Source organism: Rana temporaria, chromosome 1, assembly GCF_905171775.1.
Source record: "Rana temporaria chromosome 1, aRanTem1.1, whole genome shotgun sequence".
Taxonomy (NCBI): Eukaryota; Metazoa; Chordata; class Amphibia; order Anura; family Ranidae; genus Rana; species Rana temporaria.
This window is the reverse complement of record NC_053489.1, coordinates 242647520-242935877: the sequence shown is the minus strand read 5'-3', so window position 1 is coordinate 242935877 and position 288358 is coordinate 242647520. Positions and strand designations below refer to the sequence as shown.

The window sequence follows — 288358 nt, the reverse complement described above, 5'->3', positions numbered from 1 at the left end:
TCGCTGCAAAGCAAGGAATAAATGTCATCTCTTCCCCTAGTTAAAGCACCTCATACAGTTAACTCTTTGATTCACCCCTGATGTTAACCCCCTCCCAGCCAGCATATTAGTGTCACTGGTTCCCAAAAAGGATCAAAAGTGCGTCAGACTGTGCGCCGCAATATCGCAGTCTCGCTATAAGTCGCTGATCGCCGCCATTACTAGTAAAAATAAATAAATAAAAATATCCCATAGTTTGTAGACACTATACCTGTTGCGCAAAAATATCAGGATACATATTGGCCTAAATTTATGAAGAAACTCAATTTTTTCAATCTTTTTACTGGATATGTTTTATAGCAGAAAGAAAAAAAAAAAGTTTTTCCTTTAGTTATACTTTAAGTAAATAAACCCCAATGATTCCCATATTTAGGTTTCTATGCATTACTGTTGAGAGAACTGACCCAAAAAGACTACTCACAATTGGCTATTATAATTTATATTCCTTAAATACCACATGCCTGGACAACTACTTAATTACTGCGTGCATTTAGTTATTTATTTCTACCTGTGAATTGACTTTAACCCCTTTTCATGCTGTATTTACTGACAGTTATGAGTGTTTTGTGGTCAATACTGCAAAACAGTAAAGTGAATTGGCAGTTGCAGGATCGCATGCGATAAACACCTATATACCGCATTCGGACCTGTGAATGAAGCCCAGTATATTATGTTTACCTTTACTACTAGTCTTGGTGCCATTTTTTTTATAGTACAACTACTGGGTACTAAGTATTCCTTTCAGTGATATCCTGTGATATTATATATTTGTATATATGGTGTGTTAGAGGGGCTGAGGTTCTTGAAAAGGATGAGGCAAAGAACAGAGAACCCATCCTAACCAGTTGCTCCTATGAGGGTAGTACTACATTGACCCCTGGTTCATAGTGATGCGATGTGGGAAACGCACAAGATTCCCTGCGTTTCCCCAGCATCGCACTGCTTGGCAATCGCACAACATCCACGCGATCTGCTGAGGGTGTCAATATGCAGTGCGATTGCCAGAATCACATTACATGGGTGGGGATATCCATGCGATGTGATTCAGGTGTAGGGAAAAAAAGGGTTCTGCACCATTTTGGTGTGGATGTAATGCGATTTGAGCCATACAAAATGTATGGCTTAAAATCACAATGCACAGACATCGCATTTGATGTGCACAGGAATGCCGTGCGATTCCACGCACGGATGTGAACCTAAGCTGAGGCAAGTTAGTTTTGCATTTTGTCAATTGTGTCATTTTTGATTGGCAAATGCACAATAAAACATGCTTGGAAAAATCTAACTAAAGTAAAACTAAGCCCTACTTAAAATGAAAGTCACTTGTGTTTCCTTATGTTTAATCTTTGGGGATTAGACAAAATGAATATGTTATTGGTGACTTTTTTTCCATTAGTAGGACAGAGCTAATGATCAAAAAAAACAAACAAAGGGATCTTTACAGGGATATAAAGAGTATAAAACATTCAAACTGTCACATATCCTCAAAGTCCACACTAAGCTCAGTTGATGTCACGCATTAAATAGGAAGATTTAAAAGGCCTGGAGTGAAAGTAAAGTAAAGAACATTAATACATTCGGATTTAATCTTGGCTTAGTACAACAGAAGAAAATAGACTGTGCCCACGCTGCTCTGTACCACTGACATAGCCTGCAGCTGTACGGACCAACCTGTACAACAGCTAATAACAGATTTTCAACAGGTACCACTATTCCTCAATTTACTGTTACATTGCAAAGTGGCATTAAATTCCCATGACATTTGCAGCAGCGCTACCCTTCTGATTTGAAACCACAGAAAATGTAAATTATATCATTTTTTTTTTATTGCGGCACATATTGGTATTGATCTCTGAAAACAGGGCAGATGAGTAAATGTGATACTAAAATACTTTTATTTGCAACTTTATTAAATAATTTGCAGGGTTGTCGTAATGATAATTACTAGGGATGCACCGAAATGGAAATTTCAGAACCGAAACCAAAATAAAAAAAAAATTCAGTCCGAAACCGAAACCGAAAATGACTTTTCTTTGTTTTCCCCCTATTTCATTTTTTTGGCACAGTGGCTGCGTTTGATGGGCACAGTGGCGACGTGTGTTGGCACAGTGGCTGCATGTGATGGCACAGTGGCTGCGTTTGATGGACACAGTGGCTGCATTTGATGGGCACAGTGGCATAGTGGCTGCGTGTGATGGCATAGCGGCTGCGTGTGATGGCACAGTGGCTGCGTGTGGTGGCACAGTGGCTGCGTTTGATGGGCACAGTGGCTTCGTTTGATGGGCACACTGGCGGCAATTGTTGGGGCAAACTGGCAGTGGCAATAATTGATGGTTATAGTGGCTGCATTTGATGGCACAGTGGCGACGTGTGTTGGCACAGTGGCTGCATGTGATGGCACAGTGGCTGCACGTGATGGCACAGTGGCTGCACGTGATGGCACAGTGGCTGCATGTGATGGCACAGTGGCTGCACGTGATGGCACAGTGGCTGCGTTTGATGGGCACAGTGGCTGTATGTGATAGCACAGTGAGGCGGCAATTAATGTTTTTTTTGGTAGTCAGATAAGGCAAGCATGGCTCAATAACACACAAACGTTTTTTTTTAAAAAACGTTTGTGTTATTGAGCCATGCTTGCCTTATCTGACTACCAAAAAAAATATCAATTGCCGCCTCACTGTGCCACTGTGAAAAAATGGCAGATAATTTTTTTTCTATCTGGTCACCTCAGTTAACCACTTACCCCGCAAGACCCGCCCCCCTCCCGGAACTAGCCATTTAACATGAACAGTTTGTAAAACTTAATTTCTTACAGGTTTTGTGCCTTTTGCTTACTTTTTTAACGGAGTACACTTCTAGGTTCCTCCTAGGCAGGCAGTGCCTGACTGTGTCACACTCACAGGCTCCGTCCGACACAGCTCCCTGCGCGCTCCGAGTCCTCCCTCGCCTCCGGGCCGTGACGTCACGCCGCTCACGCCACTGGACTACACCAAGAGACTCCCCCATAGGGGGAGTCCAAAATTTAAGAAATAGGAGCTAGGAGGACACGGTGGAGCGCGATCGGCAGCCGGCACACAATTTGTACAGTGCCGCTGCTCGCGCTATGTACAGGTCTGGCGGCCAGCGTGTGGGTCTGCGTGTGCACTGTGCATAAGAACATTGCCCCCCTCTGGTAAAAAATGGTTTCACCCACAGCTTTATTATCGGCAATTTTGCTGTGTTTCGGCAGGGACCCAAAAAGGCTATTTTCGGCCGATAGGTATCGGCCGCCGATAATCGGTGCATCCCTAATAATTACAGCACCTTAGGGTTCCACTATGGCATGTTTATTAAAAATAGATTATTAAGCGTTTTACATTTTAATTATTTTATTTTAATTATTGCCCAGTATTATTTTATGCTTTAATTGTATGTATTACTGCAGTTGTTCTCGGTCAGCAATGTCCTTGTTCAGACATTCTATTTGTAGAGATGACAGGTGAAGATTTAATGGTTACCAGTGTAATGGTTCTTGTTTACATTTGAATTATCCTTTCTCTTGTCTCTTGCACTTTGCACAGAAAACAGCTTTCAAGACTACAGACTCTGGGGTATATTTATTAAATATTATAATAAAGTCATTTACTGGGCAATTTATCAATGATTCTTTGTTCCAAATACTTTTGAGATTCACTCATCAGCTTCAAATGGAATTCACTTATGCAGTATAAAAATTGTTGAAAAAACAAAGGGACTCTTTAGGTGCCACTCATAAGCATGCAACTGATATACTCAAATATTTCTATGAAAACGTAATTTTAATATCACCAAATTTTCATAAAAACAATCTCATTGTGTTAATATTGCAGAAGTACTAGGTATGGTTAACAACCCCTACTGAACAGAATTGCAATGAGTTTTTACACAGTGGTCATAACTTTTCAACAGACGCTGTCCTCAAATTACCCCAGAATGTTGTCAATATCTATTAGAGAGACAATTCATTCGATCCTGGAATAGTTGCCAGTTGTAGCCCTGGGGTAAGGATGTGTTAAGCCCCGTACACACAATCAGAATTTTCAATGGAAAAAGTCAGACAAACTTTTTCCATGGGAAATTCCGACCGTGTGTATGCCCCATCAGAGAAATTCCATCAGAAATTCCAATGAATTCCATCAGAGTTTCAATATAGAACATGTTCTATTTTACTCCGATGGAATTCCGTCGGAATTCCGATGTGCTTTTGGCCGGGCAAAAGCCTGATCGTGTGTACAGGTCATCAGTCTTCAATGCGTTTTACAGGCTTTCCTGCCTGCATTATTGGGAAGCAGTGAAACATCATTGGAATACCTCTATGGCCCCGTACACACGTCCGAGAAACTCGACGGGCAAAACACATCGTTTTGCTCGTAGAGTTCCTTGTGAAGCCGCCGAGGATCTCGGCGAGCCAAAATTTCCCATTGAACAACGAGGAAATAGAGAACATGTTCTCTATTTGGCCCGACGAGATCCTCGTCGGCTTCCTTGGCCAAAAGTGTACACACGGCCGGGTTTCTCGGCAGAATACGGCTCCGATCGAGTTTCTGGCTGAATTCTGCCGAGAAACTCGGTCGTGTGTACGGGGCCTCAGACATAAAACATTAGAAGATTACTCAATGTCCAACTAATGCACTCAACATTCCACTAGTGACAATACAATGAGAAACTGCACTTATGTATTATTTAGAAAGCAGCCATGTATTCTAAAGAAGGGAGGAAATTATGATGGAAAGCCATAAACATAGCTTCTAGCAGATGGGGCATGAAAACGGCCTGATGGACCGTTTTTATCACACCAAACCGATCTTGTGTGGGCCCCACCGGTTATTTATCCATAGTTTAAAAAAATAGGAACTTGTTTTAAAATTATCTGAAGGATAAAAAACCTATAGAATTCACAAGATGGATTTCAGCGGGTCTAACACAATGTTGTGACTTTTTAAAACCTGCCTCATTTAAAACATTTCCAGAAATACGTGAAAGTCATAAACTTCCGGCATCAGAAATTTTTCGCTATTTACAAATTAAAAATTTCTTTGCACCATATTTACAAGGTATAAATAAATTGAGTGACATGACGCAGTTTGAACGAATATGTAAACGAGATCCTCATTCAAGAGGACTCATTTCAATACTATATAGCCAACTAAGTACTAAGCTTACCGCAAAATTACCTTCATATGCTGAAAAATTGATGAACGACCTTGGTTTCAATATAGATATATCTACCTGGAATAAAGTATGGTCAAATACTAAAACGTCCTCCCAAAATATACTTGCTATGGAAACAAATTATAAAGTTCTCATGTACTGGTATTTGGTTCCTGTTAGAATAGCAAAATTTGCTCCCCATTATTCCCCGCTTTGTTTTCGCGGCTGTGGTGATCCGGGAACACATTTACATATTTTCTGGGAGTGCCCTGTTACAAAAAATTACTGGAAAGAAATATTCCTCATGATTTCAGCAGTTTTCAAGAAATCCATTACTCCTGATCCGACTACCGCACTCCTAAATTTAAAACCGGATTGTATTTCCTATGCTCAATTTAAACTGTTCCTACAAATCACCACAGCCGCAAAGCAAACCATCTCCAAAGCTTGGAAAACAGCTACGCTTCTAGTTTCTGAAACCAGAAATAGAGTACATCAAGCCATGCTCCACTCAAAATCAGAAGCCATAACCAATGATTCCATAGACATATATGAAACAATATGGAACCCATGGGTGACCTATACTATCTCATCTAACCCAGATGATTCTCTATTGAGACCTTGGTAGGATATTGTAAGCCAGTAACATTCTGGATACAGTCCATCTATATTATTACTATCTCTATTATGTAACGATCCCGGAGCCTTTCCTCTATCCTGAACTGCCTTTCCTATCCTATTGTTTTCATCACTTTCCACTTTTTATACTCCACATTCTGTCCTTTTTCTTTCTTTTATCTCTCACTTCTTCAAATATATAGCTCAAGCTATCTCATTATATAAAATGGTAAATGTGAATATGTAAATACGATATCTAATTTTGCTCCTATTGTTTTAATATTTAACATGAATAAGATCCTTCTCCCCCCTATTTCGGCCAGTTTTTGAACCGATTCATTGCTAAAATTACAATTGCTCCATAGCTATAGTTCATATCATAATTATATCCGGTTCCATTTATATCACAATATTCTATAATATTTTATATGAGTTCAAATGCAATAGACTAACATGATTGGTTTGACTATAACCTGCTTTAATGATTCCTTTAATATTCCTCATAGGATCTACAAATATTTATTGGATTTGTCTATGTTTCAAATACTCTCTTATTACATGATACCATTTTTATTTTTCTGTAAAAAAAAAAAAAAAAAAAAAAAACCTATAGAAAAAAAACGATCGTCTGTGGGTACGTCCATCGGTTAAAAATCCACGCATGCTCAGAATCAAGTCGACGCATGCTTGGAAGCATTGAACTTCATATTTTTCAGCACGCCATTGTGTTTTACGTCACCGCGTTCTGACACGATCGTTTTTTTAGGCACGACTGACCATCAGTCAGCTTCTTTGGATAACTGATGAAAAAATCCATCAGACCGTTTTCATCAGACTAACCTATCGTGTGTACAGGGCATAAGGTGTGTTGTGCGGTCAGAGATGGTATTCTGCATACCTTGGTTATTGTAACAAGTGGTTATTTGAGTTACTGTTGCCTTTCTATCATCTATCGAACCAGTCTGCCCATTCTCCTCTGACCTCTGACATTTTCATCCACACAACTCACAACTGCCGCTCACTGGATACTTTCTATTTTTCTGACCATTCTCTGTAAACCCTAGGTTGTATGTGAAAATCCCAATAGATCAGCAGTTTTTCAAATACTCAGACCAGGCTGTCTGGCACCAACAACCATTCCACATTCAAAGTCACTTAAATATCCAATTTTTTCCCCATTGTGATGCTCAGTTTGAACTTCAGCAAGTCATCTTCACCACATCTAGAGGCCTAAATGCATTGAGTTGCGGCCATGTGATTGGCTGATTAGCAATTGGTGTTAAATAAATATATACGCTGCGCTTTCCAAAGTCATACATTATACCAGTGTAAAAAGAAACATATAACAACCTCCAATAGTGAGGCATTATAATTTAGGCAGTTTGGATTAGTGGAGGCTCACAGGACTCTTTATATTTTAGCAATTGGTGTTACCAAGCAATTGAACAGGTCTACCCAATAAAGTGGCCGGTGAGTGTGTATATATATATATATATATATATATATATATATATATATATATATATATATATATGTAGCACTACCCCCGAAGGAGCTGCTGGTTTGTTTTGGGTGGCATGTTACCTCTGTATCTCCGCCGTCTAGGGTACTTGATGAGAGCTGTAGTAAAGGGAATGTCCACACGACAGGTGTCTTTTCTGTGCTTTTATTACCCAGCCGGGTAAAAACAATTAATCAGTAGAAAGGTGAAGGGATAGCAAATAGGAGAATGCAGATTCAGGTGTAACTGAATACGGGAAACAGTCCTGCTTCCAACAACACTTTACTTCACCACTCCAGCCGGAGTGGGTATAGCGCACCAGGACAGGCCTCTCTCACCAGCCTGGCAGCCAGAGTGTCACTCGAACTTAGGATCAAGTCTCTGCCACAGACCCTCCTAAAAGAATGGAGACAATTATGGTCCGGAATCCTCTCTCAGTGGATTCAGCACCCGGATCTCCTTCAGATAGTTTTTCAAAATTAGTAACTGACAGGCGACCACCAACATCCAGCCTATCAGATCCCAGGTAGTCCCCCGATGAATGGACATGCCCCTTCTGGAACACCATCCTTGTGCTTGGTATCCTTCGGACGGACACCTCATCGGTCAGCTTCCTCCAATTGGACAGACAGCTCAGGACCCCCTCCAGATTGGAGACCCAGACGATCACTGGGCCCACACAGCAGATCAATTGCTCCGGGCCAACGTGGTCCTGGAACCAGGAACACTGCTATCCACGCACATCCGGGCCAGGAGGGCCATATGCAGGGGTGTCGTGTAAAGGCTACCCCAATGGTGGGCACCACACAAGGAAGAACCTCGAGGCAATGGCATCTGCCCCCTTTATACCCCTCTCCAGCATGCACAGCGAGGCGGCCAACCCCTGACTGGCTGCTAAGGAGTGATACTCAGACTCACTTGACCCCACTGCTGCCACCTGCCGTCCCGGGGTGACGGGAGTTCCCGGACAAAAGGACAGCCCACAGTACAGCCAAGCTAGAGCAGAGACCCAAATTTAAACAATCAAACTAATTCAGAGCTAACTATTTCTCTGAATTCTCCCCTAAATTGAACATAGCACCGGCTCTGAAAGTAGCCAGGCGCTACATATATGTACATATGTATGTATGTATTTATTTATTTATTTTATATATTAAAGCAGTAGCAAACCCCGCTTGGTCATTTTTACCTACAGGTAAGCCTATAATAAGGCTTACCGGTAAGTAAAATCAGTATTTCCTAACATGCTTCGTTTAGGAGATATACACCCTAAATGCAGCCAGTTACATCACCGGCGCATGCGCATGCATATTTAGCACAATATGCAATTGCCTTACAGGTGTTTTTTTTTTTTTTTTTAAATCCGTGGTTTACAACCGCTTTAATCAAAAATATGTTATAGAGAAAAACTCACTGGTTTCTCTTTGGAGTGCAGTGATTTCAGTTTGCCTGTAGATGAGACTATCTGATTATACAAGCACTTGTAGTCCTAATCTTTGACTAACTGAATGAGCTTTTATAATAAAATCATAGTAAGGGCTAAACTTCTGGGTGATTTTATTCTTGCTAGCTTCTTCTTGTCATTCATTTCAAATGGAATACCAAGAGCTGTATATAGTAAAAAGAGTGAATGACGGTAAAAAGGTAAGGATCTTGCACTTTTGAATTTAAAGTTAGCAGCTACAAATACTGCAGTTGCTGACTTTTAATATATGGACACTTACCTGTCCAGGGAGCCTGCAATATCCGCACCCCAGCTGATCTTTGGATTGGCTGTTGGGTGCAGCCGCCGCCATTCCTGTTAAAGGAATCCGGCAGTGAACCCTTTTCACTTCACAGCCGGTTCCCTACTGCTCATGCACGCTGCATTTTCTAATTGGTTCGACTGCAGAGGAAGGAAGAGGGGGCCAAACTTCCCGAGAGACGGCACCGCCGCCCCATCTCCCGGAAGTGGGAAATGTCAAAAACAGGTACCAGTTCCCCCTCCCCCTAAAAGTTGCCAAATGTGGCACCGGATGGGGGAGAGAGATTAGAATGGCTTTCAGTTTGTATTGCTGTTTGTACCCCCGTTAGGTAGATTCACCCGCTCTATTTGTCCTGTTTACCATTATTATTGAGGATGAATTCACACCAGTCCGGTGCGAATTCCAGCTCCATTCTCTGTGCGAAGAGAAAAAGCAGCTGTTCAGCGAATCAGATGCGTTCCCATAGAAGAATATGTGCCTGCAAATTCGCATCACACTGCCTAGAAAACGCACACGTTTTTAGGGCAATGTGAAGTGTGAATGCAACGCACATATGTGAACCAGACTGATTAAAATGTTCTGCAAACTGGATACGGTGTAAGCCGCATCCAATTCGCATAGGTGTAAACCCAGCTTGAAACTAAAAGAAAATACCAAATTTTGGGTTGTCCCCAAATAAGTAATAGTGGGGAAATCTTCCAATAGGGACACTAGCTCTGGTGACCTGAGGGTCCCTAAGGAATTGCCTCTCACTTCCTGTTTGGCTATGGGGCAGGAAGTGAAGGGAAATCTCCACATTGAGACACAGATGGCGAAAAAAAATCTGACAGGCGTTATAGCCCTCCCTTAACCGGAACTTGGCACACATGTAGCACCATTTCTCCTCTACAAGTGTGCAAAGTTGTTGTCTGGGGAACCTACGTCTGGGGAGCACTGATTTTTCAAAGCCGGGCTCCCCTTCCATAGACTCCCATGTTAAACGTCAGTCTAGTCATGGACACAGTGAGGCATGGGCACAGTCAGGCATGGACAAAGTGAGGCATGGACGCAGTGAGGCATGGACACAGTGAGGCATGCACATGGACACAGTGAGGCATGCAGATGGACACCCTAGGCTTATACTCGAGTCAATACGTTTTCCCAGTTTTTTGTGGTAAAATTAGGTGCCTCGGCTTATATTCGGGTCAGCTTATACTCGAGTATATACGGTATAATATTCTTGTAGGGAAAGGGAGTCAGCCTTTCCTAGCTAGCTATGATTAAGCACTAAGGGGCAGATCCACAGACAGAGTACGCCGGCGTATCTACTGATACGCCGGCGTACTTTCAAATTACCCACGTCGTATCTTTGGTTTGAATCCTCAAACCAAGATACGACGGCATCTGGGTTAGATCCGACAGGTGTACGTCCTCGAACGCCTTCGGATCTAAGATGCAATACTTCGGCGTCCGCTGGGTGGCGTTCATGCCGTTTTCCGCGTCGGGTATGCAATTTGCTATTTCCGACAATTCACGAACATACGCGCGGCCGTCGCATTCTCTTACGTCGTCTCTAGTTGGCTTTTTCCGGCGTATAGTTAAAGCTGCTATTTTGCGGCGTATAGTTAGACTTGCCATGTTAAGTATGGCCGTCGTTCCCGCGTCGAAATTTGAATTTTTTTTTTTTGCGTAAGTCGTCCGTGAATCAGGATGGACGTAATTCACGTCTAAGTTAAAAAAAAATCCGTTGTTGCGACGTCATTTAGCGCAATGCACGGCGGGAAATTTAGAAACGGAGCATGCGCAGTTCATCCGGCGCGGGGACGCGCTTCATTTAAATGAAACACGCCCCCTAATCGCCGATTTGAATTACGCGCCGTTACGCCGCCAGAGATAACTTTCGGCGCGCAATCTTTCAGGATTCGAACCAAAGCCGGGAAAGTTACGGCGGCGTAGCATATCTCTGATACGCTGCGCGGGTGCAGATCTCTGTGGATCTGCCCCTAAGTATTATTGTGAAACGCGTCAGCTGTGTGTTCAATTTTTTGCTGTGGCTTGTAGTTTTTGGTCCTTTTTTACCAATAAAGGAAATATTTTTTGGAGTGCGGCTGTCCAGAAACATCATTTTATTTTCATTTATAATATTCTTGTGCAGACATATTTTGTTCCTAGTTTGTGTTCTTTCAGAATAACAATGACTGGTTATCTTTTGTGTAATGTATAGCGGTGCAGTATGACCAGTATCTTATATAAGTCAAAGGCATGTAAAAAAAAAAAAAAAGTAGTTGGCTGCTCCTTCGATTTCATATGACAGGTTTTCAATGAAAATTCAGTTTGCAGTGTTTCTGCAGATCACAGAGGTTGTTTATCATACTGCAATAAACACTTCACAAACACACCTAGTGGAGTCATCGAGTTCATTATGTATGCTAAAGAGACTACAAATAGCTTAATACAATTTCACTGAGTTTTTTGTTTATTTTGATTCCTTATTAAAAAGGGGTTTATCAAAACAAAAACAAAAAGGGGCAGATCCACAGATCCACAGATCGTCCCTGCGCCGAATGAACTGCGCATGCGCCGTCCCTAAATTTCCCCCCGTGCATTGCGCTAAATGACGTCGCAAGGACGTCATTTTTTTAACATAGACGTGAATTACGTCCATCCCGATTCACGGACGACTTACGCAAAGTAAAAAAAAAAAATACAAAATCAACGCGGGAACGACGGCCAGTCTAACTATACGCAACGAAATACCAGCTTTAACTATACGCCGGAAAAAGCTGACTAGAGACGACGTAAGAGAATGCGACGGCTGCGCGTACGTTCGTGGATCGTCGGAAATAGCCAATTTGCATACCCGACGCGGAAAACGACGTGAACCCCACCCAGCGGACGCCGAAGTATTGCATCTAAGATCCGAAGGCGTACAAAGCCGTACGACTGTCGGATCTAACCCAGATGCCGTTGTATCTTGGTTTGAGGATTCAAACCAAAGATACGACGTGGGAAATTTGAAAGTACGCTGGTGTATCAGTAGATACGCCGGCGTACTTCCTTTGTGGATCTGCCCCAAAAACTTTACTGAAATTATAAAAACATTTTACAAAGTGCCTTGTTTCAGACTGTGGAAAAATATGTCTATAAGAAGATGTGAAATTGTTACAAGATTACTACAGGTATGAGCAACCTAAATGTGATAGAAAATAGATACGTGCACTTCCAACAAATGTGTGACTGTGTCAATAAGTCACAAATATCATCACAAAATACTGTATATCATACATAAATCTATTGTGCAATGTGGAATATTTCTCATGGACTTCTCATAATTCTATCGTTCACTACATATTTGTGTATGAGCACCAATGTCACCATTTTCATGCACAATGGGCCAGATTCATAGAGATCGGCGTATCTTTAGAGCGGCGTAGCGCATCTGATATGCGCTACGCCGATGTAACATAGAGAGGCTTGTACTGTATTCACAAAGCACTTGCTCCCTTTCTTGCGCCGGCGTAACGTAAAATGGCCGGCGTAAGCCCGCCTAATTCAAAGTAGCAAGGCAGTGGGCGTGTAGTATTATAATGAAGTGTGACCCCGTGTAAATGCATGGCCGAACGAACGGCGCATGCGCGCACATGCTCAGAATCACGTCGCAAATACTCCCTAAGATACGTCTGCTCAATGCTTTCGACGTGAACGTAACCTACGCCCAGCCCCATTCACGTACGACTTACGTAAACAACGTAAAATACGACGCTGTTCCCACGCCCATACCTTAACATGACTTACCCCTGCTTTATAAGGGGTAACTTTACGACGGACGTACGCCTTACGTAAACGACATAGCTTACTGCGACGGGTGCAAGTACGTTCGTGAATCGGCGTATCTAGCTCATTTACATATTCGACGTGTAAATCAACGGAAGCGACCCTAGCGGCCAGCGTAAATATGCACCCAAGATACGACGGCGTAAGGAGACTTACGTTGGTCGGATCAAGCAGAAATTCAGGCGTATCTGGTTTCCTGAATACAGCGCATAGATACGACGGCGCATACTACACCTTACGCGGCGTATCAACAGATACGTCGGTGTAAGTTGTCTGTGAATCTGGCCCAATGGATTTATGTTATAATTTGTGATTAAATTTGTGCATTATTGCCACTGTCACACATTTGTTGGAAGAACACTTTTTCTTTAACTTAAACTGATGGACAGAGACAGATTCAGAGAGAAGGAAGACATTTACCTGAAGTAAGGGACATATAGAATGTTTTGTGGATTACACCTCTTGTCTAAAAAATATTCCAGGGGAGCCATCAGAGGTTCTTCCAAAAAGCAGAGATTACACAATGCCTGCTATAATCTTTATGGGCCAACCTTGTTCCTCTCTGATTTAGCACTTCAAGTCAAAATGAATGCAATGCAATAAGTACAGGGCCACAAGTATTACGCAGTGGCCCCCATGGAATGCGAACCCCTAGCACCCCTTGTTAAAATTAATTAAGGCCTGTTTTTGCTGTAATAGGGTCTTTGTACTGAGTTTCCTGTCATGCAGGGTCAGGAGGAGGCGGGGCTGTAGGAGCGAGCAGAGCGGAGGAAATTTTAATGTAAGTTGTAACAGCATGCTATACCACTTTGCGATCCCACGGCTCTCCTCTTCCTCTCTGCCATCGGGGCAATCACTGGGAGAACGTCTTGCGATTAACCCCGCCTGCCAACGGTGCTCACCCCCCTACTCCCGGGCAGCCCAGCTCCTCTCCAGACCTAATTTTCCGCTCACAAAATGCAAGTAGGCGAGTGGAAAATTTGAGGTCTGCTGTACCTATTCATGCATTCAGAAGACATTTACCACCCTTCAAGAACTTTGTATGCTCTGTTTGTTTTGGCTACGGTAACAGCACCAAAAATTGGTGGGTGGTATAAGGGTATTCCTAATCCCAGTGTGGATTTGATTTTATGGGACCTGTACTCTTCTTTTTTTGCCTTTAAGAACTTGCCTCTCAGTAAGGACAAAACTTGACATCCACAAACAAACTGGAACTGATGTTGCAAAGAAACAAATAAATCAACCTTTGGGTCTTCAGGTTGGCATGTCAGCTCTCTCTCGTGTGGTGTTCACTGGACTTTCAGTCCTTGGGATGGCATCATGGCTCTTTCCTCTAGGCTTTCCCAGGAACCTTTCCAACAGGTGTCTCCAACTTTCAGCTTATAAAAAGGTAGAGAAGTGTTTCTGAAATGATGGCTTGACAAAGCTTCTGGAATCATTCCAGGACTTCCTGCGTATCTAGGATTTCCATGCATAGATTATATAATTTTCTTTAAGTAGAACATCCGAAAGAGGTGTAAATAGGGAGCAGATACTTCTCCAGTCAGCATGAATAACCACAGAATCACCTAACTAGTAGATAAAGTCTCTCTGAACCATTGGAGGTGTTTAAAATAAAATAAATATTCTGCTATTTGAATAATTCAAACAAATAAGTGCATTAGTCCATTAAGTATGCAGAAATAAAGTGTTTTCAAGCATCAGTTTTCATTACTAGACATATACACCCAATATTGCAGCAGAATTCAACAAATCAGAAAAAGAGCTTCAAATTCTCAGATTGGATTCAGAAGTGACCTGAGGCAAAACACCTTCAGTTCCTTATCCTTTGGACCCAAGTGGAACCTAGGAAGCCCAGAACAAAACCTTACACCTTACTTAAACACTTATTCTATTCATATAACCTTGCAATACATGATTATCACAAGCAAATAAAAGCAGTAATAAATATGAACAATGTAACAATAAGGTAAAATATCCAAAAGGCAATTACTTTAAAATTGTGACCAAACAAACTTTCCCACCAATAAACTTTAATATCTTCTTCAAGGGCATGCATATAACATTTATTTATATACCACTTAAGGGATACACAAAACATGCAGGGTCATTAGTTACCTAATACCAACACCAATATCCTTGCCTTAGATAGTTCAAATAATTAAACAATAAATCTTGTGCATCTAAAAAACATGACCCAGACTTATCTCGGATGTAATACAACAGGATTGTACCCAGACTGGCTAAAATCTAAAAATCAAGGATCTCTCCAGTCTGTAGTCGCAAGTAAACTTATCATTCCTTCATTCATTTGCCCTCCGATCGCTCATCATTCATTCAGAAAGCATTTTTTCATATATTTTTATCACACGCATAAATATATATCTATGACAAACCAATGTCAATAACACATCATACTTTTGTCCATTAAACATAACATCACACCAGCTAAGTTATCCCCCTCTTTTTTTTTTTGATCAGGACTAGAGCAAGCAAATAAACTATTAACTAAATGGAACTAGAACATTTTTCAAAGCTACAAAAACTGCATGTAGCACTGCACACACAAAATAATAGCTCAGATTGGATACCAGGGACTAAAGGAACTTGTATTTAAAAGCTAACATTAGAGGCAGATTACGGGTAGGCAATGCCGTCTGTATTAGAAAGAAGGGAGAGTAATTATTACTTTGGAGATAAGTAGAATGTATTGCTTAAATTCCAGGTATGTACCACCAGAGGGCCTATTAAAAGTAACGAGTACCACAATACCATGTAGTGTACCCACATTGGAGCCAGTGTAAAGCAATATATCAATTTGATGCATAATTCATGAACCTTATTCACAAGTATTCAAATACCCACAAAACTGGCAACAATGTGAGCAATGGTAATCCCATCAAAAAGTGCCTGTTGTCACGGGCTTAAATGCAGACAAGACTGAGTTTTACCAGAAAATAGAGCTATAACTGTAAATTGCATCAATAAGACAACAAATTCCTGATACCCAACAAGACTTAAAACAATCATGAATCACGGTTGTCACTTTTATGTAGCATTGGTTATTGTTCCTTTTTGTATTTTTTGTATTGTTTGTTACGCTACCAATAAATATATTTTCAACTCTAAAACAATCATGAAGGGTAGCAGTCCATACCAGTCCATAAAGGCAATATGCAATAACTGTATTAAGTCAATACAGTATATTTATAACCTTTTAACATGAGTGATTAGTACTTCATAGTGTTAGCATATAAAACGTTAGCAGAAAAAAAATAACCTGCCATATAATACATCATGGGCCAGATTCACAAAAGAGATACGACGGCGTATCTCCTGATACGCCGTCGTATCTCTGTTTTAGGGCCGTTCTAACTATGCGACTGATTCATAGAATCAGTTACGCATAGCTAGCCCTAAGATCCGACAGGTGTAATTGAATTACACCGTCGGATCCTAGGATGCAATACTTCGGCCACCGCTGGGGGGAGTTCGCTTCGTAAACCAGCGTCGGGTATGCAAATTAGCAGTTACGGCAATCCACAAAGGTTTTTCCCGTTGTTACGTCGGCGCAAGTCTTAGTTTCCCGTCGCAAAGTTAGGGGTACTTTAACATGGTGTAAAATGACTCCACCATGTTAAAGTATGCCCGTCTTTCCCGTGTCACTTTTGAATTATTTTGTTTTCCCGGCGTAAGTACGTTACGCACGTCGCGATTCTCAACACGACGGCGCGTCGTAATTTCGCAAAGCAGGTCGGGAAATTTGCGAACGGAGCATGCGCAGTACGTCCGGCGCGGGAGCGCGCCTAATTTAAATGGTACCCGCCCCATTTGAATTGGGCCGCCTTGCGTCGGACGTGTTTACGATACACCGCCCGCAAGTTTGCAGGTAAGTGCTTTGTGGATCGGGCACTTAGACTGAAAACTTGCGGCGGTGTAACGTAAACGGGTTACGTTGCGCTGCGCCGCAGGTACGAGAATCTAGCCCCATATGCTTGACAAGAAACCATTTTAAAAATAACCCAAACCACTCATTTTAAACTGGTAATTGCAGAACAGCTAAGACAGTATCTACAAGTATAATAAAATAATTTTAAAGAGGGAACGAGACATGTCAAATTAAGGCAGAAGGCAACAGTGGTATTCAAAATATAAGCCTTACACCTATGATTTTTTCCTTATCAATGTGCAATTGCAAGTTTCTTATACCACGTACACACGGTCGTTTTTCGGCATGAAAAAAAAAGACGTTTTTCAGCATGTCCAAAAAACAAAGTTTTTCCAACTTCATCATTAAAAACGATGTTGCCCACACACCATCGTTTTTGAAAAATGATGAACAAAGCGCGGTGACCTACTACACGTACGACGGCAATCTGAAGGGGAAGTTCTATTCGCCTTTGGGCTGCTTTTAGCTGATTCCTTGTTAGTAAAAGACGATTCGCGCTTTTTTGTCTGTTACAGCGTGATGAATGTGCTTACTCCATTATGAATGGTAGTTTTACCAAAATGAGCGCTCCCGTCTCATAACTTGCTTCTGAGCATGCACAGATTTTTAACGTTGTTTTAGCCCACACACGATCATTTTTTACAACCTGAAAAACGACATTGTTTAAAACGATGTTAAAAAATGCAGCATGTTCGAAAAAATTTTTTTTTCGTTTTTCAGAACCTGAAAAATGATGTGAAGCCCCCACACGATCATTTTAAATGACATTTTTTAAAAACAATGTTTTTTTCGTGTGTACGCGGCATGAGAGTTGCAGCGTCTGTCACTTTAGGCGGAGACGAAGGGGGGGTGGCAAACCCTGGCATTTGAGGTGGCCTCAGCCACTCTATCCCCATCTCTTCATCTTCACTGTCCTCATCTTCTACAGCGAGGGGTACAGACTGAGATCTAGTGACCGGTCGGGATCTCTGAGAGGTTGTAGGTGTGGACTGTGGATCTGGCGGTGGTGACAAACAAACTGCTTCTGATACGGGCAGTAGATGGTTGCGATTCCAAGTCTTCAGCGGGCCTGTGCTCCCCTCTGGTCAGATTTGGTACACTGGGAGTCCTGGCAGTTGCTTGCAAATGACATAAGGTTGTGACTTCCAGCGGTCAGCCAACTTGTGCTTTCCAGGGACACCCAGATTCCTTAGTAGAACCCTGTCACCTTGTTGCAAATCCTGCACTCAGACTCTGAGATCAAAGTTCATTTTATTTATAAGTCCTCGGGCATGTGAGGTAGCTTGGGCTTTGTCATAGATGGTCTTCATACTTTTCCGCAGGCGGTCTACATACCCTCTGTGGGATGTTGCTGAAGTATTATCTAAGGATGTGCCGAAAGCCAAGTCTACTGGCAACCGGGCCTCCCATCCAAACATTAGACATAAGGGGAGTATCCTGTGGCATCACTTGCGGTGGTGTTATAAGCGTGCACAATGGTGGCTACATGCTTGCTCCAGTGCTGTTTTTTCTCCGAACTCAAAGTCCCAAGCATATCTAGAGTGTACAAAGAACACCAGCTCCATGGGTCCCTGACCCATTGGGGCAGCTCGGTGAGGCAAAGTTTTTCTTTGGATGCATCTGATACAGGAGTGGCAGTAGCCCTAGACTTCAGCCAGTAGAATCGGTCCCTCACCAGGTGGAAAGTCCTCTCGGGCCCTAGGTGGCCATGATTGTTGTGAAGAGAAGTCAATATGTGTTTTTCCAGTAGAAATAGCTGCCATTTCTCTTCGTAATCATCAGAGGGGCCCCTTCGGTAGACCACCCCTTGATGCAGTTGCAACCAATCCCACTCTCGGTACAGTAGGCAGGCCTCCTTCAGGGAGTCAGTGAGGAGCATGTCGGAGCGTTGGTTCTCAAAGGCCTTCAATGCCAAGTTACTGAGGGGATCTTCCAACTGGTTCCTCCTCAGTAACTGGTTCCTTGGAAAGCTTTGGCAGACCTTCATCCCCGACTTGGGTGACATTGCAATAACATTTGGGGACACCAGCAGCTGAAACTCCAAAGGAAGTGGGACACTGGGTCGCTCGGAGGCAACAACAGAAGCCCTCTGCAGAGGTTTTGACTCCCGCTGCGGTCTCCCAGCTTCGTTGTGTGTTTTGGAGCTAGCTAATGTAGATGGGCACCTGGTTGAATCCTTCACCGGGGCCCTCTGGAGTTTCCCGCCAGCTTTCGGTATTGTGTTTCAGCCTTAACTGGGCTTGGGCATACTTGTCGATAATGTCAGACTCCTCCGCAGTTGAAACAAATCCCTTGGTTTGCTGGCTTCTGTACCTGAGCAACCGTAGAGCTTAAAAACTTCTTGGGCCCCTCTGATACTTCATTGCTGGGTAGAACAATTGGCTTGGTGGTAAACAGGGCCATCATCTCTATCAGTTGTGACACTTGAGTCTTAAGAAGCTCGACCCGAGGGTCGCCATCAGCTGCACTGACCATCCTGACCCGGCAACAGATTCTGTCTTCCCTTTTTGTTTTCCAGCATGGCCTCCTCTTCCCGCACAATCCAGGTCAGGTCTGGATACTTCAAGATGCCACCATCTTGCCGGGTTCTCAACAGGAGGGTGATGGGATCCAAGGGCTGGGCACCTCTCAAGACTTGCTGTGCTCGGATTTCATCCACCTTCCGAGGGTCTAGACCCTTCTTCAGCAAGATTTGGTGTATCATTTTATCCAAACGTTTCATGTACTCCGACAGCTTCTCTCCCACATTTTGGTAAGTGTGCTCCAACTGGTAAATAATATCAGAAGCTTTCTCTGTGTGCCCAAACACATCTTGCAGAATTTTCAGATAGTCCTGAGCAACACAATCTTGCTTGCTGAGCTTCAAATTGTGGATGGCTTCTGAAGCAGGCCCTTTCAATCTCTCTGTGATTCTCTGTTTCTTGTGGGTCTCAGGAATGTCCCATTCATCCAAGGCTTGTGTGGCCTGGTCCAGCCACTCTTCAAAGCTGTCCTCCCCTGTGGGCACTGGTTGTCCTCCAGAGAAAACCCTGAGCTTCCGATACCCAGTTGCCGAGTATGTTGGAGGGTCTCGCTGACATTTTGAAACAAAGTCTCCCAGGGCAGCAAAGAGTTCTGGTCCAAATGTGGCCAGAGGTGATGGGGAGGGATCTTCCTCTCTATTTGATTCAGCTTGACTGGAGGAAGTAGGGCCCTCCTCGGGAACCTTGGATGTATTACACAAAGCTTCGTTATGTTAGCCAATTGCACACTGGCACCTTTTTTTCAGGGGTTCCTTGTTTCCACTCTAGTAGTGCATAGGTGCAAGAGGTCCCATGGCCTGTTTTGACAGAAATCACCGATGCCTGCCTGTCTGGGGATAGTGTCTTCACAGCTTGGCTGATTTGTTCCTCAGCCCAGGCCTCCCCTGGAAGTTTGATCTCCACGCTCGATTCTGAGCGGGCGACTTCCTCCTCACACCACTGGATAGCAGCGGCAGGGTCCATTCTGGCACTTATAGGTGAGTTGATTGCAGAGCAACGGAATCCCGGATGACAAGCCCCCACGTGTAGCAAACCCCAGAGGGAGCTGCTTTTGTCTGTTCAGTCCGTTACTCTGCCTTTCAACCCCAATGAACAGCCCCTCTGGCACACCTAGCAATGTAATTAATGGAATAACTCAGCAGGAATACACAACACAGCTGTTGTAGTTTACTTGAAGAAAGGAAAAATTCAGGTTAACATTAGTCAGCCAAGACCTGTGTAAGTACCCAGGACTTGGTTGAAACAGTTTAAAGAAAACAGTCAGGAACACTATGCAAACAACGAAAGCAATAAATAACAATATTTACAGATTAAATAGACTAAATTAAATAGATTAAATTGGTGTGTATGGGATGGTGTGTATGGGATGCTGTGGCTAAAGGGGAACCCCAGGCCGGCCTACGATGCCTCTAGTACACACCCAGTGAAATGATCTCAATACTCGTGGTGTTTCCCCTTTAAGAGCAACCGCGGTAAAGTCCTGGAGGCAAAGCTTGCTTTTTATTATCTTCACCAGCAATGTAGGACCCCTGTGGACAATATTTGAATGTGGTATTCTATGAAAAGCATTAAAGGTTCCTGGGCAAAGCCCCCTCACCAAATCCTGTACACAGTCAGCGGTCCTCCCCTGAGCGATCGATCTTAGATGCAGATGTGTCGCAGTGGCATTCAGTCCTCTGTCTTTTTATCTTCTCCCCCACAGTCCTTTGCTGCTGCCTGATGATTGGCTCAGGCTCTTCCAATAGGGAGTTTACAGACAACTTTCAATAGGGAGTTTACAAACAAGCAGTTCGGAGTGTCTGTGTGTGAAGAGAGAAGGGGGGGGGGTGAAAAAGCCCACGCTTCTGCAGCAGACAGCTGTCCCCTAATAGATAAGATCAGTCTGCTACACATGTTTAGTGGCTTGGTGGTTAGTACACCTGCCTTGCACTGGAGTCCCTGGTTCAAATCTTAGTCAATACACTATCTGCGTGGAGTTTGCATGTTTTCCCTGTGCTTGCTCCCACACTTGGCCTTAGTATGTCTATGCATGTGAGATAGGAACCCAAAAATGTAAACTCCTTGAGGGCAGGGGCTAATGTGAATGTACTGTATGCAAAGTGGTGCATCTACATAAAAAGATGTAATAAATAAACAATAATAAACAAAATCTAAGTGACATTAGGATCAATTCACAAAGCTAACCCATTAGCATAAGTATCATTATTTTCTATCTGAGTCTGATGAAATGTAAAAATTACAGCCACAGGGCTTTAAAGAAAAAGTACATAAAGCTGGTGGGTTGCGTGATCTGAGTATATTGTATTCTCCAAGTTTACCACTAGAGCGCACCAATGTTCTGGCTGCAAAACTATTGATTGCTTCTCTGCCTCTTCTATTTTCTGTGTTCCAGTGGAGATCAGCACTAATTACTTTACAAGCATTCTCAGGAGGAGGAACCCAACAATACTCAAGCATCATTGCAGAATACTTTACACTGTCCTTTGTTATCTTCCAGGACTAAGCAGTTGAAATTCTGGGTTTATACAAGAATATTGGGACCACGTGCAACTCTGTGCCCATGACAGGCTGCCGGAGCTGGTCAATGACATGGATGGGGCAACTGTGGGAATACGAGACCCCCAAAGTGATTGTCGTGAAGAACCGTCATCTTGGCACCATCTACAGATTGCTACAGCTTCTAATCATTCTGTATTTTGCATGGTAAGTGACAATGCATGAGACTGCAATAGAACTTAAAAAGTATACCAAATAATGACAAAGAATGCATTTAGCTATAATAAAACTGTATGGCTAAAATAAGATCAAACAGAACTTTATATAGTAGTGCAGTATTACTTGGCATTAAGCTGTGCTCATTTATTGACAGGTATGTGTTTGTGGTCCAGAAAGGGTATCAGGCACGGGAGACTGGCCCAGAAAGTGCTGTCATCACCAAGGTCAAAGGGGTTTCCATGTCCAAAGCCCCTAGGGGAGTCAAGAGGATCTGGGATGTAGCGGAGTATGTGAAACCCCCCGAGGTAAGACGTATCTAAGAGCATTGGCATTTAGAACCTAGCTATGGATTTACTATTCCACAAAAGCAGCAACGATCTGCTTTGAGCAAATATGCATGTTTTAGCTTATAAAGAAAGAACTTTTGCCCCAAGTAGGCTTGGCCAGGTAGCATCAGCCATGGTCATGGAGGTGCCTACAGATATCATACACTCTCTGATCTGATACTAAATAGCCAAATCAAGCAATTTGTTTTCTAATGCCCAAAGGCATCTTTATAATGCCAGTCCCAAGGGAGAAAATGACTAAGGCATCATGCACACAAATGCACATAGCGTAATTACAGCCACCCATTGAAATACATTAGAATACATGGCTGTATGTGGTTGTGTGCTGAGGGTTGCATAAAGCACCTGCACACACCAATGTATGTCCTGAACAAACACAATGTGTGACTGGAGCATACACTTGTGCGTGTAGATTGCTTTAAGAAAGGCATGGATTCTTTCCTAAATGTACATAATATAACTGGGTACTAACATTTATAGGTAAAGTTGATCCAGGGTAAATCCGATTGCCTCTCGGGGATCAGGAAGGAATTGTTTCCCCTGCTGTAGCAAATTGGATCATGCTCTGCTGGGGGTTTTTGCCTTCCTCTGGATCAACTGTGGGTATGGAGTTGGGTGTATGAGATTGTACTGTGTTTTTTATTTTGTTTTTTGTTTTTTTTTATGGTTGAACTGGATGGACTTATGTCTTTTTTCAACCTGACTAACTATGTAACTATGTGTACTGTACGTAACCCCTGGTGCACAACCATGTACAGCTGCATCTTCTAATGCATCTCAATGGAGGAGTATTTATGGAGGCTATTCATATTGTATGGCCCCTTTACTTCCATGTGAATAAGCCCTTTATGTTTAAAAACGAAACATTTTCGTGAATTATTTTTACTGTAACATTTTTTCTCATGGAAATAAAAATATGTACTTTTATAACAACCATTTACTCATTTATTCCCAGAGCATAGCTTACAGAGTTTGAAATTCATGTTGAAGCTTGAACAGTGACTAGGAAAGTTGTGGAGGTGGTAAAAGAGAATTGTGCTGGAGAAGGCAATATGGTTGATTTACTAAAGGAGCAAAGCATGAGAATTTTCACTTCACCTCTTTCGCTAAGCTAGGTGAAAATTTACTTTGCAAAATAAACATGCTGCATCCCCACCATTCTGGGAAAAAAATAGTATATAATTATAAGAAGTATAAAATAGTATATAATGTAGTGTACCTTGAAATGATACCTCTCAAGAATCTTGTTATTTAAGTCCAAGAATGTTTTTCTGTTGGCATTTTTTATATTTTTAAAACGCTGTAAAATGTGCATAAACGCTCATAAAGGTGCATAAGCATGCTTTAAACATCGTTTTACACTCTTGGTGTCATTTTACAAAAATGCTGACGCTCATAAACGTGTTTAAAAAAACACTTTTTTTAAAGCGAGTTTTTAAAGCCGCGTTTTTCTGCCAGCAATCCGATGTCCAGAACTATTGATTTTGTATTGACTGGTCCTATGAAGAATGAATACTACTGAGGAAAACTACTTATATGTTTTGTCAAACTTTATGTTTTTTTTCTTTTTGATTTAGGGTGGTAGCATCTTTACCATCATAACTAGGACAGAAAGCACCAAACTTCAGACTCTGGGAATCTGCCCTGAGGTGAGAGAGCTACTGGGTGCGATGCTAATACTGCTTATAAGTTCAGAGTGTTTTTATTTCTTATAGAAAGATGTATAAAAACAAGAGTAAAGTTGGTTCTAGAAGAAAGAATGTACATTTTCTTCCAAATGTTATGTCAAAATAACAATAGTTATGCCAAAGTAAAGAGAACAATGGAAGGCAGACAAGAAATGGAAGAGGGCAGGGATGGGCATCCAACGGTGACTATAAATGGAGCTGCATATGTTATAAACAAGAAGGCATTTTATAGAAGGGATAAAATATTCAGTAGTTGTGGATAAAAGCCACACAAAGATTATGCAACAATTATATTTTAAAAATAATTTTTTAGAAAATAGGTAGATAATTCCATTATTTTAAATGTATCAGATTTTCTACATTTGAAACCTAAACACTATTTCTGGTTTTTTTTTTATTTGTTTCAATAAGTCTCCCCATCCTCACGAGGTGCTTTAGAGCATTTTGGTCGGTGACTAATGGTTTATTTTCAGTCTTGAGATGACGTAACTGGCTGCTCTTAGGTATCATCCCAGAGATGTACCTTTTTCTACATACAGTATCAAAGGTCTTAAGTTAAAATACAATAATGCATTCACTTGCCTGAGCATTGTGTTTGTGAAGTATACGCAAAAGTTATCCAGATTACCTGACATCATTTATATTGACCAATTTATAATTATTTGAAGTGGAACTTAAAGTGGATGTAAAGGCTGAAGGTTTTTTACCTTCATGCATTTTATGCATGAAGGTAAAAAACCTTCTGTGTGCTGTTCCCCCCACAGCCCACCCTAATACTCAACTGTGCCCCCTCTGGATCCAGCAATGTGCATGGGAGCTTTGGCTGTCCTGGGTCTCTTTCTACTCTTTGGCTGAGACATAGCAGCAGGAGCCATTGGCTATCACTGCTGTCAATCACAGCCAGTGAGTCAATGAGGAGAGAGCTGGGTGGTGGGCCAAGCCGTGGCTCTATGTGTCTTATGGAAGCATTGAGCGGGGCTCGGGAGTGAGCACACACTAGTGCCCCCATAGGCAACTGGCTTGCTATTGGGGGCAGTAGTCAAGGGAGATGAGCCTTAAACACCCTATCAGGGGACCCAAAAAAAAGAGGATATTTTTAATATTCAAACCAAACTCACTCATCCACCAATGTCTCCATAGTGTTCTCTGTTTGTACTTTTATTAAAACAGCCCCCAAAATTAAGGCACACTTACAAGATCAAAAGTTAAAATAGCATGTATAAAAAACATCCACTCTTTCACCACGGGCATAGACTCACAGTGGCTGCATGATGTCACGGGCTCGGCTACTCCCCTCTATACGCGTTTTGCCCTCTGATTGGGCTTCATCAGTAGATTCTACATGTGCCTCTATTTTTAATAAAAGTACAAACAGAGAGCACTATGGTAGCTGTGTTTGTTATTACATGTCTATAACCGATTTGAGAAAAGCGGAGCTGAGCTGTGAGCAGGGAGAGAAGGAGGGAGTTTCCTTGAAAGCATCTGTGTGAAGTTACCAGTGCAGGCACGCAATTCTGAGAGCATACGAGTTTCTGCTGTTGAGGAGCTGAAGAGAGAGGTCGAGGAGGAATTAAAAGTGATCATTCCCTGACTTTTTAATTCATAAGTGAGGTGAGCAGGCATTTTGGCTGGTGATAGTGTGCACTTGTTACTAATCCCAGGGAGGACGGATGATCACAGCGGTGGATTGTGTTTTATACACTGTTATACGTGAACTGTTTCTTCACTAATAGGAGTATTAGCACTATTTTTATTTGATTTTTATTTGATTTAGAATTTTTTAATTTGTTTCTCTTTACGGGACTTTTATAAGTTTTACCTTATAAAGAAAAATCTCCCAATCTGCACAATCATGCCTTATTCATGCCATGTACATATATTTGTGAGCATCTATTTTCAAGAATGAAGCACACAAAGAGCAAAATTAGAACCAAAATATCCGATGAGAACCTCCTTTAACCCCCCTGACGGTAAACACGAGCGTGACTCGGGGTTGGTTTTACATGTTAGGATCGGCAAACCCGAGTCACGCTCGGGCTGGACGGGCTTACCTTTCCCTGGATCCACAGGCTTGGTTTACTCACCTTGTCCCTGGATCCAGCGATGCCACCCGCTGTGTGAGCGAGCGGGACCTCCTCGCTCGATTCACAGTCCCCGTGTGACGCCGATCTCCGTTCCCTGCGACGTTACGACGCACGGGGACGGAGAACGGCGCCAAATTCAAAAAAGTAAACAAACACATTACATACAGTATACTGTAATCTTATAGATTACAGTACTGTATGTAAAAAATACACACCCCCCTTGTCCCTAGTGGTCTGCCCAGTGTCCTACATGTACTTTTATATAATAAAAAATGTCATTTCTGCCTAAAAACTGTAGATTGTCCAAAAGTGTCCCTTTATGTCAAAAATGGTTTTAGATCAGCTAGAAAACAGCGATAATAAATTATAATCACTTGCAGAAATGTGCGATAGCGATTTGCGGGGAAATTCGTCATAAAAAAAATAAAATAATGACAGCGACAATTCTGCAACTGCAAATTTCAGTGATTTTGAGTTGATTACATTATTGAATAATTTTTATTATAATTATATTATTATTTGTTATAATTATTTATAATTATTTATTATATTATAATTTATAATTTTGTTTTAAAAAAAAAAATCATACCCGGGATGCCTACAAGACTCTTGCTTGGTCAGATTTAGGTGAGTTATTTCTAAAAATTACAGGCCTACAGTATAAAACGCCAATTTCCTTGCAAAATAAATGTACCGCTTTTGGTACGTAATTCCAGACAGAATCATACCGCCAGGGAGGTTAATAGCACTGTCTTTATATAAATTAACATCCTTTGATGTCATTTGGATAGCTGCCGTTCCCCTTTTTTGGTTGAAATCTAGAAACGGTGGTGCAGTTCAAATATTCTCTTTATAATGGATTTAAGTTGAATTCCAGCATTATTTTTAGTCTACCTCATGCGTACGGCCTACTCCCCTCATAAGAAATTGGAACGTTTCATGCTTTTGCACACTGTGACCTTCTCACAGCGTGTATTAAAAGTTGTTCTATTCCCATTAGCGTCTGGCACAGCATCATCCAGATTCTCCTACCCAGCATGGCTGTACTGCAGTAATGTAGGTCATTACAACCCTTTGTTGGACATGGATGTTGCCTACAACAAGCTGTCTGCAAGCAAATGCTCACCCCTTCAGATTTGTACAAGGCCTTACCAACCCTTCTGATGGACCTAGGTGTAAAAGAGGGCGCTAGGAACTAGTGGACTCACTGATGAAGATACCCTCACACGAAAAAGGGGACCTCTCAGTAGGTCTGATAAATTAACTATATTAAACACTCCTGTGACAAAGAAAATGAAAAAACACAATATAATAAATAACTATATAAAGACAATAAAGTGCTAAATATTGTGAATTAAAATGCTGAAAAAATATATATATTTCACGATCCCGTGAATGTGCACAAAATGCTATGAACGAAAAAATAAAGTGTCTCTCTTTGGCACTCTAATTAGTGCAGTCCATTAGGTGTAATTTCCCGATGAAATGAGTGATCATACGATACGCGGTGAAAAATCATACAGCCATCACCAACTAATTACAGCTTCACCCGATGTGTTCTGATCTGTAAAACTCTTACCAGAAGGTGTGGACCCCTTTAATTAAAAAGGATGGTCTGTTGAGCTGAACAGGTTAATGTGCCTGCACACTTGGACACCATCTATTCAGACTGCTGTGTTTGGCTCAATCGTATCTCAGGAATCCAAAAACAAAAGGGAACTAATAGTGCATTATCCTTTATTAAAAAATACATAAAAACAAAGTGGCTGAATGGCCCCTTACTTGGTAGGTGCCAGCCCGGCACTAGGATGGCATGCGCTGGATATGACTCTGACTTGCGAATGCAGAGATCGTCCGCTGTGCGGGGAGTCCTATTACCAGCTGTAGCGTCTATGTGCGGGATCAGCTGGGGAGCAGAGAAGTCAGACTGCCTCCTTCTGATGGACCACTGCTACTCCTAGGCCCTGTACACACGATCAGTCCAAACTGATGAAAACAGACTGAAGTTCAGTTTCATCAGTCCAAACCTACCGTGTGTATGGCCCATCAGACTTTTGTCCTTCAGACCAAAGTTTTAAAACTTGCTTTAAAATCGGACTGATGGACTGATGACCGATCGGTCAAAACTGATGGTTAGTACGCAAAAGCATCGGTTCAAAACCCGCGCATGCTCAAAATCAAGTCGACGCATGCTTGGAAGCATTGAACTTCGTTTTTTTAGCACGTTGTTGTGTTTTACGTCACCGCGTTGAACTCGATCGGATTTTGAACTGATGGTGTGTAGGCACATCAGACCATCAGTCCATCAGACTTCAGCCTTCAGTCCGTTTTCATCAGTTTGGACTGATCGTGTGTACAAGGCCCTAGAGTACCATCAATGTTGTCACTGGGTCTAAAATATGGTATATTTCAAAAACACCACTACGTGCATAATATAAATAATTTATTAGGTTGTCTGGGGGTAACTGGGCAAATGGGCAAATTATACAATATTATTTTTATCTCTTCTCTAAATGAAATGTTTTACCTATCTGTCTCATGTATTTTTCAGAGTAAGTCTATAGTTGATGCCAGGTGTGTCACTGCTGATGACTGCAAAAGTGGAGACATGCATGTACTGGGCCATGGTAAGTGGCCAGAAACATGGTCATTTTTTATTTTTACAGCCTAAAGTGTAATGACTAACAAGACCGCATTATATGGGAATTGTAGGCAGTGAGCTTGTGAATTTGAGAATGGGAATGAATCATTATGCCCAGCAGCAATGAATTAGTCTACCCTATGAAAAATGTTATCCAAAAGGTTCACATAATGTTAGAAATAGGTTTTACATATATTCTAAAATTGGGAAAAGCTCTTCTCTTCTATTCTTTTATTAGAAATACTTGGTATAATTAATCATTAATGAGCCTGAAACACAGGTAAGAATGGTTTTCTTTTTACTGCCTAATGTGTATGTTAAAGTGCCTGAAAAAAAGTCGATAAGATTAGTCAGTAATTCACAGTTATGAGCCATGACATTTCATCTAGGATACTTGAATTATATGCAGTAAATGTTTAAAAGCTATGGAAGTGTATCTATGCTCAGTCTATGCACAGTAAAATACTTACATATTTTTAACAGTAAAAGAGTTTTAAATCAAGCTCTCACTAACCTCTGTAGCTGCATGTACTGTGAAGCAGTTCATCCTCAAACATCACAAAAAAGACTCTAAAAATCAGGTTTCAGTCAGTTTCTTATAAGGGCTCATGCACTCTGGCATAGTGGGATATACACCAAAAAAACAGTCATATATTTTTTCCCCCCGGAGTCACAGATATTGCGTACAGCTGTCTTTACAAATCAATGACAGAATGCGGCTGTGTGCTGGTGAACACAGACTCAAGCATATACATACATACAGGTGGGTAACTACGCCTCTAGACGCAGACTGTGTTCAGGACCATATATCTGTACATCCCAAGTGCATGAACCCATATCAACAGAACCTACTGTTTATTAGAAAGGCTGGCAGGCTGAGAAGACTCTTCTGCTTGAGGAAGCAAGGGAAGATTTTAAATTTAAAGCATATTTTAAATACTTTGAGAATTAAGTGCTCCACAGTGTCTGCTGCTGCAAGGCTGCAGTTGTTGAGGGCTTGTTTTAAAGCGCCTTTTCTCATAATTAAGAATATTTAAACACTTTAATGCTCATAGTCTGAGCCCAGGTGCACTAAACTAATCTCTTATACAAAAATCATGGCATGAGAACAACATAGGACACATAAGTGTCTTAAGATACAGGTACAGAATATGAAACTGTGAATGAAATTGTAAAGAAGGGCAAATAGAAGCTGGGAAATGTGAGTAAGGCCTCATTCACACTTGGCCGTTCGGGTCCGTCTGTCGGCGGACCTGAACGGCCGCTCCATGCATCGCTATGGAGCGTCGGATGTCAGCGGAGACATGTCCCCTGACATCCGACCCGATCCGACCCGCTAAAAACAGACATATGGGGGCCACGTCCCCATCCGTCCATGCGGATCAGATCGGGTAAGATCTGATGAAAACGGACATGCTGTCCGTTTTCATCAGATCGCTCCATAGGGACACAGCGGTGCCCGACAAGCCCCTCCCCGCTCAGTGAGCAGAGAGGAGCTTGTCATTGTCGGCTCAGCGGAGATCTGCGGACTGATCTCCCGCTGAGCCGACGGGAGCAGGCGACGGAGTCCGCCAAGTGTGAATGAAGCCTTAGAATCACAGGCAGGAGAAAAAAATAAAACAGAAAATCATTTTAGATGTAGAAACACATCAAACATTTATCCCAAACAAGCAATAGTAAAACGAATCAGCCATAGTCAATAAAAATTGTTTAGAGAGTAATGCCTAGCTATTGGTGTTTCAGGGTCAATTAATCAAGGCCTATAGGATCCCACTGATTTCAGCTTTGTCCTTTGGTAGGTATACAGACTGGACGTTGTGTACATTCTACTCGTGGATCATTGAAGACCTGTGAAATCTTTGCATGGTGTCCCCTAGAGGATGAAACTGTGACCAGGTTAGTGATAATTCCTAATTCATTGTTAAACCACCACTTTATGAGTGGAGAAACTACAACCACAATGTACTATGCATGATTGTGACAGACAGCAGTGCATACCATGCATGATCATAACAGATTGAGATTTCAGAAACAATAACTATGCCACATATGATTGCCTAGACACTGAATGAAGAAACTATGGGGCAGATCCACATACATCGGTGCAGGGCACAGCGTATGTAAGATACGCTACGCCGCTGTAACTTACTTTGCTTTTCTTTGAATCCTCAACGAATTTGCGCCGTAAGTTACGGCGGCGTAGTGTATCTCTCGCTGCGTAAGGGCGCGGAATTCAAATTCAGCGGGTAGGGGGCGTGTTTCATTTAAATGAAGCGCGTCCCCGCGCCGAACGAACTGCGCATGCGCCGTCCGTAAAAACTCCCAGGGTGCATTGCTCCAAATGACGTCGCAAGGACGTCATTGTTTTCGACGTGAACGTAAATGGCGTCCAGCCCCATTCACGGACGACTTACGCAAACAACGTAAAATTTGAAGATTATACGCGGGAACGACGGCCATACTTAACATTGAGTACGCCACCATATAGCAGATTTAACTATACGCCGGAAAAAGCCGAACGGAAACTACGTAAAAAAATGCGACGGCCGGTCGTACGTTCGTGGATCGTCGGAAATAGCTAATTTGCATACTCAACGCGGATTACGACGGGAACGCCACCTAGCGGACGCCGAAAAATTGCATCTTAGATCCGACGGCGTACGAAGACGTACGCCTGTCGGATCTAGCCGAGATGCCGTCGTATCTTGTTTTGAGGATTCAAAACAAAGATACAACGCGGGAATTTTGTAATTTCTTTGTGGATCTACCCCTATAGCTTTAAATGTATGCAATGATGCACTGATAAAAACTAAAAAGATAGGAAAAGTAATGATATTGATTATTTTAGTTTCAATTATAGAATGTAAAGTTTATTTTAACCCAAAACCAAAAATTTAATATATTGTAGCTTGGTCCTTGGTGTGGTGGCTTATTCTGTTTAATTTATTTTCATCTGTTAATCCTGAAAAGAACACACTTCCTGTTTTTGGGTGGCTACATCCTTCACTGTATCTATGAATGGAGCTAAAATTGTCACCCTAGGATGCTGTCCTTGACTAGAAGCATGACCATATCTCTTAATTTCCATAACATGGGGACAGGGCAATTGATAGTTTACAGAAGATAAGTAGGAAGGAAGGAAGATATTCTGAAATGCACTGCATTTCTGGCAAGATCAACGGGTATTTTCTGAATTTGCTGAAAGTGTTCTTAGCTTGAAAAAAAAAAGAAAACGAAGACAGCCATTATGTCTAAGACTGTAACCTGCAGTACATTGCATTTTTGCTCTGGAGTTTAGATAACTTTTCAATCCAAAGGAGGAATGTAGAGCACCATTTATAAAAATGAATGCAGCAAAGTTGTTAATGTGGGAATGTTTTTGCTTTTACGTGCATGTGTTCACGGTGGGGCGACCTGTCAGGTGACTTAGCCGCCTGACAAGTCGCGCCCCATACAGTGCAATGGAACTGTTCTAATGGGAGCAACTCAAGTCGCTCCGACCAGGGGTCAAGTCCTGGGGAAAAAAGTGTGGGAACTCCCACCCAAGATCCACTCCCCCACCAAAAAAAAAAAAAAAATGATACGCTCATATGCATAATTACTAAACCGCATGTTTGTTTTTTTTTCGATCCACTGTACCTTAGTAATCCTTTATGTTACTGGCCGCTTCCTGTATATGGATTAATCGGGTAGTGTGCGGGTATTCCGTCACTTTCCTTCGATGCCGCAATGTCTCCTGGGAGCTTTTGTCATTGTTCCCAGGAGACATTGCGGAGGTCTGCCGCGAGTTATCGCGGGATATAGAAAGAACTTTAAGCAAGTTCTTTCTAAATCCTGTGATAACTCGCGGCAGACCCCTGCAAGACAGCCCCTGACAGTGACTCGAGCTGGGCATCGCCGCTTAGTGAAGGATTGGCTTGGGCAGCTCGGCTGCTCTCAGCTGCTCTAGTCTTGCAAAGGGAACTGCGTTCCTGCTGTGAAAAAAGTGCAGGGACTTCGTTCCCACGCGTTCCTGCAGGACTTGAGCCCTGGCTCCGACTTAGAAAAAGGCTCCTGTACTACTTGGGGGCGACTTCGGAGGGGCTTGCATTGACTTGTATTAAAGAAGTCATTTGCAAGTCACGCTAAGGTCGCCCTGTGCGAGGTGGCTTTAGAGTCGGATGTACTACTTCTTTACAACTTTGAAAAAGATATCATATGTTACATTCTCGTCAACATGGACATCGAACTTTAGTTGTAATTCATCCTAAGGTTTGCCATTGTTGGGGAGATAATGAGGTGGTGGGGCATTGGGTCTGTAGGTAAGTATCCCAATTGGGCATAGAAGCTGTTTTTAACCACTTGTTTACTGGGCACATATACCCCCTTCTTGCCCAGGCAAAATTTCAGCTTTCGGCACTGCGTCGCTTTAAATGAAAATTGCGCGGTCGTGCGACGTGGCTCCCAAACAAAATTGACGTCCTTTTTTTTCCCCCACAAATAGAGCTTTCTTTTGGTGGTATTTAAATCACCTCTACGTTTTTTTTTTTTTTTGCGCTATTAACAAAAAAAGACTGACAATTTTGAAAAAAACACAATATTTTTTACTTTTTGCTATAATAAATATCCCAATTTTCTCAGTTGAGGCCGATACATATTCTTCTACATGTTTTGGGGAAAATCGCAATAAGCGTATAGTGATTGGTTTGCACAAAAGTTATAGCGTCTACAAAATAGGGGATAGAATTATCACATTATTTTTATTATTTATTTTTTACTAGTAATGGCGGCGATCTGCGATTTTTGTCAGGACTGCGATATTATGGCGGACACATCGGACACTTTTGACACATTTTTGTGACCATTCACATTTATACAGCGAACAGTGCTATAAATATGCACTGATTACTGTATAATTGTGTCTGGCAGGGAAGGGGTTAACACTAGGGGGCAAGGAAGGGGTTAAATGTGTTCCCTACTAGTGATTCTAACTGTGGGGGGAGGGGACTGACTGGGGGAGGTGACCGATCTGTGTCCCTATGTACAAGGGACACAGCATTAGTCTCCTCTCTCCCTGACAGGATGTGGAGCTCTGTGTTTACACACAGAGCTCCACGTCCCTGCTCTGTCACTACCTATCGTGGGTACCTGGCGGACATCGCGGCTGCCAGGCACGCGCATCGGCATCTCGTGCACCGCCGGAGGCGCGCGCGCCCCCCAGTGGCCGGAGGACTCGAGGCCGTAAAAAGACGGCCTCCCGGCTTTTTAGAGCCACCTTGTGGCCGTCTTTTTACTATGGCCAGGGTCTGAAGAGGTTTTATGATATATGGAGTAATGTTTTCAAATGAATAGAGAAGAGAGTTCTGTATACTCCAGAACAAGTTTATCAGTTGTAGTTCTTTAAAAATAACTTTTTTTAGGCCCCCTCCCCCCTTAGGCCCCCTTTACCAGGGCTATATTGTAATGTATTACAGCCCTTATTAAGGGGTGGGCAGCAGTGGCGGCTGGTGCTCAAATTTTTTTTGGGGGGTGCAAACAAACTGAAAAAAACATTAATTGCAGCCTTACTGTGCCCATCGAATGCTGCCACTGTGCCTATTGAATGCTGCCACTGTGCCATCGATTGCCGCCACTGTGACCCCCCCCCACCCACTCGTCTTCTGCCCGGCACTTCCCCTGTCACAGTGGGGCAGGGGGTGACGGCGGCGAGCGGTGTCCTCCATACATCTTCTCCTGTCCTCTCCTCCGTCCTCTCCTATAGCGCCTGTCATTCTAATCACAACGCATGTCGTTCCAGCCAATCAGGTGATAACAGACTCGAGCACCTGATTGGCAGAGAGGCGGTTCAGTGTTAGCAAAGTGAATATTCATTCGCTGTTCTAACATACCTCCGACAACTGTGAGCGCCAAGCATGGCGCCCGCAGGTCACATTTTTTTATGCCTATTAGAGCCTATCCCTCTAATCAGGTGCTTCAAAAACACCCCCTGACGCTGTAATTCCGGTCGGGTGCCTGAATAGGGGGTGGCAGCCGCGGCCATGGATAGATTCATGCAGGAATCTATCTTTTGGTCATAGAGGGGGGGGCTGGAGAGAGTCTCCTCTAATCGATCCTCATAGCTGAGCTCCTCCATTCTCTTATCAGTTTGATCACCCTTCTCTGCACTTTCTCCGGTTCCCCAATGTCCTTTTTGTGAACGGGTGCCCAAAACTGAACTGCATATTCCAGATGAGGTCTTACTCACTTTGGAAACCGCTGCTTGGCATTGTGTGCCATTATTAAGCTTATGATCTACCAGAGCACCCAGATCCTTCTCCACCATTGATTCCCCCAGTTGTACTTCACCTAGTATGTAAGATGCGGGAATATTTTTAGCCCCCAAGTCAATAACTTTACATTTATCAACATGTCATCTGCAAAGACAGAAATGTTACTTTTAATCTCAGACCATATATAATTTATAATTTATAAATATATTAAAAAGTAAGGCCCCGTACACACGGTCGGTTTGGTCCGATGAGAATGAACCGAAGTTCATTTTCATTGGACCAAACCGACCGTGTGTATAGGCTATCGGTCTGGTTTCCTTCGGTCCAAAATTTCTAAACATGCTTCAAAACCGAACTGATGGACCGCTGCCCCATCGGACCAAACCGATGGTTAGTACAGAGAAGCATCGGTTCAAAAACCCGCGCATGCTCAGAATCAAGTCGACGCATGCTTGGAAGCATTGAACTTCGTTTTATTCAGCACGTCGTGTGTTTGACATCACCGCGTTCTGACCCGATCGGATTTTGGACTGATGGTGTGTACACATATCAGGCCATACGGCCACTTCAGAGGTGAACCGATGAAAACGGTCCGACGGGCCAGTCTCATCAGTTTGGTCCGACCGTGTGTACGGGGCCTAAGGGTCCCAACACTGATAACCTTCTGAGATAACCAAGACCATTCATAATATTAATTATTAACCACTACTTTCTGAATACGGTCTTTTAGACAGTTTTCTATCCATTTAAAAACAGATTTTACCTTACACATTGGCCTTGCTGGGGGAAAGGGGTCAAACGCTTTTGCAAAATCCAAGTATACAATGTCCACAGCCACTCCTTTTTCTAAGGTTTACAACTCCTTTAACACTGGGTGGCCTATAACAAACTCCAATGATTACCTTTGTAGTACGCACACCCATGTGCAGTTCCACCTATAATGCCGCAGCCTCATCACACTCTCCGACAACTAGGTCCTCATTCACACTCACTTTGAGATCACTTCTCACATAGAGACAGACACCACCACCCTTCCCTTTTACTCTGGCTCTCCAAAAGAGTGCATAGCAAAGAATATTAATAGCCCAGTCATGTGGAGAGTGAAGCCAAGATTCAGCAAGACCAATTAAATCCTAGTTCTCTTTGTGCACCAAAGCTTCCAACTCACCCTTTTGGCTTAGCAGACTTCTGGCATTGGTGAACAAACACTTATATACTTATATACATTGTCATATTTTGCATATTTCTTATTTTAGTACAAATAATACAATTTTCAATGGTTGTAACATGGGAAACTCCTTATCATCTGCCACAGCCCTCCCTGTATCTTTCCCCATTCCACCCACCAATAGGGACTGACCCCTGTCTGACCTGTCTGACCCATTATAATCTAATTCACCCTCCCCCTCAATCCAAGTTTAAATACTGCTCCAGCTTTTCCATAAACCTCATTCCCAGCACAGCAGTCCCCCTTCCATTTAAGTGCAAACTATCTTTGAAATTAATAGTCAGCCTAGTTTTCTAGAAACCCAAATCCTTTCTTCTTACACCAGGTCTTTAGTAATGCATTCAGTTCTCTAATATCTCCCTGTTTTTCCTGTGTTGTGCATGGCACAGGCAATATATCAGAGAATATCACTTTGGAAGTCCTTCACTTCAACTTGCAGCCTAGTTCTTTAAATTGATTCTTAAGGATCTTAAGCTGGTTGTATTATCTTCTCTGTTTATTTAAAAATTGTTAGGCACAGAGATATTTGCCTTTTTTTTAAATGCACTGTCCTTAATTTTGCAAACTGGAAGATAGCACTTGCATGAAATGTACCCCTACTCATTCACATGGTGAGGGCATCTGGAGGTCCCTTGTTAAAGGGGGTATCCAGATTTCGATTAGCCCCCTGCCCGCAAATCCCCACAACCACTGCCCAGGGTTGTTGGGAAGAGGCCCTTGTCCCCATTAACATGGGGACAAGGTGCTTTGGGTGGGGGGGGCAGAGCACGCTCGCTCATCCCCCCACTTTCCTGACCTGTCAGGATGCATGGTAAGGGTCTGGCATGTTGCAGGGTATAGTTCAGGAGGGGGGCACTCACTGCCCCCCCCCTTTCCTGGCCTGCAAGGCTGCATGCTCGGATAAGGGTCTGGTATGGATTTTGGGGGGTGGGCTTTTTTTATTTTGGTGTGGGGTTCCCCTTAAAATCCATACCAGGCCCTTCTGACAGACACAACCAGAGGAGAGCTGATCGCCTGCTCTCCTGACGGGGGGGTATGCCCTGATTGATTATCAGCGCAGCCCCCGAGGATGCCCACATAGGAACAGCAGGGATGCCAATCAGTGCCCTTAACTAATGCCTGCCAGTGCCCCCTTATTAGTGATGACCATCAGTGTCCATCAGTGCCACCTATCAGTGCCCATCAGTGCCACCTATCAGTGCCACCCATAAGTACGAATCAGTGTAGCCTTTCAGTGTCGCCTATCAGTGCCTCCTATGAGTGCCCATCAGTGCCACCTATCAATGCCCATCAGTGCTGCATATTAGTGCCCATCAATGCTGCCTTACCAGTGCCCATCAGTGCAGCCTCATCTGTGCCCATCAGTGAAGGAGAAAATGTACTTATTTACAAAATGTTATAACAGAAACGAAAACTTATTTTTTTAATTTTCAAACTTTTTTATTTGTTTAGCAAAAAATAAAAACCCCAGAGGTGATCAAATACCACCAAAAGAAAGCTCTATTTATGGGAAACAATTATAAAAATTCTGTTTGGGTACAATGTAGCATGACCGCACAATTGTCATTTAAAAAGTGACAGTGCTGAAAGCTGAAAATTGGCTTGGGCAGGAAGGGGGGAAAGTGGTTAAAGAGGAACTGCAGTCTTCTCACATAATTTGTAATAAAAACATCTTTGCCATTCTGAAGCTTCCCTTCAACCACTATGCATATTATTTTATATATAATGGGGCAGATTCAGGTAGGACTTGCCCCTTTATTACGGAGGCGCAGCCCACCGTTTTGCCGCTGCGCCTCCGTAAATTTATTGCGCTACACGTGATTCACGGAGCAGTAGCTCCGTAAATTGCGTGTGCGCTTCTCCAAAATGCCCGGCGTAAGGGCGCCTAATGTAAATGATCCCGTAGGGGGCGGGAATCATTTAAATTAGGCGCGTTCCCGCGCCGAGCGTAGAGCGCATGCTCCGTCGGGAAACTTTCCCGACGTGCATTGCGGTAAATGACGTCGTAAGGACGTCATTTGCTTCAAAGTGAACGTGAATGGCGTCCAGCGCCATTCACGATTCACTTACACAAATGACGTAAAATTTAAATTTTGCGACGCGGGAATGACGGGTATCCTTAGCATTGGCTGCCCCTGCTATTAGCAGGAGCAGCCTTACGCTAAACACGCCGTACGCAAACTAAGTAAACTGCGTACGCAGGGCGCGCGTACCGTAGTGAATCGGCGTTAGTATGCAATTTGCATACTCTACGCTGACCACTACGGGAACGTCACCTAGCGGCCTGCGTAAGAATGCAGCCTAAGATATGAGGGCATAAGAGCCTTATGCCACGCATATCTTAGGCTGTAGTGGGCGTAACGAGCTCTCTGAATCAGGAGAAGTCGTTATGCCGGCGCAAGTAAGCAATTGCGCTGCGTAACTATGGTTACGCAGACGCAATTGCTCTCTGAATCCGGGCCACTGTGATTCCGTACTTGCCAAATATGCAGCAGAAATCTTCCTCCACTGAGTCTGGCTGCAACCATTTTAATTGTTGGCAGCTGAAGCTGCTGCCTGTACACTTCCTTGATTCACACAGAGGCACAGTTCCAGCTCTGCAACCCTGCAGCTCTCATTGGCCCTCTTATAACTCCCCCCAAACAACAAGGGCAGAAGATTTAATAGATGGAAAGATGAAAAAAATACTGAAGGCCTGCTTTAAGAAGCAAAATATTAACTAGCAAATATTATTTGAACACTAAACGAGAATATCATAGAACAGGTGTTAACTCTTCTTTAAAGTGTATGTATCATCATCCTAACAAAAATGTCTCTTATTTGCACTATTTTGGTTTACTAAATATACAGTTGAAAGTGTTTTGTTATATGTTTGATAAGTGTAAAAATACCTGTTGATTTTGCCAGATATCTTGTGAGCTGATAACGTCATGTGCTGTCTGCCTGCGCACAAGCTGGAGTTATGGAGATGAAGTGGGAGGAGATGAGGACAGGTCCCGTGTTTTTTGTAATTTATCAGATATTAGGTAGGGAGGGCTGACACCGCTTTGTTAGGAATTCAGAGCTATGTTGCCATGTCAAAATAGAGGTAGGAGCATACTACGAGGGTTCTTCAAAAAGATACTGCACTTTTTGAAAAAAAAGTTATATATATAAAAGTGTGGAAACTTTATAAAGACCCCTCGTATATTTCTGCCACATCAATGGTTATTTTTCATTACTTGACGCATGTTTTTATTTTATTCTTTAATAGGCAGAAAATCTAGGAAGATGGAATCAACCTCAGCTGTTTTATTTAATGAAAAGTAATGGAGCAAAGCACTAAGTGCAATAATCTATAGTGAACCTATCAAAATTCATGAAGCTGACTGTAATTAGCTGCCATGGGCATTGCACTCAGGGAGCTTAGATTTTTGTACTCTTTTATTTTTATTACAGAATATTATATGCTACTTAACAGCTTAAAAAGAGAATGTAAGCACATATCCTAGATTTTAATATATTTTCCAGTTTGCTATAGTTATAGTAGACTCGTATTGCTTATGTAAAACTTGCAGCTTCAATAGTTAAACTATCATTATTCATTAGGGAGGATGCAATAAACCACCACAATGATGAAGTAACTGACATTTCCCCAAGGATCAACATTAACACATCCAGAAAACTGAATCTTCTTTTCCCAGAAAGCTTATTAACACTATTACTCTGGATATTTGTATCACGCTGTCCAGCTACACATGACTTTCACACATTCTCCACAACTCTTATCTCCTGTGTTACGACTACATTTTCAGTTGATCCTATACTGTGTATGTTTAATGTGCCCTAAATAAAAAATTGTGCATTCTATATAAAAGTAATAACCATAGGTAATACATGTACCATAAACAGTTCTCCTGGCAGGTTGGTGTGGGCCGAACCTTGACATAAAGTCCTGATAAAACTTGGGGTTTCTCAGAGGGTGTTACCTTTCCCTGGCCATGTGCAACACTAATACAGGGCCGGCCCTACCATGGGACCCGGTGGTACCATTGTACCAGGCAGCACTTTCAGGGGGGCAGCAAATTGCCGCCCACACGCCATCCCATTCCGCCAGCTCCGCTCTCCACTCCACTGTGGGGCTAATTGCCGCCCGACCGCTCCTCCCGTTCCGCTCTCCGCTCCACTGTGGGGTTAATTGCATGAATAGAGCCATAACAGGCCCTTTCTATACTCCTATATACATGTATAGAGCCATGATAGGTCCACTTTAGTTATCATGATATAAAATAATGGATGTGGGGTCATTTTGGTGGGCATAATTCTTTTTTTGAGGGGGGGGCAGCATTTCATTCTTGGTACCAGGCAGCACAATGTCTTGGGCCGGCACTGCACTAATAAATGTACTTATAAACAAGAGACGACAAGAGAGCAGCATAGTCCCATTACTCATAGTTGTCTGAGTATTACTGTGGAGAGAGGTCAGGGCCAGTTTATCAGGGAGAAAAATGGTGATTATACTCCCAGAAATGAAATATAGCCACTTTGTATAGGCTTTCCCTGGAGCCCCATAGTTACATAGTCGGTAAGGTTGAAAAAAGACACCAGTCCATCCAGTTCAACCTGTGGTGTGTGTGTGTGTGTGTTTATGTCAATAGTACATCGTATATCCCTGTATGTCGTGATCGTTAAGATGCTCATCTAATAGTTTTTTTGAAACTATCGAGTTTCAAATTTGTTGTTCTCTTTTTCCAACCCTATTTACACTACTTGTCCCTTTACCTTCTCTCACCTCTTCTTCTACGTGGGTTCCCCCACCAACTTTACTTGAATGGTCCTGTGGTCCAATCCAGAAACCCCCTCTAGATACACATGAAGACATGCTTATCGATTATCACACAGCAAAAGTGATAAGGCTGACTTGCCCCCTCCAGTCCTTACCTTCCTGCTGTCTAGTTGGACTATTTGGGGGTGTTCTCGTAGAGGAGATCCAGCCGATAAAATAGCCTTACTAGAGCTCAGAAATCCTCAATGAAAAAGCTCCCCTACTAATGACCAATTAACCCCTCCTTGGTTTTTATATTCTGCAATTGTTTGTACTACTGAGGCTCTAGATCAGGAATAAGCAATTAGCGGACCTCCAGCTGTTGCAAAACTACAAGTCCCATCATGCCTCTGCCTCTGGGTGTCATGCTTATGGCTGTCAGAGTCTTGCTATGCCTCATGGGACTTGTAGTTCTGCAACAGCTGGAGGTCCTCTAATTGCATAGCCCTGCTCTAGATAATATTATATACAATACATACAGCATATATAATTATATATATACGGTATATACAGTATATAATATTATATACACAGAGTTCTCTCTTTTGTAACTTGTTACATTTTTTTTATATTTTTTTACTGTAAATACAACTATATGTACTTGTCAAAGAAACTATTTTATGCATTTGTATTTGATCTATGTTTTTTATTCACAGTATTTTTGGTGTCTTTATTTCTAGTGAATCTCTGCAAGAATTTGTCCCAAACTTTACCATCTTAATCAAGAACAACATCCATTTTCCTCAGTTCAGATTCTCCAAGTAAGATTATTTAATCAATGATTCTTAAGCTCACCTCCTGCCTGTACAAAGTCTTGTCCAAAAACACTTGTACATACTGTGTGTGTTATTTAGAGTGCTATGTGAGGCGTATTCCAAGGCACTTAATGATAATTACAGAATCTGATTGTTACTGAGCACCAGGCAATAAGTTTACAATGCGCTTAGTGGCTCTTAATGGTAAAGCACTGCTATAAATGATAGCTGCCAAAATTCAAAGTACAAATCAAATGATTAGTAAACCTGTAATAGATGGATGCTTCATCGTGCCCCTGGGGAAATAGTTATGAACAGAGAAGACAGGGTCCTAGGTTTGTCTGTCAAGGCATGCCATGGTCACTAATGTCTTCAAGATCAAAGTACTATGAGTGGTCTACCTGAATTATATTAACAAAAAAAAAGTTGCAAACATGCTTAAAAATTTTTTTTTTTCTAGTTTTAGGTAAAGGGGGAAAGGGTTAAATTTGACAGGAAACCTTGTTTTAGTGACAACTGTCATAGATGGGATTTCCTCTTATTTTAAAGAGATTACCACTTACATCTTTTTGTGTCAGTAATGATGCATTGTACTAGGTGCATTGTAATCCTCCTAGTAGAGACATTACTAGGATGATTCCTAGTAATGTCTACAGGAATAAAAAAAAAATGATTGATTGGAATTACACTTTACAGTAGGCATAAATAACAATGCTCCCTAGCGGATAAAGAATATAATAATCATCTAATATAGAGGAAAGAATATAATAATCATTTAATATAAAAACAGAAATTTGTTGCACTAGGAATATAGATAGTAAAACTAGTACAAAAAGCAGCTAACACAATATGCAAGGATAGCACAATTAACAAAATAGAAAAGGGTGGTGTAGCGCTAAAGGAACTAGATCAAAGTCTCAAGTAAACTAGCAATATAAAAAATAAATTATAAACAAAAGTCCATAATAATAATGCTGGAATGTGAAAAATATGATCAAAAGGACACCGCCACCGTCACCCAAACACACTGCCTATTACCCATAGGTATATATAATAATAATAATAATAATAATAATATACTAAGCGTAGACAATTTAATCCAAAGATCCGCTTCTTAGCAGTGTGGGGGGTAAAAGGCTCCAACTGATCCAAATGAATAGCAGCAAGACTAATGTATCTCCCATTAGCAGGTCAGCAACCATAGAGCAGTAAGAAAATGATCCCTTAGCGGCAAGCAGTACCCATCGGAAAAAAAAAACTCTCATAGTGCAGACATCCCTGCAAATAATTCATTAAGAAGAGTAAAAAATTATTCCACTTACATTTAGTTGAGTTAAACAAGCAAGAAAAGGAAACGTCCAGCGTTTGCCTAACCAAAAAGATGGCTGCTGCGTCCCATTTCTCGAGTTGCGTCACACGTCATAGGCTCCTCCCTACACGTTTCATCATCACGGACGTCGTCAGGGGCATAATCATTTAATACAGAGGAAAGTCATGGTCGTGCAGAAGTCAGTGCTTCCTCTGCTCCCCAATGCTGGAATATGATAACTAATAATTGAGCAAAATTACCCTCTGCATAGTTAACCACTTACTGTATATAGTACACAAAAAACTTACTGTGAGCTGCCCCTTGCACTGTTATGTGTTCCTACATCACCAAGCTAAGGTTAATATATAAATAGTGCCATGCAGTAATACATATATTCCCAACAGAAAAATCCCCAAAAAATAAAATGATCACAAAATGTATATAACCCGCAAACCTCAATATACACACAAATAATAACTATCTAATTCATGCACAAAAGATCACAGTGTATACCAGTGTTTACAGCATGGAACAGTTTTTCGCTCTTGTGGAAGATACATGATGAGTGATGAAACGCGTAGGGGCGGGGCCTATGACGTCATCATGCATACCCGAAAGAGGGACAAGGGGGTATATTCATAAAAACTATAAATAAGAAAAGTAGGACTTAAGCGCGGACTTTAAAGGTACCAGAAAAGGAATCAACATAAATAGAAAAATATATAATTTTATATACATAATTATAAAAGTGAACAATATAACATTAAAAACATGGATATTGGACACTCCAAAATAAGAGCCATACAATATATACATCTAACAGTATATAGGGAAACCATATGGCTTCATTTCCACTGGCGTTTTTACAGCCACTTTTCTGAGCGTTTTTTACAGCTTAAAAACGCCTGTCCATGTTTATTTTGTAAAAAAAACGCTCAAAAACGCCGCGGTAGCTTTTTTGAGCGTTTTTTAATGTCTGGCGTTTTTACAGCTCTATTGCTGGAGCCACAGAACGCACTGGTCCCGCGTTTTTTTTACAGCTCAAAAACGCCTATGCCATTTGCAGCTCAAAAACACCTATGTGGGCATGATGCCATAGAATAACATGGACAGGCGTTTTTAAGCTGTAAAAAATGCTCAGAAAAGTGGCTGTAAAAACGCCAGTGGAAATGAAGCCTAAAAAGCAAACCTGTTTTCAGCTACAGACTTTCTAATATGTTAATTGACTTTTAAATGTCTTAGTTTATGGACCAAAAACACAAACTGAAACTCTATTGATAATGTTGGAATTTAATGCACAATAAAGACATGAGTTTAAGCATAAAGCTTGAATACTAATAAGTATTATGATATGCAGTTCTATTTTGTTGTGTTATTAGTCGGGCTATGCTGTTTCTCACTCACGCTGTCGTCTCTTCTTCCCTACAGGGGAAACATTGAAGGCGACAACGCTCTAAAGAACTGTACTTACCACCCTACACAATCTCCTTCCTGTCCAATATTCACCATGGGTTTTATTGTGGAGGAAGCTGGTGTTAATTTCACGGAAATAGCATATAAGGTCAGATATCATTTTACAGAATACTTTTGTACCATATCAAAATGAATAAGTGTAATCAATGACCAATTCTTGTATTTATAATATATCATAAATCCAAAAATAACGACAAAGCTTTTTTTTTGCATATACTTTAGATAAAAATAAAAATTTTTCACCCTAACCACTTAAGACCCGGACCAATATGCAGGTAAAGGACCAGGCCCCTTTTTGCGATTCGCCACTGCGTCGCTTTAACTGACAATTGCGCGGTCATGCGATGTGGCAAAATTGGCGTCCTTTTTTCCCCACAAATTTTATTTTTTGCGCTATAAACAAAAATAGAGCTATAATAAATATCCCCCAAAAATATATAAAAAACTTTTTTTTCCTCAGTTTAGGCCGATACGTATTCTTCTACCTATTTTTGGTAAAACAAATCACAATAAGTGTTTATCGATTAGTTTGCGCAAAATTTATAGCGTTTACAAAATAGGGGATAGTTTTATTGCATTTTTATTAATATATATTTTTTTACTTCTAATGGGGGTGATCAGCGATTTTTTTTGTGACTGCGACATTATGGCGGACACATCAGACAATTTTGACACATTTTTGGGACCATTGTAATTTTCACAGCAAAAAGTGCTATAAAAATGCATTGTTTACTGTGAAAATGACAACTGCAGTTTGGGAGTTAACCACTAGGGGGGCGCTGAATGGGTTAAAGCGGATGTGCCACTAAAAAACTATATTAAAAGCAAGCAGCTACAAATACTGCAGCTGCTGACTTTTAATATAAGGACACTTACCTGTCCTGGAGTCCAGCGGTGATCGCAGCAGATGACGAGCCGATCGCTCGTCACCCTGCTGCTCCCCCCTCCATCCACGGTGAGGGAACCAGGAAGTGAAGCGCTCCGGCTTCACTGCCCGGTTCCCTACGGCGCATGCGCGAGTCGCGCTGCGCCCGCCGATTGGCTCCCGCTGTGTGCTGGGAGCCGAGTGTTCCCAGCATACAACGGGGGGGGGGCGACGGGAATCGGAGGAAAAACCCGTCCTTTGCCCGTATCGTAGGGCCGGAAGTGGGTGCAGATACCTGTCTGTAGACAGGTATCTGCACCCCCCTCCCCCCTGAAAGGTGTCAATTGTGACACCGGAGGGGGGGAGGGTTCCGATCAGCGGGACTCCACTTTAGAGTGGAGATCCGCTTTAAGTGTGACCTCATATGTGTTTCTAACTGTAGGGGGCGGGGCTGGACGTGTGACGTCATTGATCGCCTTTCCCTATATCAGGGAACAGACGATCAATGACATCGCCACTGTGAAGAACGGGGAAGATGTGTTTACACACACACCTCTCCCCGTTCTTCAGCTCCTGTGACCGATCGCGGGACTCCGGCGGCAATCGGGTCCCGCGGCCGCGGTCATGGAGCTTTGGCGCACGCCGCGACCTGCGGCTGGGCATTTAACAATCACATACAGGTACGGGATTGTGCCCAGCCGTGCCATTCTGCTGACGTATATTGGCGTTAGGCGGTCCTTAAGTGGTTAAAGTAGAACTATAGGCACAAATTCTGTGTCCCATTGCAGATATTTCCCTTAACTTTCTGTCTAATAACCAAACAGGAAGTGAGAAGAAATTCCTGCAAATAAAGGGAATTCTTTGGGAACCTCCAGGTCCCCAGAACTGTCCCCATTGGAAGATTTTCCCTTTTTTAGTTTTCTGGGGACAGACCAAAATGTGGGTTTTCTTTTACTTTCACTTCCAATGATAATTGTAAACAGGACAAATAAAGAGGGTGAATTTCATTAACGGGGGTACAGACAGCAATAAAAAATGACAGGGGTTCCAGTCCATCTTCCCTCTGTCCAAAACAAAACAAAAAAAGTTTTGCCTTCAGTTATACTTTAACCACTTCACGCAAAACTATGTACAGTACCTGTACGTTGTTTTGAGGAAGTGGTTGTATCTGCAGGCTTCACCCCAGTGTCGTTTTTTAGAGCCGACGGTCGGCTTTCTGATGATAACAACCAATGCGGCTCAGCAGCCGGTCACCTTCTGCCGCTCCGCCCGGGTCTCCTGTCCCACCGGGAGACCCTAGTGGCTGGCACGTCCGCCAGCTGGCCGGAGTGCCGAACAAATCCGGAATTGCTTTTGATTAGGTTCCGATGTAGTAAACCAGATGCAATGTCAAGACGTCACTTCCGGTTTATTCGGCTGCCGATTTTGGCGTTTTGAATACTTTTAAGGGGTCTTTTAAACCTCAGATCCCTCCAAATAAACTACCTGTTACTGCCTATTACTGTCACAGATTTTTTTTTTAAAGAGGCAGTATAAAAAAATAAAATAAAATAAAATAAAGAAAAAAAATTTAAATGTAAAGTGCCTCCGTCCCCGCTTGCTTGCGCACCAAAGAAAACGCTTGCGTAAGTTGTGCCTGCAAATGTAAACAGTGTTGAAATCACACATGTGAGGTATTCCCGTGATCATCAGAGCGAGAGCAAAAGACCTCCTCTGTAACTCTAAACTGGTAACCGTTAAAATTTTTTAAAGCATCGCCTATGGAGATTTTTAAGTACTGTAGTTTGACGCAATTGTAACCGGAACATGTTAGGTATCTATTTACTCTTGTGTAACATCATCTTTCACTATATACCAAAAAATTGGGCTAACTTTACTGTTTTGTTTGAAAGACCTTTGCGCAAATACCGTGTGACATAAAATATTGCAACGACCACCATTTTATTCTTAGTCTTTCCTAAAAGATATATAAATAATAGGGCTGCGGAAAATAACGATTAATTTCTCGATTAATTGTTAATTTCTTTGATCGATCAAAATAATTTGGCCTTCAAATTGCGACAGCGCTGAAAACTAAAAATTGGTCTGTGCAGGAAGGGGGCGAAAATGCCCTGTATGGAAGTGGTTAATCCCTATCAGGTTTTAGAGGTTTGTTTAGACCTACTTAGGGTGGTGGGGGATAAAGGGTAAGGAAACTTTGTGGGAAATGTTCTTACCCAAATAACTAAAGTTGGTCATACACTAGTTTTTGAAGATTCCCATCAGTACATTCCATGACTTGACAAATGTAGTTTGAAAGTGCTTAAAAAATGTTTGCTTTTAGGCTGGGTTCATATTGCAAATTTGAATGTGGGTTTCACCACATCCAAATCGCATTTCAGGAGATTGTGACTGGCTCTCTATGGAGCCGATTCACATATCTCCAATGCGAATTGCACAGAGTCAGATATCGAACCTGAAACTGAACAGGGACGCAACCGAACCCCTACTGTGAGCCGCTCCATGCTGCGGTGTGAACCCAGCCTTAATATAAGATTTTGGAGTGATTGAACTGAAAAAACACATTCTCCGTTAGAAATTTGTCTGATCAAGGAAAACTTTCCATCCTGTTCCTTCAAATTATCTTATTACTGTGGTCAAAAACAAATGTCAATTTGACCTCACTTAGAAAATCAAACTAACGTTCTTAATATGAAGATTTTTTTTAGTCAAAGAAGGTGTTTAATAAGGACAAAACAATTACAGTTCCAGAGGAACCATTATTCATATGCAATCAATGTCAAAACAGTATCGAAAAGCACACCGTTTACACCATTCCATGGTACAGACAAAAATTGACATGATGGGTAACTTAGAATGCCAAGCCTTCTGAGGGAGTACCACCTTTCATAATCTATGAAGAGGAGCATTTACCCAGGTCATTCAAGCACCGACACAAATGAAAACTAAGTCTAGAGCACTAAGACCTGGTGTTTGGAGCCAGGGCACCCATATTATTTCAAATTTATCAAACATCGCATCCCTGTGTCTATCAAGCCCATCAATACACAGAGACAAAAGCTCATACAGTACATCCAAAAACACCCAACATTCAAACATAATCAAAATAATTTGATATATGCAGTTCAGTGTAGTGAGGAATGCAAAGAGCTGTACATTGGAGAGCTGAAACAACCTCTCAACAAACAAGCCACCCAACGTAGAAGGACAAGTTTCAACAGTTTTCCTACACTTTAAGGAAAAGGGACATACTTTTGAGGACATTAAGGTGCACATTTTACACAGGGAGGACAACTGGTTCGCAAGACCCATACAAAATGCCATCTACAGTACATCAATTTGGAGAAATGATCTTTAAAGAGGTATTAAACCTAAAACCAAAAGTGTAATATATAGCAACTTACCAATTATTAGATGTAGTGGCTGCATTCGTTTTCTTTTTTTCTTCTTCAGATGAAAATAGAAGAAAGAGCCTAAAAAAGGAAAAAATATAGCCATCAGATCTAAGAATTGGTAAGCTGCAATATAATAAATGTTTGCTTTTGGGTTTAATACTGCTTTAAGCAGGGGTGGGGGCTTTCTAAACCATTTTTCTTTCACATAAAATGCTGTTTTAACATCTCTACCCCAGCATTTTGACAGCAACTCACACCTTTAGCCATGTATATCAAAGGAATAACACCTGTGAAGGATGGAAACCAATTTCTGATGCCAGGGATGGGATTATGTAACTAGAACAGGGTTCCACGACCTTCACGCCTCCCATTCTGTTTTTGGGCATTTTCCTTTCATGTTAGGTAGATGTGACAGAAACAACCAGGACAGGGGCTTTTGAATGGGACTGCAGGGTACTACTGCCTACTGACTATGGGCCCTGGCATTTGAGGGAACTAGAAGTATTTAGGAAGATGTCCTGTTATATAATGCAAGAGGATATTCTTACATTTAACAGTCAAGGAAGACATAATGGTCACTGCCATTTTTAAACTCAGTGAGCAGATGTATGTGAAAAGGAGGCTGGTAAATGAGATTTGGACAGCCCTGGGTGTCTTCTTGAATCCTGTTGCCGGACAGTCTGAGCTTGGCTGGGGTCTACTGCTAATAGTCTGTTTATTATAGTGTTATGTGTTAATTGTTAAATATGTCTCTCCCATTGTGTGCCTCCTAGGTGTGCATTCCCATTGTTAATTGAGTTACATATTGTTTCTGTCTGTCTGCTTATTTCTTGGAGAGGTGATTAATATTGTGTCCACTTTACTGAGTTATCGAATGATGGGATGGTTATGTGTTTATGCTTACAGTATATTAATGTGTAATGTACTTTGTATATCCAGGGTTGTGGGCTGGGTGTTGAATGGTCTAGGCACCTAGGTTTGTTTAAGTGACTAGTTATTAATTAGTTCACGTTAATTATATCACTGTCAGCTATTAGTTGCTAGATGTTGATTAGCATTATGTGTATGTTGGCTGTTCCTTAACTATGTTAATTATATTCCTGTTTACAGTTAGTATTGTTAGGTTATGTGATCAAACTCTTATCTGATCTTGCATGGTATATATTCTGTGTGAATTTACAAAAAAGTTAGTCTGAGTTTCAGTATGCACATTAACTAGTGTCGTCTACTATCTTGGGTAAAATTTCCCCCCCCTTGCTCCTGTCACTACTAACCTGCATCATCAGGCATGCACACTGATATTCCCAAATTCCAAGGAAAGGTCCCTAGCCATGTTAACAACACCCTTCTTGCCATTCAGCAACTGGGTTTATTTTAAGAGGGGTTACCCAAAAAGGTGTACCCCTTCCAAAGAGTCTGTGCCTAGTGTTGAAAGGAACTAAGCTCTTCAACACTACCAATGCCTCAAAAAGATGGTGATGGAAAAAGGGTGTTGGGGGGGGGGGGGCAGTGACCCTTGGATGACCTACCTACCTGCTTAACTCATGGCCAGATCTAGCCTGTCTGATGTGGGGGTGCAATAAAAAATGGCAGGTGGGCATAGAATGGGAGGTCAGCAGGGTAGTATACAGGGGGTCAACTGGGCAGAGGATAAGGTCAGCAGTTTGGAGGCCAGTGTACAGAGGCTAGTAGTTTGGTGTACAGTGGGCAGGAATCAGAAGGGCATTGTAGGGGTCAGCAGGGCTAAGGACAGGGGTCAGCAGTAAGTGAGGCAGAGTTCAAAGGTTAGTAGTAGGCGAGGGAGAGTTCTGGGATCAGTAGAAAGTGATGAAGAGGATAGATTTTGCCATCAATTGAAAGGATGTTTGGTGATGATGACAGAATTTTTCAGGATGTAATCTGATGCAGATGGTACATGGTTATTCCATATTATTTTCCTCAGAATCGAGTGATTCCATATTTTTCCGCTTCTTGATCTGCAAAAAACAGTTGCAACTGACTACAGTTTTTTTTTTGTTTTTTTTTTTAAGTGTTTATTAAATCCAGAAGGTTGGAATATTAAATGAAAATAGTTTTGAGGCATGTTTGTAATTAGTTTTTTTTTTACACAATTAAACAACTGAATGAACATTTTCCAAGAGTGCTGATTCCATACTTTTTTGCCAGGGGTTGTAAAGTGCAGCACCAGGATGAACCCCTCCTTACATCAAGGATCCCCATCCCCCCCCTTATATTAGGGTCCCCAGAGCCACCCACCTTATATCAGGGTCCCCAGAACCCCCTCTTTACATTAAAGTCCTAAGAGTCTCTCCCTTTACATCAGGGTCTCTTGAGTCCTGCCCCACCTCACATTAGGGTCACTAGAGTCTCTATACTTCACATCAGGGTTCCCAGAGTCATCCCCACCTTACATCAGGTTCCCCACAGTCACCCTTTCTTACATAAGGGTCCACAGAATCATCCCCCTTACATAAGTGTTCCCAGAGTCATCCCCCACAAAAAGTCCCTAGAGTCACCCCCCTTACATCGGGGTTCCCAGAGTCACCCCCTCCCATTTACATCAGGGTCCCCAGAGTCACCCACCCTTTTATAAGGGTCCTCAGAGTCACCCTCCTTACATCAGGGTTCTCAAGATCCTTCAGCTTATATCAAGGTCCCCAGAGTTTCCTTACCCCAACATTAAGGCCGGGTTCACACCGTCCCAGCATGCGGCTCACAGCAGGGGTCCGGTGCATGCTGGTTCACCAATTTAGGTCCGATTTCAGCCCGAATTTTTGGCTGAAATAGAACCTGAAACACACCAAAAAGGGTGCGCGTTTTTCCGGCACACTGCACCGGACCCGCTGCGGAGATATGTGAACCGGCTCCATAGAGAGCCAGTCACATTCTCCTGCTATGCGCATTGAATGCGGGGAAACACGCATTCAATTCGCATAGGTGTGAACCCGGCCTAAATCAGGGTCTGCAGAGTTTCCTTACCCCCCCTTGCAACACAGTCCACTGCTTTCCATTCTCAGTGCAGTCAGCAGCTACATGAGAATGCCGGGAGGCAGGGCGCTGGTCTATGGTCTGGAGGAGGAAGTTCCATCCTCCTCTGAATACTGGTGGCGGAGCAAGCACTTGGTTGGTTGCTAGGAGGACAGGCAGTCCTAGCAACCAATTAGTATAGCTGACTTTACTGGCAGGAGTTGCTGTGGGTGGTGGAGCTACAGGTGGCTGGAAAAAAATAGATCTCTGTGAAATGGAGGTGTTCTAGCACACACATGCACCCTCCTGGCTATGTGCTGTTGACAAGGGGCATAGCTGAACTGGGAACTTGGACAGGACACCCTAGGGAGGTTTGGACCCTGGCTTTGGGGGGGCACAATTGAAATCTGGGAGGGCGCAGCTCACCCTAGCCTCCCCCTGCCCACTTGCAAATGTATGCAGGCAAGTAAAAAGGTAAAATAACCCAAATACTCTTGTTAAAATTGAAACCCACATAATCCACCATATTTGGTCTAATACCAAATATAGTTTTAGTTCCAAGATGTCAAAGGGAACTCCTACCCAGAGTTCACTGCTCCTTTAAAGCCAATCTGCTGCTAGAATACCCCTCACTTCTTATCTGAAGACTGATAGGATAGAAAGGGTGAAATATCAGTTGAAATACACATACATGTATACTGTATATATTTCTTGAAAAATGCCATGTGTATATGGCTAGTATTAAGCAGAGTCCAAACCTTGAACATTTATGCCTCGTTTCCACTGAGCGGATCGGTACGGTTCGGTACGGTACGGTACGCTATTTTGGGTTTCCATTATGAAAGTGTGCCATAAAACCGAACCGTACCGGACCATTCTGGGTCCTGCTTTAGATGTGGGGCCATAGAAAATGGAACGGTTCCATTAGGGCGGAGATGCAATACATTGCACTGATTGGTGGACGCGCTAGGCATTTTTTCTAAATCCTGTATGGTCCCTGACGGTCCGATTTGCAGTGGAAATGCTCACGAGAATAGACCGGTCCATTCTAACCGTTCCAAATTTACTGACCCGAACCGTTCCATTCAGTGGAAACGAGGCATTAGTTCATGTTTAGAAAGGTAGGTTAATAAGGTGTATAACTTTCTCTATGCTTCCAGCAACTATCTTTCCCTGCAGAGAATATTGTTGCTTTTATTACTACTTTTATTGTCCTTAAATATTAAGGTGTGTGTCTACTATTGCAGGGAGGCATTATTGGAGTGATCATTAACTGGGACTGCAACTTAGATTTACATCCATCAAAGTGTCGACCACAGTATTCTTTCCGACGCCTTGATCTGCAGAATAATATATCCACAGGCTACAACTACAGGTTGGTGGATGAAGTTGATAATATATTGAGAGAATCACAGCAGCCTTTTATGCAGTCAGAGCATTAGAGTGTGTGCAGCATTCTATTAATCACACTGGGATAGGAGCAGGGTATAGCTACAATTCGCAGGGCCCCATAGTGACCTATTTCTGGGATGCCTTGCAGAGTCAAGTAAGACAATAGTATATTTACATAGTAATGTAACATAAAATATATCTAAATTAAGGACAGGTAATGGGGGAGCTGTCAGCATGCTATTAGGGACCAGGACCAGTCCTGTGGATAGAAGTTGTCAGAGTAGCAATGCAGGGAATTCACTTTATATTTACTTAGTAGCTGTAGCTGCTGACTTTGAATAATAGGACACTTACCTGTTCTGGAATCCAGCGATGTCGGCACCCCAGCCGACGTTTCCATTGGCTCTCCCGTGCTGCCACCGCCATTGCCGGTAAGAGAAACTGACAGTAAAGTCCTGCTGCTTTACTGCCGGTCCCCTACTGCACACGTGCAAAGTGCCCTGCGCTCTCTTACTGGCCTGGAGGCGGGGAAAGGAGGAAGGGGGTGTGGGACTTTTGACGTACCTCGCCCCAGCAAGGTCCGACGGAAGTAAGCACAGGTACCTATCAAAAACAGGTACCGCTCTCCCCCCCCCCCCAAAAGGTGCCAAATGTGGCAGCGGAGGGGGGGGGGGGGAACAGATAAGCAGAGCTTCCACTTTCTGGTGAAACTCTGCTATAAGTTTTGAAGGCAATAAATCTATTTAAAGGTGGGGGAAGCAAGGGAAGTCTCTAGACAGTTTAGGATCATGGTTAGTGACTCTAAAACAGGGGTAAGCAACCTTAAAGAGATGGAGATCTACCTCAACAACATGGGAGAAGTCAAAGATCACTGGGCACAATGTCACCTCCTTACACCTGATTTAAACCCCTAATTGGCATACTACTGTGTCACAATCATGTGCATTGCATGGCAATCATGGGTTGCCTCCTCACCACCTGCCAAACACACTCAGATCACTTTTCAGAGAAGCAGCAGTGCCTGCTGCACTTGTGAATGAGTCCTTAGTTGAATTTTAAAACCCTGTGGTTGAGTTGCGGTTTTACTATCCCCAATCCCTACCCCCTTTAGCTACTGAGGCAGCAGTCAAAGATGTACACAAGCAACAGTAGGAATTAAGCCCCCTGTTGCTTTTGATGTGTGCTGCTGCCTCCCAATCATGACCCATTCAAGTAAATGGGGTCACTCTGGAAGTGTCCTGCAACTGAATGCGTCTGCGGGTCCAAGGGGTTAAAGCAGGTGGTGGCAAAGCAACACAACGCTGCTTATTTTAACCCCTTGTTTGCTGTACTGCACAAGGTTGCAGGGCACTTGCAGAGTGGCCTCATTCACTTGAATGGGTCATGCTTGGCAGGTGCTACACCCACCAACCACGACAGGGCGTATAACTTCTGTTGTGGCTGCAACATGTGTACACCTCTGGTCACTGCAGCTGAAGGGGGTGCCTTTGGAGTGGGGGTGATAAAAACACATCTTAACTATGAGGTTTTTCCACCCCCCCCTAAACTGCAAATGTAAATAAACCCTACTGCCCTATAAGGTTGCTTTCTCACTGATGTGCTGTGGTTTACCACAGGTGCATCACAGTGCATCTGTACAGAGGCGTAGCTTGAAGCTTGTAAGCCCCAATGCAAAAGTTGACCTGCCCAACCCACCACTACCACCCACCACTTTCACCATGTGTGCAGATACACCCACCACACGCCAAGATACTCATGGTGGGTTAAGAGTTTTGAGTTCCCAGAGTTTCTCCTTACATCAGAGGACAAATATCAAAAGAGGTGGAGTTTTCTGAAATATATCTGTTGTGACTAGCCAACATCCCTAACTAACAAAATATGCAGTTTCCCCTCAAGAGCAGGACTTTATAGGCATGGGCAACCACAGTTCAGGTAAAAAGTTATAAATATTTATTATACAGATTTCAAATAGAGAATCAAAAATTGGTAGCAAAAAATCAACAATATTTCATAAAATGAAAAAAGGATTGTCATAACACCATTCAAAAGTGCATGTACTGCATGGACGTGCCAAGCATATATGCACTGATGGTGTAAACACACAGTTAAAACTGGTACATATAGATCCTACGCGTTGCAGAGAATTTTTTTTACATCAGAGGACAGGAATCACCACCGGAGAATCAGAGGACAGGGATCACCACTGGAGGATCAGAGGACAGGGACCCCTGGCAGGTCACTTGGCAGAGATCCTTTCCCATCCCAGCACTGTATACAGCTCCCCGCCACACTACACAGGGCTGAAATCAAATTCCTTTACACACAGTCTGTCAGCCTTCACAGGGTGTATCTGGCTTTTATGTTAGCGTTCTGGCCTGTGAAATTCTTTGGTCAGAATGGCAGTGTAATTGCAGTAGGCAGATACACCCTGTGCACATCGTGGCTGACTGGCTGTGTTGTAAAGGAATGTCATTTCAGCCCTGCGGAGAAGGAGCAGTATAGAGTGATATAATGGGAAAGGAGCTCAGCAGCCAGGCATAGCATCCAGGGTGGAGGTGGTGGTCAGGGGGCTTTGGGGGGGTGCAACTTGGATCTGGGGAGGCAAAGCCGTGTGACACAAAGTCTGGAGCCTGCAGCCCCCAGGAGGCGTTAAGGGATTTGTTTTAGCAATTTCTGAGGGTTTCTCTCTCAGCGCTGGCAGGTGTTGGGGAAAGGTCACCTTACGTAGGTGTGTGTCTTTTCCCCAGTTGTCAGGGAAGTGGGGGTAAGCAGACATCCCCGGTTGGGGGGGGGGGGGTCCAGAGAATCCCAGCTGGTGACTAGGAGACACTGAGCGGTGTCTTGCCTCACCAGTGACTTCTGTCCCATCAAGGCTACAGGACAGCACTCTCCTCCTCCTAACTCACTGAGCTTGGTTACCATTCCATGTTGCCAGCACACCGCACAGACACTTCCCCATCCTGGGATGTTCTCACCCCATGCTCCTCTCCATTCGGGAAATGGCTCACAGCTTCTCCCCAGCCAATGGGAACAGAGAGGTGTGGAATGTGGAAGGTAAAGTGGAAGCCAGTACTAGAGCATGGCTGTGGTTCCCTAGGGCAGATCAGAGCTGGACTTTGTGGAGGATATGATAATATGACAGGGAGGCTAAAGGGGCCACCTGGAGCTAGGGGTGGGGTAGCGATTGTAACCCCTGCAACCCCTTATGCTATGTCCATGCATCTGTACATTTCCTGGGTTAGCTGCACTTTGCCATAGACTTCTATTATGTCCTGCAGGTGTGGTGCACTTTCTGAAGTGTAAAAGCAGCCTTATACTATTTAGCCCATGTATTGTTTCTCACTGACCTAAAGATCTCTTCTTTCCTGCTGGTGGCACCACTCTGGAGACCGCTAGCTGGCATAAGAGATGGAGTTCAGTAGGTATCACTCTTCATGGGACAGAAGCCAGCACTAAAGAGAAGACATTGGCTTATGTGGCTTTTGCTCCCTACTACAGCTCCAACTTTAAAAGTAGTCCTTCTGCATTGCACTCTGTTTGATGCTCTGAGATGATGGGTCAGCATGCCCAGACCATGATCTACCAATCACCTGATCAATGCACTGGAGCTCCCACATGTAGCACTACCCCCGTAGGAGCTGCTGGTTAGTTTTGCGCCTTGCACGTTACCTCGTTCCTCGTCGTCTAGGGGTTGAGAGTCTGCAAAAAGTTCAATGTCCACAAGTTATAGTTCCTTTTCTTTTGCTTTTCTTTTCAAACAGCTTGTAGAAGTAGAGGGGTGAAGGATCAGTGGAAGGTTCAGGCGCACAAAAGAGTTCACTGGGGAATTTCTAAACTTCAAAGTCACACTCACCACTTTCTCTTAAGTGGGTATTGCTCACCCGGATAGGCCCCTCTCATCTGGCCTAGCAGCCGGGATGGTGCACAGACAAAGATAATCTCAGTCTCTGCCACAGACTGGTTGCAAGTTCAGATGAGGGATTCCAGAATCCTCTGCCACATGATTTGATACCCGGAGATCCAGCCTTACAGTTCTAGAGCCTTTAAGCCAACTCGGCACACTGTAAGGTATTGTAGACTATGGTGCATCCTTCAATAAGTTACCAGGCCTCTCCCAAAGTACCAGCCTTCTGCTCGGTCCTTTCCGGGTCAGGTCCTCCCCTGGCTTCCTCCATTGAGTGACTTCCTCCCGCAGGACAGACAGCACAGGATCACCTCCATGGCGTAGGCCCCAGTCAGGGTAACTGGGCCTACCAGGCCGAAATGCAGCCTCGGGCCAGCATGGTCCCGAGGCTAGAAAGTCACACGACACATACCTCGCGCCAGGAGGGCCACGAGGTGAAAAAGGGCCCCCTAAAATGGTGTCTGCCCCTTAAGTATCCTTCCCCAGCATGCCCAGCGGGGAGACCACTCCCACTGGGCTGTTCCAGAGGAAAGACACCCAATACACCATGGCTTGCCTTAGTTCCAACATTGCCCTGTGGCAGTACCACCACCTACAGGCAAACAAAGGGAAATCCCTCCAGGCACAGCCATAGCCAGAACAGAGGTTGATTTAGCCCCAATTAACAGAGTCTGAGCTAAACTACCAGCTCAGACACCCTCTAAATTTGTCATAGCGCCTGGTCATTGGGAGCAGGGCGCTACACCTATATGGAAGTATGTGCAGAAAGTTGTAGGGAAAGTGTCCAGGAGCCACTGATCGTGGGTGCAATACTTTGCGGGCTCGGAGTCTAGGATTACATCTAGTATCCTGGCATGAGGAGAGGAATTGTTAGTTGTATTATTGATCTGAGGGAAAAGTCAGGGAGGAAGCATGGGCGGGGGGGGGGGGGAATATTACAAACTCAAGATTTAGTTTGAGGAAGTGGTGTGGCATTCATTCAGGAGATGTAGATAGAGAACAGAAGGGGTCCAAAAACAGCCTTGGGGGACCCCTACAGAAAGAGAGAATGGAGAGGGTAAGACAGAGTTGTAGGTACAGTAACACTGATAGATAGGAGGAAAAACGGGAAAAAGCAGAATCTTGGAGGCCGAGGGATTGGAGTTTATTGAGTAGGAGTGTGTGTGGTTAGCAGTATCAAAGGCTGCATAGAGATCTAGTAGTAAGAGTATGGAGTAATGGCTGTTGGTTTTAGCAGTTAGTAAATTGTTAATGAGTTTTAGTAGGGCAGTTTCTGTGGGGTGCTGCGAGTGAAAGCCAGACATTAAGGGGTCAAGAAGATTGTTTGCAGTGAGGTGGAGCTCAGACGGTTGTGTTATAAAAGTTTAGAGATTAATGGGAGCAAGGAGATGGGTCTTAAGTTGTTCAGGCTGTTGGGGTCCAATGGGAGCTTTTCAATTATGGGGGTATGATCTGTGCATGCTTTAGACTGGAGGTGAAAGTGCCAGTAGAGAGGTGGCTGCAGTAGTTGCAAGGGAACAGAGACCAGTGGACAATTAGTTAGGTGGGCATCTGAGAAAAGTTTGATAGCCTCTTCTAAAGTAACAGGGTCAAAAGAGGAAAGTATTGAATGTAGTAATAGGCAAGATATGTTAAAGAGGAATTTTACCCATAACAACTTGATAAAAAAGAATGCCCTTTAAAAAGAAACATACATTCAACAATAATAGTCATGCTACAAAAACTAGTTTGTGCTGTAAATGGCCTCCAGCATTGTTTCTTCTTGCTGGAGGTTGCCATTTTGCTGAAGCCCAGAGCCTCTGAGCAGTGGTAAATCTTTAGGCGGTCACCAAATCGGCCTCTACATCTTCGGCATAGTGAGCAATTGAGAATGTGCAGAGAAGGGTGAGACAGTGTATTATTGGATTTTAAACAGTAAAATCACTTATTTTTAAGAATGAAGTGATCTAGCAGGACTTAATTTTCTGACTAAAAGTCCACTTTAACCACTTAAGGACCACCTCCTGCACATATACGTCGTCAGAATGGCACGGCTGGGCACAAGCACCTACCTGTACGTCCTCTTTAAGTTTCCTCAGAGAAATGGGAGAAAACAGACAAATACAGTCTTAAAAGAGGAGAGGGATAGAGAAGGAGGTGTAGGAAGGATTTGGAAAGTGCTCAGTGGGGATAGAGGGAATCCAACTCCACCTTCTTTCTATCCATTGGGTCTGGGTGAGTGAGTCTAGTGAAGGCCACTAAAGAAGAGGACAGCAGGAAAAGCAGAGTCGGATTCTTGAAGCCAGGTTTCAGTAATGGCATTGGCAAGTAGTTAAAGGTGATGGGAGATTAAAAGGTCATGCACAGAGGTGAGCTTGTTACAGACAGAGCAGGTATTCTTGAGGGCACATGAGGAGGGATGTTTTTTTAAAGCAGGGGGATAGAAATTATTTTAGGCTCTGGGTAGACAGAGCCTGATGTGAAGTCGGAGACAATAGTCCTCCATCATATCCGTTCTCCCTGTCATTGACAGCAGGCAGTGGGCAGATCCAAAGCCAATAGACAGCCTGCTATTGGCTATAGAATCTGCTCACTGCTTGCTGCCACAAGGAAAGAGAAGACCTGATAGAGTCCTGGTTTCTAAGCTGCCCTTTAGGCACTGCCTATTGTCAGCCTCACTGGTTTCTAGGTGTCTGTTAGCTGCTACACAATGTACAGAGACGGACACTCAGCATTTGTACAGTTGTTTTTGTGAATTCTTGTGTCTGAGGTTTGAGCATTCTTTTTTATCATTTTTAGCCAATGAATAGCTAATTACTAGGAGGGGTATGTAAGTTTTTGCAAGATATTTTCAGTCACACCCCTTGAAAGGTATTGGTGCAGAAAATGTTTGAAGCCTCTAGATCAAAAGAAGCTCATGCACTCTTTCAAGCTATAAGCGAGACTATGCTCAGGTGTGAATAGGCACATCCGAAAATCGTAGGTCTTTGGATGCTGGGCACTTTGGAGCTTCAAGTTCCAAAATGATCAGATGCGAGCAGTTGGTTCTAATTACCCCCAGTTTCGTAATCTATGTACTGGAGGCAATTTTTTTAAATTTGGTGTGGTAATAGTGCCACTTTGTAAACGTGTCGCAATTAGGAACAACCTGAAGCTGCCACACATTTCAGTAAAGCTATTGAAGCTGGTGACATGGCTTTTTGAATCTGGCGCAGGACCTTCTAAGGGGCCATACCACCAGAAATGCTTTAGTCTCTTTTAGTTCTGAAATCCTACCCACCCTTAACCTCTATTCTCATCTCTCTTTTTGTACAATAAGTTATTAGCCCACAAGCCTTCTTTAACAATCAACAGGTATTTTTTTTTTCCACTTATCAAACAGATTTAAAAAAACAATTCCAATGGTAAATTTAGCATACAAAAATATAGAAAACGGAAAAGTTCATTGTTAGGGTTTGCTTAAACTTTAAGTTGCATCCCTAGTGAGGTCTGCTTACCACCCCAGGGCTTTGTAGCAGCTTGGCTATAGTTATGCCACTGGATGGAAGATGGTCTGTCTCATTTTGGAGTAATTGCATTTTGGACTGCAGGGCAAACATGTGTTTAAGCAGATCTGCAATGTGATATACAGTATTTTCCCATAGTTTGCATACTAGTGCCATAATGTAGGCAGATCGTCAGCCCTGAAATGAAAATTATAATGTGTCAATGTTTTCTTACAAAGAACTTAAACTTGCTCTCTGTTTGTACTGAAACCTGCTCTAAAAGTCTGAATTGGATTAGTTGCTGCAGAAAATAAACTCTAGCGTTCAGTAAAACATGCTGATTCATCAGCCACTTTGACAAATTAGGTTTCAGTTCACCTTTGGATTGATTTTCCGTGACCAACTGCTGTTACCCCAAGACACCGCAGACGTTAGGGGTTCTAGCCTAGTGCATTAAAATGTAGGCTTGGTTGATAAGAGCAGGTTTACTTACATTCAACAACAGTTCTAATTATTGTTATTTGACAGTCAGATCTTCCAGCTATAATATCTATGACCAACCGTAATTCTCTAGTCAGGGGAAACTCTTTGGCCCTGTACACACGAGAGGATATCCGATGGAAACGGTCCGCCGGACCGTTTCCAGCAGACATTTCTGCTCCTGATTTTGATCTGATGGGCTGTACACACCATCAGATCAAAATCCATGGCGGAAAACATACGCGGTGACATGGCCGCGCGACCCTGGAAGGTAAATACTTCCACGAATGCGTCGAATAATTTCGACGCATGCGAGGGATGGGGATCGGACGGACTTATCCGGTGAGTCTGTACGAAGGACAGGTTTCCAGCGGATAGATTTCTTAGCATGCCAAGAAATTTTTATCCGCTTGAAAACCGTCGGCTGGAGAAATATCCGCCGAAAAATGTCCGCTAGGCCGTACACACGACCGGATTTGTCTGCTGGAACTGATCCGCGGATAAATCCCAACGTACAGATCCGGTCGTGTGTACGGGGCCTTTAAGAAGTGGGTTTTTATGCATTTTCTGTTTGTAGGCATTCATTTTCTGTCAGTAAACCACTCTCAAAATGCAAAACAGAAGGTTTTTTTTTTCTGCCTCTAAACACTGAGCTTAAAGCGGGGGTTCACCCAAAAAAAATAATTTAACATCACATTCAGGCGAGGTGTGATAATGACAACCGGCTGTTTTTTTTTTTAAATCCTTGCCGTACATACCGTTTTATATATATATGTTCACCGCAGCTTCCGGGTATAATCTGCGGGACTGGGCGTTCCTAATTGATTGACCGGCGCATACAGCGCGTCACGAGTTGCCGAAAGAAGCCGGACTGCGAGTCGGCTCTATACGGTGCCTGCGCACCGACGTTCGGCTTGTTTCGGCAACTCGTGACGCACTGTATGCGCCGGTCGGAAGCCTGTCAATCAATTAGGAACGCCCAGTCCCGCAGATTATACCCGGAAGCCGTGGTGAACATATTTATATAAAACGGTATGTACGGCAAGGATTTTAAAAAAAACAGCCGATTGTCATTATCACAATTCGCCTGAATGTAATGTTAAAACATTTTTTTTTTGGGTGAACCCCCCGCTTTAAAGGCTTGGTTCACATACGAGCCACATGCAGCTCATCGCAGGGGTCCGGTGCGTGCTGGTTCACCGTTTCAGGTCAGATTTCAGCCCGAATTTTGGGCTGAATTTGGACCTGAAATGGACCAAAAGACGCACATAATTTTTCTGCAGAACACACCAGAGCTGCTGTAGAGATATGTGAACCGGCTCCATAGACAGCCGGTCAAAATCTCCTGCGAATTGGATGCGGTGAACCCAGGACCCAGCCTAAAATATGCCTCTAAACGTTCCAATTGTGCATGAACACATAGGATAACATTCGTTGCTTCTACAGGCAAAAAACGCTAAACTTCTCTAGGAGAAGCGTTTTTTTAAGTCAGTGTGCATGGATCCTTTATTAGTTCATGTTAGTTCATTTTTTACGTTATTCTATATGAATCATTGAACAATTCCAAACTACCTTAATCTTTACAGAGGCACCATAATGAGCCTGCTCTTTTATTGCTCTCTCCTGTCCCCCCCCCAATTGGCTATATACTATATATATATATATATATATATATATATATATATATATATATATATATATATATATATATATTTACACAGTACATACAGTATATATACAGTGGGGATCGAAAGTTTGGGCACCCCAGGTAAAAATTTGTATTAATGTGCATAACGAAGCCAAGGAAAGATGGAAAGGCATTAAATTACAGATTAGACATTCTTATAATATATAAAAAAAAGTTAGATTTTATTTCCATCATTTACACTTTCAAAATGACAGAAAACAAAAAAATGGAGTCTGCAAAAGTTTGGGCACCCTGCAGAGTTAATATCTTGTACTGCCCCCTTTGGCAAGTATCACAGCTTGTAAACGCTTTTTGTAGCCAGCCAAGAGTCTTTCAATTCTTGTTTGAGGTATCTTTGCCCATTCTTCCTTACAAAAGTCTTCCAGTTCTTTGAGTTTTCTCGGCTGTCTGTCACGCACTGCTCTTTTAAGGTCTATCCATAGATTTTCAATTATGTTGAGGTCAGGAGTTTGTGAAGGCCATGGCAAAACCTTCAGTTTACGCCTCTTGATGTAATCCCCCGTGGATTTTGAGGTGTTTTTAGGATCATTATCCATTTGTAGAAGCCATCCTCTCTTTAACTTCAGCTTTTTCACAGATGGCATCAAGTTACCATCCAAAATTTGTGGAAATTTTATTGAATCCATTTTTCCTTCTACTCGTGAAATGTTCCCTGTGCCACTGGCTGCAATACAACCCCAAAGCATGATTGATCCACCCCCATGCTTAACAGTTGGACAGAGGTTATTTTCATTAAATTCTGTGCCCTTTCTTCTCCAAACGTACCTTTGCTCATTCCGGACAAAAAGTTATATTATAACCTCATCGGTCCACAGAAAAAATGCATCAGGCTTGTCTATATGTTCATTTGCAAAGTTCAAACGCTGATTTTTGTGGTGAGGACGTAGAAGAGGTTTTCTTCTGATGACTCTTCCATGAAGACCATATTTGTACAAGTATCTCTTTATAGTGGAATAGTGTACCACAACTCCAGTGTCTGCCAGATCTTTCTGGAGGTATCGTGCAGTCAAACGTGGGTTTTGAATTGCTTTTCTCACAATCCTGCAAGCTGTTCTGTTTGATATTTTTCTTGGTCTTCCAGATCTTGCTTTAACTTCCACTGTTCCTGATGACTGCCATTTCTTAATTACATTCCGAACAGAGGATATTGACATCTGAAAACGCTTTGCTATCTTCTTATAGCCTTCTCCAGCTTTGTGAGCGTCAACTATTTTCACTTTCCGTTTTCTAGACAACTGCTTAGAAGAACCCATGGTGCTGATTGTTGGGGCAAGGTCAGATGAGTCTGGGCATTTAAAACCTTTGAGATTGACATCACCTGGTCTTCCCAGACGATGATTGAGAACAATCCATGACACTGGCAGGTCTCAGCTTTGCAAAGAGTGAAAAAGTGCATGCTATAAATTCTGCAGGGTGCCCAAACTTTTGCAGACACCTTTTTTTTGTTTTCTGTAATTTTGAAAGTGTAAATGATGGAAATAAAATCTAACTTTTTTTGACATATTATAAGAATGTCTAATCTGTATTTTGATGCCTTTTGGATATTTTTCCATCTTTCCTTGGCTTCGTTATGCACATTAATACAATTTTTTACCTGGGGTTCCCAAACCTTCGATCCCCACTGTATATATATATATATATACACACAAACAAAAAAATGATATATAATACACTTATTTTTGTTCTACATTCTGCTTTTCTCCTTCCTTTGTTACATCCTATTTACGACCTTTGTTTCTGCTGCTTTGTTGCAAAACTCAGGTTTGCCAAGTATTACTTCAAGAATGGCACAGAAACCCGCACGCTAATTAAAGTATATGGGATTCGCATTGCTGTCATTGTTCATGGGCAGGTAACTATGCTTACAGATTTTTATATTGTATGTCAATATTTACTATCATCTACTCTGGTTAACTTTTTGCTTATTTAGGTTTTATTTGCCTGCCTAATTCAACTTAAAGGTAAACGACTCACAAGCACACATTTTCTGAGGTCTGAAGGACTCTGTTGCTACCATATTAAAATGTTACAATGTTTGGACAATGAAGAGTTGGAATCATGGTGATCTTTAGGAAGATGATCTAGTGGAAAATAATTTTAGCTTAAACAGAGATAAGCTGGCACTGCACACATCATATTGGCTTATAAGAGATCATCTATCATGTACTGCCCAGTGAATCTCCTGATGGAATGAATAGTCAAGTATCAGCATCTGGACCTACACTGGAATTTATTTGTCCATGTTAAGCAGATTTAGTCTTTGCTAATTATAAACATGGGAATAGAAAATAGTGCTTCTGCTCATTGTTGGGCAACAATGAAAATACAGTGTTCCTAAGGCCTGTTTCACATGGGCTTCTGCTTGTATAAGAGCAGTGTGAACAGTAATCTTTTATGAAAGTTTAAGCAAGTTTTTGGCAAACTTTGAGCAGCATTCTCTAAGCTTTTAAAGTGCCCTTTAGCTAATGTTTGAAAATGTTATACAAAGATCCTAATGGAACTGCTGATAATAACTTTAAACAAGCTACTAGCAGGCCCCAGCAGGCTTTCAACAAAATTCAAGTAGTGCTGAAGCCTGCTTTCAGCTTATTTAAAGTGGCAATCAGCACTCCCATTAGGATCTGTGTTCAACATTTACAAACTGGAGCTGAAGGCCCCTTTAAAAGCTTCAACAAAGCTTGGTAAAGCTCTGAAAATGCTTTGTAAAAGCTTGCTTTTCACACTGTTCCTATACAAGCTTAAAGCGGGGGTTCACCCGAAAAACAAATTTTTAACATTAGATTGAGGCTAATTACGGGAAGCAGAATCGGGTGTTTTTTTTTAAAATCAATGCAGTACTTACCGATTTAGAGATAGATGTTCTCCGCCGCTTCCGGGTATGGTCTGCGGGACTGGGCGTTCCTATTTGATTTGGGTGAAAAAATTGGGTGAACCCCCGCTTTAAGCCCATATGACCGTTCACACATGTGTTTGTTCCAAAGAACGAAACAATACTCATAAAGGCTACTTTCACACTGGGGTGGAGGCGTTAGTGGTGCTTTACTGCTGTTATAGCGGCGCTTTTCGACCGCTATCGGGTCAATTTTAACCCCCACTAGCGGCTGAGGAAAGAGTTATTAGAGCTTTGCAGGCGATTCGGCATTTCAATGGCAGGGGCGGTGGAGGAGCGGTGTATACGCTGCTCCCACACCGCCCCAAAGATGCTGCTTGCAGGACTTTTTTTCCCGTCCTGCAAGCGCACCACTACAGTCTGAAAGGATGCAGGCTTTCACACTGGGGCTGCAGAAGAGGCAGTTTACAGGTGCTTTTCAGGCACCATTTTTAGCTCAAACACACCTGTTAAAGCCCAATTGTGAAGTAGCATAATGTACCAATAATATTTATAATATGTTTATGACCTGTTTTCGTTGTGTTTATGAAGTGTAAGGCCCTGTACACACGATAGAATCCATCCGCTGAAAAATCGCATGGTGTGTACACTCCAGCGGATCTGTTTCCGCGGATATTTCTCCCCTGGGATGGATTCCAGCAGATCGAATATTTGCTGACATGCCAAACAAATCCATCTGCTGGAATCCATCCCAACGGATGGATCCGCTGGTCTGTAGAGACTCACCGGATCCATCCGTCCGAAGGGATCCCCCGCATGCGTCGTAATGATTCAACGCATGCGTGGAATTCCTTATATGACAGCGTCGCGCACGTCGCCGCGTCATAATCGCGGCGACGGCGCGACACGTCATCGCCAGAGGATTTCGGCGCGGATTTCAATGCGATGGTGAGTAAACTCCATCGCATTAAAATCTGCTGAAATCCTCGAGAGGATTTATCCGCGGAAACGGTCCGCTGGACCGTATCCGCGGATAAATCCTCCCGTGTGTATGGGGCCTTAGAAAATCTTCAAGAATGCTTGATGAATGCCCATGGAAGTGTTGTGTTTCTAGTGGGAAGTGCTTAAAAGGGGTATTGATGTAGAGGAAAGGATCTACTTTGAGGTGTGGTTAGGTTCGGATGTGATAGCAAACATTTTTGTGAATTCTCTGAAAGATGGATTTGTATACTTTGCTCTCTTTGACACTTGGCTTGGTCCAGCTCAATTTTGCTGACATAAAAAGCTTTGCCACTGGCAATAATGCTTAATGCCTCTGCTTCTACCTGGCACTGTCAGTATTGCTGGCTGGCATGATACTTTTGCCTGCACACAGAAGTAAATGGTTTACCATACAGGAAGTGGCTAGAGTGGTTAGTCTGTCCTAGTACTCTATTACTCTCTAGTGCATTATGGGATATAGGAGTCTCTACTGTCTCTCCCCCCAGTGCCCAGCTAACACTTTATAAATGCTTCATTAACGCTCCATAACTTTTCTAAGAGCCGTTAAAGTGATTGTAAAGTCTTGTTTTTCTTTATAACAAACATGTTATACTTACCTGCTCTGTGTAATGGTTTTGCACAGTGCAGCCCCAATCCACCTCTTCTCGGGTCCCTCTTCGCTGCTCCCGGTGTAGTGTCACATTCCGCTCCCTATCACAGATTGCTCCGGAAGTGACGTTCCATCGCCGCCATCTTGCTGCACCCCACACCATTGCACAGTAATGATAGAGTGTGAAGGGGGCAAGCGGACATCTTGTTACACCCACTGGTGTATTCGATTTCACAGTTATTTTCAACACAAAACAAAGTTTATATGCTTAATATAGTGTTTGTAAATCTGACGGACTGTTTATATGTTAAATGTGAAAATCAGAGGTGTTTTGTCACATTAGCAACCATGTAAGGTCAGCGGGTTTGCTGCTGCTTTTTAAAATGTTACATGTAAACAGTCCATCGGATTTCCAAATACTATATTTAAACATATAAGCTCCGTTTTGTGTTGAAAATAACTGTGAAATCTAAATCCTGGGTGGGTGTAACAAGATGTCCGTTTGCCCCCTCTGACTCTATCATTACTGTGCAATGGTGTGGGGTGTATCAAGATGGCGGCGACGAAACTTCACATCCGGAGCAATCTGTGATGGGGAGTCGAATGTGACAAGACACCGGCCTCCTGTTGAGTGCCCCCACAGCAAGCAGCTTGCTATGGGGGCACCCGAGCCGAGATGCAGCTCTGTGTAATAATGTAATATAACACATTTTAACATCTTTTAACATATTTTATCCTGCAGGCTGGCAAGTTTAGTCTCATCCCAACTATCATTAATCTGGCCACTGCCCTGACATCTATCGGTGTTGTAAGTATAAACCATATTTCTTAAAATCTGTTCAAACACTTTAAAGTTTATTCACCCAACAAGTAACAATGTACAGTAGAATGTAATACGGCCAAAACACACCAGTCAGCACTCTTAGCCATTGGCTGAGAGCGCTGATCGGATGCCGTTCGGCAGACCTTTTTCAGTAACGCCCCTTCGAAAGAAGCTGGTAGTCCGTACAGCCGGCTTCTGCCGGACTTGCTGCCGTACACACGGGCCGAATGTTGGCTGGTTTCTATTTAGCCTGTGTATCAGGCTTTAGTCAACAGTAATGGAGAGGTATAATTAAACCAATAATAGAGTAGGACCCAACAACAGGTCTCAGTAATAGACAAAGACATTATTAAGCCGAAATATTGGTCAGGTCCCACATTTAGAAGGTAATAGTAAAGCAACATGGCTCTAAAACTACATTTTTTCATTCTTGTTTGTATCAGAAAAGGTGACATATACCAGAATAGTTTGAATTGTATTTTGGGCAAAACAGATCCTAATTCCTAAATATAAAGTGCCCTAACTTCAAATTTTAAACCCAAACCAAAAATGTATTATATACCTTATCAATCATTAGATGTGGTGGATTCGTTTTCTATTTTTAGGCTTGTTTCCTCTGTTTTCACCTGGTGATCTGGCCAGTAAAACATTACCTGTATTAGAGTACAAGAATAAAAATATAAATAGTGCACACACAAATCATATATAGAAAAATAAGTGAGCATGTGACCATTTGAAACCATAAATTATCCACTTTCCACCTGCCGTATAGTAAAATGACTCTCGTTCTGGGACAACGTCATATGACGGCGCCCCAGAACCGCTGCTCTTGCGGTGTTCCCAGGACACGGCACGACCCTGATCTCGGCAAAGAACCGATGACGCGGCTCTTTACCCATGTGATCGGCTGTGTCCAATCACAGCCGTTCACATACAAACAAGGAGGTGACGTTTATCGCCTCTCCTTGGCTCACACTGGCAGAGTGTATGGTGAGGAGAGCCGATCAGCAGCATCTCCTCGCAAAGGGAGACCTGTATTAGGACAATAATTATCAGTGCCCTGATTACAGTACAGCCCCAGCAGTGCCCATCAGTGGTACCATCCAGTGCCCTTCAGTGATACCAATCAGTGCCCATTAGTGATGCTAGTCAGTGCTGCCTTTCAGTGCTCATCAGTGCTTTTTATTAGTGCCCATGAGTGCAACCTATCAGTGCCGCATATCATTGCCCACCCATGCTGCCTATCAGTGCCCATCAGTGCCATCCATCAGTGCTGCCTATCGGCGCATATCAGTGCCACATATCAGTGCCCATGAGTGTGGCATATTAGTGCCTCCTCATCAGTGCCACCTAATCAGTGCCCATCAGTACTGCCTATCAGTGCTTATCAGTGTTACCTCTAAATGCCCATCAGTGCAGCATATACAGCCCCAGCAGTGGCCATCAGTGGTACCAATAAGTGCCCATCAGTGATGCTAGTCAGTGCTGCCTTTCAGTGCTCATTAGTACCTATCAGTGCCGCCTATCATTGCCCACCAGTGCTGCATATCAGTGCTACCTATCAGTGCCACCTATCAGTGCCCATGAGTGCCACCTATCAGTGCCTCCTCATCAGTGCCACCTAATCAGTGTCCATCAGTGCCGCCTATCAATGCCCATCAGTGTGGCATATTAGTACCTCCTCATCAGTTCCACCTAAACAGTACCCATAAGTGACCCCTCATCAGTGCCCATTAGTGCAGCCTATGAGTGCCCATCAGTGCCGTCTCATCAGCGCACATTAGTGAACGAGGAAAAATTACTTATTTTAAAAATTTACAGACAGAAACTATATTTTTTTCCAAATTTTAGAAACAAAAACCCAGGGGTGATTAAATACCACCAAAAGAAAGCTCTATTTGTGTGAAAAAATATATAACAATGTCATCTGGGTAGTGTTGCATGACCGCGCAATTGCCATTTAAAGTGTGACAGAGCTGAAAGCTGAAAATTGGCCTAAGCAGGAAGGGGGTAAAAGTGCCCAGTAGGCAAGAGGTTAGGTTAATAAAAAAAAAATCCAAATGCTGATTATCTTTGTACAATGAAGTTTTTAATATACAAAAACAAATGTCCGATATAAATAAAAGTAAAAATGAATCGCACCATCCACCACAATCTCCAGTGTAAAAAAAGTTAGTGGCAAAACATAAGCATTCTCTCTGGTGCAAACAAGGATTGTGAAGCAAAGCTGGTCCTCCCACTCCTTCCACTCTGTTCTCTTATGATATGTTTACCAGAAACGGAGACCTCTCTGATCAGCGAGTGCCATTTGTTAGATTCACAGCACTGCAAAAGGCAATAAAGCTTAAATGGCTTACAGTTCTGGCCATACTTCTACTAGTCTAAATAAAGATGTGCAGGGAGGGGATTACAGTAGGCTGAGGCAATATTTAAAAATACATTTAAGCAGTTGATTGAATAGGTAACTGCATTAAAAGGTCTTTATATCAGTCTACACTTAAGCTTTACAAATTATTGGTTCACTTCAGCCTCTTCTGCTTTTATATTTAGAACAGATCCATATATTAGAATCTCTGTGCTATTATTATACACACATGATCTATTAAGTATTCATTTTCATTATGACCCCATCTATTGTACTTTGGATGTGCTGTGAGCCATGGTATATACAGTATTTTAGTGGTGAGCATTGATAGCTCATATTACCTTTAGTCTATAATCCCCACATAAATCAATGTTTAGTAGATTTTCTTTATTCAACTTCCATTAGGGGTCTGTCTTCTGTGACTGGATACTGCTGACTTTCATGAACAAAGATCACGTGTACAGCCTGCGAAAATATGACAAGGTGAGTAGATACAAAATGGAACTCAACAAAATGAATGGCTTGTCACCAGATTCACATAATTTGCAGTTCAGTTGGCTCCCATTTGCTTATTTTTTAGTTTCTAAAGTCTGAAGCTCTGTACACACGGCCCAGAATCTCGTCAGGAAAAAAACTTTGTTTTTCCTAATAAGATTCTTGGCAAGATTCTCTTGCCGGTCGAGTGTACAGACACTACATTCAAAAGAACCGTCGTTCTTTTGAATGGCACGAACGTGGTGACGTCATCGACTACGACGAGCATGCGTCAAAGTCATTTCGAGCATGCGTGGGTTTCCATGGAGAGGTAAGTATACACACGCTCGGGTTTCTCGGCAGGAAAACACTGCTGAGAATCTCACAACGAGAAAATAGAGAGCAGGTTCTCTATTTTTCTCGTCGAGATTCTGGGCAGTTTTCTTGACGAGAAAACACAAAGCCTCGTACACACGCACCGTGCGTGTGTACGAGGCTTTACATGTCATTAGTGAACTAACATTAGAAGGATGAAACCATGTGAATAAAGACAAAAGGCTGCTTGGGGCCAATTGGCATAAAATATCACAGGTCAAAAAATTGGTTGGGACTTTCGAGGCACTGATAGGAAACATAAAATAATTTATTCACATAAAACAGTATACATATAAAAACATTAGGGACAGGACCCACAAATCAGATCAAGTAATGTGATAAACAAAACCATATAGGTCTAATGGGTGGAGCCAGCCAGCAACCTCGACCGGTTTCGCGGTGATACCGCTTCTTCAGGAGGGTCTATGAAATACATACAAAATATACAATAAAGAACAAGCATATTAGAAAAGTGTATAAAGCATGGAAAAAAATAAAAACAGTGCTATGTCTAAGGGAGTCAATTGCTCACCTGAGCTGGTCCAGTGACTGGGTCATGGGCTTGGTAACCCTCCGTGGTGCACAAGGGGAATATCAAAATGAGCTCTAATAAGGTAAAAAGGTGCTTTAAAGGGGTGGTTCACCCTAAAAACTACATTTTCTTATTCCACTGCCCCCCCCCCCCCCACATTACAATCCGATTAAGGCTCTTATTATTTTTTTCATTCTGTACATACCTTAGTACAGCATATTCACCCGTGCATCCGGGTTGCGAGTCCCGCGGGAGTGGGCGTTCCTCACATGCTGGTGATTGACGTTTTGCCCAAAAACAAGCTCCCCCCCTCGCGTAAGCCGCGTCACGGTTGGCGAAAGGAGCCCAACGGCGAGTCGGCGCTATACTGCGCATGCGCATCGCCGTTCGGCTCCTTTCGCCAATCGTGACGCGGCTTACGCGACGGGGGGGGCTCGTTTTTGGGCAAAACGTCAATCACACACATGTGAGGAATGCCCACTCCCGCGGGACTCGCAACCCGGATGCACGGGTGAATATGCTGTACTAAGGTATGTACAGCATGAAAAAAATAATAAGAGCCTTAATCGGATTGTAATGTGGGGGGGCAGTGGAATAAGAAAAAGTAGTTTTTAGGGTGAACCACCGCTTTAAGTAATCAAGTTGGAAAATTTATTAGACTAGGCAAAGGCCACCAAGGTGAGGGAAGGGAGTAGGGGGGGGGAGGGAAGAAGGAAAAAGGGGGGAGGGAAGGGTGTTAGGGGCCTAGGGAGATGAAAAGGGATACGGAATGGGAAGGCAAGGGAGGGAGGGAGGGGGGGAAGGGGAAGGAAAATGGAAGGGACAGTGGATGGGAGGGAAGGGATGAAGGGAAGAAAGACAGGGGAAGGGAGGAGGGGTAATGGAAAGAAAAAACTAACATTGTTGAAATGTTGGTATTAAGGAGTGACTGTATCATTATTAACATTAATATTATTCATCACCCTATTGTGCACTAATATTAAATACTGAATATGAATATTTAAAAAAGAAAAAAGTAAAATTTAGATATACATATGCATATGCGACTAAATAGGTCATGTGCTCGTGCCTACCTGGCTGTTCAGACTGCTCTGTACATATTTTCAAAATCAAATAGAAAAAGAGTCTAGATTAAAACAGATTTTGCTGTGGTTTGACTTTAGAAAAATCCAAAATGCTCTGTAATCCCTGTGTCGTGGAAGCAATCTGGATCAAATAGGATTTTTGTACATGTAAAATCCTTTTCATGGAGACATTGGAAGTTGTGTACTGTCCGGTTAAACTGCCCTCCGCAGGAGGAATGGACACTGGTAAACAAAAAATTGTGGGCCATCCCAGGATAACACCTACTACATCCAGCATGACTCAGTTTTATGGCATTTTGATGTAGCAGCCTTCTAGTGTAGGGCAGGCTGCTAAGTACATTTAGTCCTGCTCCCATGTAGTCAAGGGAACAGGGGGTTGATTATTTAAAGCACTGTTACTTTCCCCTGTCTTCTAGAGGAGTCTAGAGGTATAGTGGGAGGAAGAACAGAGCAGGCAGCCTAAATATTTATGGGACTCCAGCCAATCCCTGGGGAGGTGTGCTCAGAAGGTGGTGAGAAAGTCCATAAACAGTCTGGGCTGGGCCTGAGCAGCAAATGGCAGTGTTCTTTTGTCCAGTCCTGCAGGAGGAGACACCTGTGTAGGGCTCTGCCCCCTGGTGCAGGACCCTATAAGAAGCTATTTTCAAATACTGCAGATACGTGTCCAGGGATTAAGTTGGGGCTGGGGGAAGCACACACCGGAAAGAGCCAGAAAGAAGTTGGTGAGAAAGAGTCCAGCTGTCCTATGGTGATGTGAGTCTACATCTCCCTCGCTAGGAATAGCTTGGTGGATATCAAAAGTAGGCAACAGATGTCCCTGTGGGATATGTGAGTAAAAGACCCCAATGCTGAAGGAAAGTGACTGTGTGAAGCTTTTACCTCTAGATGGAGTACAGATCACCAGCAGCATAGATATCATGTGGGACGTTCAGTGTGTACAGTGCAGCCAGCAACTTTGCATACTGCAACCAGCAGTTCATGCAATGCAGCCAGGAATTGAGGAGTCCTCAAGTTATTCAGTTCTGCTATTTTTAGGGTATTCCATGGTCCCTTCCCGTATCCCACGCCAAAAATTAAAAACATATGGCGTGGATGTCCCCCCCCAAAATCCATACCAGACCCTTATCTGAGCATGCAACCTGGCAGGCCAGGATTGGGGGGGGGGGGGGCGAACCGTACCAGGCCATATGCCCTCAACATGGGGAGGGTGCTTTGGGGTCGGGCACATGGTTTAGGGGGTGCCGCCCCTGCACCTCGTAAAAACAGGCTGCCACTGGTCCAGGGGATGCTCCATAGTTGTGGGGAACCTCTCCAGGACCCATAGTCCTTTTTCACTGTTGTGTGTTTTTTTCTTATTTATGAACCATTTATTTTTGCTTTCCTTGTGAGCCAACTTCTGTTATAACCTTATCTGTTAACCACTTGTTAAAAATTCATAAAAACTATTAAAAAGGAATACTTTTTGGGTTACAGTTAACTACAATTATCAATGTAATGCTCACACAGACCCAGCATTAACATTTGAATTATACTACAGGTCTGGAAACTGGAGGAGACCCATACTGCAACAGTTACTACAGCCAGCTCCCCGCAAGACTCGCCAGCTTCTTCTGAATCTCTCTGTACTAATCATGACCCTCCATACAAGGACAGCAGCCCAAGAGTTGAAAACAACACTCAGGAAAATGGACAACAGGCATGGAGTGAGAGGACAGAGTCTGCTCCTGGGAGCTGATATTTCACACCAAGTCCCTCTAGTGCCTCTGGAACTGTTGGCCAAAATGTTTTACTGGAAAACATTTACATAAAACTCAGGAAATTGCAAGCATTTTGGAAAAGGCCCGGAGCTATGTAAAGCCCATCAAAAGGCTGAGGAGTCTGAAAAGGCTTCCTAAGCCTTAGGTGGAAGAGGGAGGCGTACTGCAGGTGAGAAAATGAACTATTTAACAAGTATTGGGAGCTGAATATAAGGAGGAAAAAGCATTGAGATTAGTGAGAAAGGATACTGTAAACCTCTGGCCTGAGAGACAGTAGTAATAGTGCACTTAAAACTGGACCACCAGCATTAATGAGAGGAGATGACCATTCGTATTTCTCTTTTTCAAACAATTCTCTTCTAACTTCACACCCATAGCCTATTTTACAGTAGGGTTAAAAAAAAAAAAAGGCCAGTCCCAACCTTAGCATCTTGACATTACAACTGTTATTTTTCTAGTGCAGGATACATAGTACAGTGGAACCTCGGTTTAAGGGTAACTTGGTTTTGAGAGCGTTTTGATTTGCAACTTCTTTTTCTAAATTCTGACTCGGTTTGCTAGTGACTCGCAAGATGAGCAGAATTCAATGTAAATAGACCTGCAGTACCTCATTTGGCCTGAGGTACGGGGGCGCAGGAGCCGAACATTGGCCAAAGTGTCCTCTGGCTTTTTCGGCGCTCTATGGCGCCCCCCCCCACCTTTGGCCACATTCGGTATTGCATGCCATTGAAGTCAATGCGGAACAAATTATTTTCTTTCCATTGACTTCAATGGGAAAACTCGCTTTCATATGCAAGCATTTTGTATTACGAGCATACTCCTGGAATGGATTATGCTCGTAATCCGAGGTTCAACTTGTGGGGTTCTCATTCTCAATTATAACCTGTGTTTTCCTTTAACTCTGATGTTCTTTTGGAATCTTTTTGTGTTTATAATGTGTAGGACCCCTATTTTGCAGTTTCCTGGCTTCACTCCCTAATTTTTTATGATATTAAATCAAACAGCCTTTTATGTACTCTGATTCTACTCCTTTCTCTTTGTTAAGTACAGGACTCCATGTCTCTCTTGGGATTCATGAGCAGGGAAGTGGGGAGTAATGATATCTCTTAGTAGATAACAAGATTTCAAAGTAATTATTATAAGGATCGGACTTTGTGGTCTCAGATTTACCTCCATTACCTCCTTATTTGCTCACTGCCCTCCTCGTACTTCTTTCTTCTTGTCTGTAAGTGCCGAGATGTGTACTTAAATCAATTATAAGATTCCTTGTGGTATTAGAGTGCCTATAATGAACTTCCATGCAAAGTAATAAATTATAGATGTCATTACACTATGAATACATGCTATGTTTCCTTACATTCAACATGACGTTTGAATTGTAAACATTGACCAAAAGTAAAATTCTTCAAAATGCAGTTTTTAACTGAGCTAGGTATAGGACAAAACATTGACATGCTAAAGTGAGCAGCCTGTGGAAATTATGCGATCTTCTAATTGGGAAAATAAATGGCCATGTCATTGAAAGAGCTTCAAATACATCTACCATATAGAGAGGTTAAGGGTCTATATTAAAATGCAGTTACCTAGGCAGTATTTTGCATCACTGGGTTGTTAAATTCAAGATATATAAAACATTTAAAAAGCAGAACAGTATTTAATCATACAGTATCTCACAAAAGTGAGTACACCCCTCACATTTTTGTAAATATATTATATCTTTTTATGTGACAACACTGAAGAAATTATACTTTGCTACAATACAAAGTAGTGAGTGTACAGCTTGTATAACAGTGTAAATTTGCTGTCCCCTCAAAATAACTCAACACATAGCCATGAATGTCTAAGGCTGCATTCACACCTCCGCGACAAGATACGCCGCGTACGCGGCGTATTTTGCCGCGAGTGTGTAACTTTTTTTTTTTTTCAACAAAGCCTTCCCATTGCTTTGTATGGCCGAACGCCAATGCCGCCTGAAAAAAAGGGTCCGAGACTTTTTTTCAGGCGGCAGGCGTACGGCGTCTATGAGATGTGAACCATCTCATAGACAGCAATGGGAATTCTCCCCTCCAGAGGCACGAGCGTCCGGCGCCGGGCGTTTTGTCGCGGAGGTGTGAATGGGGTCTAAACCGTTGGCAACAAAAGTACACTGCTAAGTGAAAGTGTCCAAATTGGACCCAAAGTGTCAATATTTTGTGTGGCCACCATTATTTTGCAGCACTGCCTTAACCCTTTTGGGCATGGAGTTCACCAGAGCTTCACAGGTTGCCACTGGAGTCCTCTTCCCCTCCTCCATGATGACATCACTGGACTGGTGGATGTTAGGGACCTTGTGCTCCTCCATACTCAATAGGGTTTAGGTCTGAAGACATGCTTGGCAAGTCCATCGCCTTTACTCTCAGCTTCTTTAGCAAGGCAGTGGTCGTCTTGGAGGTGTATTTAGGCTTGTTATCATGTTGGAATCCTGCCCTGTGGCCCAGTCATCGAAGGGAGGGTATCATGCTGTGCTTCAGTGTGTCACAGTACATGTTGGCATTCATGGTTCCCTCAATGAACTGTAGCTCCCCAGTGCTGGCAGCACTCATGCAGCCCCAGATCATGACACTCCCACCACCATGCTTGACTGTAGGCAAGACACACTTGTCTTTGTACTCCTCACCTGGTTGCTGCCACACATGCTTGACACCATCTGAACCAAATAAGTTGATCTTGTCTTATCAGACCCCATGACATGGTTCCAGTAATCCATGTCCTTAGTCTGCAAGACTCTGACAGCCACAAGCATGACACCCAGAGTCAGAGGCATGATGGGACTTAGTTTTGCAACAGCTGGAGGTCCGCTAATTGCATATCCCTGGCCTAGGCCATCTTTATGTAGAGTAACAATTCTTTTTTTCAGATCCTCAGAGAGTTCTTTGCCATGAGGTGTCATGTTGAACTTCCAAAGACCAGTATGAGAGAGTGAGAGCGATAACACCAAATTTAACACATCTGCTCCCCATTCACACCTGAGACCTTGTAACACCAACGAGTCACATGACACTGAAAGGCAAAATGGCTAATTGGGCCCAATTTGGACATTTTCACTTCACTTTTATTGCAAGCTTTTTCGACATTAATGATTGTGTGTTGAGTTATTTTGAGGGGATAGCAGACTTACACTGTTATACAAGCTGTGCACTGACTACTATACATTGTAACACAGTGTCATTTCTTCAGTGTTGTCACATGAAAAGATATAAAAAAGTAAGTATTTACAAAAATTGGAGGGGTGTACTCACTTTTGTGAGATACTGCATATGCTATTCTGGAGTAATGGATTTCTTATAGACCTGGACAGAAGCAGAGGATGATACTTCTGTCATTTGTTCACAAATTTACCAATCCATCTGCTGATATTCAGTGGGGCTGATTTACTTAAACCACAGCAAAGGCAAGTAGAGCAACCAATCAGGATTTACCTTTCATTCTGTTGGAAAATGAAACAAAAATTCTAATTGGTTGCTAAGTGCAACTTCTTCGCTTTTGCTCTAGCTTTATTTTTCCTGTGTTTGTAAATCAGCTCAGTGTCATGTGTGAGGAGTTATTGGGTGTTATGGTGAAACATTTATTCTGCAAGGTTAAGCTGCAGCTCCCAGCCTTAGTAACGCTTTCCATATTGGGAAATGCCTTTAATATTGCACAATGGGGTTATAAAGAAATAATTTTTATTTATTTATTATTATTTTTTTTTTGGGGGGGTGGATCAGTTTACTCGGCATATATTACGACATCGGCACCAATTTCATTGGTTTGCTAGTAGTAGGTTATATACAGAGGAACATCTGTAAACCATAATTTAAATTGTTGGCCATATGGGCAAATGGTGTATCTAAAGTTATAACATGAACTTTTTCTATAAATGCTACAGTATCAATAGAGTAATTCTATACCTTTGATATCATGTTAGTATTAAGACTGAGGTATTGCTTTTGGTAGAGTTTTAGGCAGAGACTGCATTGTACTTTGACATTTGTGAACTTCAAGAATTAATTGTGGATAACTGTGTTGTCTGTGGGAAGATATTTATCTGGATTAATGCAATTGTTACTAAAACTGCATCTGAATATTTATTAAATAAAAACTGTAAAAATAACTTACTTGTAGTGTTTTATTTTATAATTAGCAAGATGTAGCAGTAAGCTTAATATGTATAATTCCCTTTTTTGAGAGACTGAGTTTTGTAAAATTCATCCAAATACATTTTTAATATGTTCATCATGGGAATCGATGTAAAGGTCTAACACAAGCAGGGCTGGACTGGGACAAAAATTTGGCCCTGGACTTCATCTAGACTGGCACACTTTGACAGGTCTCTCCCACAGAGGCCGGACAACTCCCGGCCACCCAAGCCTCCTCTCCCCCTTCACTAGCCACTAGCCGTTTTACTTTATTAGAGTAGAACGGCTGGTACTGGTACTCTTATAGGCAGTACCAGTTGGGAAGCTAAACATTATTTCTCCCGGGGCAAAGAATCAGTTTGGTGCCCCCCCTTATGGGACAAGATTAGGCAGAAGTGAGAAACTCCCAGGCTGCTGTCACTGAAGACGGCCCACTGAGCCATCAGCCCACAGGGAAACTCCCTGTAGTCCCAATGGCCAGTCCATCCCTGAACACAAGCTGTCCAAAGACTTAGGAGTATGGTTGATTATGCAGGCTGAATGCAACTACCCACAGCGTAAGCTCTCCCCAGAGCATTACAAAGCTTTTGTATGAGTTTATAAGATGCTCCTATGGCTAGGAAGGTGCATAGAGGGATGCATCAACTAGTCCCCAACAGCAGCTGGCCAGTACAGGTTGGTTGAGCTCCTAAAAAGAGAAGAGGCTGGTTTTCTTTAAATGTGTAAGCCTTAGTTTTGGATAGAATTCAACAGGTCATTTTTAGGGACCCTTAAAAAGGACAGTAGTGAAGTGATATCCCTTTGTTTTTGGGACAGAAGTTATGAATGGACCAATTATTGGTTGAAAAACACTACCTTAGGCAAAAACAGGAATATTGTACTGAGGAATATTTAGAAAAAAGGGAAGAAACTGCGCTAAGATACCATTAACCAAAAAAGTGAAAAAAATGGAAAGGAAACCTCTGACCCAATAATGGCCTATTCACTCTGAGAGCTGCGATAAACAAGTAAACAATAAGTACAAGAAAAAAATGTGAGAAAAAATAAATCGCGCTGACTCCAAATATAGAAACCTATTAGGGCACCAAACAGTGATTTTTAAACCAGTAATATATAAAGCTATATATAGCTGTATCAAAAAATTATTATATATAATGTGTGATGGGGGTGAGTAGATGGCCATATCGACACCCATCAGTTTAATAGACAGTATAAAAGTAATGCCAACAGTGTATACATATCAATTAAGACACATATAAAGGCTGAAAATCAAATATACAAAATAAATATAAATTATAAAGAATTTATAAACTGTAACGAAAAAGTCCATAAATTATTGACGAAGATTTCATCAGAACACCCGTGAATTGTGCCAATTGTCATATAGTAGATAACGTGACCAAAAGAAGCGGTGATACAATCCTCCACCAGTCAAATGATTGGATTCTTACCAGAACCCCATGATCCCTTATTACAGGGGATCATGGACAGCATATAAAAAGGCAATCACTCCCAGTGATGTAATTCAGACGCATGTGATCCAATTGGGTCTCATTCACAAACGATGACAGCCATATCCACCATGTAAAAACAATGATAGAGGCTCCACATAGTGTATTAAATGGGTTAAAAGTTTTATTTTAAAAAGTATTGCACTTACAGAATAGCAGTAAAAAGATCACCTTGAATCTGATGTGCCGGCCGGAACACAAATTCACAGACACCCGTCCACTGGGGAACGTTTGGAGCTTGTTTGGGTGACGACAGCGCGCCGCTCCGCCCTACGTCCGTTTCGTAAAAAAACTTACTTCTTCCAGGAATATTTGCCCTGTGCATGTATACCCCACCTTTTTGATAAAGTTACAATCAAATGCAGCCTCACCAGCACCCATCAAATGAAGCCTCACCAGCACCCATCAAATACAGCCTACCAGCACCCATCAATGAATGTTTGCTTGCTTTTATTCATTCGGGAGTCGGGACACAGACACAGTCCTCCTCCGCCGCTGCGCCTCTGACACTATGTGCGAACGGAGCAGCAGCTGCCTGTTGATGCTGAGACTTAGTTGATTGCTACAGAGAGAAGAGAGTAGGAACACCAGTGCCTGGGCACCCTAGTCAGCAGTGCGCCCTTGGCGGCTACCTAGTTTGCCTAGTGGTAGCAGTGACTCTGACTGAGAGTACCAGCAAAGATAAGTGATAACTGAACATTGGCAAACATAAGTACCTTGGGGAAGATCAGTTTGGACAAAAACAAATAATCATGGCAAATTAAATTGTGAGGTCAGGAAAGATGTCAAACCACTGTATGTATTTTCCCATATTCTGGTATGGGCACAGACACCCCAGCATTGGGTCTGCACTGCTCCAGGTCCCCACACACAAAAAAGCTCACAACGGCTCAGTCTCTCAGCTTTCTGGGGTATATGGACGCAGACACTCCAGGTAGTCGATTCTAACTCACTAGCTCCCAGCCTTAGACTACATTGATCCCAGGAAAATGCTGAAGCTCTCCTCGTCTGACACAGGTAATCCTGAGAATTGCAGTTCTGCAGCCCATAGCCTCCATTATTTCTATTGTGCAATCCATGTGGACTACAATTCCAAATGTCCGCAGCAGCTATTGTATCCTCTACGGGACCCCTCCCTGCTACTGATTGGCTTAGGTCCACTGTTAGCAGAGGGCGGGGAAGCAGAAGTGAGCAGGGGATTTTACACGAAGCACACTCTGAAGCTTCACAGCAGGGAAGTACACACAGCTTGGCGCTCTTCTTAACCTGTACAGCTGTCCAGTGGCAAGAGGGGGGGGGGGGGTGCAGAGAGAAGAAGAGTGGGAGAAGGGTAGTCACTGTTGAGTACAACTGTTCCACACACAGCAGCAGCACCAGAGCGGGGGGTTGAGCACCCGGCTACACATTTTTTTTTAAAAGCATCTACAGTGGAACCTCGGATTGCGAGCAACGCGGTTAATGAGCATTTCGCAATACGAGCACTGTATTTGAAAAAATCCTAACTTGGTTTGCAAAACGAGCAGGATTCAGGCCAAAGCGGTGTGCAGTACCGCGTTTGGCCTCAGGTGGGGGGCGCCGGAGCCAAACTGCTCAGAAATGCTCGGAAATACTCAGTTTCCCATTCTTTCCAATGTTTTCCGAGGTCAGCCAAGGTGCCCTAGGGCCTTTCCGGACGTTTTTGATGCTCTCCGCGCCCCCCACTTCTGGCCGCATGCGGTATTGCATGCCATTAAAGTCAATGCGGAACAAATTATTTTAGTTTCCATGATTTCTATGGGGAAACTCATATGCGAGTACTTTGGATTACGAGCATTCTCCTGGAACAGATTATGCTCGTAATCCGAGGTTCCATATTATTTTTTTCAGTAAAAAACACCTTCATCATGAGTAGGCCAGAGGTCGCAACACTTTGTTGCTGTTTCTTCACCTGCATACAGCGGCCGCAAATCATGTGACCAGCCTGAAGATCGTTCTAAATAGGTATTTACAACGCTAGTTTTAAAAGACAAATGAAGTGTGCTATGCCAGGCTCTAATAGAGGGTCTGGCAGTGTTTGTGTTATATGGGTTAACAAACACTTTAAATAATATATTTTCTAAGCCCATTCAATCACTGAAGATAGATCTCTTTACTTGCAGGATACACACCAGCTTCTGCATGAAGGAACATAGCTACATAGTTGGTAAGGTTGAATAAAGATACCAGTCCTTCTAGTTCAACCTGTGTGGGTTTGTGTGTGTATTATGTCGCTACCACTTCCTATATACCTTATATTGTGTTTGCTAAGATGCCCATCTTAGCAAACATGCCCATCTTAGCCCCCCCCCCCCCGCCGCCGCCACACAAGGCTTTCTCCCTGGTGTAGAGTGTCTTGCTCGCCCCTTCCCTTGGACTACAGGAGAGTCAGGACGCTCTCTACTTTGCAGATAGAGAAATGAGCTGTGTGTTAGTGGGCATCCTGACTCTCCTGTAGTCCAAGGGAGGGGGCGAGCATGACACTCCACAGCAGGGAGAAAGTCTTGCATTACTGTGTGTGTAGTTACAGACAGAAGAACAGGAAGTGAGGATTTCTCAGAAGAAATAAGGACATTTAAAAGCAAAATCGAAGGTAAAGGAAGCTATTTAGGGAAAAAAATTGTACCTTTACAACCCCTTTAACTACTTGCCGACCGCCCACCGCCGTTATACGTCATCATTTTAGAGATGAATATCTCGGTAACGGTAGCAGCTGCTGCCACAATCGAGATATTCATCTCTTCTGTGGGCGGCCGTGTTAACGATAATGGCGGTCTCCGCGGCGAATCCGCCGCGAGATCGCCGTTATCGGTGGCGGGAGAGGGGCCCCCCCCCCTCCCGCCGCTGTTCCGCGCCCTCCGCCGCTTACCGGAGCCGTCGGTAGCGGCGGAGGAGATCGCGACCATCCGGCAGCTGAGCGGGGACGAGACTGAAGGAAAAATCTCCTTCGCCCGTCCCCATAGCTCCGCTGGGCGGAAGTGACGTCAAAACGTCAGTCCCGCCCAGCGTCTTAAAGAAACATTTTTTTTTTTTGTCATTTGAAAAAATGACATTTCCAAATTTTTTTTTTTTTTTTTTCATTTAAGCCCAAATATGAGATCTGAGGTCTTTTTGACCCCAGATCCCATATTTAAGAGGACCTGTCATGCTTTTTTCTATTACAAGGGATGTTTACATTCCTTGTAATAGGAATAAAAGTGATCATTTTTTTTTTTTTTTTTTTTTCAGTGTTAAAAATTGTAAAATAAATAAAAATAAATGCGAAAAGCAAAAAAAAATTTTTTTAAAGCGCCCCGTCCCGACGAGCTCGCACGTAGAAGCGAACGTATACGCGAGTAGCGCCGACATATGAAAACGGTATTCAAACCACACAAGTGAGGTATCGCCGCGATCGTTAGAGCGAGAGCATTAATTTTAGCCCTAGGCCTACTCTGTAACTCAAAAAATGCAACCTGTAGAATTTTTTAAACGTCGCCTATCAAGATTTTTAAGGGTAAAAGTTTGACGCCATGCCACGAGCGGGCGAAATTTTTAAGCGTGACATGTTGGGTATCATTTTACTCGGCGTAACATTATCTTTCACAATATATAAAAAAATTGGGCCAAATTTATTGTTGTCTTATTTTTTCATTTAAAAAAGTGAATTTTTTCCAAAAAAAGTGCGCTTGTAAGACCGCTGCGCAAATACGGTGTGACAAAAAGTATTGCAATGACTTCCATTTTATTCTCTAGGGTGTTAGAAAAAAAAAATATATAATGTTTGGGGGTTTTAAGTAATTTTCTAGCAAAAAAAAATGGTTTTGTCTCGTAAACACCGACTCTGAAAAACAGGCCCGGGGCTAAAGTGGTTAAGGTAACGGAGTGATCTAGCCAGTCTCCAGACCTTAATCCCTATAGAAAATGTATGGAGGGAGTTGAAAATTTGAGCTGCCAAGCGACAGCCAAAAAAATGTAAGGAGTTAGAGAAGATCTATAAAGAAGAGTAGACTAAGTCATGTTTGCTTGGGCATCAAATACTTATATTACTCACTGAACTGCAACTCAATTTATAACATTTGTTTGACCTGGATTTTTGGTTGATAGTCTGTCTAATATTTAAAATACAAATATAATAATATTATAGAGCCTTCCATTCTTTGTAAGTGGGCAAATGTACAAAATCTGCAGGGGATTTTTTTTTATTTTGGTGTACGGTTCTTCTCAAAATCTGGTCTGGTACAAATTTTGGGGGTGGGCGTTTTTTTTTATTTTTGGACGTGGGGTACCCCTTAAAATCCATACCAGGTATGGATTGGGGGGGACCCCCACGCAGTTTTTTTTTCAATTTTTTTTTATTGCCAAGCATTGTTTTGTTTACCTTCAGCTATCAGTAGGGAACCCTGTTGACAGCTAATGAGTCATCCATTGTTAAGGATGCGGCAGCTGGCTTGCCAGTGCTTAGCTGCGTTTAGGACCTTCTAGGATCTGTCAGTTTTTTTTTCTGCTGGCAAATCGGCTTTCACAGGATGTACTATAGCTTCTTCAACACAGGAAAAGAACTATGAATTAATAACAAGGCTTTATTTTATTACATAAAATGACATGTTCCATCCCAAGTTTCTCTGTCCTATTGGGATCCAACTGTCGTTACAAGAAAGGGCATCTTAATTTTTACCTCTTAGCAGCCAGATCAGTTATCCCACTCCTTTAGAAATCTAGTATATCACTATCTGTTGCTGAGTGGGCTAAGGAAATGTGCCACTTATTCAGGATGGAGAGTCTAACCGCAAAAATCCAAGAAAGATATGAGACCATTTTATCAGAAGTGGATCTATTATATTAATTCAGACGATGCCAGAGGCTCTAATAGGCTTAAAAAAAGGGTGGGATCGGGGCGCAGAGCATTTCTCTCCTACATTTAAAATCTGTATTTTTTTGCCAGAAAATTACTAAGAACCCCCAAACATTATAAATATATATATTATTTTTATTAGTGACACTTTAAAAGCTTTTACAGGTTACCAACTTAGAGTTACACAGGGGGATTTTTTTTTCATTATTTATTTTATATGAAACTTTTTTTTTTTTTACATTGTCTCTATTTTTTTAAATCACCTTTATTGCTTTCACAAGGGATGGACAAAATCCCATGTTAAAGCATGGGCATGACAGATCCTCTTTATGGAAAAATCTATTAGACCCCAAATATACAAATACAGTACATTCATAAAGACCCCATTCATTTTTTCAATTTTGTTATGTTGCAGCCTGATACTACAGTTGTTTACATTTATTTATTTTATCATTAATCTACACTTAGTACCCCATAATGACAAAGTGAAAACAGAATTTTAGAAATGTCTGTGAATTTATTAAAAAGAAAAAACTGAAATATCACATGTGCTTAAAGTGATTGTAAACAATCGCTGAGTAAAACAACTGATTCAGTTTAAAACACAAATGAAAGGCAAAATATTTATGTATAGATATAAAAAAATATTTCAATAAAAAACAACCAATGATCCCGGGACAGTCGACTAGATTTCCTCCTGGTCGACATGAATCAGAGCGCAGAGTCCTTCCCCTCCCTCCCCCCTCTCCCCTTGTACTCATTTCTCCTCTCATACTTTTTGTTTTCCCTCTTCCCTTCCTTTTCTCTTCTTGGATTTTGGCATCGTAGGGCCTGGACTGCGTCTTCCATGATCTGAGGGATGGAATGTCTCCAACTACCTGCGGGGGAGATGAACATCCCTCGAAATGGGGGCCGTACACTGGGACACGTTTAACTGAGTCGATACCATGATATAGGACATATTAAGATGTTTAAGACTTGCAGTCTGCCTTACAGCTCGCTTTGAAGCTTAACACCCAGAACTGCAGTTAACCACTTAAAGACCTTAGGTGTTTTTCAGATTTGGTGTTTGCAAGACTAAAACAGTTTTTTCTGCTAGAAAATTACTTAAAACCCCCAAACATTATATATTTTTTTTCCTAACACCCTAGAGAATAAAATGGCGGTCATCGCAATACTTTTTGTCACACCGTATTTGCGCAGCGGTCTTACAAGCGCACTTTTTTTGGAAAAAATTCACTTTTTTTAATTAAAAAATAAGACAGCAATAAATTTGGCCCAATTTTTTTATATATTGTGAAAGATAATGTTATGCCGAGTAAAATGATACCCAACATGTCACGCTTTAAAATTGCGCCCGCTCGTGGCATGGCGTCAAACTTTTACCCTTAAAAATCTCGATAGGCGACGTTTAAAAAATTCTATAGGTTGCATTTTTTGAGCTACAGAGTAGCTCTAGCACTATAATTATTGCTCTTGCTCTAACGATCGCGGCGATACCTCACTTGTGTGATTTTAACACCGTTTTCATATGCGGGCCCTACTCACGTATGCGTTCGCTTCTGCGCGCGAGCTCGTCGGGACAGGGCGCTTTAAAAAAATTTTTTTTTTGTTTTCTTATTTATTTTTATTTATTTTATTATTTTTTACACTGAAATAAAAAAAAAATGATCACTTTTATTTCTATTACAAGGAATGTAAACATCCCTTGTAATAGAAAAAAGCATGACAGGTCCTCTTAAATATGAGATCTGGGGTCAAAAAGACCTCAGATCTCATATTTAGACTTAAATGCAAGGAAAAAAAAAAAAAAGGAAAATTTGTCATTTAAAAAAACGACAACAAAAAAATTGTCTCTTTAAGAGGCTGGGCGGGACTGACGTTTTGACATCACTTCCGCCCAGCAGAGCTATGATGACGGGTGGGGGCCATCTTGCCCTCACTCAAGTCCTCGCTCTCCAGGCGGCAGCATCCGATCTCCTCCGCCGCTACCGACGGCTACGGTAAGCGGCGGAGGGCGCGGAAAAGCGGCGGGAGGGGGGCCCTCTCCCGCCACCGATAACGGCGATCTTGCGGCGAATCCGCCGCGGAGACCGCCGTTATCGTTTACACGGCCGCCCACAGAAAATATGGATACCTCAGTTGTGGCAGCGGCTGCTGCCGTTACTGAGATATCCATATTTAAAAAGAGGACGTACATTTACAATACGTGGGTCTTTAAGTGGTTAATAAATCGTTATTACTAAAGATTACGATTTCTTGTCTATAACATATTAGAAGCAAGTTGATTTAGGGAGCATGACCTAGCGCCACGCGGAATGTGGTAACATGTTCTTCCTAGTGTGCTTAAGTAATTACACTGTTCGACTTTTAATTTTTATACTGTATGTTCTTCAGAGTATGGAAGCTATGTACTGTTCGGAGCGAATACCAAAGTCTTTATTCTGTTTTGTGAGAAACTTCAATACAAAATTATTGAAACATAAATAAAAAACAAATATTTATCTTTTTTCCCCTTTTTCATAAGTGATACATAATCTCTGTTCTCAGCGACATAATAGCTGGGGGAGGAGAGGAAGCAGCACACAGAGCTTCCCAGTGAATGGCTGCACAGGGGGAGTGTGTCAGGACAAGTCTGATCATTGGACGAGAGCAGGCTGAGTTCTCAGCATAGTTAGAGAACTGACCACAATGTGCTCTCCTATGCCCAACGTGGTCAGTTTTTAATAGGAACGCAGAAGGACTGACAGGAAGACCAGGGATTTTACACAAAGGAAGCAATGCAAAGAGAACAGGATACTTTTTCATAAAAGTACAGGGCGCAGCAGGCTTTGCATATTCTAAGTATTCAAGAATATTTAAGTATTCAAATCCTTTACTCAGTACTTTGTTGAAGTACCTTTGGCAACAATTACTGTCTTGAGTCTTTTTGAGTATGACAGGCTTTGCACACCTGGACTGGGGGATTTTTATTTTTAGGTCTGTCCAGTGATGTTCAATAGGGTTCAAGTCAGGGCTCTGGCTGGGCCACTCACGGGTAGTCACAGAGTTGTCCCTAAGCCACCCCTGTGTTGTCTTGGCTGTGTGCTTTGGATCATTGTCCTGTTGGAAGGTGAACATTCGTCTTAGTCTGAGGTCCAGAGCGATGTGAAACTGGTTTTCATTGAGGTTATATCTGTACTTTGTTTTCCCTCAACCCCCACAGCATGAGCCTGCCATCACAATGCTTCACTGTTGGGATGGTATTGAGTAGGTGAAGAGCAGTGCCTGGTTTCCTCAAGATATAATGTTTAGGATTAAGGCTAAACTTATCAATCTTAGTTTTATCAAGATACCAGCCATGTTGCAGCGCCAGACACATCTCACAGTGCAGTAGCGCATGGCCACAAGAGCCCCAAATAACACAACTACACACATAGAAGTGCCTGGAACATCCCACATCACTGCACAGGTTGGAGTTGCACTTTAAAATGTACAGTTCTGACTTAACAAATTTGATTTAAAAACAAACCTACAGTCCCTTGTTTGTAACCCAGGGATCACCTGTAGATAGATACAGTAGATAAAAATGGTATTATTTCTTAGTGTGAAATGCAGTTACTGTGTCAATATGTGACCAGAAGATACAATTGACAATATCTAGATGTGCTTTCCAGTCTCTAGTAACTGCTGCTGTTGCTTCTTGCTCTGGCATGATAATTCTGAGATTTAATTTCATTTAAGCAAGTATTTTCTCCATTTCACTGTGTCCTGTGCCTTATTTCCTTCTGATAACCGTAAGCTCCCATAAACTAATTACACTCCTGTTACATTGCTTTTGATGTAATATTCCAAATCAGGCACTCTTACAGCTCACCTCTGATTACTGTGCATGTAATGGAGCCAAGACCTAGAACTGATATGTACATGCAGGGATAAGACATTTATTCTAATTGTGTATATAGTCTTAGAGGGTATATATGTCATTCTCATATATAATTGCCACTACATAATAGTGTTAGGAGTCCTTAAAGTAACATGAACCTGTTTTAAAGAAAATAAATACATACAAGACTTTCTATTGCTCTCAGCCTCATCCAATTATTTTTTTAGCTGCTGTGATCTGATTTCATGTAGCCAGCTTTTCTCCCTGCTGAGTTGGACTAGGGACTATGGGATATGTAGTGTGCATAGAGCGTGATATTGTTTAGTGTCACTTTAATATATTGTTCTTTATACAAAGTGAGTCCTAGACATTGCCTTTCTTTTACAGTGTAACTCTAATTTTTCCCTATTCCAAAATTCAAAAGAATGAGATAGTAACAATGTAAACAGTATTCAAAACCTTTGATATACTACACCTGTACTTACTTTTCAAAAATGTATCACAGGCATTGAAAAGCACAGCATTTTCCGCAAATGCTATTTCATAAGTCTTTACAGTTATAAGGGACACTTCACTAAGTTGCATGAGTTATTCTAAGGGCCTGCGGTTTGACAAGTGCATCGTAGCAACATGCGTTAATAAACAAAATGCATGTCAACAACTCTGTGTGGTATGTTGCAGTACCATTGATTTTCCTAATGAATTAAAACCTGTGATTCTTTGTAAAGTTTGTAATAACTTATGCACAAGAACTGAAGGGAGAAGACACATTGGCGCTACGACTGGGGAACATTCTTAATTTTTAATAAAGGACTTTGTCAAAAACCTGTGTACTGTTTTTATTTATTTTTGACACTTTTTGGTGAATGGGTAGGGATACAATGTACCCCATACTCATTCACATAGGGAGGGGGCTGGGATCTGGGGGCCCTCTTGTTAAAGGGGGCTTCCAGATTCCAATAAGCCCCTACCCGCAGACCCCTACAACCACTGCCCAGGGTTGTCAGGAAGATGCCCTTGTCCCCATCAACATAGGGACAAGGTGTTTTGGGGTGGGGGGCGCAGGGCCCACCTGCCCCAAAGCACCCACCTCCCCATGTTGAGGGTATGTGGCCTGGTAAGGTTCAGGAGGGGGGGGGTGCTCGCTTGTCCCCCCTTTCCTGATCTGCCGTGCTGCATGCTCGGATAATGGTCTGGTATGCATTTTGGGGTGGAACCCATGCCATTTTTTAAATTTTGGCATGGGGTTACCCTTAAAATCCATACCAGATCAGAAGGCTCTGGTATGGTCTTGAGGGGATCTCACACCTTTTTTGTTTTGTTTTTGGTTTGGGGTTACCCCTCAAGATCCATACCAGACTCAAAATCGTATCCCGTTCATTGAAGTTGCATAAAAGTCGGACATGAAGTCGCAGGGAAAAGTCGGATCAGAAGTCGTGCAACTTCCATGTCGGAATAGTGTAAACATATGTGCATCGATATGCATTCTTATACTGTGTTGCCTTTTAAAATTAGCTTCAATACTGTTTTTTTTTTACTTCACAAAGCTTTATTTGTAAAGAAAACTTCAGCTGACTGATTTGACTTCCATTATGTGCGTTGAGATGCACTTACTTGCATTTACACGGGTTGCATTGAAAAAAGTAGGACATGCTTTTCTTTAGCGCAGGGCAGTACACATCAATGTGGTGTGAACTGCTCCTATTGTAATATATACATATTACAATGTATGGGCGATGGCATGGGTTGATCAATGCATACCAGTGCATGTTGCATATAGGGACCCTAATATTTGTTAAGAAGTATGTAATGTACAATATAGCAAAATGGGTTGTCGCTGTCAGGAATATTTAATGTACAACAAAGTACAACATAGTAAAACATAGTGTATATACAGTAGTGCAGAGGGATATAATCTACTGATAGGGGACAGTGGTATGTAATGAACAATGTGCAGAGGTCAGCAGTATGTAGTGCAGAGACTGTAATTTACAAAATAATGTAGGGGCCGGGATTATGTAATGTGCAGAGTGCAGTGGTCAGAGTATGTAGTATACAGAATGCTGGGGCTGGGAGTATGTAATGTACAGAGTATGTAGTATACATAATGCTGGGAGTATGTAACGTACAGAGTGCAGTGGTCAGAGTATGTAGTATACAGAATGCTGGGTCTGGGAGTAGGCAATGTACAGAGTGCAGTGGTCAGAGTATGTAGTATACAGAATGCTGGGAGTATAACGTACAGAGTGCAGTGGTCAGAGTATGTAGTATACAGAATGCTGGGAGTATGTAACGTACAGAGTATGTAGTATACAGAATGCTGGGGCTGGGAGTATGTAACGTACAGAGTGCAGTGGTCAGACTATGTAGTATACAGAATGCTGGGGCTGGGAGTATAACGTACAGAGTACAGTGGTCAGAGTATGTAGTATACAGAATGCTGGGAGTATGTAACGTACAGAGTGCAGCTGTCAGAAGTATGTAAAATACAGAGTTCAGGTGAGCCCCTGGCTGTAGCCTGTGGGCACTCCCTTAGCACATACAGCAAGGATACAATTTGGTGGTCCTAGAATGATCAATGCAACAGAATACAGGAAAAGCTTTAGTAAATCAGACCCTGAGACTTTTTAAACAAATTTTAATTCTCAGTAACTGGTTGAGATCAGTGAAAGTGATGATATACTGGAAATGCACTGAATATGGTAATTTAGTTACAATTGATAATCATTTGTCTTTCCAGTGTTGCTACCTTTCATTGTGACTCAGGAGGTTTGCAGCACTCGTTTACAGAAATATCTCTTAAGATATAAATCCCATGTGTCCTCCCATCCTGGCAAAACCTACACAAATGACTGGCAAGAGCAAAGTAGATGGGACCATTAATTGCAGTTATACCCTCTAGTGTAAATATTGCTAATAATTATAGATCCTGGTAAAATCAAATTTATTTTACAGCTAAAAGGCAAGGGAAAAGAAGTATGCTATTATTATGTTCTATTAATAAAAATATCATCAAAGCACCTTATTGCTGTAGAAAAATAAATTTTACATCTAATTCGTTTTACATTCATCTAACACTCCCCTCTTTCCATAATGACAGTACTGCTATCCAAAGGTGCCCTTCTGTGCTCCTTCATTCAGAGCGGAGGACCCCTACAGTAGTTGTGTTACTGACCAGATCACCAGTTGTAAACAGAGGGGGGACTAATGCAGCCATAACATCTAATGATTTGGTAAGCTGCAATATATTACATTTTTGGTTTTTGATTTAATACTGCTTTAAAGCGGGAGTTCACCCATAAAACAATTGTTCCCCTTAGATGGATGCTAGATGGATGCTCGTTTTGTCTAGGGGAATCGGCTAGTTGTTTTAAAATATGAGCAGTACTTACCGTTTTCGAGATGCATCTTCTCCGTCGCTTCTGGGTATGGGTCTTCGGGAGCGTTCCTTCTTGTTTGACAGTCTTCCGAGAGGCTTCCGACGGTCGCATCCATCGCGTCACTAGTAGCCGAAAGAAGCCGAACGTCGGTGCGGCTCTATACTGCGCCTGCGCACCGACGTTCGGCTTCTTTCGGAAAATCGTGACGCGATGGATGCGACCGTCGGAAGCCTCTTTGGAAGACTGTCAATCAAAATAGGAACGCCCAGTCCCGCAGCCCATACCCGGAAGCGGCGGAGAAGATGCATCTCGTAAACGGTAAGTACAGCTCATATTTTAAAACAACTAGCCGATTCCCCTAGACAAAACGAGCATTCATCTAAGGGGAAAAAGTGTTCTCTATGGGTGAACCCCCGCTTTAATTAGTAATTTCTTAAGTAAAGCTTTATATACATCAAACCAAATAAAGGGGCACAGGGATATGGTTATAGTACAGTAATATACAGTAATGTTGGACTTATTCTACATAGTGGCTTGGAACAAGTATATAAATATACATAAGGAATTCTGATCTTTCTGTGATGTTCCTGATTTGTTAAGTATTGAAACCTCTATGTTTCATCATTTAGTTCACAATCAGCACATTTTATACCTATGACATATTTTCTGTGCATTCTTTATTTTCTATGCTATATTTAATTTGATTTCCCACTTTTTTATTTTCAATGGTTTTTATTCAGAATTTTTAAAGTATACAAAGTCAGCAATAGCTGTTATTACAATAAACAGTCGATGGCTATAAACCAGAGTATAAATGTTTGCCGCAGTTGAGAGTACACACTGTCATAAAACATACTGTATCGCCATTTACATTATGTACATATATTGCGCGATTCAGAAAGAACAACATAAAGAAGAAAATTTGCAATAAAAAATACAGTATATATATATATATATATATATATATATATATATATATATATATATATATATACACATACATACATAATTACTCTTGTCCTCTGCTAGTTTAAATCTAAAGCTCCATACACACTATCAGTTTTCCTGCAGGTTTTTCTCTTCAGGTTTACCAAAACCATCTAATATGAGGTCAAAGCTTAAGGCCTCGTACACACGATAGGTTAACCAGAGGACAACGGTCTGATGGACCGTTTTCATTGGTCAAAACCGATCGTGTGTAGGCCCCATAGGTTATTTAACCATCGGTTAAAAAAAAGCCAACTTGCTTTAAATTTAACCAATGGATTCCTAACCGATGGGGAAAAAAACGATCGTTAGTAGGCACAACCATCGGTTAAAAATCCACGCATGCTCAGAATCAAGTCGACGCAAGCTTGGAAGCATTGAACTTCGTTTTTTTCAGCACGTTGTTGTGTTTTACTTCACTGCGTTCTGACACAATCGTTTTTTTAGCCGATGGTGTGTAGGCGCGATGGACCATCAGTCAGCTTCATCGGTTAACCGATGACAACGGTCCATCAGACCGTTCTCATCGGATGGACTGATCGTGTGTACGAGGCTTTAGAGTTTTAATGTGTATGCAATCAGGTAGGCCCTTACACTACATGGTTTTGGTAAACCTGAAGAGAAAAACCTGCAGGAAAATTGATAGTGTGAATGGGGCTTAAGAAACTCGCCTCTTACTCGGAAATCAGTAGGTGTGGAATAGCCTACAAAAAAGGAAAGTATTACACTAAATTATGAGGAACTCATGACACCTGCTTGAAGCACCGCCCAGTCTTAACTCTCAGGCAGTCGTGGATACCCCAGTTGACCTGAGTGCCCATGAAGAACAAATATGGTAGGACAAGTAGAGAGGCTATAGTTAAGAAGGGAAACAAAGCATTAGAGAGAAAGGTGCACCCTATCCCAGGGGGGGGGGAAGAAAAATGGAGGGGAGACATTCCATGGCATAGCTATCTCACAGGATATTTGACAAGTATTTAATCCAGGGGTCCCAATTCTTTTCGAACGGGACAAGTTTATCATTTAGAATCGCCAATAGGCGCTTGTTTACCATTATCCAAGATCATTTGGACCTTAGTAAGTTAAAGGGAACTGTGGGTGATTTACATGAACTGGCTATAGAGACCCTGGCTGCTACAAATATAAAGACTATAAGTCTCGTTGTGTGTCTCAACGTCCCCTCTACCGTGCCCCAACAGTGGCTGTTGTGGCGATTTAACAAGGTTCACTTGAGTGAGTAAAGAAAATTATAGGTACAGATCCAGAACCGCCTAACTTTTGGGCACTTCCACCAAACATGAAACATTGTGCCATTCATACCACACCCTCTAAAGCACTGCAGGGATGTGCCAGGGATGAAGGACGCTACTCTCGCCGGCACCATGTACCACCGCAGAAGGACCTTATAGTTCACTTCAATCAGCGAAGTATTGATATATGATTTAGATATACTTTGTGCTATCTTACTCCAATCCTCCACATCCAGAGTCTCCTCCAGGTCCTGCGTAATGCAAATAAAATAGCTTTTCGGATGCGGAGATCAATATGGAATACATTTTGGATATGTGACCAGTGTGTTTGTCGAAACTCCTGCATAGATATTCCATTGGTGTTAAAGAGGTTAGATCTGAGGTGCTATTTAGTGTCGCTAAAAAATGCGATGAGTGTATCGATATAATTCCAAATTAGGAAGCTGGTGTCGTTCCTGAAGGGATTGTTTTGACCACACACCTCTATGATCACAAAGATCCACAATTCATAGTAAGTCTTTGTTTGTCCACCAGGCAAAATGTTGTGGGTGAAGACTCAGGGTGAATGAGGGTTTACCAAGCAATGGAGCCAATAGGGTGTGTGGAGATTTAAATTTGTGTGTGGCCAGCAGTCTATCCCATAGGTTCAATGAAAATTATAGGGTTGGACACAGCATGACCAGCCTGTCCTTTGCTCGCATCCACATTAAGTGGCTGATCTCCTTATTAGGATAAAGAGATGACTTCAACGACATTCAGAGCGTTTGGAAATGTCGTGAATGGAAATGGAGCAACTGTGCCAATTGCGCAGCCTGATAGTATTTGACCAAGTCCAGTACTCCTAATCCCCCACTTAATTTAGGTGTGTATAACGTGTACCTGTTCACCCTGAGTCTTTTACCTGCCCATATAAATTGTAACAACTGTGTTTGAAATGTATTTAAGACAGACATACGTAACATTACAGGGAGCATTCTAAATAAGTATAGCACTTTCAGCAAAATATTTATTTTGACCGAGTACAAATCGACCAAACCATGATCGGGGGGTTGTTGGACTATCGTTTAAGGTCCTCCCTTAATCTTTTGAACAAGGGAGGTTTATTCTTCTGATATAGTGTGTGGAGGGAGGGGGTTAAAGTGATGCCTAAAAATGGGAGGACCTCAGGTTCCCACTTGGAGAATGAGTTTTGCAAGGCTTGGACTATATGTGTTTCTAAGGAAATGTTCAGAGCTTGGGATTTAGAATGATTTACTTGTAAACCAGAGACAGAAGTAAAGTGCCGTAGCACTAGGTGCAGATTGGGTATTGAGGTCACTGAGGAAGTGAGGTGTATCGGTATGTTGTTGGCAAACAGCACGCATTTATGTTCACAATCCCCGCAATAGACCTGTATATTCTGGTTCTCTTGGATTTTGAGTGCTAATGGCTTTAAAGATGAATAATATGGAGGACAAGGGGCAACCCTGTCTGGTTCCTCTATGTATAGCCATATCCTGTGATCTATAGCCTAATTTAATTAAAAGGCAGGCCTTATGTTCGCTGTAGATCGCTCATAGGATAGCATTGTCAGAAATTTAGGGCCAAACCCGTAGCGCTCTAAAGTAAAGAAAAGATAGTCCCGGGAAAGGGAATCATATGTCTTGCAGAGATCTAGATATAATATATACACACTAATGGCGCACGCTGAAATTAGAAGATATAACACATTTCCAGTAAAAAAGTCCTTTGAGCAACAAGCTCTAGAGTGAGATAACAGTCTGTAGAATCTGGGCAGCCTTGTATGGGGAGCTGAAGCCGAACTCCAAACATGTAATAGAGAAAAACAACAAGAACAGGCGCCACTTAGAAAAGACTGTAAACTTTAATGTATAGACAGCATCAAAGTACTCACATAGAAGTTACTGTATTTAGGCATATGGATGGGGTCCACAGGACAGTCAGTCTCTCAGCCGTGTTGGTAAAGTCCCCTTGTAGCAGCTGCTGTGTGTTGCAAGGATGCGCGTGTGCTGCATAGATTTTTTTTTTTCCACTTCAGACTTTAACCATTACCGAGAGAAGGTAACGAGCCTTGCCCGTCATTCATTTGCCCGCCATATCTCCTTCATGGTTTTGCATCATATGTGGAAGTTTTGTATGTGGGAATCTTTTTTTTTCCCCTTAAATTCTCTACCTTTATTATTATGACCCCTCCGCCCCCCCCCCCCCCCCACTTCCCTCTTCCCTCCCTCTGGACCTCCAGTTACTTTTCTTGTATCTTCTGAGTATTCTTATTTTCTATATTATACCTTTCTTATGTTATATCAAACCTTATGATTCAAAAAAAAAAAAAAAAACCTAACCAGGTCCTATGCACCCATTAGCTCCGCAAACATAATGGAATGTTTGAACTCCAACCACTTAGACCAGGTCTTTTCATATTCCTCCAGGCCATCTATGTCACTTAACCTTAAAAATTCTAAATTTTGAATGGAATTTATTTTATTGCACCATTCTTTGATGGGAGGACTTTCCCTATCTTGCCAGTGACTGGCTATCAGGCTTTTGGCAGCTGTTAGAAGATGAGGTATTAGACTTTTCTGATATTGTTTCATAGGTAATCTTATCCTCTGATGCAAACATCCCCAGGGGTCATCTGGAATCTCTATGTCTGTTACTTCCGTAATTAACTGTCTAATCCTTCTCCAAAACCCTTTAATTTTTGGGCATTGCCACCATATATGAGCCATATCACCGATCTGTCTGCATCCGCGCCAGCACAGTTCTGAGGCTTCTTTCTTATATTTGTGAGCCTTGTCTGGGGTGATATACCACCGCATCAGACATTTGTAATTTAATTCAATTATGTGTGCTGCATAGATGAACACAGATGCCTGTTTTCCCACACAGGAGGTTTCCGGGTAAACTGCGCGGCAGCTGGATGGAGGGCTGGAGCGCACGTTGGGACGCAAACGGCATGAGGGGAGATGACGTCACAGGACCAGAATGCAACGCGTTTCAGTGCTAGCGCTGTGAGTTCTGGGGGATCACAGCGCGCACCTTTCTCAAGCTAATTGTAAAGGCTGTTGATAGCCTGCTTATGTATGCCTATGTGGTGTTGCCACCTGGTGGAGAAAAAGTGCAAATAACCTCAACAAAAATGAGGAAATACTGTATACACTAGTACTGGCAAATTTTTTAGGAATAACAAAGAGATAATGGGGTGTGCACTCAGATACTGAATAGAAATTCATAAAAATACATAAAAATACATTAAAGGACCTATAGAATATATATGAATGGATAAAAAAGAGAGCTTTTGGCAAATACAAAATTATTATGCAACACTGTTTTAAAAAAAAAAAATATATAAAAAATTATGTATAAAAAGGGGGAAGGAAAAAATAATAATAAAAATAAATGAATAATAAAATGACAAGGAGAGGGGGGCGGGAAAGGGCTGGGGTAGAGTAAAAACATATTAGTAATAATGTGCATCATAATGTAAGGATTACAATAATATATATATATATATATATACACACACACACACACACACACACACACGTGTACACCCAGAGACACGCTGGTCTCTATATGTCAGGAGGGATATGTGTCTTATGATATAAGAGATAAATATTCATATTTTTAATAATAAAACAAGAGAACCAGATGAACAGGGGGGGGGGATATAAGTAGGAGAAAGAGTTATGTAAAAAGTATTTATGATGGATATACATATATTATGAACATATGTATACACACAAAAGAAAAGAGCTAATAGCGTTAAAAAACACATGCAGGTGAATTATAATATAGTGGATAATTACAGCTCCTCGTTAATACCTCCAGGTTTAAGGGCGTCTAAGGAATATATCCAATATGTTTCCCTCTCGGTGGAATTTTTCAGCTTCAGAAAATGTGTTTGAAATTTGTTCGATAACCCAAACTTTTAAGCCATTGGTGGATTTATTGTGACATTCAACAAAATGGCGGGGTACACTGTGTTTATCACGTCCTCCCTCTATTTTCCTTCTATGCTCACCAAAACGTTGGCGAAGTAGTCGTATGGTACGGCCAACATAGAGGAGCTGGCAGGGACAAGTCAGTGCATACACGACAAAGTCTGAACCACAATTATAGAAGTCATTACTCATGTATGTTTTTCCTTTTGTTGTAAATTCTTTTTGACCATGATTTACAAAGGAACGTGTTTTGCACGCAGTTTTTTTGCATTGAAACATGCCTTTCAACGGTATCATGGGAACAAATTCTGAAGAAGGTAAGGTTTTTAGCTTGCTGTGTGCGATTTTGTTTTTTAGATTGGTGGCTCGTCTGTAAGTGGTTCTGGGAGTATGAGGTAGAATTGGTTTGAGATGCGGGTCCTCCAGAAGGATCGGCCAATGTTTTTTCAGGATTGCTTCCATTTTTTTGAAATCCGTGTGAAACTTCATAATAAACCGTGTGGATTGATCAAAGGGCTTCTTTTGGGGTTTAATGTTTTTCTCTGGCTCAAGATAATACTTAAACGCTTCATTGACCAGAGAGGCAGGATAATCTTTCTCAAAAAGTTTTTGTTTAAGAATCTCACTCTGTTTAATGTAATTATTTGTTTGGGTGCAGTTTCGCCTTAAACGGCAAAATTGACCTCTTGGGATATTGTTGGTCCAATTTTCTGTGTGGGAAAACAGGCATCTGCGTTCATCTATGCAGCACACGCGCATCCTTGCAACACACAGCAGCTGCTACAAGGGGACTTTACCAACACGGCTGAGAGACTGACTGTCCTGTGGACCCCATCCATATGCCTAAATACAGTAACTTCTATGTGAGTACTTTGATGCTGTCTATACATTAAAGTTTACAGTCTTTTCTAAGTGGCGCCTGTTCTTGTTGTTTTTCTCTATTGCAGAGATCTAGAGACAACATCACTCCCCTCTTCCCACGACCATCCCAACCCAAATTCAGCACCAAAATAATATGTATAATTCACCTAGTTTGGTCTGGGGCCTGTTTATTAGAAACAAATCCTACCTGGTCAGGGTGGATATATTTGGGCATGATGTGAATAAAGGCATTGTTCTTGTGCATTGGTATGGGGGAGCCCATTCTCAGCTCATTGAAATATGGTCACAAATAGGGTGTCAGGGTGTGATAGTAATAACCAGAGAATCCGTCTGGGTCTGTCGCTTTCGCTGGGTTCAGGCTTTTGATAGCAGTTACTATTTCCCCCACTGTAAATTCTGCCTTTATTAACTCCACATGAGCTTGAGCTACTGTAGGAAGCTGGAGATAACAGATGTCCTCTGCCTGTCTCTGTCTTTGGGGAAAGGTCTAAAAGAGTCGTAGAGTTGAGAATAAAAAGTAAAGAATTCCCCTAAAATTAACTGAGGATTTTGGGATTGTTGGCCATTTTGCAGATGTAATATTGGTATGGCCGGGTAAATTTTCTCACCAATAGTGTGTTGGTTTATCCCCCATGGTATAATACCGCTGTCTGGACCATCTAATATATTTTTCTGCTTTTGTAGTAAGACTAAGGTTTAGAGCCATGCGTGCTGCATCGATCTGGGGTCTAAGGTCGAGGTGCTGATTTGAGCGTTGTTCTCGCAGGAGGCACCTGAGCTCCTCATCTTGTTGCTCAATTGTTTGCTCCTGTACCCGTTTGACTCTAGATGCTATTTGTATCAATTTACCCCGAATTGTCACCTTGTGGGCTGCCCAGGTAACACTCAGAGATTTGGTGGAGGATGAAATAATGTTTCAGAGAAGTTTCCCACTTTTTAAAATGTTGCTGAACTTTTTAAAATGTTGTTGTCATAGGTAATCTATTGACAGTACCTCAGCAGCATAGCAGTGTATACAGGAAAGCCTTTTTGGTACAATATGAATCAAAGAAAATTTGAAAAATTTTAACATCATTTACTTCTTCACTTGCCCTCCTGGTCGTTCCTGACCAGGCCATTTTTTGCTATTTGGCATTGCACTACTTTAAAGTATAACTAAAGATTTTTTTTTTTTTTTTAGTTTAGGATAGAGGGGAGATGCATTAGAACACCTGTCAGTTTTTATTGCTGTCTGTGCCATCATTAGGATAGTCACCCTCTCTATTTGTCTTGATTGCCATAATCATTGAAAGTGAAAGAAAATCCCAAATTCTGGCTTGTCCTCAGAAAAGTAATAGAGGGAAAAATCCTCCCGTGGGGACACTAGTTCTGGTGACCTGGGGGTCCCCAAGAAATTCCCTTAATTTGCAAAGATTTTCTCTCATTTACTGTTTAGCTATTGGACAAGAAGTGAAAAGGAATCTCTGCAATAAGACACAGATGGCGGGAAAAAAATCTAGCAGAGGTTATGAACCTCCCTTAATCTATCCAAAAAAAAGCTATTAAAAACAGAGTATGTACAGGCAGCAATTAGCACCACTCCCTTCCCCACCAAACAGCAATGGGGGAATGTGGAGAATGGGAACATGTTTTCCAGTTTCTTTCTAAAGTAAAACTATCTTGTTATTGAAGTTCAAATGGCTTAACACGCGTGGACATTTGCTCCTAAACCTTTGATCCTCTGTGTTGATCTACACAATGATTTAATTAAGACTCTAATGCAAATCAATCAGGGCTATGCAGTTGAATTTAAGCATATAAGCACCTTGATGACAACTAGAGATGGTCTCGGTCGTGTTTGAAATCACGTGCCCGATCCCGCCAGGAAGCCGACACTGCACAGCGCTAATCACAGGCATTGAGACATTTCCCCATCTGTGCAGCTGCTGATTGGGAAATGTCTCACTGCCTGCGATTAGTGCTGTGCAGTGTCGAAATCCTGGCGGGATTGGGCATGTGGGATTTCGAACACGCCCGAGCCCATCTCTAATGACAACTAGTGGTGAAGGAAGAAAAAATAAAGTATAAAAGCTATCACAAAATCTAAAGCTGTTATGTGGACTGCTCACAGTACTCTCCTTACGATTTCTTGTCAGAAGAGGGAAAAATACATTTGTATAGTGTAAAAAGTATTTAGAAAAAAAAAAGCCACATGACACTAGACACTTGAGCCCAATACAATAAATACAATATTTATTAATAAAAATACATATTAAAATATAAAAAAAATAATATGTATAACATGTTACAAAATGTTATAGACCACCAATGCAAAATCATACATAAAAGTGCTTTGTCATCCATTTGCTATTTTCTGTGCATTTTAACAACATATGTGAGCTCTTCAAAGAAATAAACCAATGAAACAAAATGTATTATATGTTCAAGGATATGCATGTTTCAGAAAATCCACACACGTGACACAGAATGGCTGGAGATGGTGGAGGAACCCCAATGATGGGTAGTTTACAGACCAGACATTCACTTCTGCCAGTCCTGCAACAAAAAAGATGACTTTGTCAACCATTGCTTTAGCTATTTCTTCTTGGCTTTCCTGGAAAGGCCCAGCAGTAAATATTAAAGCTGCATAGGTACCTGTTATGCCGAGGACATAAGAAGGCCTCTTTTCCCATGATGGCAACATGTGTTCCACACAACACACAGCTCTGTTTGTTAGGGAATAACTGCAGGGAGGACAATGTGTATGTTAAAACAAATAGATGCTTTAAATAGAGCTAAGAGGTAAGAACAAGAGAGGCAAGTGAAGTTTTCAGATTTGCATCATTCACCTTTCATTATCAAAAAAGAGCCTCCGCGCTACTGTAGACTCCTAAACAGTAATAACCCAAAACAGATACGGTGCTGCAAAACCTAATAGTGTTTACAATACACAAATCAGAAATCATACATATAGGGGTTCTGCGCGAACCAACACAGTGATAAAAAGGTAAATAATCTAGATATATAAATATATAAATATAGTGAATGTGAACAAAGAAAGTGGGATAGTGAGTGCTCACACTTTCCAAAATCAATTATGTGTAAGTGTAACCTCGAAAAGAATAAAATAATAAAATATATTAATTATATTAATTAAGTGGTTAAAATAATTTGAGCAAACAGTCCAAAAAAGTGAGGTGATCAAAAAATATAAAAATAGAACATATGGAATATGAAAAAATGAGGTGAAAAAAGTGAAAAAAAGTGAATAAAGAGTGTCCCAATAATGGTGTGCCAAGCTGTCAAATGGTGGTCGCAGTGTAGCTGGATATCCACTAAACGGGTTGTTGACAGATGTATAGTTCACTCCCTCACCAGGCTCCCAGAACTCTTACCTCAAACCATAAATAAATGTGCATCCAATAGATATTGAATCACCATAGAGATCTTCTCTCTTGTTAGTATCAGCTGGAACGTCTCCTTGGCCACTTCCTAATACAGCTCCAGTACAGGGAAAAGAAAGGAACACAAGGGCTCCAATAGTGTAATATTGTAAGACTCAGGGGGAATTTATTAAGGAAAAAACCTGTGCTTACATCAAAACATAAAAACGAGTGCAGTGAATAAACATACAAGCGGCGTCTTCAGCGCCGGCTTACGTCACTCCAGGTGTACGCTCTGACCAATCCCTACGCGTTACGACACGGGATCACGTGTCTTCATCTGGGGAACCTGATTGGTAGTACGGCTAATGTTTATATGTATCCAAAACCGGAAGTAGCGGAGCGGCCATTTTATTGTAGCCCGCTATATGTTATGGGCCAGGCTAATATTGTAAGCAAAGTGGCGTCAGATGTCATTCGTATTGGCTGCATATCTGCTAATATATCCAAATACAGATGAATAAGAATGCCAGCCAAATGACATTGCTCAACAGAGCAAACTGCTGAATAAAGAACGTTATAATAAAACCATTAGACGATAAGTAACTGACTATAGGATAATATAGGGCATCACCCTAGTATGTAAAGGTAGTGGGTAGATCTATTCCAAGCCAGTACTCCTCGCATACATCCAAAATAATGTATAAAATATATTGTGACATATATAAAATGTGTATATACAAATCCATATTACGGTATGTATATAACATATACATAAAAATGCATACGATAAAATGCACGAATAAAAGGTTAAAATAGAGGAATAAAATATTAAAATATAGAGATAAGAGGGTAGTGAACCCAAAATATGGTGAACGAACACCTGGTTTAACGTAATTACAACAATAGCTACATAGCTTAATGGTGTAAATCAATGCAATCCCATAATTAATAGAAATATAGATGAAAATAGACAAAGCTAATTCATAATGTGACCAAGGTAATTAAAAATGACTGTAAAATATCAGGATCAGAAATTGCTGAGGAAGCAGTTGAGGTCGAATTCAACATTCATTCCTCCTGGTACAAGTGTACGCAAACAATGAATCCATTTTGATTCACTTTGGCTAATCATTCTGATCTTATGGCTCCCCCTCCAAGATGGATTGTATTTTTCGATCCCCCAAAATTGCAATTGGGTCGGGTCTCTATTATGTATCTGATCGAAATGCCTTGAGACATTGTGCTTCGGGAAACCTTTTATTATATTTTCGACATGCTCTTTAATTCTGACTTTCAGAGCTCTCTTTGTCCTTCCCACATATTGGAGGTTGCAGCTACATTGTAGCACATATACGACACCCTCGGTATGGCACCCAATAAAGTCTTTAATGACATGAGTCTCGCCCGTATTTGTTGCTACAAATTCTGTTTTTTTCTTTTGAAATCTATGTGACTTGCGGCATGCATAGCACCCCTTGCATGGATAAAAACCTTTCCCAGAAAAGAAGGTATATCCAGGTTTCGGTGGGGGTTCAACTACTGTTTTCACAACTAGATTTCTCAGAGTAGGTGCTCTCTTATACAGAATCCTTGGTTTGTCAGGGAGGATTTGTTTCAGGTCTTTATCATTTTTCAAGATGTGCCAGTGTCTCTTTATCAGCTTGGCAACATCCTTATGTTGAGAGTTGTAATTCAAAATTAGACCCGGTGCTGCTTGTTGATAGGTGGATTTTTCTTTATTCTCTAACATCGTTTTTCTATCCATTCTTCCCACAGTATCTATTTGATTTTTTATCCAAGATTCCTCATAGCCTTTTTCTCTGAACCTTGAACCAATAATCTCTGCTTGCACTCTATAGTCACTCTCTCTGGAACAGTTTCTCCTCATTCTTACAAGTTGTCCCCTAGGGATGTTAAAAAGCCATGGTTTAAAATGGCAACTGTCCATCGAGAGATAACTATTCGTATCTACATTCTTGAAATGTGTTTTGGTTATTATCTTATTCTTTTCTACACTAATAGTTAGATCTAAAAAGTCAATAGATTTCTCATCAATCTTCCATACCAGGGTAATGTTCTTATCATTCCTATTGAGTGATTCTAGGAAGTTTTCCAGGCTTTCTCGACTGCCAGTCCACAGAATGATAATATCATCTATATATCTCTTATAGAGTGATAATTCCGTGGGGGTATTTTCATAAATGGCGGTTTCCTCCCATAGTGCCATAAAGGCATTTGCCACACTGGGTGCAAATTTTGCCCCCATGGCTATACCGATAGCCTGTTTAAAATATGTCTGATCGTACCAGAAATAGTTACACTTGAGGCAGAAGTCAAGACATTTGATGAGAAATTTCCTCTGTTTACAGATAAGGTTACTATATTTGCGTAGAAGCCATTTTGTGGCCAAACAGGCATCGTGATGTTGCACAATAGTATACAATGAAGATACATCTGCCGTTGCAAGTAGTGTTCTCCCTTCGCATACGGGCACTGTATCCAAGAGTTGCAGAATGTGTTTGGTATCTTTAAGGTAGGCTGGTGTGGTTTGAACCACAGGCTGTATAAAATAATCAATATACTGTCCCATCCTTGAGGACAGGGAGTCTATCCCATTAACTATGGGCCTCCCTGGGGGATTGTCTTTTGATTTATGAATCTTTGGGATAGTGTATATTACTGGTATTCTACATGCTTCTGGTATTAAATATTTCGATTCTTTTTTGTTAAGAATTCCTTTCTTACTTCCCAGATGTACAAGTAGTCCCAACTCTTTTTTATATTTCACGGTCGGGTTACCAAGTAATTTAATATAGGTGTTTCCATCCTGCAGCTGTCTATTCAGTTCATTATGATACTGTTCTTTTGATTGTATCACAACCGCTCCTCCCTTATCCGCGGGGCGGATGACAATATCTTTCCTTTGTGTTAGCAGTTTAATGCCCTTCTTTATATGTATCGGGTCGTTCCTCTTTTTCAGTTTCAGAGACTCCAGGTCTTGTAAAACTAGCCGTTTGAAGACTTCAATATGTTGGTTCTTGGTAAGTTGTGGGTTATAGACTGAGTTGTTTCTCAAAGTGCTATGTAAGGGTGCATTGTCCTCATTGGATGGGGCATTCCGAGGGATGAAGGAATTATTCAGAATAGCTTTTTTGATAGTGAGTTTTCTCACATACTTCTGTATTCCAATGTAGGTTTCAAATTTATTTAGGTTTTTTGTAGGGGCATGTTTCAAACCTTTATCCAAAACTGACAGTTCTTCTGCAGTAATGGATTTCCCACTAAGGTTTATAACATTTTCTCCAACTACTCTCTTTTGCGCTTGGACTCTCTTTCCCGCTCTATTGCCTCTCTTTGTTCGGGACTTAGCCTGTTTTCTTGAGGTCTTCTTGGAGAGTTGTACGGGTCTTGTCTTCGAGGAGAATAATCCCTCCTCTCCCGGTCTAAAAAAGCCCTTTGTGCATTATAGTCATATTGGCTCTGAAATCCATTACTGCAGAAGAACTGTCAGTTTTGGATAAAGGTTTGAAACATGCCCCTACAAAAAACCTAAATAAATTTGAAACCTACATTGGAATACAGAAGTATGTGAGAAAACTCACTATCAAAAAAGCTATTCTGAATAATTCCTTCATCCCTCGGAATGCCCCATCCAATGAGGACAATGCACCCTTACATAGCACTTTGAGAAACAACTCAGTCTATAACCCACAACTTACCAAGAACCAACATATTGAAGTCTTCAAACGGCTAGTTTTACAAGACCTGGAGTCTCTGAAACTGAAAAAGAGGAACGACCCGATACATATAAAGAAGGGCATTAAACTGCTAACACAAAGGAAAGATATTGTCATCCGCCCCGCGGATAAGGGAGGAGCGGTTGTGATACAATCAAAAGAACAGTATCATAATGAACTGAATAGACAGCTGCAGGATGGAAACACCTATATTAAATTACTTGGTAACCCGACCGTGAAATATAAAAAAGAGTTGGGACTACTTGTACATCTGGGAAGTAAGAAAGGAATTCTTAACAAAAAAGAATCGAAATATTTAATACCAGAAGCATGTAGAATACCAGTAATATACACTATCCCAAAGATTCATAAATCAAAAGACAATCCCCCAGGTAGGCCCATAGTTAATGGGATAGACTCCCTGTCCTCAAGGATGGGACAGTATATTGATTATTTTATACAGCCTGTGGTTCAAACCACACCAGCCTACCTTAAAGATACCAAACACATTCTGCAACTCTTGGATACAGTGCCCGTATGCGAAGGGAGAACACTACTTGCAACGGCAGATGTATCTTCATTGTATACTATTGTGCAACATCACGATGCCTGTTTGGCCACAAAATGGCTTCTACGCAAATATAGTAACCTTATCTGTAAACAGAGGAAATTTCTCATCAAATGTCTTGACTTCTGCCTCAAGTGTAACTATTTCTGGTACGATCAGACATATTTTAAACAGGCTATCGGTATAGCCATGGGGGCAAAATTTGCACCCAGTGTGGCAAATGCCTTTATGGCACTATGGGAGGAAACCGCCATTTATGAAAATACCCCCACGGAATTATCACTCTATAAGAGATATATAGATGATATTATCATTCTGTGGACTGGCAGTCGAGAAAGCCTGGAAAACTTCCTAGAATCACTCAATAGGAATGATAAGAACATTACCCTGGTATGGAAGATTGATGAGAAATCTATTGACTTTTTAGATCTAACTATTAGTGTAGAAAAGAATAAGATAATAACCAAAACACATTTCAAGAATGTAGATACGAATAGTTATCTCTCGATGGACAGTTGCCATTTTAAACCATGGCTTTTTAACATCCCTAGGGGACAACTTGTAAGAATGAGGAGAAACTGTTCCAGAGAGAGTGACTATAGAGTGCAAGCAGAGATTATTGGTTCAAGGTTCAGAGAAAAAGGCTATGAGGAATCTTGGATAAAAAATCAAATAGATACTGTGGGAAGAATGGATAGAAAAACGATGTTAGAGAATAAAGAAAAATCCACCTATCAACAAGCAGCACCGGGTCTAATTTTGAATTACAACTCTCAACATAAGGATGTTGCCAAGCTGATAAAGAGACACTGGCACATCTTGAAAAATGATAAAGACCTGAAACAAATCCTCCCTGACAAACCAAGGATTCTGTATAAGAGAGCACCTACTCTGAGAAATCTAGTTGTGAAAACAGTAGTTGAACCCCCACCGAAACCTGGATATACCTTCTTTTCTGGGAAAGGTTTTTATCCATGCAAGGGGTGCTATGCATGCCGCAAGTCACATAGATTTCAAAAGAAAAAAACAGAATTTGTAGCAACAAATACGGGCGAGACTCATGTCATTAAAGACTTTATTGGGTGCCATACCGAGGGTGTCGTATATGTGCTACAATGTAGCTGCAACCTCCAATATGTGGGAAGGACAAAGAGAGCTCTGAAAGTCAGAATTAAAGAGCATGTCGAAAATATAATAAAAGGTTTCCCGAAGCACAATGTCTCAAGGCATTTCGATCAGATACATAATAGAGACCCGACCCAATTGCAATTTTGGGGGATCGAAAAATACAATCCATCTTGGAGGGGGAGCCATAAGATCAGAATGATTAGCCAAAGTGAATCAAAATGGATTCATTGTTTGCGTACACTTGTACCAGGAGGAATGAATGTTGAATTCGACCTCAACTGCTTCCTCAGCAATTTCTGATCCTGATATTTTACAGTCATTTTTAATTACCTTGGTCACATTATGAATTAGCTTTGTCTATTTTCATCTATATTTCTATTAATTATGGGATTGCATTGATTTACACCATTAAGCTATGTAGCTATTGTTGTAATTACGTTAAACCAGGTGTTCGTTCACCATATTTTGGGTTCACTACCCTCTTATCTCTATATTTTAATATTTTATTCCTCTATTTTAACCTTTTATTCGTGCATTTTATCTTATGCATTTTTATGTATATGTTATATACATACCGTAATATGGATTTGTATATACACATTTTATATATGTCACAATATATTTTATACATTATTTTGGATGTATGCGAGGAGTACTGGCTTGGAATAGATCTACCCACTACCTTTACATACTAGGGTGATGCCCTATATTATCCTATAGTCAGTTACTTATCGTCTAATGGTTTTATTATAACGTTCTTTATTCAGCAGTTTGCTCTGTTGAGCAATGTCATTTGGCTGGCATTCTTATTCATCTGTATTTGGATATATTAGCAGATATGCAGCCAATACGAATGACATCTGACGCCACTTTGCTTACAATATTAGCCTGGCCCATAACATATAGCGGGCTACAATAAAATGGCCGCTCCGCTACTTCCGGTTTTGGATACATATAAACATTAGCCGTACTACCAATCAGGTTCCCCAGATGAAGACACGTGATCCCGTGTCGTAACGCGTAGGGATTGGTCAGAGCGTACACCTGGAGTGACGTAAGCCGGCGCTGAAGACGCCGCTTGTATGTTTATTCACTGCACTCGTTTTTATGTTTTGATGTAAGCACAGGTTTTTTCCTTAATAAATTCCCCCTGAGTCTTACAATATTACACTATTGGAGCCCTTGTGTTCCTTTCTTTTCCCTGTACTGGAGCTGTATTAGGAAGTGGCCAAGGAGACGTTCCAGCTGATACTAACAAGAGAGAAGATCTCTATGGTGATTCAATATCTATTGGATGCACATTTATTTATGGTTTGAGGTAAGAGTTCTGGGAGCCTGGTGAGGGAGTGAACTATACATCTGTCAACAACCCGTTTAGTGGATATCCAGCTACACTGCGACCACCATTTGACAGCTTGGCACACCATTATTGGGACACTCTTTATTCACTTTTTTTCACTTTTTTCACCTCATTTTTTCATATTCCATATGTTCTATTTTTATATTTTTTGATCACCTCACTTTTTTGGACTGTTTGCTCAAATTATTTTAACCACTTAATTAATATAATTAATATATTTTATTATTTTATTCTTTTCGAGGTTACACTTACACATAATTGATTTTGGAAAGTGTGAGCACTCACTATCCCACTTTCTTTGTTCACATTCACTATATTTATATATTTATATATCTAGATTATTTACCTTTTTATCACTGTGTTGGTTCGCGCAGAACCCCTATATGTATGATTCACCTTTCATTCACTTTGCACAATGGAATACCCTGTAATGTTCTGAGCAAGAGGGAGGAGGCACCAATAAAAGAAACTGAAGGAAGACTTGGTTTGCAATATTTTTAAGGTGAAACTAACATTGGGAAGTGATGAAGAGAAGGCTAAATTTAGACTGAAGCAGTGCCTAAAATGTAAGATTTTCCCTTACCTGCCCAAATGCTCCAATCTTGAATGTGCACGTCCCACATATCATAGCAGCAGACCTCTGGAAACCATTCCTACAAACGTGGAAGCAGCGAAGAGCCTGCCATGCAAATATACATCATGTGTTTAAGAAAAATTATTATCATAAACTTTATATTGAGAGTCATTGGAAGGGGGAATTAATCTGTGCAATATGGTTACCTTTATGTACTGAGCTCGAGTGTGAGCTTGGATGGAGCGTGCACGTGGGTCCTTTCTTAGAAACTCAACCAACCGACCATTAAGTCTGGCTTCCTGCAGAAGACGTGGCAATTGGTTCACTACTATGGCATCATCTGTGCACTTATGGTCATAGTAATCCGCCAAACTAAGAAGGTACTGGCCACGTGAGTTGTCAGGACTAAGCAAACACTGCTCCACTGCCTAAACCCCCCCCCCCCCAAAAAAAAAGAACATTTATGAAGGACAGAAGACAAACAGTATAAAAAAAGTAACAGTAGGTCTTGTCTTACAATACAGTATCTCACAAAAGTACACCCCTCACATTTTTGTAAATATTTTATTCTATCTTTTCATGTGACAAAACTGAAGAAATGACACTTTGCTACAATGTAAAATAGTGAGTATATAGCTTGTATAACAGTGTAAATTTGCTGTCCCCTGAAAATAACACAATAAACAGCCATTAATGTCTAAACTGCTGGCAACAAAAGTGAGTACACTCCTAAGTGAAAATGTCCAAATTGGGCCCAAAATGTCAAAATTTGGTGTGGCCACATTTATTTTCCAGCACTGCCTTAACCCTCTTGGACATGGTGTTCCCCAGAGCTTAACAGGAATGTCTGCTTCTAATGAAGCCTACATTTGAACAGGCTGAAAGACTCTCTTTTATAGATTTACTTTGCTTTTATTAAAGGAGAAGTCCAGCCTGGGCTCATTTGGATGAGCTTCTCCTATGGGTCACAGGTGTGCAATTAGTTTTGCACACCTGTGACCCGTTTTCAGCAGAGAGTGAACTGAAGTCCTCTCTCTGCTGACGTCATCAAGAACAGAACAGGCACTGCATCATCCCGACTTCTGAAGTCTGAATCCACCAGATGCCTGGACTGATGGGATTCTCAGCCTCTCAGCGAGCCACTGAGACGACCATTCCCTGCCCCTCCACAGCTCTGATTGACAGGCAGCTTCTCTCTGGGATGTGAGAGAACCAAGCCATCGGCGGTGTTCGATGGCTTGGTTCTCAGTGTGTTAAAAACCATACTTCTCTTTTAAAGCGGGGGTTCACCCTAAAAACTATTTTCTAACATTACATTGACATGACTCTCGACAATGACTGTATGCCGTTTTTTTTTTGCTGTACATACCTTCGTACAGCTATTTTCTTCCCTGGCTTCCGGGTAGTGAATCCCGCGGGAGTGGGCGTTCCTATCCAGCAGGTGATTGACGTGATGACAAAAACTACCTCCCCCCATCACATAAGGAGCGTCACGAGTTGCCGAAAGAAGCCGTTCAGCTTTTTCGGCAACTCGTGACGCTCCTTATGCGACGGGGGGAGGTAATTTTTGTCATCACGTCAATCACCTGCTGGATAGAAATGCCTACTCCCGCGGGATTCACTACCCGGAAGCCAGGGAAGAAAATAGCTTTACGAGGTATGTACAGCAAAAAAAAAACGCATACTGTCATTGTCGAGAGTCATGTCAATGTAATGTTAGAAAATAGTTTTTAGGGTGAACCCCCGCTTTAAGCTTCATTTTTTTTTTTTTTTTACTATGTCAGGCCCTTCTGTGGGTGTTCCTAATATTTTTGTACAAGGTGGTACTCTACTAATTATGACCTTAAGAGGCCAGTGCCCATCAGTTGTACAGTTTTACAGGTTTGTCCAAATCTTTTTACACATGAAGCAATGCAATCTTCATATGGCTATATGTTTTATTCTGTCCATTTAACATCTGAGCATATATCTGTCAGTTCCATAAGTAGATTTAACTAATACGCAGTTAAATGATGAATATACATTATTCTGCCTTTAATTACATCTACAAATGTTGTTACCCAAATTTTTAATGCTGCTTTCCTACATTTCTAGAATATGTATTCCATCTTCTGATTGTCTCTGTAGTTTTTGAGAAACAGCCTGTGTATTTTTTTTTAATAATGGGGTTGATTCCCTGTGGTTTCCTGTTTGCAAGACCACAGGCTGCTATGCCTTGCATTCCACTGGTTTTATCACGTCCCTCCCTTTAGTTCAGCCAGCACTTTCTGCTTGCTGCAGTGGGTGGACCAGCAAGTCTGAGATACCCGGTCTGAACCTCCCACAGAACAGTGCTCCCCTCCTCCCATCACAAGTTGGAGCTATCAAGTTCCCTCAAACCACTGAACCCCATACATGCTTGGCAATTACACAGGCAGGCAGGGGATACAGATCTCACTAGTGAGATTAAAAAGGCACTGCGACAGCCCAGACTTCAGAGATCAGTATTAACTATGTCGATCACCGGGGACCCACAGGGGACAGATAGAGTTTTATAGTTTTTTCTGTATAAGCAGACGAGAAGGAACTGGGCAACTGTACAGATTTAATCCCATAGCTGCTGGGGAGCGAGTACCATTTACTTGGCATGATGTTCACAATCAACATGTACAGGCCTAGTATACCCTCCCACATTCGCTGCAATTCTTAAAGCATGTAGTTTCATTATAGTGTACAGAGAAAGGAGAGGTTATGATGTAATCACTGTTCTAACAGCTCCTCCTTGGCAGAACAGACGCCTGCATTTTTTGAATTACAGAGATGACTTCCTGAAAATTCAATTAGACTTTTCTCTTTAATAGTAATAAATGTCACAAATGTATTAACTGTTTAGTGTAGGAGGGTATACTAATGGGGGATTTTTTTGCCGAACCCGGAGTTCTGCTTTAAAGCAATCAGACCATGTAGTGGTTAGCTTCTGAGCAATAAAGTATATGAATGTGGAGATAAGGAGAAACCAGTTCCTTTACCAAGCATCTGCCATATATGTAGATTGGGCAAGTTAGATAAGAACAATAGCAATTGATTCTAGATGTGCATGGTTTAATGAGGTGAAGAATTGCACATCTTTTTTTTATAATGAACAGCAAATCTTGCCTAATACAATACTAAATAAATTACTTGAATCAAATATCCCCCATGTGTTTTGGTTCGTTCTCCAAAGTTACCTGTACTACGCTGCTATGAAAAAAATGTAGGGTATCCCTCCCTCGATAGTCTCGGCCTACACGAAGAAGACTACTCAATGTTCTGCGAAATGAGGCCCAGTGCATTGTAGGTATTTCTTCGCCACCATCTAGCGAAGACATGGCTCCTTGCAGGTCTCTTTCCACTACACCCTCCTGGCAACAGTGCAGCAGACAAAGTAGCTATTTAAAAGAAAACACAATATATAATACTGTAAAAAGTATAGACTATTAAAGTTTATCTGTGGTCAAAATGTAAAATCATTATATTCATTTATACATTGCATTGCAATTATATCCAGCCTACGCATATTAATATATTAATATTTAATTTGAGCTACAGAGGTGCTGAGAGGACTGCTTGCAGGCAACAAGGTACCATGGAATATGTAGACCTTAGAAATGGAAAGTAAACAGAATAGGAGAGGCTACAAAACATTCAGGTAATCCAGGACATTATGGGAAGAGATGGCCAGCCTACATGCATAACATTAAAAGAGATTTCTCAAGTAAGTTTATATTGTATTGTTAAATATACAGTATCTCACAAAAGTGGGTACACCCCTCACATTTTTGTAAAGGGTCCCTAACATCCACCATCTCCGTGATGTCATCATGGAGAAGCGGAAGAGGACTCCAGTGGCAATCGGTGAACTCCATGTCCAAGAGGGTTAAGGCAGTGCTGGAAAATAATGGTGGCCACACAAAATATTGACACTTTGGGCCCAATTTGGACATTTTTACTTAGGTGTGTACTCACTTTTGTTGCCAGCGGTTTAGACATTAATGGCTGTGTGTTGAGTTATTTTAAGGGGACAGCAAATGTACACTGTTATATAAGCTATATACTCACAACTTTACATTGTAGCAAAGTGTAATTTCTTCAGTGTTGTCACATGAAAAGATATAATAAAATATTTTAAAAAAATTGAGGGGTGTACTCACTTTTGTGACATACTGTATATTCTACCAGGAAAGGAAGCCACTCACAGACAGGGGGAGTAGTGTAAAATAGTGTAAGAAGGTAAGTACTAAATTAGTTTTATAATGTTTTCTGACTGGCAAATTAACCTATGAAAGTTGGGAGACGGTGGCGTTATTGATATGCCATAATCATAGGTGACAACATATCATTAAAAAGTCCAACATTAACGGTATGTATGGCCTACCAGAGTGACTTAGCTTTACTAAAAAATGCCAAATCCTTAGCTGTCATTTTGGTCTAAGAACTACAGTATTTTCTGAGTTACTGACCTGGAACAAGCATGTGTGTAGGCAGGTGCAGTCTGCTTCCTCCACTGTAGGTGGCGTCCAACCAAAGCGGCATTACAGCTTGGAAAGGGAAGTCATGGAACTCTCAGCTTTTTTTGTGGTTTCCTGGAAGCAGCATTCTGGTTGGCTGTGCTTCATCCAGGTAAACTTTAGCAGCCATGTTGGGTCAGCAGAGTCTTTTAAAGTCTCTGCTCCCTAGGTTTTGGCACACATTTGCATGTGGGCAGTGGTCGGACAGGGACTCCCATCTGTCAGAGAAAGGTTCCAGACAAGAAGAGAATGCATAGGGCTCGCAACTTCTTTGGACATCTTCCTACTTGGGTAAGAGATGGCCAGCCTGCATTCTGCCCCTCCAGACGCTGTCAGTCCAGCTGATACCTGTCCCACTACACGCTGTTGACATTGGTGAGGGTTCCCAATTGGGCCCTCTCCCACCGGATTTGTTGTGAACTGTTTTGCCTTTACTACAATACAAGTTCTTCTGATTGCACCTGGACTGTGTAAGTTATTACTGCTGCACCACGCTGAACCCACCCACATGCAGATCAGATATTCTGTCTATACTTGCTGTTGGTTTGTGGTCAGTGACTCTGAAAGTATTGAAACCACACAAATCCAGACATGTAGATTTTCAAAAGAAAGTCATTTATGGCACCCTACACTGCACAGGGTCCAATTTACAGTTTTGCCTTGCTTTTAAGTCTAAACTAGCTAAAAGGTATTTCAGTTACGTAGAATCTCTTCACATTCAAGAAGAAAGCTTACGAAATGGGTACTTTTGTGCAATTGAACATTAAAAAAAAAAACACACCTTTTTAACGTGATTACTTTGGTCTTCCTGAACCAGTCTCTGAATTATGCTCTCCAAAAGTCCTTGCAGTGAGTCAGGAAATTCGATAATTTTCTTGGTGAGCATCTCAAATACGCCAAACACACGCAGCTCCTCACAGGCAAGAGACAACCACAGAGGATTCGCTGAGGAGGATTTCTGAAGAAGTTGATGGAGCTGTTCCGAGCTTAATGTCTACTTGGGGCAAAAGAAATTAAATGTATATGTATATTCAAATGTACTTCTGCACTAGTAATGTTTGCTTTATTATGTGTATTTGTGAGTCTTGTGTAACCCAGCACATGTGTGCATGTTCAAAATCTTGTGGTGTGCATGTGTCCTTCAGCAAAACACTGCCTCCTGAGATGTGTGACGTGTCCATTCCAAGAGGTAGTTGGGTCCAACATCATTCTTGCCTTGGTGAGGGAGGAGGCAGTGCTGCAGTACCGCACAATCAAAAATATGCTTTCATTGGTGAAGGACTGTTTTTTTTATAACAATTTACACTTCTACCACAAGATTCCCTGGTTGCTATGGTTTAGTGCACAGCACATGCCATTTGCCTTTTTATCTGTTTGTCTTTAGCTGGAACTGAAAACTGAAAAAGGATGGGAAGAATGAGGGGGGATAAGTTCTGACTATAGCTACGGCATTCTGTAAGCAATAGTCTGCTGATAAGAAAGGCAAGCATGTGAAAAGGGGATTAAAGATCCACTTGCTGGTTGGGTATGTAAGTTGAAAAATATGTTAAAAAAAATTGTAGTCTTTAGTTCTGATCATAATAAACAAAGAAAATATATGCAAAATCACAAAAAAAAAAAGATTTTTTCTACAGCTTACCTGTAAAATCCTTTTCTTGGAGTACATCACGGGACACAGAGCAGCCATAATAATTACTATGTGGGTTTTATGCCACCTATAGGTGAATGGACACTGGCAGATGGAAATAAAAAAGGAAGTCCTCCCCTATACAACTCCCTTCTACACAAGAAGTATCTCAGTTTTGTAGCAAAGCAATAAATATTCAAAAAAAGAGGGAAGGGACCTCTGTGTCCCATGATGTACTCCAAGAAAGGGATTTTACAGGTAAGCTGTAGAAAAAATAAAATGTTCTTTATTGTACATCATGGGACACAGAGCAGCCATAATAATTACTATGTGTGCTGTCCTAAAGCAATGCCTCTGAAGGAAGGGAGGCACAATCACAGAAACTGCCACCTGAGAAAGACTTATTCAGCTGTCCGTAACATACTGTGGCCAAAGTAGTATGCTCTGTAGCTTTGATATCCATCTGATAAAATCCTGTGAATGTATGAACCAAAGACCATGTAGTGTAGAGCAGGGCTCAAAATTTCAAGCCCTGAGCTTCTAGCCAGGCCTCAAGTGTTACTCGCCACCAGTTGCCTCACCTAACCCATACACTGCCCTGCCCCTAATTCCGCCTAAAAACGCCCTTGTAGATTATCTCTTGGAATGACACTGTTAAATGTTTTATGCCGAATCAAGTTACACAATTAAATATTACCAACAACAACTTTAACAAAATGGGACAGGGCACTGAGGCAGACCAGAGGGACGTGGCACTGGGGCAAACCAGAGGGACATGGCACTGGGGCAAACCAGAGGGACATTTGCAGGATTAGCCAAGCATATTTGCATCCCATGCAGCCTTTTTTTCTGCTTCAGAGCAGCCTAAAAGTAAGCACCTGCAGACCAAATGCACATTATTCTGGAGACACAACACCTTACAGTGCACTGATATCTGTATAGGGGTCTATCAACTTACAGTTGTACAGGCCCCCTGAACTAAGCAGTAAATATGCAGTATATAATCATGACTTGTCTGGCCACACATTTCTCCCATAGTAAAAACTCACACTTCATTAGTGTGCTGCTGTTATGTCTCAAGAGGCCCTGCTGAACCTGCCGTCCACAAGGTAAACATGGCCGCCCCTCCATTTCCTGCCTGTATAGAAATAGGCCATATTGAGCGAGCCTGTGCCCTCTAGTGGCTGGAGGGGAAACAACAGCCCACTCTCCTAAGTACACAGAGCATGATTAGACAGCACACTGCCCCCAGCGGCACACAGAGAAGACAAGACTGTCAGATCTAGTTTTAAAAAGAGAAACAGCTAAAATGCAGACTTACCATTCCTGCTGCAGGAGTCCAACCTTCACCCATCACGGTGGGATTTGCCACAAAAGAACTTCAGGGACTGGGTCCACCTTAATTTGGGGTCCACTCGCCTGGACCTGTATAGCACCCTGCAGGAAAGCACCTTGGTCAAAACAGACACTGCACAGGGTTCGGTTACGCAGGGTCCAGCAAACCTCAAAGAATCTTCTCTCCTATCCAATGAGGCTGTATGTATCACATCAGTGAGGTACTTCCTGTGTAGGAGGGAGTATATAGGGGAGGACTTCCTGTTTGATCTGGCAGTGCCAATTCACCTATAGGTGGCGTATTACCCACACAGTAATTATTATGGTCGCTCTGTGTCCTATGATGTATGATAAAGAAATGTATTTTAAGGATATATCCACATTGCAAACTTCTCTTGCTTTGCTACAAGAATTAGTGTTAAAATGTATGACTTCTAAAAGGCTCTACCCTTACCTTGCTATATCGGGACAGGTACATGATGGCCAGGTCCTGAGCTGCATCCATAGGAAGAAGTTCCAGGTAAAGACAGCAAGGTGGGGGATCACTGTGGACAGTGGCTGTTGGTATGCAGCTAATGATACACTTGCAATGCTGAGGTAAAAATCCTGGAGTGCTCAACCAGGACAGGAGGTCAGATACATCAGAAGGGTGGGATAACTTGAAATCAAAGTTAATGCAGCATTAGAATGGATATCACTGACACAGATGTTGATTATATTGTATGTATTCTTAAACACAAGATGATTTATTTTTTGTATGCTGTAGCATAGGATATAAATTCTAAATTCGGCCATCTTAGTGCCAATTAGGAAGGCAGTAAACATGGGATCTAGAAGAGAAATCATTCAGACAGCCAGGGCTGTTATCAAATTTACAGATTTTCCTGGTGATTGATAATAGCGGACAAGGATGATCAATTTCACCATAACTGAATCACAAGTTGTTTTCTTATCTATCCAAGAGTTGGATTTCCTGGTTGTGTCTCAACCCCTTTAACACATTCATCATTTGGAAATTAACTTACAGTCAACATACTGTACCTAGAAAATAAGGTTTGTTTAGTAAATGCAAGATGTGCAGTAAATTCATCCGATGTGTGTGGCAATGCCTATATTGCATGTCTAATTGCTTTTTGAATTGAGCCTATTATGGGAAATGCAATAGCACCCTTTGTTTTTGTGATGTCCATACCAGGGTGAGATTCTAGTGGGAAAGTCCCACGGAAGGAATGCACAGCGAATATAAGACGACATCATCCGATTCCCCTAATCAGCATATTATCATTATTGAGTAGTGAAAGAATAAAAAGCCAAACATTTATGTCACCTGGTTTACAGCATCAATGAATAAATATGAATTGGAATTGGCCAGTCTGACAGTAGACTGCAGAGCCTGTTCCAGGATTTCTTGAATTTCTTCATTCCTCCAGCAGTCTTTTAGCTTCAGAAGAATATCCTCGAGCTCTGAAACAGTCCAAATTAAACACTGTGCTACTATATTATTCGTTTTTAAAGCCTTTCTTAACCAGGGTTCTGTTGAACTCCAGAGGTTCTTTAAGAAATTAGCATTATTTGCATCTCAAAAAAGTAACCACTGACACCACTGGACACACCTTTTTTAAGCTAGCCTTAAGGGTTAACAGTCTTTCTACGGACCACCAATCTAAGGGACATTTTACCAGATGACAATCAGTGTAATGGGGTCCCCTTTCAAAGATCACCAATGTAAGTTATTCATTTTCACTCTGACCACCAATCTAGAGGGGCCCTCCTCCAATGAACACCAAAGTAAGGGATCTCTTCACTGACCACCAGTGAAAGTGGACACCTTTCCACAGACCACCACTGTGATAGGACACTACTTTATTTTACTGGACATTATTATTATCATTTATTTCCTTTCATTATAGTTACTAAAAATATTTTTTTTATATAGAGCAATGTACTGTGAGCTGCATCTACTGTAAATATTAGCAAGGGTTCTTCCATGTTACACAGGTTGAGAAATGCTCATAAAACACATACAAGGATAATTTTCTTACGTAAACATAACCGTGTTAAAGCCCAACTAAATCTTCAGTTTAAATCAGTTAAATACATCCCAAGTGCATAAAAAGTGTACAAAGTCTTACAGTACATCAAGCAGCCTCACCATGTCCTGTCCTCTGCTGGCAAGCTGCTAAAAAAATTGCTCTCTGTATGTAAGAAGTGAGTTCTCTCTAGAGGTCCGTCATGCCTCTCTGAGTCAGATCTAATATTCTGCAATCAGCAAAGCTCACACTTAGTTTCCATTGGAAAATGTTATATTTGAAGCAGCCGAGGGTGTGCTGAACCTCTGCAGAGAGACCACTATTTCCACACATAGAGCAAGGGTCCTTCTTTGTGGCATGCTGGCAAGGGACAGGCGTTTCTCATTTCTATTGCGTGTTTCCTTCTGGGTTATCATAGCGCTTCTCAAATTACTGCTGTAGTAGACAGGAGGTAAATCAGCCATCTTGGGCACACTCAGTAGAATATTATACTAGGGCCAATTTTATAGATAGGAGCCAATTAACTTACCAGTGTGTCTTTAGAGTGTGGGAGGAAACCAGAGCACCCCGAGGAAACCTACACAGGGACGACATGCAAGCTCCATATAGATACAGACGTTTCACGCCTTTTTGTTTTGATGTACCTGGAGTATATTTAGTGGATTTAATTTCAAAGTTTGGTTGGGTTTTAATGTTTTTAAGGATTAATGTGATTCACACAAATGCTGCAAGTGCTAATCATGTTTTCAGATAACCATTGTAGATTTCTACACATTTATAGCTATATGTTATACTGTAGTTATACTGCAGCTTTTACAATGGCACCAGGGCTCAAGTCCTGCGGGAACGCGTGGGAACGGAGTTCCTGCACTTTTTTCACAGCAGGAACGCAGTTCCCTTTGCAGGACTAGAGCAGCTGAGCCGCTCGAGCCAATCCTTCACTAAGCGCTGATGCCCAGCTCGAGTCACTGTCAGGGCCAGGCGAACCTTAATAATCCTTTATGTTACTGGCAGCTTCCTGTATATGGATTCATCGGGTAGTGTGCGGGTATTCCGTCACTTCCTCGATGTCGCAATGTCTCCTGGGAGCTTTTGTCATTGTTCCTAGGAGACATTGCGGAGGTCTGCCGCAAGTTATCGCGGGATTTAGAAAGAACTTGCTTAAAGTTCTTTCTAAATCCTGTGATAACGCGATGAATCCATATACAGGAAGCGGCCAGTAACATAAAGGATTACTAAGGTACAGTGGATCGGAAAAAAAACATGCGGTTTAGTAATTATGCATATGAGCGTGTCATTTTTTTTTTTTTTTGGTGGGGGAGTGGATCTTGGGTGGGAGTTCCCACACTTTTTTCCCCCACACTTTTTTCCCCAGGACTTGACCCCTGAATGGCACCATTTTCCCTTCAGGTGTATGTGCTTGGCATGTTCTGAAATGCAACACTGAATTGTATTGACACAACATACCTGGTCCATTTGGCAAAAGGTAACAACAGAGACGCCTCACTAGGTTGGAAAGTTGAACAGAAGAAGCACAGCAGCCAACAAAATGGTAAAACACATTGTTGTTGGGGATCTGTGTAAACAAGCACAATGTAGCAAATAAAAAATCTACTGTATTAAGGTAGCATACAGAATTTTAAATATAGTTTACAGACACAGAAGGTTTCACAGCAGCTCACCTGCAGTATTTTATCAATACTGGCAGCTAGAAGAGAAGATTTGCCCATGCCAGGCTGTGATATAACCCAGTGGAGAGCGGCACTAGAATTTTTATTTGTGTTTGGATTCGGAGCGCTAGCTGGATCCATGTAAAGGAAGTCCAGGATGTTCTGTATCTCCAACTCCCGCCCCAAGAAGAACTGATGCTTCTGCTGAAGGAATAGTTGGTGCTGTGCCAACTCCGTCTGCTGCCTGCAAATACATATAAAAATTAATTCACACATAATATTTTCCACTCATCAGGGCTTATAATAACAGACCGCAAAGGCTAATGCCGCATACACACCATCACTTTATGTGATGAAAAAAAACGACACTTTCTGTGAAGTAAAAAATGACGTTTTTGAAACTTCAATTTTCAAAGACGAAGTTGCCTACACACCATCGTTTTTCTCACAATGTTCTTGCAAAGTGAGGTTACGTTCCACCACGTTTTACCATTGAAGCTAGCTTCTGGGCATGCGTGGATGAAAAAACGTCTTAGAAAACGACGTTTTTTGCTACACACGGTCAATTTCTGTGAAGTAAAAAGTGCACTTTTGAAAAACGACACATAAAATTGAAGCATGCTTCAATTTTTTTTGGTCGTTTTTTACAAGACATAAAACGACGTTTTTCCCCACACACAGTCAATTAAAGTGACGTTTTTAAAAACGTCATTTTTTTTCATCACATAAAGTGATGGTGTGTACGGGGCATAAAAGTCACTATTGCTATCTGTCTTTAAGATGAGTATTTAAGAGATGCAATAGTAAACTGTTGGCATCATACAAATACTGTATAATAATATTCGCCAATTGGTTGATGTAACTATTAAATCAAATGACCCCTGATAATGATGTTTCTTTATGATTAAGTATGCTGAGGTGTGACACAAATGTCTCAAAATTCGTAACTGATGACCAACTGTAAATACATTTCTTTGACTTTAATAAAACTTACAATAGTTACAAAGTTGGTAAGGTTGTATAAATAGACACTAGTGCATCCAGTTCAACTGTGGTGTGTGTGTGTGTGAGAGAGACTTCCATTTTCCATATTCCTGTACATTGCATTTGCTAAGAACCATATTTAAAGTATTTCGAATTTATCTACACTTCCTGCCGACACCACCAACTGAAGGGAGTTCCACATCCTTCCCATCCTAACAGTAAAGAACCCCTTACACAGTTTAAGAATGAACCACTACTCATCCAACTTCATTGTGTGACCTTTCTTTAGAGACCATGGGTAAATAGTTTCTGCCCAATGCTAGTCACCATTTCATTTACAGAGTTGTATATTGAGATCAAATTCCTTCTTGACCATCTCTTCTCCAGGGAGAATAACTTTGCTTTAGTTTAACTAATGTTTGTGGTTGTTCTTCATAACCGAGCTCCTCCAGCCCCTTTTTTCGTTTTCCTGTCCTTCTCTGGACTGTCTCCAGTTCAAGCACATCCTTCCTAGGGATCGGTGGCCAAAACTGTCTGACTCAAGATGTGGCCGATCCAAAGTTTTGTAAAGTAGTAGAATTATTTATATTAATAATAATAATTATATTATTTTATCTCTTGAGTAAATGCCCTTTGTAATACATAATAATCTGCTGGCCTCACTATATCTTGTTGTGAAGTTATTGCCCTGCTTAGCTTTTTATCATTAGTAAAAGTTGAGATTTATCAATGTATTTCAAACTCTATATCGTTTATAAAAAAAAGATTAAACAGATTTGGTCCCAGAAAGGAGTCCAGGAGGCATACTGCCCACAACTCTACAGTAGACCATTCAGAAAATATGTAATTAATCACTATTCTGTGGACATGCTCTGCAACTAGTTTTCTATCCAGGTACATACAATATCATCAATCGCAAAATACTTTATTTTATAAATTATGCATTATTTAAACATTCCAAAGTCAAGTGCAGATTTTGATTTGGGATTGTTTAGTAAGCCCCAATTTTGTTCTTTTTTATTTTTTGAAAAATATTTTATTTTGAGGTTAGCATTGTATAATGCAATTCAGTAAATACAGCCACTATAAAAAGAGTGATGAGAAAAGGTTAAGCAAGTATTCAACCTTTCACCCTAATAAAAGTCTATGAGTGACAGGCAATACATCCCCAACAATGGGAGATGCATACACAATGGGTATAATTTACTAAAGCAGGAGTACCCAACCCCCAGGCCGTGGACCAGTACTGGTAATTACCCACTTGTTAAAATGATAAGTTTTACCAGCTCCCGCCCTCCGTCCAGATCTGCAACTCCTCCTGCACCCTGCTTTGCTGACAGGTTGACATCCATGGCGATGGGAGACCAGTGGGAAGACACACGACTAAAAACTGCCTCTACCCTGCCACAGGTAGGACTGTGCAGGGGAGGCAGAGACTGAAATGGGGCACTGTGATGGGACAGTGAGAGAGAAAAGGGGAGAGGAGGGCATGACTACAAGAAGTACTATGACAGGTTGGCTGTGATTGCAAGGGACACTGTGATATAAAGGGGACTGCACTGTAAAGGAACACTGCAATCAATACAGTGCCCTTTACAGTGCAGTACCCATTATATCACAGTACCCCTTTTACAGTGCAGTCCCCTTTACTGTTACATCACAGTGTCCCTTTACAGTGCAGCCCCCATTATATCACTGTGTCCCTTTACAGTGCAGCTCCTGTTACATTAATGTTATGGGGACTGGCCTGTAAAGGGGCACTGTAATGTAAGGGGGGGGGTGATGTGAAAGGGAACTGAGGACACTGGGGGACTGCTTTATGGAGGAACTGCACAGTAAAGGGGGGACTGTGGACACTAAAGGGGGGTTGTGGTGTGAATGGGGGCAAAGGACAGACTTCCTGAAAATCCAGTCCACCCCCTGGTTCCTGGACAAATTGGCTGATATGAAACTGGTCCCTGGTACCAAAAAGGTTGAGGACCGCTGTACTAAAGGCAAATAGGCTGCACTTAGTAAATGAGGGGAGGCTCTACCGACTTCCATCATTCAATCATAGGCAAACAAACAATTCTGTTTTTTAAAAAACAATTCCTTGCATGTAATTGGATGTTCTTTGCAAAGCTTCACCTCCTTGACTAAGCTCTGGAGCAACTACAATTGCAGAGTGCAACAGCACTTGTATAGTCTATTTGCCATTCGTAAATCAACCCCAAAGTTTTGGATTATCTCCCAAGCAGGTATACTTTGTGAATCAAAACAGAAGTGGGAAGAAAGGTGATACCAAAGGGGGTATACCGGTAAGTCAAGAACCTTAAAACACAACTCCAATAATTACGTCACACTATATTGTGGGAAGTTCAATAATAATGATTATCTGCTTATAATACACTTCAGCTGTGTGAGATTGTATGGAAATTTGATTGTAAAAGTTACATTTTGAGATGGCACTGCCAGGATTCATCACCTCTGAAATAATGCACTCAATGTTTTCTGCAATGCATTCACTTCCAAATTACATGTTGTAGTTCATCCAGCCTGAAACCAGGTGCTTGTTATTATAGTATGAATAAATGGTCTCTGTCGTGTGCTACAAAGCAGTCACCAAATACTTGGCAGCAGCTTGCAGGTTTGTTGCTATGGGTCTACGTACCAAGAAAGTTGCTTTTCCTGTGTGGTAATATGTTCTGAGAAAGTCTGAAGAATTCTTGTCTTTAGAAACTGCAGGATCCAGGATGAGAATTCATCATAAATGCCCAATCTCACCTGCATATAAACACACATCAAATTAAAGGTTACCTGTTATTTTGTTTTTAGCTATAACACAAATGTTGCATACTTTAAGGTGCCTGTTCCTGTCTTTAAAGCCATGGGTTGATGGGGCTCCAAAATATATTTTCATTAGAGTTTATGATACTTTTCACAAAAGGATAACAGGCTTTCTTTAAGGGAAATTATTACAATGGTTTAAAATAATAGAACTACCGTAATTTGTAATCACGACATCTAGTGAAAGCAGATCTGTCAATAGGGCAGATACCCTAATGACTGGATAATGTTCTAAACCAGTACACGCTCAATCTATTATGAACTGAATCAGTGTGATCTATGGAAGATTTTGGTCTCTGTATATCAATTTTAATAATAAAACATGTTTATTATGTTAATATGTTTAATTTTATTATGCTTATTAAATATTGGGACAATTTCTATACAATGTGGTAGAGGGATTTTACAACATATTTGTTTTCTTCCACTTGATATAAAAAATAATAAAATCCTGTTTTCATTGTAAATAGTGCACTACATCTAGGGCCCCGTACACATGAGAGGATCTATCCAGGATCTATCCATATCCAAGCCACCAAACGACTGTAGATATCAAAAGGCTACACAAGCCTAAAGTGCATGTGAGAACTTGGGAGGAGATTTACTAAAACTGATGCACATAGAATCTGGTGCAGCTGTGCATAGTAACCAATCGGCTTCTAGGTTTTATTGTCCGTGATACTTTTTTTATTTGCACTAACATACAATTTTTCAGGACATGCTTTCGGGGTGTTACCCCTTCTTCAAGGTCCAAGCAGTACTGCTTGGACCTTGAAGAAGGGGTAACACCGCAAAAGCTTGTCCTGAAAAATTGTATGTTAGTGCAAATAAAAAAAGTATCACGGACAGTACTCAATTTTCTCACAATTGCACTAATACGGCTACAATCACGTCAAGTAGGTTTTATTGTCAAATTCTAATTGAACAAGCTAAAGTTAGAAGCGGATTGGTTACTATGCACAGCTACACCAGGTTCTATGTGCACCAGTTTTAGTAAATCCCCCCCCCCCCCATAATGTCTGTTTCAGGTGGCAACAATATAGCTAGAAGCAACATGTCATGCATTTGTTATAAATCATAACAGAACTCTGTAGTGCTGAGCAAAACAAGGGCATGAAGTGCAGCCTTTCTAAAACGTTTCACCCAGAAAGAACCATTGAAATACGTGCCGAGTCTCAGGGAACCCCTACTAAACAATTAACCTACAGGGTACATTTATGTGATGATGAAGTTGCAGAAAAGTTTGAATAAAAGAAGAATATGGCTTACCTATAATATTTTACAACTTAAGTGGATCATTCATTTTTACACAACAAAATACATTTTGGCAATAATCATGAAACCAAAAATAATAGCAATGACCAGAAAAGTAAATGCAGAGGGACAGTTGTTGTGTCCTCCTATTCTAGTGGTCAGAAAAAATATGTCCCTTACATTGGTTATTAGTGTAGGTCATTTGTACCTTGACAATTATTGGAGAAGTGCCTCTTCAGGTGGGTAATTAAGAATTGTCCCCTTAGGCCTCGTACACACGACCGAACATGTTTGCTGAAACTGGTCCGCGGACCAGTTTCCGCGGACATGTTCGGTCGTCTGTACGGCCGACCGGACCGGATTCCCGGCCGAGCGGACAGGTTTCCAGCGGACAAATGTTTCTTAGCATGCTAAGAAACATGTCCGCTGGAAGCCTGTCCGTCGGACATGTTCGGTCGTCTGTATGACTCCGCTCGGCCGAAAGCCCTCGCATGCGTCAAAGTGATTCGACGCATGCGTGGAAGCATTGACCTTGCAGGGTCGCGCACGTCATCAGCGCGGCCACGTCACCACGTATCCTGTCCGCGGGAAATTTGGTCTGATGGTGTGTACAGCCATCAGACCAAATGATCCCAGTGGACATGTCCGATGAAAACGGTCCGCGGACCGTTTTCAATGGACAGGTCCCGTCGTGTGTACAAGGCCTTACACTGATGGTCAGTGCAGGCAGAAGATCAATGTACCACTGCTCAAGGAACCCTTATCAACTTTCCTAGGGTTTCATGAATTCCTGGTTGAGAAGGGCTGCTGATATGCATCAAAACATACAAAGCATGTGGCAGTTACATAATAAAGTAATTTAGAACAAGGTAGCTAGATTTGGCAGCTTAAAACTGAGTGAATCCTACTTCAAAAGCAAAGTTACTAGATTTTTTACCAGGAACTTTTTTTACTATGTTTTACCAGGAACTTTTATTGATTAGAAGTTAATTACTGCATATCTATATAAATGCACAAAGGGTGTTATTTACTAAAGGCAAATCCACTCTGCACTACAAGTGCACTTGGAAGTTCAGTCGCTGTAGATCTGAGGGGGACATGCAAGTAAAATAAACAACAGCATTTTTGCTTGCACATGATTGGATGATAAAATGAGCCGCGCTTCCCCTCATTTCAGATCTTCCCCTCAGATCTACAGCGACTGCACTTCCAAGTTCACTTGTACTGCAGAGTGGATTTGCCTTTAGCAAATCAACTCCATAGTGTCACTTTGGGTTTGATTTACTATAGGCAGTAGCTCTAGAGCTTAGTAAATGAGCAGAAGCACTACTGACTTCCATCACCCAATTATGTGCAAGCAAAAAAATGTTTTTTATTTTCCTTGCACGTGATTTAATAAGCTCTGGAGCAACTGCACTTGGAGAGTGCAGCTGTACTTCGTAAAATGCAGTCTTTTTGCCTTTAGCGAAATCAACCTCTGCCTCTTTAAGGGATCCGAGTTCACCTCTTCTCTAGTTTGTTGTATTAGTTAGATCAAATTGTGTAATACATGTATACTCCCTATGCCTTCACGTCATCTACATAGCTTGTGATAAGTTTTGTATGATGTTAATACTGATTAATAAAGAATAGTCCCATTAATGCCTTCATATGTTCCTTCTTTTTGGATATATCTTTGATTGATATACTTTTTTTTACCTTCTCTATTCCAGTAGTGAAATCAGTGCCCAGCACTTGGCAGTTGTACTTCAGAATCTGTTCTTTGGGAAAGCGATGACACACTTGTTCCTTGAGTGACTGTATGAATAAATCATGATGACCCTTGTCCTGATATCGTGGAAGATCCTGTAAGGATAGCTGGGACAGAAAAGATGGATCTCTCAAGCAAAAAGCAGCATTAGGATTAACATTCCTGTAAGCACCATGTAGGATCTCTGTTCCTGTTACGGACACACCATTGACCCAGTTATATTCTTCAACAATCTCTTGGGGAACTTCAGCCGCTTGTGGTATCCAGCCAGCTCTGAAAGTGGGAAGAATGGGCAACAGTAAACTTGAAGCAAAAGAGACATACGTTGCAAAGGGGAAAAAAAAAGTCTACAAACATGGGTCACGTTTTTTTTCAACTCCCGGCAAAACTTTTATTTTTAATTTTTCTTTAGATGGGCTAGGAAATGGTTAGACCCACTGTGTGGTCACTTTCAATGTCCCCTCTGGGGATTTTTTTCCTATTCTGACACCTGTCGTTTGCTCAGGAAGTGAGGGTAACTCTTCCCAATGGAGAAACAAACAGCAATGATGACCTAAACAAAGTTCTAACCCTTCCCTATTCTACCCATTCTGCTGAACAAGAATTGTTTTAATATTGTTTGTGTTTTCATTGGGGAGATTTCCTCTTACTTCCTGTTGTGTCTCACACCTGCAAATAGGCAAAAGGTGAGGGAAATATAATCAGTTGGAACATAGCAATCATAATTTTGCTCTTAACAAAAGTGTAGATTATGAAATAGTATGCATTACAATTTAAGAGCAAGTCTATAATCACTTATTCATTGCAGAACTGTATATGATTGGTTACGCATCTATATCAGACAATGAATAAACCAAATTGTATTTGGAGAACTTTAAAAAAATAAAAATTTTTAAAAGGTTTATATTGCTTGGAAAATTATAGATAAAAACAGATGTTACATCAGTGGCGGCTGGTGCTCAAAATTTGTGGGGGGGCACAAATTCTGAAAAAAGAAAAACACCCATCAATTGCAGCCTCACTGTGCCCATCAAATGCAGCCACTGTACCATTAAAAAAATTATCACTTTTATTCCTATTACAAGGAGTGTAAACATCCCTTGTAATAGAAAAAAGTATGACAGGTCCTCTTAAATATGAGATCTGGGGTCAAAAAGACCTCAGATCTTATATTTAGACAAAAATGGAAAAAAAAAAAAAAAAAATTGACAAAAAAAAAAATGTTGCTTTAAGACGCTGGGCGGGACTGACGTTTTGACGTCACTTCCGCCCAGCAGAGCTATGGGGACGGGTGAAGGAAATTTTTCCTTCACTCGCAACCCCAGTCAGCTGCCGAATAGTCCCGATCGCCTCCGCCGCTACCGACGGCTCCGGTAAGCGGCGGAGGGTGCGGGAGAGTGGCGGGCCCCTCTCCCGCCACCGATAACGGCGATCTCGCGGTGAATCCGCCGTGGAGACAGCCGTTATCGTGTACACCACTGCCCACTGAAAAGATGGATACCTCGGTTTTGGCAGCAGCTGCTGCCGTTACCGAGATATCCATCTTTAAAAACAGGACGTCTTTTGGACATGGGGCGGTGGTCAAGAGGTTAAAATGTTTAAAAAGTTAAAATGTTGTTCAAAGTTTGATTGAAATAGCTTTTGATTTCAGTAAATACTGTATGCTGCAAACACAACAAATTAACAATTTTCAGTTCTTTACAACCTATAAAGTGTTTTAAAACTTACGGTTCCTAATAATTTGGAACAGTGCATTGTAAAAAAAACTGTTATCATTAGGAGGTTTGTTTAATAAAATTTGAATTGTACTCTTAATAGTTGATAACATGAGAATTATGCTGACTGTTGTTTACATCAATTATTTAGGTAAATGAGAAAAATATCATTGGCATAATAATTTGGAACAGGGTGTCGAGCCAATGGCTCTAATCAGGTGCTTCCAAAAAACACATCCACCGTTGTAATTCAGGTGCCCGGTGACCGAAAAGGGGCCGGACACCTGAATAGGAGGTGTCAGCAGCGACCATAGATAGATTCAAGCTATACACTGTATAGCTTAGCTATATCAGCTATTCCTATTTGGCAGGCAGTAGATTGTGCTAGCTGCAGTGCTCTAACGTGTTGTATTGCCTGTGTGCGGGGAAACATGCGGAGCTTCTCACATGCGCAGTGTATAAAGGGATATTGCGTGAGTGAGAACGTCGTTCACAGTCAGTAGAAAACGTTGGAAAAACGATACGAAACTTGATTTTGGACTTTATGATCAGTGGATGAGTTTGTGGGTTAGATATGGGGAGGAAGCTAAGGCTTGACTGACATTAGCTTTTTTTGCTTAATTTTGACTTGCAGAAATAATGGAGGCCTTCAGAGAACAGGAGTTCTTCACAGAATTTGTTCAAAGGGGGCCCCGGATGGCAACCCCCCTTTTTTCTAGAATTTTTCTTTCCCAAAAACTTTGAACTGCTGTTCAAAGTATATAGGGCCAAAGGGTCTTGTCAGGGCCGATCCTCCCTATAGGCTCACTATGCAAGCCGCTTAGGGCCCCGCAAAGCTGCGAAGGGCCCCCCAAATTACTAGAGGCCCCGCCTGGTGAGAAGTAATTTTCGCCCCCTCACCCCGCTTCTAAACTTTCTTTAATGTGACATGTCACTGTCGTCAGCGCCCTCTGCTTCTCATTTTTAATGTGCCAGGTCATTTTGCTTAGGGCCCCAGGGAGGTCAGGATTGGCACTGGGTCTTGTAATGACCTGGGGGGAGTGGTGGCAGGGACCAAACATTACATTAAAGCCGCAAGCAGTATTAAATTTATTTTTTCTTATAGTAATCTCATGTTGTGCAGGGACATTTCTAAACACGTACCACTATAGACACCCAGCAGGTATGATATTTAAAGGAATTTTTCATTTTTTTTTCACTTTAAGCTTCATTAAAATGGCTGCTCCACAAAAAACTACAGTTTTTAAAAGTTTTTTTCCCATTGATACATGTTCCCTGGGGCAAGACCCGGGTTCTCAAAGACGTTTTCCAACAATAACTTGCATATTGGGCTTTAAAATTAGCACTTTTAAATTCAAACGTTCGAGTCCCATAGACTTCAATGGGGTTCTAAATGTTCGCGCGAACGCTCGGTCCGTTCAAAAGTTCTGGTGCGAACCGAACACGGGTATGTTCGGCTCATCCCTACCCAGCACACACCTGACCAATTAGTGTGCTAGTGGTTCTGAATACTTGGACCCAGAATTAGAGATTTCATTCCACCTGGATCATTTTGAAATCTCCAGGTCCCAAAACTGACTTTATCAAACCAAATACAGAGAAAACTGCAAAGCCAGTTTCCTCTCAATGACACAAACTCCCTGGGGCCCCTCAACCTGCCTGGTGAGAATTTTGGGTCATAATCTCTGATCATGATCATTAGCACCTGCTTGGTATGATTGGTTAATCATACACCTGACTTTAATCCTACAAAATCCCTGACTGTGCAAGTGTACAAAGTGTTCAGGTGTAGGAATTTACTGGTTTAAAGCTAAAGGGTAGTCACCCCAAATATTGATTTGACTTCTGTTTGCTCACTTCGAATTTCTTAAATTTATAAAAATAAATAAAATATATATTTCTGAAAGCATTCATACTCTACAGCATTTCTTCACAACTGCCTATAACTTTTGCACAGTACTGTATATCAGTGGGATGAAGAAGGGGAGGGAGCAGGGCTCTGTGGGGTGCATGGAAATAAGGGGATCTATGGGTGCTAAAGGGCTAAAAGAGATGGAGGTTAAGGGGCTTTTGGATGTTCTAAGGAGGAGGAGAGGGGAGGTCTAAAGCCAAGTTGTCCCCCCACTCTCTGTGTATTCACTCAGTTGAAACCTTCTCAGCGCAGGGCCCACTGGGAGTGAAGGCAGCCTCTCGTTCTTGGGTCATTTGATATGTCACATGATAACCGAGGCAGGAATAAAAGCAATCTGCGCTCACTCCCCAGCAGTGCCGCACCGAGATGGAGGTGTGTTCTCAACAGCTTCAAAGAGCAGAATCCTCCATTCAGAAGCCATTTAGGCCCCTGCTCCTTCTGACAGACGTTGTGCTGCAGTGAGGCACCGGAGAACAGAGCAGCCTAAGCTTCCAGTGCACTCTCCCACATATCAAAACTGCTTCCAGGGCACATGCACTTTCTGCCCCTATCCCCTTCCTTGTTCCAGCCCTGAGTTCATCATTGTTTTCTTTAAGAGTTGTGCTGGCTAATTCTAACACCTTGTTGGAAGCCTATATTGCAGTAATACCGAAAGAGGGCAAGGATCCCTCAGACGTGGCGAACTATAGGCCGATTTCGCTCCTAAACGTTGACGTAAAAATCTTCTCAAAAATCTTAGCGACGAGGTTGGCCTTTTATGTTCCAGCTTGGGTAGGTCTTGATCAGGTGGGTTTTGTCCCTGGCAGGGAGGCCAGGGACAACACCATCAAGGCCATTCATTTACATCATTGGCTTACTTCCACAAAAACTGAGGGGTTCTTTCTGTCACTGGATGCGGAGAAGGCCTTTGACAGGGTGGCCTGGGACTATATGCACTCGGCCCTGGAATCACTTGGTCTTGGGACCAGACTGAGGGCCCTTATTGAAGCGCTCTACACAACCCCACGAGCCAGGGTCCGAGTCAATGGCCACCTGTCAGAGGCCTTCTCCATCCACAACGGCACCAGACAGGGGTGCCCCCTCTCTCCTATACTGTATATCCTCACACTGGAACCCTTACTTCGCTGTATTCGGGCCCATCCTGATATAACAGGAGTTCAAATTCGCCAAAAGGAATACAAGCTAGCGGCCTTTGCCGATGATATCTTGCTTTTCCTTTCCTCCCCCTTGATAGCCTTACCTAATCTACTAGAAGTGTTTAAACAGTTTCGATACATCTCGCACCTGAAAATTAATTATTCCAAATCGTTTGCGCTAAATGTCTCTCTGCCTCCATCGCTAGTGCTCCGCTGCCAGGAGAATTTCCCTTTCCGCTGGAAATCTGATGATATAACTTATCTGGGCATTCAGCTCCCAGGTAAACTTTCAGACCTGTATGAGAAGAACTTTTTGCCTGAACTGAAGGCTATACAACAGGATATGTTACAATGGGAGTCACCTGTGATCTCCTGGTTCGGGCGAGCTGCTATCTTGAAAATGACGATACTTCCCCGCATGCTCTATAAACTGCAGACGATCCCGATTGCACTCCCGCCTTTCTTCTTCGCAACCTACAAAAGAATATGCAGGAAGTTTCTGTGGGGATCTAAAACACCCAGAATTAGCTGGGCGAAGTTAGTATTGCCCAAAGTAGAGGGGGGTATTGGTCTCCCGGATTTGCAACGATACTATTGGGCTACACACCTAACACGTGTAGTGGATTAGCGAATACACACACGCGCTGTAAGGACTGGGTACGTTTGGAAAATCAGATCACGGGAGCCCAACTCGAGAAAACACCTTGGATCTCCAAGAGGCATTGGACGCCTGACGTCCTGTCTCATCCAATGGTTGGAGCAACCTTATCGGCATTCACGAAAGCTTGTGATAAGTTTGAAGTATCAAAAACAGAATGTAGACTGACCCCTCTTAGGGGTAACCCAGATTTTGTCCCGGGACGAGATGAGGGCTACCTGGTGGCCGAATGGCCACATACTGATATGTTGGCCAAACATTTCTTTTCAGGAGATAGGTTCCTATCTCTGAAAGACCTTGAGAAGATATCCCTAACAAAGAAATTTCCTATGTTTGCGTATCTACAATTGAGACACTTTCTAGATGATCCAAGGACCAGGGGTGGTTTTACAACACCACCCACGGTACTTGAGTCACTGTGCGCTAGTAAGTCACCTCAGAGACATATCATTTCGATGCTGTACGCCTCCTTGTACAAAGCGCCCTTTGTGTCTGTGCAGGTGGAACAAGCCTTCTGGGAAACCCGGCTGGGCAGAACAATTGAGATGAAGGAATGGGAGAAGATCAACTGGTTTATCTTTAAAGGCTCAATAAGTGTGAGCATTCAGGAAAATGGATATAAGATTAGGACGCGGTGGTACAGGACACCGGATGTTGTACACAAGTTTGCCCCAGCCGTAACAGATAGGTGCTGGAGGTGTGGACAGGCCTTAGGTACCTTCATCCACATTTGGTGGGAATGTTCCCTGATTCAGCCATATTGGCAAAAGGTGCATGACGTGACGACAGCGGTCTCTACGCTTCCCCTGGAGTTTTCACCAGCACAATACCTTCTTCATCTCTCAAAAATTGCCCAAAAGCGATATCGCAACTCAGTAGCAATACATATGGTCAATGCAGCCAGGCTGTGTGTTCCTGTGCACTGGAGAGCCACGACACCTCCCACTATCAAGGAATGGATGGCACGCATTGACCACATTGCATCGATGGAGGAGCTGATAAGCACTGCACACGATAGAATTTCTGACTTCACTTCCACCTGGACTGTGTGGTTCGATTTCCGGAACTCAACAGAGTACCAAGCCCTTAATTGAGATCCTGAAGGATATGTTCAACTGACGACTGATGTGTGACATAGCTAACATGTGGAGCTTCCACTGTAAGGTAGACGGCGGGGGTGGTGGGCCTCCCCACTTACCTCCTAAAGAGTATTGGGTCCGGTGATATGCTCCCCCTCCCCTCCCCTGTGATGAGTCCACTTCCATCCCTCCCCCCCCCCCCCTTTTTTTTTTTTTATATTTTCTTTTTTTTTTTTCTCTTTCTTTCTTCTCTCTCTCTCTCTATTCCTCTCTTCTATCTTCTTTCTCTCTCTCTTTTCTTCTCGTCTTTTCCCTTCTTCCCTCCCTCTTCTCTCTTATTTTTTCGCTCTTCTCTTTTGCCTGTATGCGGGGGTTGGACGTTGGGATCGAACGGGGTGTCCTCGAGTCGGTCCCCACACCCATCCCACCTATACCGAGAGGATCCACGTAGTGAATAAGGGACGTAAGACAAGTAGACAAGGGTTATGGGTTAGCTGTTGTCCTTAGGAGGACATAGAGACCTACTGAATAGCTGCAAGTAGAAATATTGCCTCTAGATCGATTTACTACGCACTTCCCCTACGGAGTATATGTGAATGAGGTAATTCACATGGAATATGTCAATGTTTTATGATACTTGTCTCACTTGCTTAATCTGTACCGTTCCACCCTCATGTGAACACGTTGCTGTGAATCCTCTTGTGAGGACATGTTATGTTTGTTGATGTAGAAGTTGTATATGCAACATTGTCCATACCTTTTTGCTCTTAATAAAATCTTTATGGATTAAAAAAAAAAAAAAAAAAAAAAAAAGAGTTGTGCTGGCATTCTCAGCTGCAAATCAGACCAAGAGAGCAAAAGGCATGGACGGTTGTCAGTTGATCTATAATGTATACCATAATACTCAAGTTATGAAACAGTTTATTAAGACACTTGTGGGTGGTATTTACTAAAGGCAAATGGACTTTGCAAAGTGCAGTTGCTACCAAAACTTAGTAAATGAGCAGATGCTCTGCTGATTTCCATCATTCAATCATGTGCAATCACAACTGCTGTTTTTGTATTTTTTCTTGCATGTCTTTGGTAATTCTTTGCAAAGTGAAGGTTTACCTCATTTAAAAAAACGTTGTTAATGTACCAAGTTGCTGTACTTGTGTTTATTTTGTACTTGTGTATTTATTTTTCTCTCTTTCTGGACTTTGTACCTCATTCTCTTTTCTTTAATAAATATTTCATTGACAAAAAAAAACTTTGGAGCAACTGTGCTTTAGTAAATGAACCCCTTGATGTAGTTTGAGGATATTCAAAGTGAAAATTTTGTAAATAGAAAATAAATAAAAAATAAAGTATTTACCGTTCACCTAAAAGTACCACCATTAGTGGCTTTCCAAATGTGTCCTGGTGGCATCGATCCAGTTCACCCAGGCAAGTAGCAAAAATGTTTCCTGAGGGAGTGTCTTTAGGGATCCCCCATCTTAAGTCACATTCTACAAGGCACATACTGCGGGCTTCACACCATTCCCTAAGCTCTGGGAATACCTGCAGTGGTATTAGCAATGGAAGAAAATCTGTGATTACAATAAGTAAAATAGAGCAGCATGGTTAATTCACATTTTTGTTGGGTTCATTTAAAAGGAAGTGGGAAAAAATGCAGTAATAAACTGATCAGCAATACTTTACTTTAATTTACTTAGCTGAGAAAGATAATGAAAACCACTTTGTACATAAAAAACGCACTTTGCAATGTAAGCATGTATTTCAAAATACACTTGACAATTTGTAAGTACAGAGAGGATTACATATACATGTATCACTACCCCCGAAGGAGCTGCTGGTTTAGATTTGGGCCTGCACATTACCTCACCATTCGTTGTCTAGGGGATGAGAGTCTATAGAAACCTCAATGTCCACACAAGTTGTAAATCCTTTTTGTTAAACTTTATTTCACACAAACTTGCACAGGTAGAGAGATGGAGGGTCAGGGAAAGTTCAGGCACTTAATGCAGATCACTGGGGAGCTTTTAAGCTTCAAAGAAAAGTCACACTCACCACTTTCCTCCGAGTGGGTATTGCTCACCCGAATAGGCCCCTCTCACCGGCCTAGCAGCCGGGATGATGCACGGACAAAAAAAAAAAAAAAGAAAAGAATAACAGCCTCTGCCACAGACTTTAGTGCAATAAAGATGAGCTGTTCAATAATCCCCTGCCACAGGATTTAGTATTCGGATATCCAGCCTTACAGTTTAGAGCCTTTAAGCCGACCCGGCACACTGTAAGGTAACATAGGCTACGGTGCATCCTCCAATAAAGTCACCAGGCCTTCCCTGAGATACCAGCCTTCCGCTTGGTCCTCTCCAGGACAGGTCCTCCCCTGGTTTCCTCCATTGAGTGGCTTCCTCCCTTAGGACAGACAGCGCAGGATCACCTCCAAAGTGCAGGCCCCAGTCACCACAACTAGGCCGACGTGGCAGGGATGCAGCTTCAGGCCAACGTGGCCCCATGGTTGAAAATCAACCATTACATACCTTGAGCCAGGAGGGCCACGAGGCAATAAGACCCAAAATATGGCGTCTGCCCCCTTAAGTACTTTTTCCCATCATGCCCAGCGGGGAGACCACCCCCACTGGGCTATTCCCGGGGAAAAGCACCCAATACACTCTGGCCTGCTTGTATTCCAACATTGGCCTGGGATGGTAACGCCATCTACAGGCAACAGTTGGAAGTCCTTCAAATACAGCCATAGCTGGAAAACGAGGCTGATTTAGCCTTAATCATCCCAAAGTCTGAGCTAACTACCAGCTCAGACATACACTAAATTTAAACATAGCGTCTGGTCATCAGAAGCAGGGCGCTACACACAAAACTATAAGAAAAGGTTATAAAAGAGTAAGCTAAATTTGATTTTCTCACTAAGATTCAGGGAGGGCAGATCACATTTTAATTAGAATAACGCAAACTCAAAGCTAGCTATACACCCAAGCCAAATTTACATTTTTTGGGGGAATTATTTTCAACAGGTCCACAAATTATGAAATTTGGCAGTTCGGAGGGTGCATACTCCTTTAAGAGGAGAAGGTGAAAGACCAATTTCTCAGAAACATTTTTTTTTTTTTTTGGTGAAAAAACGTATTACGTACCTGTTTTACTAGCACCTCTCTCTCTGAATGAAAATCATCAAATGTGGATGATACAAACACGCGAACTGTAACCCATCTAGAAGACACTGGTAGTTCAAAGGGCCTCTCAGTGGGTGGTAAATTATTAATTGCATTCCACAAGTGGGCTATGTGATTGGATGAGCTCTAGTAATATAAAGAACAAAATATAAAGTTAAAAAAGGTACAATCCACTTATGGCCTTTTACATGCATGCAAGTACTCACAACATCCTCGCACATTATGAAAGATTTACAACTAAGTCTACCTTTCTCCAGCGCTGACAAGTCAATCCTCAAAGATGTTGTTCCATCTACCATCACTGCCATGTTCTGCCTGTTCCATCACTGAGCAGCCACTGATGATGTATCTCCTGCATGCTCTTGCTGGAGGTACATTATCTTTGTGGGCAGTAACCCAAGCTGCCTTGCATGCAGTCATCATGAGCAGCACCACCTATCATACAGGTTCCAAGGTTCTCCAAGCTTCTTAGCCTAACCTGTTACTGTCCTGTGCCTAGATAGTGGCTGCAGGCCAAAACTTCTCAAACTCTCAATCTCTGTCCTGTTAACCCCTCTTTTCAGGAAGTACTCACACACTTGTTTCAAGAGTACAATTCTTAGACTCAGCGGCTAGGGTGGCACTAGTAGATACATCCCTTACTTCATTCCCCAGGCACTGGCTGTAATAAACACTTCTCACAAACACAGAAGGCTTTTTTTACTTGCTTATGTTCAGCAGTGAAACATAGCAGCCTAGATATTGGCAGAAACATAGTCCAAATAGTGGCATGAATTAAATAGTGACCAATAATGAACTTATGTGCTGCCTGTGAATTCTTCCCTTATGAGCTGCTAGCAAGCAACCCTGTGCCGCCCAATGGGCGTATTTTTTTTATATATACATATTGTTTCTCTCAAACATTTTCTAGGTATGTTATGTTTAGTTTACATGCTGCCATCTAGTGACCTTTTGTGGTAATGCACCTATTCGTTATTTCTTTGTCTGATCTATGACACAGTATGGAAAGGGATTTCTCTGTGTAAACAGAAAAAACACTGCGCTAACGTGTGAAATCAATTAAATAACCGTGTAAATTGAAATAAAGAGCTGCCAGTATTAATTACTAAATACCATAGTAAACAAAAGAGCACAAAAAACAAGATAATACAGCGCTAATAACTTGACCTGTGAAAAATATATGTGAAATGAATGGCCAATAATAATATGAGTGAACACAATAAGTGAATTGAGAATATAACATTCAAAATATCAGACCCATCCAAATTAATGAATGAGTGTAATAGAAAAAATAGTCCATAAAAAAATCAGTGAATTGAGTCCAATTTAAGTGACCAACAGTATCTGCATGTGAAAAGATCCTCCACCGAAGATGAAGTAGAAAGACACCCAATATGTGGGAAATGAAATCTCCTTACCAGAGAAAAAGACCGGGCTTTCAACGGTCTCATAAGGTATGAGGATGTTTAAAGTCTTCCCTGAAAAGACTATTCCAGACACTGCTACTAACACCAGCATAAGAGCTCCAAGGGACAAGATCCTAATCAGATCCACTCCAGTTTAGCAATTGGCGTTGATGTATTCATAAAATAAAGAATGGTGGGAAACCACATAGTGCGTTACTGTGTAAAAATTGAATTTAATAAAAACAAGTGTGCACTTACAGCAAAGACTTGGTAAAATCGCATGTGGGATATGGCGTGGAGAGGATGGCGTTTCCTCGACCTTCCGTTTGCTTTGTACCTCCGTTCGTCACGTGTCTCTCCATCTAACGTGATGACGTCACTACGGCTAAGCTCCTCCTACGCGTTTCGTCACAATACGGACATCTACGGGGATAGGCTGCCTGGGGAGCGAGGCAGCCTATCCCCGTAGACGTCCGTATTGTGACGAAACGCGTAGGAGGAGCTTAGCCGTAGTGACGTCATCACGTTAGACGGAGAGACACGTGACGAACGGAGGTACGAAGCAAACAGAAGGTCGAGGAAACGCCATCCTCTCCACGCCATATCCCACATGCGATTTTACCAAGTCTTTGCTGTAAGTGCACACTTGTTTTTATTAAATTCAATTTTTACACAGTAACGCACTATGTGGTTTCCCACCATTCTTTATTTTATGAATACATCAACGCCAATTGCTAAACTGGAGTAGATCTGATTAGGATCTTGTCCCTTGGAGCTCTTATGCTGGTGTTAGTAGCAGTGTCTGGAATAGTCTTTTCAGGGAAGACTTTAAACATCCTCATACCTTATGAGACAGTTGAAAGCCCGGTCTTTTTCTCTGGTAAGGAGATTTCATTTCCCACATATTGGGTGTCTTTCTACTTCATCTTCGGTGGAGGATCTTTTCACATGCAGATACTGTTGGTCACTTAAATTGGACTCAATTCACTGATTTTTTATGGACTATTTTTTCTATTACACTCATTCATTAATTTGGATGGGTCTGATATTTTGAATGTTATATTCTCAATTCACTTATTGTGTTCACTCATATTATTATTGGCCATTCATTTCACATATATTTTTCACAGGTCAAGTTATTAGCGCTGTATTATCTTGTTTTTTGTGATCTATGACACACTTCCTTTCTGTGTAAAGCTCCACCCTTCTTGCTGAGTTTGTACTTCCTGTCTAATGGAGAAAAGCTACAGGCCACATGTAACATGGGCACATGTATTCTGCATAAGTAAGCGTCAGACAGTATCATCTTTTGACCATGCGATACTACAACCTGTTCATATGCTGTAACCTGTCATTTGATGTTTAGATTAAAGCAACTTCTGTGAATAGAATCGGTATTGATGAGTTCAAGCTATCTGATAAGGATTGTCCTCAGTGGTTATATCGGCTAATACAGGCCAAGCATAGGAGGTCTCACAAGGGATAAATCGCTTCACAACAACGGAGTCAGAATAAACCCTATGTGTTCCCACATAAATCAATCTGTTAAAAGTAGTGTATATGGTGCTGTACTGCTCTAAGTGACAAATAGCAAAAAATTCACCACCAAATCATAATCCAACAAAATGTTCAAAGGAAACGTGTGTGGTGAAATGCTGATCTATACTCAAGTGCTCCACCTAAAAATAATAATATAAGCAATACTCTACAATCAAAACACTCAAGCAAATGTTGTGCCAAACAAAATCAATAGTAACAGCAATTGTAAATGTTAATTATATTAATTATATTCAGTAGTAAAAACTGCTCCACCCAAAATTAATGATTCAAATAATGCTCCACCTAAAAATATAAAATGTATAGATATATTAGTCTGTGTATAGTAACTAGAAACATGACAGTCCCAAATGCTCCTATCAAACGTGAATATACAATTGTGCTCTACCACTTGTGTAATGAGCCCCTCACCTAGTTAAAGTGTTTGTTAACCTAAAGATCCTGTCCCTTTAAAGCATGTTATATATCAGACAGGAGGCTCATATCTTATGCATTATTTTTTCTTTAATAATGCTCATAGCAGAAAAAATTCAGTAAACCATTAATGTAATTAAAAACTTGAAAACTACAACTCCCAGCAGTCCCCGGGCCCCAATAGCCCCTCCCAGATCCTAGTCTGTATATAAGTGACTGACTGAGGTGAATCGTCCTCTTTCTTTCTGCTCATAGCAGCACAGATAAGTAGTTTCATTGCTTTATGTTTCTGTGGGGGAATAGGGAGATTCCTTTTCTTATCTCCCCACTGTTTTTCCCCCTTTTTCGAATTTCATTAATTTAATTTCATTAACTTCATTTATTTAATTTCATTATTTTCATGTATTGATTTATGTCATTTAATTTTTTGCATTTATTTATTTGCTTTTTTATTTGAATTTTATTTTATTTATTCGGGTGTCTGCCGCTGCTGCGTCTTTTGAACCTCCCTCCCCCCTCTCCTCGGTGGGCGCCATCTATTGTACGCCTCCATCTTCTTCCCCCTTTCTCCTCAGCGCTCTTCGCGCGCGGGGAGGGGGTGGAGCCTCTGACGCGGCAACGGCCGTCCAATCGGCTCGTCGGAGCGTAATAGCCTCCTTCTTCTCCCCATTCTCCGCAGCGTTCTTCACGCGCGGGGAGGGGGCGGAGCCTCTGACGCGGCAACGGCCGTCCAATCGGCTCGTCGGAACGTAGTCTCGCGAGACTTCGTTCCGGCGCTCGGGGGATCTCGGCTCTCTCCTTCCCACTGCCGCCAGTACAACGCTAGCGGTGGGAAGGAGTGGAGCCTGTTGTACGGTAACACGGATAGGGGGCTTTAGATAATTCTACATACGCCCTGCACCCTGGTCTCTCTCTCTTTCTTCCCTCTGGTGGACGGAATTTATTCCGGCTGGAGGGTTAAGCATAGTGCGAGCCCCCCCCCCCTTTTTTGGGTGCAGTTTTGGCGGTCTCAATTTAATTTGAATTGCAGGGCATTGCAAAGACATTGACATTACCGCCAGTAAACGCAGGGCTTTAAATCTTTTTGCTGCAATTATGTCTGAGGAACCCACTGCTATTCCCCCCAGAGGGGAGGGTTTCCCTCTAGATGCTGTACAATTCCTGACAGCAGTCCAGATTCAGGACCTGGTTAACAGGCCAGTCCAGACGGCTCTGGCCTCGGCCATACCGCCTTCTAGCTCACATTTTATGATACCCAGTTTGTCATCCCCGCCACTGCAGCATGGCGAACCGCCATCCAAAAAAGGGAAAGTTTCCCATAAACAAAAACATTCATTGGCGGCACCCGACTCCCCGACAGGGGAAGTAAATAATATGTGTCAGGCAGTTCCTTCCTCGGTCTGCCAACCTCAGCATCCACCAGACTCTGATCGACCCCTGGGCCTCAGGGAGTTAGAAGACAAGAGGCATAGGTCTGCAAGACGTGTAAAATCTGACTCCTACATAGACTCCTCTGAGGAGGATTCCCAGAGCATTTCTGAGGGACATGAGTCTGACGACTATGAGTCTGAGGTTAATGGAAGGGATGCTGGGGATAAGGCGCTTGACTCCAACGCCACCCCTGTTACACAGGGTGAAGTAATCCTGGATGCCTTGGGAGAACCATTTTTTCACCCTGACGCCATTTCCCACCCGAGATCAGGCGAATGGTCTCCCCTCCCTCAGGTAGCCCAATACGTTGAGCTATGGGCCAGAAAAGCCCTAGACAGACCCGCCCGCAATAAACTGCGGGCTGAATGCCCTAGGCCATTTATCCCCAATAAGGTGGTGGATACACCTGAGGTAGACCCTATTTTAACCAAATATCTGGCAAAGTCAGGCAAACTCCCCAAGAAAGGGATAGAACGTTCTTTCAGGACTATCCAAGAACGTGTCTTAGATTTAATTGGCCCTCTCACCAAGATTTTAAATTTGTCCGAACAGGCGGCCGCTTTGGACCAACCGGTCGACTTAGCCCAGCTGCGTGGGTGGGCCCAGAGGGCTATTTGCCTAGCAGGCACCGCCAACACCACCTGTTCGGTGGAGAGACGCCGCTCCATCTTAATGTGGCTGGATCCCCAACTCTCCCACCTGGCCGAAACCGAACCCGGTCCAGCGGCGGGGGGTATGTTATTTGGGGACAACCTCATGAAGTTCGTAGGCCTGTTTACAGGACTGGACAAAGCTCAGACCTCACTAAAAAGGTCAGGTTCCAACAGAGTTTTTCCCAGGGCCGGCAGAGGTAGAGGCCGATCTGCCGGCCGCCTTTCTTCTTATAGGCCACAATACAGACCAGCCGTCCACTATCAATATCAACAGGCTCCTCCTTCCTACACCGTCCCGGTGGCGCAACCAGCACCGTTCTTCCCACCCCGGAGCAGACCCTGGCGAGGACGCGGCTACCCCCGTTCCCGTCCTCCTACCGGTAAGTATACCTTGCATACCGCATCCACACATACCAGTGGGGGGACGCCTGATGTATTTTACCCACGCTTGGTCTGTGATTAAGGCAGACGCGTGGATATTACAGACGGTCTCGGGTTTTCAGATAGAACTCCTCTCGACACCGGTCTTAGACATTATTCCTCCCCCTATCAGGTTTACACACCAAAACGTTGCTCTCATAGACAACGAAATAACGGAGCTCAGGTCCAAACATGCGATACTAGAAACCGAACACTCTGCCCCAGGGTTCACGAGCAACCTCTTCCTAGTGAAGAAAAAAGGGGGCGGTTACCGTCCAGTAATAAACCTCCGGGACCTGAATCAGCATGTCAACTACAGACATTTCAAGATGGAGGGGGATTCACTTCCTCCGAGATCTCTTACAACCGGGAGACTGGCTGGTGAAGGTGGACCTGAAGGACGCTTATCTCACCGTCCCGATTCACCCGGAGTCACAACACCTGCTTCGTTTCCTTTGGAAGGGACGTATGTGGCAATTTACCTGCCTTCCATTCGGCCTGTCGTCCGCCCCGTGGTGTTTCACCAAACTGATGAAACCGGTGGTGGCGACTTTAAGAAGCAGGGGAGTGCGTCTGATCATTTATCTGGACGACCTCCTCATCATGGCCCACTCCAGGAGCCTGGCCTCCCTCCACATGTCTTGGACGATCTCACTACTGCAAAACCTGGGGTTTTTGGTCAACCAAGAAAAGTCGATCCTGGTCCCAGCCCAAGAGATGGAGTTCCTAGGCTTCTTGGTAGACACCAATCGAGCCGTCCTCTGCCTCCCAAAAGCCAAATTAGCCCTGATTTGCAAAGAAATCAGGGCGGTTCTACGCAAGGGTTCCTTGTCCTTAAGAATTATGGCCCGTCTGGTGGGGCTTCTAGCGGCCTCCATTCAGGCTATCTTCCCTGCCCCTTTTCACTACAGGGCCCTTCAGAGGCTCAAGATCATGCATCTCCGCCAGGGCCTCAGATACGCGGACGAGATCCCAATCTCTCCGGAGGCAACGGTGGAACTGCATTGGTGGCTACGGCACGCCGTCCAATGGAACGGCAAAACCATTTTCAACTCCAGCCCGGATGTCATCATAGAATCGGACGCGAGCCGTCACGGCTGGGGCGCTCGTTGCGGGGAAGCTTCCACAGGAGGGACCTGGTCCACTTCCGAAGCAAGATTACATATCAATGCCTTGGAACTTCTGGCGGCATACTTTGCCGTCAAGAGCTTCATACCACAAGCCTCCAATTGTTGTGTGTTGTTCCGTATGGACAACGTGGCAGCAGTTCAATATGTCACCCGCTTGGGAGGCACCAGATCCAGGATCCTGGCAGACCTTGCAAGGGAGTTCTGGCACTTTTGCCTAGCACGCAACATCGTCCCTATAGCGGAGTATATCCCGGGGGTCTCCAATACGGTGGCCGACTGGAACTCACGCCATCTTGCCGATTCCAGCGACTGGATCGTTCGGTGTTCCTTCACTTGAAACAGCTCTGGGGCCCGCTAGGCGTGGACCTTTTTGCTTCTCGTCTCAACCACCAGCTACCCAGTTTCTTCAGCTGGAGACCGGATCCGGAGGCATCTGCGGTAGACGCTTTCCGCCTCATTTGGCAGAGGGGAACGCACTATGCGTTTCCCCCCTTCCAGATGATTTCCAAGGTTCTCCTCCATACGGCGAACCAACGGGCGACAATTGTGTTGATCACACCCTGGTGGCCGACACAACCCTGGTTCCCTCTCCTCCTGGGGATGGCCGTGGATTATCCCAGGCTGATCCCCCAATTCCCACAACTTCTGACCAACCTGAACAGAGGTCTTCATCCTCTAGTGGTGGAGGGCAACCTTCATCTCCTAGCATGGTTGATTTCGGGGTCCCGGACAGCGATCTTTCAAAATCAGCTAGGGATCTCCTCGCCTTGGCCTGGGCCCCCGGGACTAGATCGGCCTACCGATCCGCCTGGCATCTCTGGGTTCGTTGGTGTGATCAACGACAGGTTGATCCCATTCACGCACCTGTGTCAATAGTGGTGAACTATCTAGCAGACTCTTTTGAATCCAGCAAATCTTATAGTTCCATCAATGTATACCATTCAGCCATCTCGGCATATCATTGCCCAGTGGACTCCCTACCAATGGGAAAACACCCACTGGTATGTAGGCTCCTACAGATTCAAACGTCCCCCTAGGCCTAGATATCAGGCAACCTGGGATGTCTCCAGGTTGCTCGACATGTTTGCCTCGTGGGAGGACAATGACAACCTGTCTCTAAGACTGTTGTCATATAAATTAACTGCTCTACTATGTCTAGTTTCCGTCAAACGTGTCTCGGACGTTAGAGCGTTGGACGTTTCTAGGCGACAAATCTCGCCTCAGGGGGTCAAGTTTTCGGTGGTCCGCAGGACCAAGACGGGTATTCACTCGGTCTTTTATCCGTTCTTTCCCGCGCATCCCAGGCTTTGCGTTGTACGTTGCCTACAGGCATACGAATCGCGGACGGTTGACCTGCGCTCACCAAATCTGTCCCAACTTCTCGTCTCCTATGTCAGACCTCATCATCCAGTCTCTTCCGCCACACTGGCGCGATGGGTGCGTTCCGCCATGGAGATGACAGGCATAGACACCTCCCTGTTCGGTGCTCACTCGTCCAGAGGCGCTATGGCTACTAAAATTGTCTCTTCAGGAGGTTCCCTCTCTGACTTACTACTGGTGGCTGATTGGTCTTCTGAGACCACCTTTCGTCAGTTTTACTTCAGACCGGAAGATCACGTGTCCATGAGTTTTATGACGTTGTCTGGTTTATGGTATAAGGTTAGCACTTCTGTTGTTAGCTTTGAACTTGCATAAGATATGAGCCTCCTGTCTGATATATAAATTGAGATTTTCCTAGCTTGTGACGGAAAATATTAGTTATATGAAGACAGGAGGCGAGTATCTTCCCTCCCTACCCATCCCTGTTACGATTCTGATTTCTTTCAGGATATTGAACGCTCTGATCGTGGTCCAGAAGGCGGGTGAGCGGTCGGTGACGGAGTTTGGATTCTTTTACAGTCCCCGTTGGGACGAAGTTGGCCCATGATTGGCCTTGTTCCTGGTTATTTCCTTTCAGAGGTGGAGAGTGCGGACCAGCCCGTGTGATTTCGGGCACCAGAGGAGAAGTTTTTAATTACATTAATGGTTTACTGATTTTTTTCTGCTATGAGCATTATTAAAGAAAGAATAATGCATAAGATACTCGCCTCCTGTCTTCATATAACTAATATTTTCCGTCACAAGCTAAGAAAATCTCAATTTATATAGCACAGTGCTTGTCTCATTTAGCCCATTGTTTCACCTGAAATACCTGGCTAATCTTGACAGTTTCTGCCCTCCCCCCTGTAAGCTGACCACAGTATATCAGGGCTGCTGAGCCCTGATGCTGTGGTCAGCTTACATGCCTCCGTTATCCACAGCTCTTCTGTTTCTCCCCTGAAGTGCCTTTCCCTTTATAGGAGAATGATCACAGATATTCCTTTTTCCACTATAAAGAGCTCTACTGATATCAGCTCCTCAAAAACATAGGAGACTCCCATAGTGTGGGATAAACGTTACCTGTATTTTATAAAAATGAACACTCACACATAATTGTGCACTATATGTTGTACAGCAATACAGAGCCGTTAGTAATGCAGTCCCAATGTGGAACGCCACTTAGCAACATGCACAGTTAGGTCCAGTCAGTGTTTTCACCACACGTATCGTCAAAAATCACATGATTTCAATTCTTGTAAACCATCTGGCCCTTTCATGACATGGAAAGTCTCTTGTAGGCTAAAGAAAGTGCACCACACAAAGTATATCGTTGTACTATAGTGATTGATGGCCATGCCGCCATGGTGAAAGATTGTTTTTGTTTTACAGTAAAAATTCTTTTTTCTTTTTCCTATGCTGTGATATATAAAAGAACAACAACAACTTTAGATGCTATGCTCAACCTCCTTTCCAGTGTTGTTTTCCAGTCTAAATGATGGCTGGCATCATTCAATTCACTTGCAGTAAGCCCAGGGTGTCATTAACTCTGATAAATCACTATGTAGGCTTGGGCTCGCATTTCAATAATGGTAGCGCTACTATCTGAGTACTAAAGACCACCTCTGAGACAAGAGGATACTGAATGTCAAATTACCAGCCAGAAGAATTCTGGATTTAAGGTCCATTGCCACTTTAGCAGCCAAATTTTAGAATCTCCCACTAAATGTTTGTTATGTATTCCTATTCACATAGCTTGCCTACATAAACTATATTGTCAAAAGTATTGGGACACCTGCCTTTACATGAACTTTAATGGCACCCCAGTCTTAGTCCATAGGGTTCAACATTGAGTTGGCCCACCCTTTGCAGCTATAACAGCTTTAACTCTTCTGGGAAGGTTGTCCACAAGATTAAGGAGTGTGTTTATGGGAATGTTTGACCATTGTTCCAGAATCGCATTTGTGAGGTCAGGCACCGATGTTGGATGAGAAGGCCTGGCTCGCAGTCTCGGCTCCAATTCATCCAAAAGGTGTTCTATTGGGTTGCGGTTAGGACTCTGTGCAGGCCAGTCAAGTTCCTTCAGCTCAAACTTGCTCATCCATGTCTTTAAGGACCTTGCTTTGTGCACTGGTCCAAATAATTTGGGGAAGGGGAATTAGGGTGTGGGGGTGTTTTTCAGGGGTTGGGCTTGGCCCCTTAGTTCCAGTGAAGGGAACTTTTAAGGTGTCCGCATACCAAGACATTTTAGACAATTTCATGCTCCCATTTTTGTGGAAACAGTTTGGGGATGGCCCCTTCCTGTTCCAACATGACTGTGCACCAGTCTACAAAGCAAGGTCCATAAAGATACGGATGAGAGAGTTTGGGGTGGAGGAACTTGACTGGCCTGAAGAGTCCTGACCTATAGAACACCTTTGCGATGCATTAAAGCGGAGACTGAGAGCCAGGCCTTCTCGTCCAACAACGGTGCCTAACCTCAAACATTCCCATAGACTCACTAAACCTTGTGGACAGCCTTCCCAGACAAGTTGAAGCTGTTATATCTGCAAAGGGTGGGCCAACTCAATATTGAACCCTATGGACTAAGACTGGGGTGCCATAAAAGTTCATATGCGTGTAAATGCAGGCATCCTAATATTTTTGACAATATAGTGTATATACACATATACTCTCTGGTTGCTTCTTTGGAGCAGGTCTATACACAGGACTGCAGCTACCGTGAACAATTTCAAAATGCAATTAGAGGGACAAACTGAGGGAAAGTACTTCAACATACAATGAACCACCCAAGCTTTGGAATCTTTAACTGTTTGTTAGGACATACAGTGTGCACATCTAGTTCACAACTGCTAATGAGATCTGCCAGCACAGTACAGGCAGTGTTAATTATAGCAAACAGTTCCCTCCTTAACACTAAATAGAAGAGGAAAGCAAGGTAGAATTTAAAGTGTGTTCACCTTTGCAGACAAACTGTAAAGGTAGACTTACACTGGACACCCTCCCCACTTCCTTGGTCTTTGTTCCAGGGTTGCCAACATGTCAGCACTGCCGCAGCAACTCCAGAAGTCTGGGGATTGCGATAGCGATGACCAGACTCCATCTGGGTCGTAGAAGTGCTGATGGGGAATAGCAGGAAAAGAAAAAAAAAACGTTTTTTCCGTGAGGCTTTCCCGCTTTACAATAATTAACCGATTGTTTATCTGCTTGGTTTTAAAAGTCCCATTTTTGGTGCTTGCAGAAGTCTAGGTTCTGATGCCATAACACCGGGTATATGCACTGCATGTGCCCATAGCTCCAGGGGTTGCTTCATTATGTCTCTGCTCTGCATTAGAAATGTAATACTTTCAGGACACCTGAACCGAGTCAATAGTGGCATTATAAGCCTATTACTGCAATCTCTCTCCAACATCTTATACAAGCTGACATCGCCTCCTCTTCTTCCCATTCTGATGCTCCTCCTAAACTACAAGGACAGACTAACGATTTTTTAGGTTTACCTTTGTGTTTTTGTCATGAGCCTTCTCCTTCCCAGTCATTCTAGTCACCACGATCCCCATGTCACAGCTCAGTTAGCTGGTCACCATGACACCTGGAAACACAGCTCCAGCACCGTCTTTGTGTACACACCAGAAAACACACAGGTGCATTGTTACTAGAATGCTTTGGATTCCTAGAGAACGCAGCAGAAACATTACTAGTACTACAAGCTAGCATTTATTTAAAGCTGAAGTTTAGTATGAATTTGTAGCACTGTCCCCATAGGGCTTGCTGAGTATTGGATTCTTAGGTCTCTCCCTGGTTACCTACAGCTGGTTGTCAATGGTTCCCACTTAGGTGCAGAGGATTTCCTGCTTAGTTGCTGGGGTATTCCCATTTGGGTGCTAAGGATTTCCTCTCTATGTTGCTAAACATTCCTGCTGTTGGCTCCTACTTGTTCCACCTCTTACTCCCATTTGCTCATTACTCAAAGACCAGTCCAAAGTATTTGGGTTTTTTGTATTTATTTGGAAGGGAGAAGGGATGAGTGGGATACTTCAACAAGAACTATTCACAATAGATAAGTACAACTCTCACTTGGCCTCACCGCATGATCTGTGGTAGCAGACACACTGCTCGAACAATACAGCCACATGTATGGAAGGGTTGTCGTCTTGCTCTCACTAGCAGCACACTGGATGCACCATTTATTTTCAGGACACTCTCTAGCATCCCCTTTACTGATACCTATCCACTGACTCTTCTAGCTGAAAGGTTGGCCCTCACTTGAGAGGCCCCAAAGACACAGATCTGTACTCGCAGTAGGCAGAAGCAGATTCTTCCTGGTGTCTCCCCTTCTAGTCAGCTTTGCAGGACCTTCGGGTTCAGCTTCTCTCCGACACTCTAGGCCCCTGGGTCAAACACCCAGGGCCGCATGGCCTCTGTGGAGGAGAAGGCAGCCGCCTTCCCCCTCCTGGATTCTGTTCCCTGGTTCAACTAACTCTGAGCACATGCACTCTGGCCTTATATACAGTCTCCCACAATGCAATGCAGCAATCCTAGTGGTTGGCTCTGGGGGGGGGGGGGCGCAGGAACAGCAGCAACACTGAGGTTAGGGGAAGACCCTAATGATATACTACAAATTAGCTTGGACAGGTTACCACCCAGCAGAAGTAAATTTAGTCACCTCTGCTTATGGAAGGGTGGCTACAATAGATGACATTTCATAGATTTTTAACATGGTACACAATAAATCACAATGGTGGGAAGCATTTGGGTATGGGCTAGTTAGATCATAGACAGACCATAGCTTGAAGCTGGTCAACCAGATCAAGCCAATGTAGAGATCTGTTGCCGTCTACTGTTTGCATTTGTGAAAAACCACAATTTATAATACAATTTACCCTTTAAAAAAAATAAACCTCCTCAAAAGATGGATACATTTGGAGACACTGTAGTAGTAGTAGAACGGAGGAGCAATATACGCCAGAGAAGTGTCTTCAACCTTCTCCTTAAAAGGAGAAGTACAGCCAAAGCTTGTTTAGCTGTACCGCTCTGGGGGGGGACGAGAGCAGACAGCAGTGAGCACAGAGAACTGAGCAATCAATCATGTTTGATGGCTCGGTTATCAGTCTTAGGCTCCATTCACACCAATGAATTTTTTCATGCTGTTTGCAGAAATGCAGGAATTTTTTTTAACATGAATTCCTACGGAACATATTAACATTGATGCATATTTGTGTCTCTGAGTTTTTGGAAAGGATCAGGGACCTTTTTAAATGCAAAACTGTGCTTTATTTGGTTCAATAGATTTCAATGAAGAAGCTACAGAAAAGCATGTAGTGCATTTTTACAATGCTTTTGTTGCAATGTGTGGTTAAATCTGCCCAACAAATCCCCCCCCCTCCCCAAAAAAAAGCATTAAAAAAAAAAAAAAAAAAGGGGGGAAAAACACAGAAAGCACAGCAAAAAGCACTGCATAAAAACTCAAATGCAACATGCATAGATATAAATCAAGCCTTAGAGCCGGCAGGGGACCAATGCTGCATCCACCTAGGTAAGTATGATTTCCAAACAAAAACAACAAACACCCGCTTTACGATGAAATGGTAGACTCACCCTGTATTTTCTCACTGGTTTATGAAGAGAAGAACCCCTATGAGCTAGCTCACAGTATGGATATTGATAGTGAACACCCTAGTCACAATGCAAGTGGTACTTTTGCCAAACTGACTGAAATGTTAGCACAAGATTTACAGGCAGCTCATTACAGGAAGTTAAAATAGTTTTGGCACTGAAGAAAGTTTAGAAATTTGCACACTCTGCAATGTCTACGGGAGTGGCCCATTTTAGAAGTCAAGCAACAGGCTGTCACTGGACATCTGCAGGCCTCAGCTTCAGAATCAAGCCACCTGTATCGAGACAAGTAAGTGCAACGGACTACATACATACTACATCAAGTACTGATCACATTGATCCATACTATGATCATGAGTCAACCAATGCTGATTACTGTATGTCTTGTCAGAAGGAAGGGGAAGGTACACTTTTTTAATCAATTACAGTTACTTTTGTCACAGTTGGTGTATAACACTGCTAAACCTGCTTCTGCAGTGGACTCTATAAGGGACAGTCAGTAAGAGGCTTGCTACCTCATCATCCTCTTACACAGCTCTTTAGAATGCCATCTTGCCCATGCTAGACCTACGGTCTGGATACTAGTTCCGATGGCACCTGAAGATCAGGAAAATACTTTATATGTCCTTTGGGCTTCTATCAATTTACAGTACTCGCATGCCACAAGGAATAAGGGGTGCACCTGCAAAATCCAAAAGGTTAATAGAGTTTTGGGTGATCTAGGACCCAGGGAATGTCTTGTGTACCTCAATGATATGGTGTTTGGACTAGAAGAGCATGAAGAACAACTCTCTAAAAAGGACGGACAGCAATGTGCAGGTTCTGCTGTCACTGTAGGCCACATCATCTCTGCTGTGGAGTGGCCACCGATCCGGTCAAAGCAGCGGTAAACTGAACTCAGCCGCAAATTTTTTCGTTTTGTTTTTTTCTGGATTTTGACGATACCGACGCAGATTTGTAGCAGGGTACATAAACGTGGCCAAAACTCTTCATTCAAAAGAGGCCTTCCAAAAGTCCTTTTGGGAACCACTGGACAGTTGCATGTGTGGAGACTTTCATTCAATTGAAGAAGCTCACAGAAGCACTAAACTTAGCATGTGCCAATGCCCAGAAGCCATATGTGTTCTATGTGGATGCTAGCTTTGAAGGACTGGGTGGAGTGTTGTACCAATAGCCTTCATTAGCCAAAGCCTCACTCCTAGTGCATGCAACTATACCGTTTTCAAGTTAGGGCTCCTGGCTTTAAATGGGCCATCATTGATGAGTTACATGATTATCTGTATGGAGCTACATTTAAAGTAAAAACAAATAATTTTTTGATGTATCATTTAACCTCTGAATATGCTGCATTCGTTCACTGCTTCCATGAGGTTTTATTTAATACCATACGCCTTTATTTATTAGAGTTACTATATGAATAAAGCTATGTTTAAACCCCTGAAGAAAGGCATTTCTAAGGAAGAAATGCATCGGGTATCTTGGAGTGCTCCAAGTATCTACTTTTGTATTGTACACTCATTTGACTTCCAAGTCTTTTCTGCACAAAGATTTTAACGTGTTGTTTTTTCTACATACATTTCTGATACAATAAAATGTATCTATATTTTTACTATTGGTGTTGTTGCCTTCCAAAGTCCCATTCCCAGGGGGATATCCTGTCTATACACTGAACAAAGGTCTTCACCAGGGTGTGAGCAGCCAGAGGTCTCTGAAAGAGAATAGCAAAAGCCAAAACTTGAAGGGTGAAGGTACTCAAGACGAGCACTCATTCAGACTAAACTGGAGAAAGGCCAGGATAAGACCCATGGAGTAGTCTAGAGTGAAATTCTGTTCCTCACGCCAAGTAAAGTGCATTTTAACTGCAATGATAGACCTTCTGAGGGGTTAATTTACTAGTCTTTAAAAGTGTAGGAATATCCAAATCTCTGAGATCTAAATTTCAAAAGCCAATCCATCAAAATCAGCGACCATGAAGCAGGGTGGTAAACTGACCCATATCAAAATGCTGAAGGCTAAGGAAGTCTGCCTGCAAATAGTCTACCCTGGAAATGTGAACAAGGCCAGGGTGTGTTTTTCAGCCCAATCCAGAATTTAGTCTGGTTCTCAAAAGAACATATGGCTTTTGGTGCCACCCTAATGGTTGATGAAAACCACTGCTTTGGCATGGTCTGACTGAAGCCTCATTAAATCATCCCTGAAGTTGGCTGGTCCACGGCTGCAGGAACTGCTGAATAACTTGTATTTCCAGAATGTTGATGGGATGTTTGGCCTCCTTTGAAAGCCATTTCGGTCCCTAGGATATCTCCCTAACCCCCACAGGCTGGTATCATTTGCAAGAGCCACACAGATTTACGCGGAAAAAATAGTTTCCCAATCACATCACACGTATAGCAAGCCATATCCCTATGGCCTTCATAAGACAGGAGTATTAACCCATGCAGTCAGCAAATTGAGCTGCAGAGGCCTGGAGTTAAATATGGTTAACATCACTGCCTCAAAAGGAGGCCACCATCTCACCCAGTATTTTCATGTCAGAACATTAGCACAAAGGGACAGGGTAAAGCTTCTGCAAAGCAGCACAAAAGATCCCATGGTCTCAATGGAGAAGGGCAGAATTGAGGGCATAAAGCATGGAGGAGAGAAGGACCAAACTACCAGAAATAGGGGTGCCCTTTTGTTGAGAGCCTGGCTTGGGAGTAGACTTTACTGGCTTGACAAGCAGGACAGAATTGAGAGGATTTGGTCATGATTTTATGCCCCTTTTACACAAGAGACCCAATCTGGTCTGGCTGTCCATTTTTTTTAGCCAGACCTGATGGGGTCCACTATTCTCCTCTATGGAGCACCAGGTGTACACAGACATGTGTCCATTTACACCCGGCTACCTCTGGGGCCGATCTGATTTGGCAGGGGGGGGGGGGAAACGGACGTAGATCTGTTTCCCTCCGTCTGCCTGAATTGGATCGAAGGGCAGCCCACTATAAAGCAAAGCGGGCTGTGTTGATGTCCGCTCTGCATAAGTGAAGAAGGCACAGACCTGCCCCCCTGCTTAGCAAAAATGGATCCGGTCCCTAAAATATCCTGCACAAATGGACTGAGAAAATATAGGCAAGGATTCTGGCTGCTGGGAGGAGCTCCATTTTTTGAAGTACCAGATGATCAATCAGGATTAACCCAGACTTGTATGCCATTCCCTTGGCACAGACCACCTGGGTCAGGAAAACATCCATAGATGCGACTGTTGGTTGCACGGCCTCACATAAAAAAAAAGTAGTAAACCAAAAACAGAGACTAATATATTTCGGCTTACCAATCATTGGGTGTGGTGGCTGCAGAAAGTTTCCTTTTTTTAGGCTTTTTTCCCCTCTGTTTGCATCTGGGGATTCCACCAGTAACACTTTGTATTTAAATGCCTACATTCCTAACGAAGGAGCAACAGAGACACCTTTGGACAACACCATGGTCAGCCTGGGGGAAGGGGAGTGTTAGATGTACTAGCAGATTTAGATGCACTTAACAAATTAAAAAGTCAACTTCCAGCTAAGGCCCCTTTTACACCTGCGGATCGTATGTCCGCTTTTTCATCCATCCGTGGTCCCTATGAGATCGCGGATGTCAGCGGATGAATATCCGCTGACACCCGATCTCACCCGCCTCCGCAATGATCAGATTCTGCAGACGGAGGAAAACCCTATTTTTCCTTCCGTCTGCGGATCAGATGAACACAGACAGACGGTCCGTGTTCATCCAATCCCCCATAGGGGAGAGCGGAGAAAAGACAGGGCGGTCCCTGCACAGTGTGCGGGGACCGCCTTGTCATCCGCTGGCTCAGCGGGGATCAACGGAGCGATCCCCGCTGAGCAAGATGAGGTTTACGGGGTGGATCATTACTGATCCGCCCCGTGTGAAAGGGGCCTTACACTTTTTAAGCAGTTACAGTAACAGTTCTGTTCTTTTTAGAAAAAAAGGTTTTACATAAATGAATAGATGTTGATTATGGTAAGCACTCCTGTCAGTGGTTTTTTTTCAAATTTTTTCATGTCGTACGATATTTGGAGCAGATACCAAGCATGTAAAGTTTTAAAATTGTGCACATCTGAGAAAAGGTGGCAAACTGGGGTACCTAAAATTGTCCATGGGTGACGCTTTGAAAGCCTATTACAGGTTATCAGTGTAGGTTATGGCCCTAGAAGTGTTGCTCTCAGACATTCTCTGCGATACCCGATATGCGTGGTGCAATCGCCATTTACATGTGCATGTCGGACCTACATGGGGAATGGGGTGCATCTAATGTTTTTTACACTATTGCAGCAATTATCCTGGTGTAACCACTTGCTGTCCAGGACATGTATATACATACGGTGGATGGCACTTGGTTTAAGACTGGGATGTCCTCAACTGACACCGTCAGATTTATTGAGGCATGAAATAACTAGATCCACCACTGGAGTTTCAACCTCAACAGGCTACTGCTGAGCAAACAGTTTGGGAGGAAAAATATTTTGTCTGGCTGCGGTCAGTCCTCATACAGAACATCCTGTACTAGTGAGTGGACTTGAAACATCTTTGTAGGCTTCTTGGACTTAGGTAGAGATCCCTTATTTTTGGGATCTTTTGCCCAGGTGGGGACAGTTCCAACTTCAAAAGTGTGTGTACAGCCTCCGCCAAAACTGTAATGGTTTCCACAATTGGCGAGAATGGGGCACCAACTGTGCTCATATATTTTGCATCCCACGGTCTTTAGCTGTACAGAGATCTTCCCCATGAGCTCTGACACAGAAGGCAAAAACTCCTCTCTGGTTAAAAAGGAGGAATCAAGAGTAACAAAGCAGTTAAGGGAAGACTGAAATCCAAAGTACTTTAAACAGCGTTATCCGAGGGACCTCACCTGAATCCCCTCATTATCACCCTGCTCAGTGTATGCTGGCCTTCCCCATTTTCCCTTGTGCCTGATGTCTGCCATATGGATAGGGGATCCCCCTAGTACTCACTACCTGTGCTGTGGAGCAGAAGTGTCACAGTTGACCCGTGTCTCATCACTGAAAAGGTGTCTCAATTTTTTGCGTCCAGTCACCTGAAGGTGGCTACATACAACCCATGGTCTATGAATAAAGGACAATGTGTTCTGAAGCATACAATTTATTTACTAAAATACATTTTTTGGAATTGCAATTGTACCTTGCACTTTTAAGTCAGAAATCAGACAATGAAATTTGCTATTCTGCCAGAAAGATCTTATTTAAAACATTACCATGTCGATTCGCATCATAAAATGGCTGAATATTTAATGCAGCCTTACAGCTCCATTGAGTTCTATCCTAAATGGCTTACTAAAACAATAAAAACTATACACAATTTGTAGATTTAAACATTTATTATGAAGTTACAATTTACAAACAATAACAGAAATGGTCAGATACTGACCAGTCCCCCAGCACAAAGAGTTGAGGGTCTTGTAAAACCATAACTTTGTATGGAATCATTTAGAAAGGTGTGCATTTTGTTGCATCAGCCAGTTTATTGTCTCTAGAAGATGTTGCATTTGGTAATGCTGAGCAATATTCCGGAAAGCATTCACCTGTTCCATGAGAGTCTGAAACAGAAAGGTTATGGTCAGAGAAACCCACAATACATGGAACAATACAATAAATGCCTTCCATGCACCAATAAACAAACCTTTACTGAAATGGTGAAGCTGAAGTCACCAGCACAGGTGCAGTACACTGGCATGTTCGCTTCTTTCACACCTTTACATTTCAAACACACCTGGGAAAGAATGATTGGAGGGAAAAATCATGCATAGGTTCCATGGATGTGAAAACAACAGCATAAGGTATATACTAGTAGCCACCCAAAGCATTTGCAATTCTTCACTACCAAATTTCTGTCACAATATACAAACCGCAAATGGATATAAAAGTTAAAGGCGGGTGGGTATTGTTTTACACAAAACACTGCCCTAGCTCACTAACTGGAATATGAAAGACTTTTTTGATCTGCATAATTGTTCTGGGCGAGTGGTGCAAAATACTGAAACCAGAACGTCGGCATAATATTCGAGGAAACTAGCATTCTTTTTTTTAACCAATGGCAGCCCTATACATCTCCCTAGAATGTTTTACAGAAAATACCTTACCCTGTCCAGGTTCTTGAAGAGGACAACACAATACAACGTATCTCTGTGAAGGTTCTCATTTACCAAAGCATAGCTAATAGCGAGTCCCAACTGGACTGGTTCGGTATGGCTGAAGATGTTTCAATGCGTATTTAAGCCAATGCAGTTCTAATGAGTGTCAGGAACACACTCTAGCATTTATATCTACACAGGCAGCACAGACACCTTAATTCAATCACCATAGAATGTGTCACCATAGAGGGTGGATAAAAAAAAAATCAAGGATTTAAAAAAAATGAAAAAAAAAAAAAGATTTTTTTTTATTTAAACAGATTTTGATTTATCACATTTATTTCAATAAAATGCTTTTGGAGTAAAAAATCTGTAGAATTTGCCCTCCAATGCTAGGCCATTCATTTGTTGAGAGGTTGAATTGTCTCCCCAATATACAGGTCTTTGCATTCCTGTTTTGTTGGGCTTGAAATACACAGGTATGCAGCATTTGCAGAAAGGGCAATTTGTTATTTTGTGCCTCTTCCGATGTAAAAACTTGATATTTTTGTCCAAAGTTTGGGTGTTCAGTAAATGAAAAATGTTCCAGTGTTTTAACCAATTCCTTACTGGGCCACAGTCAAAAGATGTCCTTGGTAGCAAGTGGAATGCTGGGGTTACGGCTGCAGCTAAATGCCATAACCCCGGTATTGTTTTTTTCAGCCGGCAATTCTCTAACCCGTAAAAGTGATCAAAGCAGCCGATGGATAACTTTTAGAAGCGGCAGGAGGGTGGCTTTCCGGTGGTTCCCGGGCTTACCTGGATGATCAGTAGCCCCGGGAACCGATCTGGCTGCGGCGGCTGGTAACAGAGAATGACGGCCTCTACTCATTTCTATGGTCTAGGACAGTGGTCTCCAAACTGCGGCCCTTTGCGTGCCTTTATCCGGCCCTTGGGACACTATCCCTCCCAATGATACGAGACCCTATGCTGCCATCTGGAACCGACAATAGAGCACTATTTCTCCCACTGACACCACTAATGGGGCACTATGCCTCCCTATGATACCAGCATTGGGGCACTATTCCTCCCCCCAATACCAGATGTTTACTCCCACTGATGCCAGGAAAATTTCCACTCCCGCTGGCCAAAGTCCGGTCCTCCAAGAGTCTAAAGGATAATAAACCGGCCCTTTGTTCAAAATGTTTGGAGACCCCTGGTCTAGGAGAACCAGAGCGATGTCATGACATCGCTCTGGTTCTCCTAGACCAGGGGTCTCCAAACATTCTGATGTCATGACATCACTTCTGGTTCTCGGCCCAATGTAAACAATGTCATTTTTTTAAACATTAGATCAATGTTTTATTTGATCTAATGCTTAACATTTTACAGAAGAAATCTGGGGTCTTATTGACCCCAGACCTCTTCATAGAGAAGACCTGTCACTGCTTATTTCGATCACAAGGGATGTTTACAAGGGACAGTGTAAAAATGAAAAAAAAAAGAAAAAAAAGGTAATAAAAAAAAAAAAATATATATATATATATATATATATATATATATATATATATATATATATATATATATATATATATATATATATATATATTTTTAAAGCACTCCTATCTCCATGTGCAATGGTGAACGCATATGTAGGTGATGCCCACATATGAAAACAGTGTTCAAACCACACTTGTGAGGTATTCCCGTGAATGTCTGAGCAAGAGCGAGAATTCTAGCACTAGACTCCCTCTAACTGTAAAGAAAATCCTGTAGAAAGTGTCGCCTATGGAGATTAAGTACTGTAGTTTGGCACCATTCCATTGGGTTATATATTCGGTTTTCAATTCATTAAAGTGTTGGTTTTTTGAATTGCCTGAAAAAAAAAAAAAAACCTTCGCAAATACCGTCCGACACAAAAATTATCAATGACCGCTTTTTTATTCTCTAGAGCCTTTTCTAAAAAAAATAAAAATAAATATATATGTTTGGGGGTTCAAAGTAATTTTCTAACAAAATTCTATCCCCCGGAGATTTATACATACAGTACATGAGAGAAGTGTCAGAATTGGCCCAGTAAGCAAGTGGCCAATCCTGACCCATGTATCATTTACATACTTGAACCATAAAATGTGTTATTTCTCCAATCTAAAGGCTCTTCTCCACCTGCCCCATTGTACAGGTTAGCTACTATGGGAAATGCCATGGCAGAGCCATGTTTCTGTCTGTAAAAGTTACCCTTGTACTTATTGCTTATTCTGAGCTATATGTGGAGATGAAACATTCCAGCATACAAGGTAACCGTTTGGAGGGTAGAAAAGCGCTGCAGTTTTGACTCTACAAACTATAAGTAAAACTTGGTCATACAATTCTCCAGTTGACATGCAGTGAGTCTTGGCGCAGCTTCTTATTTTCGTTTTTAGCAGATCATACTGGGAACTGTAGCACCAATGCATCTGAAGAATCAGTGTGTGTTCAGGTTCTAATTACATATGTTACACTCTCGTCATGGATACATTATATGCTAAATCCACTGTAGCACTTTTACTACCCCTAGTGACTGAAGAAATGGTTGAATGACCAGTGGAGAAGGTAGGTGCAGCCTACGGTGTCCATGCTGCAGCTGTTTGGTCTGGGCATGCAGGATAGTATAAAATTAATTTAAAATAAGGAATTGTGCAAAATGGTCTATATTGTGTAAATAGCACAGCCAGCCACACCATGCTAGTTCATAGGCCTATGCATTGTATCTCTATCTGATGTTTGGCCTGTAGAATTTTTTGTGCAATATCGCACAACCAGGGAAGGCATCACATATGAATGTAACTGGGGAATGGATGTGTTATACTGTATATTACATCAAAGCAAGAGAAGTTCACCAGCACACCAAGGATCTCCAGAACCAGACCAAAGCGCCATTTAGAGACATCCTCTTGCTATGACTAAACACGGTTCCAGCTGGTGGTCGCTTCAGCACCCACTTATATGCACAGCCATTTCTACAGGAACGTGTGCGTTGGGAATAGTACGTTGACTTATTACATCAACTCACCCTGCCAAGATCTGTAGCATTGTTTTCCATTAGGAAACAAATAGGAATTGGTGACACTGATGAACCAAATACATGTGTATAGCTTACCAAATCCTGCAACATGAAAGCCATCATCTTCTTCTGTAGAGCCTCCACCAGTGACATCTCAATGTTGTCAGAGTCATATTCAGTCTGACAGTTTGAACAGACCCACTGTGGCAGAACCGACCCATCCTGTGTTAGGGAGGGATACAAGTAAAATTAAAAGGCTTACAGGCAGTGCACTATGCAAAGCAATCATATTTCCAATCTTTGGACAAACCTGACTAATTAAAGGATCTTTGCACAGATCAAGGTCACGGCAAAAATTACAGTTCCGGCAAATTATTTCAGGAAGGATGTAAGAGCGACACGGATCCCTAAATTGTGCAAACTCAGAGAACTCCCCTACGTCAATTAACCGCAAGAGATCTCTCTTCAGCTTGTTGACCTGGTTGGTTATATTCGAATCCAAAGAAAGGACCTGTAAAAATGATAAACCTAGTATTACTTTATAAGCAGATTTATGTAGTACTATGGCTCAATTGTGTTTGCTCATTAAATTGTGGTATTTTACCAAGTAAGCACAGAATATTTTCTATAAAAATGTCTATATGATCATTAAAATATATGTAGAGACATGGAGGAAATAAAAAAAAGACTGATCAAATGCATGCAACCTTTAAAAAAAAAAAAAATCTGTAGATAAATGCAGAACATGTCATGATTATTTCTTTGCCATCCAGGAATATTAACCATTACAGTTGTAACTGTATACCCAAATTATAATGTTGCCTCACCTCACAAACATATTTTATAAACTCCAATGCAGGATTGTTCAGGAGCAAATGGGATCCGGGCAAGACTGGGAACATTTCAGAGGGCTCAGTGACATGGCGTGTCCCTGTTACCTTTTTCTGTATCTTTTGTGTGATTGTGAAGAAGTTTTGTGTCAACTCATTTGCTACATAGTCCTGTGAAAATGTGATTAGACCTGTGAAAGATAGATGGATAGTAACTGAAAACACAGAAAATAAGATGAACAGTAAAGCAAAAACAAACAAAAGTAGAGATTTTACAAAAAATGTCATGTGTAGAAATGATAAAGCCTACGAAGGTAATATTTTATGAAAAAGGGGTTCTTTGAACTACATTTTACAGTGTTTACTGTGATATATGGCTAGCAGAATATATAGCAGCAACCAGAGACTTGAAGGCTCTGTCCACCCAAAACACATTTCACTTTTTGGGAAGATTGAGAGTAAAAAAAAAGAAAAAAAAAAAAAGTAGTATCACCAGCAGGAGAAAAACAAACAAACTGGTTAAACCCCCAGGGGCCCTGTCGCACTTGTCCCAATTCTAATTTGTGCAATAAAAGCCAAATATGTATTTTCTGTCATCGCTAGATGTAGTTTGCACCCCGCCACCCCAAAGCCTAAAAATATGGATGGGGGGGGGGGGCATTTACAGCCAGCAATAGGTCCCATGCCCCTTCTCCATTCTGTAGTACCATGTTGCCACATCACTCTTGTTTAGGTTACAGTGAGGCCGGATATGCAGTCCACTATTTAGTGGAACGAACAGTGTGGAAACTGTCAGTTGGTGTTATGAATGCAGCAGGAGAAAAGAGATTTTATTTACAAAAACCTAGTCAAATAGCACTAGCCAGGTGCTACACTACGCTGTGTAGGACAAGGCTTTTGCTGTTGTCAGCTGGGTTGTGATCCATTTCTGAATAGCTTACAGCTCCTGCTGTTTGTTTACAAGCTGCTAGAGGGAGGGCAGGCAAACAATGGAGAAGTGTAGATCTACTGGACCAAAATGGAATAGATTAAAGATCACAAGCATGTAGCACTCTTTTTTTTTAGAAGATAACCTAGCAGAGATCAGAGGTCAATATAGTATGCAATGCATAGTGCAGGGGTCAGGAGCAACACAGGGTGCAGGAGTCAGTGGCTAAACAGAGTTCAGAAGTATGTAACGCAAAAAGAGATTTTTAATACAGCTTACCTGTAAAATCTTTTTCTTGGAGTACATCACGGGACACAGAGCGGCATTCATTACTATATGGGTTATATGGAGTACCTTCAGGTGATAGACACTGGCAATCTCAAACAGGAAATGCCCCTCCCTATATAACCCCCTCCCATAGGAGGAGTACCTCAGTTTTGTAGCAAGCAGTATGCCTCCCAAAATGGTCCTCAAAAAGAGGGGTGGGAGCTCTGTGTCCCGTGATGTACCCCAAGAAAAAGATTTTACAGGTAAGCTGTATTAAAAATCTCTTTTTCTTTATCGTTACATCACGGGACACAGAGCGGCATTCATTACTATATGGGATGTCCCAAAGCAATGCTTACAATGAGGGGAGGGAGAACATCTCCAAGACAAAAGGATTTAATTTAGAGGTATACTCAAATCATAATAAATCCAACTTAGTTGAGAAAAATAATCTTAAATTTTAAATTTAACTCAAAAAAAGAGGAGCCCCCGGAATCCGAGGGTCTCAAACTGCAGCCTGCAGCACTGCCTGCCCGAAGGCAGTATCAGTATTCCTTCTTACGTCCAACTTGTAGAATTTTGTAAATGTGTGGACAGAAGACCAGGTTGCCGCCTTGCAAACTTGAGCCATAGAGATCTGGTGGTGTGCTGCCCAGGAGGCGCCCATGGCCCTAGTAGAATGAGCCTTTAATGATACTGGAGGAGGCAACCCTTTCAAGCCGTAGGCCTGAGTGAGTAATTGCTTAATCCACCTAGAAATGGTGGATTTTGCAGCTGCCTGCCCCTTCTTGGGCCCATCCGGTAAAATGAACAGCACATCTGTTTTCCGGATCTTCTTTGTAGCTTTAAGATAGGCCTTCATGGCCCTGACAATATCCAAGGTATGCAGCAACCCTTCCTTTCTGGAAGTAGGTTTAGGGAAGAAGGATGGTAATACCAAATCCTGGTTCAAATGAAAACTGGATATAACCTTCGGTAGGAAGGAAGGATGAGGGCGGAGAACGACCCTGTCCTTATGAAAAATAAGATATGGTTCCTTACAGGATAAGGCCGCCAGTTCCGAAACTCTTCTTGCGGAAACTATGGCAACCAAAAATACTAACTTCCTTGTCAGTAAAACCAAAGGAATTTCAGCCAACGGCTCAAACGGTTGTTTCTGTAAACTTGACAGAACAAGATTTAAATCCCACGGACAAAGCGGGGATTTAACTGGAGGTTTAATACGCAAGACCCCTTGAAGGAAGGTCTTAACCAGCGAGTGGGTGGCCAGCGGCCGCTGAAACCACACTGACAGGGCAGAAATCTGTCCTTTGATTGTGCTTAATGCCAATCCTTTATCCACTCCTAGCTGGAGAAAACTTAAAACTCTATCGATGGTGAACTTGCGAGGAAGCCATAGCTTGGACTCACACCAGCCTACATAGGCCTTCCAGACCCTGTGATAAATCACCCTAGAGACCGGTTTCCTGGCTCTGATTAGGGTAGAGATTACTTTCTGAGACAGACCTCTACCCCTGAGAATCAAGGATTCAGCTTCCAGGCCGTCAGATTTAGATGCCGTAAGGCAGGGTGGAGGATCGGACCTTGCGATAGCAGGTCTGGCCTTAGAGGCAGAGTCCAAGGGTCTCCCACTACCATCCTTAGGATTAGTGAGTACCATGCCCTTCTGGGCCATGCTGGAGCTACCAGGATAACTGGTATGTGCTCCACCCGGATCCTGCGCAGCAGGCGGGGTAGTAACTGGAGCGGGGGAAACGCATAAAGAAGTTTGAACTGATGCCAAGGGCAAACCAGCGCATCGGTTCCGCAGGCCATCGGATCCCTTGAGCGGGACATGAACCTGTCTAGCTTTTTGTTGAGTCTCGATGCCATGATATCCACGTCCGGCACTCCCCATTTTTGGCAGAGTGCTTGAAAGACTTGTGGATGCAGAGACCATTCCCCCGGCCATAGAGTCTGGCGGCTTAAGAAGTCCGCCTGAAAGTTGTCCACTCCTGGAATGAATATTGCCGATATGCAGGGCACATGAGCCTCTGCCCATAGGAGAATCAAGCTCACCTCTCTCTGAGCGGCTTGACTCCTGGTTCCCCCTTGGTGATTTATGTATGCCACGGCCGTGGCATTGTCTGATTGAATTCTCACCGGGAACCCCTGCAATTTTGACGTTCAAGCCCTGAGGGCTAGTCGAGCAGCTCTGAGCTCCAAGATGTTGATGGGCAACTGCTTCTCTGGCTTTGCCCAAGTACCTTGGCGAGTGCAACCATCCAAAATTGCTCCCCAGCCCGTCAGGCTGGCGTCTGTGGTCACTATCTTCCAAGCCACTGGGCTGAAAGACTTCCCCTTCAGTAGATTCTGGGGGTCTAACCACCAACACAGACTTTGTCGGACTCTTGATGAGAGCGGCAACGGGATATCCAAGGCCTGTGGCCTTCTGCTCCATGCTGACAGGATGGCTGCCTGTAGGATGCGAGTGTGGCTCTGGGCGTATGGTACCGCCTCGAATGTGGCCACCATCTTGCCTAGTAACCTCATACATAGGCGAATAGTTGGTTCTTTCTTGCTTAGAACCAGTAGGATTAATTCCTTGATGGCTTTGACCTTCCTCAGAGGTAGGAACACTCTTTGTTGTTCTGTGTCTAATCTCATGCCGAGATATTCCAACTGCCTTGTGGGCAGGAAAGCTGACTTTTCTCGATTTAGGACCCAGCCGAACCTCTCGAGGTATTGGACCGTGAGGGCCACTGCTCGCTCCAAGCCGGGAGACGAGTGGTCTATGACTAGGAGGTCGTCCAGGTATGCTAGGATCGTGACCCCTTGGATCCTTAGCTTGGCTAGGATTGGAGCTAGGACCTTCGTGAACACCCGGGGGGCCGTAGCCAACCCGAAGGGAAGCGCCACGAATTGGAAATGACGCGAAGCCACCATAAAGCGTAGGTATCTTTGATGTGGCTGATAAATTGGAACATGAAGGTAGGCATCCTTTATGTCTATGGACGCCATGAAGTCGTCCTTTTGGAGTGTGGCAGCTGCTGACCGCACGGATTCCATCCGAAATGAGCGGACCTTTAGGTATGCATTTACCATCTTTAGGTCCAAAATTGGCCTGGCATCTCCATTGGACTTTGGGATGATGAATAGGTTGGAGTAGAAACCCAGCCCCTGTTCCAGGACTGGTACCTCTACTATTACCTCCTGGGAAAGTAGATGATCTAATGCCGATCTTAATGCGGCTCCCTTCTCCGGATCGTTTGGAATCCTCGACTCCTGGAAATGAGGAGGAGGAAACCTTAGGAAATCTAATTTGTAGCCTGTGGCCACGGAAGACCGTACCCACTCGTCGGGAATGCTGGCTTCCCAAATCTCTGAAAAGAGTCGCAGCCTTCCCCCCACCTTCGTGGGTGGGGGCGCCCCTTCATAAGGTTGGCTTGGGGGCTGGTTTTGCTGGTTTGCGAAACCACTGCTTTCTGCCTCTAGCAGCCTGTCCTTGTGACTTGCTGTTGAAGCCGAAGTTTGCTTTTGCAGGAGGCCGTCGATACTGCTTGGCATTAGAGGGCCCCTGCCCAGGGGAATACTGTCGTTTAAACGCAGGCCCCTGATACTTCTTCTTAGTTGGCAAGAGAGTACTCTTGCCGTTTGAAATGGTCTGAATGTATTTATCTAGGTCTTCTCCGAAGAGTCGTCCTCCATGGAAGGGGAACCCTACCAGGAGCTTCTTGCATGGGGGCTCAGCCTCCCAGCTTTTTAACCATAAGAGTCTTCTCATATGGATAAGGGATAACGATAAACGTGACGCTTGCTGGATAGAATCCCTGATTGCGTCTACCGTAAAACATATGGCCTTAGGGACATCCGAAAATTCTTCTGCCTGCTGGGCAGGAATAAGTTTAAGCATCTGCTTAAATTGATCCGATAATGCTTGAGCGACCCCAATCGCAGCCACAGCTGGCTGTACTACTGCCCCTGCAGTAGTGAAGGAGTTCTTAAGTAGTGCTTCCAAGCGCTTATCAACTGGATCCTTGAACACCTGTATGTTTTCTACAGGGCATGTTAACGATTTGTTAACACATGAGATGGCTGCGTCCACTGCAGGAGTAGCCCATTTTTTGGAAAATGTATCTTCCATAGGATATAGGACAGAGAATCTTTTAGGTGGTAAGAAGATCTTATCTGGCTTGTTCCAATCTTGGAACAAAACTCCCTCTAATAGAGGATGGATCGGAAACACAGCATTGCTTTGAGGCGCCCTCAGTGAGCCCAAAGCTGAAACCGTCGATACCTGGAGATCCGGTACTGGCAAGTTGAATGCCTTATGGACCAAGTCCGACAATCCTTGAATCCACCAGCTCTCCCTCAGGGAGACTGCCCCAGACTCCTCTGTATCCGGATCTTCGATCCCTGAACCTACTTGGTCCTTGTCCAAGAGGTCGTCCAATTCCCCCGAGGAAAGGACCTCCTCTTCTGAGGGTCCGCGCTCGGGCGACGGAGATCTATTCCGCTTACTGCCCCGCAAAGCTGCGGCTATCATTTTTCCCATGCTTTTCTGCATCTCTTTTAAAGAGGTGAGTAATACCTCCTCCGTGACCATCTTAGGGTTGGACTGACCCGCGTCAGCTCCAGCCCCAGATCCCGATGGCCCCAAGGCTCCCTGTGGGGAAAGCAGCGGCATAGCTTTGTCCGAGACCTCAGACTCTCTGGGGGAATCCCCACCTCTTGTACCCTCTGACCCGGATGCCATGGTACAATACCGAGGTACACCTGCTAGCTTATTGGTACCTGGGACTATAAATAGTTAAATGCCCAAACACCTGTTTGGGGGACAAAAAATGCTTCCTCTCCCCTAGATGACACTTTTTTTTTTTTTTTTTTTCAATCTAGGAAAGAAAAAACATTCTGTCCCCCTGAGTAGTATTGCAAGAAAAACTATGAGATGGAAAAGAAACAGCCTATTCCTAGGCTTGAAAACAGTCTTCTGAAGACTGCAATATTCTTTCTGGCCACTGTGTGTCCTCGGCGCCCCGTGCTCTTTCCTCCCCAGTTCCAAAGTATTGAATGAGCTGTATGGAACAAACAAACAAGGAAGGGCCGCCCCTTCCTTAAGCCACTGACCCGCCCTTCCCCCCCAGCAAACTCAAACAGGAAATGCCCCTCCCGACAGGGGGGGGGGGTTGGGAGGAAGGGACCTCTCTGCTCCAGCAAACTGCAGCCTGCAGCCTGCAACCACGAGGAGGTCAGCGTTTGAGGAGGAAGACTGAATGGAGCATCGCCTGGAGGCTTGCAGGTAAGCACAGCTCTCTGACACACACATATACTTTTATATCACACAGGCCCCACTCAATGCTTTTCCAACACTACAAGGGAGGTCACATCTTATGGGGAATAATACATATAGAGCCATCCTATCTTTATGATATGTGACTAGTTTGCCAGATGCAGTGCATAACTTTAGGCATGTCCCCTGTGACCCCCCAGAAAAAACCTGCTAAGAACCAAGTTCCGCAAGTTTTCCCCTCACTTACCTGCTCCATGCCGCAGGACTTTGCCAAGCAAGAGGCCCAATCTTCCCCCATCTCGGTGGGGATGTCTAGACCTTCAGGCCCTGGGTTCCTATGAAGGATCCACTGTCCTGGGCCCATATAGCACCCTGGCAACAGAAAACATTAGGTACCCAAAGGTTTTCTAAGTTCTGGGCCCAGGGTCCAGCTCTCTAAAAAGAAAAGCATTATGGGCTATACCCCAAGGGTTTGGGGTCCGGTTACTGACCACTTTAGCGCTGAGGCTTTTTTGGACAGAACCGGTTAGCTCACCTAATCCCAAGGATGCGGAGGCAAGCTAAACCATGACTAACACCTAAGACACTGGCGTAAAAACTGAGGTACTCCTCCTATGGGAGGGGGTTATATAGGGAGGGGCATTTCCTGTTTGAGATTGCCAGTGTCTATCACCTGAAGGTACTCCATATAACCCATATAGTAATGAATGCCGCTCTGTGTCCCGTGATGTAACGATAAAGAAAGTGCAGGGTCCATTAGTAAGTAACACAGAGTTCAGTAGTATGTTAACTAGGGTTGGAAAAGAGTACCGCTCCAAGCCCTGCGACCTATGCTGTGCTCCCGCCCTGTAGTACTGACAAAACAAAATGAACTAAGGATAAAATCCAAAGCTGTAGAACATCCAAAAATTCATGCAACACTGCATAGCTATGACTAAGCATCTATCCATGATGTGAAACATGTTGGCTTTTTTGTCCCCATGTCCACTTTCTACATTTGATTGCAGTGTTGCATGAATTTTTGGATGTCATACAGCTTTGGATTTTATCCTTTGTTCATTTTTTTTCAATAAATCGCCTATCAGACTGCGGCAGTCCAGGACAATTTCTTTTTTCCATGTTAACTAGGTTTGTCGCGATGCAGATACTAGTATCGGTATCGATATCAAGCATTTTCCCAAGTACTTGTACTCAAGGAAATGCTCTGATGCTTCACTCGATACCTGGGCAGTCAGGGGAGGATCGGTGCGGTAGTTACAAGCACCAATGTATTTATTTCAATAAAGTCTGCAGCTTATTGTTAAAAAAAAAGTCTGCAGCTTATACAGTGGCGATCGGTGCTTGTAACTGCCCCCTAAGCCACAACTATCACCGCCTGATTGTCCCTGTATCCTCCTCCGTTCTGCTGCTGTCCCCCTCCCCCCGTTCTTCTCCTCCGCCTCCTCTGTCAGGATGGAAAGCAGGGGTAGGACCTGGAAAATCAGTTCAAAGGTGTGTAGTATGTAATGCAGAGTGCAGGGGTTAGTAGCAAGTAAAGCAGGGTGTAAAGGTCAGGAGTAGGTAATGCAGAACTCAGGTTTTTCATAGACAAATATTGCACATAACAATGCACATTTTTACCTGGCATGGCCCCAGTTTCACCTACTGCCTCTTGAGTCACTTGGCTATTCTGCCTGCGCTTGATTGGAGTACTACCAGGAGCATTTCGTCTCATCTCCTCCTTCATACTATGATAGACAGCCACAATGTAAGCTGAAATAAAATAAAAACATATGTGTTAACACACAAGCTCTGGAGCATTCAGACAGGTTTGCACTCATGTATATATAGATGTTCTATATTGCATAAAGGAAAAGTACCGCTTACCTGAAATGATCATCAGAAAATAACTCTGACACGAGGCTGCCTGAGGCAGATATTGCACAATATTCCAGCTGTTCTCCAAGCACTCTTCAACCTGGTCCTCTGGCTGTTCATTATCTGAATTACCACCTGTTTCTTCTTCATCCTCCTCCTCTTCACTGCCCTCCTCTTCATTACCCTGAGATTTCTTCTTCTTCTCAGTCTAAATTATTAAAAATAAGACCGAGCATCATGACAAAGCCAAAACATCACAGGACTTCATTAAAGGGGTTGTAAAGGTTCATTTTTTATTTTCTAAATGGGTTCCTTTAAGCTAGTGCATTGTTGGTTCACTTACCTTTTCCTTCGATTTCCCTTCTAAATGTTTTTTTTTTTCATTGTCTATTTCTCACTTCCTGTTTCCCCAGCCAGAACGGCTTGAATGATGGGGGCAAGCTTACTGAGGAGGAACAGGAAGTGAGAAATTCAGACAAAGATAAAAATCATTTAGAAGGGAAATCAAAGGAAAAAGGTAAGTGAAACAATAATGCACTAGCTTAAAAGGAACCTATTTAAAAAAAAAAAAAAAAAAAAAAAAAAAACACTTTACAAACCCTTTAAGACTCAACCTAAACAATTTTCTGGGACTGACCTCTCCATAGTGCACACTAGAAGGAAGTTTGCCTTTAATTCCACCATAATTAGCAGGGTCCATCCACAGCAAAAACTCCCAGCAACGTGAAAATGAGATAGTTAGGGAGTGAAAGATCTCCCTGGAGTGAATACTGCAACAGAAATATGGTCACATAACACAAGCTGCTAGAAATCAAGGTCACAAGAGGACAAAAAACATATAGCCATAAATGTTACCTTTGGGTAATGTATTCAACATAGGCTACAGCATCTTCTACCCGACGTTTCTTTGTGCTTAGAATAATGCGGTTGAAGTTGGCGTAAACTACAGAGGAACCCAGACGTTTAAATTCAGCAACCAGCCTTAAGGGGGTAAAAAGACATAGGTAGTTACTGCTACCATGATAACTGTTCAAAAATATGCACATCTGGAATTTAACATTAATATAACCAAGACTGTAAATAGGGTAATTCTTGCGTTACACAAACATATGCAAGTTTGAGGACGATCCTACAACATAAGAGAAAAGCACATATACGTAAATAAAATAAAATAAAAAAAGGGGATTTAAAAGTAGTGCGTTTATTTAAACTTAAACCAGCCATTGCTTCTAGCTTGTAAAAGAGCCTGGAGGGGCTCAAAATGTAATTTTAATGGAACTTTTTTTTTTTTGTATTGCCAGTTTAAATTAAGTTTAATACAAAGAGCTATCTTTTTTGACAAGTTCTAAAAAAACTTACAGCATATTTTACATGGACCAGTTCTCTGGGACTGCCACAGGAGTCGTCACCTCAGCAGAAGGCATTTTTAACCACTTACTCACCGCCCTATAGACGAAAGACGTCTACAAGGCGGTTGCTTAACTCTGGGAGGACGTCCTCCCAGAATCGCGCTCCTGCGCGCCCCCTGGGTCGCGCGCACACGGGAATGTCCGTGACCGCCGGGTTTTACCGGATCACGGTAAATCGTCGCTGATAGCGGCGGTTTACCACGTGATCGCTCCGTCCAATGACGGAGCGATCACTTGTAAACAAACCGGCGTCATGTGATGACGCCGGTTGCTCCCTCCCCTCTCTGTACTGAACGGTACAGTGTGAGAGGAGAGGGGAGAGAGCGGATGCAGCACGAGTGCTGTGGGCTGGATCTGTGACAAATGCAGTCACAGATCCAGCCATCCATCCCTGCTCAGCCATCCCTGCCCCATACTAAGACTACTCTGCAATACCCCACACTACTCTGCAATACCCCACACTACTCTGCAATACCCTGCAACGTCGCCTATGGGGGATTTTTAAGTAGCAAAGTGTGGCGCCATTCCACGAGCGTGTGCAATTTTGAAGGGTGAGATGTTGGGTATCTATTTACTCGGCGTATAAGTGTCTTAGGACTAGGTTTACAACCAATATGTTCAAAATATGCACCAGCATACTGTATAAATGTGTAAATGTTTTAATGAAGCTTAACTGTACTTTAACAACCTTTCTTGAAGGAGGAAGATAAATGTCATGAGAAATACAAACTAAGCCTCAAGAAATCTTCTATCCCAATTGTCATTCTTTAGCAAGGCTCCCCAAAAGATAGGAATTATTTTGGTACTGCCGATTTTTTTGTGATTCTAAAAAAGCACATGTTTTTGATTAGCTCTTCGACAAACTAAACCCACTTTGTTCAAATATACAGTGCAAGCTACATTGTCGTTCAGTTACAGGTTTACATGTACTTCCATCCAAGCCTTATTTAAATTCACTATGGTAGCACATTTACTTACTGCAGGAACAATTTCTTCATCATGTTGTGGAGAGTTCGGTGAAGAGCAGGGTCATAAAGAAGTGAGGATGGAGTTCGTAGCCATCGGTAAAAATGCATAACTTGATTGTCTGCATAGACATTGTGGTACTGAGTAATTTCCTTTACCCAACCCACCACCATGCTCTTCAAAATCCTAGAGGGGAACAAAGAAAACAAAATAAACTATATTTTTTGCCATCTTAGCATGACTACACAAGATACAAAATCCATTTGGCTTTCTATCTTTCATTAGTCACCATGCTCTTAAAAATTTGAAGCACTTTAGAAAACCTGCAAATGTACCCATTACATTTTTCTGAAACGTCTAAACACAGTACCTGAAGGTGTTTGAGCAAAGCGCTGTCTCGTCGTAACTAGCAACAGCAGCGGCCTGGTTCCCAGTAACCATATCTTCAAGGGATGCCTGCTGAAGCACATCAAAGCTGATACCTATACTACCAGCACCTTCCAGGTCATTAATGTGATGTGACTGCAAGATACTGTTTACAGCCAGGCTCTGAAGATCCAGCTCCACACACACTGCAGCAATGACAAAAATGTATTACAGTGCAGGTTGTAAAATGCACCTGCATTTCCAATGAATGGAAACGATAAGATAGTTATAGGTACTTAACCAATTTATATAAAATCTTTACCAGTATTGTAGCACGCTGGGTTGTTGATTTCCACAGATGCCCTCTCATCGAACTCCATAACTAGCCGGTTGTCATCTGCCTCTTTGCCCCCAAGGTCAGGTCGGGAGCCTGGGGAAAGCCACAGGAGGTGATTGTGACGTTTAAGGTGCCTTGCAAAGAACAGGTCTGAGCCAAATGTAGACACATCATCAGGTAAATTACCCACAGGAAGATGGTAATATCTAAATTGATAGGGGATAAAATTAATCATTATTAAATTGTAAGATATAAAGTAGGATTGTAAATAAAAACAAGTCAATGCAGGTGAAATGCTCATTTACATCAGTGTTTCTGATAACCAAATAAATTAATCTAATAGAAGTACCTATGATAAATCTTATCAAACATTAAAGCAGGATGTCCTTTGCAAGGCCCTGAGTAGAGGACAAATGGGGAATCCGTCTTCATGATGAAAGCTGTTACTTTGAGGTAGACTCTAATAGAACGAAGAGAGAATTCCTTTCAATGTTTTTGAAGTAGGGCATAAGGATGGTCTTCACTGATTTATAAGCATGAACCCATCTTGGGAATAAAGGATGGTCTTTGATGCAAGATTACCTTGTCATTTTGAAGAATGAGGAAAGCCCCTCAGATGCGTTTCACAGGCAAGATAGTTATTTAAAAAAAATAAAATAAAAAAAAAACACATTGCAGGGAGAGACGTCATCTACGGGGATATCCCTGATGGGTTCAAATGATGGTTCCTGCAGGGCAGAGAACCAAGTTGGGATCCCTAGGGAGCAGAGGGTGCTGTAATGGGGGCCTGATGCGAGATACACCTTGAATGAGGGTTCTGACAAAGATAGGGTCAGAGGCTTTTGAAACCGTGTTCACAAGGCCAAAACCTAGAGTTAGAGTGCTAACGGCCCAAGTTCTGAGCAAGACTTGATTGTAGGAAGGCAAAAATGCATGCACAGAGTAGTCCCTGTGATTCGCATGTATTCGCACCAAAAAAGGATTTCTGGGTACAATGTAAGCTCTTTCTGGAAGGTAAGAATGACAGACTCAAAACACCTCTGTCTCAAAGCAGAACTATCTTTCCTCTCCTTTACAGCCAAGGCGGCTGCCATCTTAGCCTGTTTAATCTGCAGTTGCCATGGTGTTGCACATGGGCTAATTCTCCCCAATTGAGCCAGTGGAAGCTGAGATAAGTCTGTTTTACAGTTGTCCACTCCTGGGGTGGGAACGACAGAGCTAGAATAGGATGCAGAGACTGGTGTTTGAATCAATTCCTGCTTTGGTGCAAGGAGCATATGATCACTCTGAAGTTGAATATTATGTGGATCTTCGGCAGAGTGAATGCTCACCTGTGGTTTTGCCATGGTTCCCTTTCATCTGGTCTCTGCCCTAGCTAGAGCTGAGGATCTGCCCCTGTGGGGTACTCACAGAGAAAGAGGCAAGCATGCCAGAAAGGACAGGGCAAAAACCTGGGTGTAGACAGTTCTGTAACGAATCCTTGAAGGCAAAAGGGCAGTGCCTGAGTACCTTAAAAGAGCTCTAAGCGGAAGTGGCAGCAATGCCACACCTAGTCTTCCACCTGAGACTAAGTTCCAAGTTGTTGAGTTAGTCCTAAACTTGAAGTTTTCACGGACGTGAATATGATTCCAAATATAACCCTGGTCATTTACAGTAACCGTCAGAGATACAGAGTGACCCTTTCTTACCCCTTATCACAATGCTGGACTGTATACAATGTTCAGGTTTCCTCTGTCACAGAGGGCTGGGCATACACCGGAAGGGGTCTTTAGGGACTGGGTTCCATTAGGGTTGTCAAGGGTAAGCCCCCATGTAGGATCCATTGCCTGAAGCAACAGGCCATCCCCACAGTGTGGGGTCAGGGAATGGCTACCAACGTTTTAATGAGGTTGTGCAGCTCCAGAGGCAATGCTTCTATTTGCAGCATTAAAAAAGTCAGGATTTGACTGCAGAATTCGAAGAAAATATAATAAAGGTGAATAATAAACTAATAAAGCAAAGAAGCCTATGAAAGAAAAGAGGTCCAGCACCATAGCACATTAGCAAAAAACTAAGCACAAAGTGGAATAGGGTTACATCAGTGATCTCCAAACTGCGTGAAAAAATTAGCTGCACACCAACATCCGTCCAACAGGTTTATTGAAAGACTGCCACGAGGATTAAAACAATGGACCAAGGGATGATGACGGTTCACACATAAATTATGCTTCTTCAAACCCAAAGGAACACTGACCTAGTGAACCTCTAAGCAGAGGACACTCCCATCCCACACAGGTATAGGGTGGTGTGATCAGCTCTCTCCTTATCTTGATAAGCAAAACTAAAAACATTCTGGACGACAATACAAATACATGTATGTAAAAGCAAAAAGTAACCACATTTAAAAAACTGACACCAAAGAAAAAGTAAATACAAAAAGTGAATATTTATATGAAGGATGCCAAAATACATGCGTCTCCTAAAGTGATAACAACAAATCGCAAAGAGGCCCGTGTGATATATAGTGTCCACCAAACGTCAGTGCAATACAAACAGGGAATGGTCATGAATGTACTATGTGGGGATATGTGAAAACCACCCTGATAAATATCAGTGGCAGACCTGAATATAGCAAGTACAGGGCTAAATGATTATTATACATGATTTATATAGCGCCAACGGTTTACGCAGCGCTTTACAATGTAGAGGGGGGGCAAGAAAAAGTTACAGTACAGTTCAATACAGAAGGGACAGGAGGGCCCTGCTCGTAGAGCTTACATTCTAAAAGGGAGGGGGCATGGTACAAAAGGTAATAGATGCAGGGAATGATTTGATGGGAGTGGCTCTTGGACAGGTGGGTGTGATAAGCTTCCCCAAATAAGTGAGTTTTCAGGGAGCTCCTAAAAATGCACAGGTTAGGGGGCTGATCGGACATCCCGGGGCAGGGAGTTCCAGAGGATGGGAGAGGCTCTGGAGAAGTCCTAAAGGCGAGCATGGGAGGAGGTAACATGGGAGCTAGAGAGTAGGACGTCCTGGGAGGAGCGAAGGGGACGATTTGGGCGATATCTGCAGATGAGGTTGGTGACGTAGCTGGGGGCGATGTTGTGGATGGCCTTGTATGTTGTGGTTAGCATTTAGAATTTTATAAGGTTGGGTAGGGGAAGCCAGTGAAGAGATTGGCAGAAAGGAGCAGCAGTCACAGATCGGTTAGTAAGAGTTATTAGTCTAGCAGCAGCATTCATAATAGACTGAAGGGAGGATAGCCTGCATAAGGGTAGGCCATTAAGGAGAGAGTTGCAGTAGTCAAGGCGGGAAATTATTAAGGAGTGAATGAGTTGCTTTGTGGTCATTAGTCAGGAAGGGTCGAATTCTGGAGATGTTGCGGAGGTTAAGGTGGCAGGATTTAGCCAGTGATTGGATGTGGGGGCTGAAGGAGAGGTCAGAGTCAAGGATTACACCCAGCACCCTGGCATGTGTGGAGGGACCAATGGTTGTGCTGTTGATCCTAATGGCAACGCCATTGGGGGGGGGGGGCGGGGGACCAGGAAGGAGGAAATATAACAAGCTCAGTTTTAGAAAGATTGAGTTTGAGAAAGTGGTGTGACATCCATACCATCATTCAGTAAGTTTGAGATCTGTGAGAAGGGGGCGAGTTGAGGAGTGGAGAGATAGATCTGCGTGTTGTGATCCTAGAGGTGGTATTGGAAGCCATGGGGAGGTTATCAACTGGCCCAGGGAAGAGGTATAGAGCAAGAATAGGGGGGACCAAAGGACGGATCCTTGGGGTACCCCAACAGAAAGAGGAAGAGGAGCGGAGGAGATGGAGTTGCAAGTGATACTAAAAGTGCGCTGAGATAGGTAGGAGGTAAACCAGGATGAAGCAGAATCACGGTTAAAGCAGAATCACAGAGGCCAAGGGAATGTAGTTTGCCGAGGAGGAGCAGACGGTCAGCAGAGGGGTCCAAGAGTATGAGTATGGAGTAATGGCCATTGGTTTTAGCAGTTAATAGGTCATTGGTCATTCTCGGACTCCCAAAGTACCAAATCACTCGTCTGCAAGTCGTTCAAAATACGGCCGCTCGACTTGTGACTGGGAAAAAAACATGGGAATCAATCTCACCTTCACTGAGATCCCTTCATTGGTTGCCAGTAAAAGACAGAATCACATATGGCATAATAAAACTCTGACAGAATTTCTACAACTGCCTGATGTGGACCTCTGGTCTAATCATGGTATTCTCTACATGCACCAACTGTTTACAGACGGAACCCTCAAAACCTTCCCCACGCTTAGCGAAGAATTCTCACTCCACGGGTACATGCTCTTTCGATTCTTGCAGGTGAAACACGCGGTCCAGGCTCAGTTTTTGGAGTCCATACCGCAGGCTGCCCCTAATCCAATAATGGCTATAATCAAAAGTACTGACCCCCGCAAACTAACATCGGCCTTCTACAGTATGCTTTCTACCCCTGCTTCCACCAGGTTGGCATAGAAGCTCAAACCTAGATGGGAAAGGGTGATAGGCCCCTTGGAGGATGAGGAATGGGAGGAGGCTCTAGAATCCTGCAAGGCTGTCTCACCCAAGCTCTCAGACAGATTGACTAAAATTTACATTATCCATCAGGCATATCTCACCCCCTTTCGGGTGGCCAGATATAGAAACACCCAATCTACCCTTTGTCAGATATGTGGGAGGGAGGTGGGTTCATTCTTTCACTTACTGTGGTCATGCCCCAAGATGCAGGGTCTGTGGGCGCAAGTCGTAACCTTCCTACATGACCACATGGGTTCTCCGGTCACATTAGACCCGAAACCATGCCTACTCGGGGTGTTCCCAGATACCATAGACAAGTACACAAAGACGTTGTTCTCGGTGCGGAAGGTAATTGCCCGACAGTGGATGCGGCCTGTGCCCCCTGGGCTGGTGGAGTGGAAGATGGAGGTCAATAATAATTTACCGAATAAAAAGGTTATATACATTAACAGGGAATGCCCAACCAAATATGACAAAATATGGAATCGTTGGCTGCAAGACTCGGATTCTTGCACGTAGGGCACTGTGGGTCTGTATTGCCCATGGAGTGGCCTGCCCCCGGCTGGGTATACTGTTACGGGTCAGAGACATCTACACGGTTGGCTCCTGATACTGCTTTTTCTTCCCCTGTTATTTTTATTTTTTTACTCTTGTTTTCTTAGGTTTCTTATTAGGGACGTCAGCCTTGAACTGTATCTATTCTGTTTGTTGCACACCCTCATGTTATCGGTTATACTGTGGTTGTATGTAATGACATGTATGCACCTTTTGTTATAATAAAGTTTTTTTTTTTTTTTTTTTTTTAACAAGACAGAATCACTTTCAAGGCACTCTGTCTGACGCATAAGTGTGTCCAAGGAAATGCCCCACAATATCTATGCGAAAAACTAAAAGTTTACAACCCCAATCGCATTCTGCGATCCACCAATCAAAATCTACTCCAGATACCCAAAGCCAGATACAAGTCCAAAGGAGAACGTAGATTTGCAGTCCAAGGACGTAGACTATGGAAAGCTCTACCTACCAGCATCCGCTCGGAGGTGAATTACCTGGCCTTCAGAAAAAAAATCAAAACCCATCTTTTCTGAGGGCAAAAGTTCAGTCAGGGAAAGGATACTAAGCGCCCAAAGGCGATTCAGTTCGCAGCCGTTGCGCTATATAAAAAAGTTTCTCACTCACTCATTGGCGAGTTTTAGTAGGGCAGTTTCAGTGGAATGTTGGACGGAAGCTGGACTGTAGGGGGTCGAGAAGGTTGTTGTCCGTGAGGTATCGACTCATTCGGTCATGGACAAGGCGTTCAACGAGCATGGAGGCAAATGGGAGCAGGGAGATGAGTCTTAAGTTATTCAAACATGTAGGGGCTAGTGAGGGCTTTTTAAGTATGGGGGTACCCAGTGCATGTTTGAGCAGGGAAGGAAAGGTGCTGGAGGAGAGGGAGAGGTTGAAGATATGCGTTAGGGAGTTTAGGATAAAGCGGGAAGGTAGTTGCAGTAATTGTGAGGGGACAGGTGGTGAGGTGGGCCATGGAGAGGAGCTTATCAACTTCGTCAGTGGTAACTGGGCAACAGGAGGAGAGTATTGAGTGTGGTGTTGGACCGGATGTGTTGGGTAGGGGAGGAAGTTGAATGCTGGATATCTCCTTGCAAATTGTGTCAATTTTGCTTTTAAAAGGGTGGTAATATGTTGAGTGGTAAGCAAGTTGGTTGGTGGGGGCAGTGGGGGTTGAAGTAAGGAATTAAGGGCAGAAAAGAGCTGACAAGGTTTGGATGAGAGGGTTTTGACGAGAGTGTTGTAGTAGGTTTGTTTAGCAGTGTGGAGGCAGCAGTTGTATTTGAGAAGGGCAGATTTGTAGAGGGTAAAGTATTACAGGGATTTAGATTTACGCCATGCTCGCTCAAGAGTACCGCTGCATCTCTTGAGACTTCTGGTGTCTTCTATAACAACCTAATAAATAACAACCTAATAAAACCATATTCTAAAAAGTATATGTAGGCGAATAGCCAAACGGCTCCTTCATGCCCAAATGAACAGGAAGTTAGAGTGGGGAGACACCATACTATACATGTTTCTTCTTGGTTATAAAAATGGCTTACATCCCACTCAAAGTTTAAGCCAAAGGGAATGCGGGTCTGGAGCAAAAAAATCCAGAACACCTCCACGCTTATCAAGATAAGGGGAAAGCTGATCACACCACCCTACACCTATGTGGGGTGGGAGCGTCCTTCGGTAGGTCAGTCTTCCTTTGGGTTTTGAAGAAACCCAATATATGTGTGAAATGTCGTCACCCCTTGGTCTGTTTTAAGTCCTGGTGGCGGTCTTTTATTAAACCTGTTGGACGGATTTTGGCATGCAGCCAATTTTTCTAACTTGGTCTAAATATTTATGGTTGCGAGCTGGAGCAAGCACCCAGCCACTCCTTTCTGGTGGATTATATAAAACTTACCTAGGAGCAGCGATCTGTCTCATTTCTCCTGTCTGCATCTCGCATTACGCTGGCTCATGAGTTTTCTTTCATTTACTTTTTTACTGTGTTTGGATACTGCAGTCATGTCCCAGCAAGACACACCACAGGACCCCAGTCACACTTTTAGATTGGTGAAGGACAACCCACTAAGAGCCAATATACATGACACTACGCAGTGATGCTGTAGGCTCTTTGAGGTTGCTTTTCCACAAATTAGAAAGAAGCATGGTTAAGGAAACAAAAGCCTATTGGGACTCCCATCTCTTTATCAGAGTATTTGCACGTTTTGCCAGAGGTTTTAGGATTAGGAAATAGCCAACGTTTGAGCTGTTTGATGAATCACTCAAAATGCAATGGGCAGAAACCTAGTCCACCTGCTCTTTCGTCCTGATGATCATCATTATAGCTTCCAAAAATAAAGAAATGGAGGTTTTAAAAGATGAAATATTGGAGCTACAACAAACCATCAGGCCTTTGCAAAGTGCATCTTAATTTACAGACCTTGATAAGAGTTTAAATGACAAATCAAATCACCTTGGAACATGAAGTTATAACTATTAAAAAAGAAAAAAAAATGTTGCGTGACAAAATCTATTATGGACACAAACAACGTATATGTTTAGAAACAGAGAATTACTCTTCAGTTTATACATTTAACCATACTACACACATTTCAAGGATTATACATGTGTCAACACTTACCTAGCCATCTCAAAAGCCTGTGACAGACAGCTGTCCAAATTAAGATAATGCCGGATCATTCGTCGAGCACCATGGCGCTGCCAGTCCAGAACATTATAGTTTATGTCATCTGTCACACGTACTGGAACAAGAGGAAACTCCTCCAGAACAGGCATCCCACTTGTCAGCCTCTTTAATGGCCAATTAGACTGCACTGCAATCAAGGTTGGGCCACGCCTCTCATCCTAATAAAATACAATAACTCTGCTTTATTGCTTGATTTTTTTCCCCCCTAAGACAGGTCAGTCAAAAGGACATTCTACTTACTTTGTAGCTTAAAAGCAATCTCTGGATAGCCCTGTAGACTGTTTTCAAGTCAGTCTCTGCTCGAACCTCAAACACGTGTTTCTCTGGAGGTAACAGCTCTAGATCAACTTTTTCCTGCATTGAACTGTGTTCACTGGTATACATATTGCCAAGGTTTGGCATCTGGTTACTACGGACCTATATAAAAGAACATAATTATAGGTTGTATTAATGAATGCTTTATATAGTGACCTCTACTGTTATTAAAAAAAAAAAAAAGTACCCCTAACATTATACAATAGTAGATAGGCCTTGCAGTGCCTGTAAAGACCGTTAGCAGCAGTAGGTTTGTGCACCCATGAAATGCAGAGGAATAAGATATTGACTTCAGCTGCAAATTAGTTGCTTTGTCACTACCTCCCTTCACCACACACCAATAAGTGACCCTCAACAGGGTCACTTCAAAAGTTGCTTGAAACTGTAATGCTGGCCATAGGTAGCCATTTTCATTCAGCCAGCGCGCTCAATGGAAAAAAGAAACCAGATTACTTCATCCACACAAGCAAGGACTTTTCCCTTTTCACTGCATTCAATTCTATACATATCCTTTAAACATTAGTGGCAGTGTCTCCCTTCGTGTACACAGTGTAAAAACAAATTCAGTTTACAATAATGCTTATGTGGTCACAAGGACAGAAAGGTAGGAAAAAAATCTCAAAAAAGAACACAATCAATAAAAACCTCAATTGAAACAAAGCATCATGCACTTTACCCAGAAATAAGAGGGAAAAAAAAAAGAGAAAAAAAGTATTGGTTAAAATCCCAGTCTATATATACATACATATATTTATAAAGACACATATGGATCTCACCGTGTCCACTACAAACACAGCAGCTTTTCTCTGAGATGGTATGAACAGTCCAAACAGTGCTTTGTGCCCTTGAGAATTGTGGTATAAGTAAATATGCCGGATACTTCCTTGAAAAATTAAAACACACAAAATGCATTAGCATGTAAACATTACTAAGACTGGATTTAGAATTTGAGGTAAGGCAAATGTGTGAACCAATCCATTGTGTGCTTCAGGCACCAAAAAGAAACATTTCTACATGAATATTTGGCAGACTATGCTTTACAGAAAACAATGAACCAATTAGAATGGTCTCTGTCCCCCAAAGAGATTATGTGCTTTTATTGTGACAAGTAATCTAAGCACTTAAAAGCAGCCCACGTAAACATAGAGCCCACAAAAACAAAGGTATAGCCTAAACACTGGAAAAACAAGGCCACTGGAAAAACTCCTACCAATAAAGTATCACGCATTAAAACTACCCATATTAAATAAACAGGAGATATAGCTGGTTTCTTTTGTGGTTGTTGAATACCTGGCTCTAGGTAGCTATACTGAGCCAGAGACTTCATTTCCAAGCAATCGAGCTCAAAGGTGTCCGTCTCTCTTCCAGAATAGTGCCGAACCATCTGCTTATTCACCATGCACACACAGCCAAGCTGGACCACAGCCCTTAGCAGCAAGGGGACCTAAGTATGCAGATTATCAAGAAAGAAATATTAAACACATACTTCATGAAAGTGTAATGTTCACTAGAGAGGTTTGTTTTTCTTGGAATGTAGTTTGTTAATCAAAAAAAGGAAATTCTCAAACATAACACCTTCTTGGCCTAACATCTACAGTATATTCATTTTAAAAAAACATGTGGCATGCAACTGCTGCTAAAATTTTACGGTAGCGTCAGAAAAACATACTGAGCCACTACCTGAGTCTCATACACTCCTTCAATATCAGGGGCAGACAAGTCTGCATTGATTTCATTGATGTGCTCCTGGTACATGTCTTCAGGCACCGAATATTCATACAGGTGGTACACAGGATTGGAGCGAGGTAGAATTCTGTTCACCTGCAGAAGACAGAATAAATGCAAATTCACAAAATACATAGAGCTTACGCCATAATATCAAGAGACGTCATGGTACCTGCTTGCGGTCTTACTGTCACACCTCGCAAATATTTAAAATTTTTAGACAATAACTGCTACTACAGTATATAAAGCACTGCAAAGGGTTTTAGACAGCTTTAACTCTTGGAATCAGCTATTAAAACTTAAAGTGATACTAAAGTCTCATTTTGTTTTCTCTAAAATTAACATGTCATACTTATCTGATCTGTGTAATGGTTTTGCACAGAGCAGCCAAGATTTTCCTTTTCTCGGGTCCCTCTTTGGTGCTCTTGGCCCTTTCCATCCTGTCGAGTGCCCCACAGCAAGCAGCTTGCTATGGGGGCACCCGAACTGAGCTGCAGCTCCCTGTGTCCATTCAGATACAGAGCTGTGGTTCAGACAATCAGGAATGAGAGTCCCCGATGGCTTAGGCACTTGGCACATAGCTGGACAGAGATGGAGCTCATGCAAGTATTAGGGGGGCTGCTACACACAGAAGGATTTTTATCTTAATGCATAGAATGCATTAAGATAAAAAAAAAAAAATACCCAACGCCTTTACAACCACTTTAAAGCATGTTTGGTACTCACCTTTCTGTACACTGCCCCCTCCTCTGTTTTGGGCACACGCTGGTTTACATAGAAAATGCGTGGTATATTGATCTTGATGCAGTGCAAGTCGCTGCCAATCACAGCCCATAAACGGAAGATACCTGGTTGGCTACTTTCTCCGATCTTTATTAAAAGAAAAATCACATGTACATTTTTAGTATGTTGCATAACTTTGTGTTTTACATCACTTATAAAAATAAATAAAATATTAGAAACCTGCACGATCTGCCAGGGCATGTCCAGGATGCTACGAGCTGTTCTACGCAGGAAGTTGCCTAACCCAGCAGCTTGGGTTTCTCGAACTATACCTCCTGCTCCAGGAGCTGCCTCTCCATCTTCTAAACGACGCTTCTTCTGGCGCTCTTTGCGCTGACGTGCCTGAAGCTCCCATTTTTTCTTGTGGTAACGCAACCAGAGAAGTCTCTCTTCCTACAGAAGACATGGTTTAAAAAAACTGTAAAGTACACACACATATTTTTATATATATATATATATATATATATATATATATATATATATATATATACACACACACACACACACACACACACATATATATATATATATATATATACATACATATATACACACACACACACACACACACACACACACACACACACACACATATATATATATATATATATACATACATATATATACACACACATATATACACATATATACATACATACATACATACATATACACACACACAGTGGGGAAAATGTAATCCCCTGCAGATTTTGTAAGTTTGCCCAATTACAAAGAAATTAAGGGTCTATAATTTTTATCATAGGTGTATTTTAAATGATAGAGACAGAATATCAACCAAAAAAAAAAAAACATAAAACAAATGCTATAAATGAAATTGCAGTTCAGTGAGTAAACTAAGTATTTGATCCTCAAGCAAAACATGGCTTGGTACTTGGTGGATAAACCCTTGTTGGCGAGAACAGAGGTAAAGTCATTTCTTGTAGTTGGATCAGGTTTGCACACATCTCAAGAGGAATTTTTCTTCTCTAAATCCGTAAGGTTACTTGGCTGTCGCTTGGCAACTCAAAGTTTCAGTTCTCACCATACATTTTCTATAGGATCAAGGTCTGGAAACTGACTGGGCCACTCCATGATCTTAAAGTGATTCTTCTTGAGACACTCCTTTGTTGCCTTGGCGGCATGTTTTGGATCATGCTGGAAGATCTGTCCATGACCCATCTTTAATGTTCTGGCTGAGGGAAGAAGGTTCTCATCCAAGATTTTACAATTCATGGCCCTATCCATTGTCACCCCTCAATGGCACAAAGTCGGCCTGTACTTGTTTACATGTTTATCATATGTTATGTTAATCATAATATGAGGTGATTCACAGTTCATTGTATATTACCAGGATGTGTTATGTGGGGGAGGGGTGGATTTCTCACTTTTTATACTGTGAATCACCTCATATTATGACAAACATAACATATGAAAAACATGTCCAAGCTAGATATGTAAATAACCTGTCACTCAAAGCAAGGAGAGAGGAATGGACTTTTTATTTATTTAGACAGGGTTTTATTTGGAAGTCTTAATTTTCACTGAACAATAAAAGAGGATTGCTCAGAGCTGGATTAACTCTGTGTGGCAAGACTGGGCACAGATGGTAGGAAATCTTATACTCTACATTGTGACATAAAAAAAGAAAAAAAGAAGATCTTTTAAAAAGAGTGGACTAAAATCCCTCCTGAGATGTGTGTAAACCTGGTCACCAACTACAAGAAACGTCTTACCTCTGTGCTTGCCAACAAGAGTTTCTCCCTCAAGTTCCAAGTAATGTTTTGCTTGGGGATCAAATACTTCTATTACTCACTGAACTGCAACTCAATTTAAACAAAAATCACATTCAGAACAGACCGTTAAACACAATTTACTCACTTTTGTGGTGCCCAAAGGAGGAGGGGGACCCAGGACCTCTCTCCAAGACTGTGTGAGTGCCACATCCTGGGAGTCACCCTGGCTCTCCTCAGCTGCTGGTATACGTTTTCTTTTTGTACTTATAGGAATGGCAGGCTGGAGGCGTTTAACTACACCAAAATCCTCAATATCGGGAGCCTGAGAAGGATCTTGCTGCTGGAGCTGAGCTGTGACCTTAATATAACAAAAATTCATTGTGATCTATTCAATATTTGCAGTAAAATATTCCTGAACACAAGCTTAAACTGCTCTTAACATTTGAGACTTGTCCATTACCGTAGTAACTACTGAGCAACACCACCGATTACAGTTACTCCACTTGATTCGTTTCTTTACCAGTCACGGATGCTACTGTATTCATAATTTTTATGCCATTGTATGGAAAAACAATGGGTGACAAAAATAAATAAATCTGACCCTACAACATAACCTAGATGCATAATTCAGCATTACAAATAACGTCGTACTGTACAATACTGTGTGTTTTTGTGCGTGTGTGTGTCAAGTATGACCTCAGAATGAAAAAAAAACAAAAAATAAAGAAGAAAAAACAAGTCTTTATGAGAAAAATAATTAAATTGAATTTCGCAAAAGCAGTTGTAATGTTCCTGTGCTCTGATATTTCTGATTAAAACTAATTTCCAGCTAACTGTGGGTTTTTAAAACATCATCATTGCTCTGAATAAAAAATCCTGTTAGCAAATACCTAATTGCTGGATGTAATATGGAAACGGTGTGCATACTGTATCTGATCTAATAACTAAACCACAATGGTTTCTTGAGAATTGTCAATGAAAGCATGAATATTTTTACAACTGCAACTCAAATACCACACAACCAGTAATTAGGACTTAATGGAATTATCCCCAAACAGAAACAAAAGGAAAAAATAAGCATTGCCAGGAAATTACTAAATATTCATGTATACAGGCTCACTCGAGACCCAAGAATACAGATGACTTTCATTTTTTACTAAAGGCAGAGAACTATGCAACAAAGATGACCAGATTTATCTGCTTACTAACACAATTTGTAAAGATGGCAAAGCAAACACACGCATTAACAAAACAGAGCTTTAGAGAACAGCTCCACCTTATGGAAATTCTAAAAACCAAAGTACAACATAAATAGTTACTGGGTAACAAGTAAAGACCAATGTATTTGACAGAACTGGAAGAACAAGCCATCTTAAATCCCTACTCAAGGCAAAAACTATTTATCGTGGAAAGGGGCTGTAATATATACAAGTTACATTTTTTTTTATTCTTTTGATAACTAAGCACTTTAACCAAGTACAATTTAATTTTCCTCATACAAGCAATACTTGTGCTAGAATGCAAATATATTGCTTTAGTAGAATGTAATCAGGGTTCTTTGGCCGTCTTCGTTAGCACTTTTACAAAGATGCCCAAGAAAAGGAAGTTCCCTGTTACACAACATAATGGGCCTGCTTTTTTTTTGCCCATTGGCTAAATGAGAAAAAAAAAAAAGTCCCCGAGACAGGAGTCATACGACTTGACTTCTGTTGAGCAGGGATAGCCACATACAAATTCATCTGATATGCCAACTTTTTTATTTTTTTTATTTGTGGATGCAGTTGACAAGAATTTGGAAAACTCATCATTATTAACGTTACCCAAAAGTCAAAGAAAATCCCAAATTTTGGGTTACCCCCAGAACAGTAATAGAGGGGAAATCTTCCAATGGGAACAATAGGTCTGGTGATAACCAGGGATTTACTCACTTTGGAAGGATTTCCTCTTACTTCCTGTTTTGATTAAGGGACAGGAAATGAAGAGGAATCGCTGAAATGGGACACATGGCCAGAAATGTTTTTTTTTTTTTCAATTTGAATAAACTAAAAGGTTTGGACCTTAGTTCTACTTTAAACGCTTGCCGACCAGCGCACTACGATATATGTCGGCACAATGGCACGGTTGCACAAATGGGCGTACAAGTACGGCCCCTTTAAAATCGTGGCTTATCCGTGACCACAGGACCCGAAGACTCGATGTCGGGCGATCATGACACGGAGCTACAGAATGGGGAGATGCCTATGCAAACAAGGCATTTCCCTTTTCTGCCTAGTGACATGACAGGGATCTACTGCTCCCCGTCATCAGGAGCAGTGATCGCTTGTCATGTCAGTGGTAGCCCACCCCCCACAGTTAGAATCACTCCCTAGGACACACTTAACCCCTTGATTTCCCCCTAGTGTTTAACACCTTCCCTGCCAGTGTCATTTACACAGTAATCAATGCATTTTTTATAGCACTGTATAAAATGACAATGGTCCCAAAATAGTGTCAAAAGTATCCGATGTGTCTGTCATGATGTCACAGTTTGCCACCATTTCCAATACAAACAAATGGCATAAATCTATCCCCCATTTTGTAGACGCTATAACTTTTGCGCAAACCAATCAATATATACGCTTTTTGTGATATTTTTACCAAAAATATGTAGAAGAATAAAATTTCAGCCTAAACTGAGAAATTTTTTTTTTTATATATATATATTTGGGGCATATTTAGTATAGCAAAAAGTAAAGAACATAATTTTTTTTTTCAAAATTGTCACTTTTTTTGTTCATAGCACAAAAAAATTAGGATTTTTTGTACTCACAAAGCGCGAACGGACGAGCAAGTCGCCGACTCGCACACCTGTGAGACTGACGCATGATGTCGGAAAAAAAAACAGGAAGCACCAGTTGCCCTGGCCGAAAGTACCGTGACCCCCCTGCACACAAAAAGGGACCCACCAGGGAACGGGCTGCAAAAAGGCCACTGAAAGAACACAGCCAAGGCTGAAATCTGCACCCAAACGGTGTTTCAAGCAATTTTTAGATCCACTGTATAAACAGCAGGTCCCTGGACACCGAGTACGTCTGTGGACATCACTCCATCCCTTCGCACCAAGAGATGTAGGCCTGCCAGGTGTGACGGTAGATCCTCCGGAAGACGACTACCGTGCCCTCAGCATTGTTGAAATGACCGAGTCGGACAAACCCCGGTCACTTAAAGTCTGGCTTCCAATAGCCATGTTGAGCAAGTCAGTGACTGTACAACAGGAGGAAGTATGGGACCTCGAGACAGAGGGACCTCCTGCCCTGGCAACCTCCAGGGTACCTCCGCTACCAGGCGCCCGATATCGGCGTACCAAGGACGCCGAGGTCAATCTGGAGCGATTAGAATCATCTGGATCTCTTGAACCTCCACTCTGTGGAGCAGCCGAGAAATGGCAAAAAGTCGCCGATACAGACCCCACAGGGCCACAAGCGCGACTGACGCGTCTGTACCAGATCACTAGACCTGGCCACTAACTTCGACACCCTTGCGGTGGAGACGAGCGGCCAGGAAATTCATGCCCTGCGAGGCTCACCTCCTGCAAGGGAGCCAAAACACCCCAAGCACAAAGACCAGTCGCACTGGTCCAGCATCTGGCAACTCCAGTAGTCCACCTGCCGGTATACCTGATGGTAGACCGAAGCCACGGCGTTGTCTGGCTGAAACCAGATTGGACGACCTTGCAACCTCCTCGACCACGAGGAGAAGCCTGATCGCCTAAAATCGTATTCCCAGGCGGTCTCCCACCCAGGCCCGACCCTGGGTAGCTACCGAGACCAGACGAGAGCGGGCACATTCAGGGAGGTGTGGCCGTAGAACCACGCTAGTCCAGCGACTCAGGGCCGACTGGAGCCCCCAGGTGCCCCCACAACCCGTGAGGCTGGCATCCGTCGTAAACACCGACCACTGGAAGGAAGAAACAACTTCCCGAACCGAAGAGTCGGGGGTCTCAGTCGCCAACTCAGAGAGACTCTGACTAGGTGGCGCACCGTAATCTGATGATTTCAGAGACAAGAGATTTTTACCACCTGGACAGTATTTCCCCTGGAAAACCTGAGTGTGGAACTGGGCATACAGTACCGCCTCGAAGGAGGCTACCCACAGGCCCCGGACCAGCAGGTGCCCGGAGAGAAGACCGATTGCATGATGCCAATACCTTCACCGCAGACTGAAGAGTCTGCAATTTCTCCAGGGCAAGAAGGACCTTCGCCACCGTAGAGCCCGGATCAACCCTAGATACTCCAACGTTAAGTCGGAACCTAGCATGCCCAGGATTTTAACCCTGGGTCGCACACATGGAAGACAGGCTTGCTGCCACTGAGCTACACTTTCTGGCCTAAACGTTTAACACCCACCCGAATCTTCGGATGGTCTAAATGGGAACAACACATTCACTAGGTCTGAGACAGAAGCTGCTCTCAGAAGAAAGTCGTCCAAGTAGCCAATGAGGCAAAGCCTCGCTGTCCCAACAAAATTAGGATAAGTGCGAGCTCCCAGCTGAAAACCCATGGTGCCGACGCCAGATCAAAAGGGAGGGCCACAGGCTGATAGAGACTCTCTCTCATCACAGAAAAAAGTGACATGCGCAAAACGGGACATGCATGTATGCGTCCCTGATGTCTGAGGATGCCAGAATATCCCCCAGATGAAGCGCATCCACCACCGAACAAATGGATTCCATGCGGAACTACCCGACGTTCACAAAGGTATTCAGGGCCTGAGGCCCACAGAAAACAAGCTCCAGGCAGACTGGCGTCAGTTTCTGGATTCAAACCATTGACTCTCTTGCCAAGTAATGGAGTTAACCACTACACCACCGTGTGCACAAAACCATTCTGAAACAGAAGCCCTGGATAACAAGGGCGCAGCATTCAATGAAGCCCGGCGGTGAGGGACTACAAAAGCCGTCAGCGGCTTTTCTCATTCCGCCTCTTAGAAATCAAAGAGGGGCACAGAAGGAAAAAACCTACACAGAGCGGTCTGATTTGTGTGATCCAAAAAAGACAGAGCCCTCGGTGGAAACCCAACTGCACTATCCAGCTTAAGAGAGTCCTTTGCAGCAGTGAGAAGCGCACCCATAAATGCCTTATCCTGCTTTTTTCCCCTGGTCCATGGCTCCATAACAGAGCATTCCCCAGGGAATAACGGGGGAAGGTGGCATTCTTACCGTCCGTCCGCAGTCCACCCTCACCCTGGCACAAACGTGTGCAGGACTAACAATAAAACCTCTGAGGGAATCCCAGGTGCTAACACCTGCTGCCACCACCCGCATGTTGGGGAAGGACCCAGTTACCGACTCCAAATATTAATAATATTTACATAGTGTGTATGTATAATATGCACACCTGTCCTTATAAATAAACAGAAGCTCCTAGAGCCCTATTCAGAGCCTCTCATCCACTTTCTGTCATGACCAGGGGTACCCAGGGGACTCACCTCAGGAGGAGACTGCCCATCGCTGCCTTCCACTCTCAGCACACAGCGCTTGAGAGGAAAAGAACCATGAGGTAAATGTGCGACATCTGCAGGGACCTGTGTGCGCCGTATACTGCACTAGGGGTCAGGACTACTCCAAGATGGCCGCCGAGCGTTCAGAACACGGCCACAGGAAAATGGCCAACCGCAATGTAAGCTGCGCCATAGCGCGGCTATGCCGGCAAAATGCCGCGTTTAAACAGGAAAAGCCTCCTAGGGCTTTTTAACAGTGAAAAACCCCTCACAGGAAGGCCCCATACAAAAAAGAAAAAACACAGGCCAGATAACACAGTCCCCTCAGGAACCCCCCCCCCCCCCCCCCCCCGACAGCGGCAATGTTAGCAATGCAGCAAGGGAAAAGGAGCAGGGAAGGGAGGAGAAGAGAACCCCTGAACCCCAGGAATGCCCAGCCGTACCAACCCACCGAAGCGGAAGGGACTGTACTTACCCATCCGAGCGAGGACTCGCTGGCGCATTCCTGACAGAACTACAACCGGAGGTAGCTGTCGGCCCGCTCCACTGTGAGTGAGACAACACCACAGCCCAGTCATATGTGGACCTCGGAGCAAAGCTCACCGGCCACCCCAGGAGTCATGGGGTATGGCGTGGCAGACCAAGCCTCTTTGCAAAGGTGTGCCCACGCTTGCTGGTCAGACTATAAGGATCTATATTATCCAGCCTGATTCTCAGCCAACAGTTGAAAGAAGATTCTTTAAGAAAAAGTAAAATAAAATAAAATTTCTCCTCAGGGCGCTGGGCCCAAAGGGAGCCATACGTCGTCCTCCTTGCTAGGCAGAACGAAACTGAGGCTGCATGCTGCAGTGAGGAGTGTTATGTCGGGAGGGACCGCCCCCTGGGCGGGGCTGTGCAACTCTGTTAATGTAACATGTATTTAATTATCTAACATTTTTCTGCCTAGTCCTCTACTGTAAACAGGGAACATAACCCACTTGTCAAGATTTAAGGAGCTGTGTCTGTCCATGGATGATAAGAGAGATAAAAACCACAGAGGTGATCAAATACCACCAAAAGAAAGATCTATTTGTTGGAAAAAAATTACGTCAATTTTGTTTGGGTGTAACGTTGAACGACCATGCAATTGTCAGTTAAAGCGAAGCAGTGCCGTATCGCAAAAACTGCTCTGGTCAGGAAGGGGGTAAATTCTTCCGGGGCTGAAGTGGTTAAGATGCATGTAGACTTAGGAGGGTGGTAGTCCAATAACTAGGCACTTAAGAAATCAAAGAGGTAGAATAGTAGGTTTTCTGAGATACAGAAACTATAACCAACCTGTTTTTTGCCCTCAACAGTGAATAATTCATTTATCCTCTTCTGCTTGTAGACGTCATTCTTCTCAAGCAACTTCTTATGTAGCCATTCTGGGTGTCTTACGCGGGGAACAGGATTCTTCACCTAACCCAAGGAAGAGAATTGCAGCTACTATTAAGTGTACATAAATATAAATATGTATACACACACATGAATTATCTGAAAAACTACAATAGTTAGCAAACATTTCTTGGCATGTAATACAGTAAATCCAAAGATGAAGAGTTGGTTGTACCTGCTGTAATGCTGCAGGGATAGTAATGATCTTCTGGATAGCACTGCCCAGTCGTTCAATGTAATAATCCCAGTCTAGAATCTACAAGGAGGAAAGAAAAAAAAATGAAGGTGATATGAAGGGCATTTGAATAACCCTATGCTGAAAATATGTATGAAATGCTTTTGTTACCGAGTCACTGTTTCAAAAGTATGGAGATTTTTTTTTTAATCTGCATACGTGTTTCAAGTCAGTTACTTAGAAAGTATTCAATCCAGAGACCGCCAGGTAATTTGTATTCTTAAAATTCAAGACATAGTCCACCTTTAAAGGATGCATTAAGGTGAAAAAAAAAAAAAAACACCTGGCAATGACCGGCCCCCATGCCCCCTCCCCCCTTTTACTTACCCTCCCCCCTTCATTCGGCGGAGACGCACTCTACCTCTCTCCACAGGGTCCCGGCTCTTGATTGGATAGATTTATAGCAGCGCAGCCATTGGCTCCCGCTGCCACCAATCAAATCCAATGACGCGGGGGGTGGGGCCGAGACCGGCATTCGTGTCTATGGACACAAATGCTGGACTTGGACGCGAGCCCGCAAGGTAACCCCCCTGGGAAAGCGCTTCTCCTAGGGGGTTATCTGATGCGGACAGGAGCCGCGAGAGCCGCTGGGGGACCCCAGAAGACAAGGTTCGAGGCCACTCTGTGCAAAACAAGCTGCACAGTGGAGGGAAGTAGGATATGTTATTTAAAAAAAAAAAAAAAAAAAAAAACACACACAAAGGTTTACAATCACTTTAATAAATGCGACCGCATTTAGAAAAGGAAAAAATAAATGTGCATTTAATCATTTTTGCATTGGTGCCTACAGTACATTGTAACCATGATCAGTGCACCCTAATAAAAGGTGTAAAATGAAACATATTACAAACTGTAACTTGGCCTATAAGGTACACACATTTTAGCAATGGCACTCTCTGTAGTGCTCAGTAAAGGGTTCTACTAGGGGAGAGCAAGAAAAAAAAAAGCTGCATTTATGTTCACTGACCGAACGGATGTCTAAGTCATGCAGGGATGGATTTTTCAGCCATTTGCGCAGGTAATGTCTCTTCACTCCCATCTCAGCTTGGAAAATTGCAAGTGGAATGGCTCTAGAAAGTAAGACAAAAATTAAAAAAATTACAAATTGACAACGAAAAACAAAGTACAGTGCAAAATATCTTACAAAATGTGAGCTTGTGCACAGCTGATCATCAGCACTAACATCTTGGAATGAGAAAAATAAACATAGCCAACAGACTTTTTCAAATTGGTTAAAGATTCCTGCTGAAAAAGCCAGATTAACACCTAAAACGTGCCCAGATTACATTGCTAGAATTCTGGCATGAGTACATTTTAGTGCAGGAGACATAAGCAGTCAGAGTTTACGTTTAAATTAGGGAGGATGAGGGTAACAGGTAGAATTAGTGTTAAGGGGAGGCATAGTGTGGTCGATTTAGGGTAGAGCGTCTCCAAGCTGTGGAGGTCAGCTTGTAAAGACTACTAACTTTGAAAGTATAGCGCGTCCAGCTTATGTAATATTCAGTGCACACCTTGTGTTTACCAAGATAATATTGTTATACTTCCTGTAAAATCTTTTCTTGGACACTATTGAGGGACATTAGGAATTCAGAAAGTCCAGTTTTACTGTTGCATACCTGGGGACTCTGGGGAGAACCAACTCCCCCCCCCCCCAGGTTTTATGAAAAAGCAAACACACACAGAAAGGAGTGGGGCCTGTGTATGTCAATGGGCTTGTTTACAGCAAGCACAAAAATCGTATTTTCTTTATCGGCAAATGCGGGAATTTATAAACTGTCAGGATGTTCAAAAGCAAGTCAACCTAAGGGGTGGACAACACCCATAAACCCAAGAATTTGGGAGCCATTTAGAACACAAGGTACCCAAAGGACCAATACCAAAGTCTGAACAGAGGAAGGAGAACTTTAGTAAGAGGAGCTATATTATCCATCTATAGATTTTGCATTATATACTGTACATTATACATATGGAAAAATAGATATCCACAAACTAAAGACATACAGTATTATACTGTACTGAGCTTGAACATATTTATTTTTTTAGCCAACGGATAGCTTTTTACTATTGTGCATTGCAAACCTCAAGAAAGGTCATATACTTTTTCGAGCAACGAGCTTGACAGCAAGTGTTCAAGTGCTTCAGGAAACGTGCTTTAAATAGCTCAGTCGTGAATGCAGTCTCAGAGTTTTTCCAATCCACAGAGGAAGAAGTCAAAAAGTGCATGCAGTGGTAAGTTCCTAGCAGCTATGGAGCTATAAAAATTGAAGGCTAGGAACAGCAGGTGGATTATTGAGGCCCAGGGTTGTATTCACTGCATCTATAAGGTCTGAATCAAGTCCCTTTTAAAATCTGGATCTGCTTCAGGAAACCATGGGAACCCATATAAAGCCTCACTAGAAGCAGACAGATGAGAGTTTAATAAGAAACGAGGACAATATAGGGCCAGCTTGCGTAGGAGGCTCAGGACTTTCAGGAGCCAAGCTCAGCAGAGAATGGCACCAGAATGTGTTTAGAACCTCCCTGGCAGAATGCCGTACCCAGGTATTTAAAAAAATAAAATAAATCAGATACGAACTCCAACATGGACAAGGAGGTCCTTGTGGACCTGTATCTGCACTTGATAGTGGCGACCGGTGAGTAATGCTCTGGGGACGATGTATCTATGACTATTGATTAAATGCCCCCTGAACCATGGGAAGGGTTTGACAAATTTGATTGGAATCTAGGAGCCAGCTAAAAAAAAAAAAAAAGTTAGGAGCTAGAAACACACCCCTTCCCGCCGAGCTTGCGCGCAGAAGCGAACGCATGTGCGAGTAGCACCCGCATATGAAAGCGGTGTTCAAACCACACATGTGAGGTATCGCAGCGATTGGTAGAGCGAGAGAAAATTCTAGCCCTAGACCTCCTCTGTAACTCAAAACATGCAACCTGTAGAATTTTTTAACCGTCGCCTTTGGAGATTTTAAAGGGTAAAAATTTGGCGCCATTCCACGAGCGGACGCAATTTTGAAGCGTGACATGTTGGGTATCAATTTATTCGGCGTAACATTGTCTTTTACAATCTAAAAAAAAATTGGGCTAACTTTACTGTCTTATTTTTTTTTTTTATTTCCCCAAAAAAGTGTGCTTGTAAGACTGCTGCGCAAATACAGTGTGACAGAATGTATTGCTACGACCGCTATTTTATTCTCTAGGGTGTTAGAATAAATATATATAATATTTGGGGGTTCTAATTAAAGGGAAGGAGATGGCAGTGAAAACACGGGAAGCTCCATTAGCATTGCTGGTTGTCTTGTCATGCCATGCCAACGGCCACTACAAGATGGCGCCAGATCACAGAAGGAAGCATAAGCCTGCAGAAGGCCGCAAAGCCGTGGCCTCAATTACTGGCCGGCGCTGCCCGCCGCGATCGCACGGCAGGGGTGCACGAAGACACAGGATACCCCACCCTCTGTCTACGTACTCCCCCACCTTGTTGATAATTGAGTCCGTGGATTTTTCTGCCTTCTGCAGGCCTGTGCTTCCTTCCCCAGGTGCTAGGTCGCTAATTCTCGTCGCAATTGTGACCTGGCGCCCGGATTTTGTCGAATCCAGGCCATGGGTGAGATAATCAATGGCAGCGGGACTGTCCATTAGGTGTCTTGCAATGGCTCAAATACTCACAAACCTAGGCAGTTAGGGTGGACAGTGGAAAAGACTGAAGATTAATGCTGTGCAAACTTTTACATATAGGTAAGCCTATAGGTATTGAAAATATCTCCTAAACCTGTACAGTTCAGGAGATATTTCCAGTGCATGCTGCCAGTGACATCACTGGCGCATGCGCTCTGCAGCTTGTGCCGTGAAGGGTGGCTCCCGCGCGCATTGCCAATCACAGCGCCGTAGCCCACGAAGACGCTCCTGGAAAGATGTCAGCCGTGTCAGCTGTGTGCATGGACCGCAGCAACAGCTAAGTTTTAAAGGTGAGTATTTCATAATAAGCTAGTATGCAATGCCTCTGTATTGCCGTTTTTCTACTTTTTTTGGTATTTTTTTTCAGAGGTTTACAACCTCTTTAAGATCCAAAGCAGTAGCCGGATCATGCTTCCCCAGGGTGAATGGCAGGAAAGAGCCACACCTAACCCAATGAATGACATCAACAATCCTTCAGTCAAACTACAGTAAACCAACAGTTGCAGGAATTTCAAATGGTTACCAAGGATGCAGTACTGAGGTAGAATTTGGTGCTTCAGCCCACCTGGCATTACTCATCAAGTGAGTCTTCAAAGACAGGTTCACACTTGGGGCTGTGCCACAGCTTATTACTCTGCAGCTAACACAGAACATGCGGGTCTGGGAAGAGACAATGCAGAGCCTAGTGCCTGAAAGTCACATACCATACTAGGCCTGCAGATCCAGTGGACCAGGGTACTGTACAACATCAAAATCTAGTGCTGAGGAGCTACAAGTCTGGACTAAAATCACCAAGGAAAAATAATACTAGTTAGAAGGCTGGCAAAAATGTATTAGAAAAAGGTAAAAAGCTGAAGCATACTGGATAGAAGAGGGATTATATAGGAGCTGGCTTATGTTTCGTCTGTTTGTCAGTGTCCCAGCCTTCTGTAAGTGGCAGTATAACCTGACTGTTTGTGAATAACTGTCTCCCTCAACAAATTATAAAGACTGATAAAAGTGAAAATGAAAAATAAGATTAATCAGGTTTTATTTAAAGCACTCTTCATGTTTCTTCTAAAGTGAAAAAGTGAGGATGGAGTATTAAAAAGGAAAAAAAATATGAAAGCAGTAAAGGCAGAACAAAGCAGACTAAAATATGACTTATGCCTTGTACACACGATCGGAATTTCCAATGGAAAAAAGTCACAGACTTTTTCCATCAGATATTCTGATCGGGTGTAGCCCCATCAGAGTTTTTTCATCAGAAATTCCGATGAATTCCATCGGAGTTTAGCTATATAACATGTTCTATTTTTCCTCCAATTGACACCAACAATGGGGCCCTATGACACCAATGATTGAGCACAGTTCCTCCCTATGACACCAACAAAGGGGCAGAATTCCCACTGACGCTGGGAGATTTTGTACTCCCGACGGCCACAGTTCGGCACCCCTAAAGCCTGAAGGACAGTAAACCGGCCCTTTGTTTAGAAAGTTTGGAGACCCCTGTACTAAGCGAGTAAAAGAAAAAAAAAAAAAAAAAGGAAAAGGCTTTTCTTCATCTTAATGTTGGGGGTATATTCAGGTAATATGTGCAAGAGCATTACAGCCAATAGAGTTGACAGTTTTTATTACTTTAACCACTAGCCTACCGTCCGCTGTCATATGACGGCGGGACGATAAAGCTCTCGTTCTGGGCGGACGTCGTATGACGTCTTTGCCTTCCCGAGCCACTAGGCTCTTCTATGTAGAAGAATACGCATCGGCTTCTTTTGTTCATAGCGCAAAAAAAGGGATTTTTATTAACAGCTTACCTGTAAAATCCTTTTCTTGTAGTACATCACGGGACACAGAGCAGCATAGCCATTACATATGGGTTATATAGTGTACCTTCAGGTGATGGACACTGGCACTCTCCGACAGGAAGTTCCCTCCCTATATAACCCCCACCCATAGTGGGAGTACCTCAGTTTTGTAGCAAGCAATATGCATCCCAAAATTCCCCATAAGAGGGGTGGGAGCTCTGTGTCCCGTGATGTACTACAAGAAAAGGATTTTACAGGTAAGCTGTTAATAAAAATCCCTTTTTCTTTATCGTACATCACGGGACACAGAGCAGCATAGCCATTACATATGGGATGTCCCCAAGCAATGCTCCATGAGGGGAGGGAGACAACCAGAAAAAACCAAACAAGAGGTGCCACCGGACAAGAGGAGATTAAACTGCGGCCCGCAGTACCGCCTGCCCAAAGGCTGAATCAGCGTTCCTCCTAACGTCCATTTGATAAAATTTTGCAAATGTGTGGACAGATGACCAGGTTGCTGCCCTGCAGACCTGAGCCATAGGGACCTGGTGATACGCTGCCCAAGAGGCACTTATAGCTCTAGTGGAATGAGCCTTAACCGATAAGGGTGGACTCTTCCCCTTCAGGCCATAGGCCTGAATAATCGTCTGCCTAATCCACTTAGCAATAGTGGCCTTAGACGCTGCCTGGCCCTTCTTGGGCCCTTCCGGCAGAATGAATAAGACGTCCGTCTTACGAATCTGGGCTGTAGCTTCCAAGTAAATCTTTACAGCTCTAACTACATCCAAGGAATGTAGTAACCTCTCTTCCTTAGAAGAAGGCTTTGGAAAAAATGATGGAAGAATCACATCTTGATTAAGGTGAAAATTTGATACCACCTTAGGCAGGAAGGACGGAAGCGGCCGCAAAACGACCCTGTCCTTATGCAATAATAAATAAGGTGCCTTACATGACAAGGCTGCCAACTCCGACACCCTTCTGGCGGATGCCATGGCCACCAGAAACACTAGTTTCCTAGTCAAAAGGACCAAAGGGATCGCGGACAAGGGCTCAAAGGGCTGGCTTTGCAAGGCCGATAGAACCAAATTTAGATCCCAAGGATACAGGGGAGCTTTAATCGGGGGATTCACCCGAATAACACCTTGTAAAAAGGATTTCATTAAGGAATGGGCAGCCAACGATCTCTGGAAGAAGACCGACAAGGCAGACACCTGCCCCTTGATTGTGCCGACCGCCAAACCTTTTTCCACTCCCAACTGTAAAAACTCCAGGATTCTCCCAATAGTATATTTGCGGGGATCCCATTTCCTGGTTTCACACCAGGTAATATAGGCCTTCCACACCCTATAGTATATTAACCTGGAAACTGGTTTTCTTGCGTTTATAAGGGTAGAAACGACCTGCCCTGAAAGGCCTCTGTTTCTGAGAATCAGGGACTCAGCCGCCAGGCCGTTAAATTTAGGGCCTGTAAGGCAGGGTGGTAGAATGGCCCTTGTGAGAGGAGGTCCGGACGTAGAGGGAGGACCCAAGGCTCCTCTACGGTCATCCTTTTTATCAAGGAGTACCAAGGTCTTCGGGGCCACGCTGGGGCCACTAGAATCGCTGGCTTGCGTTCCCTTTGAATTCTGTGAAGAAGACGGGGTAGCATCCGTATTGGAGGGAAGGCATAGATTAGCGCAAACTGATGCCAAGGACACACCAAGGCATCTGTCCCGCAGGCCAATGGATCCCTCGTTCGAGAGACAAAGTTTGCTACTTTGGCATTGAATCTGGACGCCATAATGTCCACCTCCGGAGTACCCCACTTCCGGCAAATGACCTGGAACACTTCGGGATGGAGGGACCACTCCCCTGGGGACATCTGTTGGCGGCTGAGGAAGTCCGCTTGCCAATTGTCCACCCCGGGGATAAAGATAGCTGAGATGCAGGGGACATGGGCTTCTGCCCATGAAAAGATCCGATCTACCTCCCTTTGGGCTGCCTGACTCCTGGTGCCACCCTGGTGGTTTATATAAGCTACGGCAGTGGCATTGTCGGATTGTACCCTTACTGGGGAGCCCTGCAGAACCTCCGTCCAGCCCAAAAGAGCCAACCGAGCTGCTCGGATCTCTAAGACATTTATGGGTAGGGCTGATTCTGCCCTTGACCATTTCCCCTGTAGGGTTAAATCGTCTAGGACTGCACCCCAACCTGATAGGCTGGCGTCCGTGGTTACTATCCTCCATGAGGGGGGATTGAACGATCTTCCTTTCAGAAGATTTTTTGTGACTAGCCACCAACACAGGCTCTGCCTTACCGCATAGGGAAGGGAAATGGGAAGATCCAAGGCCTGGAGTCTTTTGTCCCAGGCCGTGAGAATTGCTCTCTGTAGCCTCCGAGAATGGATCTGGGCATAGGGCACTGCCTCGAAGGTGGCCACTAGCTTTCCCAACAGGCGCATGCAGAGGCGTATAGATGGCCTTGTGCTGCTTAGGACTATGTGGATTAACTCCCTTATCGAGTCCACTCTGGACTGGGGCAGGAAGATCCGTTGTTGTCTTGTATCTAAAATCAGACCTAGATACTCCAACCTTCTTGTGGGCTGTAAAGCCGATTTGTCCCGGTTTAGAACCCAACCCAGGGACTCTAGGCAGTTTACTGCTAGCAACACTGCCCGATTTAGACCGGCCGCTGAGTGGTCGACTACCAGAAGATCGTCTAGGTAGGCCATGATCAGAATGCCCTGTTCCCTTAGGATGGCTAATACGGGGGCCAGGATCTTCGTAAAAACCCGAGGGGCCGTGGTTAGTCCGAACGGAAGAGCCACGAACTGATAATGCCGATAGTTTAGGGCAAAACGCAGATACCTGTAATGGCCTGGGAAAATCGGAACGTGCAGGTATGCGTCCTTTATATCGATGGAGGCCAAGAACTCCTTTCCTTGGAGGGCGGCCACCACCGAACGAATGGACTCCATTCGAAAAGACCGGACTCTTAAAAAGCGGTTTAATAACTTTAGGTCCAGAATAGGCCTGACGTCGCCGTTTGGCTTCGGGACAACGAAGAGGTTTGAGTAAAACCCTTGTCCTTGCTCCCCTGCTGGTACTTCCATAATCACTCCTTGAGATAGGAGTCGCTCTAGGGCGGACAGAAGCGATGCCTGTCTCTGAGGGTCGCCTGGAAGTCTTGACGTTTGAAAGTGAGGAGGGGGGAACTCCCGAAACTCCAGCTTGTACCCCTGAGTTACTGAGGACAGAACCCATTGGTCGGTAACTTGGGCCCCCCACAACTCCGAGAACAACCGTAGTCTTCCCCCCACTCGAGAGAGTGGGGGCGCCCCTTCACAAGGCTGCCTTAGGGGCAGCCTTAACCGGCTTACGGTTCCACGGTCTCTTGTTCCCTGCAGCTTGCCCCTGGGGCCTGTTTGCAGCTGCGCGTCCAGGAGGCCGTCGATACTGCCTAGAGAATGAGGGCCCTGGAACTGGAGAGGTTGGGCGCTTAAAAGAGGGACCTCGGAACCTTTTCTTAACCGGCAAAAGGGTGCTCTTACCACTAGAGATCTTTTGAATATATTTGTCAAGATCTTCTCCAAACAATCTCTCTCCTTGAAAGGAGAATCCTGTAAGGAGTTTTTTGCAGGGGGTTTCTGCAGACCAGTTCTTTAACCAAAGTAATCTTCTCATGTGAACCAAATACAGGGATAGGCGGGACGCCTGTTGGATTGAATCCTTGATAGCGTCTACCGCGAAACATAAAGCTCTAGGTAGATCGGCTAAGTCCTGAGCCTGTTGAGCCGGAAGGTCCTTTAGGGCCTGCTTGGCCTGGTCTTTTAAAGCCTGGCAGACGCCAATGGCAGCTACAGCTGGCTGGACCACTGCCCCCGCTGTGGCAAAGGATGCCTTCAGTAAGGTCTCAAGCCTTTTATCCACAGGATTTTTGAACATGTGAATATTGTCCACCGGACACGTTAACGCTTTATTGACACATGATATGGCTGCGTCAACAGTGGGGACAGCCCATTTCCTTGAAAACTCCTCCTCTAAAGGGTACATAACTGCGAACCTTTTAGGAGGCAAAAAAATCCTGTCTGGCTTAACCCAGTCCTGAAATATCAGGTCCTTTAATAAAGGATGGACCGGGAACACCAGGTTGGCTTGGGGCGCTTTTAGGGAGCCCAATGAGGACACAGCGGAGGCCAGAGGCTGAGGCAAAGGCATTTTAAAAGCTGACCGCACCATATCCGTTAAGGACTGGACCCACAATTTTTCTGCGTGAGAAGCTGAAAAAGGTTCTTCTATAGTAGAATCTTCAGAACCTAAATGGTCCAGGTGATCCTCAGCCTGGTCTACTGTATCTTCCAATTCCTCAGTGGAAAGGACATCTTCCTCAGGAGATTCAAACCTGGGAGACGGGGACCTAGCCCGCTTCTTCCCGGATAAAGAGGCCGTAATAAGAGCGGCCATCCTTTTTTCAAATCCACCCAAGGTGGAGGCTAACATCTCTTCCGTTACATAGGAAGGAGTTGGTTGAATAGGGCCCGCCATAGCACCTAGCAACCCCGATGGCTCACCCAGGGCAGCAACCTCCGGATCCTCCGGGGAGGTAGGGGCAGGTGGATTCTGGGAAATATCCTCCGAGCCCGATGGGGAACCCTTCGGCTTTTTAACACCTTTAGCATTTTTAGCGTTCCCTGCACCCTTAGGAGCCATAATAAACAAATCTGAGATACTCCGCTAATATACAACTAACTGTAATAGCTGGAGAAAAACACACATTTAAATAAATGAGGAAAAAAATTAGGCTAGGGTAATGTTAGACAGAAAACTAAACTTCCCAAAACCTAACAAGAGATAGCAATATTGAGCCCCAAGGGCTTAATCATATCCTAATATTGCTTCCCTTAATGCTGGGCTAAGAGAGTACCAAATGCTAAGTACTCTGACTGCTACTTAGTACACCGGCTTTTCAGAGAAAATATGAGCTTAAACAGCTCTTTAGCAAGGTGTGTACAAAAAAACGGCCACTAGGTGTCACTGTGTCAGCATAACATAGGCAAACCTATCCTGCTCAGCTCAGCATCGCTGCTCCGTGTCCCTTCACAGCCTTCAGCAAACTGACAGGCTAAATAGAGTTTTCCCTCTGATGTACAGAGGGGAGGGAACTCCCTGGGCGTCCCCCGCCCCTCCACGCAGCGTCGGCGCCTATAACAGTGCGCGCGCACGCGCGCTCCCGACGCCGCTCTACAGGAAGCAGGAAGCAGAATCCATGTGGGGAGAGGAGCCCGGGAGCTGCTGGAGACACACAGACATCAGGAAGTAAGTAATTTAAACCTGACATGCTCCCCTTTACATTTCATGGAGCAAAAACACCTTGTAGCAGCAGCAGCAGTCTATTAGCCCAGCCAGAGGAACAGTATACCTGGGTGTTTGAGCCATCCAGTCATGCAGACTTTGTGGTTTCTCTTTAGCCCATGCACAGAGGCATAAAAAAAGGCTTTTCCCCAGAGTCCCCTGTGGGGAGCCCACTGACAAACCAAGTTCCGTAGGCCCCCCGCTTACCTTTCCACGCCGCAGGGTATTGCTCATGCAAGAGGCCCAATCTTCCCCCTTCACCGTGGGTATGGTCATAGACCTTCAGGGACCGGGGTCCAAGTCAGGAACACCACACACCTGGACCTATACAGCACTACTGGCAGCAGGTATCCATAGGTTAAAAAACCCAGTCCTGGAACCCAGAGTCCAGCCCTCCAAGGAGAGGCATTATAGGCAAAACCCCATCCACGAATTGGGGCCCGGGTACCGTCCACTTTGGCTATGAAGCACCTTGGACGGATCCGGTCGGCTGGCCCTGGTCCCAAGGACAAACTGCAGGCACAACCTTCAACGTGCACCAACACCTAAGACACTGGCGAAAAAACTGAGGTACTCCCACTATGGGTGGGGGTTATATAGGGAGGGAACTTCCTGTCGGAGAGTGCCAGTGTCCATCACCTGAAGGTACACTATATAACCCATATGTAATGGCTATGCTGCTCTGTGTCCCGTGATGTACGATAAAGAAAATAAAAACCGCAGAGGTGATCAAATACCACCAAAAGAAAGCTCTATTTATGGGTGAAAAACACTGTTTGGGTACAGTGTTGCATGACCGCGCAATTGTCATTTAAAGTGTGACAGCGCTGAAAGCTGAAAAATGGCTTGGGCAGGAAGGGGGTTAAAGGTGCCTCGTATTGAGGTGGTTAAAGTTGCACTTCTGTTTGTCAAAAAGTGACACATACTAATCAAACAAAATTTCATACAAACAATAAAAACGGAAAATGTGACTAAGTGCACAATAAATTGCTAATGAGACTGATAAAATGCTAATAATGCAATAGTATTTCTGTAACTCAGGTATGTGCAAAAAAAATAAAAAATCGATCCAATACACTTCTGTCACCCACCAAATAAAATTAGAGCTCACCTTTCTGTAACAGGAGACCCGTCAGGTTTGCGAGATATAACATAACGACAACTAAGTCCAGCATCCTTCACCATTTGGTCTCCTAAAAACTCAGCTAAACGTTTGGCAGTACTGATAGAAGTGGATTTTTGTTCACCATAATCCTCTAGCCGCCTGGACATGGAGCGATTCTCAGAAATCAACTCAAACAACTCAGAGTCTGGCATGTTGGCAGCCTTATGAAAGAAGATACAAATTAACATATATTCAAAAATCCTAAATTGGAAAGTCAGCTAAACCACTATAACTAAATCAATACTTGCAATATTGATAAATAGCATTTCATTTTTTTTAAATAAATAAAATCGAATCAGGTTTATTATGGTAAAGGTAACCATACAGAAAAACATTTCCTCCACTGGCTGAAGCCAAGCAATTACTGAAAGGTCCTAAAACGTGACCAAGTCACTGACAAAATCTGACGACAATTATAAAGTACACAAATCTGCAGCAGCTTTTAGTACCTCCAATTCTACTTCTTCTTGGGCCATTTTAGTTGGTAAAATCTTCTGCACTTTCTAGTATTGCTGAAGCTTATCTACAGTTGCAAGAAAAAGTCAAAAATTGGTCATAAAATGTGATCTGATATTCATCCAAGTCACAACAATAGACAATCACAGTCTGCTTAAACTAATAACACACAAATAATTAAATGTTACCATGTTTTTATTGAACACACCATGTAAACATTCACAGTGCATGTGGAAAAAGTATGTGAACCCCATAGACTAATGACATCTTCAAGAGCTAATTGGAGTGAGGTGTCAGCCAACTGGAGTTCAATCAATGAGATGAGATTGGAGGTGTTGGTTACAGCTGCCCTGCCCTATAAAAAACACACACCAGTTCTGAGTTTGCTTTTCACAAGAAGCGTTGCCTGATGTGAATGATGCCTCGCACAAAAGAGCGCTCAGAAGACCTACAATTAAGAATTGTTGACTTGCATAAAGCTGGAAAGGGTTATAATGCCGCGTACACACGATCGTTTTTCGGCATGAAAAAACGTTGTTTTTAAAAGATTTCATTTAAAATGATCGTGTGTGGGCTTCACATAATTTTTCGGGTTCTGAAAAACGACAATTTTTTTTCCCGAACATGCTGCATTTTTTAACGACGTTTTAAACTATGTCGTTTTTCGGGTTGTAAAAAATGATTGTGTGTGGGCTAAAACGACGTTAAAAACCCGCGCATGCTCAGAAGCAAGTTATGATACGGGAGCGCTCGTTCTGGTAAAACTACCGTTCATAATGGAGTAAGCACATTCATCACGCTGTAACAGACAGAAAAGCGCGAATCGTCTTTTACTAACATGGAATCAGCTAAAGCAGCCCAAAGGCGAATGGAACTTCCCCTTTATAGTGCCGTCAGACGTGTTGTACGTCACTGCGCTTTGCTAGAGCATTTTTTAAAAACGATGGTGTGTGGGCAAAGTTGTTTTAATGATTAGGTTGGAAAAACTTCGTTTTTTTCTACATGCCGAAAAATGATCGTGTGTACGCGGCATAAAAGTATCTCCAAAAGCCTTGCTGTTCATCAGTCCACGGGAAGATAAATTGTCTATAAATGGAGAAAGTTCAGCGCAGACTGCTCAATGAGGTGAAGAAGAATCCTAAAGTGTCAGCTAAAGGCCTACAAAAGTCTCTGGCATATGCCAACATCCAGTGGCGGCTGGTGCTCCAAATTTTTGGGAGTGCGCAAACAAACGAAAAAAAAAAAAAATCATTAATTGCAGCCTTACTGTGCCCATCAAATGCAGCCACTGTGCCCATCAATTGTCGCCACTGTGCCTATCAATTGCAGCCAGTTTTCCCCCTCAAAAACTGCCAGATTGCTGCCCCCCCCCCCGTCCCCCAGCACTTACCTTTCTCGGGTTAGCCATCCTCCCTTGATGTCTTCTTCCGAGTCCTGCCCTCAATGTCGATTCAGCCAATCAGGTTACCGGTAACCAGACCCGGTGAACCTGATTGGCTGAGACGAGTGTCAGGGAAAGGACACCCCTTGCGTCCCCTGGTTAACTATTTGGAAGTCGATTACAGCCCACAGGCTGAAATCAGAAAGCCTATCAGAGCCGATGGCTCTGACAGACACTTTCACACAGCCAACCAGCTGCCGTTATTCAGATGGCCGGCACGCACCAAGGGGCTGGCCATCTGAATAGTGGGCGGCAGCGGCGACAATACATAGAGATTCATGCAATGCATGAATCTCTATGTATTGTACACTAAGTTGAGTGACAGCGCAGGGGAGAGAGGGGGCGGTGCTCCAGCGCCCACTATGGACGCAGCGCCACTGCCAACATCCCTGTTAGCGAATCTACGATACGTAAAACAATAAACAAGAATGGATTTCATGGGAGAATACCACAGAGGAAGCCACTGCTGTCCAAAAAACACTGCTGCACGTTTACAGTTTGCACAAGAGCACCTGGATGTTCCACAGCAGTACTGGCAAAATATTCTGTGAACAGATGAAACCAAAGTTGAGTTGTTGGGAGGGAACACACAACACTATGTGTGGAGAAAAAGGCACAGCACACCAACATCAAAACCTCACCCCAACTGTGAAGTATGGTGGTGGGGGCATCATGGTTTGGGGCTGCTTTGCTGCGTCAGGGCCTGGACGGATTGCCATCATCGAAGGAATAATAAATTCCCAAGTTTATCAAGTCATTTTGCAGGAGAACTTAAGGTCATCTGTCCACCAGCTGAAGCTCAACAGAAGATGGGTGTTGCATCAGGACCCAACGACCCAAAGCATAGAAGTAAATAAACAACAGAATGGCTTAAACGGAAGAAAATACGCCTTCTGGAGTGGCCCAGTCAGAGTCCTGACCTCAACCCGATTGAGCCGATGTGGCATGACCTCAAGAAAGTGATTCACACCAGACATCCCAAGAATATTGCTGAACTGAAACAGTTCTGTAAAAAGGAATAATCAAGAATTACTCCTGACCGTTGTGCACGTCTGATCTGCAAATACAGGAAACATTTGGTTGAAGTTATTGCTGCCAAAGGACATTCAACCAGTTATTAAATCCAAGGGTACACATACTTTTTCCACCTGCACTGTGAATGTTTACATGGTGTGTTCAATAAAAACATGGTAACATTTAATTCTTTGTGTGTGATTAGTTTAAGCAGACTGATTGTCTATTGTTGTGACTTGGATGAAGATCAGATCACATTTTATGACCAATTTGTGCAGAAATCCATCTCATTCCAAAGGGGTTCACATACTTTTTCTTGCAACTGTATACCATCCCACGTATTTTTTTTTTTGGCAGTTGCACAACCAGACCTAGTCATGGGCTAATAGGGATATAGGGGTAAAAGATACACAATCACCTATCAAAAATGTACAGAAGCAATGAAATCAGTTTACTGTAAACCTGTAGCTACCCATAATGTCAACATATACTTGCCCGAATGGCCACTTTAAAAAAAAATGAATACAATTTTGACAGCTAGTGGGTGGAGAAGAACCCCCCCCCCAGCTGGCACATAGGGGACCAGTGCATTCATGACATGTTACACACCGAATATGGGTGCAACATGTTGTGAAAGGTGAACTTATCCTTTAAAGCCCATTGCCAAAAAAGTTGGTACTGGGATCACGGCTGCGGCCCGATGGACATACAGGTACATCCTAAGGGATTAAAGCGGTTAAGGTAGAATGTTAAGTTTTACAATGTTAAAATTTCAGCATCGTTAACAGTAGAATCTGTGTCACCCACCTTGCTATACAAAACATCCAGCCAGTAATCTGCAACTTTAGCTACAGATGCATAAACTTCTTCTAGAGTATTGCCCTTGAGGAAAGCCTCAAACACGGATGACTGGAAGATCTTGATTAGCTGCAGCTCACCTCGACGTTTCACTTCAAAACCTTTGAGCTCAGCAAGCGAGCCATCCTCATTAAACACAGCATATCTAAAGAAAAGTAACAACATTTAAAGGTCATCTATATGTATATAAATGATTCTTGCTAAATGATGCTGAACAAAGAAGTAAAAGAAAATAAGGGAGTATGTTGCATGTGTAGAACAAGGGTAGGCAACCTTTTAAACACAGTGTGCCGAAAAATATTTTCAAAGGAATTAAGAGTGGCAATCACAAAAAGTTTTTTTTATAAAGTAAATGATGTAAAGCCCCAATTCCTGCAACTCCACACCTCAGATCACTGTCCCACTTCTTTTTAAATCCTGCGATAACCCGCGGCAGACCTCCGCAATGAAGAAAAAAAAAAGGCAGACCTCCGCAATGAAGAAAAAAACACATGCGGTTTAGTAATTATGTATATGAGCGTATCTTTTTTTTTTTTGGTGGGGGAGTGGATCTTGGGTGGGAGTTCCCACACTTTTTTCCCCAGGACTTGACCCCTGCTCACACCACTGTACCCCCTGCTCACTTTCCCACCACTGTAACCCCCTGCACATCTTCCCCAATGTTCCCCCTTTCTCATCTGCCCCACCACTGTACCTCCCTGCACATCTGCTCCACCTCTGTACCCCCTGCTCATCTGTCCCACCATTGTACCCCCCTGCTCATCTGTCCCACTGCTGAAGCCCCTTCCCATCTCTTCCACCACTGTACCTCCCTGCACATCTGCCTCACTGCTGTACCTCCTGTTCTTTTGTCCCACCTCTGAACCCCTTCTGCTCATTTTCCCCACCGCTGTACCCTCCTGCTCATTTTCCCCACCGCTGTACCCTCTCTTCTCATCTATGATATGCAGAGTGGCGAAAGGAAGCAGAGATAAGACACATCTACCTGTCCAGGCACACTCATCCTGCTGAACCACCTCTCGCATCCAGCCCACGTGCTTGTATGTGATGTCACATACAAGCATCAAAAATGAATGCGCAATGATGAGCTCAGATCAGGGGTATTTCCTGAAAGCAGTGGGCCCGTCTACAGGATCATAAGTTGGGCCCCCGCAGCTGAGAAAAAGTGCAGCGATCTGAGCCACAGCAGCAAAGGTGTGATCATCATTGCGCTAAATACTGGATGTGGCTTAAAAGGGACACAGAGTCACCTTAAAACTGTCACCTGACTGGGGTTCTCTCAATCACAGTTAAATCCTTTCTTTCTGAGATTGGTAGTGGCAACTAAGTGAGTCCTCTTCCTCCCAGATGGTGGACAGGGCAAGCAGGACTGTGTTTGGGTTTAGCAGTGGCCAATGACAGTCCTCCTCCTCCTGGAAACAGGGAATGCTCCCCCCCCTCCCCACCAGCAGAACTGCACCCAATCTCTTCCCCATTACATAACCTGACAATCGCAGCTACAGCAAAGTTAGAGAACCAAAAAATGTTTCCCATCATTTACAATGAGTGGCCTGAGGACGTGTCTAGCTGCAGGTCAGGCCTAACACCCGCAGCTAGACCGCTTGCGGCACCAGTGGTGGGGGTTGCCTACCCCTGGTGTAGAATGCCGATTTTGTTACAAGCTTGCAAATTCTGAATGGACCCTCTGCACACTGCTACACCCTTCCCAGCAAACTATGCAATGAAAAACAGGGATATTCATTTCACATATATTGCAACACATGTTTAAGCTGACCAACTGCGTCAAAGTAATCCCTCTTCTGGCCATTCCTACACTGCCTTGCCACTGTAAATGCTAAAGTAGGCACCATGCCAACATGGGGCATAAAGATTCAAGGTGGAGGAGGTTCAGATCTGGTCATCGTTTCTCTGTTACAAGCTTGAATCCCCCACAAAAAAAAAAAAAAAAAAAGGGTAAACTTCCTGATACTAAATGAAGATCATTAAATTAACTTACCTCTTTTTCAGCTTCTTCCCCTCCTCTTTGGATGCTGGAAGGATCATGGCTAGATATGGCCCATCAACCTCAAAGAAAATGCTATTCTCCGAACGAGCTTCATAGGTCAGATTAGCTGGGTCAACCAGTTCCTGGTACTGATGGTTTGTAAACCCTTCCTAAAAGAGAAGAGACAATCAAGTCCTGTGGCATACTAGTATCCTTCTCTAATAAAAATGTACCTGGCATCAACAAGCACCTTACCTTCACCAAGATATTAAGCATAGCTCCAGGGTAGGATATTGTCACTTTTGGCTTTTTGGCATTTGTGGATTTGAGAACAAAGTTCTCAGGAAAGCTATTTGGTAAAACACACCAGATCCCATCTGTGTCCAATTCAAGTGGCCTCCTGAATGAGCAGCACAAGGAAACATATCGCATTTAAAAGGCAACCTTACAAATAAAACATACTAAAGAAAAGCATTTTACCAGGTTACTTCCTTGTCAAAAGATAGTTATCCCTGCATGGCGGTGTCTTTTTTAAATTGTGACAGCGAAAATGTGAATGTAAGAACTACAAGTACCGACAGCCTTTGCAGCTGTCGGCTTGTAGTCATCAATGAACTACCAGGGCGCTGTCGAGTGCTGTAGGTAGTTTGATTCTTCCTGTCATTGTCTTCAGGAGTCCTGCATAGCACCCGCAATCTGCTGATCTGATGCAGTGCTTTACAGGCTCCTGAAAAAAAAAAAATCTAATTTTTTTTTATCTGCAAAAAGATGTGCATTTATTATTATAATTTTTTTTTTTTACAAAGGTGAACTTATTCTTTAAGCATTGGATTTGGAATTGTGACAAACAATATTCGCTATGTGAATAGAGAGGCAATCGCCCATGTAAAAGATTTCCTTTTTGTATGTTTTTTCCATGTACACCTAGGGAGAAGGTGCAACAATTTAGCGTTTCTCAGTGGGGGGAGGTGCGTTTTTTTTTATAGCTGAGAAATTTATATTCTATGTGCTCAGACACCAGCTTAGGGATGCCATGGTACCTTAATATCATGGGCTTCAACAACCATGCCATTAAAGCAATCAACTGTGAAGCAGTGTGGTAAACAAGTTCCAGGAAAAGAAGATCTGGAAGCATAAGGTTGAGCTCGGGCGTGTTCGCACAGTCCACGTGCAGAGCCCGCCAGGAAGTCGGCACTGCTCTGTGCTAATCACAGGCAGTGAGAGATTTTGCGATCTCTGCAGCCGCGCATCGGGACAATGTCTTATTGCCTGCGATTAGCGAAGCGCAGACTTCCTGGCGGGCTCTGCACGTGGACTGTGCGAACACGCTGGAGCTCATCCTCACGGAAGAACACGTCAGGTTTGAATACAACACCTGCCTGGGCCAGTCTAGAGTTGAGGTTTGCCAAAATGCCCTCAATCTCCATCCTGAAAAGCAGACAAGGATTTTTTTAGGGGATTAGGGGAGGAAAGACATAGATCAGGGTGCACTAATCCCACAGAACCACCAGAGCATCTACTGCTTTTACCAAAAAATCTTGGTGCCTGGAAAAAAACTTGTCCAGTTGGTTCCCCACCCATAACACAGGTCTTGGAATACATTCAGGTGTAAGGACCATTTCCCCAGGTTCAGGTGCCCCTGGCTGAGCAAAATGGTCCACACCTGCACTGTAAAAGGTGGACAAGGTTAAAATGTATAGATCAACCCAGATCAAAATCCGTTCTACCTCTTACTGAGGAAAAATGTTGGTTACACCCTGATGGTTGACATAAGTCAATTTCTATGGGGCGGACCCAACTGAATCTTGATTAGATGACCCACCAGTCGGGGAGAGCAGCGTTGCAGGGAAAAACAAATTGCCTAAAATTACAGAAAGTTTATCAGGAGACAAAATTCCTCTGCACTAACACAAACCATTCACTATTTGTTCTTAGTCCGCATCTATGGTGAGGACCTTCCAAGAAATTGGAAGAATGGACTTCCAGAGCACGATTTTTGAGCCAACAAGCCAGGGACAACCTGGCCTTCTGTGCCTGACAAATGGGTCTTTCCAAGGACTGAGCTGACTTGTCCCACAATGAAAGGATGTTGAGTCGTAAAAGGACCTGAATTTGAACAGAGCAAATAAGACTGCTTTGAAGGAGGCTACCGTCAATCTCAGAACTCATGAGAAAGCAAGTCCGCGATTCCTGGACTGAAGTGTTAGTCTGGGAGCAGAGAGTTTAGTTTCTTTTGTTAAAGCGGAGGGCTGCCACAAAAAAAAAAAAAAAAAAAAAAAAAAATGTAAAGCTAGCAGTTACACTTACTGCAGCTGCTGGCTTTTAATAATAGGACACTTACCTGTCCTGGAGTCTAGCGAGGTCGGCAACACAGCTGATGTTTCCATCAGCTGTCGGGTGCTTTCGCCATCATTACGGACAAGGGAACCCTGCAGTGTAGCCTTACGGCTTCACGCCGGGAATCCTACTGTGCATGCACGAGGACCTGCTCCTCTCCACTACTGGCCCAGGCGACAGGGGGAGGAGGAGCGAGCCCTGCGGAGACCTTATGGGCCACTGGGCAGACTCCAGGAAGTGGGAACAGGATACCTGTCAAAGACAGGCATCCTGTCCCCCCCCCTCCCCTCCAAAAGGTGCCAATTGTGGCACCGGAGTGGGAGAGGAGACAAATGAGCGGAACTCCTCTTTAAAGAAAAACTTTGGCTTGAGCTGTGTCTAGGGTGAGACCCAGATACTCTAAGCAATGAGTCAGTTCCAGCTCTGACTCCTGAAGGTTCAGAACACAGCCAAGCCTTTGCAAGGTCTGAGCTTTCAGCCAGAACTCTTGCAGACTCTTGCCTCAGTAGGAAGCTGTCCAGATATGCCACAGTGGGAAAGCAATTTAAACAGTGCAAGTGGGTACTGGGGGCAAACACTCAAAGGGCGGGGTAAATGGGATTCATGGCAGATGCTCTTTTGTGGATGCATGTCCACAAAGGCCATTACCCCCCCGACAGAAAGAGGCTACAACAGACCTGGCAGCATTTCTGGACCTGAATGAAGACATGTGAAGGGGCTGTGTCTTGGCTCTGGACTCAGAAAATGGTCCATGGCTAGCACAGTAAACATATGTCTGGAAGATGTGACAATGCAGAGCCTACTGACTTGAAGATCACATTTCTGGCTAGCCATGCAATAGTCCATTCCAGCAGTGACCAGCTTCCAAAGCTAATGCTGAGAAGCTGCCTGTCTAGATAGCTGCAAATAAAAGGTGTGCATCCTCCTAGGAGACAAGCAAATAACTGAGGAATGCTGGGAATAGATGGATGTAAATGGCTTGCTTCAACCCTCTAACTGCTGTTTTGCTTGGTCAGTTAAAGTTGAAAAATTAACTAGTCAGATCACCAGGTTAAAATAAAACAAACAAAACAAAATCTGAAAACAAAAAACAAAACAGAAAAACTAAATGTACCCATCACATCCACAAATTGGTAAGCTGTAATAGTACATTTTTGTTTTAGGGTTTAATACCACTTTAAGCATACTTCACTTAAAATGTTGCCCAAAACAAATATTGACTTCCAACGTGACTTTAGGCAATATAGCTTATATAGCACTCTGCAAATAACTGCACTCTAATCTGCCACAGATTTGGGCACCAAGCTAAAACCAATTATCTGGTTGCTATAGCCCAGACCCAAGCTCCCAAATCTAGAAGTGTCTATTAACTAGGCAGGCAAGATATTTATACCCCATAGTGCAGTATTCTTTAACAAAAAGCAAAGAAAATTGCACACAAAAATCAAGAGGGGGGGGGTGAAGGGAGCAGGGGATGGGACTTACCCAATCTGTTCAACCAGCTCTCGAGCCTGTGTGATAATATTAGCACCTGTATAACACACAATGCCAGCCATTTCCATAGAGTACCACCGAGCCCTAAAAAAATTAATAAATTTACGTCACAATGTTAATTGTATGGCATAAATATTTTTGGTCATTTACTGCTACATTAAAAAAAAAAAAAAAAACCTCAAGCAAATAGTTGCCTTAAAAACATACCCTCTGCGCATGACATATCCATAGAAGGAGTTTAAAATGCACTTGTGAGCCAACTGTAGCGATTCATAAAGGATCTCCATGTTCTTGCATCTCTTCACTTCAGCAGCATCTCCACTTTCAAAGGCAGCAGACAATTTCTTCTTCCACACCTTTGTATAGCAGTATTTGAGTTGAGATTTACCATCTTACGTAGCAAACAGCAGCACAATATTACATATTACAGGACAAATACCGCATTTCCATTCTTACACACCTTGTGTAGTCCCTTGAACTCATATCTCCGATCTCTAAAAGCTCGCACAGTATCTACATAGAATGAGTTCTCCCGCTGGCAAATGGTGGTTACACGATCTTCCAGTCTTGTTACACGGATCTTCTTGTAGGCTTTTCTGCAATAATCTAAAAAAAAAAAAAAAAAAGACTTGGTAGCAACCTACCGATTCATTTATTATATATACACAGAATTATGTTAGTGTGTGTAATTATGTTGTTTCTAGTCTACTCACCAGCAAGCCGTTTCTTCTCATATTTTGCCTGCTCTTCTCGGTTCAGTTCATGAAAAGCTCTAGGTGGCTTTCCAGGAAAGAGTGGAGGGAATTTTTCAGATTCTAGCTGCTGTTGTATCCGATGATACTCGCTGCGACTGGCTGGCACTGCAAGTAAAAGTTGGAGTCTCACTAGAATAGCTTTTTTGATCACTTTAAGTTGTCAATAAATAAATAGTGTACACATTAAAAAGTGACCGCCAAGGTGGTGAAATTACTAGGCTGATAAAGTTGAATAATGATTGTCATGAATAAAAAGGATCAGGGAGGCAAAGCTAGTTTTGTATTTTACATTAAAAAAATCCACAAAAAAAATAAGGAAAGCCATGACTCGCCACTAGAGCAGAGTATGCAGGAAGCTTATAAGTCACTGTATTCTGCAGAACTACAGTGATAACCTGGCAACACACAGATTTATTTGGTACAGTGCCTTGAAGAAGTGTTCATACCCCTTGACATTTTCCACGTTTTGTCAGGTTAAAACCAAAAGCATGAATTTATTTTATTGGGCTTTCAAGTCTTGCCACAGATTCTCAATTGGATTTAGTTCTGGACTTTGACTGGGCCATTCTAAAACACACACACATTTGCTTTTATCTAAACCATTTCATTGTAGCTCTGGCTGTATGTTTAGGGTCATTGTCCTGCTGGAAGGTAAGCCTCCGCCGCAGTCTAAAGTCTTTTGCAGGTTTTCTTCTAAGATTGCCCTATTTTGCTGCATCCATGTTCCCATCAACTCTGACCAGCTTCCCTGTCCCTGCTGAAGAAAAGCATCCCTGAACATGATGCTGCCACCACGTTTCACGGTGGGGGATGGTGTGTTCAGGGTGATGTGCAGTGTTGGTTTTCCGCCACGCAACGCGTTTTGCTTTCAGGTCAAAAAGTTTCATTTTGGTCTCATCCGACCAGAGAACCTTCTGCCAAATGTTTGTCATGCCCCCCACATGGCTTCTCGCAAACCGGACTTATGGCTTTCAACCATGGCTTTCTTGTCGCCCTTTCAGAACCAGATTTGTGGAGTTCACGACCAATAGTTGTCCTGTGGACAGATTCTCCCACCTGAGCTGTGGATCTCTGCAGCTCCTCCAGAGTTACCATGGGCCTCTTGGCTGCTTCTCCGATTAATGCTGTTTGCCTGGGTCTGTCAGTTTAGGTGGACGGCCAAGTCTTGGTAGGTGTGCAGTTGTGCCATACTCTTTCCATTTTCAGATGATGGATTGAACAGCGCTGCGAGAGATGTTCAAAGCTTGGGATATTTTTTTTATAGCTTAACCCTGCTTTAAACTTCTTCACAATGTTATCCCTGACCTGTCCTGGTGTGTTCCTTGGCCTTCATGATGTTTGTTCACGAAGGTTCTCTAACAAACCTCTGAGGGCTTCACAGAACTGCTGTATTTGTACTGACATAAAATTATACACAGGTGGGCTCCATTTACTAAGTAGGAAACTTCTGAAGGCAATTGGTTCCACTACATTTAAGTTAGGAGTATCACAGTAAAGGGGGCTGAATACAAATGCACGCCACACTTAAGATATTTAATTGTAAAAAAAAAAATGGAAAACCATTTATCATTTTCTTTCCACTTGACAATTATGACCACTTTGTGTTGGTCCATCAGCTCAGTTTTACTCTACTTCTATTTTGAGCAAACTTCTACACTGAAAACAAATAGGTAGATTCAGAGAGATTGGAATATCTTTAGGGCGGCGTAGCCTAGCCTGTTTAGGCTACACCGCCGTAAATTAACTAGGCTAGTAGTGATTTTCAATCTACAACGGCGTTGTAATGAGGCTTGACCTCACGTTTTTGACGTTTTTTTACACTGCGCATGCGCCGGCCGACTACATTACCCAGTGCGCATTGCGGCTAAGTACGCCGTACGGGCCTATTGATTTCGACGTGGACGTAAACGACGTAAATCCCGATTCGCGGACGACTTACGCAAACAACGTAAAAATTTCGAATTTCGCGGCGGGAACGGCGGCCATACTTAACATTACTATTCCACTAGAGCATAGCTCTAACTTTAGGCGGCCTATCTCTTACGGAAACGACGCAATTCGACTGCGTCGGCCTGGCGTTCGTTCGTGAATCAGCGCATCCCTCATTTGCATAATCTACGCTGGCCGCAATGGAAGCGCCATCTAGCGGCCATCAACAACATTGCAATCTAAGATAGGATGGCGCAAGCCGTCGTATCTTAGATATGTTTAAGTGTATCTCTGTTAGAGAATACACTTAAACATAGGTCGGTGCAGATTCAGAGTTAGGCCGGCTTATCTGTAGATAAGCCGGCCTAACTCTTTCTGAATCTACCTAAAAGATTTTTCACAAGAGCTAAATGAAAAGCAACTTTGAAATGCACAAAATTTTACAAAATTGTAAAAAAAAAAAAAAGAAGAATTTGTATAAATGGCAGCATACACTGAAACTAGTTTCACATGGAAAAAGGCAGGGCACGGAAACTACTTGATCATACTAATGTGATAATCTGCTCTGCTGAAATCCAAGTCTCTAATGAGCAGTTTGTTTGATAAATATTTCCGTCACCAGCCTCCAGACACCACACATTTCTTTGATGAAAGGAAATCAGTAAAGCCTGATTTAAATCTTCATTAGCAATGACAATACAGTTGACAGTGGTTAGACATTAATAAAATTACCCATTGCTTTTTTCATTTAGATAAAGCAATCCCATGATCAAGCGAATCCAATAAAATTGTATCATGGAACATGGAACTACTAACTAAATAAATTTTATTGGATAAATACGATCACAAAGTGCCTGTAACTGACTGACAATATTAAATAAGAAGCAAAATGCAAAGTTTTAAAAAAAGTTTTATGGTGTGTACATTTTTCAAAAAAACAAAGTTGAAATATTTAATCAGAACAAAATGGAAATTAATAGTTTTTTTGTACTTCGCTATAAAGTTATTTTCTTGAAGTCTACTGAGGTGCTCAGCAATACAAATACTGTTGGGGTTAAACTGCATCGTACAGGAGGATTGGACACTGGCAAACAAAAAAAAAAAATTGTAGACCAGTCCAGGATAAGCTCGCCTCCATCCAGCAAACCCCAATTTGTAGCATGTGGTTCTAAGAAGATGAGCATAAAAACAGCCCCCTCAATGGAAAAAAATTAAAAATAAATCGATCGATCCCACAGCGAGTACAAAACGTATTTACTTTATCAGCCATTGAGAGGCACAGGAATTCAGATACTGTTGGGAAGTCCAAAAGCAATCCAAGTGAGGGGTGGGCAAAGCACAATAACCTTTAAAAAGTCCCATGACGTGGACCCGAGGACTGTTGCAGTCTGGGAGCCGCCTGAAGGATCAACATCCAAATCTGGACCCAGATGAGATAGAGTCCCCTAGATAGGTGAGCTTGTCAATGTGACCACAGAGGAAGACACAGAAAATCAACCTCATGCCCAAGATCATAAAAAAAGATCACCATCTCCAGAGGGGAGAGCCTCCATATGGACATTATCGCATGACAGTCCGAGCGGACGGGCGTTCGCTTACCCGGCCAGCTTTGTTTTTATGCTTTTATATGATCGTTCTCTTGTGTTTTATCTCATTAAATTTCACACTTTTTTATCTCATCCACTTGGTGACATCTGTGCCTTTGAGGATCTATTGCAAAATTCCACTGGTGTATGCTGCAGTCCATGTTAAAGGCCCGGGCTGGGGTTTACAGCCGCAAGCCATCTTTGCTTGCCATCTGGTAAGCTTGCATTTCTTATGGCGTCTTCACTTATGGTGGTGGATTTCCTCAATTTTTGAATCGCAGAAGAATTAATTTCAATTGTGTTTCTTTGGACTTCACTGAACTTATGATTCAACACAGTTGTTATTTGCATTTTTTATTATCACTTGTTATAGTTCATACAATTCTTTACAGTTTATCACAGCGCAACAAGAAAAATTCTGTACTCCATATGGAAGGGAACAATAACCTAAATCAGGGATTTTCAACTGGGGTGCCACGGCAAAATGACACAAATTCCTGTATGGCGTAGACCAGGGGTGTCAAACTCAATTTCATTGTGGGCCGCATCAGCATTATGACTGTCCTCAAAAGGGCCGGTTGTAGCTGTAAGATTAGATGTCCAGCGCATCCCCTCCCCTTACATTAGATGTCAAGAGCCACCCCACCATAAGAAGTTGAATCCCCCCCACTCTCCCTTACATCACAGTGCACCCCCTTTCCTTATGCTGCTGCTGGGAAGAAGCTGGATGCATTGCTTGAAAGCAGAAAGTAAGGGTCTGGAGTAGGACCAGAGGAGAGCTGGAGCTCTCCTGCAGCTGCAGAAGTGCGAGGGCCACATGAAATGGCCTGGAGGGCCGGATTCGGCCCGCAGGCCTTGTATTTGCCACCTATGGCGTAGACCATTGCTAATGAACATCTGGTGTAGAGCATGCTTCAGCGGTACTTCTGGTTTGGCACACATGCTTTTGAATATCTGTCTTTTTAAGGGAGTGTAAACCAATGTTGCAAAAGCCTTTAATAAACAGAGTTTACCATTTGTTCTATATGTGAACAACAATCATGAAGAGATGAGCTCAAGCAATGGAGAACTACAAAAGCTCAGCGGTTCCAATTTGTTTTCACTGTGGAGGATACTAACACAAATGTTTTTATAATCGTATATGCCTGGAGGAGCAAGCTGAGGACACAGAGAGGAGGATTACTAGCCCCAGCAAACCCAGAATATAAAAAACGCATCTGACTTCTAACATTAATTTGTTAGGGTCAACAACACTAGGCGAGTGTGGGACCATATGAGGGGAGCATATCTGATCATTCTAAGCTTGGAGTGGAAGAACAATTTTTTTCATCTCATTAAGTTTAACAGGTTGCCGACCAGCCGCCACAGTTATACTGCGTAGGTGTATGTTGTATCGTACGTGGCGATCTGTGGATGTGCACGTTGATTAGCCAGCAGGGGAGCCAATCTGCGTATGGCTTCTGGTCATATCTCCGTTCTGATAGGGGATTACACAGAGATCCTGTCTTTCTGCTATACAGGAAGACCGATCTGTGTTGTCCCAGGCAGCCAGGGGCGTTGCTAGTTGCCAAAAAGACCAGGGGGGGGGGGGGTGGTCGCGGTGTATGGCGATTTCTATTGTATGGCTGTTCAGATTTTGAACCTCCTTGAAACTGCGATACTGTAGGAGGGGTGGCTTAGCTTTAGGCCAGAATTATGCTACTCACATGGCTTTGTACCAATGAATGCTCCCTACTGTACGCAATGTGAAAATTCACATATATTGTAAAGCAAATCCGTTTCTTCTGCCTTCTTGAATTGTATGCATTTGGAGTACATTTTCTGCTATTTGTTGGAACATTGGCTTTTGTACTTTTTATTGTAATAACAAAAAACTAATGGAGGAGGAGATCAGACTTTACATAATAGTGTCTGGCAGATAAACCAAGTGTTGGTGGGGTCTAAATCACAAAGGCAGCTTAATAAAACATTTTGACACAGTCAATTTAAGCCCATGAATACAAACATTACTTACTAAATTCCCCTCTCCACTTCCAAGACATTTTCCTCTGACACGTAGCTCCTGGCTTGTTGAAGTCACAAGCAGCACATGTTGCTTCATCAACCATAGCAGAAGGCTGTAATTAGAGAATTGTTTATCAGAGACCAATAACAGAATTTTAATCAGAGTTTACTTAGCAGAGAACACACACAAAATGTATTTTTCCACCAACCTGTAGACGATTGGTGAGGATGATGTTGGGATACATAGCTCCCACATCAAGATGGTAAATAAGAGGACATTCAATTCTGTTTGGAACCTCCTTTAGAGAAATCAGCTTCTTCTTTATTTCATCACAAACCTTACCATGGACAAAAAGACAGCATGAATTTTAGAGGGAAGAAAAAATAAAAACACAAGAGAACAAAAAGCATCATCATAGTTCTTATATACCTCCTGAAAGTTAGTGACTTGCTCAAGAGGGATTTTCTCTTCCTCTTCAATGGCATGACGCAGGGTGAGCTCCACACGCTGAAGCAGAAAGTCAAAAGCAGCTGGATTCTTCAGGAGACAAAATCAAAATTGTTTGCAAAAAAATTAGTACAGCCGCCACAATGAGATATTGGATAAAACAGGATTTTACTCACAACATACTATAAAATACTTTTATTGAAATTCAACAAGGACAAAAAAGCCTTAAACCTTGAGATAATCCTGCCACCTACAGGAGGAATGGACACTGGCAAAAAAAAACCCCAAAAAAAAAAAACACACAAATGTAGGTCAGTCCTGGGACACAGCCAAAAAACAGCTAACTGGCCTTGTCTACAGCTCACATTAATGCCTGAGGAACCTTATGTCTGAAGCCAATATCTACAGGACCCAAAATGTTCACCAGGTAAAACTGTCTGAGCTGAAGACCAGATGGCAGCCTTGTGAACCTGGAAAACAAAGGCCTGGTGTTGAAACGTTCAAGAAGCACACATTTTCTGTTGGAAGGCAAGGATGAGCTCTGGCGTGTTCGCATAGTACATCTGCAGAGCCCGCCAGGAAGTGTGCATGGCGCTGCGCTAATCATAGTCAGAGAGACATTGTCCCGATGCTCGGCTGCAGGGATCGTGAAATGTCTTCCTGGCTGTGATTAGCGCAGCGCCGTGCACACTTCCTGGCAGGCTCTGCACGTGGACTATGCGAACACGCCAGAGCTCATCCTTATTGGAAGGTGCCTTGTTTGTAAAGGGGGAAACCCAATCCTCAAGACCATAAATTTGAATGATGTTCTGCCTGAGACACCTAAAAATGAAAGGCAGGAAAGAAGATCTAGGCCTTAAAACAACCTTGTCCGTGCGCAGGAAAAGCTGCCAATTCAGACATACAGCTAGCCGAGGTGACAGCAACATGAAAAACTACCTTGTGAGTTAGAATGGAAACCAGGGATTCTGAAGCACCAAAAAGGACCAGATTAACCACTTGCCTACTGGGCACTTTTACGCCCTTCCTGCTCAGACCAATTTTTAGCATTCAGCGCTGTCACATTTTGAATTACATTTGCTAAACAAACTAAAAAGGACCACAAATTTAGAGAAAAAAAAAATGTTTTTTTCATAGTTTGTGATAACATTTTGCAAACAGGTAAATTATCTTCACAGATGTGCGATGATGACACGGCACTCAAATGTGGTACTGATGAGGCGACAGGGATGAGGAGGCACAGATTAGCAGCAATGGTGGGGGGCCGCAATTGGCAGCACTGGTGGGCACTGTTGGGACTGCACGGATAATCAGGGCCCTGATAACTAGAGAAGCCCTCATCCCGCAATCCACACAACTGAAAATAACAGGTCCTCAAAATTTGTATGACATCTCCCATACGCATGCAATCACATGGTCATTGGATTATCCTAGTATTAATAGTAACAAAACCTCCCTCTCTTATACAAATACATGTTGCCCCCCCTCAAAGTGTCAAGAGAATCAGTCCATTGGAACCACACCTTTATAATTTTTTGGGGGGATCCCCGAGCCTCGTATGTCATTTTTTATAGCAGCAAATCCACGTTAACTAATCTCATCCACATGCCCAGGGTAAGAGTTTCAGCATGTATTCACCTCCTTGCTATATGTTTGCGGACATAAAAAAAAGGGACACCATATAAACTAGCTCGAAAGAGCGAAAATTCCCTTCAAAATATGATCAGTGTATATATATAATCCTGTAACGAACCCACAAAGTGCTAGCTTAAAATATTTCCCCAAGGACGGGTTGCACCACAAAGGGCTATTAGGAGATCCAGTTAAGGAATCATCGCCCAGGTTGCTGGAGCATATACGAAAAATCTTTCCCGGCAATTACAGAACCTCGCCTACTTCCCTACCCAGAACCCCTCCCCTATAAAGCATATTAACAAGAGCCTCATACGACGTGGTAACCGCTTCTTCAACCGTGACCATCGCATTCAGTGTTTGAGCTGTCCATCTTATGTTCAATTTGCCATTTTTTTCTTCTACAAAAAATAAACTATATATTATAATAATATACATGTAGCCTTAAAATAATATTTACCATTTTGAAGCGGCAGGGAATGTCGCTGCGGAATACTCCAGACTCAAGAGCCTCCACATGCCCACCCACGTAAGTTTCAGTGTCCAGCACATGGCCATCACCAGTTAACTTATTGAATTCAGTTTCTTGTTTGTTGGGAAAGATAATGTTAGCATGGTAAGCCTGGACCATCAGCAATGCCTCACAGAGGGTTCCAGAACCCTTCCTCAGCACCTGGGAGAAGTATTAGCACAGATCCATTACAATTTTCAAATCGGTTAACGGAAAATATAATCTTAGGTTACAGGCAAAAATTGAAATTTAGCATTATGATTTTGTGGTCAGTTTCTAACCTCATCAGGCTCCATAGGGATGATTGTGCAAAGAGCAAAGATGAACGGATGGACATACTTCATGTACATGTAATATGTGGCAACAGCATCAGACACAGAGTATGTGGCTAGTACCTGCAATAATAAAATTCAATTAAAAACACAAAGAATTAAGTCCAATTTATTATGTTGAAACAGGAAAATACCATCATTGTCTTTTTAAAAAACAAATAACCGCTGACGATTTTTACTTTGACGCAGCTTCATACAGTATTAAAATGTACCTGTGGCTCCTCAGTCGCCATGCGACACATCTCCTCTGGGTCCAGCTCAACTGGGTCATATCCCAATTTTGCTTTTGCAGCTGCCTTGAGATTTTGGCTTCCAACAGGCAAGTAACTATCTCTCTTCACCCACCTTCAAGAAGAGCAAAGAATTACTGAAAAGCTCACAGCACAAGATATACAAACCCCAAAAATCCAGAGAAAAATGGTGCGTATTTTTGGAGGTTAAGAAAACAGAGAACTTGAGTACATAAAGTGTAATCATTTAAAAAAAAAAAGTGCCACAGTTTTTGCTCTTGCCCACTAGCCTGTGGCCTCAAATACTGTCTGGTATATTTGTCTTCTAGAGCAGGAATGATCGACAAGCAAAAAAAAATTGTTTTAGTAGACTAAAATAGTATTCATTTAGTCGACTAAAATGTTTTAGCCAACGAAATTAACACTGCAGATAAGTCAAAGTTTCTGACCTTAAAGCGGAGGTCCGGTTAGAAAAAAAAAATTAAAAGTCAGCAGCTACTAACACTGTAGCTGCTGACTTTTAATAAGGAGACTTACCTGTCCAGGGTGCCCGCGATAACGGCAGCCGAAGCCGAGCAAACGCTCAGGTCTCGAGTGCCCCGCCGCCATCCTCGGTGAGGGAATCAGGAAGTGAAGCCTTGCGGCTTCACCGCCCAATTACCTACTGTGCATGCGCGAGCCGCGCGGCGTGAATGGAGGACGTCTCCTGGGACACACACAAGGTCCCAGAAGACACCACTCCACCATTCCACAGGAGGAAGCCGAGGAACAGAAGAAAGAAGACGTACCATGGATCAGGAAGTGGCAGATTAGGACGATCTGCCTAGCAACAGGCATTTCCGGTATGTATAAAAAAAAAAGTTTTTTTTTTTTTTGCAGCATTTTAAAGAAAAAAATATATTTCTTGGTGGAGCTCCGCTTTAAGGAGGAGCAGATGACCAAAGCAAGGATGCAGAGAAACAACCTGATGCTCAAGTCCAAAAAGAGAAGGATCACCGCCAGAGCAAAATAACTCCATATCGGAGGAACCCCACACCCTTAAAGCGAACAGCTGACAAACCAGAATGCACTAAAACAGGTGGAAAATAAACGAATACTGCAGAAGGGAAGTATCTACAACCTAAAGTGGTTCAACAAGAAATGGGGTAAAAAAAAAAAAAAAAAAAAACACAACAAAAAACACAACAACTTAAAACAGTTACGTAGAACTAACTTAGGCCTCAACACCCCTGATCCCTTAGAAGGCCATAAGGCATTGCAGGGAAGAAGAATCTCCTAGGAGATAAACCCCTTAGATACAGGGGTCCAAGGCCTAATCAGACCACTGAATTATGGCTGCACTGACACTACACGCGGTTAACGAGCGTTTTGCATCCAAATCCTGTTTGGCAAAATTTTTGTGAATAGCTTTAAATTCGTGTTAATTAACCACTTCAGCCCCGGACCATATTGCTGGTCAATGACCGGGCCACTTTTTGCGATTCGGCACTGCGTCGCTTTAACTGACAATTGTGCGGTCGTGCGACGTGGCTCCCTTACAAAATTGGCGTCCTTTTTTTCCCCCACAAATAGAGCTTTCTTTTGGTGGTATTTGATCACCTCTGCGGTTGTTTTTTTTTTTTTTGCCCTATAAACAAAAATAGAGTGACAATTTTGAAAAAAAAAAATGAATATTTTTTACTTTTTTGCTGTAATAAATATCCCCAAAAATATATAAAAAAAAAACATTTTTTTTCTTCAGTTTAGGCCGATACGTATTCTACTTTTTTTTTTTATTTTTTATTTTTTTACGAAAAATCGCAATAAGCGTTTATTGATTGGTTTGCGCAAAAGTTATAGCGTTTACAAAATAGGGAACAGTTTTATGGCATTTTTCTTAATTTTTTTTTTTACTAGTAATGGCGGCGATCAGCGATTTTTTTCGATACTTCGACATTATGGCGGACACTTCGGACACTTGACACGTTTTTGGGACCATTGTCATTTTTATAGCGATCAGTGCTATAAAAATGCCACTGGCAGGGAAGGGGTTAACATTAGGGGCGAGGAAGGGGTTAAGTATGTTCCCTGGGTGTGTTCTAACTAATGGGAGGGTGGGACTGACTGGGGGAAATGACTGATCGCTGTTCATACATTGTATGAACAGAAGATCAGGCATTTCTCCCCTGACAGGACCGGGAGCTGTGAGTTTCTCGCTTTGTAACGAGCGATCGCGGGTGCCCGGCGGCGATCGCGCCGGGATCAGGGACGAGCGGGGGGAGCGCGCGCCCCTATTGGCTGCTGGTAGAGATGACGTATAGCTACGTGATCTCGCCCAGCAGAGCCGACCTGCCGCCGTATAACGGCGGCTGGTGGGCAAGCAGTTAAGGATATGGGTCGTTAGTTGGTTACATCACTGTGATCTTTGTTTAGTTTGGGAATAAGAGTGATGAAGGCTCTAATGGAGTCGATGTTTATTGGACCGCCTTTCTGTAAGTCTCTGAAGAGGTGTGCTAGGGAGGGGGCCAATACAGTGGAGAATTTTTTGTAGTACAGGGTAGTAAACCCGTCCGGGCCTGGAGCTTTGCCCACTGGAGCCTGTTTTATAGCGGCCAGAACCTTTTCCCACAGTGATTTCTTTACCTAGAAAGGCTCTATGTTCATCTAGCAATGTCGGGGAAAAGCAAATGTTCGACAAAATCATCGAATTCCTGTTGCCCAGTGACATTGTCGTCAGTGTATAATTTTTTAAAGAATGCGTGGAATTCCTGCAGGACTGATAGAGGATTCTGAGTGAAGGAACCATGAGGTTTCCCCGATTTTAGGGACATTCAGAGGGGGGCATCTGGGGGCCAGTCTCGTCGATAAAAGTTTGCCCGGTTTATCCGCTTGCAAGTCCAAAAAATGTGTTCCCTCACTGTGTGTTCTAAATGTGGGGGGGATGGGACTAGGAACACACAATCTGTCTCCTCTCCCCTGACAGAACATGGATGTGTGTTTACACTGCGGTCACGCCCATCGGCTCAGTTACCTGGCGGGCACACGCACGCCCCCTATACCCCTTAAAGCAGCCGCCATACAGCTACAGCGATTTGCGCAGGCGAGCCATTCTGCCGCCGTCAAACGACAGTGGGCGGTCAGCATGTGGTTGAGGTGTCAGTTGAAAAGGAAATACAGTGGTTTTAGTAGGTCAATAGATGTATACAATACAAATTTTGAAATTTCATGTACCTGTAACAATCCATGTGAATACAGGATGTCGACTTGTACTCCCCTTGATTATCTTTCTGGAATCCAATCTCTTGAAGCATGTTCAACCCATGAACTGCAGCCCGAGTCTCTACAAATGGCCTGGAATAATACAACAAGGTTTCATCCACAAGGAAATATTGCAAATAAACCTGTTACACTCAGCTATAGGGCTGTAGAGAAATACCATATTTACCAGTCAAAAAAGTCCCCATTGTAAGTTACAATTATGCTTGGCTTCGATTCCTGAACGTGCTCAAACCAACGCTGAATAAGGTGTGCCTGGGTAGGGAAAAAAGTTTAATTACTATTCTGCTAAAAAGTATGAAGCTAAAGTCTGAACCCAAAGAAGAACTTTGTCAATCACTCATCTTTATAGTTTTTTCTGATGTCTTCATGTAAAAAGGACTTGTTTTTACATACAATTCTATACATTTGGCCACACTTGAAGGTTTTATCAGACACTCCAATACATATAAAAATTACTAGAGAATGACTAACACAGAAAGGATGGTATTTAACCTCTTCAGGCCTGATTCACACCCATGCATTTTTAGTGCTTTTTGCAGATTTGCACTACAGTCCATTTACCATGGTTTTCTTATGCAACACGTTCTGTAGTGCAAAAAGCACAAAAAATGCATAGGTGTGAATCAGGCCTTGTATGTGTGTATATAACTATTTTTCTTCCTGCTGTATTAAATAGTATTGTACTTGTACTGTCTGGCCCATGTTGTAAAGCGCTACGTTAGCTGTTGGAGCTATATAAATCCTGTATAATAATAATAATAATAATAATAATAATCTTATGCCATAGGTGTTACCTCATCTGGCTCATTGAAGATACAGAATGGTCCCTCATATTCTGGTTTTGGGGTGAACTCAAAGTCTTCAATATCTTCAGATACAATCTCCCTGTTTGTAATTAAATATCCCTAAAGGAAAAAAAGCAAAATGCAGGTATTTAAATAAACTAGTCTTACTTGTCATGCCAGACAAAGTTGATAACCTGAATAAAGACACACCTGGCCATCGATCATATAGGAGATCATCATAATTTGGTCAGATTCAGCATCTGGAAACTTCAGAGGCAGTTTTGTGGTTTCAATGTCAAATGCCAAGACCACAGGATCCTAAATAAAAAATTAAAAACCCACAACAATAAAGCAAAACAAACACTTTAAGAGCCGGTTCACACTGGGGCGACTCGTCAGGCAGCTCAGCCACCTGACGAGTCGCGTCCCATTCTATGCAATAGAACCGTTCTAATAGGAGCGACGCAAGTCGCTTCGAGTTAGAAAAAGGTTCTTGTACGACTTCGGGGGCGGCTCAGGGCGACCTGCATTTATTTCTATACAGAGGTCATTTTGCAGGTCGCCTCTGAAGTCGTCTAAGTGTGAACCGGCTCTTAGGACTTAAAGCTCTCTCTAAATATTTAGGACAAAAGAAAATAAACATCTAACATGCATACCGGTCTTTCAACAAGATCATCGCGCCTTATAATTTCTGGAGGTGTAGAGCTTCCACGATATCGCACATTGTACCAGTGAGCCTGAAAGAGATCAGAAAAAGAGAATTGGTATAAGTACAAAGTAAAAATTTGATTTTTTTCTACAGCTTACCTGTAAAATCATTTTCTTGAAGTACATCACAGGACACAGAGTTGGTTATTATAACAACTAATTGGGTTATACGCCACCTATTAGGCGAATTGGCAATGGTAGATAAAACAGGAAGTCCTCCCCTATATAACCCCTCCTACACAGGAAGTACCTCAGTTTTGTAGCAAACAATATATTTCCCAGACAAGCGGGGAGGGACCTCTGTGTTCTGTGATGTACTCCAAGAAAAAGGATTTTACAGGCAAGCTGTAGAAAAAAAAATCCAAATTGTTTTTTTTTCGTACATCACAGGACACGGAGCCGTTTATTATTACAACTACATGTGACAGCCCAAAGCAATACCCTTGAGAGGAGGGAGACACCATCACAGAAACTGCCACTAGAGAAGGACCTACACCGTTTGTAATATGCCGAGACCAGTATATCCTCCAGAGCTTTGATATCTACCTGGTAAAAGCCCTGTAGATGTTTAAACCAAAAATCAAATAGTCTTGTACACCTGGGCCACCGACAACTGCTGGCGGATGGCCCAACACACTCCCACACATCTGGTAAAGAATCTCTCCACAGAAAAAAAAAAAGGGGGGGGGGGATTTTGCCCTCTAAACCATAGGCATCGATGATAAACTGGCAGATCCACTGCTAAATATTCGACCTGAACGCCGCCTGCCCTTCCTGGGCTCTTTTGGCAGCACAAACCAGGATTCCTGACATGTGCTGACAGCTCAAGTAGATCCTGAGCGCCTGAACTACTTCTAGAGTATGTAGCGATCTTTCTCCTGCCATCTATGGATTAGGAGAAAAATAAAGGCAAGACACTGTCCTGATTCAAGTGAAAACTGGAAACCACGCTATAGATGGATGAGGACGCAACACCTTATGATGCAAGACCAAGAACAGCTCCTTGCATTAAAGAGCTGCCTGCTCTGACACTCCACTTAGTGAAGTGATAGCAACCAAAGAAGCCACCTTCTGAGATAAAGGACTGAGTCTCCCAACTGGTTAAAAAAGTGGCTTCCACAAGGACATTTAGGGGCAAATTCAAGTCCCAATGACACAAGCGTGGCCTGACAGCTGGGACGGTCTAAGTTACACGCTGTATGAAGTATAAATCAAGAAATGAGAAACAACAGCCTCTGGAAAAAAATGTATGGGACGAACTCTGACCCTTAAGGGCACATAAGGCCAATCTCCTTTCCCCTACCGATTGGAGAAAGAAATAGAATATCCACTGGCGATAGAGACCGCACTTGCAGTGGCGTATCCAAGGTATGGCAGCCATGGCAAGTACCATGGGCGCCATGTGGGGGGGGGGGGGGGCGACAAAAAATAAACAAAAAAAAATTTCCACCCACACCCGTCCTCCGAGTCCTGCGGGCTGCCTCCCACACTATAGCCCCCGGTGAAGGCACAGCACTTCACTTGTAGTACTCTTACTTGGCTGGATGGCAGTGTTTTCGGAGAGTGACAGGTGCGGGCGCCCCCATGCTTGTAGATGAGTGCGACTGTCCAGACCATCGTGATTCGGCTAACTGGCGGTGGCGGAGGCAGAGCTTTCCTCCTCTGCGCGGCTTTCATCTTCTCCCCGAGCGGGTCGGTGACGTCACGTGAGGTCGCCGTCACTGAGGAGAACTTCAGCTGACAGGAATTGGACTCTGGAACCCGAGCCCCCAAGCCAGGCAGCACTGCAGCAGCGGCAGCCTGCAGGTACAACATAGCTATCATCATGTGTATATGATGTGACATTGTGCCAGGCCAGCCCACCTGCCAAGCAGCCAATCAAATATGGTGTCTGCTTGCTCAATATGGATGAAATAAACTGTAATTATGCATAGCCATAGATATCATAAATAATAGGATTTTTTGTACTCACCGTAAAATCCTTTTCTCTGAAGTCCATGGACGGACACAGCTCCTTAAATCTTGACAAGTGGGTTATGTTCCCTGTTTACAGGAGAGGACTAGGCAGAAACATGTTAAATAGTTAAATACATGTTACATTAACAGAGTTGAACAGCCCCGCCCAGGGGGCGGTCCCTCCAGACATAACCCTCCTCACTGCAGCTTGCAGCCTCAGTTCGTAACAAGCAGTACAAACCTAAAAAGGAGGGGTGGGAGCTGTGTCCGTCCATGGACTTCAGAGAAAAGGATTTTACGGTGAGTACAAAAAATCCTATTTTCTCTTATCGTCCATGGACGGACACAGCTCCTTAAATCTTGACAAGTGGGACGTCCCCAAGCAGTGTCAAAAAACGAGGGGTGGGAAATATATCAGTAAAAACAATTTTAACTTCACCCCAAAACAAGCAGAGCTCCTCAACGGAGGAGGTGCAACTTTAAACAGTCGCCGGCAAAAACTAGCGGCTGAAAAAAAACATCATAAGATGCACTCGCAGCAACCATTCTGGAAAAAGCGTGAACGGACGAGCAAATCGCCGCCTCGCACACCTGTGAGACCGACGCATGATGTCGGGAAAAAAAAAAAAAAAAAAAAAAAAAAAAAAAAAAACCCAGGAAGCACCAATTGCCCTGGTCGAAAGTGCCGTGACCGGAAAGGGGGGCCCGCCCTTAGGAGCATAGGCCTGTATGACGGCCTGCCCGATCCACCGAGAAATGGTGGTCGACGAGACCGCCAGGCCCTTTTGTGGACCAGACACCGACACAAAAGAGAGTCAGAAGCTCCGAAATGGAGCCGTAGTAGGCTGGTATACCCGCAAAGCGCGTACCACGCCTAAAGTATGAAAGGCCGAAACCTCCTTCGGAAGAAGGGAAGGTCGCGGGCGCACCATCACCTAATCCTTATGGGGGATCAAGCATGGCGGCTTGCAAGACAAGACCGCCAACTCAGAAACCCCTCTAACAGAGGTAAAGGCCACTAAAGGGGCCACCTTCTGAGATAGTGTCAAGAGAAAATCTCTCTGATGTTTCCAAAAGGAAGGTTCCTGAAGAACCGAGAGCACCAGAGTCAAAACTCATGGGGGAAGAGATGGGCCAAGAGGGGAAAGTATATGACAAACCCCTTGCACACAAAAAAAGGGGACCCACCAGGGAACGGGCCGCAAAAAGGCCACTAAAAGAACACAGCCAAGGCTGAAATCTGCCCTCAAACGGTGCTTTAAGCAATTTTTAGATCCAATCCAAGCTTTAAAAACAGCAGGACCCTGGACATTGAAAGTACGCCCGTGGACGTCACTCCATCCCTTCGCACCAAGAGAGGTGCGACGGTAGATCCTCCGGAAGAAGACTACGGTGCCCTGTTGAGATGACCGAGTCAGACAGACCCTGGTCACCTAAAGTCTGGCTTCCAATAACCATGTTAAGCAAGTCAGTGACTGTACAACAGGAGGAAGTATGGGACCTTGAGACAGGAACCTCCTGCCCTGGCAATCGCCAGGGTGCCTCCGCTACCAGGCGCCCGATATCAGCGTACCAAGGACGCCGAGATTAATCTGGAGCGATTAGAATCATCGGGATCTCCTCAGCATCCACTCTGTGGAGCGGCCGAGGAAGCAACTACCATGGAGGAATGGCAAAAAATCACCGATACAGACAACACAGGGCCACCAGCGCGACTGACGCGTCTGTACAAGATCACTAGACCTGGCCACTAACTGACACCCTTGCGGCGGAGACAAGCTGCCAGGAGATCCATGCCATGTGAGGCTCACCTCCTGCAAGGGAGCCGAAACACCCCAAGCACAAAGACCAGTCGCCCTGGTCCAGCATCTGGCGACTCCAGTAGTCTGCCTGCTGGCATACCTGATGGTAGACTGAAGCCACGGCCGTGGCGTTGTCCGGCTGAAACCAGATTGGTCGACCACAAGGAGAAGCATAGCCTGATCGCCTAAAATAGTAGGACAATGAACAGTAGACAGCACCTGGTATTCCCAGGCGGTCTTCCACCAGGCACTAGCCAGGCCCGACCCTGGGTAGCTACCGAGACCAGACACATTCAAGGAGGTGTGGTCATAGGTCCACGCAAGTCCAGCGACTCAGGGCCGACTGGACCCCCCAGTTTTGTGAACCTCCAGGTTCACAACCCGTGAGCTGGCATTCGTCGTAAACACCGACCACTGGAAGGAAGGAACAACTTCCCGGACCGAAGAGTCGGGAATCTCTGTCACCAACTCAGAGAGACTCTGACTAGGTGGCGCACAGGAATCTAATGATTTCAGAGACAAGAGATTTTTACCACCTGGACAGTAGTTCCACTGGAAAACCAGGGTGTGGAACTGGGCATACAGTACCACCTTGAAGGAGGCTACCCACAGACCCTGAACCAGCAGGCGCCCGGAGAGAAGACCGATTGCGTGATGCCAATACCTTCTCCGCAGACTGAAGAGTCTGCAATTTCTCCAGGGGAAGAAGGACCTTTGCCACTGAGGAGTCTGGATCAACACTAGATACTCCAACGCTGAGTCGGAACCTAGCATGCCCATAATTTGAACCCTGGGTCGCACACATGTAGGGCAGGCTTGCTGCCACTGAGCTACACTTTCTGGCCTAAACGTTTAACATCCACCCGAATCTTCGGAGGGTCTGAATGGGAATAACCCATCCACTAGGTCGGAGACAGAAGCTGCTCTCAGAAGAAAGTCGTCAAAGTAGCCAATGAGGCAAAGCCTCGCTGTCCCAACAAAATTCAAATAAGTGCGAGCTCCTAGCTGAAAACCCATGGTGCTGACGCCAGATCAAAAGGGAGGGCCACAGGCTGACAGAGACCCTTCTCTCATCACGAAGCACAGAAAAAAACACTGTGACATGTGCAAAACGGGACATGCATGTATGCGTCCCTGATGTCCGAGGACGTCAGGACACCACCGAACAAATGGATTCCATGCGGAACTACCCGACGTTCACAAAGGTATTTAGGGCCTGAGGCCCATAGAAAACCCCAAAACTCTCGTCCTGCAGGAAAGGTAAAATTACCTTGCAGCTTAGCAAATCCCACACTGCCCAAGGCAGACCGACGTGCCGGGAGGGGAAGACACAAGGACAGAACTTTGTTCTGTGGATAGGAGGAAACCCTATCTAGTACTCCGAAGAGACCACCTCGCAGACCCACTAGTCGGAGAGCAGGGAGGTTTCACTGAATTGTGAACCTGCAAGCCGCCCCTCCCACCTAGAGACAGGGAGGGAAGGCTATATACATTGGCAGGATTTGGGTGCCGGCGTGATCGGCTTATGCACCCAGGGACAGATTAGTCCCCCAGCTGGGCCTTTGACGGCCTGGGAGGGTTGCCCCTAAATAATACACACACATAGTGTGTATGTATATTATGTAGGTGTATGCACACATGTCTTTGGAGGAAACCGGAGTACCCGGAGGAAACCCACACAGACACAGGGAGCGACAATGCAAGCTCCAGGCAGATTGGCGTCAGTGTGCAGATTGGCGTCAGTGTGCAGATTCGAACCAATGACTCTTTTGCTGCCAAGTAATGGAGTTAAGCACTACACCACCGTGTGCATAAAACCATTCTGAAACAGACGCCCTGGATAACAAGGGCGCAGCATTCAATGAAGCATCACAGACCTATATGAGGCCCTGGACCAGCTGGTCCGCTAGGCTAATAACCTCAGGAGAGAGTCGGTGCTCCTCCACTGTCTGGTGCAAAATGCTCACTCTGTGAGTTGTATACAGCACTAGGGGTCAGGACTACTCCAAGATGGCCGCCGAGCGTTCAGAACGCGGCCACAGGAAAAAGGCCAGCACAATGTAAGCTGCGCCATAGCGTGGCTACGACAAAATGGGCGCCAATGGGAGTTTTCAATGTAATTGAAAAATCTCCCAAAAAAATAGCGCCAGCGACCACTGAGACCCCAGTGTAGTGGCCACAATAGGCCGCAAGCCAGACCCCAGCATGGTAAACATGGAACGGGTCAGTACTTCGGATCTTCTATCAGTCAGATCCATACAAGTAGGGGTTCCCGCCCGGCGGTGAGGGACTACAAAAGCCCTCAGTGGCTTTTCTCATTCCGCATCTCAGAAATTATCAAAGAAGGGCACAGAAGGAAAAAACCTACACAGCGGTCTGATTTGTGTGATCCAAAAAAGACCGAGCCCTCAGCGGAAACCCAGCTGCACTATGCAGCTTAGGAGAGTCCCTTGCAGCAGTAAAAAGCGCACCCATAAATGCCTTATTCTGCCTTTTTTTTTTTTTTTCAACTAGGTACCTAGTCCATGGCTCCATAACAGAGCATTCCCCAGGGGATAACGGGGGAAGGGGGCACTCTTTTACCGCCCGCCCGCAGTCCACCCCCACCCTGGCACAAACTGTGTCCAGGACTAACAATAAAAACTCTGTGGGAATCCCAGGTGCCAACACCTGCTGCCACCACCAGCATGTGGGGAAGGACCCAGATACTGACTCCAATATTTACATATAGTGTGTATTATAATATGCACACCTGTCCATACAAATAGACAAAAGCTCCTAGATCCCTATTCAGGGCCTCTCACCCACTTGCTGCGCTGACCAGGGGTAACCAGGGGACTCCCTCAGGAGGAGACTGCACAGCGCTGCCTGTGAGGAAAAGAACCGTGAGGTAACTTTTGCAGGGACCTGTGTTTAAACAGGAAAAGCCTCATAGGGCTGTTTTATTTAAGGACAAGTCACAGATACAGCATAAAAAGCAAAACCATTACAGGTGTCACCAATCAGTCAGCGTCTGCTGAAGTATAATCATAAACATCTGTGCTCATCACAGGGCTTTTTACCTCACAGGAAAGCCCAATACAAAAAAGAAAAAACACAGGCCAGATAACACAGTCCCCTCAGGAAGGCCCCCTCCCCCCTGACAGCGGCAATGTTAGCAATGCAGCAAGGGAAAGGAGCAGGGAAGTAAGGGGAAGGGACCCCCGAACCCCAGGAATGCCCAGCTGTACCAACCCACCGAAGCAGGAGGGACTGTACTTACCCGTCCGAGCGAGGACTCGCTGACGCATTCCTGACAGACCTACAACCGCAATGGAGGTAGCTGTCGGCCCGGTCCACTGTGATTGAGACAACACCACAGCTCAGTCATATGTGGACCTCGGAGCAAAGCTCACCGGCCACCCCAGGAGTCATGAGGTATGGCGTGGCAGACCAAGCCTCTTTGCAAAGGTGTGCCCACGCTTGCTGGTCGGACTGAGTAGACTACAAGGATCTATAATATCCAGCCTGTCTCTCAGCCAACAGTTGAAAGAAGATTCTTCAAGAAAAAGTAAAGTAAAATAAAATAAAATTTCTCCTCAGGGCGCTGGGCCCAAAGGGAGCCATACGTCCTTCTCCTTTGCTAGGCAGAACGAAACTGAGGCTGCAAGCTGCAGTGAGGAGGGTTATGTCTGGAGGGACCGCCCCCTGGGCGGGGCTGTTCAACTCTGTTAATGTAACATGTATTTAACTATTTAACATGTTTCTGCCTAGTCCTCTCCTGTAAACAGGGAACATAACCCACTTGTCAAGATTTAAGGAGCTGTGTCCGTCCATGGACGATAAGAGAAAATATGATTTGTGCAACAGCAGGTACTACTTGCACAAATCACTTTATTTATGATATCTATGGCTATGCATAATTATCATTTATTTAAACCATTTTGAGCAAGCAGACACCATATTTGATTGGCTGCTTGCTTCTGTTTGGACCTGTGCCTGGCACATTTATGACTTGGGCTATTTTCACACTGGGGCTTTGCGCCGTTGGTGGTAAAGCGCCAGTATTTTAACTGCGCTTTACTGTTGTTTTTGCGGCGCTATTCAGCCACTAGTGGGACGCCTCAAAGATGTGGCTGGCAGGACTTTTTTGAGCATCCTGCCAGCGCACCACTAGCTGCCCAAAAAGGGTTAAAACCAATGGGCAGGGGCACCTTAGAAGCAATGTGTACACTGTTCCTACAGCGCCACAAAGATGTGGCTAGCAGGACTTTTTTGAGCGTCCTGCCAGCGCACCGCTCCAGTGTGAAAGCCCTTGGGCTTTTACATTGGAGTAAGAAAAGAGACTCTTTTAGGGCGCTTTGCAGGGCTTTCCCTGAGTGCAACCAACGCAGTGGCGCTTTGCGGGCGTTTTTTTGACCTGTTCTCGGCCGCTAGCGAGGGTTGAAAGAGCCCCACTAGCGGCTGAATAGCGCCGCGAATAAGACAGTAAAGCGCCGCTAAAAATAGTGTTGCTTTACCGCCAATGCCCCCACCTCCCAAGTGTGAAAGAGGCCTTAAAGCAGGGCTCAAGTCCTGTGGGAACGCGTGGGAACGGAGTTCCTGCACTTTTTTCACAGCAGGAACTCGGTTCCTTTTTCAGGACTAGAGCAGCTGAGCCGCCCGAGCCAATCCTTCACTAAGCAGCGATGCCCAGCTCGAGTCACTGTCAGGGGCAGGCGAACCTTAGTAATCCTTTATGTTACTGGCCGCTTCCTGTATATGGATTCATCGGGTAGTGTGCGGGTATTCTGTCACTTCCTCAATGCCGCAATGTCTCCTGGGAGCTTTTGTCATTTTTCCCAGGAGACATTGCGGAGGTCTGCCGCGAGTTATCGCGGGATTTAGAAAGAACTTGCTTCTTTCTAAATCCTGCGATAACTTGCGGCAGACCTCCGCAATGTCTCCTGGGAACAATGACAAAAGCTCCCAGGAGACATTGCAGCATCGAGGAAGTGATGGAATACCCGCACACTACCTGATGAATCCATATACAGGAAGCGGCCAGTAACATAAAGGATTACTAAGGTACAGTGGATCGAAAAAAAACATGCGGTTTAGTAATTATGCATATGAGCGTATCATTTTTTTTTTTTTGGTGGGAGAATGGATCTTGGGTGGGAGTTCCCACACTTTTTTCCCAGGACTTGACCCCTGCCTTAAAATCATAATGTGCGATTATGCGTGTGTGCTAAGCAGACAGTGTCAGAGGCGTTGGCGCAGCAGTGTCGAGGACTGTATCCATTATGAGGAAACATCCCCTGCACTGCTGCGTGTCCCTGATCATCACAGTGCCACTGCCAGTGAGTGTGACCTGTCTGTGTTCCACTGCGTGCAGTCACTGTCTCTGATGTTTGGTTCCACTCTGCCTTTCGGCCCAGTGCTGTTCCCGTACACTGCATGATCCGCCCCCAAGGAGGCCACTCTCTCTCCCTAATGCTAAGTGCCCATACACCACACGATTCCTCCGCATTTCTGTGTGCTGTTATTACTGCATTTTTGGGTGCTGGTAAGGCCGCATTTATGGGTGCTGTTACCACATTTATGGGTGCTGATGTTACTGCATTTATGGGTGCTGATGTTACTGCATTTATGGGTGCTGATGTTACTGCTTTTATGGGTGCTGATGAGGCCGCATTTATGGGTGCTGATGAGGCCGCATTTATGGGTGCTGATAAGACCGCATTTATGGGTGCTGATAAGACCGCATTTATGGGTGCTGATGGTACTGCATTTATGGGTGCTGATGGTACTGCATTTATGGGTGCTGATATAAGAGAAGAAACAGAAAAAATTACTTTGAGCAGATCATAGACCAATTTGCATCAGTGAAAGCAAGGAAGGTGCAGTTGTAATTTTAATGTAGTGCCAATCCATAATTTGTTAATGGGAAGATTAAAGAGTTTTGTCAGCTGTTTTTTTTGTTAAGGTTATCTGAAAGATGGGTTTCTAATGTTTTGACAGGGGCGCAGTTTTAGTGCTTGCCATAGGCGCCATTTTCACTAGATACGCCTCTGCGCACTTGTGCTGTCCCAGACAGAATTTGGTTCACCTTCTTGAGCCGCATGACTTCTGGTGCCACCCTGGTGGTTGGTATATATGCCTGTAGAGGCATTTCCGGATTGAACCTACAACTGGTTTGTCTCATAATCCAGAGCAAGGCGCACTGGCAAAAAGTTCCAAGACATTGATGGGCAGTATTCCCTCCTATGGAGACCAAGTCCACTGAACTGTAACCACCTTCAACCAACTCAAGAGACTGGCATCAGTGGTTATCTTCCAAATCCCTGAAAGAAATTCACCTTTTCCAGATTCCAGACCATCAACCACCAATTTTTAGCTCTGCAATACCCCGGGAAGAGAGCCCTCCGGCAAGCCAATGCCTGGGTCTTCAAGTTCCAGACAGAGAATAATCCTCTACAAAAGACCTGGCATAGGACTGTACATAGGGAATGTGCTTCGACCTAGATACAAATTGTTCCTGCAGAAATGTATCGAAGGAAACCCTGGAATCGAATGCTTCCCGAGCAAAGACTATTGAGGTATATGGAGATTGGCACACCGTGTGTCTTCAGCAAGTCCAGAACTGGGGGTAGGAGCTTTGTGAACCCGCAGGAGCTGTGGCAGCCCAAAGGGCAGATTCACAAAAGAGGAAAAAGATGACTTTCTACTGCAATTACAGTAATTTTTGATGAGCCTGGAAACAAAATCAGAACATGAAATTATGCATCTACTGAGGATTATGGACTCCAAAATCTACCTCTTGCATAGATGTCATCACTGAACAGACCAAGCCTATCGGAAACAGAAGGATGCCCAGTGGCTTGAGATCTTAGGATAGACCTCATGTCCTTAATTTTGTTTTTGAACCGCTAGCATTTAATTTTTTTACAATAATGAGCACATAACTTCTGCTCCAAGAGCCAATGCAAGGCAAAACCACCTCAGAGACTGCCATAACATCTTCAGGTCTAAGATTCTCTCTAAACACAGCAGTCTCAGATTCCTCCCTCACTTAAGAGAGAAGGAGCTTACAGCCCCTGCTATTCCTGCACAGTCTTCCTTTCAAGTACTAACCAGGCTTGATCCAAGATCAGGCGCCACAGTGACTCAGACAACCCTGATGCCATTGGGCCAACAGGAGACGTTAACACCGCCAGATAACTGGACCTGAGGGTGGTGTACCTGCCTTACACAGCAACCTCTACCTTCTGGAGTAATTTAGCTGGTCCAACAGGTAAATAATATAGCGACTATATTAGCCAAAAACTGATACGCAGTTCCCCAAGGATGCAGGCCTACAACAATGTTAGTCTCCCGCTATACAACCCAGTAGGTATGCCGTTATGTAAGCACGCAGGTATACAAGTATTCTTGCATTTATGTATGCAGTTTAATGCAAATAAAGCACATACATACACACTATATTATATATATATATATATATATATATATATATATATATATATATATATATATATATATATATATATATATATATATATATATATATATATATATATATAAAAAAAATATCAGAAATAATCCAAAGATAATTCTGATCCTAGCGCTCTATGGTGTGAATAATTTGGAGCAGTTTAGCAGCCATTATAAAGTAGAATGTGTAGAAAAATCATATATATATCATTGTAAACAACAAGAGATTAACAGTGCTGAATGAAACAAAAATGTGATCTGAACTGAAAGTTCATAATCTACAGTGATCAATAGTCAGGAGTGTTAGTCAGAACCCCATACATACAACTCCTCTGAGGGATTATACCAAAAAGTCTCATAGGTAATGCAGCAAATGTGTGTGGCAACTTTTAAACTTCACTGGTGGCAATACTGGACAGGGCAACGAGTCATACAAAAAAAGACCAAGAAAGGCCGATTAAGCGGCATCTACAATCTGTCTTCTGTCACTCTCACGCAAAAGGAAATGAACATCTTAAATGCAGGACTTAAATGTACTTCAACTAAAGCACTAAACAAATTTAGCATGTACATTGACATACACAAATATATAAGAAAGGTAAACATTAAAAAAAACTTCATAACCAACAATTCCAATAGTAGGAGCAATAAATATTCGTAGGTGGTGGGGATAGACCGTGGCCTCAAAAATAGATCACTGTTTAACCCTCCTTAACCCTCAAACCATCATGTAGGTGTTTAAACAGTTGGTACGGAAAGACTTGGATGCAATAACAGTTAAGAAAAGCCTTAACCCGAAGAATATTAAAGCCCTGGAAAAGAGAAAGGAGATCATTGTCCGCCCAGCAAAGGATTAGGAGTAGTAGTTATAAATAAAACATATTACCACGCCCAACTTCAGGAGATGTTGAATGATAACACATATCAACACCTGGGAGGTGACCCTATTAAACAATATAGAACAGATCTACATAACTTGGTAGACTATGGATTTTACATGAAAGTAATATCCAAAAAAGAAAAACTCTTTTTATGTCTGAGTTTTAATAGGACACCAACGATCTATACGGTCCCAAAAATTCATAAACACCCGACATTACCGCCAGCCAGACCAGTCGTCAATGGCATAGACTCTGTTACATCGAGAATAGGGCAATATTTGGACCACTTTATGCAGAGTAGCGTGATCTCTACAAAAGCCTTCCTAAAAGACACTACCCATTTTTTACAAAAACTGAAAGACGTTATTATTCCTCCCAACACTGAAATGCTCCTGTGACAGCAGATGTCTCATCGCTGTACACCAACATACAGCATGATGACGCATTACTAGCCCTTAATTGGGCTATGAGTAAAAGGGATGATCTGCCCTATATTCAGAAAAAAAATCTTAAAAATGGCGTTGGAGTACTGTCTAACGCATAACTATTTTTGATAGATATATATATGACACATATATGATTTTTAGATATATGTGGTAGTGCGGTACCCCACCAGTGTATGAATACAGGATTCTCAACCAGGCAGGTTGAGGGGCCCTAGTGTATTTTCTTGTTTGGGAGGAAACTGACTTTTCAGTTTTCTCATTATTTATTAAAGTCCACTTTGTGACCTAGAGACCGGAGAGACTGGAGAGAGTGCACGTTGCACTGGAGAAGCCAGAGAGTGCATGTGTGTACAGTGAAAGTCAGAGACCCAAGTCTGAGGGTCAGAGCAGTGAGGGGCTGCTACCTACATGGACGGTATTGGCAAGGCAACAGTCTGTAGGAGACAGATGAGAGCCCAAAGTTGAAGGCCTGAGCAGCACTGCTGTACGTATAAGCCAGGAGGCTTAAGTTATTATTTGGTACCGACTGAAAACCTGTGATTTTTGTTTTCTTGAACGTTTCTTAATAAAAGTGGGCCAACTAGCCCTGAAATTGAACTTCTGGCATGGATTGTTCTTGCTAGCGGGTGCTACGTAGTTCAACTTACGTAAACATGCGTTTATAGAATATGCATTTATGCAAACATGTGTTAATGCAAACGTGTCTTCTATGCATCATGTGTTTTCTATGCGTTTAAGCAAATTTTTTTAACAAGCGTGTTGAAAAACTTCCCGCCCACCATAAAGCAAAATGACATGCGCAAAGTGGTTGTATTATCCCGACTGGAAGTCCAGCAGAATAAGCTGGGGGCACGCAACGCTGCGATAGGTGGTGTGGTGTGTCGGTCTGACACAATGCATCTCCGATTTCAGTAAAGAGCTTCTGACGTAGGCTCTTTACCACGTGATCAGCTGTGTCCAATCACAGATCATCACAGTGTAAACAGGAAGAGTCATTTATCAGGTTTTCCTCAACTCGCACTGACAAGTACGAGTAGAGTCGAGTCGAGTCCATCGGCTGCCCTCCTGACTGGGGGGGACTGCGCTGGTAATCAGCACATTGATTATCAGTGCAGACCCATCAAGGATGTTCACTTCAGACCACCAGGGGTGCCCACTTCAGACCTTCTGGGATGCCCACCAGGGGTGCCAATCAGTGCCCATTAGGATGGCACAACTGTGCCCATTAATGATGCCTGTTAGTGCCACCTATGAGTGCCCAGTGCCTCCTCATCAGTGTCCATCAGTACTGGCTCATCCGTGAAGGAGAAAACGTACTTGTTTGCAAAGTTTTGTAACAGAAACTAAGAAAAGCTTTCCCTCCCCAACATTGTCTTTTTTTATTTGTGGAGCAAAACATAAAAACCCCAGTGGTGATCAAATACCACCAAAAAAATCATAATGATAATGTTGTTTGTGTAGAGTGTTTCGGCCGCTAGCGGGGGGGTAAAACTGCACCACTAGCGGCCGAAAACCGCCGCAATTCCGACAGTAAAGCGCCGCTAAAAACATTGGCTGTTTACCGCCACCGCACCTCCCGCCCCAGTGCGAGAGGGGCCTACCAAAAAACAACTATACATAGCTTAGCTCTATGCTGAAGCATCTGTGTGACACTGCAGCTGCCTCACGCTGGCTTCAAGACAAAAAGCGGAGCTGACCAGGTTTTGCATATTCTGGTCTCCCCTAATATCTTAAGTGTGTTCAAACATTGGATTATCAATTTCGTAAAGACCAACTGGCGGTATAGCCGCGGTTTCCCATTGCTTTCAATGCGAAGGTGTGGTGGAGGAGCGGTAAACACACCGCTCCAAAGATGCGGCTAGCAGGACTTTTGGATCGGTCCTGCTAGCGCACCGCTCCAGTGTGAAAGCAATCAGGCTTTCACACTGGAGAAACAGCAGTCGCTGTTTCAGGTCGGTTTGCATGTGCTATGTTTAGCGCAATAGCGCCTGCAAACCGCCCAAGTGTAAAAAGGGGTCTTAATCACATAATTCTCCATGAACATATAGGGCATCCATTTGTTGGCTTTTACTTACCACATGAATTTTAAGATCTATAGAAAGGCGTACATGGTAGGGGACATCATATTCTCGCATATCAATTAAGTTCTCCATCTGATCAGATATCTTTTTAGATGGGCCTTCATCTTCAGGGGCCAAGCTGTTTCCAGCCAAAGCACTGTATAAATGGCAAACAAAAAGGTGATACAGTGGCTTTAACAGACATTTAGGGCTCATGCACACAGGCAAATTGAACATAAAAGTTCTTACTGGCAGTTCTAGCAGAAAATCATGTGCAACATATATACCTAAAAAGCACTAAGCTTTAGATGCATACAATTCTTTGAATTGCTTTAGGGGTGTATGCATTTACAAGCATTTGTACATGGGTAATCTGCAGAAATGTACAGCCCCATATGCAGCCGTATCCTACTTTTTTGTACTGAACTATACAAAAACTTGCACTAAGTTGATCAAATGGTAATAAAAAAACTGCAGTAGCTGTGCAAAAGGTGCTACAACCTTAAACAATGAGAAAAGAAAAAAAATTCCGCCAGCGCTGTTTATATATATTTTTTTCTACACCCACATTCTCATTTGTAGATGCAGCTGTGTGTATGTTCCTTTTGATTCCTATAGTGCTGCATTCTGTGAAAAAGGAATTCTATCTGAAGCATTAGACATCTGACCCATGGAGGAGGTAAAGTAGAACCCCAATGATTCAAATCCTTTAAGGTAGAGAGTTACATCTGTCAACCCAAGGACCTAAATCAGAAAATGGTTACCATACAGGAATCAAAAAGAAATGTCAGCAAAGCCATATGAAGAAATACCAATGGCCAATAGTTTTTAAAAAAGTCTCTTGCTTGTATAGCAGAAATGTGCAAGTCGACATATTAAAGAGGAACTGCAGCCTACTCACAATTTGTAATAACATCTTTGCCATTCTGAAGCTTCCCTCCAACCACTGTGCATATTTTTTTATATATACTGTTATTCTGTACTTCGCAAATATGCTGCAGAAATGTCCCTCCGAGTCTGGCTGCAACCATTTTAACTGTGGGCAGCTGAAGCTGCTGCCTGTTCACTTCCTGGATTTACACAGATGCTCAGAGGCACATCTCCAGCTCTGATTGGCCCTCTTATGACTCATCCCCCCTCCCTTCCAAGAGCGAGAGATTGCGCGAGAGAGAGTGAGCGCGCTCATGTCGTTACAAGCCTAGGCTTTTTACCAGACAAGAAGAGGAAGTGTGCTGTATAAGGTATTTACTGGCAGAAAAAATGTTTTACTATCAAAAGTTAAAACAAGAAGATTTAATAGATGGAAAAAACGACTGAATTTCTGCTTTAATAACCATAATAACTCAAAATAGAAAATTTCCTGAGCATAATTCCAATTTAAATGTCCATACGAATATAAAAAAAGTTGAACCCTAGGCAGGTATAAATGATATAAATGCAGCTCTCCATCAGGATTTTCCTAAAATGTATTGTCTGGCCAATTTCCTCTGCCCCCCTCCCCCCGCCTCACACATAAGCCCCGTACACACGGGCAGAATGTCGGGAAACACATCTGACATTCTGCCCGTGTGTAGGTCTGTCTGTTCGGCTGGCATCCGTCGGATGTGCATGCAAGAAAACCAGAAACCGACCAACTCCCGATCAGCAAATTCACGCTATGGTTCAAATAAACCTATTATAAGCAGCCAACACAAACACTTAAATACAAATTGTATACAAATGTCAAACCAAACAATGTAGCACTATATAAGATTTTTTATTATTGCCTGTAAACTTTCCTCTTCTAATACACACAGGCTAACAGCTGCATTTACAGGTAGAAAAAAAAATGCCAAACACCTGTAAAAGCGGAATTTAAGCAGATGGGCATGAGGCCTAACTGTAGCAGTTGGAAAATATGCTCATGCTGATGTACAACTGGTATCTATTTTTTCTCAAGTCGATAATGAGGCACACTAGATGAATATGCATTAAACAGATAAACGGAATGTATGTACCTAGATAGCATGGTTGTGTATGCATCACTGGCATTATCCCTTTCTTTATTCTTCCGCACAGCTGGCGAGATATCTTTCCTCACTTTTATCAGGTCATCCATAGAATGGAATGATAGTTTGATATAGTTTCTTTTTAGACCTACCAGGTGATTTGGCTGAAAAAACAAACGCACACATCAATGCACATCTTTGATCAGGAGAAAAATATTCAAAACAATGTGGCAACAAAAAAACACTATGTACTATAATTATATGTAGCTTTGTAACAATTGCAATTTTTCTATCATTAGAATATATAGTTTTATGCTTACAGTAAAATCATTTTCCTGTAGTCCATCAGGGGACACACATACTACTAATCAGGTTATACTGCAGCCTACAGGAGGTTAGGAATGGCAAACAGAAAAGGTTGTAAGCCACTCCTTTACACATCTTAGTTTTGTGAGAAAGCAGTACACAGGCCAGGAAACACAAGTGAGTGGGACCTGTGCCCCTCAATGAATGCAAAAAAAAATATTTTCACCAGGCTCAAAATCTTATTTTCTTTTACAGTCAATTCCACTAAATAGGACCAGAACATTCAGAAGACTTAGTCAACAGCAGAGGTACCTTAGGGAACCAACTCCATCAGGGAAGTATTGGGAGAAGCCCTCTGCAAGGCAGAAGAACTGCCACTACAAAGCGAAGAACAGGATCAAACTGACGTTTGAGATGTTATTTCGTTTTTTTTTTGCCTTGTTCCTGACCCTTGACCCTTTGAACATAAAAAAAAAGGGGGGGGGGGAGGATAAAGAAAGGATTCAGCATCCCGTCTGCAGTATCCTCTTTTTTGCTGATGAGAATTACCAAGTTTTAATCTGTGACATGAAATGGTATCATCTTATGTCGTAAATCTTTGGAGACCTTTTGTCCAGGTCCCATTTTCACATGGCTACAGATATATTGGAATTTTTTCTGTATCTTTACGATTCCTTTGCATGTACGCCTATATAAACTGTTACAAGAAATATTACTTACAAAGCGATTTTTATATCTACAATTTCAAACAATTTTCTTACATTTACTTAGCGGAGAGGGACAGACACACAATCTATATATACTTGGTATATTCCAACTAAAACCCATTAAGCAGCTAAAAAATTACTGACCAAATCCAAATCTTCCTTGGCAACAGACTCCAGTTTTGCCAATTTTCCCTGGAACTTCTTGGATAGAAAAGATAAAACTTCTCTCTCATATGCCTGCCAAAAAGAAAAAAAAAATTAAACACAATTTTTTTTTAAAAGTGTAAAAAAAAAAAAAATATGTTTATTTTTACAAGCAAAAAACAGTCCCCTCTGGGGGATCTATGACATTGTAAGGATTTTAACACATTTTGCAAATTCCTACCCATATCGCCCCTGAAGATATACAGTTGTGCTCAAAAGTTTCCATATCCTGACAGAAATCATGAAACTTTTGCATTTACTGTATAACACGCACCCTAATTTTAGGAGGGAAGTTTCGGGGAAAAAAAAAAAACTTTCCACAGCCCCATGCACAACCTGCTGACCCCTTTCCCTGCACAGTACATTATAATGCTCCCCTGCACTGCCAGAAGACCCCCAGTCTCCTGGAAAAGCGCTGACAGCATACTCTACAGTTGAGAAAACATCACTGCCAGGCCCTTCTCATACACCGCTCCTCCTTTGTGACTCTCATTGTAAATCATTACTGACAGCCCTTTTTCATACAATGTTCCTCCTGTGTCCCCCTCAATGTGGTGGGAACAATTATCAACTCCAGGCTCGACTATGCAAATGCCCTTTACCTTGAACTCCCAAAATACCAAATCACTTGTCTGCAAGGCGTTCAAAATACGGCCGCGCGACTCGTGACTGGGAAAAAACAATGGGAATCAATCTCGCCTTCACTGAGATCCCTTCATTGGTTGCCAGTAAAAGACAGAATTACTTTTAAGGCACTCTGACGCATAAGTGTGTTCAAGGAAATGCCCCCCAATATCTATGCGAAAAATTAAAAAGTCACAACCCCAATTTTTCTTAGTCTACCTGACCTTGGCATCAAGAGAGCCATTCTTAATATCCTTTTCCAGTTTTATCAAGTCCCATTATGTTGTTATGCAGGTCTTTTGCTCCCACGGCTCAGGGGAGAGAGATGGAGAGGAAAAAAAAAAAAAAAGGTGGGGGGATGGGTCTTTAGGACGGGAGGTGGGGTTACAAGGAAGCGGGAGCTGTCATCTGACAGGAGCCAGGGTCGCCAGGACCGATCAGACAGTAGGATTCACTGGCAACAGTCTTGATTAGGCATATTTGAAGAATTCATAGGAGAAGTGGAGTTGGACCCAAAAAAAACATTTGGTCTTGTGTTCCTTCGTCTTATATCGCAAAACCGAGGTCAAGTCTTCCATTTCCTCTATATCTTTCACCCTTGCGAACCAGTGCGCCGCAGATTGTTGTTTCCATAGGGGCGGGATGCACACTCGTGCAGCATTAAGAAGGTGTTTGAGAAGGGATTTATGATAACGTTTCCTTGGTAAAGGGGTAAGGTTTAGTAGAATTGCGGCCGGGTTGCCCTGTAGGGAAATGTCAGTGAATTTATGTACGAGTTTGAGGACTGGTTCCCAGAAAGTTTTGAGCACAGGGCATTCCCAGAAGATGTGCAAGATGGTTCCCTGGTGAAGGCCACAGCGTCAGCAGCTATCTGTTTGTCCGGGGAACATCTGTGCCAAGCAAAGCAGGACTTTTTAACATTCACTAGTGGCAAATTTACTGCCTACTAAAACATTTACCAGAAGGTTTCACCTTCAGTGAATGTCATACTTGCCATTTTATTAAAATGCAATTTGGACTTCACACACACACACACACACAAGGGGAGAAAAAAAATAAACAAATCACACACAGGCGAAAAAGTCTTCCTCCTAAACACAATAAGGTAATAAACAACTCTATTCCTCCTCACTGGTGGGGTGACAGACCAGGGGGTATTCTCTTCCTGGTGCTTTGTAGCAGTAAAAAAAAACACAAAAGTAAACAACGTTATTATGCAGAATGTCGCACAGATGTGAGCTTACCTTCTTTGTGGCCACATAGAAATAAGGTTTGTATGGTAACGCAACCTACAGGAATAGAAAGATATATGAGATACCAAGGCTTTGGCAACTGGTAAATACAATACAATCATCTGAAAGTGTTTCCGGTGATGTTCTGGTCATAAAATTAAAAATAAAATGCATACTGCATTAATTTGCCAGAGCATTGTATTTTTTGGGATTGTGGCACTGCCTACTCATTACACCATTTAGGTAAAGTATGCAAAAAGACAGACCAAAACCTGATCCAGATAAACTAGGAAAGAAGGATAATAAAAAGTCTATTTTTCCTTTAAAAATCTGAGATAATTAACATTTTAAAGCTCACCTTGAACCTGCTTCCATCTTCCTGTATAAAGTAGTAGTCCACAGCACTAATTAGGCGTTTGTCCTCATCGAGAATTTCTGTCTAAAATGATAAAACCAGTATTTAGACAGAAAAAAACACAAAATATCCTGGTTGAGGGGGAAAGGCACAAACTAGCTCAAGCAAGAGGTTTTGAGCCTCAAAATGTGAGAAAACGACCTCCAGTTAAAGGGGTTGTATGGCTTTGGTTTTAAAAATAAAAAAACATGTTATACTTAACTCCACTGTGTAGTTTGTTTTGCACAAAGTGGCCCCGATCCAGGTCTTCTGCGGTCCCTCAGCGGCTCTCTTGGCTCCCCACAAGCGCCATCATTAGAAGCTCTCTCTCAAGGGGGTTAGCTTGCAGCCGCGACACGTCTTTGGATGTGATTGACAGCAGTGCGAGCCAATGGCTGCGCTGCTATCAATCTCCAATGACGAGCCGCCTCAAGCAGGGGGAAATCATGGCGGGAACGAGCCCACAGAGTTTCGTGGCTTAGGCAAGTAAAACGAGAGTGCAAGGTGTTTTTTCACCTTATTGCATAGGATGCATTTAAGTGAAAAAACATGAAGCTTTACAACCCCTTTAAGATAATCACCTTGAAGAGATTATGGCTACAAGGAATACCACCTTGTGGGTGAGAATCGAGAAAAAGAAGGTTTCCAATTGGTCCAAACTGCAATTTATGAAAACACAGAACCAGATATAGATTCCATTGAAATAACAGATGGGGGGCTCTTTGATGCAGATCTTTTGTAGGGGGAGCTACATGAAAATGTGAGCCCAACAACCTCCAACACAAAACAGAAACTCGAGCACTAATATTACGAGGAGCCCAATGCTAGCCCAGAATCAGCTGCGGGAAAGAGGTGGTATCCCAATGAAAAATTCCTGGAGGTGGAAGCACCAGGACATGCGTCAAAGTGAAGGTTGTTCAAAAAGGCAGGTTTTGTACCTGCAATCTATTTTAGCAGGCAAGGGTCAGGTGGCCATTCACTGTATGCAGGCAGCAGGAATAGATCAAAATTGCACATGGATCTTTGCCAGCAGGAACAGCAGCAGGGAAAGGATTCCATAACACTGTATAGAAAGGAAGAGCGAAGTATGTGCTAAATTTCTCCTAGATGTCAGCACTTCCAGTGTTAACTCCTTCTTCAGTCAAGGCCAGAAGGTATGGTGAATAAAGGCCCCCCAGCCACCAAAGTAATTGAGGTAGCTCTTGATGCTTGGCCCAACCAGACCACTAACTAATAGTTTTTACAGACATGCAATGTCAACAACTCTGGATGTGAAAAGCGCTCTGTTCTAGTTTTTACCAGAATGGAGCCTGGAAAGTGCAGCAAGTGGAAGTCAGTGCCTAATGACGAGTTTCAGGCAATACATGCAACAGTAAGTACAGCAGGACCCAGGCACAGCATTCCAAAGTCCAGGCTTAGGACAGATACCTGCAATTGAAGAAAGTTCCATCACTGATGTAGAGAAGAGAGTCTTGATTCGAAAAAAAAAAAAAAAAAAGTGGCATACTGGTAGTAGAGGGGGTTATATTTTTTTGACTTTGTCCAATCCTCTTATAGGTAGCAGTAAACCCAAAAGGTTAAAGATTTCCTGTGTCCCTCAAGAACATGATAAAGAAAGCTAGTTTGAGACCGAGTAACAGTAAAACCACAAGCACTAGGGATTTTCCCAAAGAATATACATCAGCTATGCCCTTTCAGATTTCCATTATCATTGTCTATAGATAATGAAAAAGAAAAAAGTCACCCCAAAAATAGTGTTACTATTTTTATCAGATTTTTGAAGGCTGCCAAGGTAACACTAGGGTATGCATAAACTGGGTACCAGTGCAATATACAGTTGTTAACATGTAGAACATGATAAACAAGCAATATATTGTATGTTGCCAACACCAACTTATAAATCAATGGACAGTTCACTTACTGGATGCATGTTGAGTAACCAGCCTGTTTTTTCTCCAGGCTCTCGAATCCTCTCAAAGGCATACTGAGCATCAATTTTATCCGTCCACTGACTGCGTTCCAATCTCTTGGCAGCGGAGTTCGATGAAGCATCGTCTCTAAGGCACAAGGATAACAAAACATTCTCAAAAAGTTAGAATATTTGAAACCACTCAGCGCAGATGCTGCCAGACTTACATGAAAATCTTTATCGTCTCACATCACAAAAACCTTGCCATTACTTATCTCGCACACACCATCCTGTTACTGCTCTATATCAGATATAACATCCCAGCTTCTGCTGCTAAGAATGTGAAAGCACTTTAAATACTATGGTGTCCGTTTATGAAACTAAACAGTGGTGGTTCCAAGGATCGCCCCTGATCTCAGTCCATTAACAAATTATGAAGCAGTAATGATTGGGGGGGATGATCTCCGCACACAGAGAAGCTGTCATTGACTGAAACAGTAACGGGCAGTTTATGTGCAATCTCAGCACTTCACTGGCGATCGGTGTCAGGATTCACACTCCCCGATTCACCAGCTCAGAGGTGGTGAATCAGGGAGAGAAGAGAGAATCCACTGTTTGAAGTGTTTGTAGATCGCTTCACTTCACAAAAGGAGAAGCGATCTACACTGCTTCATAAACTGGCACACAGAGAACGATCTCCACTGTGAACGCCGGAGAATGGAACAGTAAATATTTTTCACTGCTTCATAAACAGACACCTATGTCAGGTGTAAGAGCCAGTTCACACAGGGGCGGCACGACTTCCGGGGCGACTTGGCAAGGCGATCTCAAGACGACTTCAGAGGCAACTTGCAAAATGACTTCTGTATTGAAGTCAATGCAAGTCGCCCCCAAAGTCGTACAGGAACCTTTTTCTAAGTCGGAGCGACTTGAGTCGCTCCTATAAGAACGGTTCCATTGAAAAGAGCGGAGCGCGACTTGTCAGGCAGGCTGAGTCACCTGACGAGTCGCCCCTGTGTGAACCGGCTCTTAGTGCATTAACAGCATATGGATTATTGAACCAATTTCAATATTTCCAAGTGAACTCAAACTCCATGTGTGCAGAAAATGACAAAACATCAAGCTTGACAGTATTTCATGTAAAACTGTCCAATGTATGCATTTTAATCCCATCCTTGGCAAGTCCCTGCTGTTAGTAAATATTGCAATGGCCTTACTACATGCATCTCTACCCTATAATCTTATTGTACATAAAGTTTATAAGCTCTTTTCATTGGCCCATATGAGCTCATAAAGTTGTACATCCTCATTATTACCAGTCACTCTCAAAGCTTGGGCTGAGAATAATATTGCACAAACCCCCAAATATATTTTGTTCAGTGTTCCATGTGATCTCACAGACATGTGGGTTTTAAAACAACGATGATCAGTCTCCACACTCCTATTGGTCACTATCAATCCTGCATATTGCACCGATTATAAGGGATATAAACAAGGTAAGTTCATACCAACTTGGAAAGGCTGATTCTCTCTCCTGAGTGGCAATAACGACATTATGGTTTGGCCCCCACAGAGCCCTGATCTCAACATCATTGAGTCTGAGATTATATGAAGAGACAGAAGTATTTCAGGTAGACTACATCCACAGAAGATCTGTGGTTAGTTCTTCAAGATGTTTGGAACAACCTTGGGTTATGACTAAGGATGGGCTTCAGCGTGTTAGCATAGTACAAGTGCAGAGCATGCCAGGAAGTATGCATGGCGCTGCGCTAATCACAGCCAGGGAGACATTTCCCGATCTCTGCAGCCGAGCATCAGGACAATGTAAGGCCGCGTACACACGGTCGGTCCATCTGATGAAGCTGACTGATGGTCTGATGTGTGTACACACCATCGGTTAAATAACCGATCGGGTCAGAACGCGGTGATGTAAAACACAACGACGTGCTGAAAAAAACAAAGTTCAATGCTTCCAAGCATGCGTCGACTTGATTCTGAGCATGCATGGATTTTTAACCGAGGCTTTTGCATACTAATCGTCGGTTTTGACCTATCGGTTAGGCGTCCATCTGTTCAATTTTAAAGCAAGTTCTACATTTTTTGACCGAAGGATAACTGACCGATGGGGCCCACACACGGTCGGTTTGGTCCAATGAAAAGGTCCTTCAGTCCGTTTTCATCAGTTTTGACTGACCGTGTGTACGCAGCCTTAGTGTACCTAGAAGAATTGATGCTGGTTTGAAGCCAAAAGGGTGGTCACTCCAAATATTGATTTGATTTAGATTTTTCATTTGTTTGCTCACTTTGCATTTTGAAAATTGATAAAAAAAATTTAAATATATATTTTTTAAACCATTCTTACTTGACAGCATGTTTCCACACCTGCCTAAACCGTTTGCACAGTACTGTACGTAAACGTCAGAATGAGAGCAATAATTCTAGTGCCAGACCTCCTATATAACTCCAAACTGGTATCCTGTAAAGACTACTTTCACCGACACCACCATTTTTGCACACTATTAAAAAAATCATTTTGGGCCTGAAGATTACAAACACCCCCCAAACATTATATATTCTGAAAGCAGACATCCCAGAGAACAGAATAGTGATAGTTGCAATTTTGCAGGTCATTTGATATTACCACAAAAAAACATACTAAAATGCAATAAAGTTGAACTACCCATTATTGTGGTAAAATATAAGAAACAAGGTGGCATCGAGTAAAGATACCCAACCTGACATTTGTGTGCACCCGTGAAATGGCAAAAAACTTCAGTACCCTATCTTTTCTATAGGGGACACTTATAAAGCCCCTATAGGTCATCAGTTTAGTGTTACGGAAGAGGCCTTGCACTAGAATTAGTGTTACGGAAGAGGCCTTGCACTAGAATTAGTGTTACGGAAGAGGCCTTGCACTAGAATTAGTGTTACGGAAGAGGCCTTGCACTAGAATTAGTGTTACGGAAGAGGCCTTGCACTAGAATTAGTGTTACGGAAGAGGCCTTGCACTAGAATTAGTGTTACGGAAGAGGCCTTGCACTAGAATTAGTGTTACGGAAGAGGCCTTGCACTAGAATTAGTGTTACGGAAGAGGCCTTGCACTAGAATTAGTGTTACGGAAGAGGCCTTGCATTAGAATTAGTGTTACGGAAGAGGCCTTGCACTAGAATTAGTGTTACGGAAGAGGCCTTGCACTAGAATTAGTGTTACGGAAGAGGCCTTGCATTAGAATTAGTGTTACGGAAGAGGCCTTGCACTAGAATTAGTGTTACGGAAGAGGCCTTGCATTAGAATTAGTGTTACGGAAGAGGCCTTGCACTAGAATTGCAACGTGTTTTGCCATCTATGATTTGACATGTAGGCACCCACCGACGCGTGCGTTTATGTTTGTAGATGCATATATGTGGGGGGGGCCCAATTATTATTATTTTTTTTGGGGGGGGGGTTATGTGCTTGGGAGTAACTTTGTTTTTCAATCACATAGCGGTCAAAAAGTCTTGTGATGATTTTTAGGTGACAGGTTCTCTTTAATAAGACACTCAGGGTCTAAAAGACCTTGCATGTCTCCTCTGGGCTCCACTGAAGGTATTGCAATACATCCCTTCTTGGCTATGCTAGCCATGGACACCATGAGGCTGACCCGGAAGTGACGAGATACACGTCACAACAAAAAAGGGAGGAGAGCAAACATGGGCCAGCAGATGGGCAAGTGGAGCCAAGAATACATGGTATGTGGGGGAGGCGCCGGTACCGAGGGTGTGTGAAGGGAATTGGGCGGCAGCATAGCCACCTGAATGCATCCACCTGACAGGGCTAAATGTTGGCCTGTACAATAGAAACCTGTGGACATTTGGCCTGTATGTATGGCAGCCAGGCCAGCCTTTGCTTTTAGCCCCTTGTACCCTTTTATGTGTACCTAATAAACCATTTACTAGGGATTTGGAGCGCCGGCTTCTTCTATTGGGATTTGATGAATACTTGCTGTTATGAGGACATCGTAGCCCGAGAACCCTACTGTGGGCTGATATCTAGTTTAGAGCTCTGCATTCTTTGACTGTTCGCTTTTGCGAAGGCTCATGACCAAAAAAGGTCTGCTGACTAAACCCCCCCATCAGGTCCGTACAACCCATGAACCTGGCAGTGAATGAGTTAAAAAGTTACCATAGGCAATGCTTTAGGTGCCGTAGTTTGGTGCTGTTCTATGACTGTACACAATTTTAACCAATTTGATACTGAGCACCTTCCCCTCTTCGTGCCCAGGCCATTTTTCAGCGATGTCAAATTTTGAATGACAATTACGAGGTCATGCTACACTGTACCCAAACTAAATTGTTATCATTTTCTTCCCACAAATAGAGCTTTCTTTTGGTGGTATTTGATCACCTTTGGAGGTTTTTTTTTTTTTTGCTGAACTAAAAAAAGACCAAGATTAAAAAAATAAATAAAAATGTGTCTTTGTTATAAAAAAAAAAAAACCGACAGGCACCAATATGTAGAATTGATGGGCACTGATATGTGGCACCGATAGGCAACATTGATGATGCAGTACTGACAGTCATTACTGATTGGCACTTCTGATGGGGGCTGAGCCGATAATCAATGTGCTGATTATCAGCGCAGATCCCCCCCACAGGAGAGCCACCGATCGCTCTCCCTGTCAGTGTGAACCAAGGAAAGCCATTTACCAGCATTCCTGGTTACATACTGTGATTAGTCACAGCTGATCACATGGTAAAGAGCCTAGGTCATAGGCTCTTCACTGCGACCAGATTTGCAGTGCATCAGAGTGACACACCACCGATCGCTGCGCTGTGGGCGTGCGATCGTGGCTTATCTAGCTGGACGTCATATGAAGTCCAGTCAGGATAACGCAACCACCGCCCAGCTTTATGCTATAGGCCAGGTGGGAAGTGGTTAAACCATGACATGTTAGGTATTAATTTACCCAGTGTAACACCACCTTTTAGATTTTACCAAAATTGGGGGGATTTTATTGCGTTTGTGTGCACCAAAAATCATTACATTATTTTTCCTGAAAATTTGCATTTGACAAGAGACATAAAAAAAAATTGCACCAAATAATAATTTTATTCTCCAGGGTCTTTACTTAAAAAAAATATATGTGTGTAAGGCTTGGGGGGGGGGTTCCAATTAATATTAGAAATGGCCAGGACTGGAGGTGGTAATGTAATGAGGACCTATCGATGTATCCTTAACCAGCAGGCACTTGAACTACAGAGTTGTTGGTGGATGTTATTTTAGACACAGTAATGGAGATTTATAACCCCTGTAAGCTTTTTTTGCCATCTGTGTCCCATTGGGGAGATTTTCCTGAACCTCCTTAACCACTTGCCGCCCGCCAAATGACTGCTGGGTAGTGCGGCTCTTGTTCTTAGTGGGCGTCATATGACATCCTCGCCTTCCCTGCCCACTAGGGGGCTAGCACACTTCACTGGGGACTTGATGCACGTGCCCGGCGGCCGCGATGTCCACCAGCACCCGCGATTGCTCAGTAACAGAGCAGGACCATAGATCTGTGTGTGTAAACATACAGATCCACATCCTGTCAGGTGAGAGGAGACCGATGGCATGTTCCTTGTACAGAGGAACACCGATCGGTCATCTCCCCCTACAGTTAGAATCACTCCCAAGGTAACATACAGTATTTAACCCCTTGATCGCCCCCTAGTGTTAACCCGTTCCCTGCCAGTCACATTTATACAGTAATCAGTGCATTTTTATAGCACAGATCGCTGTATAAATGTTAATGATCCTAAAAATGTGTCAAGAGTGTCCGATATGGCCGCCACAATATCGCAGTCACAATAGGAAAGAAAAAAAAGCGATAAATCTACCCCCTATTTTGTAGGCACTATAACTTTTGCGCAAATCAATATACGCTTATTGTGATTTTTTTTAACAAAAATATGTAGAATACATATCGGCCTAAACTGAGGAAAAAAATTGAAAAAAAAAAAAAAAAAAAAAAGGGGGATATCTATAAAAGCATTAAAGCAATAAATAAAAACTGCAGAGGTGAACAAATACCACCAAAAGAAAGCTCTATTTGTGGGGGGAAAATTAACAAATTTAGTTTGGGCAGTGGCGGTGCGTCCATAGTGGGCGCAGGAGCGCCTCCCCTCTCTCAACTGCGCCGTCTCTCAAGTGTACAATACATAGAGATTCATGAAATGCATGAATCTCTATGTATTGTTGCCGCTGCGGCCCACTATTCAGATGGCCTGCCCCTTGGTGAGCGTCGGCCATCTGAATAACAGCAGTTTGTTGGTGTCTGGAAGTGCCTTTTAGAGCCAGCGGCTCTGATAGGCTTTCCGAATACAGCCTGTCGGCTGTAATCGGCTTCCAAATAGTTAACCAGGGGACGCGCGTTCCCTGGTTAACACCAACACTCGTCTCAGCCAATCAGATTCACCGGGTCACCCGATTGGCTGAAGCGACATCGAGGGCGGAACTCGGGAGAAGACATTGAGGGAGGATGGCTGACCCAAGAAAGGTAAGTACAGGGGGACGGGGGGCAGCCATCTAGCGGTTTTTAAGGGGGCAAACTGGCAGCAATTGATGGGCACAGTGGTGACAAGCGGTGGCATGGCACAGTGGTGACAAGCCGTGGCATGGCACAGTGGTGACAAGCCGTGGCATGGCACAGTGGTGACAAGCCGTGGCATGGCACAGTGGTGACAAGCCGTGGCATGGCACAGTGGTGTCAAGCCGTGGCATGGCACAGTGGTGTCAAGCCGTGGCATGGCACAGTGGTGTCAAGCCGTGGCATGGCACAGTGGTGTCAAGCCGTGGCATGGCACAGTGGTGTCAAGCCGTGGCATGGCACAGTGGTGTCAAGCCGTGGCATGGCACAGTGGTGTCAAGCGCTGGCATGGCACAGTGGTGTCAAGCGCTGGCATGGCACAGTGGCTGCTCTTTGATGGGCACAGCGAGGCTGCGTTTGATTTTTTATTTGTTTGCGCCCCCCAAAAATTGAGCACCAGCCGCCACTGAGTTTGGGTACAGTGTTGCATGACTGCGCAATTGTCAAAGTGTGACAGCACTGAAAAATGGCCTGGGCAGGAGGGGATGAAAGTGCCCAGTATTGAGGTGGTTAACAGGGGCAGGCAGAAAAGTTGACAGAGTCTAATCCTTCTCCAAAACTAAGCTACCACACACACACACAACTCTTCCTTTAGGTAGATTGTCCAATCAGATCGCAGCATGTATAACACTGATTACTCTGTCCTCCCTCCACACACAACCCTAGTCACTCTGAAAGTGTTATGGGAAGGGGACAGAAGCCCACAATTCATTCCTCAGACGTCCTATATAAAGATAAGTGTACGTACTGCTGATGGTCCCCGTCCCCCCGGGGCTCCCCCCGGAGTTTCCCGCTGTTCTGCAGCACCATACCGAACACAATCCTCTTCCCGCGTCGCTAAACTCCCGCCAGCACTTCTCCCCACTCCGCCCACTGCTAACTACCAATCACCTCCAGCGAGCGCTACACCAAACAGCCAATCATGGTGGATAATCACCACCCCTAACTCGCCTATCGCGATGTTTTCTGCATTGCCCCAATGGGGTCTGGCTGCAGAGTGGAGCTCTGCTGATAACAAGAAACATGTGACCTCCACTCCCCCTCTCCATTGCCCTGTCTTTACCTCACTGGACCATACCACGGTTCTCTAACCAATCAGCCGCTCCCTAACCTAGGGATCGTTATCAAAGCGCAGGACTAGGAAAAAGTGGAAAAGGCCAGAAGAGGCTTATATGTCTATACGTGTTATATCCCACATGTGTACATAAGTGCGGCGACTGAATGAGCTTCTGCATATGGAATACACGGCTTCGTACAGAAATAGAGCGCAGGAGTAGAAGTGGGCGGAGAGATGTGGGTGGGGGCACGGCTTGTATGGGAGGAGCCTATGTCTGTCTGATACCCGCCCCCTTCACTAGAGCATCTGCAGGTGAGAAGAATGCCAGGCGCCTCTAAGCCGATCCGGGAGCTGGCCGATGTGCCCCTACACACACTGCTACTGAGGACCTACCTGCAGCTCCTGCACAGCCGCCCTGTCCTCACCAAGGCGATCACCAGGTAACCTGACACTCCCATATGGCATGCTGGGGCTATGGCATGTAACTAGTCTCCTCTACAGCAGTGTTGTGGCGACCATACACACTTTAATAAATGATCAATCTATTTTCCACTTGATCTCTCCCAATAGGAACAATTTGTTTTAATCGATAACCAATTCCATCAGTATGACACACGCGGGGAAGGGGATTTAATGTATATTTAAAGAAGAGCTTTAAATAAAGTCAACCACTACAATTACTGCAGCAGCTGGGATCAGCGATGTCGGCACCCCGAGCTGATTGGTCAATCAGGTGCAGGCAGCCGCATTGTAAGTAAGGAAACTGGCAGTGAAGCCTTCAGGCTTTACAGTTGGTTTGCTACTGCGCATGCGTGAGTTACGCTGCACTTTCTGAATGGTCCAGCTGTCTTCTGGGACCTGTGTGTCTCAGAAGGCAGCAGGGGAAGGAGGAGGGGCCGGAAATGTTTAGGGATCACGCAACGATTTTAACCAGAATTGGGAGTCAAGACCAGGTACCCCCCCCCCCCCTTTTGGGTGGAGCTCCGCTTTAAGGTGCTTGTAAACCTCAGATCTGAAATCTGAACAAAGCACATCCCTCGATAGTGTGTGCTTGTCTCAATCCTGAGCACTAAAGAGGAACTGCAGACTGCTCACATAATTTGTAATAAAAACATCTTTGCCATTCTGAAGCTTCTCCCAACACTGTGCATATTATTTGTATAAATACTGTGATTCCGTACTTGCCAAATATGCTGCAGAAATCTCCCTCCACTGAGTCTGGCTGCAACCATTTTAACTGTTGGCAGCTGAAGCTGCTGCCTGTTCACTACCTGGATTTACACAAAGACACACCTGCAGCTCTCATTGGCCCTCTTATGATGCATCCCTTCCTGGCAAACCCTCATGAGAATGAGAGAAAGAGAGCACTGTGTGTGATGTCTAAACCTAGGCTAATGACAATAAAAAGGAAGTGAGCTGTATAAGGTATTTACTGGCCGAAAAAAAAAGTTTTACTATCCAAAGTTAAAACAACAAGGGCAGAAGATTTAATAGATGGAAAGATTAAAAAATGACTGAAGTGCCGCTTGAGCTTCATTTCTGTCTGCTGCTTCGTTCCTCTGTTATCAGCATGAATCACTTCTGACAAGTTTTCCTGACACCAAGAGAAAAAAGGTGACAGGGGAAGGACCTCCAGCCAATTGACATTCTCTATTCTCTTCCTGTGTGCTATGTGAAGGGGGGGGGGTGTGTCTTCCATCCAATTGGCTCTCTGAGCTTCCCTCACTGAGCTCTGCAGAGTGTAACTTAAAGCGGAAGTAAATCCATCGGTTTGATAGTTTAAAAAAACAGTTAACATTCCCGGCATGCCGGAAATGCTAGCTGTCAATTTTCTTGTGCTCTCAACCAAACTGTCAAACCATCCAATGGCTGGTTTCATAACTGATCACATGTGCAGCATCATGGCAGTTGCAGATTAAACAGAGGCCAAGATGGCAGCTTCCTTGGCTAAAAAGGATAGGAGGGTTCACTTCCACTTTAAAGGGGTTGTAAGGGTAAAAAAAAAAAAAAATTCCCCTAAATGGCTTCCTTTTACCTTAGTGCATTTTTTTGATTTTTGCTTTTAAATGTCCTTATTTCTTCTTCTGTCTGTAACTCCACACAGTAATGCAAGGCTTTCTCCCTGGTGTGGAGTGTCGTGCTCGCCCCCTCCCTTGGACTACAGGAGAGTCAGGACGCTCCCTACGTTGCAGATAGAGAAAGGAGCTGTGTGTGTTAGTGGGCATCCTGACTCTCCTGTAGCCCAAGGGAGGGGGCGAGCACGACACTCCACACCAGGGAGAAAGCCTTGCATTACTGTGTGGAGTTACAGACAGAAGAACAGGAAGTGAGGATTTCTCAGAAGAAATAAGGACATTTAAAAGCAAAATGGAAGGATGAGGTAAGTGAAGGAAGCTATTTAGGGAAAAAATGTTTTACCTTTACAACCACTTTACGCTTTGACAAAAAAAAAAACTTGGACGCTGTTTGTTTCAGTGCAGAACTGCATCAGATTTTGTACTTTATGGTTTTAAGTAAATCGACCCTACAGTGTTCCATATGACAGCCAGCAGTTGGCTTGTCAGATCTGAAGTGATCAGTTCTCTTCCACGCAACCCAGTACTGTGGGCGCCCTCCCCCATGCACCCCCCACCCTGTTTCCTGGGTTCCACACACCCATCAGCAGACCCAGGAAGAGTGGCTGTTCATCAAAAATCAGCCTCTACAGTATTTAAAGCTGCTGACTTATATTTTTTTCCAGAAATGATTGAAGAACCACGTTTAAGATTATAAAAGATCTACTGACATCAACTCCACTTCAACTGGGAAGAGCTTTCTTAAAACAATGATCCCCATTGAATGATTGCTTTCTCAATATCCCTTTCTTTGTGTAATGCTTGCTATACGTAGGAGAAAAATTGTATACTACATAGTGCTCTCCGTAGATCTAAATAACCACTATAAAAAGAAATAATTGTACTAATGTAGTGCATACAGTTCAGTAATTTATCTGTGGGTCCTCCTGTGTCTCCTAGCTCCACCCTACACATTGCATCATAGAGGACTTCGTCAGGGGAATAGATTAGGAGTCTCAGGGTTTATTTACTAAAGGGAAATCCACTTGGAAGGCAGTCGCTGTAGATCTGAGGGGAAGCTCTGCTCATTTTATCATCCAAGCTAAAAATGCTGTTTTTTTTATTTTCCTTACATGTCCCCCTCGGATCTGCAGTGCCTGCTCTTTCAGTGCACTTGTAGTGCAAAGTGGATTTGCCTCTCGTAAATAACCCCTGTAATGTTACTGTTTTTATATTGAGGCTCCTGTGGATTTTTTTCCTTTATATTCTTTATGTCTTTTATATTCTTTATGTCTTTTTATATTCTTTATGTCTTTTGTTCGGTTAACATAAGCGCGTCAGTTGAATTCACAGATTTAGTTGAGTTGCTTAGAAGAATTCACATTGAAACTGACTCTGACTAATAAAGAAATGCCTGCAGACACCCTTTTAAAAGTGATGCACCCCCCAATTGATTTTCAGAGAGGAGGCAGTGACTGCTGGGCCATGTGGAGCCTTTTTAATTTCATAAACCAACTTTTCACATAAGTAACAGTAACTCCTCTACTTTTTTTTTTTTTTTTTTTACTTTTCCTTGGGGGGGGGGTGTCTTGTTTTGTGACATTGTGTGTGTTTTTTTTTTTTTTTTTTTTGTAGGATTTTAATTAATGATTGACTGTGAAATAACTTTCTCTTGCAGTGGAATTCTGTCTGCTTTGGGGAACCTGCTGTCACAGAACATTGAGCAGAGGCGCAAAAGTAAATCTTCAGCCAAAAATGTGGACCCGGTTGCACTTCTTCGTTTTGCCGCTTTTGGGTGAGTCTGCCAGACTGGTGTATTAGGAAGTCATAAAATATTGGTTTATTGAATAATTTTTTTATATATATATATATATATATATAATATATATATATATATATATATATATATATATATATATATATATATATATATATATATATATATATATATATTATAGTTCTAGTGCCCAAAAAGGTGTGAAAAAGTATTCATACCCCTTGAAATATTTCACATTTTTCATGTTCCAGACAAAAACTTAAATATATTTTATGTGATAGACCAACACAAAGTGATACATAATTGTGAAGTGGAAGAAAAATGATAAATGGTTTTCAATTTTTTTTTTTTTTTTTTTACAAATAAATATCTGAAAAGTGTGGTGTGCATTTGTATTCAGCCCCTTTTACTCTGATACCCGGAACTAAAATCTAGTGGATAAAGCAAACACAAATACTAATGTCCAAGGGTGCAGCGCTTCAGTGTAAAATTATAAATGTAATAGTCCAAGTGAATACCTCCGCAAAAACGACGGTAAAGCGATGCTAAAAATAGCGTTGCTTTACCGCTGACGCTGCCCCAGTGTGAAAGCAGCCAAACTGGCAGGCCAGGCAAGCAGAACATTAATCAGAGAAGCAGCTGAGAGGCCCATGGTAACTCTGGAGGAGCTGCAGAGATCCACAGCTCACGTGGGAGAATCGCCTATTGGTTGTGCTCTCCACAAATCTGGTCTTTATGGAAGAGTGTCAAGAAGAAAGCCATTACTGAAAGAAAGCCATAAGAAGTTCAAGTTGCAAGAAGCCATGTTGAGGGACACGGAAAACATGCAGAAGAAGGTGCTCTGGTCAGATGAGACCAAATTTTTACTTTTTGGCCTAAAAGCGAAACTCTGTGGCGGAAAACTAACTGCACATCACTCTGAACACACCATCCCCAACATGAAACATGTTGTGGGGATGCTTTTCTTTAGCAGGGACAGGGAAGCTGGTCAGTGTTGCAAAAGGCTTGAGACTGGGGCAGAGGTTCACCTTCCAGCAGGACAACAACCCTAAACCTACATCCAGAGCTACAATGAAATGGTTTTAGATCAAAGCATATTCATGTGTTAGAATGGCCCAGTCAAAGCCCAGACCTAAATCCAATTGAAAATCTCTGGCAAGTCTTGAAAATTGCTGTTCAGACGCTCTCCATTCAATCTAATAGAGCTCGAGCTATTTTGCAAAGAAGTATGAGCAAAAACCTCACTCTCTAAATGGGCAAAGCTGGTAGAGACATCCCCAAAAAGACTTGCAGCTGTAATTGCAATGAAAGGTGGTTCTACAGTATTGACTCGGGGGGCTGAATACAAATGCACGCCACACTTTTCATATATTTATTTGTAAAATCCAAATAAAATACATTTACGTTTTTGGTTGTAACATGACAAAATGTGGACAATTTCAAAAGGTAATACTTTTTTAAAGGCACTGTGTGTGAAATTATATATATATATATATATATTATATATATAATCCCCCCCCCCTTTTTTTTAACCTGATGATCCAGCCAGTAACACACCTCCTGTATTGGCATACCCCCACTCCAGATGGAGTACTGGGGGCACCTTAACTCTACATTCACACGTGAACGTTTTCAGCTCATCTCAAAAGTTCCAAAACTCCCAATAATCAGAATTCCATTAAATTAAATGGCCCCTGTGCACATGTGAACGTTTTGTCGCCTGAAGCAAAACGCCCGAAGCTCAAAAAAGCACATATGCTTATTTTATAGGCAGATTACAGGACTGCTTTTTACATTGATGCCCCCTGGACCTCAAAACTCCTGAACAAAAATACTGCAAAAACCGGCAGAAAAACACTTGAAAACGATACGCTCAGGTGTGAATGCAGCCTTAGACAGCAGCATTGCTGAGGGAAGAGGAGTGTTGGCTGTATTAGCAGATTTAAATACACTAATAAATTGAAGCCAAACACTAGCTAATACCTTTTTTTTTATTTTTTTTTTTTTTCACTTTTGAGATTAAGGTTTACATAAATAATGAACTAATCCTAAGGTATCTTTCCACAATATCTTTAAATAAGAATCGAACAGGTAGCCTTAGCTGGCCAAAGTTGATATCTTCTCTTACATTCCAGTTTTCTTATGTTTTTGATTGTATGCTATTTTATTTTTATTTTTTAATGCATTATGTAAATTGCTCAGTGTGACAATGACTGTAGGTTAAAGCCCAAGTGAAGCATCAGCCCAAACTGTATAAATGAAATCTGTGTGCAGCAGTAAGTGGTTGGAGTTGAGAAGAGAAAGTGTTGCTGATTGGAGAACTGTACATCATGACCTCTGACATGACATCAGGGGACATGTCGGACCTCTGCTTGCAGTGGTCCAGCTCTGCAGTGTGCTGCCAGGAAGCACTTCTTTGCCTGGTTGGTGATTTTTTTGAAGGGGGGGGGGGAAAGGAAAGGTGGGACATAAAATTGTTATCTATTTTGCTGCATCCCGAATTCATTCAGGTCATGGCACGGAAACGGCACCTCTCAAAATATGGGATGATGCTCTCGAAGCAGCAGATGAAGGAGAATCTTGTCTTCTGATACTGCTGGACCTTAGTGCGGCGTTTGACACAGTAGATCACAAAATCTTGCTGGCTCGTCACACACTCGGATCTACCCTGGTTCTCATCATTTCTGGATATTCGATCCCAGACAGTGAAATTGTGACCTTTCCCTTCAGAAGCGCGTACTCTGACATGTGGAGTCTCTCAAGGGTCGCCCACTCCTCAAAATTATCAGTAACTAGGATCTACTCTACCATTCCTACGCTGATGATACTCGGCTCTACTTTCCTATGAACAACAAAAAGGATTAGAAAAATCCCTCACTCTGATAGACCACTGGATGATGTAGAGTCACCTCAAACTCAATGGATCAAAAACAGAACTTCTTCTGGTCCATGTAAACGCAAAGAGATCGGCCAGGACGGCATGGTCGCCCCCGGCGATATTTGGACAGACCATTACCCCCAGCACCAAAGTCAAAAGTCTAGGAGTAATTTTTGACCCCGACGTGACAATGGATGCTCAAATTGGGTCAGTAGTCAGTGGGTCTCACTATCTCCTGCGTCTACTAAGAAGACTCGTGCCCTTCATTCCGAAAAAAGACACCGCAGTAGTAGTAGTAGTAGTAGGAACACTAATAAATTTCAAGCTCGATTATGCTAACTCCCTGTACCTAGGTCTCCCAAAATACCAGATTGCCCGTCTGCAAGTCGTCCAGAACACGACAGCGCGACTGGTAACAGGCAAAAAACCCTGGGAATCAATTTCCCCCACCCTGAGGTCCCTCCATTGGCTGCCCGTCAAGGACCGAATCACATTCAAGGCCCTCTGCCTGACGCACAAGTGTGTACAAGGCATCGCCACCCAATATCTATGTGGGAAAATAAAATGCCACAACCCCAATCGCGTTCTCCCATCAGCCAACCAAAATTTCCCAAGGCCCGTTACAAGAGCAAACGAGTGATGATTTTCAGTCCAAGGACCTCGACTGTGGAACTCATTACCAACTCGTTTACGAACAGAAGAGAATCTCCAGGCCTTCAGAAAGAAACTCAAGACCCACCTTTTCTGAAGGCTAAATAGAAGGAAAATGGATGCCAAGCGCCTTGAGGCGATTCAGTTTGCATTTGTAGCTCTATATAAGTTATTCACTCATTTATACAGTCTGGGCTGAAGCTTTAATTGGGCTTTTAAGGATTGTAACAAATCTACATGTGTTTTTTTCTAGATTGTTTTTCACAGGTCCTCTATCTCACTACTTCTACCTGTTCCTGGAACAAGTGATCCCTTCATCTACACCAATGGCAGGTCTTCGTCGCCTGCTGTTGGAACGTTTAATAATCGCTCCCGCCTTTCTATTTCTCTTTTTCACTGTGATGAACTTCCTGGAAGTGAGTGCCTCTTGCTCTTTTACAAGCCTCTGATTTTGGGAAATAAATTTAAAAAAATGTGCTTTGTTCATACAAACTGTATTTAGGAAGACTTTAAATTATATAATTCCAATCCGTTTTAATGCGAGTGAAGCAGGGAGTAACTCGTAGATAAACTATTAAAGTATCAAACCTGTTTTGACATCTTTAGTCATTTCAAAACTGAGGAAAAGCAATATAAAAGGAAAAAAGTAAGGAACAAGCAAAGAAAAAGGAAAAGTAAATAAAGGTAATATAAAGAAGGAACACCATCGCCAAGGTCTCATTGGTCATTTAGTTCTGATTGATAGATGTTGTATCCAAGGGTCCTATGATTTTTGTTTTTCCACAAATAATAGAACGGGTACATGAAAGAGGGAAATTGACCCAGAGGGCCTAAGCCAAGATTTTACAGAGTAGACATAATGCATGGATGGAATGTAAATCCATAAATATTGTACATGGTAATTTATCATTGATAGGAACAGCTTAAGAACAGGAATGTATATTCAGGGTAACCGGATATACAACAAATGAAAATCATAAATGTAGAACCAAGGTGGGGTTGACCAAGAGGTTGATTGGAGGAAGAGCGTTATTTAATGAGCTGGAGTCTCGATGCGATGGGGGCCTAAGCGTTTGGAAAACAAAGAGGCAGTATTCCGGTGTAGTATGCGTAAAAAGGGAGGGGAGAAGAACTTGACAGTCAAAGTCCTCAAGGGGGGGTCTGACTAGCCAAGAGTTTTGAGTACCAGCAAGAGAGAAAGAAGAAGGTTTTAGGAGGTAAAAGATGTAGGAGGGTGAGTTAAAGGAGAGAAAGGAAATGGCAACAGAGAAGTGCAAGGGAGTAAAGGGGGGGAACAAAAAGGAAGGGAAGGGGGGAGCAAGGGAGGAGAGAAGGAAATGGAAAGTGGGGACACAATCGTTTTTTTAACCGATGGTGTGTAGGCACGACTGACCATCAGTCAGCTTCATCGGTTAATCAATAAAAACGATCCATTAGACTGTTCTCATCGGATGGACCGATCGTGTGTACGCGGCATTACTTTAACTGTTCTTAAAAATGCCCTGCATACCCTGTATAAAATCTGTGTATTTACCTATTTTTAATCTGCTCCAGTACGGTTATGTAAACCTGCAGCTGCTGCAGGGGAGAGGAGGGAGCACCGACTACGGCTGTGCCATGAGATGTCATAGCTTCTGATATTTCCAGCTGTTGTCAAATGCTCCCTTACACAGCGCTGCAGGATCACATGACTAGAGCGGATTGAAAATAAGTATACATATCTTTTTATACAGGTTAGGCATAATGGGTAGGGGGAGGGAACCTTTTTAAGGAAAGATCTATAGTTAGGGGTTTCTTTCACTTTAATGGCAAAAATGTTGCTTTTGCTGCCTTTTTTATTTATTTATTTTTTTCACTCTTTCAGCAATTTGAAGATTTTAAGCTTTCAGATAGGAATTAATAAGCAATTTCAGACCTCGTCTTTGCTTTTAAATTCTGGTTGTGTTTGTTAGAAGGTGAAATCACTTCATTGCCATAACTGTTGACTAAAAGCATGACCATATGTACTGTTTTTCCATTCTGTCCCTTAGGGCAAAGGCCTGAACTCTCTTAATAATAAACTGAAGGACAGTTACTGGTCAGCTCTGAAAATGAACTGGAAGGTCTGGACTCCTTTTCAGTTCATCAATATGAACTACATTCCTGTACAGGTAAGCAACATATATTAGGAGACCCTTTTAGTATTTTTTTTTTTTTTATTGCCCCTTGTAATATTAAATAAAAAAATAAAAAAAGTGTTTAAAAGTGTGTGCTGTAATGTGACAAAAGTAATGAAAAAATAAATGCAAAAGCACCTCTGTCCCTCTTTGCACACACATAAAAATGCATGTGTATTCAAAAGAATTGCGAAACATGTATTACCACACATGTCGGAGTGAGAGAAACTTTTCTAGATCCCTCGTTTATGGTTAACTCTACACTGATGAGCTGTAAAGACATTTAAAGTGTCATCTATTGATAATTTTGAGTATCGTCGTTTTTCTCGATTTCACAGGAAAACAGAAAAAATTGCTCCGAGGGGACATTTAAAGCGGTGTTCAACCCACAAATTATTATTATTTTTTTAAATAAGGACACTTACCTGTCCAGGGAGCCCGCGATGTCGGCCCCCTGAGGCCGATCCGTCCATCGGATTGGGTGCAGGCCCCGCCATTCTAACTAAGGGAAACTGGCAGTGGAGCCTTGCGGCTTCACTGCTCTTTCCTACTGCGTATTTGCGAGTCGCTTTGTGAATGGCCAGTTGTCTTCTGTGTGTCCCAGAAGACAGCAGGGGGGGGGCTCACTGCACAAAAGGAAATGATGTCCAGGCTGTACTTCATAAAAATGTACTATAGAGGATTTATAAAAAAAAAAAAATCCAAAAACAAGAGGTGGTCTTTCGTTTAAAGACCACCTCTCAAAAGTGGGTGGAACTTTGCTTTAACCACTTGATCACCGCCTCATAGCCGAAATACGGCTACAAGGCGGTCGCTTAACTCTGGGAGGACGTCCATAGACGTCCTCCCAGAATCGTGCGCCCCTTGGGGCGCGCACACGTGAGTGTCCGTGACCGCCGGGTCTAGAGGACCTGGCGCATCACGGATCGCGGTAAATTGCCGCTGATAGCGGCCGTTTACCACGTGATCGCTCCGTCCAATGACGGAGCGATCACATGTAAACAAACCGACGTCATTTGATGATGCCGGTTCCTCCCTCCTCTCTCTGTACCGATCGGTACAGTGTGAGAGGGGGGAGCGCGGGTGTCAGCAGCGCTGTGGATGGATCTGTGACTATTGCAGTTACAGATCCATCCATCCCTGCTCAGCCATCCCTGCAACCCCCGCCCCAATACTCTGCAATACCCCCTGCTCCAATACTCTGCAATACCCCCCTGCACCGATACTCTGCAATACCCCCCCGCACCGATACTCTACAATACCCCCCCCGCACCGATACTCTACAATACCCCCCCCCGCACCGATACTCTGCAATACCCCCCCCCCCCGCGCACCGATACTCTGCAATACCCCCCCCCGCACCGATACTCTGCAATACCCCCCCGCACCGATACTCTGCAATACCTGGAAAAAAATGCGTTTTAACCACTTCCTGCCCGCCGGTCGTCATATGACGTCCTTGACTTTGTGCAGGGATATCTGAATGATGCCTGAAGCTACAGGCATCATTCAGATCTCCTCTTTTTCAGTCGGCGATTCTCTACACCATAAGAATGATCATGGCTGTTCCGCCTCTTGATTGTTTTTACAGGAGGCGAAAGGGGACGTCCCCCCTCCCTTCTCCCTCCGGTGCTTCTTCCGACTCACCGCTATGATCGAAGCCAGGATCGTTTATTTTTTTCCAGGCTTTCCAGCCTAGAGGTGAGATGTGGGGTCTTATTGACCCCATATCTCACTGTAAAGAGGACCTGTCGTGCTATATTCCTATTACAAGAGATGTTTATATTCCTTGTAATAAGAAGAAAAGTGATCAAAACATTTCTTTTTGGGGAAAAACATGTCAAACTAAAATAAATAAAGTAAAATGAACAATAAAAAAAAAAAAAATTTAAAGCGCCCCTGTTCCCGTGTGCTCGTATACAGAAGCGACCGTACTCCTAAGTCCCGCCCACATATGAAAACGGTGTTAAAACCACACATGTGAGGTATCGCTGCGAATGTTAGAGTTAGAGCAATAATTTTGGCCCTAGACCTCTTCTCCAACTAAAAAGATGTAACCAGTAAAAATATTTACAAGCGTGTGCAATTTTAAAGGGTGACATGTTGGGTATCTATTGACTCGGCATAACTTCATCTTTCATATTATGCAAAAACATTGGGCTAACTTTAATGTGTGTTTTTTTTTTTTTTTTCTTTTTTTTTTTAGCACAAAACCGTTTTATTTTTAAAAAAACGCGTTTGAAAAATTGCTGCGAAAATAACGTGCGTGATTAAAAAGTTGCAACGACCGCCATTGTATTCTCTAGGGTCTTTGCTAAAAAAGCATATATAATGTTTTGGGGTTCTATGTAATTTTCTAGCAAATAAATGATGATTTTTCCATGTTTGAGAGGAATGTCAGAACTGGTCTGGGTGTTCCAGAACGCCTGAAGGTGCTCCCTGCATGTTGGGCCTCTGTATGTGGCCACGCTGTGTAAAAGTCTCACACATGTGGTATCGCCATACTCGGAAGTAATAGAAGAATGTGTTTTGGGGTGTAATTTGTGGTATGCATATGCTGTGTGTGAGAAATAACCCGCTAATATGAACATTTTGTGACAAAAAAAAAAAAAAATCTTGATTTTGCAAAGAATTGTGGGGGGAAAAAATGACAACTTCAAAAAACTCACCATGCCTCTTTCTAAATACATTGGAATGTCTTCTTTCCAAAAAAGGGTCATTTGGGGGGTATTTGTACTTTTCTGGCATGTTGGGGTCTCAAACGAGAGAGGCTGTCGGTACTTCAGATGTGATCAAATTGATCAATTTTCAGTAATTGGTACCATAGCTTGTAGACCCTATAACTTTCACCCAGACTAAATAATATTTTTTGTTTTACCAAAGATATGTAGCAGTATACATTTTAGGCCAAATTTATGAAGAAAAATTACTTTTTTGCAAAATTTTATAATAGAAATTCATTTTTTTTTTTTTAACAAATTTTCTTTCTTTTTTCATTTATAGCGAAAAAAATAAAAAACGCAAAGGTGATCAAATACCACCAAAAGAAAGCTCTATTTGTGGGAAAAAAAGGACAAATATTTTATTTGGTTACAGTGTTGTATGACTGAGTTATTGTCATTCAAAATGGGAGAGCACCGAAAGCTGAAAATTGGTCTGGTCATTAAGGGGGTTTTCGTGCCTGGTGGTCAAGTGGTTAAGATATCCAATTGTGAGAGATCACTTTTGCAGCCAAATTGCGATAACACCTACTTGTATAATTTGTTACATGTTCCCTTTCACTGAGCTTTAACTTATTTAACCACCAATACCAGACACTTTACCCCCTTCCTGCCCAGGCAAATTTTCAGCTTTCAGCGCTGTCACACATTTGAATGAGAATTGCGCGGTCATGCAACACTGTACCTATATGAAATGTTTTTTTTTTTTAAATGCAACTATAGCTTTCTTTTGGTTGTAATAAAACCAAATAAAATTGCTAAATAAACGGGGAACAAAAAAAAATATATATATATATATATATATATATATATATATATATATATATATATATATATATATATATATATATATATATATATATATATATATATATATATATATATATATATATATATATATATATATATATATATATATATATATATATAAAAATTTCTCTCTCTAACACACACACGCGCGCGCGCACACACACACACACACAGATCATGCTGGGGACGCACACAAAGTGTGCAACTGTAGCCTTGCTATATAAGAAGCCAATGGTTCAACTCATAAAGGTGTATGAGAAAACATTTAAGCAAAACAGGCCTTGACATCATATGTTACAGCTCGATATTCATGAGACAAATGTTAAAAATAGACCCCTATATCTATAAATTAGTATCTAATGGAATTTTCTAATTGAGAAAACAACTTGTGCTTTATTTGAAGCAATCTCTCTTCTAATTATTTTTTTTTTTTTCCCCTCCAGTTTCGAGTGCTGTTTGCCAATATGGTGGCCTTCTTCTGGTATACATATTTGTCGAAAACCAGGAAATGATTTGAAAATACAGTTTTTCTTGATCAAATTCGAGAAGTCTAGAGGCAACAACAGAAATTGCTAAAATTCCTCACCAGTTTTAAAGCTTTCCTCCACTTAAAACTGATAATTCAGTTTGGGCACTTTGATCAGTAGAATCACCTGCCAGCTCCCTAAATATTTTATCAAGGGAAAGATTTTCCTGCAGTCAATTGTGTAGCCACCGCCTCCCAGGTGGATACTTTGATTCTATTATTTTTCTTCCACGTTGTGGAAACCTACAAGGTGAATGTGACCCTTTAATTTATTTGACTTTGTAATGGCTGCTGTGAGAGAACTTGATGCTCACCTCTGGAGGCCTCAAGATATAAGAATTCAGCCTATGATTCATCTATTCTGGAAACCAAGCGGAACTAAATATCTGGCTACAATTGGACTATAATTTTTGCCTCAGCACAATTCTCAGTAACACGGTCACCAATAATGTAATAATGGTTGGAAATGGATAATGCATTATGCAGTAAGATCTGCTTCTCTGTCTGGGGAATTTTTACCTCACATAATACCTCAAACACCTAAAGATGGCGCACACTAGTTACAATTTGATGTTAGATCAGCAACATTTACCAATAACAAAGGACCTAAATAATTGGATACCACATACATTAGTGGTCATAGGTGTGCTCAGCATAGGTGGTCATAGGTGTGCTCAGCCTATTGCATTAGGATGTGCACCCCAAAACTTAAACAAACATGCCTTTCTCTGCAGCCTCAGCTGCACGGGACAGTGAATGTGAAGTGCTCTGTGCTGAGCGGTTTCTTGTTTGTTCACAAACTGAAGCATGGTAAACACAGTTTACTGTGCTTCAGTTATAAATGAACACAGGGAGTGAGTGTGTTAATTTAGAACAGGAAGGTGCTGGTAAATTGCATATTTACTAGCCCTTACCCCACTCTCCATCCTAAGGCCCCTTTCACATTGAGGAGTTTTTCAGGCGGTAAAGTGCTAAAAATAGCGCTGCTATCCCGCCTGAAAAACTCCTGCCCAGCTACCTCAATGTGAAAGCCGAAGGGCTTTCACACTGAGGCGATGCGCTGGCGGGAGACAAAAAAATCTCCTGTCAGCAGCATCTTTGGAGCGGTGAGAGGAGCGGCATGTATACCGCTCCTTCACCGCTCCTTCCCATTGAAAACAATGGGAACCGCGGCAATACCGCCCGCAATGCGCCTCTATAGAGGCGCATTGCGGGCGATATTAACTCTTTATCGGCCGCTAGCGGGGGTTAATACCGCACCGCTAGCGGCTGATACCCGCGGCAATTCCGGCGGTATAGCGCCACTATTTTTAGCGGCGTTATACCGCCACCGCAGCTCCCGCCCCAGTCTGAAAGGGGCCTTAAACATCCCCTGCAGCAGCTGGGGGAGAGGAGGGGTGGAAAGCCAGCAGCACTGTGGGGTGGGGGGCCAACAGGGGAAAATTTACACTGCATGTAGTGATTAGGGTGTTCCCAGGCACACCCCCTGCACTAGCCTATGTTAGTGGTTTAAACACTTACACTATTGGTAAGTAAATTATTTTTGGCATATAGGAGCGAAGTGCCAAATTACAAAGTGTTAACGTTTTTTGATTTCAAGATCTCTAACATATGTTATAAGATTGCACCACACTGAAACCTCATGTGCTATATTGCAAACTATAATAAATTAAAGAGAAAAGCCTAGTTAATGCTTCACAGGTGTAGGTAGGCATATGGACTAATTTAACTACGTAGTACATAATAAATTAATGGAACCCAATATGCCCAGCAATATATAACGTTTCTCATTTTAAATGAGGTACAATGGTTAATACTCATAATTTTAATGTGTTTTCAGGATTGCAGTTTGTACATTTGACTTTTGTGTATTTGATCGTACGTGTCAAAATCTTTTTTTTTTTTTTTTTTATTATTTTTTTTTTTTCATCCAGAACTTTATCTCAGGACAATTGTTTATGCAAGGTTTTCCTACAAGGAGCATGCCTAGGCTCTGGCTTCCATTCTACAGGCAAGTGCTTGAGATCTTGAGTGAAGCTACTACCTCCTATGATCAGAACGTTAAAGCAGTATTAAACCCAAAAGCAAACCTTTATTATATTGTAACTTATCAATTCTAATGCCTCGTACACACGATCGGTTTTCCCAGCGGTCAAAAGTCCGCCGGGAAAACCAAGAACCTGCTCGTTTGCTTTTCCCCGTGTACACACGAATGGTTTTCCCGACAGGAAAACTGCCATGACCGCTTTGGTTGGGAAAACCGGCCGTGTGTATGCTTCACTGCAGTGTTTCCCATAGGCAAATAAACGCAAATAATCGTGGCGGGGAAAAAAAGAGAACAAGTTTTCCTGTCGGGAAAACTGCTATGGAGCATACACACAGTCGGTTTTCCTGACCAAAAGCTAACATGGAAGTTTTCTAGTTGGGAAAACCGATTGTGTGTACGAGGCATTAGATGGTGATGGTTGTATTTTGTTTCCTTTTTTAAGGCTTTGCTTTTTTTCTATTTTCATATAGTGATTCGGCCATTCTGATTTTTCAAAAGCACAAGCTCTCCAGCAGAATGTACCAGTTTATATGGATAAGATGACAAAGCTTTTAACATTGACCAGGGTGATTAAAATGATCAGATTTTATTTATTCATGCCAAAACCTTTTATCCCAAAATAATTTTTTATGTGTTCTGGTGTAACTGCTTATAAAGTGTGAGCTGGTGTTTGTCTTCAGTTTGTTACTGTATCTATCTAAATCTGCTAATGCATTTACCACACCAGACTGCCAGTGCTGATGTCTGCTGTGCCTTCTTTTCTCCTTTATCCAGAGTTTTCTTACTAATACAGGAGGTGTGTTACTGGCCAGATCACCATGTGAAAATGGGGGGGGGGGGGGGGGGGGGGGCGCAAAGAACAAAAACTGATGCTGCCACCACATCTAATGATTGGGAAGCTGCAATATAATACATATTTGGTTTGGTGTTTAATACTGCTTTAACTCTTGCAATGTCTGTTTTTTTTAAATGACTTGCTTACATGTATGGTTCACATTAGTTACAGTACTGTAGATATTTAGATACAGATTGGTTTCTCCTATTTCTAAAGATGAGGGGAGAACAGACTAAATTAAACAAAAAAATGTATTCTGCAACCTGGTGAGTGTTTGCACTTATTAAATTAAAATGTGAAATCTTTTTGAATGTTTCTAACAATAAACATTTAGCACTTTCTATTTTTTTTTGTCTTGTTTTATTTGTCAAATTAAAATAGGCTGTGTGTGTGTACACAGCCATGGCCAAAAGTTTTGAGAATGACACAAATACAAATTTTCACAAAGTCTGCTGCCTCAGTTTTTGAGATGGGAAGTTGCATATACTCCAGAATGTTATGAAGAGTGATCAGACGAATTGCAAAGTTCCTCTTTGCCATGAAAATTAACTTAAGCCCATAAAAAAGAAATGTCTACTGCATTTGTGAAGAAGGCTTCAGGGTGCCCAAGAAAGTCCAGCAAGCGCCAGGACAGTCTTCTAAAGAGGATTCAGCTGTGAGATCGGAGTGCCACCAGTACAGAGCTTGCTCAGGAATGGCAGCAGGCAAGTGTGAGCACATCTGCACGCACAGTGAGGCGAAGACTTTTGGAAGATGGCCTGGTGTCAAGAAGGGCAGCAAAGAAGCCACTTCTCTCCAAAAAAAACCATCAGGGACAGATTGATCTTCTGCAGAAAATATGGTGAATGGACTGCGGAGGACTGGGGCAAAGTCATATTCTCCGATGAAGCCTCTTTCCGATTGTTTGGGGCATCAGGAAAAAGGCTTGTCCGGAGAAAAAAAGGTGAGCGCTACCATCAGTCCTGTGTCATGCCAACAGTAAAGCATCCTGAGACCATTCATGTGTGGGGTTGCTTCTCATCCAAGGGAGTGGGCTCACTTACAATTTTGCCCAAAAACACAGCCATGAATAAAGAATGGTACCAAAACACCCTCCAAAAGCAACTTTTTCCAACAACAGTTTGGTGAAGAACAATGCATTTTCCAGCACAATGGAGCACCGTGCCATAAGGAAAAAGTGATGACTAAGGGGCTCGGGGACCAAAACGTTGACATTTTGGGTCCATGGCCTGGAAACTCCCCAGATCTTAATCCCATTGAGAACTGGTGGTCAATCCTCAAGAGGCGGGTGGACAAACAAAAACCCACTAATTCTGACAAACTCCAAGAAGCGATTATGAAAGAATGGGTTGCTATCAGTCAGGAATTGACCCAGAAGTTGATTGAGAGCATGCCCAGTCGAATTGCAGAGGTCCTGAAAAAGAAGGTCCAACACTGCAAATACTGACTCTTTGCAGAAATGTCATGTAATTGTCGATAAAAGCCTTTGAAACGTATGAAGTGCGTGTAATTATATTTCACTACATCACAGAAACAACTGAAACAAAGATCTAAAAGCAGTTTAGAAGCAAACTTTGTGAAAACTAATATTTGTGTCATTCTCAAAACTTTTGGCCACAACTGTATGTGTGTGTGTTTGTATAAACTAAATTTCAAAGTGTACACTGCACTACTCAACAAAAAAGCTACTAACACTACAATCAGACAATTTGAGTGGATATTAAGTACAGCGCTAATCCATTTTGTGTGTGTATATAGAAAATTGTGCAAATATGTAAATAGATTGCTAAGTGCAAACAGTAATAAAATGAATATACATACAATTCATAAATTGAAATCGCTGAAAAGTTCATAAATGTGAAATGGCATTGTGAATAAATAATAACCCGTGAGGGGGGTGGAAGCTAAAAACAGTCCAAACAAGTGAAATCACAAGTGATTAAATTAAATTAATTGATGAAATTGAAGATAAATTCAACCTCTAAAGGATAGGTCACTATCCAGTAAGAAATCGTCATAGATCGTGAATCCACCACCGATGGGAAAAAAAATGGATACTGTTACCGGACAGGCATGGAACTGGAAACGTGGTAACTCTCAGGAAACAGCATGTGAGGTCCGCTTCCGTTCAACCTTGTCACCGAACCCAATCACGGATGCCAAGATTCATGAAAGAAAAAGGCCACCACATAGTGTAAAACCCTCAACTATGGGTTTTATTATAAAAGATAAAACACTTACATCAATGATGATATAAACAGGCGAGATATGGCATGTGATCACAGGTATATCCAAGAAGCACAGTAACGTGGCGCTAGTTCAGTCTACCTGACTGGTTTCGTTCAATAGAACATCTGAGGCATGAACCAGCCCCACAAACACTGCGCACACACACACACCAATTAGTAAAATTTATAAAAGCTGGCCACACTCGGCATCAAGATCAATACTGACATCCAGTGTGCATACCAAGCCTCAATATGAAAGGTGATATACAATGAAGAACCAACAAAATGCCGCCGGTCACAGGAACCAAGCCTCGATTTGGCTGAGGTCTATATGATCTCAGGGAAAATTTGCGATATTATGGCTGCATGAATGCCAGCTATATAAACTATACATCAACAGAGGGACACAGAATCAACACGCTCCACCCTGTGGAGATATATAGAATGGCCAAAATTCCAGCAATGTTTGTAATGCTCAAATTATTATCTCTAGCAGCATGCAAATTAACTAATAATAAACGATAAATCGAACGCAAAACAAACATATTATAAATTAAACAATATGTATAAAAATGTATAAAAGGGAAAAATATAAAAAAACTGCACATAAAAACACAAACACCCAGGTTGTAAGATAAAAAAGAAAGAGAAAACTCAGGGCCAGATTCTCAGAGGAGATACGACGTCGTATCTCTGAGTCCGGCCGGTCGTATCTATGCGCCTGATTCATAGAATCAGTTATGCATAGATTTCCATTAGATCCGACTGGCGTAAGTCTCTTACGCCGTCTGATCATAACTGCATATTTACGCTGGCCGGTAGGGGTGTGTACTCTGATTTACGCGTCTAAATATGTAAATCAGCTAGATACGCGAATTCACGAACGTACGCCCGGCCGACGCAGTACACATACGCCGTTTACGTTAGGCTTTTACCGGCGTAAAGTTACCCCTGCTATATGGTGGGGTAAGTGCGGCGTACCAATGTTAAGTATGGCCATCGTTCCCGCGTCGAATTTTGAATTTTTTACGTCGTTTGCGTAATTCGTCCGTGAATGGGGCTGGACGTCATTTACGTTCACGTCGAAACCAATGACGTCCTTGCGACGTACTTTGGAGAAATGCACACTGGAAAATTCCACGGACGGCGCATGCGCCGTTTGGGGAAAAACGTCAATCACGTCGGGTCAAGTCTGATTTACATAACACAGGCCCACCTCTTCACAATTTGAATTAGGCGGGCTTACGCCGGCCTATTTACGCTACGCCGCCGCAACTTTCCTTTAAGAATACGGCACTTGCCTGTAAAAGTTGCGGAGGCATAACGTAAATAGGATACGTTACGCCCGCACAAAGAAACACCGATCTACGTGAATCTACCCCTCAGTCTTTATTAATAAAGGCATTAATATCCCAATCAACATTCATGCCAAATGGCCAATAAGATTTTAACTCGTATATCCAAAATGTTTCTAAAACATGATACTCCCCTAATGCTAGAATGTCCCCTCCAGTGGGGTATGAACTTGTCTATGATTAGAAACTGAATGCCTCGATCTTTGTTATGATACCGGAGGTAGTGTTTAGGGGCACTATGGTTGGTCTTACCCCTCCTGATATTTGCTATATGCTCATTCACCCTCACAGAAAAAGGACGTATGGTATGCCCCGCATATTGCTTCTTACAGGGGGAAGTGAGCAAATAGATTATAAACCGAGTGGCACAACTGGTGAAATGTCTCATCTGAAAGATACGATTAGTAGTAGTGAATTCAAAGACTTCAGTCTTTCTCCTGCCACAGGTGTTCACTTGACATACATTACACCTACGGCAGGGATAATAACCCTTCAAATTATAAAGGAATGAAGTACATGCCAGAGGATCAATAATATTCGGAGCAATTCTTCCTCTTGTGGATGGTGCACCTCCTATATATGATTCCAGCACGATCCGAAAGGACAGGGCCCAAAAACCCATATATATGAACTGAATGTCAGCCGATGTTGGGCTACAACAGTCCAATTGCTAAGGAACAGACACTGCTTGCCAACCATTGTGCAGGATGAACAATCAATCGGGAAACATTGTCTGATCGCTGTTGTTCTCCCAGGAATAATTCCCTGCTGAAGGTTTATCCTACTTATGCCTTTCCCTGTATGAATGAACATGAAGCTAGCCAAAACAACCGTGAAGTGTGGATAATGCTTGCTGCGACGGACTTCTGTACTCGAGAAGAGTAAGTCCGCCGTATAAGCTTCATTTGTCCGGGACCAGCGCGATCCAAGGTCCCTTAGCCCACCCAGTCACTTGTCGAGCCATTAGTGTAGGGTGAAGAGAAACATTAGACTGTTTATTCAAACACAGGTACAAAGAGATATACACTCAAGGTACAATCCCCCCTTTTTTGCATAATGACACAGGGGATGTAAGCTTTACCTCCTCCAGTAACATTACATACAGGTGTATTTAACTTTCCAGCAGTAGGTCATATTTAGGAGTGGCTGCTGGAGAAATCCCCCCCCCTCTCTAGCATCTAATAGCTGACAGGGGTTTCGTTAACATGTAAAGCAAATCCACATAAGCATATACACCCCATAATACTTTGCTCTCAAGGTTGACAGAAACGATAGAACAATGGGATAAAGCCACACCTCAAACTATCTAGTAAACAGTCTATGAGACCAAGCTCATACAATAATTCAGCAGTTGGAAAGGTGGAATTTAATTTATCTTCATATATTTTTTGAGAGATATTGTTCAGAAATATTACTGCCCAAAGTGAAAGCGCCCCTTCATTCTTTTAACACAAACCACGCATATAGAATCTGTGATAACAGGGGTAAAGGGAAGTCCGGTGTGGTTTTACTGGGAGCCTGATTAGATCAGACCCAAATGGTGTTTTTGGTCACCCTGTGCCCCTAATTGACACAGGGTGACTTACACATAGGAGGGGCCAGGGGGAATGGACAAGGAGTTTCCAGAGCTCTCTAAGGTAAGCTTGGTTCCACAAGCCCCCCCACCCAAAGTGACTCCCGTCACAACTGTCTATTAGCCCACTATCTGATATACACATACTTCTTGACGCGGGACTGCATTATTGCGGCAGACATTCTGACAAGAACTGATACTTTTGACACTTTTTTGGCCATTCGTAGGGTTCTCCAAGCGGCTCTGCATATTATGTTGAGCAACGTCTGTTACCCTGTGGGGTTGGTGGACCTTTGTGTATGTCTGTCCATCATTTGGATTGCTTTTGAATGTCCCAGTGGTATAAGGACTAATTTCAGTGTCTTCCTGCGCTTTACTTTAGGTAAGCTGGAATGTGCCCATCAGTAGAAAATGCCCCAGCCCCATTGGGAGCAAACCATGCCTCAGGCTTGGTGGTCAGAGGAGATAGAAAAATTACATATCACCTGTGGTAAGTAGGAGGAGAAATAGTGCCTCATCACTGGTAATAGTGGAACTGTAAAAGGACAAGTGCCCCATCACTGGTAATAGTGGAAGGACTAGCATCCCATCACTGGTAATAGTGGAAGGACTAGTGTCCCATCACTGGTAATAGTGGAAGGACTAGCATCCCATCACTGGTAATAGTGGAGGAACTAGTGTCCCATCACTGATAATAGTGGAAGGACTAGTGTCCCATCACTGGTAATAGTGGAAGGACTAGTGTCCCATCACTGGTAATAGTGGAAGGACTAGTGTCCCATCACTGGTAATAGTGGAAGGACTAGCATCCCATCACTGGTAATAGTGGAGGAACTAGTGTCCCATCACTGATAATAGTGGAAGGACTAGTGTCCCATCACTGGTATTAGTGGAAGGACTAGTGTCCCATCACTGGTAATAGTGGAAGGACTAGTGTCCCATCACTGGTAATAGTGGAAGGACTAGTGTCCCATCACTGGTAATAGTGGAAGGACTAGTGTCCCATCACTGGTAATAGTGGAAGGACTAGTGTCCCATCACTGGTAATAGTGGAAGGACTAGCATCCCATCACTGGTAATAGTGGAGGAACTAGTGTCCCATCACTGATAATAGTGGAAGGACTAGTGTCCCATCACTGGTAATAGTGGAAGGACTAGTGTCCCATCACTGGTAATAGTGGAAGGACTAGTGTCCCATCACTGGTAATAGTGGAAGGACTAGCATCCCATCACTGGTAATAGTGGAGGAACTAGTGTCCCATCACTGATAATAGTGGAAGGACTAGTGTCCCATCACTGGTAATAGTGGAAGGACTAGTGTCCCATCACTGGTAATAGTGGAAGGACTAGTGTCCCATCACTGGTAATAGTGGAAGGACTAGTGTCCCATCACTGGTAATAGTGGAAGGACTAGTGTCCCATCACTGGTAATAGTGGAAGGACTAGTGTCCCATCACTGGTAATAGTGGAAGGACTAGCATCCCATCACTGGTAATAGTGGAAGGACTAGTGTCCCATCACTGGTAATAGTGGAAGGACTAGCATCCCATCACTGGTAATAGTGGAAGAACTAGTGTCCCATCACTAGTAATAGTGGATGGAATAGTGCCCCATCATTATTGTTAAAGAGAAAATGAAGTCACCGCTCCAGATGGGTGTATGGAACAATCCGTATCTTCTCAGAAAAGCCCAGGTGGCGGCAATGCACAAAGCAAAGTAGAAAAGAATGTTTGGACAGCCGCACTCTGAAAAAAAATTCTCGGTTGCCTTTTATTGGTAAAAAATTTTTAAAACACCACACATCACAGCAGAAAATTGGGGGATGCAGCAGACGCATTTCACACTATTGGTTAGGGCTTAGTCATAGCTGATCCCACACTTCTGGGTAGAAGTGCACATGCGCGCCTCCAGTGGCTCGCTCCCGCTGTGATTACACGCAGAGGAAGCCGATCGGCGGGTGTCGGATACTAAATGACTGCTGGCACCCGCTGAACGCCGGGGGACAGAGACAGAACTACGATCTGCTTATATAAACAAGGCAGATCGCTGTTCTGACAGTGGGGAAGGGATGGAGTTTGTGTTCCTGCAAAGCAGGTAATCAATTCCACCTCTTCCCCTAGTAAAAGCAGCACACACAGTTCACATAAACACTGGTTAGGCACACATTTAACCCTTTGATTGCCCCTGATGTTAACCCTTTCAGTACAGTGACAGTACATATATTTTTTTTTAGCACTGATCACTGTATTAGTGTTACTGGTCCCCAAAAAGTGTCAAAAGTATCAGTTTGTGTCAGAATGTCTGCCGCAATATCGCAGTCCTGCGTCAACATAAGTCGCTGAGTGCAGGCATTACTAATAAAAAAATAAAAAAAATTCCCATCGTTTGTAGACGCTGTAACTTTTTGCGCAAACCAATCAATATACGCTTTTTTACTAAAATTATGTAGCAGAATACACATTGGCCTACATTTATGAAGAAATTTGATTTTTTTTTTTTTTTTTTCTTTTTCTTTAACCACCTCAGCTTTTACCAAATTCTAGAGACCAGCTCATTAATTGGTGCTTCTTACGTCTCGGTTTGTGGTTTGCATCATGTGTGGTATATATTCTGTGCTCCTTTTTTTTTTTTTTTTTTTTTTAAAGTAGCCTAGCGCAAAAAGAGAAAACACTGGCTTTTTCATATACTTCAAGTTGTGACAAGAGCCCCTTTTTTTTTTTCCCTTTGAATTATTCGTGTACATAACAATATATGTAACGGCCACCCACTGGGGCAGTAAGGTCTTGGCCCCACTTCCTAACCCTCTACATCCCAGCTGGACTGGTCGGGACAAATTACCATATAGCCAGATTTATAAATTGTTTAGGCCCCCCCCCCTCCCCCTCATGGCTCCCAGGAATCTCCTAACTTTTCCCTCGAATAAAAGAACGGTCTCAAACGTTCATCTGAGAATGAAAAGTATGTAAATCGCTCTAGGAAATGACAGTAGAAGGGATAGATGTAGTTTCAAAACTACTTACATATATCTTGTTACTAGCAAACCCTGACTCTCTCAGCATAACTCCATGTTTTTTTGTATTCCTTCCATTTTTCCCATTTCTCCCTATATTCGCCGATCGTCTCTAGGTGGCTATCCTTTAACTCTTCTAACCTGTACGTTTCCTCCACTTCGTCTATCCAATTCCAGACGTGTGGGCTTTCCATCTCCTGCCACTTTTTGGGTATGAGTCTCTTAGCAGCATTTAGAAGATGAGGGAGTAAAGACTGCTTGTATTTTTTTACCCCCTCTTGGCTGCAATGAAAGAGCACGACCCAGGGGTCTTTCTTTAATTCTTCGCCCATAATAGCTTTAATTTGACTCAAAATTATGTCCCAATAGGTTTGGATTTTTGGGCATAACCACCAAAGATGGACCACCGTGCCTCTTTCTAAGCAGCCCCGCCAGCACTCTGCGGTCTGATCCGCTTTAAATTTGTTTGCTTTATCCGGGGTGATATACCACCCTGAAATACACTTGTAATTTGTTTCGGCAGTTCGTATATCGATTGCAGATGAATGGGTTAGGTGCATGATCCTCTTATAAGTATTTGTCCCTCTTGTGATTCCTAGCTCTCTTTCCCATTTATCTATGAAAGGTGCTTCGCTCCGTGAACCTATCTTTACCAATATCCCATATAATTTAGTGATAGTGCCCTTTGAGTTCTTAGATTTGCAAATCTTCTCAAGTAGGGTTAGCTCCGCCTCCGTCCGTAATGGGCGGGGGAGGTGCCGCACAAAGTGATGCAACTGGGAATAATGCCACCTATCCAGATTCCAATAGTCCGTTTTGGATCTCAAATCTTCATAGGTCATTATCTCTCCATCTTTAATGATATCCCCTAAGTGAACAGTGTCTTCCTTAATCCAATTCCCTCCAATTTTATTTTTCCCTGGTGCAAAATAAGGATTTTCTTTTAGATTCATTAATGGGGAATTAAATTTCCCTTCTAATTGTGTCTGGGTCCTGTCCCACATTCTTAAAGTGTCCCGTGTTAAATCATGTATTTTGTGATCTAGTGCTCTGTGTTGTGCGGGGATCCAGATAATATTATTCAAATATTTACTTGTTAGTGCTTTCTCAATTTGCACCCACCTTTTGTCAGTCCTATCCCGTGCCCATTCTACCGCGCGCGCTAAGACCGCCACCTTATAATAACTTTTAATGTTCGGAACTGCCAGACAGCCGAGTGACTTACCCTGCTTTAGGGTGGAAAGGGATATTCTGTGCTTCTTATTTTTCCAGACATAGTTTAGTAACAAGGCATTAAGGATTCTCAAAAATTGCTGAGGGAGAGCTATAGGAACTAATAAAAATTTATAAAGAATTTTTGGGACTACAAACATCTTCAGCATATTGATGCGTCCGATCCATGATATGGGTTTATTAACCGTTCTTTTTAATTCGCTCTTGATCTCATTTAGTAAGGGAACATAATTTATTTTATACATCTTCTGATCTGTGTTAGCCAGTTTGATACCTAGGTACTTTAGTTCTTTGGTCCAGGGGAACGCGCAGATTTCCTTGACACGACATACCTCCTTTTTATTTAAATTAATATTCAGAATTTCTGATTTGGTTACGTTGATTTTAAAGTTTGAAATGGCGCCATATTGTTGCAAAACTTTAGAGAGCTTTGGAATAGAATTGGCCGGGTTGGTTAAGTAAAACAAAATATCATCGGCAAAAGCCGATAATTTATGTTCCTCCCCTTCTACTCTAACTCCGTTAATGTCGGGGTCCTTACGTATAGTAGCCAACAGAGGCTCTAAAGATAGAATGAAGAGGAGGGGGGACAAGGGACACCCTTGTCTTGTCCCATTTTTCATCTCGAAGGGGTCAGATAGCGTACCATTAATTTTTATTTTTGCAGTGGGATGATGATAAAGTGCTTTAATCCAGCGGGACATCCTGTTTCCTATTCCCATGGCATTAAGAGTCTCCATCATGAGCCCCCAGTCTACCCTGTCAAAAGCTTTTTCAGCATCAACTGACAGGAATAGTCCTGGGGGCTCATTCTGCCTTATGGTCTGTAGCAGGAGAATTGCCCTTAGACTGTTGTCTTTGCCCTCTCTGTTGGGCACAAAACCTACCTGGTCGGGGTGTACCAAGGAGTGCATGACCCCTTTCAGGTGCCCCGCAAGAATTTTAGCAAAAAGCTTAATATCTGTATTTAACAGAGAGATAGGTCTGTATCCCGAACAGAGAGAGCTATCTTTCCCTTCTTTCAAAATTATTGCGACCACAGCCGCTATAGCTTCGCTGCTGGTTTCAAATTCAGACCCTAGCCCATTAAAGTATTTGCACATCCTCGGTATCAAAATGTTGCTATATCTCTTATAGTACAGAAAGGAAAACCCATCCGGCCCCTGGCCCCGGGCTCTTTCCGCCAGTGGTGGTATTTAGAGCTATTTTTATTTCTTCTTCAGTTATGGGGCGGTCCATGTTCAAACTTTCCATCTCCTCTAATCTAGGAAGTCCTGCCCTGTCAAGGAAATCTCGGGTCTTTCCCTCCCTTTCCCCTGCCTGCCACCCTGGATGTTTTAATGTGTATAGTTCCTCATAATATTTTTTAAATGTATCCGCAATTTCTCTGGTTGCGTAAACCATGTTCCCGTCTTTCTTTTTAATTTTTTCGATGTAATTCCTAGCTTTCTTTTTTTGAGACATTTTAGCTAGGAGCTTGCTTGGTTTGTTACCCCATAGGTATCTCTCTTTGGAAATACAGTTTAGTTTATTTCTCGCTTCCTGTTCCATGATCTCCTTGAGAGCGTCTCTTTTTATAATTAAATTATGGTGAGTCTCTTTTGATCCCTGCGCTTTGTGTTTACGTTCTAGGGACTCTATATCTTTAATCAGGGTGTTTGGTTTACTTTTCCTCTCTTTTTTTTTTTTAGCGCCCTCCGCAATTAGAATTCCTCTAATATAAGCTTTGTGCGTCTCCCAAAGGGTTGCGCTGGTAATCCCTTCTGTATCGTTGATGAGAAAAAATTGTTTTAATTCCGCCTCCACCCTACTTGCCCCTCCTTCGTCACGAATCAGGCTATCATCCAGGCGCCACAACGGCCGCTGTCTCTTTTGTATAGCTAATTTAATTTTCATAGAGATTGGAGCATGATCTGACACAGTCATGATTCCTATGTCCGTCTCCGTTAGAGTCCAGCAGCCTATGATCCGCCAGGATGTAGTCAATTCTGGAGTATGTTCCGTGGGGAGGAGAGAAAAACGTGTAATCATGTTCATTTGGATGAAAAATCCGCCAGACATCCACTAAATGGCGGTCATGAATCTTTTGTTTAATTCTTTGTAGATGCGCATTTTTTGTCTCCTTCCCACGGAACGTACTATCTTCTTTCGGATCAAAGACGAAATTTAAATCACCCATCAGGATTATGTATCCCTCAGCGAAATTATTCAATTTTCCCAGAATTTTCCCTAAGTATTGGGTTTGGTGTACATTTGGGGCGTAGATATTTGCTAAGGTATAGACGATATTATCAATCCTTACCCTAAGAAATATAAATCTCCCTTCTGGGTCTGTCATCCTTGCCTCAAGGGTGAACCCGAACCCCCTTGTGAACCCAATTGCCACGCCCCTAGCGCGTTTTGAGATGGAATCCCCGTAAAACCAAGTGGGGTATGCAGGGGAGTAAAGCTTAGTATTCGCGTCTATGGTTAAGTGGGATTCCTGGATAAAGACAACATCCGCTCTGAGTTGTTCAATCTCTGCAAGGACCTTAAGTCTTTTAACGGCTGAATTTAATCCCTTTACATTATAAGATAAAAATTTTACTTCTGTCATTTTCTATAACTAGATCATTTCCTACTGAACTTTCCAAGAGATTCCTTGGGAGCCATATTCCCTATTCCCTCCCTGTTTTGAAGAAGGAGATTCCCTCTCCCCTTCCAAACCCACCCACCCTCCTCCCCACCTCCCCCCTCCCCCACCCTGCCTAGGCCGATACATCGCCTCTGAACCGTAGGGATCCTTGGTACCCCCTACCCGTCGGTTCTTATGGATGAGGTGAAGCACCTCCGCGCCCCTCCCGCCCATTTTCCCCAGGAGTTTTCCGGGGGCTTGATCTTATATGGGTGGGGTAACAGATCTGCCCTCCCTATTCCCCTCTCTAGTCATCCCCCCCTTCCCTCCCCCTCATTCCCCCCCCCCCCCTGCAACGCCAAATCGCATCACTCGGGTCCGCCCCGAGGACCATGCTGTTTTCTACAAGCTATTCGACCCATCCGGGTAAGTCCACAGCAGGCATATCCAATTTGCGGCAGAACCCTACCAGGTCCTCGGGAAATATTAATTTTGCTGACACCCCTTCTTTGTGGCCTATCAGACAGGCCGGGAACCCCCATTGGTAATTTATATTAAGTAGGCGCATCTGTTCCAGTAAGGGTTTTTGGTGTCTTCTTCTGGCCAGGGTTTCCCAGGCCAAGTCCGTGAAGATCTGGATCTCCATCCCGGCATAGGATAAAGGAGGCTTTCTTCTCAGTTTTAGCCAGATCTCCTCTTTTTATGTTCGAAATGTCTGAACCTAGCAATAATATCCCTGTGCCAATTACCTCCTCCCTCCCTGATCTTCCCCACACGATGGACCCGTTCTAATTTGAGGGGACCTTCCGAGCCATTTTCGAGGAGGGGGAGGAACAGATCATTGAGAATTTTTTTCAAGTCTTCACCCTACTCCTCCTTGATAGATCGTATTCTTAAATTTTGCCTTCTGTTGCGGTTCTCTTGATCTTCTAATCGGTATTGCAGCCACCTCTGGTTTTGTTTCATAGTCAAATGTTGATTTTTTAATTCAATAAGATCAAGGTCCTGCTTTTCTATTTTTTTCTCGACTTCCTCTACCCGTTCTAACATGTGAAATAAGTCCGTTCTTAATGTGCTGATTTCCTCTCTTATTACGTTCTCCAACCTCTTTAACATAGCATCCATTTCTCCCATGGTGGGGACATGGGAGTCCAGGCTAGGGTCGTCCATTTGGTTAGCTATGTGTTCAGATTCTATTGAAATGTCAGCAATTGGGGTTGCCGCCCCCCCCACTCCCTTTTTATTTGTCCCAGTTTTTTCCACTTTTTTTTATCGGGCCTGGGCTCTTAGAGCTCCCGTCCGGGGTCATGTAGTGTCTGATCGTACTGGTAGAAGAGATCTCTTTAGGGATTTTCGGGCAGCCCCCCTTGTTGACCTGTTCATATTATATTTCTTTGTCGTTCTGATGCGTTTCCCCAGTTTGAGCAGGAAGGGGCAAGCCTCCCCCCCTTTTTTTTTTTTTCCTTTTGACGGTAGTTTTTATAGCTCACTGAGGAGCTAGTTGCGAATACTAGGGGGGTGTTGATTGCTTCTAATAATAATAATAAAAAAAAAAAATGTTTTGCACCGGGTATTTCCAGAGATTTTTAGAGGTTTCGATGAATTACGATGAATTACCCAGTACGTTAGGGTGTGTACATGAGAGGAGGATTGTGTACCCTCTGATTTGAAGGTGTTACCACCCCCGTTTAAGTTAGAGACCTTCTTTGGGAATTTTCCACTGTGAAGGACCTAGCAATCTTTAAGCAGCGACGAACCGGGGGGGGGGGCTGTATATATTTTTTTTTTCCCTTTTGGGGTACGTAGAGACTTTAAGTAAAGTGAATGAATGAATGAATGAAAAACTTATAAAGCGCGGCACATGCGAACTGAAT

The 288358-nt window shown here is 43.0% G+C and overlaps 5 protein-coding genes across 5 annotated transcripts; 3 read left to right on the top strand and 2 right to left on the bottom strand.

Moving 5' to 3' along the window:
- Positions 1–21770: 21770 nt before the first annotated feature.
- On the top strand, positions 21771–75198 carry P2RX2 (purinergic receptor P2X 2). Its single transcript, XM_040352161.1, has 12 exons — positions 21771–22059; positions 22226–22376; positions 23996–24067; positions 28742–28817; positions 30631–30727; positions 41792–41872; positions 44604–44736; positions 53123–53250; positions 64585–64675; positions 67987–68052; positions 70838–70915; positions 74436–75198. The coding sequence occupies exons 1-12, from the start codon at positions 21917–21919 to the stop codon at positions 74631–74633; spliced, it is 1314 nt and encodes a 437-aa protein (XP_040208095.1). The 5' UTR covers positions 21771–21916; the 3' UTR covers positions 74634–75198.
- Positions 75199–101734: 26536 nt separating this feature from the next.
- On the bottom strand, positions 101735–149866 carry LOC120939781 (telomerase protein component 1-like). Its single transcript, XM_040352138.1, has 15 exons — positions 149755–149866; positions 137849–138013; positions 136066–136250; positions 128160–128484; positions 125032–125144; positions 121410–121641; positions 121195–121303; positions 119025–119161; positions 118152–118355; positions 115517–115729; positions 113416–113616; positions 110416–110637; positions 110219–110314; positions 102112–102200; positions 101735–102012 (listed from the first exon to the last, which is right to left on the bottom strand). The coding sequence occupies exons 1-15, from the start codon at positions 149812–149814 to the stop codon at positions 101892–101894; spliced, it is 2472 nt and encodes an 823-aa protein (XP_040208072.1). The 5' UTR covers positions 149815–149866; the 3' UTR covers positions 101735–101891.
- Positions 142342–146978, top strand: LOC120939790. The gene is made up of 2 exons (XM_040352149.1): positions 142342–143728; positions 146726–146978. Exons 1-2 carry the CDS (start codon positions 142360–142362, stop codon positions 146731–146733), a joined length of 1377 nt encoding a protein of 458 aa, XP_040208083.1. The 5' UTR covers positions 142342–142359; the 3' UTR covers positions 146734–146978.
- A 7359-nt stretch (positions 149867–157225) lies between the features above and the next one.
- On the bottom strand, positions 157226–257846 carry POLE (DNA polymerase epsilon, catalytic subunit). Its single transcript, XM_040352113.1, has 49 exons — positions 257709–257846; positions 250369–250504; positions 248412–248492; positions 248066–248110; positions 246138–246230; positions 244990–245144; positions 243008–243149; positions 228341–228421; positions 227895–228002; positions 227694–227804; positions 227066–227151; positions 226852–226971; positions 223624–223756; positions 223361–223474; positions 223029–223241; positions 220919–221026; positions 220698–220826; positions 220499–220601; positions 214928–215074; positions 214675–214820; positions 214422–214570; positions 214206–214298; positions 210639–210783; positions 210396–210553; positions 208349–208544; positions 204577–204791; positions 193644–193746; positions 192617–192697; positions 192343–192465; positions 185696–185908; positions 183998–184210; positions 183761–183904; positions 182990–183130; positions 182600–182753; positions 182086–182192; positions 181235–181411; positions 180929–181152; positions 173234–173454; positions 172916–173117; positions 172558–172731; positions 171026–171151; positions 170808–170940; positions 170180–170378; positions 169934–170065; positions 161847–162040; positions 161330–161530; positions 161116–161241; positions 157547–157636; positions 157226–157463 (listed from the first exon to the last, which is right to left on the bottom strand). The coding sequence occupies exons 1-49, from the start codon at positions 257768–257770 to the stop codon at positions 157350–157352; spliced, it is 6861 nt and encodes a 2286-aa protein (XP_040208047.1). The 5' UTR covers positions 257771–257846; the 3' UTR covers positions 157226–157349.
- Positions 257847–258007: 161 nt separating this feature from the next.
- Positions 258008–272211, top strand: PXMP2 (peroxisomal membrane protein 2). Its single transcript, XM_040352127.1, has 5 exons — positions 258008–258457; positions 261750–261866; positions 265631–265793; positions 267408–267527; positions 271507–272211. Exons 1-5 carry the CDS (start codon positions 258339–258341, stop codon positions 271573–271575), a joined length of 588 nt encoding a protein of 195 aa, XP_040208061.1. The 5' UTR covers positions 258008–258338; the 3' UTR covers positions 271576–272211.
- Positions 272212–288358: the final 16147 nt, after the last annotated feature.

What these genes read in the sequence shown, in the direction of transcription:
- P2RX2 (XM_040352161.1), top strand. Translation starts at nt 21,917, where the DNA reads ATGACAGGCTGCCGGAGCTGGTCAATGACATGGATGGGGCAACTGTGG. An exon ending in CTCTGGGAATCTGCCCTGAG is followed by an intron (nt 24,068 to 28,741) that starts GTGAGAGAGCTA and finishes TGTATTTTTCAG; the next exon opens with AGTAAGTCTATAGTTGATGC. An exon ending in TCCACAGGCTACAACTACAG is followed by an intron (nt 53,251 to 64,584) that starts GTTGGTGGATGA and finishes TGCAAAACTCAG; the next exon opens with GTTTGCCAAGTATTACTTCA.
- LOC120939790 (XM_040352149.1), top strand. Translation starts at nt 142,360, where the DNA reads ATGTCTGAGGAACCCACTGCTATTCCCCCCAGAGGGGAGGGTTTCCCT.
- LOC120939781 (XM_040352138.1), bottom strand. Translation starts at nt 149,814, where the DNA reads ATGGGGATCGTGGTGACTAGAATGACTGGGAAGGAGAAGGCTCATGAC. An exon ending in TCACTACTGGAATAGAGAAG is followed by an intron (nt 125,145 to 128,159) that starts GTAAAAAAAAGT and finishes GTTTATATGCAG; the next exon opens with GTGAGATTGGGCATTTATGA. An exon ending in TTATGTCCTCGGCATAACAG is followed by an intron (nt 102,013 to 102,111) that starts GTACCTATGCAG and finishes TTTTTGTTGCAG; the next exon opens with GACTGGCAGAAGTGAATGTC.
- POLE (XM_040352113.1), bottom strand. Translation starts at nt 257,770, where the DNA reads ATGGTGCTGCAGAACAGCGGGAAACTCCGGGGGGAGCCCCGGGGGGAC. An exon ending in TACACAACCATGCTATCTAG is followed by an intron (nt 243,150 to 244,989) that starts GTACATACATTC and finishes CCATTTATACAG; the next exon opens with TGCTTTGGCTGGAAACAGCT. An exon ending in GAGCTGGTTGAACAGATTGG is followed by an intron (nt 210,784 to 214,205) that starts GTAAGTCCCATC and finishes CTGCTCATTCAG; the next exon opens with GAGGCCACTTGAATTGGACA.
- PXMP2 (XM_040352127.1), top strand. Translation starts at nt 258,339, where the DNA reads ATGCCAGGCGCCTCTAAGCCGATCCGGGAGCTGGCCGATGTGCCCCTA. An exon ending in CTCACCAAGGCGATCACCAG is followed by an intron (nt 258,458 to 261,749) that starts GTAACCTGACAC and finishes TTTCTCTTGCAG; the next exon opens with TGGAATTCTGTCTGCTTTGG. An exon ending in TGAACTACATTCCTGTACAG is followed by an intron (nt 267,528 to 271,506) that starts GTAAGCAACATA and finishes TTTCCCCTCCAG; the next exon opens with TTTCGAGTGCTGTTTGCCAA.